General features: G+C 42.9%; 1 protein-coding gene across 1 annotated transcript; it reads right to left on the reverse strand.

The window, feature by feature from the left end:
• Positions 1–30,581: 30,581 nt before the first annotated feature.
• On the reverse strand, positions 30,582–230,469 carry LOC311236223 (activin receptor type-2B-like). Its single transcript, XM_084323871.1, has 11 exons — positions 229,981–230,469; positions 106,983–107,190; positions 104,532–104,635; positions 84,910–85,055; positions 72,564–72,707; positions 71,023–71,166; positions 69,954–70,102; positions 64,876–64,990; positions 62,663–62,801; positions 59,889–60,019; positions 30,582–36,024 (listed from the first exon to the last, which is right to left on the reverse strand). The coding sequence occupies exons 1-11, from the start codon at positions 230,033–230,035 to the stop codon at positions 35,806–35,808; spliced, it is 1,554 nt and encodes a 517-aa protein (XP_084179997.1). The 5' UTR covers positions 230,036–230,469; the 3' UTR covers positions 30,582–35,805.
• Between the last annotated feature and the right edge of the window lie 35,709 nt (positions 230,470–266,178).

The raw sequence follows: 266,178 nt of genomic DNA on the forward strand, positions 1-266,178 counted from the left end.
TGATATGTCAGCGGCTAACTACGAGGAAGCAGAATTGCTTCTACTGCAGCGAGCCCAGAGAGACTCGTTCCCCGATGAATTGGCCTGTCTACAGGGAGGAAAGCCCGTCCCATCCGACAGCAGATTAATTCACCTGGCCCCCGAGAGCGACGCTCACACCCTCATCAGAGTGGGTGGTCGCCTACGCAGAGCCCCCAATCTACCGGATGACATTAAATACCCGATCGTATTGAACAGCCGACACAAGGTCACAGAGCTGATTATAAAGAAATACGATGAGGATGTACATCACGCAGGAGCAGAAAGAGTCTTCGCGGAAATCAGACGTCGTTACTGGATCCTACAAGGAAGAGAGGCGGTACGACGCTTCCAACGAACATGTCTAGACTGCCGCAAGTGGCGCGCGCAGCCCAGCATACCAAGGATGGCTGACCTTCCTCCATGTCGCCTCCGAATCGGTGACAAGCCATTCCACTCAACGGGTATGGACTGCTTTGGCCCGCTGCACATAAAGAAAGGAAGAGGAACCGAGAAGCGGTGGGGTATTGTATTCAAATGCATGACCACCAGAGCGATACACATCGAGCTTCTCCCGACCATGAGCACAGACTCATTCCTTATGGCCTTCCGTAGATTCATATCACGGAAAGGAAGACCGTCTACCCTATTGTCCGATCATGGGACAAACTTTAAAGGCGGCAAAAGAGAGCTGAGAGAGAGCTTCCAAGCTATGGGCCCAGAACTTAAGACCCACCTCGCTCCAGCACAGGTTGATTTCCAATTCAACCCCCCAAACGCACCCCACTTCGGTGGCACTTGGGAACGAGAAGTGCGCTCCATAAAGACAGCCCTGTACGCAGTACTTGGGGCCCAGACTGTGGCGGAAGAAGTCCTAATGACAGTCCTCACGGAGATTGATGGAGTACTTAACTCGAAGCCCCTCGGATATGTCTCCAGTGATGTGGCGGATATCGACCCAGTTACCCCCAACACACTCCTGATGGGGCGGCTAGATCCCACATTACCCCAGACAATGTACCGGCCTGAAGAAGCGAACGGCCGACGAATGTGGAGGTACAGCCAAGTATTAGCCGACAAGTTTTGGAACAGTTTCCTACTGCACTACCTACCGTCTCTACAGACCCGCCAGAAGTGGGTAAAGGAGAGAGACAATTTGACAGAAGGAACAGTCGTCATGATTATTGATCAATCACTGCCCAGAGCTATGTGGCCGGCCGGCCGCGTAAGCAAAGTGATCACCGGTGCCGACGGCAAGGTCCGAGCAGCTGAAGTGCTCGTCCAGGGTCGCACTTACACCCGTCCCGTGGCAAGGCTCATAGAACTGCCTCGACTCCCAGACACAATCGATGATGACCATGACCCTACAACCCTATGACTTTGTGAAGTTGACTGACCCCTACAGCAAACCCTTATGTGTAAATAGACAACGCGATTAATCTGTCTCCGTTTAACTGATTAGGTCTGGGACCTATTCAGGGGGTGGCTGTTGTGAAGGGCCAGATTAAACCGAATATATATATTTATTTATATATATATATTTAATTGTATTTGTATATTCTCTAATATTCCCTGATATCCCTTGTATATTCCTTGTACAATATGCATTGAATATCCATTCTAGTCTACTGAACATCCCATAATAGTCTCCATTCTACTATTGGTCGAGACCTTGGTGCCAGGCTGCCATACCCCTCAGACCCAGTTCAAACGTACCGCTCGACATGTACGAACAAGTCCTAGTTCCGCGTAGGAATTTGGCTACCGCACCACTAATGGGACTATTTGTTCATAGTGCGTATATATACTGCGCTACTAAAGTAGGACTTTCTTTTCAGTCCAGTTTCTTACCCTCCAATAGAGTCACAGACGTAAAGCCTCCCCGCGATGCCACGTGTGGGAGTAAGGCCAAGTTCGGCCTACCATCGGTATTGAGACATCGTGTATATTAATATTTGAATAGTCATATTTGGCACTATATCGTCGAGTTGGACGTAGTCTATTAAGCTAATAATAGTCTGTTAATATATAGTGCTTCGTGCGGTGAGAATACTACCGTAGTCAGTACCCCATCGTTTCGGGCAGAGAACTGGCTGCTTACCCAGGGTGGTTGACCCTATGTGAAGCTGCACCCGAGGAGCCCCAGAGCCGACGAGCGAGTGGACCTGTATACCGGATTATTCTACCGACGACAGCCCGCCTTCCCAGGCACGGATTATGCTTTGGATACTTTGATTATTCTATGGATAAAGACCCCCGACACTACCGTGTGTTGGAACCCCCCCCCCCTGGAGAGGACGCAAGGTGAGGAGACGCTCTGCAAGACGAGGTCTCTCCACATCTCTCCCCCGTGGACCGGAGAGAGCCGGCCCACAAAGAGTCCACCTGCTTTCATCTGTGGTCCAAGGATCGCCGGCGCATTGAACGGCACTACAGTGGGTTCACCTGGGATACCCTTGGCCGGACGAGGCAGCTGGATTCTACCCCCCCCCCCTCCTACTCCTGTCGGCTTACAAGCGACCGGATTAACCCCCTCTAGTGTATCCAGCCTATAATCATTAAAGTATCATTGCTGTTATTCCTTAACTATTCCAGGTCGTATATTTACCACCTGCGCCTTCAGAGATTGGACATTATCTATTGATATACCGACGAATACTCCTTGCCATAAAAGTGCATACTATTTCAATTCATAAATGTAATTAAGTGATTAAGTGTTTATTCTACACACCATCGCTGTGTAGGAAATAAAGACCTGTTTCTAATTCGTACATTTGTGTTGGATCCGTTTCATCTACGTGAGAGTGTTCATGATAATATATTTATGCCGTGTACTGGGTGGCCGAATATTAAGTACAAAGGTAGTGGTAGTAAGTATCATATCTAGTAATACAGTCAGGGAATTGTACCCCTCAGTTACAAGTGTTATATATTACATACACCGTGTGTATATATATACACATTACCGAATAAAGAAAATGTTAGTTAATAAATAGAGTATTGTCTCTCAAAGGCACCGTGTGCTCAATATCAAAAAATGAAAACAAAATAACAGAGCTATTACTCTGTACTCAGGTTCAAACTCAAAGGCACCATGTGCTCAATATCAAAAAAGGAAATATAAATGAAAACCTATATCCAAAATGGCATTAATGATACAGCTAATTACAAATGAAATATCCTGTACAATAATACAATATACTAATATACCTAAGCCGGCATCTAATAAACAAAAACAAACAAACAAAAACCCCCGTTGCAGGCCTGATTGATGGGAAACTCACAATCCCATTTAATCTTCAGCTCTAACGAGCCAAAGTACTCACGGTCCGGAGTCAGTGTTCAGGTGGGGGGAAAGGAGAAAGTGGAGATTGAGTGCGATGCAATGTGAAGTCCTGGTGCGCCTCCCACGCTGCCAGAGGAAGTCTGTACAGGCCTTGGTAGCACAGACTGCTATCTGGTTCCCGAAATCTGTACAGGCCCTGGTAGCACAGACCGCTTATCCTGTTCTCGAAGTCTGTACAGGCCCTGGTAGCACAGACCGCTTATCCTGTTCTCGAATGTAGTGGGTTTCCGGGTTAGCTATCCGGGGCCTGCTACTGTTTACCTAGCTTAGCCAGCTAGCCTCAACACCCAGTCCAATGTGGAGCAATTGATTATAATAATATAATAATAATAATAATACTTCGTTTTATATAGCGCCTTTCAGAGGACCCAAGGTCGCTTTACATAAGGGGGGGGGGGGGGGGGAGATAACAAGTCAACAAACATAGTGGACAGACACAACACATACATATAAAGTGAGAAAGTTAGGGGTTGAAGGCCAGGTTGAAGAGGTGGGTTTTGAGCAGTTTTTTAAATGAGTCCAGAGTTGGGGTGGTGCGGAGTTCTGCGGGGAGGGAGTTCCAGAGGGTGGGAGCTGCCACACTGAAAGCTCTGTCCCCGAACGTCCGCAGTCTGGTTCGGGGGATGGAGAGCTGACCAGTGTCCGTGGATCGCAGGGACCGTGACTGAGTGTAGGGGTGGAGGAGGTCAGTGAGGTACTGAGGTGCCAGGGCGTGAAGGGATTTGTAGGTGAGCAGGAGGGTTTTGTAGGTGATGCGGGATTTGATGGGGAGCCAGTGGAGCTGGATGAGGATGGGGGTGATGTGCTGCCAGGGTTTGGTGCGGGTTAGAACCCTGGCAGCTGAATTTTGAACATACTGGAGCCTGTCCAGGGTTTTGCTTGGGACCCCGGACAGGACCCCGTTGCAGTAGTCCAGGCGGGAGGTGACAAAGGCGTGGATGAGGGTCTCAGCTGTGGTGTCGGAAAGTGATGGTCGGAGTCTGGAAATGTTTCGGAGGTGAAAGAAGGCGGATTTGGTGAGGGAATTTACATGGGATTGATAGGAAAGGGTGGAGTCCAGGATAACGCCCAGGTTGCGGACCTTAGGGGATGGGGAGATGGAGCAGCCGTCAATGTTGAGGGTGAGATCCCCAACCTTCCGGAGCAGGGCCTTGGGTGCCACAACCATGAGCTCGGTTTTATTGTTGTTGAGCTTGAGGAAATTTGATGACATCCAGGTTTTTATTTCGTGCAGGCAGTTGATAAGGGAGTGTGGGGGGAGATGGGTGGATGGTTTGGTGGAGAGGTAGAGTTGAGTGTCGTCGGCATAGGAGTGGAAGTTGAGGCCATGGCGGCGGATGATCTGACCAAGGGGGAGCATGTAGATGGTGAATAGGATTGGGCCAAGATTAGGCATGCCTATCTAACATGCACAATTCCCCGACATCACATATAATGTTCAGCGTGTGTTCTAGGCCAGAACACTTGATAACACTATACTGGATACAACTTAGCAATGGTGTGTCAAACATTTGCACACTCTTCCACCTGCTTCTCTCACCCTCTCACTTTCTGGTGCTCGAGAGCCCAATCACCACACCTGGTTAAACCCAGTCCCATCAACCCTGACCTTTTTCCTGATTGGCCAAGCCACAGTTCCCAGTTCACATAGACAGGAGTTCTACATATTACCCATACATGAAATAATGGTATATGTAGAACATATTACCCAGAGGTAAATAAGATATACAAAATAATAACATATTTATATAAGACAACAACTTGGTTTATATTAACAGGATAACCACTGGGTTAATATTACCAGGGTTAGTTAATATTACCAGGGTTACAGATGCATGGAATATTGTTGAGGCACACTAGTTACAACTATATTTCAAACAGGCACTCCATGTCAAAAAGGTTGCTGACCCCTGGCCTAGAGGAAGAAAAAACATAATCAATTCTGGAAAAAGTTTTATGTCTTGCGGAGAAAAAAATAGTAGTCTCGCGCGGTTGGGTTGAGTAACCGCCACATATCAGTAACCCCAGTGTCTTTAGACCAGTCACGTAGGGCCGCGGTAGCTTGCTTCTGATTGTGGGTTTCAGCATTACTGGACTTATCAATCAATGGATCCCAAATGGCATTGAAATCAGCACCCACTATAAATGAGTACTCAGGTAGTTTCAACATCTCTGTAGTGAGTACAGTATAAAAGTTAGCGTCATACACATTAGGTGCATAGGCGGCTATCAAAGCAATTTTCCTGTTAAGAGTATTCCATCTTAAGGTAAGACAAATCTTACCTCGCCTTTTCCAGCGAACAAAAGAATTCATCTAATGCATTAAAGGATTGGTCGAAGATTACAGTTGTAAATGACTTATGGCGATCACTTAATCCCACAACCCGAAAGTACTCTTGTCGATCTGCGAGACATAATGCAACTCACCGGCTTGGGAATACACTAGACTTAGTTATAACAACAACTGGGCTAAGCATAACAAATATCTCAATAACTGAATTACCTCTCTCCGACCATCACTGTATATTTTTTGATACTCAAATAACCCTTACTAAAACAAAAAAAGAAATCATAGTTAAAAAGAGGCTCCTAAACGACAAAGCTGAATCAAAGTTCATTGATCTTATCAGACTACATGAACCTGCACACAATCATGACAGCTCTCTAAATGAAATGGTAGAAAATCTCAATGATGCAATGTCATCTATATTAAATTCTGTCGCCCCATTAAAAACGAAAAAGAAGAAAACTAGAGCCTCGCCCTGGTTAAACTATAATACGGTCAACGAAGAAAAAAGGAAATGTCGTGCAGCGGAGCGAAAATGGAGAAAAACAAAAACCACCATATGCTGTGATATATACAAAGATGCTTTAACTGCTTATAATAAAACCATCCGCTTAGCAAGGAAAGATTACTTCTCTAAAATCATTACAGAAAATGCTGGAAACTCCAGAATCCTCTTTTCCACTATTAATGTACTACTCAACACTGCCCCTACACCTCCTCAGTCATCAACGGTTAAGTGTGAAGAACTTGCACTATTCTTTAACAACAAAATAACCTTGATCAGGGCCAGCATTACTCATGATGGAAATAAAGCTGATTGCGGCAAACCGTGCAATGTAACCATGAGAAGTTTCACATGCATCACATTAGATGTACTCTGCAAAACTGTCTCAGAATGTAACTCCTCCACCTCAGACATTGACCCTATACCTACAGCTTTCTTCAAACGGGTATTTAATAGTGTTTCAAGCCCTGTGCTAGATATCATAAACACTTCCCTTAGGACTGGTATTTTCCCGGATGCCTTTAAAACAGCAGTTGTAAAGCCATTACTAAAAAAAAATAACATGGATAGTAATGAAATGGCAAATTATCGTCCAATATCCAACCTACCATTCATTAGTAAAGTACTTGAAAAGATAGTTTCAGTTCAAATAAATTCCTTTCTTGAAGAAAACAACATCTTAGAAGAATTTCAGTCAGGATTCAGAAAATATCATAGCACTGAAACTGCCCTCACCAAAATAATCAGTGACCTCAGACTAAACTCTGACGAGAATAAGATCTCCATCCTTATCCTGTTAGATCTCAGTGCAGCATTTGATACAATCGATCACGATATTCTAATCGATCGTCTTGAAAACCATGTCGGTTTCTCAGACCATGTGCTGGGCTGGTTTAAAACATACATCAGAGGGAGGAAATTCTATGTTAAACTAGGAGATCACATGTCTGATATATACGACAACAACTATGGAGTTGCACAAGGGAGTTGCTTAGGTCCTTTACTCTTCTCCCTTTACATGTTACGGCTGGGTGATATCATCAGAGAACATAATGTAGATTTCCATAGCTATGCGGATGATACACAACTGTACATATCTGCTGAACCAAATGATACAGCGATTAGCTCCATTACAGACTGCTTACTGGCAATAAATAAATGGATGAGTAAGAACTTCCTGAAACTAAACGAGAACAAAACTGAAATTCTAATTATCGGCTCCAAAACTAAAAAAGAAACATTAATAAAGAACCTGGGGGGACTAACCCCTTGGATCAAATCTGAGGTCACTAGTCTCGGGGTTATCATAGATTCAGAACTGAACTTCAATTCTCATATTAGCAAAGTGACGAAAACATCGTTCTTCCATCTCAGAAATATAGCAAAAGTACGACCATTTATTAATCAGAACGATGCTGAGAAGCTAATTCATGCATTCATATCTAGCCGGTTAGACTACTGTAATGCACTTTTCACAGGTCTCCCTAAGAAAACCACAGAGAGGCTTCAGCTAATCCAAAACTCTGCAGCCCGACTGCTAACTAGAACCAAAAGGAGAGAGCACATTAGTCCAGTCTTAGCCGCTTTACACTGGCTTCCTGTAACATTTAGAATTGACTTTAAGGTCCTTCTCCTTACATACAAAGCTCTAAATGGACAGGGACCTAGCTACATCGCCAACACTCTAATAAATTACACACCAGCAAGAACACTGCGATCATCAGCTGCTGGACTACTAGAGGCTCCCAGAAGCAGTCAAAAGAGGATCGGTAATGCAGCCTTTATCAACTATGCCCCAAAACTATGGAACAAACTACCCCAAAACATCAGGGAAGCCAACTCGCTAGACATCTTTAAAAGACAGCTTAAAACCTATCTCTTTGCTCAGGCATTTCACTGATAGATATCTGCTACCACCTAGTGGCAAGAGGAAACATCAGGGATATCCTGACACAACTTGTATTTATTCTTACCCTGCCTACTCTTATACACTGCCTATCAAATTCATGTGTCGGTTATTGCACTTTTTACTTCTTACTGATGACTATTTTTAAACTGAATCATTTTAAACTATTCTTATTATTTGCTAGATCCAAATGTGAAACACTGTGATTATTTGTTCATGAATTACAGGAGTATTACTGAATAGAGAGCCTATTAGGATGCTAGATCCTAATGTGAAACACTGTGATTTGCCATATCTTGCTATGCTCGGTCATGCCTGTATTTTTTATGTCCGTTCTATTTTATAATTTTTTGACTATTTTTAAACTGAATCATTTTAAACGATTTTTACTATTGTGTTACTGAAAACTGTAAGCGGAGAGCCTATTGGGATGCTAGATCCTAATGTGAAACACTGTGATTCTACCTGTCTATCTTTTTATGCTCGCTTATGCCTGTATTTTTTACTGTTGTGAAGCACTTTGAACTGCAACCTCTGTATGAAAAGTGCTATACAAATAAAGTTATTATTATTATTATTATTATTATTATAACACATTATCCAGAATAGATTATGTCTTTGCATCCCCGAGACTATTTGATAACTATGAAGTGGAAATGATACCCAATGCACTATCAGATCACTGTTATTTACTCCTAAAAGGAACATTTGGTATACTATCTTCCCGAGCCCCAAGATGGCGATTTAACTCGATGCTGCTTAATAACAAGGAATTCATTACACAACTCAAAGAAGCTCTTACAGTATTCCTACGGGAAAATGCAAACTCGGTGCAAGACCCCAGAATAATATGGATGTCGGTAAAGGGAATGATCAAGGATTTCACTGATAGCTTTTCCTCCAAAATGCGCAAGAATCGATGCACAAAACTGGCTGAACTGGAAACGCTTTACTCAACGTTATTTAATTCTTTACAATACAACAACTCAACTCGACTAGAAAATCAAGTTAAGGTACTAAAAAAGAGATCAATGCCATATACAGACAACAATCGGAAATACAAATACGTAGCACAAGACAACAGCAGTACTCCCAAGGTTCTAAACCTAGTCACCTATTAGCCATGCGATTAAGAATTAATGCAAAATTTGCAGATATAACTACCATTAGAGCACAACAAGTACTTGAAACAGACCCTGAAAAAATAAACGTGACATTCAAAGAATTCTACTCCAACTTATATAAATCAGAAATGACCTTCGATCAAAACAAAATGGACACATATCTTAATCAAATTATTCTCCCTAAACTTTCAGAGGATGACGCTAAACAGTTAGAAACACCGATCACACTAGAGGAACTCAAGAAGGCCATATCCGAAATGCAAAGTGGTAAGGCTCCCGGAAGAGACGGTATCCCACCAGAAATGTACCTCTCTTGTTGGGACATAATTGGACCCTTATTACTAAATATGATCTTATACTCAGTCAATGAGGGGAACTTCCATAAGAACGACAATATTGCACTCATAACAGTCCTTCTCAAAAAAGACAAAGACCCCACCGAGTGCGGTAGTTACAGACCCTTAAGCCTCCTCGGAACCGATATCAAACTGTACTCTAAGGTATTAGCCATCAGATTACAAAAGCATATGACGTCTTTAGTTCATCCGGACCAAACTGGCTTCATAAGAGGCCGCCTGATCACTGATAACATAAGACGAATACTGCACGTACTAGATGCCGACAAGGACGACACCATACCTAAGGCGATGCTGTCCCTGGATGCAATGAAAGCTTTTGACAGGCTGGAATGGTCGTATCTATGGGCAGTATTAGAGAAGATGGGGTTAGGTAAAGGTTTCATTGATATGATTAAAGTAGTATACAAAGACCCATCGGCCATGATTACAACAGGTATAATCACCTCCGGAATCTTTCCGGTATCACGCTCAGCTAGACAGGCTTGCCCTCTTAGTCCCGGACTATTCGATCTATCATTAGAACCTTTAGCACAATATATAAGACAATCCCAATCCATAGAACCAATTGTAATCAAGGGCACACAACATAAAATTAGTTTATATGCGGACAACGTAATACTGTTCATGCAAAACCCCAACACCACACTGCCTCATCTGCTCAAGTTGATTGAGAACTTTGGAGATTTATCGGGATTCAAGATAAATTGGCCGAAGTCGGCTTTCCTTCCACTTAACGCCCCTGCAAAAAAAGATATAACCCTCCCAGGAGAGATACCTATGGTAAAACATTTTAGATGTTTGGGAGTGGAAATATTCCCCACCATAAGACAAACGGTGAAGCACAATTACACAAAAATCCAAAACAAAATCAAAGACGACCTTGATAGGTGGGCAAAACTTAAAAACTCAGTACAGGCACGGATATCAATAGTTAAGATGGACGTACTACCTAGAATCAACTTCTTCAGCTCAATGCTACCGTTACCCCCTCCAGAGGGTTACTGGAAAAAATTACACTCCTCCACATACAAATTTATTTGGAATAACAAACCACCACGTATAAAAAGATCCACCGCACAGAGAAATAAAGCAGACGGTGGCATGGCATTTCCAGATTTTTTCCACTATTTTAAGGCGTACACATTAAGACCATTGACAACATGGTTTGATCCCCAAGCATTAGTATCCTGGAGAAAATTAGAAGAAAACATAGTAGCCCCACATAGACTGAAGGACATAGCATACACTAAACTATCAATCAAGCATTGCGAACGGAAATGTGGCCCCATAATTACTCATGTGATCCGGATATGGCGTGAAACACAAAAAAAATATCCTAACCCACATAAATGGCACAATCATACTCCCTTATTCAATAACAATGCACTCTTGATTGGAAAACGACCTATACGATTCCCTATATGGGAAAAGCAAGGCATACACTCATTAGGGGATGTTTTTAACAAACAGGGTTTCTGTAGTTATGAAGAAATACGGAAAAAATGTAATCTCACCAAGTCCACACATCTTTTTTACTTACAGTTATTGTTATGTTTGAAGACTCAAGGTGTTCCATTAACTAAACCAATTGAACACCACAGATACCACAAATTCTTCTATGAAAGAGAGACATCAAGAGGTTTTGTTTCAGATTTTTATCATCAATTACTAACGTCCTCATATGAAACCCTCCATCTAGACTCCGTCTGGAGGAGGGATATACCAGACCTGGAAAGTGATTTTGATTGGCAAGAAGCCTGGGCAAATGTTCGACTCACATCAAGGAACCCGGACCATCAACAAATCAATCTTAACTATATTCACAGGACATACTTGACTCCTATAAGACTGAAAAAAATTGGTCTTATACAAGACTCCAAATGCTCCTTATGTACAAATGGGGACGAGGGGACATTTATGCACATGTACTGGGACTGCCCACCAGTTAAGATATTCTGGAAAGAGGTGACCCAGCAATTATCAAATCTCTTAACTTGGAATATACCTGTACACCCCTCTGTATTACTGCTGAATGATGTTTTTGAGTGTGCAGTACATCCACAGCTAAATAGAATGGTTTTATCAGGTATCACAGTGGCTAAAAAACTGATAGCATCACGATGGTTCCAACCGGAAGAAAATTGCCGAAAGGTCTGGATTATTACATATCTCGATGTGATCTATCAAGAAATATCTACAGCTAGAATTTTGGGTCTCAATGAATCCAAAATGACATTGTGGTTAGAAGTGGTGGAGAAAATAAAAGCTAGTAATGTCTGGTTAGGAGCGAGGGAAAATGGATGGATTATCCAATGGGGGGTCCGGGAGGGGGGGGGGGTACGAGCTGGAGCATATGTGTGTAGGTTTTTAGATAACAGGTATTAAGGGTATATCCTATATAAGACAATTAACTAAAATGTGATTTCATTGGATGTGCACTGTCAACTAATGCTTGTATATCTTATCGTGTGTTGTCATGTTTGTTTATGTGTTTGTTTAAAAAATAATACAAAAATAAAATACAAAAAAAAGAGTATTCCATCTTAGCAATAGTAATTCAACCTTCTGCATCAGACCACACGTCTAATAGTTTAATATTCAACTTTCGTTTAGCTACTATGGCTACTCCACGGGACTTAGTGCTAAAAGAAGAGGAGCTTTTGTTAAGATATTTGTTTGAAAGTCTTGCACTGTCAGCCATTAAAAGATGTGTTTCACTCAGCAAAGCCACGTCCACCTCCTGCCTTTTCAACCATGTTAGTACACTTGTGCGTTTATGTGGAATATTAAGACCCCCTGTATTCCAGATCAATATGTTTAAATTAGCCATAGTCTAAGAAGGCTGCAGTATGACTGAATGTAATTCGTTTGGAGTAAGTAAGTAAGTAAGTAAGTAAGTAAGTAAGTAAGTAAGTAAGTAAGTAAGTAAGTAAGTAAGTAAGTAAGTAAGTATTTATAAAGCACCTTTCATACATGTCATGTAGCTCAAAGTGCTGTACACAAACATAGGCATATATAACGATAAAAGCAATAAAGTCACAGTGATCAGTTAAGATCAATGTTTAAAAAAAAATAATAATAATAATAATAATAATAATAATAATAATAATAATAATAATAATAATAATAATAATAATAATAATAATAATAATAATAATAATAATAATAATAATAATAATAATAATAATAATAATAATAATAATAATAATAATAATAACAATAATAATAATAATAATAATAATAATAATAATAATAATAATAATAATAATAATAATAATAATAATAATAATAATAATAATAATAATAATAATAATAATAATAATAACGTAAAAATGAAAATAACGTAAAAATTAAAACATGAAAACAGTCATTTGCTTACCAGTTTGGGAGAACAGGTCCGCACAAACATGTCCGCTCAGTAGCAACCGGAAGTAGGAAATGCACTAAACCAATGCACTTGTACGGTAGGTAGCAATGTTAGCACAACATAACAGATATATATCCATTTGTTAAGGTCCTATTGAGATCCGAGCGTAAGCGTGAAACCAAACATAAAATAGAGCGAGTCCCCTGGAAAGAAAAACAAAAAAAACACACAATCCCCCATTCCCACCCCCCTCCCCCCCTTCAAAATACTTGTCCGGTATCGCCTGACCGAGCACAGCAACCACAACAACCATATGTATCCTACCATAGGGCCTAAACCCCTCAAACCTACCATAAATAGATTACTCTCTCAGTGGTTGCTTGCCACACTCCCAAAACAAACAAAAAATATAAAATTCAAAATAAATTAAAAAAAGAAAGAAAATGCCTCAAAACGTAGAGTAAATGGAACAGTTCACATTAAACCTTATAAGAACATGGCTAAGTTTAAACAAGAAGAAGAAACCTAGAACAGGAACCATAGCAAGAGAAGGGGGGGGGGGGGGGTATACAACCTACATGTGTACTGCATGATAAACGTGTGCAGTACGTCCACCAGGCCGGAGGAGGGCGATACTCCACTGACAAGTCCGTTGTTTCCTATGATTCACATAGAGTAGAGGTCGCATTGTAACTCGCTGCTTTGTCATAGTGCAATTGGACCGCCGTGTCAGGAGAGGGCACTGTGCAAAAATTCGTCTGACATTTTAGTGGACTAGTAGGTCAACAGCAGATTCAGATTCAGATTCAGATTCAGATTCCTTTATTAAGCCATTTGTGTAAAAACACATTGGTAATTGTTGCGGAATTACAGTGTATGCATTTTTTATTTCTTTTTTTCACAGTAACAACTACACCAACAGACACAGGACAAAAACAGTGCAGTGGAGGATTAATAATTTAAATACATATATATATATAAAGTGTAAAGTGCAGAGTTCCAGAAAAGACTAGTGCAGTGCAGTGTCATGAGGCATGACTCAATGATGGCCATGTAAAATTGGGCCATCATGGTCCTCGGCAGTTTGTATTTATTCAACTGCCGGAGGAAGAACATCCTCCCCTGGGCCTTTTTGAGCAGGCCCGTGATGTTAAGCTCCCATTTCAAGTCCCGGGAGATGGTCATGCCAAGGAATCGGCATGACTCAACGGAGGCCACCTGGGTGCCTCCCAGTATGATGAGAGGGGGCAGGGCTGCTTTCCTCCTGAAGTCTTTTGAGCATTGAGCTCCAGGTTGTTGGAGCTGCACCAGCTCTGCAGCCTCTCGATCTCCCTCCTGTAGGCCGACTCGTCCCCCTGGAGATGAGACCCACCAGGGTGGTGTCGTCAGCAAATTTCAGGAGTTTGACCGAGGGGTGGAGAGAGGTACAGCTGTTGGTGTACAGGGAGAACAGTAGTGGGGACAGGACGCAGCCCTGCGGGGAACCGGTGCTGGTGGACCTAGAGCTGGAAATGCTCTTCCCCAGCCTCACCCGCAGATGATGACGCACCTGGCCGCGGACGTGTGTGGCTAGCAGAACGTAGCTGGAAGGCTGATGGATCCATGAGACCCCAGCCAGCCCGATAAAATATGTACACACACACAAAAGAAAACGCATCACGGAGGCAATAAGCCAAGTCGAGATGAGGCGTGAGTGACACGCATAAAAGTCATAGGTCATTTAAACAAAGCTAGCGCTTAGCTCCCCGGCACATAGTGGATGTAAAAAAACACATTATGTACTAGTTATACAAAACAGAGCCGGCCAACCCCCCTTAAGTCAGACGCAGAGAAACATTTAAATAAAGCATCCTGGCGACACCTAACATCACACAGTCAACCATACTTACAAAAACGGAGAAATAGAGAATAATACGACGCTCGCCGTGTTAGCCATAGCGAAGTGCCAACGGCTCACAATCAGGACACTACCCCGTTTGGTACTGATGAGGCCGGTGTCGAGGCCTCTCTACGCCGGGTACTCAAGAAGTCCACGGCGTCCTCAGGCGATGAAAGATGTTTTCTCGCGCCGTCTTCGGTCGTGATGAAAAGTCTCGCAGGGAACTGAAGAGACGGCTTGAATCCTTGCTTGTAGAGGGGGCCCATGACGTCTTTGTAGTGGGAACGCTGCTCCACGACTTCAGGACAGTAGTCTTTAAAGATTAGGACTGGTTTCCCTCTGTATTTCAGCGTTCCCCTCCTCTTCCGTGCCTCCCAGATAATCTTCTCTTTTATTCGATAATGATGTAAGCGAGCAATAACCGCTCTAGGCCTGGAACCGGGTGCTGGTTTGGCAGTAAGGGCCCTGTGACACCGGTCCAATTCGGGTGGCGTAGGGAGGACCTCCTTCCCCAGAATTTCAACCAGTACCTCTGCAAAAAAGTCACTAGGCCGGTCGCTATGAACGGACTCATCCAGTCCTAATATGCGAATATTAGACCGGCGGCTCCGGATTTCGACGTTGGTTAGCTTAGACTTTAGCTTATCATTGCTTTCTTCTAGCGCCGTACACCTAGCCTCTAGCTCGTCCACCCTGCCAGTCCAAGTATTTAAACCGTCTTCCACGGAGGTCAAACGCTCGGCATGGTCATTAACCGACGTCCATAGGCTGTCGAGTTTGGCTTAGAGCGAGGCAGCGGACGCTCTGATTTCGTTGGTTAAGGATTGCCTGAGGTCTTCAATTAGCCAAGCAATGGCGGTTATATCAGCGGGAGCGTCGTCCTTCTGGGATTCATTTCTCAGTTGTCTCGTCGCCATTATGGTTCTTGCAGCCAAAATAAATAGGTAGAAACATAAAGGGGGTATATACAAAAAGGTTTAACCGAGTTGAAAATATAAAAAGAGGCTTTTAGGACAAAATATAAAAATACGGGAGTCACATGTGGCAATGAGCGACTACTCCATCCTCGACCCGGAACCGGAACCCTTAACACTTTGGATGCCAGCGACGCGTTTTGTCGTTAGTTCATGCCGACCTTTGAATGCCACCAACGCTATATAGCGTTTGTTTGTCGTATTTTTTTTATTGGCGATTTGAATTCATATTTCATCAATTGAGCCTCAGGTTAGTGCTGCAGAGTCTCTCTGAGCTCAATTGGGAAGATACCGCCCCCTATCGTCTCTCCCTGTGTAACTGCACCCCATTAGTTTAGACTGATGAAGGGCGGGGCCAGTTTCCTCATTTTACTTTTCCGTCAAGCCAACTGAAGAGACCCAAGTTGATGGCCGGCCCCAGAACAGCGTGGATTATGTATTTTCAGCACCCAACACTGAATCAATAAACGCGATCGATATTTGGAATGGCGATCAGGAATTGGAATAATCTTTTTGGATAACATCTGATCTGAGGTAAGGAATTTATTTTGCCAGTCTTGGGATAATCAGAGCTTTTTTCACAGATAATCAACGTGTCCCATATGTGTGTGTGTGTGTGTCTGTGTGTTTGTGCTCGCTGATCAGGAAATGAGAGAATCGATATTTCAGCCCGCTTCTATAGCGTGCATAAGTACACATATACTATCGATAATCTAACGTTTATTTGAAAACGATTCATAAATAGGCCGAAAAATTACAACGTTTTTGTGTATGCCAGAATATTCCAGTAAATGCCGTTTATCACGGAATCTTTATATTTTCCTGAAAAACGAGGGCTTTTCAAAATGCTATAAAACGGAAATTAAGCGATTAAAAAACTATCCGTTTCGACAATGTTGACTGCAAACAAGTCATTGATAAGCGACGGGCAGATTAGACACATAGCCATAAGTTAAGACAGAGATTATGCGTTCACAACGCTATCATTGAAGTGGGTGCTGGCATTTAACCACATTTTACCATGTTCACCAGTGGTAATCAAAGTGTTAATAAACTAATCTTTTATTAGTTTATTAGGTTATTCTGTAATCTCAGTAAATTGGTTGGATACAGCACATTCAAGTGATTTAGAATGGAAGGAGCGAAGAGAGACAGGGTGATAGTTGTTTATGACAGTGGGGTTCATGGTTGTTGTTTTTATGAGCGGTGTGACTCTAGCTTGTTTTAAGGAGGTGGGAACCACCCCTAAATTGAGGGAGGAGTTAGGAATGGGAGAATGTCTGGTGCTATGGTCTGGAGGAGTGGGGAGGGTATCGGGTCCAGCCGGCATGTAGTGGGACGGTTCGACGTTACCAGTGTCAAGGCCTCTGCGTCTGTAATGGGGGAGAAAGATCACAGAGTAAAGGATGAGGTTATTGATTCAGCATTTGGAATGGGTGGGGGTTGAGAGAAGCAGCTGCGGATGTTCTCCACTTTTTTCTCAAAGACTATTGCAAAGTCTTCGGCAGAGAGAGAGGAGGGGGGGTGGAGGGTGAGTGAGGAGGGAGGACATGGTGGCATGCAATTTGCGGAGGTTCTTAGCTGAGGCCTCGACCTTATGGTGAAAGAAACTTTGGCAGTAGTAATGCTTTTGGAGAAGGCTATATAAACCGCAAAAAGTAGGGTCCTTCCCTGGTTTTGGTAGGACTATAATAAGAGCCTGCTCCAGGGTTTCATGTAATCAGTTATTCGCAATGGAGTAGTTGAACATGTCTAGAAGAGGGTCTATCAGTTTGTTAGTAAATACCTTGAAGAAATCTATTGAAAAGGTCTCTTTCAAGGTCCCCCATTGTTCCTTCTATTCATTTAGGGATGTCTAGATTGTCTAAGAATTCGCACATATCCTGTTTCTTCTCACCCTGCGAGGAATAGAGACTTGTAGAAGTCTGAGAAGGCTTGATTTATGAGCAATGGGTTGCGGACCAACTCCCCCTTGTCACATTGCCTAATGGCAGGGATACATCTAGCAGCGTCCTCTTCTTATCTGCCATGCTAACAATTTCCCTGCCTTATCACCCTGCTCGTAGTAGCGGTTTCAACCTGAACATCACATTTTCTACCTCTCGTGAGGTGATAGTTATATTCTGCCTTTTTTGCAGTTATCTGATCAAATATTGCCTGTGATTGTAATCGAGAATGTTTTATTCTAACCATTTCCACCTGCACCCACACCCCTTACCCTAAACCGGTTTTGTATCCTATTCCCTACCCCTAAACCACGTTCATATACACACGCACACATACGATGACCCTTTTATTTGACCCGTATGAGTAGCATACTGTAGATGTTTGGCAAGGGGACTGGGTTTCTTCATTGGGCGCTTATCCTTATCATTAGGGCACAAGTATCTTGTGTTTTATTATAACGTTTTCAGTTGTAGTGATTGTCTTTAGTTTCACTCAACCACATGTGCACACCCACACACATGTGCACACACACACACACAAAGGAAAGACAAAGGTACAACACATTCAATTAAAATGGTTTAACAGTGTTTTATTGTTCACTTTCATATACAAAAAGATCAAATGGAATTTATCATTTTTCTAGTAGTGTGTGTGGCTGCCTCTCATTGAAGGTTAGTTCTACATTCATTCAGACTATAATGATCCTGGCACTGAGTTGGTAGAAAGCGGGGAAGACAGAGAGATAGAGATAAAGAGACAGCTAGAGAAAGAGAGATAGAGATGGACAGCTAGAGAGATATACTGTACAGTATAGAGGGAGACATGCCACATTTCTTTCTGTCCTGTCAGATCTATTAGTAGTTTCATGTGATACTTGGTTTCTCTACAACCACAACAGTAAAAAAGGAAGGAGGGGTTTCTTCCCACTGCAAAGTAAACAACTGTATTACAACCATCCCTTCTTGAAAAGTCCTTCTCCATTCAGTGTTCAGTGCTCTGTACTTTTGACATCAGAGAATTCATTGTAACGTTTTGCCATGTATACGGTATATTCTTTAGTGTTTTTACAGACAAAACCACTTCTCAGTTTGTAGACATATTTCATCTGTTACACAGAGTCCTTTATTTATTTATTAAAGTCAGTAGTATACAAGTCACCTCTGTGATCTACAAGTCACCTCTGTGTTCTACAGTTGAGCTACAACAGGGAATCATTGAATACAAGATTACATTTCACATCATTATCAGCATTCAAGGGAATGGAGCACATATGCAGAAAGGCATCGTAAAAATGAAAGGTTTAGTCAAAAACGTACTTTGAATCCAGCCTCTCCTTGTCCAATGTTTGTCCCTAGCGTATATAACAGCATCTCCTTGTCCAATGTTTGTCCCTAGTGTATAGAACAGCCTCTCCTTGTCCCTAGCGTATAGAACAGCATCTCCTTGTCCAATGTTTGTCCCTAGCGTATAGAACAGCATCTCCTTGTCCAATGTTTGTCCCTAGCGTATAGAACAGCCTCTCCTTGTCCAATGTTTGTCCCTAGCGTATAGAACAGCATCTCCTTGTCCAATGTTTGTCCCTAGCGTATAGAACAGCCTCTCCTTGTCCAATGTTTGTCTCCAACGTATAGAACAGCCTCTCCTTGTCCAATGTTTGTCCCTGGCTTACATAACAGTCTCTCCTTGTCCAATGCTTGTCCCTAGCTAATAGAACAGCCTCTCCTTGTCCAATGTTTGTCCCTAGCTTATAGAACAGCCTCTCCTTGTCCAATGTTTGTCCCTAGCTTATAGAACAGCCTCTCCTTGTCCAATGTTTGTCCCTAGAGTACAGAACAGCTCTTTCATTGCTTTTGTACATTTTGTCCACTAGTGGCAGCATGGAGCAGAACAGCAGCCAGACGAAGATAAACTGTATCAAAAGTCTTTGACTAAACTTGTACGATGTGAAAACCATGCGTTTGTGACCTACACAGTCTACGCTGTGGAAATGCCTTTATTTACCACCTCCGTTGCCATAGTGGTGAGTTTTGAATAGTTTTCTCTCTAAAAGCCACGCTAGATACGGTCACGCTCCAGAACTCGGATAGTAATGAGAGCTAGGGAACCTATCCACTGCTCTAGTATGTACGGCAGATATATGCACTCATTCATAAATTCTGTTGCCACTACTGAAAACGTCAGTGTGTATGTGGCCACTGTGCCTCACACTGTGGGTGGCTAGTAACACCAATCTATACATCTGATCTATATGAAAAGGGAAGGAGTCAGGTGTTTGACTCCTGTAATGTCACCGACCCCTCCTTCTCTACTGCCTCCTACATGCAAGTAAGGAAACAACACCTGATTCATATGACCCATTGACAACCATAGATATCTATCTATGTTGACAACAGCCTGGTAAACCCTTTACAACCCACCCCTTGACAACAGCCTGGGAAACCCCTTACAACCCCCCGGGCCAATTAACAACACTGGTGGGTGGAGATTAGAAAGATATTTAGGATGTGTATGTATGTGTGCATGTATGTATGCTTGTGTGTGTGTGTGTGTACATGTTTGGTGTAACCCTTCCAATTAATGCTCATTCCACCAACTAAGTCTTCAGTATAAATATAATAAATGTTTACTCTATTGAGAATGTCTCTTTCTCTCAATAAGCAACTGCATGGCATGGTGCAACATGCAATAGATGCTCATTTATGCTAAACTAGCTTAGACAACTACTTCGTATTTAGATTCAGTGGTTACCCCTGCACACACATGATAATACTAAGTTAATACATAGTTCTAGTCTGAACACTGTGATATCCTCCAAGTTGTACTTCCACAAGTTCACAAAGTAAAACAAAAAAACAGAAGGAACCCACAGCAGCAGGTCTGGGATCAGAACCAGTAAGAAAAGGAAAGAGTGGAGGAAGTGGGTTTCACATTGTCAAGGGGTGCATTGTGGGTATTATGTTTTTCTACAAGAGTAGAGGTTTATCCATTGGTATGTTCTATCCCAGACAATGGCTGAAGCAAATAATGGTTTCAAATGTGTTAGGATTGTTAATGACTTGCAAGATAGGCTTAATCAAGCTTTCTTTGGTGGTTATTTTGTGGACATGGATTATTAGAACAAGACCTATTACCAGTGGGTGATTTGCTCCGATATAAAGCCAATTATGCCAATTAATTCTGATCAAAATCTTGTCAAAGAGGTACTCTGACTGGCACGGGTCAGTGTGTGCAGCAGGGAGAACACATCAACCACCAGGACAGCAAAATGTGTCTAGTTAAAGTGTTTAGTTACTCTCTAAGGCCGGCTCTAAAAAACACGCTGTCCTTCTCAATTTAAGTAGGAGTGATACTGGCAGAGAGGCTGGCCGCCTATGACTGACCACCAGCTACTGTAAGAACCTCCATAGAAAACCAGCTTCATAAATGTCCATTAATGAGGTTTTTGTCTGATTGGTATGCCAGAGAAATAGGTTCTACATTACAAATAAGTTACCCTAGTTACCCTTATTAAAGGATGATTATAGTTATTTGAAATAACTACAATATAATCATCCTTTAATAAGGGTAACTAGTCACTTCTACCATTACAATCTAAAGTGTAACAGGGAGATGCATAGGATACTTCATCCTGTACCGTCTAGAGCTACTAGATAGAAGATTCAAAAGGATTTCCATAGAAAATATGTGTCTTGGTCAAGTTGGTCTATAACTCTGATTAATCCATGTCCATGAAACTGACCCCTAATATTTATTCTTAACTATTTGAAACCTATTTGATTCTGATGTTATCCAGGTCCGGTCCTTAGTGATGACTATCCAGTTACTAGAGACACTGTTTCAGCCTGTCTGGCTTCATGAGGTAATTATGTTCCTGCAACTCCTGGAACCTGTGACAGTCAGTCGGTCGGTCGGTCGGTCGGTCAGTCAGTCAGTCATCCAGAGATATCAATGATACAATCTTACGAGTTCTGGCATTACATGAATCACACCTAAGAATATTTAGATACAGTTTTGAATATTTGGTTCATTTGATTTATCTTACCAGACACTTAACCAGTGGATACATCACTTATAAGATAAACCAAGTGGTCCCTGTCTGTTTTCAAGTATTCAAAATGTATCCCACGACTACTTAAAGTCTGACTCCTAAATATACAACAAACATGAGTCTTTTTTTTATTTACTATCAGCTACAATAAAAAGGATGAAAATAAGAGAGTAAGAATGAGGTTCAAAAACAAGTGGAAGACGAAAAACAGTCACAAGGCTGTTAAAAGATGTTGATCTTACAATAACACGAATGGATACAAAAGCGTATGTAAGATTCTTGACACACACCTTATTTTCAACACTTTATAATAACCATTGTCGATTATTGGTTCATTTATCATAATTTAATATGAGTAATATTAGATGTTGGTCCTTAGACACCACACAGTAAGTTTGGTGAGAATCACTTGAACAGTAAAAGCAATTTTCCCCAAAAAACTAAATGGTGGAGAAAAGGTATGGCAGACCTCAAAGGTCCTCATGACAAACGTGTCATCCACAAGGAGCTGCATCTCTGGGTATCATCGTTGTGACTGTACAACTAACGAATCAGGAGATGTACATTTCATGTTTGGCCTGATGGTGGCGCTACTGGAAAGGTCATGGGGTCACCTCTAAGGGTCATGAATATTCACAGAAAATGTACTGGCAATCCGTACATAACTTTTCAGTTTGACCTGATGGTGGCACTAGAAGAAAGAGCATGGGGTCACCAAAATCAATAGGGGTCTTCAGTTAGGGGGCATGAATGTTCACAGTAAATGTTATGGCACAGTAAATTCTCGAGAAGGTTGGAGGTCCTGACTGTACTTGGTAGTAAAGTCAATGTAGAGAAAACATACTGCTATTGCTTCACATATTGCTTGCTACATAATAATAACAATAAAAACATAAAGATTAAAGATTATAATAAATTAAAATAATAATAACAATATATTAATAATAATATATATTTTTTTATTATTAGCAACTTTTTGTATCTTGAAAAATACTACCACACACTACCTAATAAAAAGAAAAATATTGTGAAAATGTGCTGACCTGATTGGACCATCATTTCATTTGACAGATTTGACACTTCTGACTGGCTGAAATAAAGGCTTAACCTGTTCCACACAATGTGAAAATCCACCTAAAATATATACCTAGGTAAATGGAATATTGCTCCACTTCTACAAGGGCTATTTGCATATTCTTGGTATCTAGGTACATCTATGGACCTCAGGGAATGTATTCAGTGTCAGAAATATTGTGTCTATTACTAGGCTTGCTTAAATTGTGTGGAGAATATGAATTATGATTTTTCTTTGCATCTTTGACAGTGAATAACATCATGATAATAATGACCAAACTTAAAAAACTCGAAGGAAATTAATAAAGGGAAGATGATTAAACCGAAGGTTCTGTAGATACAGTAATGAATTCTCCCATCCGGACCAATGCAATTTGAAATATTATTATAGAATATAGAATATGATGCTTATACATTACCTTATTATAGCCAATTCGCACATTTATATATATATATACATATATTATCTTTCAAATGCCCGAGTTCAATTTGGATTTAGTATCACCAGGCGTGCATAAGAACAGATAATGAAATCTACTGTAATCTAGTGAACTTTTTAATTTTCCCCACAGTGCAACCGTTTTGAAACTAATTTCAGATCTAATTGTTCCTACATGCTAACAATAGGGAGGAGAAACTAACTGCGTTTCAATATTTGTCAAAAACGTTACCTTTTGTGGCTTATTATCGCGAATCATAACAGTTATTGATATGATTCATTCAGAACGCTGAACTTTGAACCCCCACAGTATCTGACAGGAAGTGTAGTTCGGAAAAATTCCAACGCTGGTCGACAGCTATGCATGTCCTCTACAAAATGGCCACAAAAGACTACAATTCCCATGGTTAAAAAATTCCATTTCCGTTTCCGTCTTGGAATAAACTTCATAAAATCGAAAACTTAAAACTATCTAATGGCACTTTTAACCTATTGCTAAACTAACGTATTGATGAGAATATACATTCTACATGCTTTTGTGACATGTTAGTGATGTTAATACTTGAAAACGTTTGACAAAAAAAATCGCAACTTATATGCAATATAAAAAAAATATGGATTTATGACCAGATGTAATTTTTTGGGTCGGTACCGATCCCGTGGGGTGGAACAGGAAACCCAGCTCTGAGACATGGACTTCCATGTTGGAGGCTAACACTCACTTAATAATGTACACCCTACTTGTTAATTTTCTAAACATATATCAATGCAAACTACCCAAACTGAATGTGCTATGCGAAATGAATCAGAAATTCCTTCTCATTAATGACACTGGTGAACTGCGATTTTTCACAGATGGATGCGTGGCGGCCAAAAAACATGCTTTTTTTTAACCTTTAGCCACCGAAAAAATACATTTCCCGGCGTGCCATTTTGATTACAACACTGCCATTGTGTCTGCCGTCAAACATTACCTAATGTTTGTACCTAAATTACCTAAATATTTGTAAGGATTTTTGGAGAGGTGTGCGTCTAGAGAAAAGGAGAATGAAAAAAAGATACCCCATTATGTATTTCTTCTCCATGTATCCATGACGCCTGTGAGTTGACAAAACACACTAACGTTCTCTGTAACCAGACGACTCCCCTACATTTGACACCAGCAACAGGTTTCTATGACTCCAGGCCACAGAGAAAACTAAGCCAGAGTTTCTCCACACATAATCACCACATCCTTTGGATTTTCCCGTCAAAGTCCTTTACATAGAAATCAGTGCACAGACTGTTATAGGGAACCGAGTCAGGGAAGGTCAAAGAAAAAGAATGTATTACAATCTGTCCACACATTGGCAATAGAACGCAGTTCAGACATGTAGATTGCTTCACATAGCACATTGAAGGCTATAGCTGTTTTGGGATTTACTTTTTTTTTCTTCCAAAAATGTTTTATGACTATGCTGGACCTAAACAGACAGGTCCATCCTACCTTGATTAAGGTAAGGATAAACAGATAGGTCCAATGCTACCTTGGTTAAGGTAACGATAAACAGATAGAACCATGCTACTGTAACTTGGTTAAGGATAAAACAGTTTTGTCAAATTCTACAGACACAGTGAACGCATCTTTCTATCTTCAATGCGATGAGGAGGGAGTAGAAAGGCATCCGAGGTGATGACCCTTGACTTTAATAGAACTATTAATGTTCTTAGATATAAAGACCGGGTCAGGTTTCGGCACTGCGCCACTTGAGTCGTCCATGATGAAAGTACAACCAGCACAGGGCGCATTAGGTTACTCACTCCCTTAGCTGACGTGACTACATGGAGGAACACGAGAACTGACGAGAGAGGCTTCACATCCTCGTCCTGACACCACTTAAATATAGATCCAACACATAGCGCATTGGGCCATAATTACTCTCTGACTCTCAGGGGCCGAACCAGCTGAGGCTCTCTGAGAATGGGCATCTGCAACATCTCCCCTCCTCCCTGAGAGGTTGCTGAACTGTGGAATCGGCCAGGGTGCTGTTAGGAATCCAGGTAGGAATGTTGAGTTCAAGTGTGGCACGAAAGAATGGAAACGGAGAGGGTGCTGCTCTTCTCGAATACGTGTTCTTTTATAATCAGAACCACTTTGAGCGATAACATTACTTTACAAGGTAAAGCAGGTAATAGTAATACAAGGAAAGATACTTAGATAAACAACTTAAAGAAGCAAAGAGAAAAGGGCGGTGAGAGATCCGACTTCTCGACCTTAAGCAAAGATAACTTTAAATCATGATAACGGGTGAGATATCCGACTTCTGCCCGTGGACGGCTGTTCCCAGTAACACTGCTGAAGAACCGACAGAAAGAGAGGGGCAAGGTATTACTATAAAGGCCTCAATACAGCCAGCAGACCCAATCAGAACCAGTGACACAAACACAGGCAGGTGACAACAATCAGGGTAATTACAGAGAAGCAGGTGACGACAATCAAGATAATTACAGAGACCAGGATGACAGCAGAGCTTCCAATCCTGAATAGGGAGAGAAAGCCCAGACGTTAGAGGTGCTCTGATCAGCAGCTGTCCTATGTCTCCGTACTACCACGCTGTGTAATGTCTGTTCTGAGTCTCTCCTCCTTGAACCTGTTGTTTAACCCGAGCAATGAGGTCTGGGGGAGGAAATGTGTACAACGGGGCATGAGACCAGGGTTTCTGTGCTGGTGAGTCTACTGGTGCGTTCAGCAGAGAGAACCACAGCTGGTTCTCTTTGAAGGCAAACACGTCCACTTCAGCCCTTTCCAAACCATTTCCATATTCACGAGACCACTCAAGGGTGGAGACACCACTGTCTGAGGGTCCTCCTCTGCACATAATGTCAACTCCTCTGTTGAGGGGTCCTGGAATACTAGAAGTTCTGAACTGCCCATTACCACAGCTTCACAGCCTTTACTTTGAAGGGAGGGTGAGCGAACTCTGTCTTGGTGATTGATGTATGCTGCTGCCCTTTTACTACAGGGAGGAATTTCATCAGAACCAAGTGAACCATAAACTCTAGGATTGGTGTGACAGTGAAGTGGCAGCCATGTCACAACTTGGGAGAGCAAAGTGCCTCCCCAGCCCAGAGATGCACCAATGTCCTGCCCATCAGAACCCCTTCTCTGATAACGTCACATTTGTCCAGTACACCAGGTCCAGCTAAACTGACTGGGTTACTGTCAGTCCTTTCCATTTCTGCTGGGCCAGGTTTCATTTCTGATGTCTTGAACCATGCCTGGAGACACATATGAAGTACGCCCAGACACACCATTGCGTGGGCCACTGCCATGGTGCCCAAAAGACAAAATGACCACCAGAGCCGGGATCACTAAATCCAGTGCTACCCAGAGCACTTCCTGTCTGGGTTCTGTGAGACTCACTCTTTTGATGAATGAGTCAAGGTGCATGGCTAAATAATTGGCGTGCTGGCTTGACCTCCTGTTTATCGCAAACCCCAATCTAGTGACGTGGCTCACTAGAATGGCTAGGTGCGAACAAGACAACAGAGTTCCAAAGCTGTCTCCACCAGCTTGGAAAAGCTTTTGAGGACCACGGAATAGCCAAACGTGATTCAGTTGAATTTGAAGGCTTGGCATTGGTAGGAGAAGTGCAGATATTGTCTGTAATATGAAAATACACATCCTGATCAAACCAGTCCCCTGGGTTGACAAATCTCAGTTGGCATTTTGAACAGATGTTTCCATAGCGTTTTAGGACACGTAGATCCAGAATTGGGTCGCATGTCATTCATGCCCTTGTTGGGAACTAGGAAGTAACAAGAGTAGAAATGCGCCAAACCACTCTTTTGGTGAAAACACAGCTGCGCCACAGTAAAGGAATGAACCGCCCTCTGTTCCCTGGTCCTGCTTCACCTTTTCTCCCCATCATTTGTAAGCGAGAGATGCTGTTTTTCTCCCAGAGCCAGGATTGGCAATGCTGTTAGACAGATGCTGTTAGACAGATACTGTTAGCCACCAAACTGCTCCTGCACCACTGAGGCTACCAGTGACATGGTTTGCCACTGTGGGCTTGTGCAGAGAGCCAGAGGAGAATGATGGAGTGGGGGCCTGGCTCACCCTCTGCCGCCAAAGAAACATTGCAAAGGAAGCGGGTCAGGATCCTGTAGTAAACTGCTCTCATCTGCTGTGACAGCTCATACATGGCCCAAATCGAGACAAGCCGTCCAGCGACTGTGGCTGTTGGTTGGTTCAAGGATGGGATAGGTGCGTCTTGCCAACAAGGACAGGTGCGCATCTCCACTCTGCGTGAAAACGCATCACAGTAAATTGGGATAATCAGTAATATATACCCTAGGGGTGAGTTTTATGCAAAAATAATTTTGCCATCCCTTGTATTGTGATGCTGGCTGGAAAGTAGACTGATGTTCAGGGGCCAATGGCGAAGGACCAAAATAAATGCTTCTGTCTTTGTTTAGGCCAAAGCTTTTTAAACAATCATAATTATTTTTGTATAAAAGCAATAACGTACATGAGGTCATATTACATTGTGGTTATTGGCACTGGTGTGTAACCTATGACCGCAGCATATCAGCGCCATTAGCCACAATAACATACTTCCTCTTGTATGTTATTGCTTAAATCCATCATTGACCACATCAGCATGTGTCGTTTGACACAACAGCACACAGATGTCACGATGTTACAAACTCCTATAGGGAGAACCCTTGGTTTTAGTGTCAAAATGTGGTACTGCAGTGAAAGAACTGACCAGGACTGTCTGCTAGCTGCTCTTAGATGGAGATGAGTGAATGGAAGGATTCAGATACAAAGGAACAAGCACTCAACCTTATAGACCTCTCACATGTTCACGTCATTATGACAAGCCCTGTGCATTTTTCCATTCCCATTTACTAGTATTTGTGTCCTCGATACTGCTGGGGTTAATAGGAACATTTTGTTAACTTTAAAAATTTTAAAAAGCCAAATTGCTGGTGGCGGTTAGGTGGCGTAGCGGAGATTGCGTTCGTCACCAACCCCATCCAGCTCACAGCTCCGGGGTTGTCACCAGCTTGGCTGGCCGTTCACACTAATACAATTGGCTGTATTAGAGGGTGGGAGAAGCTGGCGGGGTGGGTCCGGGTCGTTGTAAACAGCGACTCATACAGTTCGGTCGGGGCGCCTGCTAAGCGCGGATAGGACCTGAGTGGGATAGTGTGATCCTTCCACACGCTACGCCCTCTCAGGGAGGATCCGCGCTGCCAGGTGAAAAGAAGCAGTTGATTGGCTGGACGTGTGTCGGAGGAAGCACGTGATAGCCTCCACTCTCCCAGATGATCTGACTGTGGGGGGTAAGTGCGCAGCGACCAGGAAGGGGACTGGGAATTGGTATACGACTAACATTGGGATGGGAGAAAATCGGAGGAAAATGGAGGGGGAAAAAGATTAAAAAACAAAAAAAAGCCAAATTGCTAACACTAAATGACCGGATGTTGCAGAGAATTCACTGATACTGGTGACGTCGGGGTGACCTGATCTGTGATGCTAAGCTAGTTTTGGCGAAACAAGTTTTCCTTTTTTCAAACTGCAGCTTAAAATTCGAAATCCACCGTCTTATCAGAGAGAGAAATGTATTAGAAGGCTTTTTTAACGGGACCACAGCTGCATGGACCACAGACGAAGCTAGGAGCCATCTATTATTAGTCCATTCATTTTTCTAAAGCTGCAGCAAAGACTGAACCTGCTGGAAAATGTTATATTGATTGAAAGCGGGTCTTTACATGGTCCTCTGTTGTCTTTAAACGTTTTGAAAAGTAAGGCAGAAATTAAGTTCTGTTTATGAGAATATCAAACCAATGAATTAAATTCTGTTTATGAGAATATCAAACCAATGAATTAAGTTCTGTTTAGGAGAATATCAAACAAATAAATTAAGTTCTGTTTAGGAGAATATCAAACCAATTAATTAAGTTCTGTTTAGGAGAATATCAAACCAATGAATTAAGTTGTGTACAAAATCAAATGTAATGTAAGTTCTGTTTAGGAGAATATCAAACCAATTAATTAAGTTCTGTTTAGGAGAATATCAAACCAATGAATTAAGTTCTGTTTAGGAGAATATCAAACCAATAAATTAGGTTCTGTTTAGGAGAATATCAAACCAATGAATTAAGTTCTGTTTATGAGAATATTAAACCAATTAATTAAGTTCTGTTTAGGAGAATATCAAACCAATTAATTAAGTTCTGTTTAGGAGAATATTAAACCAATTAATTAAGTTCTGTTTAGGAGAATATCAAACCAATGAATTAAGTTGTGTACAAAATGTAATGTAAGTTCTGTTTAGGAGAATATCAAACCAATTAATTAAGTTCTGTTTAGGAGAATATCAAACCAATTAGCACTATGTCATAAAAAGAATGATTAAAAAAAAGTTTAAATACTGAATTGAGTATAAGACAACAGAAGCATAGAGGGAAACACTTATTCAATTGTATATCTTAATAATTAATCAGTTCATGTATATGGTAATTGTCAACAACATGTTCATAAAATAAATGCCTAACCCAAGTTATAGAGATGTGGTATTTAGGTGGTAGTTACAGGTAGGTAAGTAAGAATAATATTTTACGATTAAATACGGTTGCTGGTGAATACGTTTGTTTATTTTTGGAGGATAAGAAATGGAAGGTTCAATGTCCCATTGTGAGTGGTGAGAAGAGGAAAGGATGAGGAGAGAACAGGGGAGGATGAGAAGAGAATAGGAGGACGAAGAGAGTACAGGAGAGGAGAGGACGAAGAGAGTACAGGAGAGGAGAGGATGAAGAGAGTATGGGAGAGGATGAGAAGAGAAGAGGAGAGGATGAATATAGTACAAGAGAGTAGAGTAGAGGTTGAATAGAGTACAGGAGAGGATATGAGAGGATGAATATAGTACAGGAGAGAAGAGGAGAGGATGAAGAGTACAGGAGAGGATAAGAGGATGAAGATAGTACAAGGGGATGAAGAATAGAGGATGGAGATAGTACATGAGAGGATGAGATGAGAAGAGGAGAGGATGAATATAGTACATGAGATGATGAGAAGAGGACAGGACAGGAGATAAAATGAGAGGAAGAGAAGGAGAGGATGAGAAGAGGAGGACAGGGGGGACAGGAGAGAATGAGAAGAGGAAGAGTGGAAGAAGAGAGGAAGAAATAAGAGAAAGGAAGAAGGGTAATGCCCCAGCGATATTGAAGGTCAACTATCACCTTTTGTTTCTATTGTACACAAAAACCTGGTAGCACTTGTTTAATTAAAATGTTTTGGACATTTTCATAATGCCCCCTTTAAAAAGAAAAGTCACCCCATATCATAAGTAAAAGCAAAAAAGAAAAAAGGAATGATGTCCTACGAGTCATTGATACATCTAATAAAATATAGAGCACAACTTATACACATAGAAAAGGTTTGAGGTATTTCTGGTATACTGAGGTGATGTGTGGTACATGAGAGCAGTATTGTATTTAAGTTTTTCTATGTTTCTATCTCCAGTCATGTTTGTTCATGTTGGTCTCTTTCACACATGGAGCTTCCTCATCATCAACAGCATCACTCCGTAGCAATTCAATACATGTTGCTCTTGAATGCACGTTTGTTGCTCCATGTGTTCAATGCACAGAACGGAGAGAACAACATAAATATACATAAATATATATCTTTGAGTTTGAATCATCGTCAGCAGCATTGTGGACATTCACTATTACATGGAATACTGTTGTACAAAACAAACGGTGCACGTAGACACATCCTGTTCCTGGGTGCTGGAAGCTGGTGCTTCACTTTTTTTTTTACAAAACACAAAGGTTCGATGTTTAAGACAAAAAAAAGAAACAAAAGTAACAAAAGGTTCCTTATTGTTTGTGTGTTTGTTTGTTTCCAGTCCTTGTGTGTGTTTGTTAACGTGTGTGATCGTTCAGAATGAGGTGAAGCTCGTTATCAAGGCAACAGATTCCAGATCAGTACAAAGAGGTAAATGTTGCTCTGCCTCCAGCCCTGCGGGGAAGATGAGCTGATCTGAGACCACATGAAATAACCGTAGTAATGTGGAAGCTGTTCTGCCCCAGTTCTCATCATAATCACCACAAGAGTTGATGTATTAATCCTACTTTAACCATAATAATATACCTTAGGGGTGTAACAAATTAACAATGCATCCTAAGGTGACGATTCAACTGCATCGATTTGAAAATGTTTTTTTATTCTAAAATATTTTTTACTTTAAAAAACAAATGTATAGGTCGATTTTGTATTGACCTAGAGTCCATTCATGCTGAGTGAATCAGTTCCCCCAGCCACATTTGTGTATTCCAATTCTTTGGGGGAATTAACTGATCGAAAATGTATCTAATCGCATCGAATCGAATTGTGGTCAAATAAAGAGATTTCATGATGCATTGAATCGTTGCCTGAAGAAGAATCATAATCTAATTGAATCGTTGTGGGGTCAAATATTTACACCCCTAATATACCTTCAACCTATATAACCCCTAGCCTTAAAGGTATCCAACAGTTCTATTGTAAGCAGCTCGTATTTGTTCATAATTCACATGTCCATCCAAATAGACCGTTGTTGTTCTATAGTCAACAACCTGAATACATTTCTTTCCTCGTAGAAACTCTGCAAAGTCAATTATTCTTTGCTCTCGCAATGTTTATATCCCATCCGTGTCACCTTGCTAGATTTTGAGGAAGATGCATTTGAAGCACGAGGGCATGTTGACGCCTCCTGTGCTCCAGTCGTTGTGTTCTGCATCAGCCCCGTGTCCGTTTCCTGGACACTTTGATGCACGTGAGACCCTTTTCAGGGACCCTTTTCTCCCTGTCCCACGGTGCCAATTTCACTCACCTAGTGGTCAGAAACCCAACTGGATACCTTTAAGTAGAGGCAGACAAATACAAACAAGAGATTCTGTCTGTGATCCCAATTTTCTGAATAATATGACCATTCTGTTACTTTGCGGTTTGGCCAAGAAGTTGAAAGCACTTGAAAACAACAACTTTGACAAAATGGGAGATTATACAGTAGGTCCGTCAGTGTCTACAAAACACTCAAATATGAGTGTCAAAAAGAACTGAACTATCAAGGCATTCAAAAGAACACAAAGAAAAGGGAAGAAAAACATTTACTTATTGTCATTACTATTAAGATCACATCCACTTCTTAACTACACACACACACACCCACAGATACACACACGCTCTCTGACCTGAATGCATGAATGCATATAAACATACATAATGCATCTTAAGGTCTTGCACCTTTTGTTGGGGTGTCTAGTGTTGCCCCTTGTTTGGGCACCTTGCAAATGTACATATTAAGGATTAGCCAATAGGCTGTCAGCACCCTCATATAAACCCCTCCCAACATAGTTGACCATTGGCCACCCATGTATGCCCTCTTCCTGAGAGGGGGTGCATCCCAAAGCTCCAAAGACCACTGCTCTCCACCACAACCTCCTGCACTCCCAGCTGACCGCTGGCCCAACAGAGGAGGTAGGGCTGGCCATAATTCTATATTATCCTTCGTATCGCTATTGTATTGTGATGAAATTATAATATTGTGATATCGGTGTACACACAATTAATCTAAATGAATGATACCGACCACATATGAACTGAAATTTCCCTCTCAAAATGAGACCTTTAATATTTTAAGGGATGTAATTTCAAAATAAAATTTTGGTTTGATGTCACACATTCTATTATCATGCAGTCCAATGTGATGAACGGAGATTCGATTATTTATGTTGTGATTTTGCATACTGTTCATATATCATGATATTGATATTGGAAGAATTCCAGATGATTTTGGTGACATGAATTTCTTTCTTATCGCCCAGCCCTGACTAGAGGAGCTGTTTAAAACATATATTTACGTCGCTTTCCTTTCCTCCTCCTTCCTATAGGAAGTAAACTGCATAACGAGCCAATCAAATGGAGATGATTGGACCATCAATTAGGGGGGGAAACACAACTTGTAGAATATTTCAATGAGAAAGAGAAATTTCTTGAAAGTGAACAACATTATTTAGCCTGGTAATCTTGTGTTTGTGGTCTGAGGAAACCCTGCCTTGAGGTCATCATCATTCATCTATGATGCTGTAGCAAAAGAACAATGGCAATTTCCCCCATATTTCCTCACTCTCTCATCTCCTCCATGCCAATCCTTTAAAATGACTTGCTGGTAGGAGACAAGTGAACATGAGGGAAGGGAAGAAGGCAGCAGTAGTGAGAAGCTTTGGGACGCGCCCTGGGGAAGTGTGCAGACTGGCTGTCTTTCCCCCTGGCCTGTAGACTAGTTACCTGAGAAGAATAGTTCCTAGCCAACCAGAATGCTATGATCGGCGCCATAGTGAGTCAATCAAATCTCTGCATGCCAGACATTTGTTTCCTGTTTTCTGACAAATGTTGAAAATTAGCCACTCCTGTTTCAGTTATTTTAGGCGTTGTACACACTTACAGGGTTTTAAGGGTTTTGGGGAATGTTTTAGTTCAGTGGAAACATTTCAGTTAAGGGTTTTTTCTAGTTTGGAGAGACTGTACACATTCACCAGGTATAAAAACCATAGGATGCTTATCATTGGAATGTTCATAATGTTGCCAGTGACTATGTTGCCATAGAAACCAATGAGGCAACGGAGAGTGGTTAAATTAACTAAAGCAGCCAGATTGATTTATTCTCTCAGAGACACGTTTGAAATTTCTTTCATGCAGTGACAACATAATTTGATGTAGAGTATAACGTTTTTACAACTGCTCCATGTACAGTACACACCCGCAGCTAAAGACGTTTCCAAAACCACGTCAGATGGTTCCAAATTAAAGGGTTTGGTTGCTCCTAGAAGACCAGGTCAAATGGTTAAAAATGAAAGGTTTTGGTGACTCCTAGAAGACCAGGTCAAATGGTTAAAAATGAAAGGTTTTGGTGACTCCTAGAAGACCAGGTCAAGTGGTTAAAAATGAAAGGTTTTGGTGACTGCTAGAAGACCAGGTCAAGTGGTTAAAATGAAAGGTTTTGGTGACTGCTAGAAGATCAGGTCAAGTGGTTAAAAATTAAAGGTTTTGGTGACTCCTAGAAGACCAGGTCAAACGGTTAAAAAGTAAAGGTTTTGGTGACTCCTAGAAGACAGGTCAAATAGTTCAAAGGTTTTAGTTCCTAGAAGTGTGGATGTGACTATTTCAAAGAACTGAAAGCGTCCAAAAGGTTTCAAAGTGTAAGTGTGTAAAAAAAAGGCCTTAGTCTTTAACTTACAACAACAACAACAATAACAACAACAATCATAATAATAATAATAAAACTCTCAAAAACAGACACTTCAGTCTTTTCATCTTTTCTTACTGTGTTCTCGCGGCAACCCGTTGGATCCAAGGGTTTGTAATAATAGCACGTGCTGTCAGGAAAAAATAAGTCCAAAAAGAGGTAGAGAAACAACATAAAAAGACATAAACATCCTTGAGGAACAGTTGTGTGTAACAGTCATTATGTTCCTACAAGGTATTTGCAGCATTATAGTAAAAATCGTCCAGACGATTGGTCGTTGCTAGGTGACACAATAAGTTGACCGGGTAGTTGCTTGGTAGGATGCTGTTGTTGTTGTTGTTGTTGCTGTTGTTGTTTCATTTTAATTTCATTTTCAATGCCAATCCAGCTCAGAAGACAGGAAAAGAAGAGAAAATGCAAAAGGGAAGTAGAATAAACCTAAAGTCTAAAAAGGGTTGTGTCGTTTTGAGATACCTGGAATAAAGTACAGCATTAACTGAGTCGGAACCTGAATGTGCTGAAGGCATGTCCACTACAACTTTACCTCCTCTGTTTGCTTTGTTATCTTGACTAAGTACAGAAAAAGAAGACGTGTGCTGGTAATTTTGATCCAAATGGACAGAGAGAGATAATAAAATAATAATAACTTGATCCAAAATTTAAAAAAAATAACATTTTAAATAGCAGCTGCAAATCATGTGGTTGTTGTGTAAAATCCGCTGAGAGAAAATGACAGGTGTGTGTGTGTGTGTGTGTGTGCGCGCACATGTCTGTATGCTTGTGTTGGTTGTGTGTCTGTGTGTATATGTATGTGTACATACAGTACATATGTTCTATACCATTTTCAGTCGGAAGTGGCTCAATGGTTCATATTTGTCACAATCATATGTTCGATTTGTCATATTTTACAAAAACAATGTCTAGCGAATTGGAAAGCAATGTTGTCAGCAACATGATTTGGCAACACTTGGTATTAGACATAACGCAGTAATAAAAGTGCTGTTAAACGTGTCTGAGGTCAATGTGACTGAAAATGATAGAGCAACTGTGTAAATGTGGGTTTAGTCGTGCCTGTGTGCGTGTGTGTGTGCGCGCGCGCGCGCGCGCGTGTGTGTGTGTGTGTGTGTGTAGTTGTTCCTTGTAGTTGCCTTGTTTTGTTCCATGATAGTTTGCCAGGAGAAGTCGACTTCGACTCTTGTGAGCTCTGGGACTTCAGGAGGGGGTTTTGAGTTCAAAGGGTGGCTGGCACTTCATATGCTGGATTCTTTGGGGGGCAGGTCCACGTTAGTGACCATGGAAACCGGCATCGTCATGGAGACCAGCAGGGCGTGGTCGGAGGTAGGAGGGGTTACGGTGGTGTTGAGCTTGCGTATCTGGGAGATCCGCTCCTCGACGCAGCCGGCAGAGAGGCGCGCCTCAGCGTCGTGGTCCCAACACTCCTCCACCGTCTCACACATCTGCACCAGGCCCTGGAGGGAAAGAACACCTTTTATAATGCCTCGTATATTTTGCTTTAAAGAATCTGAGTTGAATCGAAATTGGATTGAATCGTTTACAACTTCTAGCAGATCTATGTATCTGTTTGAGTTTGAGTTTATTTGGATCCCCATTAGCTGTTACAAATGGCAACAGCTACTATTCCTGGGGTCCACACAAAACAATAAATACAAATAAACAACATAATTAACACATTCAGAGCCACGCCCCTTTGACCATAATAGAGCTACCGTGCCAATAAGGAAGTCAATGGGAGGTCGGGGAAATTTGCGAAGGCTTAAACTATATCTTAAATTATGGCTATGGGTCTAAAACACCCCTCGCTTATCAATGACTTGCTTGCAGTCAACATGTACGAAACGGATTGTTTTTTCATTGGTACATTTCCATTTCATACCGTTTTGAATACGAATATAGTTTTGGAGAGTTCTAGTAATTCCAGAGAAATTCCGCGATAATAGCTCTTTAGTGGAATACACAAAACACGTTGTCATTTTTCGGCTGATTTATGAATAGTTTTCAAAAATCAATTATCCATGCCGTGCTTAGCGCTAACGTTACGCACACACACACACGTTGTGATCACTGTGAAAAAAACATCATTATGATTAACCCAAAACTGGTAAAATAGAGTCCTTACCTCACATCAGATGTTCTGCAAAAAGATTAATCCAATTCCTGATCGCCATTCCAAATATTGATCGCGTTTATTGATCCAACGTTATAGTCCAAAACACATAATCGAAAGCTGCTCCCAGCCTCCCCAGTGAATGTGGTAACAGATACTGCTTGCCAGAGAAGGGAAAACCCCGGACCAGACTTTTTTTCTGATGCACATGCCCACCCAATCCAATCCAATGATGTGCAATACCATCGGGGAGACGATAGGCGGCGGTATTTGCCCTTTTCGAGCTCAGACCCATTCCCAATGACTTCAGGCTGGATGGATGAAAAATGAATGGATATTGCTAATAAAAGAAATAACGATTAAAAAACTTGTTTTCTCGTTTTCTCGAGTAATCTCAAGTCAAGTCAAGAGTTTTATTTGTCACGGCATACGAGTATACAATGAAATGCGGGTGGTCTTGCCCGCAACAATGTGCAATACAGTGGTACAACATATAATAGAATCCAATACAAAAAACATTGTGCAATAACAGGTAACAGGGTGTGACATCTCGGTATTTGTACATAAGTTATTTACAGAGCATATAGGACATGCTAGGTAGCTTTGGTAGTGCAATACACTGTTACTGTTGCTAATACTAATTTAAAGTGGCCTTTCCTTTTGGCAATAAGTGTGGGTGTGTGCGGCATGAGTGTGTGCCCGCTCATGTTAAAGTGTTAAAGTGGCTGCTAGTGTGTGAGCGTGCACAGCGTGCGTGTCGTGTGTGTGCTCATGTATGCTTATGTGTAGATAGTTCAGTGTTCTGTGGTACTCAATGTTCATTGTTCAAGACTCTGATGGCCTGGGGGAAGAAGCTGAGCCTCTCTGTCCTAGTAGCTGGGGTTCGCAGGCGTCTGCCTGACCTCAGCAGCTGAAACAGGCTGTTATTGGGGTGGTGGGGGTCTTTCATTATTCTGCAGGCTCTGGATTTGCACCTCTTGTTGTATAAAACCTGCAGGGGAGGTAGTGCAATACCCGTGGTACGCTCGGCTGAGCGCACCACTCTCTGTAGGGCCTTCTTGTCCTGTGCCGTGCTGTTTCCATACCAGGCAGTGATGTTTCCGGTCAAGATGCTCTCTACAGCTCCTGAGTAGAAGGACTGGAGTATCTTCCCCGATACTCTTGACTTACTTTGACTTAAACCCTTTTGCTCTTTGGGGAGCATAGGTCATTCATGAAATCTCTCCAGCTGGTTCGGTGTTGGGCGATTTTCTCTGCTTCCTTCCATGATGTTCTTTCTTCCTTGAGATCCGCCTCGACAGACCTTCTCCAGCTGTTTCTGGGTCTTCCTGGCTTTCTCTTCCCCTGTGGGTTCCAGGTTAAGGCCTGCCTGGTTGTGTTGGAGGATGGTTTTCTCAGAGTGTGTCCAATCCAGCCCCATTTCCTGCGTTTGATTAGGGTTTCAAGTGGTTCTTGTTGAGTGGTTTGCCAGAGCTGTTCGTTTGTGATGGTGTTTGGCCAGTAGATTCCCAGGATCTGTCGTAAACATCTGTTTATGAAGGTTTGCAGTTTGTTTGAGGTTGCTTTTGTTGTTCTCCATGTTTCTGCTCCGTATAATAGAACTGATTTGACATTGGTGTTGAAGATGCGGAGTTTGGTCTTTGTGGAGATGTGGTTTGAATTCCATGTTTGCTTCAGTATTAAAAATGCTGTTCTTGCCTTCCCTATTCTTGCTTTGATGTCTTTGTCGCTACCTCCGTCCTTCCCCACGATGCTTCCCAGGTATGTGAAGGTGTCCACCTCGTCCAGTGCTTCTCCGTCCAGTTGTACGGCCTCTTCTAAATTGTGGTTCATCTTCATCTCCTTTGTTTTTGCTTTATTGATGTGTAGTCCTGTGGTAGCTGCAATTGTGGCAAGTTTTGTGAGTTTGGTCTGCATTTGTGTTTGTGTGTGTAAGAGGAGGACTATGTCGTCGGCAAAGTCTAAATCCTCTAATTGAGACCACATTGTCCACTGAATGCCCAGATTTTGTTCGGCTGTGGTTTGTTTCATGATCCAGTCGACTGCCAGAAGAAAGAGGAAAGGGGACAGTAGGCAGCCCTGTCTGACTCCTGTCTCTACTGTAAAGCTGTCTGTGAGCTGGCCGTTGTGTATTACTCTGCAGGATGATTGTAGGTACAGGTGTTGGATGATGGTTATGAACTTCGTTGGGATACCGTAATGTGCCATGAGTTTCCATATAGTGTCTCTGTCTAGACTGTCGAATGCTTTGTGGAAGTCGATGAATGTGAGGTGGAGAGATGTGTTCCATTCCAGGGTCTGTTCTATGATAATGCGGAGGGTGGCAATGTGATCTGTACATGATCTGTCCTGTCGGAAACCTGCTTGTTCTTCTCGGAATTCTTTGTCCACTTCTTTGGACAGTCTTTCCAGGATGATCCTGCTCAAAATCTTCTCTGGCACAGATGTGAGCATGATGCCCCTGTAGTTGTTACAGTCCTTCAGGTTGCCTTTTTTGGGGAGCTTCACCAGGTATCCCTCTGCCCAGTCGCTTGGCACCTTTTCTTCATCCCAGATCTGTCCAAAGAGTTTGTGGAGTAGTGTTGTTGCCATTTCTGGGTCTGCTTTTATGGCCTCTGGGGGTATTCCGTCAGGTCCTGGTGCTTTATTGTTTTTCAGTTTTTGAATGGCCTTTTTTATTTCTTGTTTATTGGGCTTGTTGGTGTTGACCGGTAGGGAGTGTACCGCTGGATGGATGTTGGCTAGCGCTGTCGGTTTGGGTCTGTTCAGTATGTCTCTGAAATGTTCTGCCCATCTCTTCAGCTGAGCCTCTTGCTTTGTGAGTGTTTTTCCTTCTTTGTCTAATATTGGTCTGTCCGGAGTTTTGCGTTTATTAGCCAGTTTCCTTGTGATGTCGTAGAGTTCCTTCATGTTGTGTTGAGCTGCTGCTTCTTCTGCTTGAGTTGCCAGGTTGTTGATGAATTGTTTTTTGTCGTTCTTGATGCTACTTTTTACCCGCTTGTCTGCCGTGGTGTAGTCTTGTTGTGCTTTTACTTTTGCAGCTCTTGTGCGACTATTGTTGAGAGTGTCTTTGGCTTGTTTGCGAATATGAATTTTCTGTAGTGTTTCTCCTGTCATCCACTCCTTGTGGTGCCTTGTCTTCCTCCCACATGTGTCCTCACATGTCTCCGTCCATGCCCTCTTCATGTTCTGCCAACGTTCATCGATGGATTGATGTTCTTCCAGTTGGCTCAGGGGGTGGAACCGGTTTGAGAGACTGATTTTAAATTTCTCTCTGGTGTTCTGATCTTGGAGGAGGATGACATTGTACCTTGTACTGACTTTTTTTGCAGTGTTGGTGAATTTCTTGAGTTTTAACCGGAGAGTTCCTATCAGGAGGTGGTGATCTGTAGCTGCATCGGCTCCTCTTTTCACTCTGACGTCTTGGAGGGATCTCCTGAATTTCTGTCTGATGCATATATGGTCAATCTGGTTCTCTGTTTTGTGGTCCGGTGAAATCCATGTGGCTTTGTGAACTCTTTTGTGCGGAAAGACGCTGCCTCCTATGACCAGGTTATGGAATGCGCAGAAGTCTGTGAATTGTTCACCATTGTTGTTCATTTCCCCTAGACCATATTTGCCCATTATTTGCTCTTTTCCTGTGTTGTCTTGTCCTATTTTTGCGTTGAAGTCTCCTGTCAGGATGATGATGTCTTTCTTTTTCTGCCGGTTGATGACTTGCTGTAGTATATCGTAGAAATGATCTTTTGCTTGCTGTTCTGCCTCGTTAGTGGGTGCATAGCATTGTATGATTGTGATTTTTTTGCTTTTGGTGAAAAATCTAGCTGTGATGATGCGTGCATTTATTGCCTCCCACTCCATGAGGGACCTAGCTGCTTCTCTTGAGAGCATGAGTCCTACTCCCTCTGTGTGTGGGGCATTGTCTTGCTCATGACCTGAGTATATTATTGTTTCTCCACTTGAAAGTTGTGCTTTTCCTGATTGAGTCCATCTTGTTTCACTGAGTCCTATTAAAGAAAGGTTGTACTGTTTCATTTCCGACGCTATCTGGGCGGCTTTACCGGCTTGGTACATTGTTTGAATGTTCCAGGAGCCGATCTTTGTAATGTGTTTAGTTGTGAGAAGGGGGATCAGCTGGGCAACGTCCTTTCGGCTTGAGTTGTCCAGCACCATACTTGTCTGGGGAGAGACACCTTCCACGTCCAAACTTCGCTGTGTATTTTCCATGAATGTTTCTGTAATCATTTTGTTCCGCTAAGCGGGTGATTGGCCCACCTAGAGGTGCTTTTTTGTCAGGGTATTGCTCCCTTAGCCCTTTGCCCTCTCAGGCCCACCGGGCAGTGGTTGAACCATTCTTCGTCTGTTCCCTCACCCGAGACCAGTTTGTCATGGGTGACCCTACCAGGAGCATTAGGCTCCAGACAACATAGCTCTCAGGATCATAAAGACACGCAAACCTCTCCACCACGATAAGGTGATGGAGATACTCTGAACTTCCTTAACTGTCTCAGGTGGTAGAGGCGCTGTTTCGCCTTCTTTACTACTGTGTCTATGTGTGTTGACCATGTCAGATCCTCTGACCCCCAGGTACTTAAAGCTGCTCACCCTGTCCACGGTAGCCCCGTTAATCATCAGTGGTGTGTGTGTCTCCTGCTGTCCTCTCCTATAATCCACGATCAGCTCCTTGGTTTTACCAATGTTCAGGAGCAGGCTGTTGTCCTGGCACCAGCGTTACAGTACCTCAACCTCCTCCCGGTAGGCCTTCTCGTCGTTGTCCGAGATCAGCCCCACCACCACCGTGTCGTCTGCGAACTTCACTATGGAGTTGGAGCTGAACTTGGCCACACAATCGTGTGTGTAGAGTGAGTACAGCAGGGGGCTAAGAACACAGCCCTGGGGGGACCCGATGCTCAGGGTGATGGTGTTGGAGGTCTGACCCCCCACCCTGACCGCCTGGGGTCTTTCACTCAGAAAGTGCAGTACCCAGGCGCTCAGAGCGGAGCTCAGACCCAGCTCGATCAGCTTGTCCACCAGTCTGGTGGGGACTATGGTGTTGAACGCTGAGCTGTAGTCAATGAACAACAGTCTCACATAGCCCCCCTTCTGACGGTCAAGGTGAGAGGGGGTGCTGTGCAGTACCTGGGAGACCGCGTCGTCAGTGGACCTGTTTGTCCTGTATGCAAATTGCATAGGGTCCATATCACTGGGGAGGGAGGCACAAATGTGGTCCTTGACCAGCCTCTCGAAACATTTCATGACCACAGAGGTGAGTGCCACCGGTCTGTAGTCATTTGGACATGTTGGGGAGGGTTTCTTCGGTACAGGGATGATGGTAGACATCTTGAAGCAGGCAGGGACCACTGACTCCGCCAGGGATTGATTAAATATGGCGGTGAACACCGGGGCCAGCTGGTTGGCACAGGACTTAAGTATGCGTCCTGTTATACCATCTGGGCCAGCAGCCTTCCTGGTGTTCACCTGCATAAATGCTCTTCTCACACTGTGTTCCGACTACGAGAGAGCGTCCCCGCCCCCCGCGGTTGCCCCCCCCCCCTCCACAACAGCCGGCGCGCCAGTGGTGGTGGGGGTCTTTCATTATTCTGCAGGCTACACCAAACCGAGCGTAGAAAGAGTTGAGCTTGTCCGCGAGGGAGGCGTCGTCGCTCCCCATTGAGGGGGCGCTGACTTTGCAGTCAGTTATTGTCTTCAGTCCCTGCCATAATCCTCTTGTGTTGTTTTGTGCCATTTGTGTCTCCAGTTTGTCAGCATATGTCCTCTTAGCAAGTTTAACAGCCTTGCGTAGAGTATAGACTGAAGCCTTATACTCCTCCATGTTTCCTGACTCTCTACCCAGGTTGTAAGCGGTGGTGCGAGAGTTCAGAGCTGCTTTAATAGTACTGTCCACCCACGGTTTCTGGTTTGGGAAAACCTGCACCTTTTTCGTGAGGACGATACTATTAGCTATTGTTGTTATATAGCTCACCACTGTGTCTGCGAGCTCGCTGACGTCACTGGCGCTGCCTTGGAACATATCCCAATCCGTGTCTGCTAACACGTCCTGGAGCGTGGCCTCTGATTCGTCAGTCCACTTCTTTGTCTCACGTGACACGACGGCGTCACGTGATCTTTGTTGGTACGCGGGGAATAACAAGATGGAGTCGTGATCACTCGAGCTTGAAGACCCCGTTAATGGCGGAGCGGCTACTGCCTTGTAATAACAGTGGTCTAGCGTGTTCCTCCCTCTCGTAGAGCCATATGGAATCCGCGATCACGGAATCGCGGACGGAATCGCGGAATTGAGCAATAAAAATGGAATCAACTATAAAAAAAAAATAATAATTAATTAATTTAATTAAATTTTTTTACTTTTTTTTTATGTTGTGGGACTTGTACAGCACTTTGTTCAACTTTGTCAGTGCTGTAAAGTTTAAACCTTTTTAAATCTTAGACAAACAAAACACTTTGCTTTCATGAAATATTGTAAGCCGTCATTTGAGGTAGAGCCATATGAAATCCGTTTTATTATTTTCCAAATTCCATTTTATTTTTTCCCAAATTCCGTTTTTTCCGTTTTAATATTTCAGAATTCTGTATTTTGCTTTTTATGCTCATTTTACCATCAGAAATAGTGTCTAATAAGTGGGAATGAATAAATGTCTACAATAGAATATGATATAACAGTCCATTTAATGTTTTTAAGTGCTGCAACTCAGAAATACAGTTACATTTTACACAATACTTTTCAAATAATATTGTGACAAAATAAAAATACACATTTCAAGTGTAAACAATAGATACAGCTAGCTACTACTGACATTATCACAATGTCAGTAGCCTAGCTATATCTATTTTATTGTGATGAAATATAGTAATGCATAATTTAGGCACCTTTAGTTTAGTTTATTTCGTTTATAAAGGACAGTGTATAATGACAATCGTTTGCATTAAACAAATGGATTGCACCAGATTTAGCAAGAAGCTATAATTTCCATCTATAGTCCTATGTACTGTAAAACGTTTCATAGCTATTTAAGTTTATTTCGATTATAAAGGGCAGTGTATAATGACTCGTTTGCATTAAACAAATGGATGGGTGCACTAGATTTAGCAAGAAGCGATCATGTCCTAACGTTATAGTTATAGCTCCAGTCCACGGAACGTTGACAGAATTAGCAAAACACCTTATCGCCGGAGGCATAAAAGTCATTAGGATACTGCTCTGCTCTGAATTGAGGGCTTATTGGGGAATTTATTAGCTTCTTGACGATGTAAACACCGAAGCAGCGAGACGCTTGGGAGACTGCCTGTGTTGTGTGTAACCCGCTCTAGCGTCCGCCTCCCCGGTCACGTGTGCACCAAGCGTTCCACCCAAAAACGGAATTTCAGTCCAGATTAGGCCAAATTCTGCAATATTCCACGTTTTGCAGTTGATTCCATTTTTATTGGTCAATTCCGCGATTCCGTCCGCGATTCCGTGAACGCGGATTTCATATGGCTCTAATTTGAGGCTTTATAAAAGCAGCACAATGAACACAAATCTGTCAGTGCCGAGTCCGACCTAATCTTAAATAACAAACAGCATTGCTTGTTGTAGTTAACAAAGAGAGGCAGAGTTGATTTTGCAAAAATATATATAATTATTATTTTTTTTATAATCGAATTTTATTTTCATATTCGAATCCCATGCCCATCGAAAGAAGCTTCCAAGCTTCGAAGTATTTAAGACAGCCCTATTAAATGGACTGTTATATCTTATTAAATTGTGGACATTTATTCATTCCCACTTATTAGACACTATTTCTGATGGTAAAATTAGCGTACAAAGCAAAATAAAAAATTCTGAAATATTAAAACGAAAAAAACGGAATTTGGAAAAAAATAAAATGGAATTTGGAAAAAAAAAATACGGATTTCATATGGCTCTACCTCTCGTGGAGCAGGCGATGTGCTGAAAAAGGACGGCATCACTTTCTTCAGGTTCGCCTGGTTGAAATCGCCAGCCACTATCATCGCTGCGTCCGGGTGTTTTATCTGGTGTCTGTTCAGGTGATCATGTAGTTCCCCCAGTGCTTTGCCAATATTCGCCTGTGGGGGAATATATACGGCGGTCATGATGACCGCGGTAAACTCCCGGGGGAGGTGGAACGGACGGCACAGGATAGAAAGATGTTCCATGTCCGGGGAACACGAGCTCGAGAGAACATGCACCCCTTCGGGATTAACCCAGGAATTGTTCATGAGGATGCAGACCCCGCCGCCGATGCTCTTTCCTGAGGCTGCCGTTCGATCTGCACGTAATACGGTGAAGGCGTCCGAGGGAGAGACGCTTTTGTCCGGAGTCGCCGACGTGAGCCATGTTTCCGTGAGCCATGTTTCCGTGAAACACATGATGTTGATGTCTCTCATCTCCCGTTGGAAGCGGACCCTCGCTCTCAGGTCATCCATCCTACCCTCCAACGAACGGGCATTCGCCAGAAAGATGGATGGAATTGCTCGGCGGTAAGCAGCTCTTTTTAATCTCAGCCTAATACCTCCACGTCTCCCTCTGTGCCTCTTCCTGCCGTATCCTTTGTTCTTTTCCTTGCCGCCGTTCTTCCGTCTGATTTCTGCTGGCCATTCTAGGCATAAAGTGTCTCCAAACTCCTCTTTGAGCCCGGGGTTTAGGTCCATAAGTGTCTGGCGGTCGTATGACGTACCCGCCAGTGTTGCTTTAATAAAAAGAGTAGAAAAAACAAACATAATAGCTAAAAGTGTGTACATCGTTGCGGAGCTAAACCAGAGGCGTCTGACCGGGGTCGCGTCCTCTACAGTCAGTGCCAATCTCGTCGTTGGCACTGAATGTGTTAAAAATAAAACCAACAATAAACATACGAAACAATATACATAACATAATCAAACATAATTCCCCCCCCACACCAATCCAAACCCACCTCATCACATTAGCATTATACCAAAATATTACAAAATGACTAGTAAAATAATAAAAATGTTATATATCAAGCATTGTGCCTGTACCCAAAAGTAACCTCTTTACTTGCTTTTTAAAGCTTTCTTTGCTTGTTGCTTGAGTAATTATATATGGCAACCTATTCCACTGTGAGATGGCCCTATACATACAGTAGCAGTTATTTTCATTGCATTTGATCTCGGTAGAGGAATTGAATTTCCTGATATCTCCAGAGTTTTTCTCGATCAGTTTCCCATTCTCTCGCTCTCACCAGGTAACAGAGTAACCAGAAGTAAAAGTTCAGCCCCTCCCCTCCTTGTGTGTGTTTGGTAGGAGTGGCAACCTTTGACTGCTGTTGTCTGACATCTGCCCATTTTCTCCTCAGTGTAGTCATTTGTAAAGCAGGAAGCTGGAGCATGCTCAGTAGTTTAGGATTTTATCTCTGGCCTGATGATACGTAGAGCTGGCTGTGAGGTCATTTTACTCTGTAGTAAAACAACCTTTCTATAAATACAAGAGAGATCCAGAGTGGAATTTCCATTTAAAAACAGTTTTTTGATTATTAGAATAAATTGATGTTCCAGGTGATTTTAAAATGGAAGGAAAATCTATCCTTGTTAAAATCCTGCTTGAAACGTAGGAGATATCACCAATGCAACCGCACCTAAAACACCATTACCATATCAGTCTCCCTGCCTACAAGTGTCATTTCAGGAAAAGAGTTGACTTGCGTTGTTTTGTTGCCATACTGGAACTGTCTTCACTTTACCTTTTAGGTATAAGTCAGTATTGAGACAGTACAGTGCATAAATGTTGCTATTTGTGGAAGCGACAGGGTGGCTCTCAGGAGGTACAATGGTCATCTGGTAATCTGAAGGTTCTCGGTTTGATTCCGGCTCCTCCCGGCAGCTTGTCGAAGTGTCCTTGAGCAAGACCCATAACTGCTCTCGATGAGCAGGTTGGCACCTTGCATGTCTGACAACTGTGTATTTAACATATGTCTGAACAGAACTCTTGGTCAGTCTATGGCCAGACGCTACTGTATTAACATGTTGTCTCTGACTGTAAACTGTCCTTTCATTTGTGGCCACGGATGAAATAAACTTTCTTATTATTATTAATAATGACTCAGAATGATTTGTAAACGGCTCATCGTTTAGTCCTTTAATATTTCCCATTACAAGCCTTTCATACAGAAACTGCAGCTCAAAGTGCTTCACAACAGAAAAAAGACAGGCATAAAATGAGCACATAAAGTGCAGACATATAAAATCACAGTTTTTTAACATCCCAACAGGCCACCTTGTTTATAGTTTGATTCAGTTTTAAATAGACAATAATAAAAAGCCACTGTGTAGTGTGGTAGACACAGCTCCCTGCCTCCCTGCCCCCTCCCCTCAGGTTTGGTGTGAACGATGGTCTGATTCAGGCAGAGCACCGTTTACACCTGTGAATGTGATTGCCATGAAATGGTTTGCATTCCATCCCTAGAGGCAATTAGTCTCACTGTCTCACAAAACAAACGGACGTAGTTGAAGACAGTAGTAGACACCGGCCTAACGAGCGGCTATTGTTATGATAATGCGAGGTAGCGCCGGCAGGCAGGTAAACACGACGCCGAGAGTCAAGTGCAGCACGTTCTTGAGTGCACGCGCATGCGAAGATGGTACCTCATAGTTTTAAGTGCTTGTGCTGCATTTACAACACAAGACAAAATGAGAGCAACATGTGGCACAATAATCAAATATCTTGTTTTCATGATTGTGGAAAGACAAAATCATAATTGAAATTGAAACTGAATTAATCGTCTGTGTGTTCATGTGTGTGTGTATGTGTATTCATGTTTATGTGTGCATGTGTGTGATTGTATATGTTTGCATTAGGGGTGTAACGGTACGTCACGGAACGGACGTCACGGAACGGTACATCCAGCCATACGACGAATACGTCTCATACGACACTATAGGTGAAACTAGGGTTGCACATTTTACAAATGTATGCTCAATATATTTACTTTACTTTACACTGGCTTACTTTGATTTTTAACGTTTGTTACGACGTTTGCTGGCATGATGTGGTGGAACTCAGTTTGCAGTGTAGAACGGAGAGATATACAGGATACAGGAGACGGCGTAGTGGTGAATAATAAGACTTTTACTTGAAACAGAAAACAAACACGACTGACAACAGCGGTAACAATTAAACAATGAACCAGCAAGTGACTGCTGGCCCACAACACCTAATATACAAACACTAATTAGATTTGATTTGATTTGATTAGGGATCCCCATTAGCTGGTGCGATAGCAACCAGCTAGTCTTCCTGGGGTCCACACACAAAAAAAACATACAAAAACAATCACTATTGCAAAAACAAAATTATTAAAAGTCAGTACACACAATGCATAATGAACCTACTGTAACAATTAAGATAGCTAAAATTACATTAGTGTAAAACAAAGGGTAATTACAAACAGGACACAGGTGTGGTAGACAGAAACAACAGAACACGGAGCACACTTGGAAAAACAATAACAATTGAACAAACTGAGACCAACAAGACTAAAACATATTTACAAAACACAGACAGGGGAACACAAGTCTAACAAAGTGGAGACAACAACGACAACACAGACAATAAACATAATAAACATAAATGGCAGTAAATAATATTAATCAGGTGAGTGAGCTGATGCCAGATCTGCCAGATCTGGATCAGCCCACCGGTTGGCAATGTTGTATTATGAAGGGGTGTATGGAAGGGGAGTTGAGACGGTCCGACACCTGGATCAGTCGAACCGGGAGAAGGGTTGCCGTCCGGTCCCGCAGGACCGGGGGAACCGTTACAACGTTGAATATTAAGCTTGTATTGCCAAATTTAGATGATGAATAAAACATTGAAGCTTGTAAAGGCATGATGACAAGCAGACAGAACAAATTAACAACCGCACACTCTGCACTGGGCTGGACTCTACACACACACCAACTTTCTCCCGTGGACTTTCCCTCACAGCTGAGACAAACACACTACATACTTTTCCCAGACTGATCATCTGAGCTCCTCTCCAGTCTAGCTGCTGTGGTGTTTAAATCCAAAATATTGATAAATCCTCTGCCATTGTTGTGTAACATGTCATCTCTTCTCTAGAGTCTTCTTTCTCTGCTTCATGTGAAGTTAAATCTACTCTAGAAGTGAAACGGAAACTTAAAAAGCTTACGCTGGTGAGGCCGGTAGGCAATTAATTTACTCAGTTGAACACAGAATAACACCGGTATCACTGACTACCGCAGCAAGCCTAGGTGGAACTAAGTATAACAACAACAAAAAGATTATATTTAATAATAATAATAATAATAATAATAATATAATAATAATAATTATAAATATATAATAATAATTATGAATATGTTTTTCCTGTTGTACCGAACTCGTACCGAACCGTGACCCCAAAACCGAGGTATGTACCGAACCGTGTGTACCATTACACACCTAGTTTGCATACATGCACGTGTTACGTAGGTAGATTGGTCATTATTATTGTATTTATGCACCTTATTATTATTATTATTATTATTATTATTATTATTATTATTATTATTATTATTATTATTATTATTATTATTATTATTATTATTATTGTATTTACATGTTAAACATCAGGTCAGGTTAGTATAGGTGAGTGATTTTGTATTTATAGATAGTATGGTGCTGTGTTTTTGTTAGTACAGTAACCCCCTTTTTCTGTTTCCCCTTCTCAGGTACCGGCCACGCCGGTCCCCAATGATGACTACAGCTGAGGGCAATTACTCATTAAGGGGTGGGTGGATAAAACCTGAGATCCCGCACCGACTCAGGGCCTTTTGCCACTATCGTTGAATTGTCTGTGTGAACTGTTGGTTCAGCCTTATGCCACTGTTGTAGGACTGTGTGAGCATGTCATATGTTTGCTAGCCATAATGTGTTGTGCTGGTTGTTTAACCAGTTTTCTTATCACGTGAGTTTTGATTGTCTCCTGTGACACTTGGGTTATTTGTCCTTGATTGGTTTTGTAGTTAGTGTTTAGTGTTGTCCCTTGCCTTACGTTATTTGCCCTATTGTCTACTCCTGTTTTGTTCTCCCTTCCCTTATGCCTATTTTTGTGATTATGTTTCCATTCCCCTTTTTATTTAATAAATACTATATACTTTGGAAAATGCTTTATTCTTTCCTCCTGCTGGGACTGAATGGGTTGGGGTTCACAACAACCCATTCAGGTACTGTTATATTTAAACAGGTACATCTGTAATATATCTATATTATAAGTAACAACATATGTGACAGCACGTGTATGCATAATATTATATATTATAGGGATGTTCGATATTGGATTTTTTACCGATACTGATATACCGATATTGTCCAACTCTTAATTTCCTATACCGATATCAACCGATATCAACCGATACCGATGTATGCAGGGTCCCCCCCCCCAAAAGCGGAATAATTTCAGGTAATTAACATTACATATCTCTTGTCATGGAATTAACACAACATTATGCATACTTTTGACAATAAATAAAATCTGAATTTATTCTTACTTGCTTGCCTGGGTAAATAAAGGTTAAATAAATGTAAAAAAAAAAACAATTGTAATTAAATGTATTTTTTTTTTTTTTTTAACCGATACCGATATTTTCCGATATCACATTTTAATGCCAATGTGTAGCTTTCTATGGAGTGGTGGAGTTTAGGTGCACTTTAGTTCTGTGTTGTAAATAAGTTAACACATTCCCTGCCACGCTTATATCCATCAATGTTTGATCACTGCCACCAGTCTAAGCCTATGGAGATGTTTACCTTCTTTGCAGGGCTATAACTTTTTAAATTGTATTGCTAAATTGACATTACTATGGCCCATTCAACATCGATTATCTATCGTTCAGGATGTAGGAACGTTTTACTTTTTCATTCATAGATTCATACGAAAATACCGTCTAGAACAGTGTTTCTCAACTGGTGGGTCGCGACCCAAAGTTGGGTCGCGGAGCCATTTTGATTGGGTCGCGGGCGTACTTGTAAAAAATTAAAAAAAAATTCAAAATAAAAAATAAACGTTTTTATTTTTTTTGTGAGGGGAGTTTATGATGCTGCGCTTTTATTTTGAAGGACATACGTTTCCCATGGGCAGCGTCGTTACGTCATCAGTTAGTGAGCGCTCGTAGATTCAAGCATTTGTGAACATGGCGAAACGCAAATACGACACCGACTTCATAAAATATGGGTTTTATTACATTGAGGACAAAAGAGGGGGACAAAAACCTCAGTGTGTTGTGTGCAGTGAAGTGCTAGCACATGAAAGCATGAAGCCATCAAAAATGAAACGCCATTTAGAAACAAAACACTCCGCTTATAAAGACAGACCTGTTGAGTACTTTCAAAGACGACTCCATTTGCTGAGGGCATCGCAAAAGTGCCTAACGTCTTCATGTTCAAAGCAAGAGCAGGCACTCCGTGCATCTTACCACGTTGCTCACCGTATTGCAAAGTGCAAGAAGCCCCACACCATTGCAGAAGACCTTATCTTACCTGCAGCCATTGACATGGTAAGAGAGGTGCTGGATCAATCTGCGGTGGATAAACTGAAGACAATACCACTGTCGAATGATACCATAAGTAGGCGGATTGAAGAAATGTCGGATGACATCAAACAACAGACCACAGCTCGCATCAAAGCAAGTGCGCACTATGCATTACAGATGGATGAATCCACAGATATCGCAAACCATGCGATTTTACTTGTTTATGTGAGGCATGTGTGGGAAATGGACTTACAGGAGCAATTTCTCTGCACTAGAGATCTTCCCACCACTACAACTGCAGAGGACATTTTTAGTACTGTGGACTTGTACTTGGGTTCGGTGGGCTTAAGCTGGGATATGTGTGTCGGAATCACAACGGATGGCGCTGCTGCCATGACCGGAAAACATTCAGGGGTGGTGAAGAGAATAATTGAAAAGGCACCAAATGCGACTTGGAACCATTGTTTTTTGCATCGAGAGGCTTTAGCAGCCAAGGATATGGTGCCAGTGCTTCATGAAACTTTGAAAGATGTTGTCAAAGTGGTTAACCACATTAAACGTAGCGCCAAGAACGCCCGGTGCTTTCAAAAGTTGTGCAAAGACCTGGGCAGTGAGCACATACAGGTGCTGTATCATGCAGAAGTTCGCTGGCTTTCGAGGGGAAAGGTACTCTCGCGCTTCTATGAACTTAGAATAGAAATCGCAGCCTTCCTTTCAGAGAACAACTCGCCTCTTGCTGACCTGTTTAGCAACGATGTGTGGCTCGCACAAGTTGCTTATCTCGCTGATGTGTTCGAAGAGTTAAACACATTAAATGTGTCTATGCAAGGCAATATGTTTGAACAATCTGATAAAATCGAGGCGTTCAAAAAGAAGATCGCATTGTGGGCAAATCATGTTTCGAAAAATAGGCTTGACATGTTTCCCAATATTTGTCATGAGGCACAACAACTGGACACTGCAGGCAAAAATGCTCTGAAGGAAACTGTCACTGCACATCTCACCAAACTGCAGGATCGGTTTAACGACTACTTTCCGGAGACACACAGGGATAACGACTGGGTACGCGATCCCTTCGGAATTGACATGGAAAGCGTCACGTTGCCAAGCAACGAAGAGAGTCAGCTGGTGGAGCTTTCATGTGATTGGACGCTGAAAAAGAAATTCACTGAGGTAAGCCTCCCCCAGTTCTGGTGCAGTGCTGTGCTGACTGAATATCCATCTCTTGCCACCCATGCAATCAAAATCCTCCTACCATTCAGCACTACCTATCTTTGTGAAAGTGGCTTCTCAGCTCTGGTCCAGCTGAAGACAAAGCAGAGGAACAGATTGGACATTGAGCATGACCTCAGAGTTGCTTTGTCTACCATCACCCCAGACTTTGAGACTCTTGTCAGGAGAAAACAACATCCCCAGTTATCCCATTAGTTCCCTGGGATGTTAAGCTAAGAAGCAAATATTATTTATTATTATAATAATTTTATTTCATTGGGGTTTTATTTATTAGTTCCCTCAAACTTAGGTCTGTTATGTTAAGCCAGTGATTCCCAACCTTTTTCAATCAGGCCCCACTTAGTTGTAAATATTTCCGAGCCCCACCTACCCTGGTCCCCAACATAGATGTAGGCTGGAATTAATGTTATAGGCTCAGACATGCCATTTCCTCTACTACTAACAAGACAAGATTTACATAACAAGACACAAAGACACAAGTATAGCTTATTTGAAAATGAAAAAAAGCTTGGCAAATGATCCTGTGCCACTGTGAAATAATTAGGCCTAATTAAAAATGTAGAACGTATAGGCCTGCAGTAGGATAATTCATTTTCATTCAAATAATAATTCGCCTAATAATGTGCCACCTTTTGTGGCAAAAGGTATTTAGGCTTCTGAATGTGCTCTGTATATAAAGAACAACACATGACAGTCAGTTCATTTTTGTTGACATTGGCGTTTATCAGTTTTAGTAAATTAATATTATTCTTTCTTTTCAAGACCCACATGCAGTACCTCGGCGCCCCACTAGGGGCCAGTACCCCCACACTTGAGAACCACTGTGTTAAATGGCTACTGTGTTAAGCTAAGAAATCTGCTTATAAGCATTATATTATTTATTATTATTTTATTTCATTGGGTTTTAGCCCTAGTTGCACTTTTGTTGCACTTTTTTGTGTTTATTTCATGTAGTACCCCCACACTTGGGAACCACTGTGTTAAATGGCTGCTGTGTTAAGCTAAGAAATCTGCTAATAAGCATTATATTATTTATTATTATTTTATTTCATTGGGTTTTAGCCCTAGTTGCACTTTTGTTGCACTTTTTTGTGTTTATTTCATGTTTTTAACAGTGCATGAAAGATTGTGTATTACTGCAAAAAAAAGTATTGAAATAAATCAGAGTGGTTAAAAAATTTGGGTCGCGACTTAATGACTAAGGAAAATGTTGGGTCCCCAGGCTAGACCAGTTGAGAACCACTGGTCTAGAATATAAAAGTTTTTATCGTAACAAACAACACAAGCGCAAAAGCGTGCTCACACTGATGAAAAAAGAACATGTGGACGTGGCTCTATTAAGCGAAACGCACATTTTAGAGGGAGACATAAATACGTTAGCGGATAACATATACCATAATATTAGTCACTCTTCTTTTGCTACGAGAACTAGAGGGGTAGCCATAGTCGTCAGACGCAAATTAAATATCGAATTGAAAGGGGTATGGTCGGATGCTGAGGGGCGCATAACTATAGCTAGGATTATACACAATAACAGGAAAATTGCATTGGCAGCGGTATATGCCCCGAATTTGTACGAAGTGGGTTTCTTCACTTCACTAACAGGAGAAATGTTAAACCATCCCGAGTACTCATATATAATAGGTGCGGATTTTAATGCCATTTGGAACCCAAGGATGGACAAAACTTACCTTTCCTTCTCCAGCGAACAAAAGAATTCATCTAAAGCATTAAAAGATTGGTCGAAATCAACAGGAGTAACTGATTTATGGCGTTCACTTAACCCCATGACCCGCAAGTACTCCTGTCGTTCGGCGAGACACAACACACTATCCAGAATTGATTACGTCTTTGCATCCCCGAGAATATTTGATAAATATGAAGTGGAAATGACACCCAATGCGCTATCAGATCACTGCTACTTAATCCTGAAAGCAACATTTGGTACACTATCTGCCCGGGCCCCAAGATGGCGTTTTAATTCGATGCTGCTTAACAACAAGGAATTCATTACACAAATTAAAGAAGCTCTCACAGTATTCCTACGGGATAATGCTAACTCGGTGCAAGATCCCAGAATATTATGGATGTCGGTAAAGAATATGATCAAGGATTTCTCGGATAGATTTACCTCCATATTGCGCAAAAATCAAAACACAAAACTGTCTGAAATGGAAACGCTTTACTCAACGCTTTTTAATTCTTTAAAATACAACAACTCTACTAGACTAGATAACCAAGTTAACATTCTAAAGACAGAGATCAAAGCAATGTACAGACAAAAATCGGAATTGCAAATACGCAGCACAAGACAACAGCAGTACTTCCAAGGTTCTAAACCTAGTCACCTATTAGCCATGCGACTAAGAATTAATGCAAAATTTGCAGATATAACTGCCATTAGGAAACAACAAGCTCTAGTAACAGAACCCAAAATAATAAACGATACATTCAAAGAATTCTACTCCGATTTATATAACTCAGAAACGACCTTTGATCAAGACAAATTAGACACATATCTTAATCAAATTACTCTCCCTAAACTTACGGAGGAAGACGCTAAACAGTTAGAAGTACCGATCACATTAGAAGAACTCAAGAAGGCCATATCCGGAATGAAAAACGGCAAAGCTCCGGGAATTGACGGTATCCCATCAGAAATGTACATTTCTTGCTGGGACATATTTGGACCCTTATTACTAAATATGATCTTATACTCAGTCAAAGAGGGAAGCTTCATTGAACACCAAAATACCGCACTCATTTCAGTTCTTCACAAAAAAGACAAAGACCCCACTGAGTGCGGTAGTTACCGTCCTTTAAGCCTCCTCGGAACCGATGTCAAACTGTACTCTAAGATATTAGCCATCAGATTGCAAAAGCATATGACGTCTTTAGTTCATCCGGACCAAACAGGCTTCATAAAAGGTCGCCTGATCAATGATAACATAAGGCGAATACTGCACGTACTAGATACAGACAAAGAGGACATCACACCTAAGGCGATACTATCCCTGGATGCTATGAAAGCATTTGACAGGTTGGAATGGTCGTTTCTATGGGCAGTATTGGAAAGGATGGGGTTAGGAAAAGGTTTCATTGATATGATTAAAGTACTATACAAGGACCCATCGGCCAGGATTACAACAGGCACATTCATCTCCGATATCTTTCCGGTATCACGCTCAGCCAGACAAGGTTGCCCTCTTAGTCCCGGACTATTCGATCTATCATTAGAACCTTTAGCACAATTTATAAGACAATCCCAACACATAGAACCAATAGTAATCAAGGGCACACATCATAAAATTAGTTTATATGCGGACGACGTAATATTGTTCATGCAAAACCCCAACAACACATTGCCGCTTATACTCAAGTTGATAGAGAACTTTGGTGATTTATCGGGATTTAAAATAAATTGGCCTAAGTCGGCTTTTCTTCCTCTTAACACCAGTGCAAAAAAAGAGACAACCCTCCCAGGTGCGATACCCATGGTCAAACATTTCAGATGCTTGGGTGTGGAAATATTTCCCACCATAAGACAAACGGTGAAGCACAATTACACAAAAATACAGAACAAAATCAAAGACGACCTGGACAGGTGGGCAAAACTTAAAAACTCAGTACAGGCAAGGGTATCAATAGTTAAGATGGATGTATTACCAAGAATCAATTTCTTCAGCTCAATGCTTCCGTTACCTCCTCCAGAGGGCTACTGGAAAAGATTACAAACCTCCACATACAAATTTATTTGGAATAACAAACCACCTCGCATAAAAAGATCCACCGCACAGAGAAATAAAGCAGACGGTGGCATGGCAGTCCCAGATTTTTTACAATATTTTAATGCCTTCACATTAAGACCATTGAAGAAGATATGGTTTGACCCCGAGGCTTTGGTATCTTGGAGAAAATTAGAAGAAAACATAGTAGCCCCACAGAGATTGAAAGACATAGCATACACTAAACTTTCAATCAAGCATTGTGAGCGAGAATTTGGCCCAATAATTACCCATGCAATCAGGACATGGCGGGAAACACAAAGGAAATTTCCTAACCCTCAAGTATGGCATAATCACACTCCCATATTCAATAACAATGCTCTCTTAATGGGAAAACGACCTATAAGATTCCCTATATGGGAAGAGAGAGGCATACACTCATTAGGGGATATTTTTAATAACAAGGGCCTCTGTAGTTATGTCGAAATATGCATAAAGTTTAACCTCACCGAGTCCACATGGCTTTTTTACATACAGTTACGACTTTGTATGAGATCTCACGGTGTTCCATTACTCATACCAATTGAACACCACAGATACCACAAATTTTTCTATGAAAGAGATACATTGGGAGGTTTTGTATCAGGTTTTTATTATCAATTACTAACGTCCTCGTATGAAACCCTTCAACTAGACAATGTCTGGAGGAGGGATATACCAGACCTGGAAAATGACTTTGATTGGCAAGGAGCCTGGGCAAATGTCCGACTTACATCAAGGAACCCGGATCATCAACAAATCAATCTGAACTATATTCACAGGACATACTTGACTCCTATAAGGCTGTGCAAAATGGGGCTTATACAAGACTCCAAATGCTCCCAATGTACAAATGGGGACGAAGGAACATTTATGCACATGTATTGGGACTGCCCACCAGTTAAGGCATTCTGGAAAGATGTGTCCCAACAATTATCAATACTCGTATTTTGGAATATACCTGTACACCCCGCGGTATTGCTATTGAATGATGTTTTTGAGTTTGCAGTGAATCCACAACTAAAAAGATTGGTTTTATCGGGTATCACAGTAGCTAAAAAACTGATCGCATCACGTTGGTTTCAACCGGAAAAAATGTGCCGGAAAGTGTGGTTTCTTACATATCTCGATGTGATATATCAAGAAATATCTACAGCAAGAATTCTGGGGCTCAATGAATCCAAAATGTCAATGTGGTTAGAAGTGGTGGAGAGAATAAAAGCTAGCCTATAATGGTAGTGTCTGGTTAGGAGTGAGGGATAATGGAGGTACTATCCAAGAGGGGGTCCGGGAGGGGGGGGTTTGAGCTGGAGCATATGTGTGTAGGGTTTTAGAAAATAGGTATTAGGGGTATATTATATACTAACATTTATATAATTGTAACTTCGCTGGATATACACTGTATACGGTTAAAATGTTATTATTGACTATTTTTGTTTTATCCTGTTTCTGTACTTGCATATATTTTAACCACCTTTACTGAAAGTTTCATTATACATTGTGTGTTGAGTACTGACTTTTAATAAGTTTTGTTTTGCAATAATAAAAAAAATTAAAAAAAAGAAAAAAAAAAGTTTTTATCGTTTTCTGCAGTAATTCCTAGAACGTGAGATATAGGCATAAACGCATATATAGATGATCAAATGCCGTTTGTTGGCGATACACGCTATATAAAAAATGTCAACTGTACATGATCCTAAACGTTATGACTGATCATGCGCGGATGAACGGGGGGGGGGGGGGGGGGGCGTTTATAATTCCGTGATCGTCAGTAAATGCTTTATGTAGTATGGGTGATATATTGATCAGAGCAGTTTGCATGGATAATAATAAACAAACGTGCTGAAAATGAGTTTTTGTGAATGTTGATTAGTGGTAGTTGATCTATGATTATAATTATGTTTTCATTTCGGATGTATGGAGGTGCTTTATGCTGTGCGTTTTTGTGAATGGAGATGTATTTTTTTATTCACGTGTGATCCGCGGCCTTAGCGAGGAGTGGGCTGTAATTGGTCGAGATACGTCACGTGGTGTCAGTGAAAGTTGTAAACAGGAAGTTGTGGGGAATTTGACAGTCAGAGAAGGGAACGAGAGGCAACTGGTGAGTGGATGTGAGAGTAAGCGATGATGATAGTAGTGTTGTGGTGGTTATTGACTGAATGTGTGTTTTGTTTCAAGGTTTGTAACCTGTTGGAGAAAAATGTAAAAGGCTTTCGACAACTGAGTGGCATCCTGTCTGTTACAAAGGATCAGATTAAACCGAATATATATATTTATTGATTGATATATATTGCATAGTATTTGTATATCGTTTGATATCCCTTGTATATTCCTTGTACATATACACGGAATATCCCTTTAGCCTATTACAGACCATAATATTTCATTCTCCTATTGGACAGCGGTCCACAGGCGCCGGGGCCGTGCCTCCAGAGTCAGGTTCAAAGCCACAGTCAAGACATGTCTGTACATGCCCGGCCTTGCCCAGGGATACGAGACAGAAATGAGGTTGGCACTAGATTGTTCGCCGTGCATATAAATATGGCGCAGGTGAATACAGAAGTAGAGTTACCCAATAAGTTGAAGCCTCACCCACGATACTCCGTGCGGTGAAGTATGGCCTGTTTGGCCCCAAATAGAGCATTGAGACCGCGTGCGAATTAATAACTGAATTGTCAGAGTTTGGCGCTATACCGTCGAGTGCGACATATTTCTATTAAGTCAGTAATAGTCTATTTGTGTATAGTGTATCGTGCGGCTAAAGTTCTACAGTGACCAGCATCACCAACGCTTCCTCGTATCAGCTAGAGTGCTTATCCAGGCTGGGCTGCTTTCATGGCGCTTTCACCCGAGGAGACCTAGACGAGAACCGTGTGGACATGTACACTGGATTAATCTACCCGACGACTACATAGCCCTTTGCGGCTGGATTATATTTGTTTTGGTCCTGTGATTTATGGAGCGGAGAATCGCCGACGCCTACACGTGTGGGATTTACCCTGTGAGGAGCCAAGTCGAGTCCGCGCCTCAGAGAGCCTGAGGCCGGCTAGCTTTCTTCACTGTGGAGCTACAGTCTACGGAGAACAGCTGTATTCGTCTGTGGATCAAGAGACTATTGCACCGTCTCCTGTACTTGGAGTCTCCTTAGTCATCGTTGACCAGACTCTCTACTACCGACAGATCCTCTACCCCTGCTGGCTTACAACCGGGGGGACCCTTCCAGTATCTCCCGCTATATATTACTAGTGTACCATAGATATAATTCCCTAAGATTCAGGTTGTATAATTACCTCCTGCGTAACCAGAGAATGGACATTCATTATTGATTTGCCTACGCACATTCCTTTGCCTTATAAGCGCATCCAAAGTAAAATACAGAGAAGTATATTATGTACCTTTTGCTGCAATAAATACTTGATTACACCTTTGTGTGGAACCGATTCATTATGGGAAGTGTTCATCATATTTATATATCATGTACTGTATGGCCAGTAATTAAAGTACATAAAGCGGTAGTGGTTTAATGATACCATACTTATCAATACAGTCAGGGAATTGTACCCCTCAGTTACACTGTCCATCCCTTCACCCCAGCTGTGGGCGTATAGCAGCACAGCCAATATCGGCCGATAATATCGGTAGGCCGATAATATCGGACATCCTTGTGTATATGTGTGTTTTTGTGTGTGTTTCTGTGTGTACTTACAACATGGTTGAGCCAGCAGTCCTTGAATACAGGTCTGATCTTCTTGTGGACCACCATCTCCTGCAGGTCTTCCAGTGAAGCATGCTGACCTATCTCTTCCTCAAAGGGGAGCATGTACTCATCCACTGGCCCTGGGAACACACACACACACACACACACACACACACACACACACACACACACACACACACACACACACACACACACACACACACACACACACACACACACACACACACACACACACACACACACACACACACACACACACACACACACACACACACACACACACACACACACACACACACACACACACACACACACACACACACACACACACACACACACACACAATACACTGTATTGACATGCCCATGTAGTTTATAGAGCTAAACCTATATTTTATAGTATAGCTATGGGTCTAATAACGCCGTCGAGTCTCAGTGACTTGCTTCTGGTCAACGTGCAAAAAACATATTCTTTTTTCATCCATACATTTCCATTTTATACCGTTTTGAATATGAATATAGTTTGGGTGCTTCTGAGTCATTCCAGTGAAAAGACGCGAAAACTGCGTTTTTGTGTAATTCAATAAACACGTTGTCATTTTTCGCCTGATTATCGGATCTTCCTGAAATCAATGCTAGATCATAATTATTATCCTTCCTCGTGCACGCATGCAATGTTGTTGAGACTGGCGCGCCGCTGCAGATATAAACAGGAATTCTTAGACAAGTATAAGTTAGAGGAGCTTGAAAATAACGTGAACTAGTATTTTTTGTAATTCTTTATTTATCTTTTGCTGTAGTGGATAGGATTTTTGATATTGATAGATAACTTATTACATATTAATGATTAATGATGTAAGGAAGGGGCAGGACCAGATAAGCTTTGCTTCATTCTGTCTCTTCTCTAACAAAACCATTGTCTTGAGCTATGCTGATTATTGCTTCCATGTCTAGGAAGATATACAGGGGCGGAGCTTCCTACAGGCGATATAGGTGGTTGTCTAAAAAAAATATATATATATATATTATTATTATTATTATTATTATTATTATTATTATTATAATTTTTTATTTTTTTTTGCTCTGGGCAGTTTTGGCGCCCCCTCTATATCTGCAACCATTATTTTTTACAGAAAATGAGCCAAAAATCTAAAACGGTCGGTCGGTCTGAGCCTCAGCTTTAGGTGTTCACAGTCAGAACATGCTAGAGCGCTGTGCATTGATGGGTATCAGTCAAGTGTTTATAGAATTGAGTGTTGAGGAAAGAAAGACTAATGTTAGAGAACTATGAAGAGGCAAAAGCCATCCGGCCATCCAGTATAAAAAGAGAAGAAAAGAGAAGAAAAGAGAAGAAAAGAAGAAGACGAGAAACGTGCCAAGATTTTTGTACAAATTTTGTACAACTTCCAAGACCTGCCACACCAAGAGCTGATGAAGCAAGCAGAGGCACTTGTACACACCTTAAAGGGGAACTCCACTTTTTTTGGAAATTAGCTTATTTAACATCTTCCCTGGAGTTAGACAAGAAGATGCATACCTTCTTTGTCTCTGTGCGTGCATTTTAGCTTTGGGAATAGACGCTCCGTTAGCATAGCTTAGCTTCATCACTGGAAGTGAGGCAGGACAGTAGCCTTACAGTGCCTTACAGTGTATTGCAAGGTCTGACATTGACCAAACTTGATATGCATGACCTTGGTGGGCTCTAGGTCAACTCCTGAAAAGGGGGTCAATGTCAGACTTTGCAATCAAAAGTTAGGGGGCTAATAACCCTTGCCATAATTTCAGTGCGCCCCCTAACTTTTGATTGCAAGGTCTGACATTGACCCCCTTTTCAGGAGTTGACCTAGAGCCCACCAAGGTCATGCATATCAAGTTTGGTCAATGTCAGACCTTGCAATACACTGTACCTTGGCGCACTCCGTCTCCACTCTGCACAGGAGTTCCTGTGCCTGCTCCACCTGGTCAGAGAGCAGGCTGATGTCGTCCGCGTAGTCAAGGTCTGTTAGGACTATGGCGGGGTGTCGTCTCGATCTCCTTGGGGTTATTGTGAGACCAAGTGCAACTAGGGCTAAAACACCAATGAAATAAAATAATAATAATAATAATAAATAATTATGCTTCTTAGCAGACTTCTTAGCTTAACATAACAGACCTACAGTAAGTTTGGGGGAACTAATGGGATAACTGGGGTTGCAACAAAAGTGCAACTAGGGCTAAAAACACAATGAAATGAAATAATAATAATAATAAATAATATATCCTTCTTAGCAGACTTCTTAGCTTAACATCCCAGGGAACTAATGGGATAACTGGGGATGTTGTTTGCTCCTGACAAGAGTCTCAAAGTCTGGGGTGATGGTAGACAAAGCAACTCTGAGGTCATGCTCAATGTCCAATCTGTTCCTCTGCTTTGTCTTCAGTTGGACCAGAGCTGAGGAGGCCACTTTCACAAAGATAGGTAGTGCAAAAAAAAAATTATAAAAGGTGAACCTCGCCTACGGCGCCAAATGTGCTAGGTCCGCCCCTGAAGATATATATATATATATATATATATATATATATATATATATATATAATATATATATATATATATATATATATATATATATATATATATATATTAATTTTTTGTTATTACAAATTTGTGTGTTTGTTTTATGGTTGAAATGTTCGAGATAAATAAAGATCAAATCAAATCAAATCCCACCCCTAATTTGACTGAATGCATGGAAGTGACCATGTGTGTATGCGTGTGCCTCTCACCATCAGCAGCCTTGCATCGTGACACTAGCTCCCACAATACCAGTCCCATGGCGTACATGTCTATTCTGAGGAAAGCATCTCGCTGGAAGTTGATAGCACCTTCTAGCACTTCTGGGGCCATGTAGCGCCGTGTTCCTACCTGTAAAACACACACACACACACGCATGCGCACGCACACGCACACACACACACACACACACACACACACACACACACACACACACACACACGGGCCCTCTGTATTCTATTATTTAAAAAAAATATTATTGTCAACATAGGTTTATTTCTATAGCACATTTAAAATCAACCGAAGTTGTACCAAAGTGCTTTACAATATAAAAACAGAAATACTCAAATAAATGCAAAATACAGTATACACACAAAGTCATAAAAACTACACTACATTAAAACTAGGGATGTCCGATATTATCGGCCTACCGATATTATCGGCCGATATTGGCATTAAAATGTGATATCGGAAATTACATTTATTTAACCTTTATTTACCGAGGCAAGCAAGTAAGAACAAATTCTGATTTTATTTATTGTCAAAAGTATGCATAATGTTGTGTTAATTCCACGACAAGAGATATGTAATGTTAATTACCTGAAATTATAAAAAGAATTGGGGGGGAAACCCTGCATATATCGGTATCGGTTGATATCAGTATCGGAAATTAAGAGTTGGACAATATTGGTATATCGGTATCGGTAAGAAAGGCAATATCGACATACATTAGACATACCAGTTGAACACCACAGATACCACAAATTCTTCTATGAAAGAGATACATTGAGAGGTTTTGTATCAGGTTTTTATTATCAATTACTAACGTCCTCGTATGAAACCCTCCAACTAGACTCTGTCTGGAGGAGGGATATACCAGACCTGGAAAGTGACTTTGATTGGCAAGAAGCATGGGCAAATGTCCGTCTTACATCAAGGAACCCGGACCATCAACAAATCAATCTTAACTATATTCACAGGACATACTTGACTCCTGTAAGACTGAACAGAATGGGCCTTAAACAAGACTCAAAATGCTCCCAATGTACAAATGGAGACGAAGGGACATTTATGCACATGTATTGGGACTGCCCACCAGTTAAGGCATTCTGGAAAGATGTGACCCATCAATTATCAAAACTCGTAACTTGGAATATACCAGTACACCCCTCTGTATTACTATTGAATGATGTTTTTGAGTTTGCAGTAAATCCACAGCTAAAGAGATTGGTTTTATCGGGTATCACAGTAGCTAAAAAACTGATCGCATCACGCTGGTTTCAACCGGAAAAAATGTGCAGGAAGGTTTGGTCTCTTACATATCTCGATGTGATTTATCAAGAAATATCTACAGCAAGAATTCTGGGTCTCAACGAATCCAAAATGTCAATGTGGTTAGAAGTGGTGGAGAGAATAAAAGCTAGCTTATAATGGTAGTGTCTGGTTAGAGTGAGGGATAATGGAGGTACTATCCAAGGAGGGGTCCGGGAGGGGGGGGGGTTCGAGCTGGAGCATATGTGTGTAGGGTTTTAGAAAATAGGTATTAGGGGTATATCCTGTATAAGGCATTTGTATAATTGGTAATTTCGTTGGATATACACTATACGTTAAAATATTATTATAGACTTTTTTTTTGTTTTCTGTTCTGTACTTGCATGTCATTTTAGCCACCTTGTCTGTTAGTTTCATTATGATTATGTGTTGAGTACTGACTTTTAATAATTTTTGTTTTGCAATAATAAAAAAAAAAAAAAAAAAAAAAAAAAGACAATATCGAACATCCCTAATTAAAACCAATCACGACATGACCAGGGATGTGTGGCTTACCAAGCCTCAGAACGCCAATACAAACAGGTGAGTCTTCAGCTGTGTTTTGAAACTCTCTAGGGTCTGGGCAGACCTAATTGACAGTGGAAGACTGTTCCATAGTTTAGGGGCAGCCACCGCAAAAGCTCGTGGCTATATAACATAGGCTATAAAAAGACCAAAACGAACAATGCATTTCTTCTACTCTCAATACGTGTGTTACAATTAATTCTGGATTGTATCTTTTAGCACTGGGTCTATCTTCTTGTACTGTTAAATGTGCTGCACACACACACACACACACACACCCACCCACCAAAAAAAAAAAAAAAGGCAACCATGCTTACACAACATTACAAACACAAGAGTTCCAACACTACTGGGTCTCTCTCTCTCTCACCTGTCCATGCGTGTCCCCGGGGGGCTTGCCCGGCTCAAAGCAGATCGCCAGGCCAAAGTCCCCGATAACAGATGTTAAGTCCGTGCGCAGCATCACATTCTTACTCTTCATGTCCCTGAAGGCAGAAAGAAAGAAAGTCAGAGACTGAGAGCAAAGTGGTGTTTTGTTGACTTCCAAACCAGAGGTGCTTAGTGGTCCTGGAACCAGACTCCCAATAGGCTCAACGCAGCCGTGTCACTGCTACATGCAACCTCTGCCAACAATATCACAGATGACACAATTGTGTACACTTCCTGTAACTGAGGGGTACAATTCCCTGACTGTATTAATAAGTATGGTATCATTAAACCACTACTGTCTTATGTACATTACTACTGGCCATACAGTACACAGGTATATGATATGAACACCTCCACAATGACACGGTTCCACAACAATATTGGTTAGAATAATATTTATTAGCAGCAATAATAGTATATTACATTACTTTACTTAGAGTCGCGCTTGTAAGGCGAAGAATGTGCGTGAATAAGTCAAGAGCGTAAGTCCATTAGAATAGTACGCAGGAGATAATAAATACCACCTGTATCAATAGGAATTATATCTATGGTACACTAGTAGGGCAGCGGGAGATACTAGTAGGGTCCCTCCGGTTGTAGGCCAGCAGGGGGAGGAAATGTTCGAATGCAAAGTCTGGATCACCGGGGAATCAATAAGCTCCAGCTACGGGAGACGGTACATTACTCCCTTGATCGGCAGACGAAAGCAGCAGCTATAATCCAAGTATGCGTGCAGCATAGGTGAAAGCCAGCCAGCCTCTCCCAGAGACGGGCTCGAGTGATGTTCCTCACGGGTAAATCCCACACAGTAGTGGGTGTAGACGATTCTCCTCCGCTCCAACAGCCACAGGACCAAAGCAATAATCCAGCTGGAAAGGGCTCTGCATTCACCGGTGTAGATTCTCCGGTGCGCGGTACTTCACATTAACTAGGTCGAACTTGACGTTAGTTCACTAAGCTCTGACACTTTTTACTGTCCTATTCGCACGCGGTTATAAGTGCTCTATTTAGATGCAAGGTTGCTCACTTCACTTGGTCGTTGACTCGTGATGAAGGCTTTAACGTTTGAGGGTAACGCGTTTCTAGGTTAACTTGACTTTAGGCTAAGTGCTGCTGTATCCACCTGCGACGTATTTATACGTACGGTGAATAATCTAGTACCAGCCTTATTCCTGTCTCGTATTCTTGCGCAGAACCGGGCATGTCCAGGCAAGCCTTGGCGGTGACTTTGAACTAGACCTTGGGGGTATGGCAGTGGCGCCTAGTGGATCGCTATCCAATAGGAGAACGAAATATTATGGTCTGTACTAGGTAAAAGGGATATTCCGTGTATATGTACAAAGAATACACAAGGGATATCAGACGATATACAAATACTATACAATATATATCAAGTAATAAATATATATATTCGGTTTAATCTGATCCTTCGTAACACTTCCAGTACAAATCTGTACAGTCATCAACAACGTACAATCCAGTCTAACTGCTATACAGCATGCTTTCATGAATCTTAGGTTACTGCTGAATGAGGTTCACGATCTGCTGACGTCTTCCACAAATTTTAGGCCATTTACATCATTTAGGCCAAATGTAAATGACGTCTCGGCATCTTTAAGAATGTCTGCCATTTGTTTTTGACAACATTCTACACAAAGCAGCTTTAATAAGCTGCACTATGTAAAAATCGGCACTTTGTGGCCATGGGAAATGACGACTGACTCCTTCACTGTCAGCAGGGAACCGGGGAATTGAGCAATGCTGCCACATGATGAGCATCAAAGCTGTGTGTGTGATTTCTTTTCATAGCCGCAGTTTGCGAAGACACTCTCTGATTGGCTAGCCCGCGTACAGCGAAGACCCTCTCTGATTGGTTTAGCTCCGAAGGGCTCTTCCGCCCTTGCCCTTTCGAAGTGGGTTATGCTTAGAGTTTATCTTTAGAGCAGGGCGATGGACCACCAGCCCTGATTCCAAACTCTAAGCATAACCCACTTCGAAAGAGGGCCAAAGCATAACCACTTCGAAGCAGAAAATATATATGTACAAGGCGGACATTTCTATCCCAGAGCCCTTCGGAGCTAAACCAATCAGAGAGGGTCTTCGCTGTACGCGGGCTAGCCAATCAGAGAGCGTCTTCGCAAACTGCGGCTACGAAAAAAGATCACACTACCGGTGTGGGTCAAGCAGGAAGCACTTGTTAGGCCGACCAGGATGACTGTGTAACCCAGGTTTCAGATTCATAACTATTTACTAGTTATAGGAACATAAATAGTTAATGCCATTGAATAAGAACATAAATAGTTAATGCTATTGTGTAAGAACATAAATAGTTAATGTTATTGGGTTATATATTCATATGAGGTTAGCAATGTTTTGACCAAATCCTTTGAATTGCCTCATTGCCCCTTTAAGTTACCTCATGACGCGAGTTAGGTGTCACAACAGTTCACGCCTTGCCTTACGGCAGGTGAGCCTTGCTATATGGGAGATGAGATTAGAAACTGGCGGAAAACGACGCAGCTGCTGAATGCTGCTGGATACTGAAATGAACTAGCACCACGAAATAGTTATCAAACAGTCATAAAAGATTCCCCCAGTTACAAAACCGAAGAGGTTGTTGCAGTTAAAGAGCATACCACTTCCGGAAGCGGTTTTTGCCAGGTTTTCGAGCACCCTGTTCCACCCCTGGGAAGAGTTCCCAGGAGTCCCGACCGACCACCACTCATCACGTGTGCCCACGCGGGACGAGGCAGTGTGCCGGACCGACACAAGATGGCGAGCCAACCCACTGAACCTCAGATCTAGTTCAGGGCTATACCCGGAGCCTGATCTGTTACCCCTGTTGCCTCAACACCCTGTTGCCTCAACAGCCTGGTAGGATTGTGAATTACCTTCCTCATTCCCAGTGAGGAAGTGGATCAGGAATTAACGAACTAATTGAACTTGAGTCACAAGAACTTCCAAGGACCATCATATCCTTTTCTATGATACGAACTGATTGAACGAGAGCACAAGGCTTTTGACCCCGTTTCACCTTTTGTATATTGTATATATGGGTACTGATATTTCTCCTGTAAGAAGGGAGAGTTAAAGGGTCAATGCACCCAGTAAGATACTTGAACTACTGATATTTCTCCTGTAAGAAGGGAGAGTTAAAGGGTAAATGCACCCAATATGATACTTGAACCACTGATATTTCTCCTGTAGGAAGGGAGAGCTAAAGGGTAAATGCACCCAATAAGATACTTGAACCACTGATGTTCTCCTGTAAAGAGGACAAGTTAAAGGGTCAATGCACCCAGTAAGATATTTGAATCTCACTGATAACATATTGATTATAGTTGAATCGCTGATGATTCTCCTGTAAAGAAAGATGGTTTAAAGGGTCATTTCACCTAATAAGGTATTTGCATTCCTATAACCTTGAATATTTCTATTGGTACTTTGTTCGTATTACACCTGCAAAGGAAGAGTTTAAAGGGTCATTTCACCCAATAAGGTACTTGCATTCCCTGCACACTTAAAGGTTTAAATTAATATGTTTAAACACTTACCTACTGAAATGATAAACTGATATAGAGTTTACTGAATGATAAACTGTTATAGAGTTTACTGATCTGCAATTGCAGAAGAAAGATAACGAGTTACTCACGAAAAAGGGATACATCTAATGTCCAAACTTAAACCTAGCTTTTAGCTAGTGACAACCTCAGAGACGTCTGAACCGAACCTAATGTGTTGATCCAATCAACCTAGGACTTGATATCGAATTAACCTTCCTGAAAGAGGGAGTGGTTAAGAAAAGAACCAAAAAGGGATACTTCACTACTTTACGTTGTATGTATTGTAATTGTCTAGCTAGCGCTGTCGAGAATAAAATACCGGTCATTGTTATAACCTTGTCTCTGGCCTGCCATTCCTTTAACTGTGTATATTACTCCTCTCCTCATTCGAATCTAGAACTGGTCCGTGGCGAACAGCTGTTACTGTTAGTGACACAAGTGCTACAACTGCCTAGTGCAGCCTCCACTCTCTCAGCCAGGTACAGTAGACCGCTGGCTAGACTGGTGGCGGCTGTTCATCAAGCAGGGTATGATTATCTGAGGATGACGAGCCACCGTCCTCATGAGATAAATCTTCCTCTCAGCAGACGCTGGCTGAGGGACTCTGACTTATGGATGCACCGATCCGATATTGATATCGGATATCGGCCCCAATATGATATATAGTTGGATCGGGTATAAAAAATATATAATTGATCAGATTTTTTAAATAAACATAATAATATAATATAATAATAAATAAAATAATAAATAACAATTCAGTACATTTATATCTGTGTTAATTTAGGTTTAATTAAGTTAGGAAAGTAATGTTTTAAGTCAAGCCTGATGTTGCCTTGCACAAGAGAATGATCCCACACAGTGAGGCATACAGTTTATTAATTGAACAATGGGTATCGGATCGGTACTCGGTATCGGCCGATACCCAAAGCCCAGGTATCGTTATCGGGACTGAAAAAGTTGGATCGGTGCATCCCTACTCTGACTCTCACCACAGACGAAGTGCAGGACTCCTCCTCTGCATTACGAGTGTAGAGCAACAGCATGGTGCCACACAGGGCTGTATCTGTTGTAACACACTGTTCTGGGATTACCCATATTTCGCAGCTTTGAAGTGAAGCACTAATGATATATAACGGTAATTCTACTGGGTTTCGTGCATCTCTCTTGTTTCTCTTGTTCAACCATGTGATTTAGATAGCTGAAGAAGTGGTATTTTTCCATAAAAGCTTTACACAGTGCGGGTTTAACCATTAGATGCAGCCTGCATTCGGAAAAGAGAAAGACCAATCTAGATATTTCAAGATTCCGTACTTCCGCGCAACGCCAGTCAGCCTCCCGATTCGAGTTTTAATGGATCACAAACAGTTCCAAAGATATTTAATGTTTTGCAAAAACATGTCTAGTGTCGCGTGGGCGCAACACGCGGCTTCAGAGGGTCAACGTATGGACAGACCTGTGTGCAATAGCTGGTTTGGGGCCTTCTCCTTTGCACCTGGGGATGTCTTCGTGTAAATAGGCCAGGCCACAGGCCAGGGTCTCCGCTATATGGCACAAGTCAATCCAGCTTATTACGTTCCCCTTCAAATGGTCCGACAGGGAGCCCTGGAGACATACATGAGACGGGCGCAGGGGGACGGGGGACAACAGAAGAGCAGGGGGACATAGTGGGAGGGTGCCGACAAAGAAGGGGGAGAGAATTGTGAGAGGGAGAGAGGGGGAAAAAGAAAAAGAGGAAGGGAGAGAACATTCATTATAGGTTGTTTCAATGTTTCAAAACCATTACATAATATGTACAGCAGTGTGACAGTGTGAAACATCTAGTAGGTCTGAATGAAACATCTAGTCGTAAGGTCTACCTTTTGGTCTTCCTTTGGTTGTCGAGCTGTTTCCCAGAGCCTCCTTAGCTAAGGAATACCTTTAAAAAGGGTGGTCTGAAGCACTTGTAGTTGTCCCTTAGAGATGTGCTCCGCTCATCCTGTTGTACCCAGTTTTAGCCTTATTAGGCCTAAATTGTGCTTTTCAAACCGACATCTACCTACATAAGCATGCACAAATGAAAGCCAGAGAAGTAAGAATCAAACTTGTGATGTCATCAAGTATAAAGCCTGAAGCTGCCAAATGAGCTTTATTCTATAGTAGTGGACTCAGTTCAAATGAGCTTCATTCTATAGTAGTGGCCTCAGTTCAAATTAGCTTTATTCTATAGACCTGTTCGCTGTCCACGTCAGGCTCGAACACGGTATGTTTGTATACAGCGAGCAGGTCTATAGTCGTGGCCTCAGCTCTGAAACTGTACCTATGAACTCTGAACCTCTCCCTGGCAGTCTGTGGGAAACCTTTCTGTCCATGGGCTTGAAAAGTGATTATATACTATTTCAGCTGGGCAGCTAAACGCACTCTTACTAATGAAGCCTCTGAAGTCGCCAACTGCAGCTTTTAAGTGAATTCAGTCTGTTTGTCCTTTTCTCCTCGACTTTTATTTTCTGTGTCTCTTCCTCCGTCTCTCCTCCCTCCATCCTCACCCTTTCATGAAACTCTGTGATCAGCCACAGTTCCATCTCCAAGTTGGTCCCTTGTCTCTCAGCGGCGATGTATCGCAGGATGTTCTCGTGCTTCATGCCAGTGGTGGAGAAGACGTCTCTCTCATTTTCCCATGACTCCTTGTCCTGTAGAGAGAGAAGAAAGACACCAACATGGAGCAACAGGGACAGAACGTTAGTGAAGCCCACCTGGTTACCCGGCATGGGAAGCTGGACCTACTGGTCCTCCAAACTTTGTGTTAATCCTTTGGAGTCCAAAGGATTAACACCCTCTGTTCAAGGTTTCAGGCTGGGCTACTTTGTTATAGGGATGACCCCTATTAGTCGAATAGTCGACTAATCGATCGAAAGGAGCCGTAGTCAACTGCCAACCTCTTAGTCGAATACAAAAAAAAGGATTATAATTTTTTAATCTTTTTTTTTTATCATTCTTTCCAAAAGAAAAGAGGCCTAGAAGCGTGGCTAACGCTAATGGCACGCATACCAGAGGCTAACTGCCTAAGAAAACAGACACAGAGGGGATTTCACCCATCTAATGAACACACTAGACTAGACAAATATCAAGATGTATCCATCAGTGGACCAATTGCATGCTTTTGCAGAGGACAAGAAGCCTTCCTTTGACTCCTTCAGACATTAAGCACCCCCCACAGCCCAAATGAAATGATAAAAAAAAAAAAAAAAAAATACTGTCTGAATGATGTAAAATACTGCTGTAAAGCAGGGTCTGAATGATGTAAAATACTGCTGTAAAGCAGAGTCTGAATTATGTAAAATACTGCTGTAAAGCAGGGTCTGAATGATGTAAAATACTGCTGTAAAGCAGGGTCTGAATGATGTAAAATACTGCTGTAAAGCAGGGTCTGAATGATGTAAAATACTGCTGTAAAGCAGGGTCTGAATGATGTAAAATACTGCTGTAAAGCAGGGTCTGAATGATGTAAAATACTGCTGTAAAGCAGGGTCTGAATGACGTAAAATACTGCTGTAAAGCAGAGCCTGAATGATGTAAAATACTGCTGTAAAGCGGGGTCTGAATGATGTAAAATACTGCTGTAAAGCAGGGTCTGAATGATGTAAAATACTGCTGTAAAGCAGAGTCTGAATGATGTAAAATACTGCTGTAATGCAGGGTCAGAATGATGTAAAATACTGCTGTAAAGCAGGGTCTGAATTATGTAAAATACTGCTGTAAAGCAGGGTCTGAATTATGTAAAATACTGCTGTAAAGCAGAGTCTGAATTATGTAAAATACTGCTGTAAAGCAGGGTCTGAATTATGTAAAATAATGCTGTAAAGCAGGGTCTGAATTATGTAAAATAATGCTGTACACAATGCTGTACTGAACAATGAGGACGTTTTGGGATACACACCATCATGTGGTTTTACGGGTCTCGAAACCATGAAACATCTGACACCTAGTCTCCAGGATGTCCCCAAAGACTGTCTCTAAAAGATATGCACACAGTTTGGAAGCAGACTCTGTGTTTTTCCTACAAGATGAGAATGACCTTAGAACATACCTGAATAGGGAAGATCTTGACTGCCACATATTCGTTCATCATCTGGGCCTTCCACACGCAGCCGAAGCGCCCCCTGGCTTTAATTTCGAGTAATTGGAGGGACTTCAGACCGACAAGGAGGGAGGAAGGGGAAGGGCCAGGGTCCTTAAGAAGATACAGAGAGAGAGAGAGAGAGTGAGAGACAAGGAAAAAGAGAGCCAGAGAAAGGAGGGTTACAAATTAAATCATCCATGTGTAATGTATTCTAAAACATTTTTATAAAATGTTTTAATGATTTCTTCTTCGTCCTGAAGGCTAAACTATTGTTGTTTTGTGTGTAAGGCTTTAATCTAAAGGCAGACAAAACAATCAAAATGGCAATTTGGAAAAATAATCCCCACATTAAAACTAGAAGAATGCAGAGTCAGTAAGACAGCACAGGTTGAGAGGTTACGATTAGGGATGCTCGATATTGGCTTTTTACCGATATTGATATACCGATATTGTCCAACTCTTAATTCCCGATACCGATATCAACCGATACCGATATATGCAGGGTTCCCCCCCCCCCCCCCAAAAACTGAATAATTTCAGGTAATTAACATTACATATGTCTTGTTGTGGAATTAACATAACATTATGCATACTTTTGACAATAAATAAAATCAGAATTTGTTCTTACTTGCTTGCCTGGGTAAATAAAGCTTATAGAAATGTAAAAAAAATAATAATTAAAAAAAAATTTAAATCTTTTTTAAAAGAAAACCGATACCAATATTTTCCGATATCACATTTTAATGCCAATATCGGTAGGCCGATAATATCGGACATCCCTAGTTACGATGTATCACATTCACAGTTCAAGTGATTTTGGATTGACTTGAAGGAACACGCAAACATTATGGGAAATGCTCTTCAGACAAGAAGTCAGACAAGAAGATAGATACCAATCTCTGGAGAAGATAGTAAGAGCATTTTCCATGATGTTGACATGTTCCTTTAATCTCCTAGCTAAACAGTGTTGCTATCGGAATTGACTGTCTAATTTCATAGCTGCGAAGGCGTTTTCTATTTAGACTAAGAGAACAATGTAGGCAAGACAGGAGATGTTGAAATGATTCTCCCGCCTGCCTTGATTCTCTCCATTGTCATGAAAGAATACCATTTCTGACTCAGGCAAGACAGCTTGACAGCACAAGTGGAGGGGAACATGGTGCAGAGTGGTTACAGGACAGGAGAACAGGGTGCAGAGTGGTTACAGGACAGGAGAACAAAAAAAAATCTCTGAACTTCAGAAAAGTCAGTCAAAGCTTGCCAAAAGCTTCAACAGTGATCTCCAAGCCCACGTGGTTAAACTCAAACAACGAAACAGGCTAAGAAACGATGTAAATAACATGATCAAATCTGCACACAAAAAAATCGTCAATGATAAAACGGAGGAAAACAAAAACAAACCCTGTGAGCTTTGGAAATTACTCAACAACCAACTAGGCTGCAGGAAAAAACTGAAAACCAGATTTACAAACATCAACATAAAGACAGAAAACACTCTCATCACAGACAAGCTGGATGTGGCCAATTACTTAAATATTCTTTACAAACATAGCCACAACACTGGTTAATAAACTACCATTTTGGGGTAGAACACATCCTAGCCTTCTACAAAAACCTAGGGGTTCGCAAAGATGACTTCAAACTCGAAATGGTAACAACTGATGAGGTGTTCAAAAAACTGAGCGCCCTCCAACCTAACAAGGCCACTGGCCATGACAATATCCCCTCCAAATTCCTCAGAGACTCAGCAGCCACCATCACCCCAGTCATCACCCACATAATAAACCTCTCCATAAAACAGGGACACGTCCCCAAAGATTTCAAAATTGCGAGAGTGACCCCCCTGCAAAAAAAGGCAGCAAATTAGACCCAGGCAACTACCGCCCTGTTTCTATTCTTACCTCCATCTTGAAAGTTATGGAATTTTTTTTCTACGAAGAGGTCGAAAAGTACCTTGCAGAAAAAAGGTAATCTACGAATTCCAATCTGGCTTCAGAACATCCCATTCCACTGACACATGCCTTCTCTACCACATCAAACACGAGGTGGACGCGGGCAAATACTGCGGCATGGTCATGCTGGAAAACAAAGCTAAAAGCAATTGGTTTTGATAGTTCATCAGTGAGCTGGATGCAATCCTACCTGGAGGGGAGAGAACAGATGGTGTACCGTTGTGGTGTTGTGGTGTTCCACAAGGAAGCATACTAGGACATTTACTGTTCCTAATTTATGCAAATGACATGTCATCAGCTTGTGACTGCAACTTGTTCCTGTTCGTGGACGACTCAGCCCTGCTGGTCTCTGACAGAGACAAGTTGCAGGTTGAAAAAGCCCTCAGCTCTGAACTCGGCAGAATCTGCACCTGGCTCGCTGATAACAAACTATCATTACACCTGGGTAAAACAGAATCCATTCTCTTTGGATCAAATAGCAAACTCAGCAAGGCCAACGGCTTCTCTGTTACAATGGGTGACAATATTGTCACAAGGAAAGATGAAATTACCTACCTGGGTTCCATCCTAGACGCAAATCTTTCGTGTGACAAAATGGCAACCAATGTAATAAAAAAAGTCAACCAACGAACAAGATTCTTGTACCGGATCTCCTCTCTGGTAAACAGAATACCCTGAAGACTCTAGCAGGAGTACTCATTCAAGGGTACTACGACTATGCTTGCACCTCATGGTACCAAAGCACCTCAAAGGCCCTAAAAACAAGGCTACAAACATCACAAAACAAACTGGTCAGACTACTGCTTGGCCTTACTCCTAAAATCCACTTTACCCCTGCCCATTTTGACAACCTCAGATGGCTTAGAGTAGACGACAGAGTACAGCAGCTTGCAATGGGCCTGGTCTACAAGATACACTACACCACTACTAAGGTACCCATGTAGGGGAGAACGGGGATAGTTGTCACACTTTTTACTCTAGTGTGAATTGCTGATCATCAAAAAATCTTTCAATAGTCATTCCTACATTAAATTGAAGCTTAAGATGTTGGCTTGAAATGTGTATCCCTCTCATTTTCCAACGTATTGTATCATCATCTAGGTCGTCCTCGGACGGGCCCTCCATCGGTGCTTCCAGTCATCCCGATCCTCCATGCATCTGGCTAGCTCGCCGGTGCATTCTGTTCCTGCATCTCTCCTGAGTACGTCCACGTAGGTTAATGTGGGACATCCTCGTGATTGATGCCCGTGTGTTGGTTCCCACAGCACACGTTTGCTGGTTGGCATCTCATGATGTCTCTGGCAGTGACCTGCCAGCCTCATTCTCCTGACTGCCACTTTCTCGCTCACCCTTAGCACCCCCCCATACAAGTTTGCATTAGTGACATGCTCATCCCTGTTGATGTTGAGCACCACACGCATCATTCTGGTGTAGCACCCATCCAAGGACTTCTGCAGGGTGGGCTTCAAGGTCCAGCATTCACTGCCATACAAAAGGACAGACTCAACTGTTGCATGAAAGAAGTTGAGCTTTTGTCACCAGCTTGGCTGGCCGTTCACACTAATACAATTGGCAGTATTAGAGCGTGGGAGAAGCTGGCGGGGTGGGTCCGGGTCGTTGTAAACAGCGACTCCTACAGTTCGGTCGGGGCGCCTGCTAAGCGCGGATAGGATCTAAGTGGGATAGTGTGATCCTTCCACACGCTACGCCCTCTCAGTGAGAATCCGCGCTGGCAGGTGAAAAGAAGCGGTTGATTGGCTGGACGTGTGTCGGAGGAAGCACGTGGTAGCCTCCACTCTCCCAGACCGACTGTGGGGGGTAAGTGCGCAGCGACCAGGAAGGGGATTGGGAATTGGCATAACGACTAACATTGGGATGGGAGAAAATCGGAGGAAAAAGGAGGGGGAAAAAGAAAAGAAAAAAAAAGAAAAGAAAAGAAGTTGAGCTTGATTTGACGGGGGAGGTTGGATTTCCACACACTGGTCATGCCGTTCAGAGCCCTCCACGCAAGCGCCTTCCTCACTTTAAGGTCTTGCTCGGACGAGTTGACCCACGAGCCCAGGTATTTGAAATCACCGACTTCCTTTAGAGCAGAGCCTCCTGTTGTCCTTAGAGGTGGATGATCCGGGAGGATGTTATACATTATGACCTCGGTTTTCTTGGCATTTAGCCTAAGGCCAACCTTGGCGCACTCCGTCTCCACTCTGCACAGGAGTTCCTGTGCCTGCTCCACGTGGTCAGAGAGCAGGCTGATGTCGTCCGCGTAGTCAAGATCTGTTAGGACTATGGCGGGGTGTCGTCTCGATCTCCTTGGGGTTATTGTGAGACCAAGTTCCTGCTCCCGTCCACTGATGGCCTTCCTGAGCGCATAGTCGAGGACTATGACGAAAAGGAAGGGGGCAAGGGTGTCCCCTTACATCACTCCAGCCAGGATGTCAAATTCTTCACTGTTGCCGTCTGGGGTTACCACTAGGGATGGGTACGGAATTCGGTACTTTTGAGGTACCGAACCGAAACACGTCGGTACTACCGAGTATCGAATCAAGTGAGAAACCGAAAAAAAAAAAAAAAATGTCAACATGTCAACGTTCACACGCACAATATATGCTTACCTAGGATTTGACTTGATTCAACAACAAAGCAGTCGGAGCAATGACAAGCCGAAAACTGTCTAAATTGTAGTTATTTGAAGTTTGGATTTTTTTTTTACGACTGAGGTAGGTAAATTAAATTTCTTGAGACTAAAGTACCGAAAAAAGGTACCGCTGGGTACCGGTATCGATTCACAGGTACCGGTACCGGTATCGGTTCAAATGTGAAAGGTACCCATCCCTAGTTACCACCTTGGCCCTTGTACCCGTGTGCATGGTCCCTATGGCCCGGACTCTTTGTAACAAAGAGTTAATCACCTATCAAAGACACTCTGAGACATTGTGACAACCAACCCCATCATGGGGATGGTTGTCACACACTATGGGTTGTCACTATGTGTTTTTAATGGGAAAATCTTAAAAAGAAGACAAGGCAGAACTAAATTTGAAAGTTTAATTGCATTGACAAGTTGACAAATACATAACTTAATGCATCTTAACACATTGGTCGCCAAAAACGGCGTAAGTCGTTATTGCCCGCCATGCGTTGAACGCCAACAACGGCGTAAATCGTTTTTGGGATCAACATTACATTTTTTCGCCATGGCATTCATAATTCATCCAGCCTCCCTCCGGACTGCAGCGGCACCCTGTATGAGATTGCAACGCCTCAATACCGCCGCCTGGTGGATGGTCGTGCGAGTTACACTCTCGCCAAAACCGGAAGTGGCGATCGGTGCGTCGAGGAAATCCCTCCGGCAGTCATATCTTGTTACGTGGATCCAGACAAACACTCTAGTGCAGGGGTAGGCAACCCTAGGCACGCGTGCCTGCATTTTTTTTTTGCTTTGAAATATTATAGTGAAATATTTTGCACTGTTGTCGCATTTATCTTGTTGAAATCCTCCCACAGGTTCTTTTTACTACCACATATTTAATTGAGACCCTTTATTTGTTTATTATTTCAATTGAACTGGAAATACATTGCTACATCATTCAGTAACATTTGCAGAGCCTTATAACAAAAACATTATTACGGTCACTATTGTGACCAGTGGGATTAATCATCAACAAATGTTATTTTGATTCTATTATTATTCTATTTCATTGAACATTGCACATGTTAACACTTTGATTGCCTAAGGCTAAATTCATGATATACCATAGGTTGCCAGCTCTATTTGTCTATGTAGAAGTTCCCCTTCTTTGCAGGGCTATAACTTTTTAAATTCTATTGCTAAATTGCCATTATTAGGGCCCATTCAATGTCCTATATGTATTGTTCAGGGTGTACTTTTTCATTCACATATTCATACTAAAATATGATCTAAAGTATAAGTATGTTTTCATCTCTTTCTGCAGCTTTCTCCAGAACGTGATTTATAGCCCCAAATGCATTATATTGATGATCAAATACAGTTTGATAGCAATCGGCGCGATATAAAAAAAATCCAACTGGACGGACTTCTGGAAGTTACTACACGTAATCTGATGTTGACCGGATGGCCGAGGGGGCGTTTATAATTCCGTGGGCAGCGTTATACCATTCATCTAATGTGGGTCAAATGTTCATCATAGCAGTTAGTATCGTACACATTGAAAAATAACGCTGAATCTTACCGTATCTTCCTCGCGCCGTTGGGCGATGAGCGTGGAACAGACATTTTCCTATTATGGGATATAGAAATATCCGGTCCATTTCCAGGTTGTATAATAATATATACGTCCAAATCATGTTGTTTTTTCGAGTTATTTGCAGCGATCGATGTTCACTGTGTGAAGACTGAGTCTCTCTAACACTAGCGAGTGCCCGGACCCCATATGGAGTGAGTCCTACCGGGTTAAAGGTAACATCCGTTTTTTCGATCTGCCGATCGGCCACCAGATGGCGGTCTTGAACCGCTAGAGGATTGAGAGGAGATCACACTTGTGTCTCAGGGCCCCGGAAAGGAAATATGATTCCGATCACAGATTTTTGAAATATTGATATCAAAGACGAGTTACGGCGTCTTCGGCAACTTGAGCATGGCGGGGAAGGACGCCTAAAAGCGTCTTCCGGCAGTTAAAGTGTTAAAAGCCATTTTTTTTACTCAAAATGTGAGTATTACCAAGTCAACTTGTGTTCTTAAAACAATGACAATAAACATAGTTTTATTAGGTTGAAATAATGTGGTTGTGTACTTATTTTTCTGTTAACTTATTATGGATTTAAAACTGAAAACCTTAATGCACAGTAACTGAACTCAATATTTTAAAGTTCTGGTAACTTTTTTTTTTTTTTTTTACAGTGTAGTCTTGCGATCAATCAAAACTTATTTACACGATATACCTCACATTCACCCTCCATTCACATTCTGGTGTTCTCCTGGTGTTCTCCATTAGGCCTGTAGGTGGAGCTATGACAGCACACGTACAGTACACACACCGATGGTGTGTGATGTGTCCAAAAATGAATGGGCAAATGTGAGTGAAATGGTCGCACTGTATGCAGCTGTTTGTCTGCATTGCACCCCCCCCAACTCAGATTTAGGGTTGATACAACCATCATAATAATATTGTTAATAATAACAATAACAATAATGATGTAATAATATAAAAATTATCATTAAAAATACCTGATTATGAGAAAAAATATTTACGATGCATGGAATATTGTTGAGGCACACTAGTTACAACTATATTTCAAACAGGCACTCCATGTCAAAAAGGTTGCTGACCCCTGCTCTAGTGCATTGGGATCGCTTTCGCAATAATCTATATGATTTCGGCGTTTATTGCGCCATACAAACTGGAAATGGATGTAGGAGATTGACGTCAAATAATTGGGATCTTTTTCCTCCAGTCTCATCGGCGAACGGTAAGAGGAATATAACGTTATTTTCAGCTTGATTGTTTATTCATTTCACTGCAAACCATCTGCTCAACATATCAACCCATACTAAATAAAGCCGTTACTGACGATCAAGGAATTATAAACGACCCCCCCCCCCTTTCCTTCACGCATGATGAAGCATAATGTATACCGATCGTATACATTTGAATTTTTTAATATAGCATGTATAGGAAAGAAACGCCAATCGATAATCTATCACAGGGGTCAGCAACCTTTTTGACATGGAGTGCCTGTTTGAAATATAGTTGTAACTAGTGTGCCTCAACAATATTCCATGCATCGAATTTTTTTCTTCTCATAATCAGGTATTTTTAATTTTTACATTATTACATCATTATTGTTATTGTTATTATTAACAATATTATTATGATGGTTGTATCAACCCTAAATCTGAGTTGGGGGGGGGGGGGAATGCAATGCAGACAAACAGCTGCATACAGTGCGACCATTTCACTCACATTTGCCCATTCATTTTTGGACACATCACACACCATCGGTGTGTGTACTGTACGTGTGCTGTCATAGCTCCACCTACAGGCCTAATGGAGAACACCAGGAGAACACCAGGATGTGAATGGAGGGTGAATGTGAGGTATATTGTGTAAATAAGTTTTGATTGATCGCAAGACTACACTGTAAAAAAATAATAATAATAAGTTACCAGAACTTAAAAATATTGAGTTCAGTTACTGTGCATTAAGGTTTTCAGTTTTCAATGCATAATAAGTTAACAGAAAAATAAGTACACAACCACATTATTTCAACCTAATAAAACTATGTTTATTGTCATTGTTTTAAGAACACAAGTAAAAATGGCTTTTAACATGTGCAATGTTCAATGAAATAGAAAAATAAATAATAAAATGTGTTGATTAATCCCACTGGTCACAATGGTGACCGTAATAATGTTTTTGTTATAAGGCTCTGCAAATGTTACTGAATGATGTAGCAATGTATTTCCAGCTAAATTGAAATAATAAACAAATAAAGGGTCTCAATTAAATATGTGGTAGTAAAAAGAACCTGTGGGAGGATTTCAACAAGATAAATGCGACAACAGTGCAAAATATTTCACTATAATATTTCAGAGCAAAAAAAAAAAAAAAATTATATATATATTTTTTTACTGCTGCCCCCTGTGCCTATGCAAATGCCCCCGCGTGCCTATGCAGGCACGCGTGCCTAGGGTTGCCTACCCCTGATCTATCATATGCCTCAGGGCCAATAACTAGCGTTTTTGGAATTACAGCAGAAAAGCTTAAAACATACTTAGATTCTAGACGGTATTAACACAACAATGTATGAATGAAAAAATATAACGTTCCCACATCCTGAACGATAGATAATCGATGTTGAATGGGCCATAGTAATGTCAATATAGCAATACAATTAAAAAAGTTATAGCCCTGCAAAGAAGGTAAACATCTCCATAGGCTTTCAACGGTGGCAGACTGGGTACAATGATGGGCACAACCCCCGGCGCCCAATGTGTTAACATGAACATAAACAGGAAACACATCTTTAGGCCATCTCACCTCAAATTCAGCTGTTTCACTCCAAAGATGACAATGTAGGTGAACTCTGACCCCAATTCTGGACATTTAAATACCAAAGTATGGGAGACAGGACCCTCTGGTGGTGAAATATAATGAATGTGACAACCTACCCATGTGACAACGTCCCCCGTTGTCCCCTACATGTCGAAATACTTCCCAAAGGTCAGTGAATTCCACGACCACAACACCAGAGGGAGTTCCACAAATCATGTTCAACCCAGATTCGGCTCAAACAAGGGACTAAACACGTTTCGCAATTATGCCACAATAATGTGGAACACCCTACCCACAGCCGTAAAATAATGTGAATCCCTACCCTCCTTCAAACCCACTCTCAAAGAGCACCTATGGGTGGCTGCAATTAGAAACTGGCCCCGGTAAATGTCCAAATACCCCCCACACCCCCACCCACCCAGTGTTCTTCCCCGTCGGATGTATATATTTTTCTCATCATCTTTTTTTTTCTTACACAGTACTGTATATTTGTATGTCTTGTATGTCATAAATGTCCTGATTAATTGAAAATGGAGGACCCTGATGTAAACAAGACGGAAGTCTTTTTCTGGTCTGCATCCTCGTAGCAGTTGTTTGTATTGAGCTGTACTGTATTGTACTCATTCTGCAATCTGTTAATAAAGTTTTCAATCAATCAATCAACAGGGTGCAGAGTGGTTACAGGACAGGAGAACAGGTGCAGAGTGGTTACAGGACAGGAGAACAGGTGCAGAGTGGTTACAGAACAGGAGAACAGGTGCAGAGTGGTTACAGGACAGGAGAACAGGTGCAGAGTGGTTACAGAACAGGAGAACAGGTGCAGAGTGGTTACAGGACAGGAGAACAGGTGCAGAGTGGTTACAGGACAGGAGAACAGGTGCAGAGTGGTTACAGGACAGGAGAACAGGTGCAGAGTGGTTACAGGACAGGAGAACAGGGGAACAGGAGAACAGGGTGCAGAGTGGTTACAGGACGGTAATAAAGCAGCTGATGAAGAGTTCAATATGATGGTTAAATATCATGTGATAGAGCTCACTATGATGGTTGAATATGTGAGAGTTCAATATGATGGTTAAATGTGTGATATAGCTCACTATGATGGTTGAATATGTGATAGAGTTCAATATGATGGTTAAATGTGTGATATAGCTCACTATGATGGTTGAATATGTGATAGAGTTCAATATGATGGTTAAATGTGTGATAGAGTTCACTATGATGGTTAAATATGTGATAGAGTTCACTATGATGGTTAAATATGTGATAGAATTCACTATGATGGTTAAATATCATGTGATAGAGCTCACTATGATGGTTAAATGTCATGTGCAAATTCAAGATTCCAAGCAGTGGAAGAGTAATGTAATGTACAGTACAATATGTAGTGTAGTGTTAACAGAGCACCAGTAGATGGTGCCAATGAGAAATTGCAATGTTTTTGGCATAACTACACAGCAATGAATAGGTTCAACATGACAGACATGAAAGAGCAAGTCTCCCTGGAAGAAGATATATTGTAACTCAATGGGACCTTCCTGGCTGAAAGGATATTCATTCTTAGTGGTTGAGTGTGGTTCTTGGTGGAGTGTGTGGTTCTTAGTGGTTAAGTGTGGTTCTTAGTGGTTAAGTGTGGTTCTTAGTGGTTGAGTGTGGTTCTTAGTGGTTGAGTGTGGTTCTTAGTGGTTGAGTGTGGTTTTTTAATCACTTATTTATTTTTTTGTCTTGAACATAGAAACATAAAACAAGTTTAAAAAACAAAAAGGTAAATAGTATGAAAAGACTATTTCCATACAATAATGTTCGAGAAGGAACAGGGGGAAGTAAAAAACGTATCAAGCCCTGTCCCTTCCTTACAATATTTTACATTATAATTTAATACAAATAGAAATAACATAACAATGAAAAATTAAATAAAAGTACAGTTTTTTATATATCCAATTATCCAAATGAGAAAAATATGTATTAGGCAGTCACATTACTGCTCAAGCTCCTCTCTATTATATGTGTCCATAAGTGCTTGTTTATAACTACCTTTAAATTGATTGATATTATTGCTTAATTTTATACTCACCTCCAGACCCTTCCAGAGTGATACCCCACAAACTGCAATGCACATACTTACTTTGGATGCCACACCGTGTTTTCCTTTTTACCCCCTTGATGCCAAAACCCACTCCAATGTTAACTTAATATCGCCTAATCTATGTTTTAAATTATGTGTCTAATCTGTGTAAATTATGTGTCTAAAATGTGTCAAAGACTCATTTTCCAGTCAACATTGTCAAGGCAGATTGTTTTTTTATCGCTTCATTTCCGTTTGATAGCATTTAGAAAATCACTTGTTTTCGCGGAAAAAACAACCCTATGATGATAATCGTCTTTTACTGGAATATTCCAGAACGTTGTCATTTGTCGGCCTATTTATGAATCGTTTTCAAATAAACGCTAGATGATTGATAGTATATGTGTGCGCACGCATGCTCGTGCCGCGCGCTGATAATCGCTGCTCTTATTTCCTGATGGCTTTTACAGTCAAAACAGCTATATCACATATAGTGGAAACGCTTATATCTCCGTGAAAACGAGTCTGATTATCCTAAGACTGATAACATAGATTCCTTACCTGAGGTCAGATGGTATACAAATGGTTTATTCCAATTTCCGATCGCCATTCGAAAAAATCGATAATTGTATTGATCCACCGTGTGTACAGTAGAACACATATTCGCCGTGGCACCAAGGTTCCAGAATGAACTCTGGTAGACCCCGGTTACATCAGTGAGAAGTAAAATGTGGAGTCAGAAATCCGTTCTCCCATTCACTTTCATTGAGTCCAATCCAAAAGGGTGATTTACCATCTGGGAGACGATAGGGGGCGCTTTTTTCACATCTGAGCGCCGGCGGTGCCTGGATATCCAACGGTAGGCTCGCTTGATGCAATATGATTTCAGATCGCTAATAAATATTAAAAAAAATAAAAAATCTCGTGATGGGCATTCAACGGTCGGGGGGTAAACCCGAGAAATCTCGGGCGTGGCATCCAAAGTGTTAAGAGTTGTACGTACCGTAGGTTGTTTTAAAGCTAATGCCCCTCTAAAATTATAAACACTCTCTCTAGCCATGATTTTTTTTTAATGTTGCATGGTAATTTGTTTTTTTATTGCCAGAAACATAATTTGTGCAGATTTTAATTGGAATGTGTGTGATTCTTAGTGGTTGAGTGTGGTTCTTGGTGGTTAAGTGTGGTTCTTAGTGGTTGAGTGTGGTTCTTGGTGGTTAAGTGTGGTTCTTGGTGGTTGAGTGTGCCTGTGCATGTATGTTCTATACCTCAGTAACATCCACTTGGCCGTACGGTGGTTTGTGATGTCTGTACATCCACACAGCCAGCAGCAGCACCACAGACAACATGGTGATGGGGAGCAGGGAATACACCATCACATTGAAGAGGCTGGGGCTAGGGGGGGCCTGGATCACTGCAGAACACACACAGGCACACACACACACACACACACACCACACCACACGCACGCACGCAGACACACACACACACACACACACACACACACACACACACACACACACACACACACACACACACACACTCAATAAGAACATAACTTTATTATGCCCAAGGCAATGCTTTTAGCACAAATACACAGCAATGAATAGGTTCGACATGACAGACATGAAAGATATCAGGACAAAATAGAAGCGCAAGTAGGAGCACAAAGTTATACAGACTGGGATATTCAGTTATATAATTTGTATAAACAATTGCTAATCATATTTATATTCCTATTTAATAGGATTGACATATGTACAGGAGTCTACAGGAGTGAACTGTTAAGGAAGGCACAGACACACACACACACACAGGCATAGACACACACACGCACACGTGCACACACACGCACACACACACACACACACAAGCACAGACAAGCACAAACACACACATCTCACTCACACACACAGGCACACACACTCATTCACACACAGGTACAGACAGACAGACACACACACACTCAAACACAGGCACAGACAGGTGGATAGACAGGAAAACGCACAAACAACTTTGTTTAATGAATAAAACATTTAAATGATTTATTTATACCCATATGAATCATGTGTGCCCACTTATTACCGACACCCGAATCATTTTGTTTTATGTAAGAGACAAAGGGTCATAAATAAATGATAGATATTCCATTATAGTTTTACCAGTTAGTGCACAGCTTCAAAAGCTACTGTACACTACTGAGGAGTCGGTCGCAACCAGCACCTGCTAACAGGTCTGACCCTTTAGCTCAGCTAGTTAGTGTACTAGTTAGCTAGTTAGTGCACTACGGAACACTGCACTACCATTTTTTATTTGTAGTCAAAGCTATTGAGAGTCTGTGTGAAGCCCGGCTCAGTTCAGGGAATTTAAACTATTCTCAGCTTTCTGATTGAAGCTCATGAATGGGAGAGGTTTGATTATATGTGCCCCGACGTGACCAAACCCGATTTGGTGCGGCGAGATACAAGCATCAGAAATCGCAAAAATGTCTCGCACTTCAGATTTTTTTTTTAAATCGAAATATTGCTTTTTTGACTGTATTGAAATGTTATTTATCTGTTCCCTTATTTGCTAAACTTAATACAACTTGTAAATGAGTTAATTATTGTTATTTGTCCGACAGTATTGTGTCCCAATTCTCCCCTAAAGAACTACAAGACTGGGCCCTCATTTATCAACAATGCGTAGAAAGTGTTCTATTTCCGTTCCTACGCACGGAATTTAGAATGTGTGTACGCACAGACAAATCGGGATTTATCAACCGTGCGTACACGGGTCCTACCCTCCTCCGTGTTGATAAATACCATTTGTTCTTACCGTCAATGCTCGTGCATGATTATCCATTTTGGTAATTAAACACCCCCATGGGATGTGAAATAATGGACTAACCCGAGCAAACTCTGAGAAACTTCACGAGCGAGATTGTTCACGGAGGTCTTAGCAAATAATTTAACGTGCTGTCGAACCAAGAAGACACAACGCGTGTTATGGGAGAAATACGCGACAGGCTGTCGGACTTGTACACGGTGATGTCAGATATCAACGGCTCCCTAAGACCATTGCTGCAATTCTGCCTGGACAGCTCAAAATACTAATAAAGACCGTTGACCACTGTTTGGCGTTGGTGTCAAACTGTTATATGAATGCCTTTATTCGTTTCGTTCGATTGGCTACCGGTTATAATATGATTTGTAGAGGCATACAATCTATTTTGTTGTCGGTATTAGGTATAGCCTATATAACAGGGGTAGGCAACCCTAGGCACGCGTGCCTGCATAGGCACGCGGGGGCATTTGCATAGGCACAGGGGGCAGCAGTAAAAAAATATATATATAATTTTTTTTTTTTTTTTGCTCTGAAATATTATAGTGAAATATTTTGCACTGTTGTCGCATTTATCTTGTTGAAATCCTCCCACAGGTTCTTTTTACTACCACATATTTAATTGAGACCCTTTATTTGTTTATTATTTCAATTTAGCTGGAAATACATTGCTACATCATTCAGTAACATTTGCAGAGCCTTATAACAAAAACATTATTACGGTCACCATTGTGACCAGTGGGATTAATCAACACATTTTATTATTTATTTTTCTATTTCATTGAACATTGCACATGTTAAAAGCCATTTTTACTTGTGTTCTTAAAACAATGACAATAAACATAGTTTTATTAGGTTGAAATAATGTGGTTGTGTACTTATTTTTCTGTTAACTTATTATGCATTGAAAACTGAAAACCTTAATGCACAGTAACTGAACTCAATATTTTTAAGTTCTGGTAACTTATTATTATTATTTTTTTACAGTGTAGTCTTGCGATCAATCAAAACTTATTTACACAATATACCTCACATTCACCCTCCATTCACATCCTGGTGTTCTCCTGGTGTTCTCCATTAGGCCTGTAGGTGGAGCTATGACAGCACACGTACAGTACACACACCGATGGTGTGTGATGTGTCCAAAAATGAATGGGCAAATGTGAGTGAAATGGTCGCACTGTATGCAGCTGTTTGTCTGCATTGCATCCCCCCCCCCCCCAACTCAGATTTAGGGTTGATACAACCATCATAATAATATTGTTAATAATAACAATAACAATAATGATGTAATAATGTAAAAATTAAAAATACCTGATTATGAGAAGAAAAAAATTCGATGCATGGAATATTGTTGAGGCACACTAGTTACAACTATAATTCAAACAGGCACTCCATGTCAAAAAGGTTGCTGACCCCTGCTATATAACATACATTATGCAACAGTAATTTGCACATAACGCAGCATGGCACAGACATGAGCCCCGCGAAGCCTGCATACAGTAAACTAACTTGATCATTAATATAACTGTTGTCCTTGTATCTTTACGCTTATGAAAACATTTAATAATATTTATAGGCTATAGGCCCTCGTTTAGCCATAATAGCCTATTCTCAAATGGCAAAATCTCCTCGCTGACGGACCCATGTATAGCCTATATCAGTGGTTCTCAACTGGTCTAGCCTCGGGACCCAACATTTTCCTTAGTCATTAACCCATTCTCTGCCGGAGCTTATATCCATCCTTGTAGCCTCTCTGCCAGCTCTATTTGTCTATGGAGATGTTCACCTTCTTTGCAAGGCTATAACTTTTTTAATTGTATTGCTAAATTGACATTACTATGGCCCATTCAACATCAATTATCTATCGTTCAGGATGTAGGAACGTTTTACGTTTTCATTCACACATTCATACAATAATACGGTCTAGAGTATAAATATGTTTTTATCGTTTTCTGCAGTATTTCATAGAACGTGAGATATAGCCATAAATGCATATATTTAGATCATAAAATGCAGTTTGATACCGATCGACGGCAGATTAAAAATTTCAACTGTACATGATCCTAGACGTGTTGACTGATCATCTGCGGTTGACCGGAGGGGGGGGGGGGGGGGGGGGGGGGGGGTCATTTATAATTCCGTGGCTGACGTTAAATCATTTATGTAGTATGGGTGATATATAGATCAGAGAGCAGTTTGTATTGAAAATGGTAAAGAAAAACGCTGAAACTCACCCCAGTCTCCTCTTACCGTTGGGTGATGAGCGTGGAGCAAAAAGATCGCTATTATGGGATGTTGATCTAGGTGATCCAGTTCTGGTTTGTATAATACTAATATACTGTGGTGACCTATATTAAGAGACATTCACCATGGTGGGCTTGTGCCTTTAAGAGTGTGGGTTGTGCTGGTTAGGGGAAAGGTTAAATGCCACTTCCGGTTCCGGGTGACGGGTTGTTGTTATTGTAAATGCTATGTGCAGGATAAGTAAAGTACTCAACTCGACCTACGTCTCTGGCTCATTACTTTCTTGTCGCCACAATACGTCCAATCATGTTGTTTATTGAGTTATGGCAACGGATCGATATGCACGGTGTCTGGATAGAGTCCCGCGAGCGATAGCGAGTGGCCGGATGGAATAGGGGACGGACTAAGCACTTCCGGCCACTTCCGGTTTTGGCAACTCGCCGATCGGCCACCAGGTGGCGGTATTGAAGCGTTGCAGAGTTGAGCGGAGTCCGACAACACCAGCAAAGACTCCGTGGGTGAAATGTGAATACCATGACGAAAATATCATATGAAATATTGATCTCAAAGACGCCGTAACCCGTCATTGGCAGATTACGCATGGCGAGGAATGACGTGTAAACACATCATCGGCGGAGAAAGGGTTAAGTTGCGACCCACATTTTTTAACCACTATGATTTATAAAATGTTTTTTTTTCTTTTTTTGCAGTAATACACAATCTTTCATGCACTGTTAAAAACACGAAAAATAAACACAAAAAAGTGCAACAAAAGTGCAACTAGGGCTAAAAACCCAATGAAATAAAATAATAATAAATAATATGCTTCTTAACAGATTTCTTAGCTTAACATAACATACCTACGTTTGGGGGAATTAATAGGATAACTGGGGTTGCAACAAAAGTGCAACTAGGGCTAAAAACCCAATGAAATAAAATAATAATAAATAATATGCTTCTTAGCAGACTTCTTAGCTTAACATAACATACCTAAGTTTGGGGGAACTAATGGGATAACTGGGGTTGCAACAAAAGTGCAACTAGGGCTAAAAACACAATGAAATAAAATAATAATAATAATAATAATAAATAATATATCCTTCAGCAGACTTCTTAGCTTAACATCCCAGGGAACTAATGGGATAACGTTAGGTTATGACTATAACCAAGTTCTGTTAGTTAGGGGCGATGCTTGGCATCGCCTTCTGCACTATCTCGCGTACGTGCACGCGTACTGAATAAACCACAAATGTACCTCTAATACCAGTATTAGTCTGACCACACCCCTCATCAGCTTACCTTCATAAGCAGGTGTGTGGTCACCTGCTCTCCTCCTTCCCAAGCTTTCACCACAAGGTGAGGACAAGGGCTGCAGCGGCGTCCGATGCCAAGCATCGCCCCTAACTAACAGAACTTGGTTATAGTCATAACCTAACGTTCTGTATCGTTAGTGGCTTAGCTTGGCATCGCCTTCTGCACAAGGGAGGCCAAGCGGAGCCACTTGGCTGACAAATACACCCCGCTGACAGCCCCCCAAAACCATCAGAACAGGGAGGGCCGAGCCCCCCCGACCCCCCCTAATGGAGGGTAGCCCCCCTATTAGGGACGTCACGGGAGGGCGACGGACCCGACCGTGCGAAGAGGCACTCAAGCAACTCAACGCACAGGGTGAGCAGACCGTGGCTTGACCCACGACTACACACACGCACAACCCGCATGCCACCCGGGAACGAACGGAGGAACAACCTCGTTACTGCCCCCAGAATCACGGGGTCAAGGGCAAACCCAACCCTGTGGCAAGGCCGTAGCAGCGGAGCACGAAGGAAGACCCAGACCCACCAAAAGGACTGGACTCCCTGGAATGGGGGCCCGGAGAAGTCCATGATGCCAGCATCAAGACCCCACCAGGTGGGCACGTAGTGCCCCGCCCCCCACATCGCCAGCGTATTCGGACAAAGGCCCCTCAGTTACTGCACCTGGTATTCCCAGGCGGAACCAACCAGGCCAGTAAGCCGAGCGGGCCCCGTCCCCCCAATAGTACACCGCCTGGCACACTGACCCTGCAGAATAGGCAGTCAGCATGGCCGTAAGTACACAAAAAAGGTTAACCAACGGAAGCAGGCAGCGCACCGGGGAAAAACCAGGCAACAGGCTGTTAACCCTAGCCTGGAGACTGCGGACGAGACAGGCGCCAGAGGGGACAGCTGAACACAGCCGCCCCGGCGGAAGGAGCGTAAGCTGGCGGTGTTGCATGACCAAGCCTCCATTTAACAACCCCCACCCAGAGGGGTCGAGGCAGAGAAGGCTGACACGATTGGCAGACGTCATGAACGTGCAGGGGCACCCTCAACCGGTGAACCCGGGAGTTGACACTGCTCCAACACACCAGGGAATCAACCACCTCGGTGTTACCCAATGCGGTGGTTGTTCCTATAACCCCTCAAGAAAAAACTCCAAAACACACCTGCGGGTATACACCGGCTATACCGCAGTACAAGTGTTTCAGTTTCCAAAAAGGGTTAACCCAGGCCTACGGGTCGCAAACATCACTTCGGACCGGGCCTGGCGGTACGGGAAGCACAGGGTCACCAGAGGAGGTCAAAAAACCACCCCCACAGGCCCCTCTTCGCCATGCGTGAGAGAGGAGCGAAAAACAATGGAGAACCAGCCCCTAAGCACACCGTACCTGGTATTCCCCGGCGGTCTCCCAACCAAGTACTAACCAGGACCAACCTGTGTAGCGGCCGAGATCCGACGAGATCGAGCGCGTACAGAATGGCATGGCTGTAAGCCATGACGACAGTGCTGAGTAAAAACATACCCAACCAGGGTCTCCATAGCGCTTAACCCTGTGACACCCAGACCGACCTGGCATTTTTCCCCCTGAAAAAAGCCCAAGTCCCTCAGGGTACCAGAACAGCAGATCTGCATCCCCGGCGGACAACGGGTTCAACTGATCTGGACCAGCGTGACCAGAACCAGTCCCGTGCCCTAACCACGCCGACATGCCTACTCCAGGAGAAGGGCAGATATGCGTGTTGATCTTAACATGAAAAGAAGGCGCCACCCAGACGTCGGGACGAACCGCGCCTGGTGGCCCACCCCAAGGGCGTGAGACCCCACTACATATGTTCAGATCCATCCCGTCATCATCCCCCAGACATGAACGAGGATCCGTCGACAACCCACCCAGGTCATGGGATGTGGTCGCCGGAAGAGGAAAAACCCCCATCTCAGTTGCTTTATAAAAACGCTGTTTCAACCACAAGCAACTAAGGCGTGCCAGTCAATCGCCTGTTTACAGCGAGCTAGCACTATACGTGCGTCGGGACACACCCCCATCAATGAACAGGCTATTTAGACCTGTCATTGAATCCCCAAGGCGCCCAGGGGAACGACAAGAGGGGTGTGACACTCCCTAACTCCAACACTTCTGGAATAGAAAGAAGGAAGCATCAACAGTATGTATCCCAGTCTACACAGCCGGGGTAAAAAATGTTCACATTTTTACATCCCACCACCCTCCCATAGGAAAGAGACGGGGATCCCCAGAGAGACTTCCCACGCGAGCTGTACAGATTGAAAAGAATATATTGCACCTTGAGCCATGTAAAAAACTGGTTTTAGGGCCTCCGGGGAAGAGGCACCGAACCCATACACACTCAATAAACGAATTGAATCGAATATACATACAATAGAAAAGGACCCTTCTAGAGGGTCCACTCACTTTGACAATCTGAGGAGGAAGGCTCTGTACTCTGATGGAGGCTTCCTCACATGGATCACATGGAAGAAGGAGTCCGAACTCACAGAAGGCCTGAGTAGGCGCTTGGTGAGGAGGAGCCCTGACCACCCCCCCTGAAAACAGATCCATCACATGGACCTGAACAGCACACGGAAGTCCTACCAACAGAGACGCGCACGGTGACGTACTCTATGGCGGGGGAATTCCTGCGGTGCACACGCCCAATATACCAGGCCGTGGGACCAGGAACTCCCTCCCCCCCCCCCCCCCCCCCCCCCCCCCGTAACGTGCCGAACCGCCACGTGACGGGAACCTTGAAGGACAGGGGGTGTACCCCTGACCGACAGAACAATGGGGAGAGGAAAGGTTACCAGTTCACCCCTTTACGACCCCACACCTATGATACGACGTAACGACAAAAAGAGAATATGACACAGTCATAGTCAGCTCTATGAAGCGTTTCACAGCTCCACACAGCGCACGAGCTAACCTGCTATCTGATTTTTACTAAGGAAAAACACAGAATAGAGAGGGCTCTAAGAACCCCGGTCCAACATACACATGTGCTTCTGTGGCCAGTACAACCCAGTTGTAGGTCACATGACACACACAACCCATCATCATCACAATGAGAGAATACATCATTCTTGATTAGTATCGACCACAGGCCTTGCTAAGCACACATGACAGCAACCAAACCAATTTCCCTTTAGGAAATAAGTTTCTCCAGCAGATTTAGCACAACCTCAGCAATCAAGCTGAGAGTTACATCGTATCCCTACCACACAAAAGACACAATTAATGCACAACATGTCTGATAGGAGGTGATAAAGTCCCCAGGGAACCGGGGGGGGAAAAACACAATCCTCCTATTTTACCCTCAATACGGCCAGTTAAAACAGGAAAACCTGTTAATGTGTGAACTCACTGTCCATTGTCATTACAGTCTGAGAAAGAACATTCTTTTACTCACTCGTCACCAAGCATAGCTTCATAGGTTAGTTGCCTTAGTAGTGAGTACACGGTACACATAAACACCATGATGTTTCTCACACAACAACCAGATCAATACATCACGACCTGCACGGAGAAGCTACTGCCAGTGACAAAAACAGCTCACACACAACCCGCAACGTATCTCAAATGCATTGCAACAACACACGTTTTGGGAAAAAACACCGTCATTCACAATACATTTAGCAAGGTAAAACCAGAAGACGTGTTATGAGGGTCTGGCCAACCCCGTACCTGCCCGGAACGCAGATCAGCGAAGTGCAGTCACAAGCCACCGTAGAACACAGCCCTCTTTGTTGACGCAATCCCCGTCTAGGCTCAGGCAGGGTTGACGAACATCCCCTGTCAAGGATGACGTCGTGGTCAAGAGTGTAAAACATGTTAAAAATCAAAGCACGTTCAACAGAATAGCATCAAGCTAACGGCTGCTCCAACCGTTCGGGTGCTATCGCTTCCGCTCGCGAGACGCCGATCTACGACGCACGCGATCAGGAGCGAGCTCCCGGCGGCGCGCGAGAAGCCAAGCTACCCCGCGCCAGACCACCGACCGGCTAACCGTAAGCTATGAACATGTAAACAATGACATAACACTCACCCAGACAGGCCGCCGTTCTGAACCCTCCTCACTTTTTAAGAGAAAAGAGAAAACAAGACGTCAACACCGCTTCACAACGGTGACAATAACACGTCCGGCGGAATCAGCACAGTACCAACTGGCCTGTATAGCTGACTTTGAACATGAATCTGCCGCTATCGCACATTACATGCACATATCCCCTCGTGAAGGAATACTCTCATTTGGATATGAAAGATGGGGTCTTAACACGGTGACAGAGAGAATCCACTCGTCCAGAACACACAGGGATCACCAGTGTCAATGGTCGCGGCCCACTAGTTAAAACTATAATGGTCGCCAGACCAAGGCCTTCTGTCGCCTAGACGGCTAAACAAAGGACCCTAGCCTGGGGCCGGTTTCCATAAACTTTGTCTAGTAGCCCCCATAGCACTAACAGACAAGTGGAGCCCGCCAGCAAACACTACTCACCCAACCTGGAACGCACCGCTCCTCACAACAGCGGCATGTCCGACAGTTCAGCTGTGGCCTGACAGGTTTCACCCCAACAAACACAGCAAGGAACTGCAGTTGAGAAGCATGCAGCGGCGTGCTCCCAATACGAAAACCGGTGGAGGGTTTGTAGAATGATCATCATCTTCTAGACACTCCAGTACGAAGACAATATCGCCGTATTTTCTCGAAAATAGTGAGAGAGAAAATAAAGATATGATGTCAACGTATCCTTGTTTCCCAAGCTGTTCCTAATCCAATTTCTTCCATCATGGTGTCAAGTGTGGGGATCTACCGAGGCACCTCTTCCTTGTGGTGAAAGCGAGAAGGAGGAGAGCAGGTGACCACACACCTGCTTATGAAGGTAAGCTGATGAGGGGTGTGGTCAGACTAATACTGGTATTAGAGGTACATTTGTGGTTTATTCAGTACGCGTGCACGTACGCGAGATAGTGCAGAAGGCGATGCCAAGCTAAGCCACTAACGATACAGAACTGTTGTTTGCTCCTGACAAGAGTCTCAAAGTCTGGGGTGATGGTAGACAAAGCAACTCTGAGGTCATGCTCAATGTCCAATCTGTTCCTCTGCTTTGTCTTCAGCTGGACCAGAGCTGAGAAGCCACTTTCACAAAGATAGGTAGTGCAAACAAATATTTATATATATATATAAAAAAAAAAAAAAAAAAAAAAAAAAAAAAAAACACACATCCGCGACCCACTCAAAATGGCCCCGCGACCCACCAGTTGAGAAACACTGGCCTATATCATATTCATATATGTCTCCAGGGAATCGTGGGGCTCTGGGGAAGAAAGGGAACCCCTGCTATAGCCTATCCTTTATAATGTTATGGGCTATTTTATTTACAGTTTACTCTATCAGCCTACCCAGCATGTAATACGTTCTTTGTTAGAACTCAACTCGTTATTATTTTGTGCATAGACTGCAGAAACACGGGAACGCCCCGACTTATATTCAAAAGGCTTTGACATTGCAAAACTAAATAAGTGGAACCTCGAAGCTGCAAGCAGAATACAAGCCATATATCACCCACACGATACATGCTACCTGTATCCAGAGCATGTATGCTTTTCATTCATTTAAGACACATTTATTGCAAGGGTTTTGTAATACACATAAACTCAACAAATAACCTCTGTTCTCGTTGCAATGCGTTTTAAATTCTTTCTTATACAGTAGGAAGGGGGAAGAACACTATATCGTGGGTGTTCATATGACCCGTATTCTGCCCACAGCCCCGAAATTCCACCCACCTCGCCCAACAATGGCAAAGCCCCCCAAATACAGCGTATGTGGAGAAGTGGACTAAGCCGAGCGAAGCGTGTTATGGGAGAAATACGCGACAGGCTGACAGAGACATGTACACGGTGATATCGGATATGATATCTATTAACCATTGCTGCCTGGGCAGCGCAAACACTAATACACACTAAGACCGTGCTGGAATATGACTGCCTTTTCCCGTTTTGTTCGATTAATACCCAGGGATTAAAGTTCTCCTCAATTTTATTCCAAATCGCGATGGATTTTCTGTAAATTTTCTACCTGCATATGATTTGTAGAGGCATACAATCTATTTTGATGTCGGTATTAGGTAGCCTATATATAAACAATAATACGAGAGCATATACAAGAACAATGGGTCTCATTCTCAAAATCTTTTCAAAGAGTTCTTTTGGAAGACTTATCTTGGAACCACTGAGACAGAATCAATGACAAGTTCACTCTGAGTCCCGAACGTGCTGGTAATATGTCTTAACACTTTCAGTGCCACTCACGAGATTTCTCGGGTTTTTTTATAGGTGGTTGCATGCCAGTCACGAGATTTCTCGGAATTATTATTTTTTTAATTTTTTTTGCGATCTAAAAAATTATTGCATCACCCGAGCCTACCCGAGTATAGCCGAGGGGCGCCGGCGATCACTGTGGAAAAAAGCGCCCCCTGTCGTCTCCCAGATGACATAAGTGATTTTGGAATGGACTCAATGAAAATGAATGGGGAAAAAAATCCGGTACTCCACATTTTCCAGTTCACTGATCCAGCCGGGGTTACTAGAGTTCATTCTGGAGCCTCAGATCCCCGCGGATCATGGAGTTCTGAGTTCTGTATCGCGTTGGATCCATACACGTATCGATTTTTTCGAATGGTGATCAGGAATTGGAATATACCAGTTGGATACCATCTGATGTCAGGTAAGGACTCTATGTTATCAGTGGTAGGATAATCAGAGTAAGTTTGATGAAGTTATAAGCTGTTTTGTGAAATGTCTTCTTTCGGTTTCACTGTAAAAGTCTGTGAGGAAATCAACGGAGCGATTATCAGTGCGCGGCCGTAATGTGCGTGCGTGCACGTATAATATTGTTCATCTAGCGTTTATTTGAAAACGATTCATAAAAAGGCCGACGAATATCAACGTTGTGGAATATTCCACTAAAAGACGATTTTCATAGAATGCTCCAGAATGAGCTGTTTTTTATATCAAAACGGGGGCTTTTCTAACTGCTCTGAAACGGCAACGACGCGATAAAAAAACAATCTGCCTTCACAGCACTGACTGGAAAATAGTCTTTGATAATGCGATGGGCAGATTAGACACATAGCCATAATTTAAAACATAGATTAGGCGATATTAACGTTAACATTGGCGCCGATGGTGGCATTCAAGCGGTAAAACGGAAAACCAGGCGTGGCGCTGAAAGTGTTAAGTGGCTGAAACGGTCGCACCTGTGACAAGATCTGGTACCTGCTTGGTGAGGGATTTGGGGTGCTTTTTCAATGTATGTGATGTATAGATTGGGGGAAGATGGTAGCATCTAACGGTGCCAGGTCAGAGGGCAGGAATGTGTTTGGCTCTAGCAGACAGTGATAGAACGGTGGTTCAGGATAGCAGCACACTGCCTGCGAGGGTGTTTGTTTTGAATTCCGATCGAAGACATAACAAGATAACGTGGACACAGAGGCAGCGCGATGGAGGTTTTGACAGAGAGAAACGTTTTGAGATGTGTGTAAAGGTTAAATGCGGTTGTCATGACAGCGCGGCACATGACAACCAGAAAGGGGTGGGCTATCATAGCTATGACGAAGATCCTATAAAGCTGACGGTGGTTCCGGGTAGGGCCAGACAAAAGTCAGACCAAAGAAACGAATCCCACAGGAGGGAAGAGACCAAGATACTCTCTCCTCTCATCACAGAGAGGAGGGGGGGGGGGAGGAAGAATGACACATCATCATTAGCTTCGGCTACCACGAGGATGGTCTTGGCTAACGAACAGGCCTGACCATTGTTGGACTGAATAGCAGAGGGACAATAGACTGGACTGAAAGATCATTAGATAGACTGAACACACCGAAAGATCATTAGAATAGACTTTTCAAGGACAATACCATCTGTTAACATCTGAGCTGAGGTTTCTGTTTATATCAATAAACAACGCTTTTCCTCATAACGTATTACGCTGTGTCGAAGTGTCGAATTCTTACGGAGGTGGAGAATTATTATGGTTTGCGGATGGTACTAACGGGGAGAGATAAGGATTATAATCAGCCAGTGTCTGAGACGTCAGGACCATTAAAAGTACACAACGCAGAGGAATTGGATGGAGAGAGGATAACACAAGAAGACGTGATACTGGCCAGATTGATCAGGATCTAACATTGGCGAATGTGATTCTGTCTTAAACTCAAAAGCGCGTTCCCGTTCAGGTCATTTGCATACAAAACAACGCCTCCAGAGCTCCTTATAAAGCAACTAGTGACGCAGTTGTGTGAAAATGGAATGGCGGAAGTGCTTTGCGAGTCTTGCGACCCATCAAAACTAGATTAGATTAATGTATTGGCATCATATACAGCTCGTGGTACACCTGCCGCAGCGCGCGCACACACACGCACGCGCGCAGTACTGTATATGAATGAATGAATGAAATATAATATATATAGCCTGCTACGGCGTAATGAATGAACGCAGTATGGCTTGTTATTCCATTAATGACTTGTTTCATTAGGATTTGGTAGATGCTGTATGTGTGCTCTGCCCTACGTATAGTATAGGTACAGTCTGTATACATGCGGACTGTGCTTGTACTGTGCGTGGGGCAGAGCATGTGTATAGTTCTGGATCCTAATGAAACAAGTAACTGGAATATATTAAGCCTATACTGTTCATTCATTAGACACGTAGGCGCACACAAGACTTGTTATGGAATATTAATGCAGTCTATTTCCACCGATTAGCTTTAGTTCTTATTTATTTATTTATCCACTGTCATTTCAGTGTTGGTGTATAGGCTATATAGTGTATTTCAATATAAGTTTAATTGATTCATGATATATTCGAAGGAATGCAGGTTTATAGCTATATCAACCCCCTCCAATGTACAGTAAATGACCAAGTATGGTTTTGTCAATATTCCAATGTACAGTTTCGCTTGTACAGTGTCCCCCACCCACCCCTCCTACACAACCTCCTCCAACAGTGTCTACGTCAAATGTACTCTCTTTTCTGGACTATTTTTGTATCACAAACAGTACTGTATTTGCAAATCTGGTATGTCATAAATGTATAGATGTAGCAGTACTGTCTATCTGTATGTCGTGTGTGTCATATATGTTATGATGAATTGAAAATGGGGGACCCTGATGTAAACAAGATGAAAGTCTTTCTCTGGTCTGCATCCCCAATTGTATGTAATTGAGCTGTACTGTACTGTACCCATTCTGCAATCTGTTAATAAAGTTTTCAATCAATCAATCAAACAAAGGTCTGTCCCATTGTATACCAATCAATGGGATACATTGCATGTTGACCTGCATTCTTTCAAATGTATATAATTAATCATTAAAACAGATGTGTAACAAATAAGAAATACAAATTCCACAGAAGGCATTAAATAAATTATTTTCAATCATTTCACAATAATTGCATAATTGTGTTTGAATATCTGAGTAATTAAAGTAATTATACATTTGTCCAAAATAGCTGGTTCAGATATGGTTAAGCAGCTGCCCTGTGATCAGATGAATCCATATTATTTATTTTTCCGACATCAAATGCGTAATTTCTTATCGTACAAATAGTCATTTATTTTAATTATGATTAAGTAATTAATTCCAAGGAGGCCTGTAGCGTTAACATGAAGTCAAGTTAATAAAAATTTCAATTAGTCAATCAATCATAAGAGTGCTCCTCAGCACTCTTAAATCTGCTCTCAGCTACGCTCAAATCTGATCTCAGGAAAATTTGGGGACTCGCACTCCCAGCCCTAATATGTCTTAAATGGGCAGAAATCTGCCTAAGAGGACATTTTTGGTCGTAAATTCGTTTGGGAATGAGACCCAATGAATCTCACTGCCATGTATGATGTAGCCTACACCATGTGTAGCCTGCCTATTATGTGATCAATACAAACTTGAACTTGAATTCCATCATCATATTTATATGTTGTGTCTGTCCACTATGTTTGTTACTTTGTTATTTCCCCCCCCTATCTATGTAAAGCAACCTTGGTTCTCTTGAAAGGCGCTATATAAAATGAAGCTATTATTATTATTATTATTATTATTATTATTATTATTATTATTATTATTATTATTATTATTATTATTATTATTATTATTATTATTATTATTATCACGTCTGTGCGGGAGCTCACAAATAGACTGTTAGTCTCAGTGAAGTTTCAACAGAGGTAATCTATTCTAACCAACAAATTTAAGTAGAAAGCATTTCGTTGTGACCAAATCTTATTTGGAAACATGACACACAAAATAATAGTATTTCGCTTTTTATTTGAAACAATATTTAATAGCGTTTGGAGGTGGGTGTTCTGCGTCTGCCCCCCGTGCCAAACAAGCAGGCAAACCTCTTGTTCGCGCGTGAGCACGTTATAATTACACTACTGTCGCTATTTTACAATGAACTATAATGAATTACGGGTCATACAGAACACACGCCAGTGTTGGAAGTAATGCACGGAAGCTTATTTCCGCGTTGCAATAATAATATTCTACCACCGGGGCCAGGTACGCACGGTCGGAGCTGTGCGTAAATATACGCACAAAGTCAAGCACACGTTCAAATTGATAAGTCACACACTTTGCTTAGAAATGATCGTACGCACGGGTTACGCACATATCTGTGCGTACGCACCATTGATAAATGAGGGCCCTGGGCTGTAGTGAGGTGTGGTCTGGCGTGAAATTGAGAATGGAAATTGAGAATGGCTTGGCATTCATTCATTAAAGGTACTTGAGAGGTGTTGAAACACACACTCCTCTGGCTCTGCTTTCATCATCGCAGATGATGAAAAATAATTAAGAGTAGTCTACTGACACAAATTTAAAGAATTTATAACAAAAATATTTAAAGATCTAATGTAAGACAATTTATATAAAAACTCTTGGGTGCCTAAGACTTTTGCACAGTACTGTGTTTTCTATCCACTTTAGCCAAAAACACACACACACTTTATATATACACACTACTGTGAGAAAATAATAATCACACACAGTCGCTTATAGCAGACTGATTTTAGAATATTTCAGATAATGAAATTAAATGTTTATCATCAACTATCCAGTTAGTATTTATAGTGTTTAACGTTTGGCTACTTTAAATAATTGAACGTAGAGAGAGAGCGAGAGAGCATGATGTATTAGGTTTGAGCGTCCTAAGTTGCCGTAGTTGATGATGTCACACCAGGATGTCATTGTCAACACACAGAGTTGGAACCTGGAGCAGCCCGATGGATAAAGCGATATAAAGAAACGAATAGCCAATAAATGTGAAGTTATCTTTGAACCTTCCTCACTAATGGCACTGGTGCCGCGGAGTCACGTTAGAACGTTAGTTAGCTTAGAGGCCATTGCTCGCGTCAATTAAATTCAATTGCATGTCATTGAAGGTCCGCGCTGGTCTGTATCTAATGAAATGACAATTGCTTGTCATTGAAGGTCCGCTCTGGTCTGTGTCTATAATGAAATGAGAGGAAAGCGCTGCGCTAAAGCAAGTCTCATCTCAGCCGCGGCGGCTTAGAAACTGACGTGACAACATATACTCGATGTTCACGATAGTAATTTACAAGCCACGATCAGGCCACGTGAGCGGATCGGCGCGGCCGATAAATCCGCTCTTCGCTCTTTAAAGCTTGGTCCGCTCCGCTAATCGCTCATGTTGACCCCGCCCCCAAGTCGCTCTCCGCTCGCTCCCCACTCACCTTGAATCGAGCGCTCCCCGCTCCCCGCGCCAGATCGCTCGGCAGTTTTTCTTTTTCTTTTTTGGAGCATGGTGTAAATGAGCTCAAACTACAACAGTCTACACCCCCTGGGCCCCTTAACAATTGTTTGTATTGAGCCGCATTGTAATTGTAGCCATTCTGCAATGTTAAATAACGTTGTTTATCCATTCACTAGCTATATTAAGCGATGATAGGCTAGCCGAGCCACAATGCTATGGTCGCTGCCATTAACGTTAGCATGTAAGCTAACGTCAACAACAATGGCGTCGATTCTTTTTCTAACAGGAGTGAGTGTGGGCGTCATAGATATCTATGGTGGGCGTCTCTACAGTGACGAAGCCTGAACCCTTCTCATTGGTTGAAAATGGCCTTCATGTTTGTACATCGCCATCTGTTGCTTTGGCATTGTACTGCATGTATATATTACATCAGTGTTAAACCACTGTGAGCGGCCTGGAGTGGATTGGAGCGGAGGAGAACTCTCGCTCCGGACGTCGCGCCGACTCATTTTAAAACCCACTCCTCGCTCACGTCAAAACCGCCCGCTCCGCGCCCCGCGCCGCTCACGCTCCGATCCGCTCACATGGCCTGGCCACGATACATCGACTATACTGATATATCGCCCAACCCTAAGTCCAAGGTGGTGTCAGCCCAAGGTCCTAAATGCAGGGATTAAAGCAAAAAAAAATCTCCTGACTGAACTTTTTTTCAGGCCAAGTCATATTCTTATTTTAACCTCCACTGTATTTTTTTTTAATAGCGTTACCGTTTTAAGGGAGCCTACTTGTAGAGCTACTGTCCTGACTGTGACTATAGACCCTACTGTTGTGGTTGTTGTGCCAGGCAGGGAGGCTGTGTGCTGGAGAGTGTGAATGCAAGTCTTGTGGCTAGCCCTGTGGAACGCCCTACCCACAGGCGTAAACAAATTTGAATCGTCAGTGTTTCCCACAGGATTTAGTGAGACTGTGGTGGTGGGTGAACCTCTGCCCCTCTAGGAACTTTTTTTCTTTTTAAGTTTTAAAGTTAAATGCATCAATCTGGTGCACTTTGAGAGCAAAATTAAGAGGCTAGATCTATGATGAACTTTGTGCTCAAAACACAAAATCGACTAGACACTAGAGCATACATTTGAGCCATCAAAGAAATTAAGCAAAATGGTTACCTGTGTTGAACTTGTTTATTTTTTAGAAAATAAAAAAATAGACTGGATTACTATTACGACTACTACCACTGCCAATACTACTGATACATATATTTTTATCCACTTTTTCTCCCATTTTCTATATTTTCTTCCATCCCAATTTCGTATCATCCAATTCAACCCTCCCCTGTCACAAACGCTGTTTCTTGCCTCCCACAAGCTGGCTGCAATGTGGACTAAGTCATACATAGCACAAGTCCCCTCCGGTACTTGAGGTAACAGCAGTCGCATCTTTTCACCTGCGCATCTCGATCTCTCAGTGGCGAGGAGTAACGCGTGGGAGGCTCACGCTGCCCCCGACACTTCCTGATTCTACTGCGCAGGCGCACCAACCGACCTGTAGGAGTCGCTGTCCACAACGCCCGATCCCCACCCATCAGTTTCCCACCCCCTAATACGGCCAATGTGTATTAGTATGAACGACCAGCTAAACTGAAAGCAATGTGGAGCGCTGGGCTCGAACAGGCGAGCCCAGCGTCTCCGCATTCGTGGCGAGCGCCTTGCCCACTACGCCACGTAGCCGCCCTAAATGTATCTAAATATTATATAAATATAATCAAATTGATGGAAATCCGTCTCAAGACGGAACGCTTTAATGCCTGTCCTAAAGGTCACACCCAGGGGTGGTGTCAGTCCAATGTCCTAGAGGTCACACCCAGGGGTGGTGTCAGCCCAAGGTCCTAGAGGTCACACCCAGGGGTGGTGTCAGCCCAAGGTCCTAGAGGTCACACCCAGGGGTGGTGTCAGTCCAAGGTCCTAGAGGTCACACCCAGGGGTGGTGTCAGTCCAATGTCCTAGAGGTCACACCCAGGGGTGGTGTCAGTCCAATGTCCTAGAGGTCACACCCAGGGGTGGTGTCAGTCCAAGGTCCTAGAGGTCACACCCAGGAGTGGTGTCAGTCCAAGGTCCTAGAGGTCACACCCAGGGGTGGTGTCAGCCCAATGTCCTAGAGATCACACCCAGGGGTGGTGTCAGTCCAATGTCCTAGAGGTCACACCCAGGGGTGGTGTCAGCCCAAGGTCCTAGAGACCAAGATTGCATTACACAGCCAGGCGGGCTGTGTAGGACCTAGTGAGAGAAGAGGAAGGTATAGGACCTAGTGAGATGTAAGATGTAATGTAAGATAGACCGATAAGAGAGGCGCTTGTCTCTGGTTTTATAATAAAATGGCAAAAAGACAAAGGTATAATGTTCAGTGCAAATGTGTATGTCGTTTACAGTTTATTATGCCACCTATGCAGCTTGTTTATTTTGTCCATTCTGCCTCTGCCACAAATGTATGTCTTAGTTATAAGGTGGTCTGTCATAGAGTTAAAATGTTTTCACTATCAATATATTAAATTAGCCATTGTTTTTGTTTCCAGCCCCCCATACAATGGCTTGGAAAAAATGTGGCCCTCGGCCAAACTTAATTGCCTACCCCTGGTATAGGACCTAGTGAGGGAGGAAGGTGTATGACCTAGTGAGGGAGGAGGACGAGGACGGTCAGATGAAAGAAAGAAAGGACAGGTTTTGATTTCAGACAGCATGTACGCACACTCACCTGGTTCAATATCAAGCAGGTGTGTGAAACGCTCGTTGCAGAAGTTCCCCTCACAGCAGCAGAAGAAGACCTGAGGATTCTCCTCTGTTGCCACACACTCTTGTCTGGGAGAGAGAGAGACAGATAGAAAGAAGGGTGTGGGAAAAGAGAACGAGAGATATGGAGAAAGACAGAGAAGACACAGAACAAGAGATATGGAGAAAGACAGAGAAGACAGAGAACGAGAGATATGGAGAAAAACAGAGAAGACAAAGAACGAGAGATATGGAGAAAGACAGAGAAGACAAAGAACGAGAGATATGGAGAAAGACAGAGTAGACAAAGAACGAGAGATATGGAGAAAGACAAAGACAGAGAATGAGAGATATGGAGAAAGACATATCGGGGACACTGAATCCTTGCGTTGTGTCAATTACAGCTCATGGACTGGTAGCAGTCCCCTATAAGACAAGGCATTGCTATTTCCTTCATCTACATCAATTCATGGAGCTGTAATCAACACATTAACACATGCATGTGACTCTGCTCATGTGCATCCGTTAGGGTTGGGTACCATTCACATTTGAACCTGTGAATCGATACCGGTACCCAACGGTACCTTTTTTTGGTACTTTAGTCTAAGAAAAGGTAATCTACCTACCTCAGTTGTAAAAAATTAGTCCAAACTTCAAATTATTTATTATCATTATTATTTATTTAGAACAATTTGTTAAAGGGGACATGCATTATAAATGCCTTTTTTCTGTGTTTAGCATGGTTGTATTAATACAGGTTAGTATTAATAGGTCTGTGTCTCTAATAACCATATTGACTCATCAGTGTAGTCTCGAGTTCACGAGATCCTCCCTCACTCAACTAAACTGTTCTGATTAGACGGTTTCTGTGACGTCGACATAGCATTGATTTGCATAACTAACACCCCCTCTAGGGTTGTAGCGCACAGTGAAACCCGACACTTCCTCAAACGGCAGAGAGAGAGAGAGAGAGAGAGAGGGAGAGAGAGAGAGAGAGAGAGAGAGAGAGAGAGAGAGAGAGAGAGAGAGAGAGAGAGAGAGAGAGAGAGAGAGAGAGAGAGAGAGAGAGAGAGGAGCTTCTGTCGGGGAAACAAACACAAACAAACGTGCGGGGCTTCTCCCTGGTAGAGAGAGAGAGAAAGAGTGACCGCGGTGCAGGAGTGTGTGAAACACAAACACGCACGCATTTACACACACAACCTGGACCGCGCGGGGGAAGCAGTGGAGAGATAACTTTATGCTCCGTGTCCCTCTCTCTCTCCCTCTCCCTGTCCCCCTCTCTCTCTCCCTCCCTCCCTCTATCTCTCCCTCCCTCCCTCTCTCTCTCTCTATCTCTCTCTCTGTCAGTTGCAGACTGTGTGGGTGACTCTCACTCAAAGCGCTTATGGGCGGAGCCCATCCAAAAATAGCCTGAAATCCTGAGGCTGAAAAATTATGCTTTTGAGTACTTGATAAAAAATATAAAACAATGAATTTTTTGAAGAAAAAAAAACGTTCTGATGTGTTCCATATAGACTATAAGGAATTGTGTAAAGTTGTCCAAATAGTAGGGGTGGGGGAAAAAATCGATACGTAGTAGTATCGCGATACTTTGCGTGGCGATACTGTATCGATACAGGGACGCCAAGTATTGATTATTCATAAAAAAAAACAAGTTGCATTGTTCATTTCAATACCTGTAATAGTACAGTAGTCCACACACACGTGCATTCAGTTAAGGTGGAATATGACTGTAATACAAACAGTTCAGTTTGTCAGGTACATGCAACACAGATTAGTGTATCTGTCTGCTTGAGAAAATACCATGTTCTGCAATAAAAATGATTGAAGTGAGATGAACAGACTGAACTTTATTTTATTAGATAAAACAGGTTGACAAAGTTTTACTTTGCAGTTGAAAAAAGGTAATAAATAAAATGTAATAAAAAATTTTAAAAAATTAAAAAATTAAAAAAAATCGCAATACTCAGCGTATCGTGATATATTTTGTATCGTGACGCAAGTATCGCGATCGTATTGTGAGGTATCTGGCGATTCCCACCCCTACCAAATAGTGCAAGGAATAGCAATGCATGTCCCCTTTAATATATATAATATTGCAGCGAGCGTTGTCTGCATCTAGCTTTGTAAAGTAAGTGTAACCACACTTGCAACCGTTTTCGGCTTGCCATTGCCCCGACTGCTTTGTTGTTGAATCAAGTCAAATCCTAGGTAAGCGTGTATTGTGCGCGTGAACGTTGACGTGAACGTGTGGCACACTTCATAGGTTTTGTTTCCCGGTAAATGAAACGTTGACGCCATCGGACTTAAAAAAGTACCGAAATGTGGCGCCGGCGGATCTCACGTGAATCGGTACTCGGTAGTACCGACGTGATTCGGTTGATACCCTTAAAAGTACCGGTACTCATCCCTAGCATCCGTGCGCCTGTGTGTGTACCTGTCGTAGCAGTTGAAGTCGTCCAGCCAGCATCCCTTCTTCACCAGCTCTATGGTCCCAGAGCTGTTCCTCCAGGAGGCGTAGCAATGGGACCGCTTGTCCTTCTCCCCCTCGCACCGCTCCACACCACTCCGGTTAGTCTTCTCCGTCTCATAGTTGACGTTGTAGTACAAACACTCCTGCGTGTCCACCTCCCCCTGGCTCAGCCCTGGGAGAGAGATGCGAGAGGAGAGAAGGATGGATGGAAGAGAGAGAGAGAGACAGAGAAAGTCAAAGTGAGGAGGTAGGGGAAAAGAAAGGGAGAGGGAAGTGGGAGAGATTAGATCAAGTAAGATGAGTCAAGGGGTTCTCAAACCCCTGAAAAACACAGGTAATAAAGGTGCTACCTATTAGGCATGGGCGGTATGATGGTATTACGGTATACCGGGGTATTTAGAGATACCGACGGTATTGAAAATCAATACAGTCAAAATCACAGATCCATTTCAGTTTATATTACAGTGAAACGGAGTTTTAACAGTGGTTGGTTGTAGTGCACTGCACACACGCGCCAGCAGAGGGCGAGACCAGTCCTCGAGTCACTAGTGGAGCGAGGCAGCGAGCCGCAGAGCTGGTTGTCTATACACAGGAGGAGGAGGGGAAACCCCGCTTCACTGGAAATTAAATGAGAGTCGAGACACGCTTACCGTTGCTGCCTGGTGCTGCGGGCTAACTGGCTGTTCTGAGAGCTAACTGTTGTGTATGTGTATCACAACGGTGGTCACGCTTTACGGTAATGTTGCGACAGTGCTGTGAAAATACCGTAAAGCGTTGTGGTAAGTTAGAGTGTGTGTTGTTGTGGACTGGTGGAGCAAGCAAATAAACGGTAAAACGTTACGTCACAGTCCGGTGCGTTTTTGAATACACAATACTAACGTTACTAGTACTAGGGTGCTGCGGGGCTCCTGGCTACCATTCTGAGAGTTAACGTTAGTATTACTAGGATGCTGCGGGCTTCTGTCTAGTGGCTACCCCCCCCCCCCCCCCCCCCCCCCCGCTGATGAAAATTAGTCATACCGTTCAATACCGTACACCGGGGTATTATGTAATCAAGGTATAACGGTATGAAAATAGTGATACCGCCCAAGCCTACTACCTATACAAAAGATGACGACCATTTTAGACCCATTAAATTATGTGGGTTGGAGGCGGAGCACACTTTTCCCTTTGCTGTTGAACTAGCATAAAAAGACTAGTGTTTTACGGATAGCTCAATGTCTATCTTTATTAGGGATGGGTACCTTTCACATTTGAACCGATACGGTACCGGTACCTGTGAATCGATACCGGTACCCAACGGTACCTTTCTTCTGTACTTTAGTCTCAAAAAATTTTATTTACCTACCTCAGTCGTGAAAAAAATTATCCAAACTTCAAATAACTACAATTTCGACCGTTTTCGGCTTGCCATTGCTCCGACTGCTTTGTTGTTGAATCAAGTCAAATCCTAGGTAAGCATATATTGTGCGTGTGAACGTTGACATGAAAATAAAAAAGCAAAAAAAATAAAAAATAAAAAAAGATATTTTTTATTTATTTTTTGGTATCTCACTTGAATCGATACTCGGTAGTACCGACGTGTTTCAGTTCGGTACCTCAAAAGTACCGAGTTCGGTACCCATCCCTAATCTTTATTCAAGCTTTAAAACTGACAGTAGCGCTCAGATACACAGTAACACTCGGATATAGAAACAGTAACAGATACAGAGAAAGTAACGGTTAGATACAGAGATGGTAACATTCAGATACAGAGATAGTAAAGCTCAGATACAGACACAGTAACATTCAGATACAGAGACAGTAAATGCTCAGATGTAGAGACAGTAACGCTGAGATACAGAGACAGTATACAGAGACAGAGACAGTAACATTCAGATACAGAGACAGTAACGTTCAGACAGAGACAGTAACGCTCAGATACAGAGACAGTAACGCTCAGATACAGAGACAGTAACGCTCAGATACAGAGACAGTAACGCTGAGATACAGAGACAGTAACGCTCAGATACAGAGACAGTAACGCTCAGATACAGACAGTAACGTTCAGACAGAGACAGTAACGCTCAGATACAGAGACAGTAAATGCTCAGATGTAGAGACAGTAACGTTCAGACAGAGACAGTAACGCTCAGATACAGAGACAGTAAATGCTCAGATGTAGAGACAGTAACGTTCAGACAGAGACAGTAACGCTCAGATACAGAGACAGTAAATGCTCAGATGTAGAGACAGTAACGTTCAGACAGAGACAGTAACGCTCAGATACAGACAGTAACGCTCAGATACAGAGACAGTAACGTTCAGACAGAGACAGTAACGCTCAGATACAGAGACAGTAAATGCTCAGATGTAGAGACAGAGACACTCAAATACAGAGACAGTAACGCTTACAACCAACATTTGAACGTGTAGAATAGGTTCCAAGATTCCATCAGAAGCCATGGCTATAATTGTAAGCTAATGATTTTAATATCTGGCAGCCTCTGGTGTGTGCATAAACCTGCCCCTACTTGCCTGAGGATGGCAGGGCTAGGCTATCAAACAAACGGGCCAAACAGCTTGTGAGATGTTGCTCTATTGCCAGGCCGTGTTGCAGAGCAGATGCTCTTTGTATCCGTAGATGTTCTAAAAACATATTGAACCTCTTGTTGTATTGGAATTGTATTAGTTTTATGGTCACTACCATTTATCAACGTTACCATCATGGTAAAGTATTTATAGTGGTTGCTACCATGGTAAAAGAAAAGATACCACCAAACTACCATGATACTTCTTTGTAAAGACTATGCACCTGTCATTTGATCTGCGGACGCAAAAGTATTTCAAATGTGAGTGTGTGTCAGGGTTTCCGTTAGAATTTTTTTTTGCAGGTCTGAGTGCAAATGGGATAAATTCCGGTCAGAGTTTATTGAGCTTAAAAACAATTGATAGGCCTATATAAAGAATGACATCATCAAGGCATTTATAATATTTTAACTTAAAACTAGGCTACTTTTGCGTATATACAGTCATTAATATATTCCAAATAAAATAAGTCCCTCGAGACTTCGTGCTGCTGCCGACTTGAGGTGTCGGTGGGCAGTCTGCCCGACCTTAATAAACAGCAGTCTGTTATAATCACATTTTTATGAGCTAACGAATTCCGTTATATTGGACATTTGTATTAATTATATCAAGCGAAGAACTGAGAAATTTGACAGAGAGAGACGGCAACATTATTGTGGGTTTGCGTGATGTATATCTCCACCTCCCAACGACTTGGTGCTGGTCATAATGTCCTGTGAAAATAATTCCCTCTAAACACAATTTGATTATTTGAATTGTATTAAAATAGGCTAAAATTAAATAGCCTATGCGATGAACGAAACAATCATTTGTTTCATCGTTGCTTCACCAAGCAGCCGGTCTAATAATGACATCCTGTTGTCAGCGCGAGCTGGCTGCTGATATATTTACGTGAAGCATGGAGCAGCAGTGTTTTTAGGTCCGGTCTGGAAACCGCTCAGCAGCGCCCCCACCCAACAGCTGAATTGCCAATGGCTGAATTGGAGTACTGCACCCTGCCGGCCGGCAGATGGATGCTTCTCGCAAATATATCAGCAGCCAGCTCGCGCTGACAACAGGATGTCATTATTAGACCGGCTGCTTGGTGAAGCAACGATGAAACAAATGATTGTTTCGTTCATCGCATAGGCTATTTAATTTTAGCCTATTTTAATACAATTCAAACAATCTAATTGTGTTTAGAGGGAATTATTTTCACCGGACATTATGACCGGAGAGATTAAATATGTCGGACTTCAACATATTTTGCCGGTCAAATACCGGTAATTACCGGCTAACGGAAACGCTGGTGTGTGTGTGTGTGTATTGTGTAGGGCTGACCTTCGAATTTTCTTTTGGCATTCAAAGCTTCGGGGCCGAGATTAATTATTAAAAAGTTTCTTTCAATCAATCAATCTGCACTGTGATTGATTGAATGAAAATTGTATTAACAGATTGCAGAATGGGTACAATACAGTACGGCTCAATACACACAATTGTTAAGGGGATGTCTTGAACATTGCTCGCATATGCCCCCCACTGGCCGGTTGTAGGGAGGATAGAAGCCTTGCATCACGTGTCCCCTCTGGTACACGAGGAGGCAGCCTGTCACATATTTTCACCTGCCAGCGCAGACTCTCATTGGCGAGGTGTAACGTGTGGGAGGCTCACACTACCCCCGCCATTTCCTGTCTCTGCTGTGCAGGCGTCCCCCAACCGACCTGTAGGAGTCGCTGTCCACAACATCCAGATTACCACCCATCGACTTCCACTCGCTAATTCTGCCAATTGAATTAGTATGACGGCTGGCCCAAGCCAGAGGCAACGCCGACAGCCGGAGTCGAACCCGGTGTCTCTTGCGTTGGTGACGAGCGCAATGTCCGCTGCGCCACCCAGCCGCCTCTTATATATTTTTCTTATAGTTCTTAACTGTCTGTTAAGAGAAAAATAATAAAAGTCACCGCCGCATTCATCAACCCGTTCTTAACGTCCAAATCTGTTCTTACCCAGGTGTGTTGAATGATGAATCCCACTCATTCTTAAACTGAAATGCGCGTTCCCGTTCAATTCATTTGCATACAGACACGCCCCGCCAGCTCCTTATAAGGCGAATGAGGCGTGTGCAAAACAGCAGAGGTTCGGCATGGCATCTGCACCATGCTGATCCATTCAACAGGAAGCGATTTGCGACTGATCTCAAAATGAGATTAGATTTTAAATGTATTGTCATTATACAGCACAAGTACAATACACCAGAGTGGATAGATAAATGCTCCAGAAATAAATAAATGCATACATTTATTAATAAAAACTATTTTTTAACCTGTGACCATAGGATCCAAAGGCAGCCGCACTAACTGTCCTACCATGCTCTGTAAATAACTCATGTACAGATACCGATATGCCCTACTTTGTTACTTGTTATTGCACAATGTCGTTCTATTGGATTCTTATTATATATTACTATTGTAATTATGCACATCGTTGCGGGCAAGACCCCCCGCATTTCATTGTATACTTGTATGCCGTGACAAATAAAACTCTTGTATCTTGTAAAGATGCCTCCATATTGTGAAGCAAATCTCATCTCTCTCTCCCTCCCTCTCTCTCACACACATACACACTGTCTCTCATCACTCACTGTTTCCTCATTTTACCTCACTTAAAGTCTCCATCATTTTTCTCACTCAGCTTTAATAGCGATCCTTCCTCTCTGTACAGCCCCCCCACCCCTCCTCTCAGAACCAGGAGGCAGGGTGAGCAAGAGGAGTAGATAGAGAGAGAGATAGAGAGAGGTGGAGCAGGAGGAGTAGATAGAGAGAGATGGAGCAGGAGGAGTAGAGAGAGAGAGAGAGAGAGAGATGTGGAGCAGGAGGAGTAGAGAGAGAGTGGAGCAGGAGGAGTAGAGAGAGAGTGGAGCAGGAGGAGTAGAGAGAGAGAGGTGGAGCAGGAGGAATAGAGAGAGAGAGAGATGTGGAGCAGGAGGAGTAGAGAGAGAGAGTGGAGCAGGAGGAGTAGAGAGAGAGAGAGAGAGAGAGATGTGGAGCAGGAGTAGAGAGAGAGAGTGGAGCAGGAGGAGTAGAGAGAGAGAGAGGTGGAGCAGGAGGAGTAGAGAGAGAGAGAGAGAGAGAGAGATGTGGAGCAGGAGGAGTAGAGAGAGTGGAGCAGGAGGAGTAGAGAGAGAGAGATGTGGAGCAGGAGGAGTAGAGAGAGAGGGGTGGAGCAGGAGGAGTAGAGAGAGAGAGAGAGAGAGAGAGAGAGAGTGGTGGAGCAGGAGGAGTAGAGAGAGAGAGGTTTGAGAGGAAACTGGATATTATCCAAATAAGAAATGCATTAGAAAAACGACAAGTATAAAATGTCACCTCACAGCGCTTTGTGCCAGATCTCTACATTTTCATTTTTCAGATTATTCCAGATTGCTAAAGTACAGAATCTAAGCTTTCAAATGATGTGTCATATGTTGAAATCTGAGATTATTTTTTAACACGATGTGCTCAATTATAACTTGTAAACCTGGTTGTATTCTAGAATACTTAAGGGGGTGAAAGCCCTCTCAAAGGAAGGCCACTTTTCACACTTCAGACAAAGTGAGCTGGGGCGTCAACAAATCCCCCTCCAGCAACGCCCATCTCCTGCATGGCATTAACATAATTAAGTGCTGCCATGATAGTTCTCTCTCCTCAGGACCCCTGTCTCCCCAGGACCCCCTATCTGGAGTGTATAGGACTGTGAAGCTATGTACCCCCCTCCCCCCATGCTGCTTTGACACCAGAATTTCCCCAAGGGGATTAATAAAGGATCATCTTATCTTAGTAGGTAACATCACAATAAAAAATAAACAATTTTAAGAAGATAAAATAAAAGTCAATTTCTAGTGTATGGATGCAGGGTCCATGTGTGTGTGTGTGTGTGTGTAATAACAACAAGTTTATAATCTCAGCACTGTATCTGTATCTCTGTGTGTGTGTTGGGTCTTGAGGGGGTTGATTGAAAATGTTATTAACAGATTGCAGAATGGGTACAGTACTAGGGCTGACCTTCGAAGCTTTTTTTGGCAATCGAAGCTTCGGGGCCGAGCTTCGATTTTAATTCGAAGCTTCGAAAAAAAACAAAAAAAAATAAAAAAAAACATTTTATTTAAATTTTTTTTTTAATTTTTTTTTAAATTTTTTTTTATCTTATGTTGTGGGACTTGTACAGCACTTTCGTAAACGTTGTTGTTTTTAAATGTGCTCTATAAATAAAGTGGGTTGGATTAATTAATTAAGTAGCCCCTTTCGTGACTGACGCATCCAACAAGGTTTCACTCGGCTGTGTGATTTAATTCAAGGTGGATCGCTGTTGTCGTTTGAACAACTTTAGATTTCATGGGAACTACCAATCCCCCAAATCAAGAATGTTTAAGATGAATGAAGTAAGATTTTGATTATTTGAAATATGGCCTGTGTAGACTAAACTATGCACAGAATTATGTCAGTCTACAAGGTCCGGATTCTACATGGTCCGGCAATGTAGACCTTGTAGACTCCACTACAGACCAATTATCAGTGAATGTTCATGCATTTTTAAGAAGGGCAACTTCCACAAAAAAACAAAGAACTCACCAAAACATCTCAGTAGCACCTTATCTAAATGTTATATTTCATATATGGAGATTCATATTTATTTATGTATTGCATGCATTTCTACATTTTATTTCCTATTTTGTTTATTCATCCCAGTATCTTTCTTTCTTATGTGTGGAATTCTACAAGGTGCGCGCACACACACACACACACACACACACACACACACCTACACACACACCTACACACACACACACACACACACACACACACACACACACACACACACACACACACACACACACACACACACACACACACACACACACACACACACACACACACACACACACACACACACACACACTTACATTTAGTCATTTAGCTGACGCTTTTATCCAAAGCGACTTACAAGTTCTGTACGACAAGACAGCAAGAAGGGTACAACTCTATCAGCTGAGTAACAATGTTCATCAAAGTGTTGCGTGTTACAGTGTAGGTTAGTTTATTAGGACAAGTGCATGACAGTAAGGTTAGTCACGGTTAGATTTTTATTTAATTTTTTTTAATCATTTCAGATAATGGTTGAAGAAGTGAGTCTTTAGTCGACGGCGAAAGATTGGACGGGATTCGGCTGTCCTAACTGGGATGGGTAGTTCACACACACACACACACACACCTACACACACAAATCGAAGAAAAAAAAAATTCGATTTTTTTTTTAATGTTCGAAGCTTGTGCCATCGAATCGAACGTTCGAAGCTTCGAAGCATTTAAGACAGCCCTATACAGTACAGTACAGCTCAATACACACAATTGTTAAGGGGATGCAGACCAGAGAAAGACTTTCGTCTTGTTTACATCAGGGTCCCCCATTTTCAATTCATCATGACATTGACATACATGACATACAGGTAGACAGTACTGCTACATCAGTGTCTAAGAGAGGTGATGAGCATCTTAAACTAGCTGTCAGCACATCAGTGTCTAGCTGGTGTGTGTGTTGGGTCTTGAGGGGGTTGGTTGAAAATGTTATTAACAGATTGCAGAATGGGTACAGTACAGTACAGCTCAATACACACAATTGTTAAGGGGATGCAGACCAGAGAAAGACTTTCGTCTTGTTTACATCAGGGTCCCCCATTTTCAATTCATCATAACATTGACATACATGACATACAGGTAGACAGTACTGCTACATCAGTGTCTAAAAGAGGTGATGAGCATCTTAAACTAGCTGTCAGCACATCAGTGTCTAGCTGGTGTGTGTGTTGGGTCTTGAGGGGGTTGGTTGAAAATGTTATTAACAGATTGCAGAATGGGTACAGTACAGTACAGCTCAATACACACAATTGTTAAGGGGATGCAGACAGGGGAGGAAATTAGGCCACTTTACTCGCCAAATGCGAGTATTTTTTACGTTTGGCGAGTAATTCATGAAGAGCACTCGCCAGTCTGGCGAGTACTAGTAATTACAAAACAAAACAAAAAAATCATTCTGCAATCTGCTGATTCGCTCACTGGCACAAGCCGAACTCTGACTCCCCCCTTGATTCCTCCCATTTGCGCCTCAATCCAACCATAACCAATGAACATCATCGTTGTACAGATGCGCTCTAAGCTCCTCCAATGAACACTCATTTTCTAGAAGATGCCGCCCATCTAGGGGAAGTGGACAGATCACTGCGCGCGGACCTACAGACTCCTGCCACCGGCTTGACAACGTAGACAAACTTAGACAAAAACACATCAGTGGATGAAAATAATTGCATGTAGAGTCGTCGCTTTCGGATATCAGTGCGGTCTGACATGGGGGCGAACAATAGCATGCGACGCGTCTCCTTCGAGTCGGATGAGAATGACAAGTCAACCAGCATTAGCCGGCTAGCTACCTAGCATGTAACAAGCTACCATAACGCGCGTTCAACATAGTGGACTATACTGAGCGGCTTTGCTTAAATGCAGCCGAGTGACATTTTATTATTACCGGGTTTCCCCCCATATCACCACTCGCCCATATGCCCTTCACAACGGTGATGTTGTCATACTTGGCATTCAGAATACACCTGCTGAACCCCTAGCGTTGTCGATTTGGTTCCAATGTATTGTCATCTTACAGCACAAGTACAGTACAACCAGAATACATTTGGCATACAACCAGAGTGCAAATGTAACAAGTCAAGTTGTTTTATTTAGCTATTACATTACAGTGAAATGCTTGGTTCTTTCACTGCCCAACTCAGTCCAACCTAGACCAGTCCAACCTAGTCCAGTCCAGCCCAGCATCTTTCACTGCCTAGTTCAGCCCAACCCAGTCCAGAATAGTTCCCTCTTTCATGTTAATATGTGATATCCTAATATTTTGAAGAGTAGAGACAGTGTGATTAATACATGTTGTATGCTAATATTGTGAAGAGTAGAGACTGTTATTAATGTTTTATGCTAATAAATATTTTAAAGAGTAGAGACACGGTGTGATTTTTACTATGATTGAAAATCAATTTAGACAAAGACATACAAAGAAGTAATGATCACAATTAGCGATTTTCTTTGGCTGGTAAAAAATCTGTTTGTCTGGTAAAAAAAATCAGATACTCGCCAGTTGGCTGGTAAGCCAAAAAGTTAGTTTCCTCCCCTGGATGCAGACCAGAGAAAGACTTTCGTCTTGTTTACATCAGGGTCCCCCATTTTCAATTCATCATAACATTGACATACATGACATACAGGTAGACAGTACTGAATTGATTGATTGATTGAAAAGTGTATTAACAGATTGCAGAATGGGTACAGTACAGTACAGCTCAATACATACAATTGTTAAGAGGATGCAGACCTGAGAAAGACTTTCGTCTTGTTTCCATCAGGGTCCCCCATTTTCAATTCATCATATGACACACATGACATACAGATAGACAGTACTGCTACATCTATACATTTATGACATACCAGATTTTCAAATACAGTACTGTTTGTGATACTAAAAAAATCCAGAAGAAGAGTGTATATACATTTGACATAGAAACTGTGCATTGGGGGAGGTTGGGTAGGTGGGGTGGGGCTGTACATTGGAGGTGGGGGGGGGGGGGGGGTTGGGTAGGGGGGGGGACACTGTACATTGGAATACTGACATACATTTGACATAGAGACTACATTGGAGGAGGTTGGGTAGGTGGGGTGGGGTTGGGTGGGGCTGTACATTGGAATACTGACAAAGCCATGCTTGGTCTTTATTGTACAACTGGGTTAGGACATTTGTAGGGGCCAGTTTTGAATTGCAGTCTCCCGTAGGTGTTCTTTGAGAGTGTTTTTGAAGGTGGGTAGTGATTCACATTCCTTTACAGCTTTGGGTAGGGCGTTCCACATTGTTGTGGCATAATTGCGAAACGTGTTTAGTCCCTTGTTTGAGCCGAATCTGGGTTTTACATGATTTGTGGAGCTCCCTCTGGTGTTGTGATCGTGGTATTCACTGACCTTTGGGAAGTATTTTGACATGTACATGGGTACCTTGGTCGTGTAGTGTATCTTGTAGACCAGGCCCATTGCAAGTTGCTGTACTCTGTCGTCTACTCTAAGCCATCCTAGGTTGGCAAAGTGTGCAGGGGTGAGGTGGGTTCTAGGAGTCAGGTCAAGCAGTAGTCTGACTAGTTTGTTTTGAGATGTTTGTAATTTGGTTTTTAGTGCCTTTGAGGTGCTTTGGTACCATGAGGTGCAAGCATAGTCTGAGTGCTCCTGCTAGAGTCTTCAGGGTATTCTTGTTTACCAGGGAGGAGATCCGGTACAGGAATCGAGTTCGTTGATTGACTTTTTTTTATTACATTGGATGCCATTTTGTCACAGGAAAGATTAGCCTCTAGGATGGAACCCAGGTAGGTAATTTCATATTTCCTTGTGACAATATTGTCACCCACTGTAACTGAGAAGCCGTCTGTTTTGCTGAGTTTGTTATTTGAACCGAAGAGAATGGACTCTGTTTTGCCCATGTGTAATGATAGTTTGTTGTCGGCGAGCCATATGCAGATTTTGCCTAGTTCCGAGCTGAGGGTTTTTTCAACCTGTAACTTGTTCTTGTCAGAGACCAGCAGGGCTGAGTCGTCCGCAAACATCAGTGTCTAAGAGAGGTTATGAGCATCTTAAACTAGCTGTCAGCACATCAGTATCTAGCTGCTGTGTGTGTTGGGTCTTGAGGGGGTTGGTTGAAAATGTTATTAACAGATTGCAGAATGGGTACAGTACAGTACAGCTCAATACATACAATTGTTAAAGGGATGCAGACCAGAGAAAGACTTTCGTCTTGTTTACATCAGGGTCCCCCATTTTCAATTCATCATAACATTGACATACATGACATACAGGTAGACAGTACTGCTACATCAGTGTCTAAGAGAGGTGATGAGCATCTTAAACTAGCTGTCAGCACATCAGTGTCTAGCTGGTGTGTGTGTTGGGTCTTGAGGGGGTTGGTTGAAAATGTTATTAACAGATTGCAGAATGGGTACAGTACAGTACAGCTCAATACATACAATTGTTAAGGGGATGCAGACCAGAGAAAGACTTTCGTCTTGTTTACATCAGGGTCCCCCATTTTCAATTCATCATAACATTGACATACATGACATACAGGTAGACAGTACTGCTACATCAGTGTCTAAGAGAGGTGATGAGCATCTTAAACTAGCTGTCAGCACATCAGTGTCTAGCTGGTGTGTGTGTTGGGTCTTGAGGGGGTTGGTTGAAAATGTTATTAACAGATTGCAGAATGGGTACAGTACAGTACAGCTCAATACACACAATTGTTAAGGGGATGCAGACCAGAGAAAGACTTTCGTCTTGTTTACAGCTCTCCACCTTGCTATCTGAAACAATAGCTATCAATATAACGTTAGCAACTTTAACTTACATGGCTGTGTGGCTAGCTAGCTAGCTAACGCTAACGTTAATGTAGCATGGGCTCGTCGTAATAACACAATAAACGTGACATGGTTGGACTTGTGGTCGGCAGAAAAACTTGGTGTAGTTTTATCAAAGATGCGGAATTGTAAAGAGTTGGATGCTACTGTAAACAAACATTCTTAAACATACCCATGCAGACGCATCTCGACCGATCTCATAGTTAATTCCGTTGAATAGCGCGGTGTTTTCACCGGTGAGCCGAGACTGAATCAACTGGTTTAACAAAGTTCCTGTACTCGTTCATTAGATCCAATGCATTCATCTCTTTCTGACCCAGAGTGCAGCTGCTCCAACCAACGTGATGATAATCCCATTGAAAGTGTAAACACTAAGACAGCCAGTGCGTCGCTCTAACACCCCCCCAAAATGTTAATCTCTGCGGGCTTGATTCACATGCAAATACAGTAATTACGCCCCCGTTTCATTGAAATAAAGTCTGTGAACAACCTATTTTTAAACAAAGGAATGATACTATTTTAGATATTCTAACTGTTCGTTTTTATAGTAAACAAGTACTTATACATTCAATTTATAATAATATGAAGAAAAAAACAAAAAAAACAAAAAAAAACTCTATAACGTCTAGACGAGAAGGGGGCGGGCCGAGTTGTGGTCAGTAGCGCTGCCAGGTGTCACACTGTTAACATGCAGTGGGGATCCTTTTTAAGTGACTGTACTTTCCACTTTCCTCTCTCCTCTCCTGTTCCGGATGGTGACTCAGCCTCAACCACATTAAAGAGACACCCTGTATCATCACACAGACACACAGGTACACACACAGATCTGCACTGCAGCCTACCTAAATGCTCTCTCTCCTCTATCACATGTACAAACACACACACTGGCGTGAACGTGCACACATGCAGACAGGATGAGCCAGGAAACAGCAGCACATGACCAAACCACAACAAAATACCACTAAGTAGCCTATACAGTGGTATACCACAAGTACAGACTACAGAGTCAAACCCCATTTAATAATGCCTTGAGGCAGGGGTAAAGAACCTGTGGCCTTGAGGCAGGGGTAAAGAACCTGTGGCCTTGAGGCAGGGGTAAAGAACCTGTGGCCTTGAGGCAGGGGTAAAGAACCTGTGGCCTTGAGGCAGGGGTAAAGAACCTGTGGCCTTGAGGCAGGGGTAAATAACCTGTGGCCTTGAGGCAGGGGTAAAGAACCTGTGGCCTTGAGGCAGGGGTAAATAACCTTTTTGGAAAGCAAGATGGCTGCCACTACCTTTCCTCTGCTCAGGGTTTCCTGAAATACTTTACAATCCTTTAGAAATCACCAAAATACAGTGCCATCCATACAGAATTAAATCAGCACATTACTGCAAAGTAATGTTTATTTCCAGTTTTTGGGTAGATCTTTGCAAGTTGGTGTATTTTGAACAAGGACATTGTTAAAGGCCTGGGAGCAGCACATGGTGGTTTGAAACATAGTAGCATCTCATTAAGCCTTTTTCTTTGTCTACTTGTGACCGGCTGGAGCAAAGATGACTATGACGATCAAAAAACTGGCAGAGGAATTTGAAGAATTAAAAAAATCACTAAATTTTATGTCTGAGGAGATCAGCAAAGTGGTAAAACAACAAGGTGACAACATCATGAAACTAATGAAGGAGGTTTGTGAGTTGAAGGCCACAATCAACCAAAGGGACCAGAAGATCGAACTGATGGAACAAAGGATTGACGACTTGGAGCAGTACTCTCGTGCTGATGACCTTATCATCACTGGGCTGGAAATCAAACATTGCAGCTATGCCAGAGCAACAGCCGGTGACCGACAAGGTGAGGATGCACCACCTGAGGAACTGTATACAGTAGAGCAGCAAGTGGTTCAATACATGAGAAGTAAGAACATTCCCTTAGAGAGCCAGCACATCTCGGCTTGTCACATTCTCCCAAGCAAGGACAAAAAAAACACCAAGACCACGATTGTTGTCAAGCTTGCAAATCGAAAGCATAAGGTTGAAGTGTTGAGACAATCCAAAAAACTTAAAGATACTGGAGTGTATATAAACGAGCACCTAACAAAGAAGAATTCTGAAATAGCTTGGTATGGCCGTGCCCTCAGAAAGCAAAAAAAGATCCAAGCAACCTGGTCAAGAAATGGAAAAGTATTTATAAAGTTAAACGGACCACCAGAGCAAGCCAGGGTGGTTGCGGTACGAAATCTGAATGATCTGGAGCAATACAAGTGACAATGCCTATACAGTATATGTTTTTTTTGGGACCGATGACTTGATGGCATGGATTTCATTCATGCTGTTTACCTTATTGACTGAGTTTTTTCTGGTAGGCCTGTATGGCCAAGATGTTTTCTGTCTGGACATGTGGAAGATATGATTTTTTTATGTTTTTTTGTTCTTTGTTTTTTTGGCTTTTTCATAGACCACATCAACTTTATGGCATTCTTTGGCAGGAGGAGTAGAGAGAGAGAGAGAGAGAGAGAGAGAGAGAGAGAGAGAGAGAGATGTGGAGCAGGAGGAGTAGAGAGAGAGAGTGGAGCAGGAGGAGTAGAGAGAGAGAGAGGTGGAGCAGGAGGAGTAGAGAGAGAGAGAGAGAGAGAGATGTGGAGCAGGAGGAGTAGAGAGAGAGGGGTGGAGCAGGAGGAGTAGAGAGAGAGAGAGAGAGAGAGAGAGAGAGAGAGAGAGAGATGTGGAGCAGGAGGAGTAGAGAGAGAGAGTGGAGCAGGAGGAGTAGAGAGAGAGAGAGGTGGAGCAGGAGGAGTAGAGAGAGAGAGAGAGATGTGGAGCAGGAGGAATAGAGAGAGAGGGGTGGAGCAGGAGGAGTAGAGAGAGAGAGAGAGAGAGAGAGAGAGAGAGAGAGAGAGAGAGAGGTGGAGCAGGAGGAGTAGAGAGAGAGAGGTTTGAGAGGAAACTGGATATTATCCAAATAAGAAATGCATTGGAAAAACGACAAGTATAAATGAGCTGTTAACATGCAGTGGGGATCCTTTTTAAGTGACTGTACTTTCCACTTTCCTCTCTCCTCTCCTGTTTCTTATGTGCGAATGGTGACTCAGCCTCAACCACATTAAAGAGACACCCTGTATCATCACACAGACACACAGGTACACACACAGATCTGCACTGCAGCCTACCTAAATGCTCTCTCTCCTCTATCACATGTACAAACACACACACTGGCGTGAACGTGCACACATGCAGACAGGATGAGCCAGGAAACAGCAGCACATGACCAAACCACAACAAAATACCACTAAGTAGCCTATACAGTGGTATACCACAAGTACAGACTACAGAGTCAAACCCCATTTAATAATGCCTTGAGGCAGGGGTAAAGAACCTGTGGCCTTGAGGCAGGGGTAAAGAACCTGTGGCCTTGAGGCAGGGGTAAAGAACCTGTGGCCTTGAGGCAGGGGTAAAGAACCTGTGGCCTTGAGGCAGGGGTAAAGAACCTGTGGCCTTGAGGCAGGGGTAAATAACCTGTGGCCTTGAGGCAGGGGCAAAGAACCTGTGGCCTTGAGGCAGGGGTAAAGAACCTGTGGCCTTGAGGCAGGGGTAAAGAACCTGTGGCCTTGAGGCAGGGGTAAATAACCTATGGCCTTGAGGCAGGGGTAAAGAACATATGCCCTTGAAGCAGGAGCAGGGAATATATGGCCTTGAGGCAGGGGTAAATAACCTGTGGCCTTGAGGCAGGGGTAAATAACCTGTGGCCTTGAGGCAGGGGTAAATAACCTGTGGCCTTGAGGCAGGGGTAAATAACCTATGGCCTTGAGGCAGGGGTAAAGAACATATGCCCTTGAAGCAGGAGCAGGGAATATATGGCCTTGAGGCAGGGGTAAAGCACCTAGTCACAACAATTCAACAACACCACTCATAGAGATGACCTCTCTGTCACGACACCACTCATAGAAATGACCTCTCAGTCACAACTAGGGCTGTACCGAATAGTTCAAAGCTTCATTCATAATGTTGACATTCGAATTCTAAATCAACATTCGAATAAAAAAAATGTGTAAACAAATTTAATATACAGTATATATATTTTTTTATATAAATATTTTGTATGTGTCTATTCATTCTGTTTAAACCAATGGGGTTTTTCTTCACATTTGCAGATAAAGATTAGGCGACACTAATATTATAGTATTATAGTATATGACTCGTCATAAAAATGTAAATAAAACATTTCTCATAAATGATGTAGCCTATCTGCATCCGCTTGGCGCTCCATCAAGATGTCACCATCACTTTTGTACCAACCGTGGATTATTTATGTTGACGAAACTGACGAGTTATATTCATTAAAGAAAGTTGATTTAATAAAAAATTTAATCAGATTAATTAGGGCTGGGCGATAAAACGATAACGATAACTATCGCGATAAATTATTTCCTCGAAATAAACATGAAACGTGGTCGCAAAGTTTCGATATATCGATTTTCCAAGCTTGGATATGAGCACACGCACTAACAACCAATCAGTGAAGGAGATGGCCGACAGCGGAAGGAGACGTAGAGAGGTATGACTCAAGTAGTAAACAAGGCTGGCTAGGATAATTAGCTTGCACGGCGCTATTTTATAGTTTACGTGCCGAGTGGGTGTGTGGCGTGAATTCTGAGGCCACGGTTATAGTAGTGTGGGGTATACGGTGGACGTCGTTGCAATGTATTGGGGCGGAACAGAGTATTTTAGGGTCATATTTAGTACATTGTCATGGGATACACCGCTTGGAAACAAGGCTGGCTAGGATAATTAGCTTGCACGGCGCTATTTTATAGTTTACGTGCCGAGTGGGTGTGTGGCGTGAATTCTGAGGCCACGGTTATAGTAGTGTGGGGTATACGGTGGACGTCGTTGCAATGTATTGGGGCAGAACAGAGTATTTTAGGGTCATATTTAGTACATTGTCATGGGATACACCGCTTGGAAACAAGGCTGGCTAGGATAATTAGCTTGCGCGGCGCTATTTTATAGTTTACGTGCCGAGTGGGTGTGTGGCGTGAATTCTGAGGCCACGGTTATAGTAGTGTGGGGTATATGGTGGACGTTGTTGCAATGTATTGGGGCGGAACAGAGTATTTTAGGGTCATATTTAGTACATTGTCATGGGATACACCGCTTGGAAACAAGGCTGGCTAGGATAATTAGCTTGCACAGCGCTATTTTATAGTTTACGTGCCGAGTGGGTGTGTGGCGTGAATTCTGAGGCCACGGTTTATAGTAGTGTGGGGTATACGGTGGACGTCGTTGCAATGTATTGGGGCGGAACAGAGTATTTTAGGGTCATATTTAGTACATTGTCATGGGATACACCGCTTGGAAACAAGGCTGGCTAGGATAATTAGCTTGCACGGCGCTATTTTATAGTTTACGTGCCGAGTGGGTGTGTGGCGTGAATTCTGAGGCCACGGTTATAGTAGTGTGGGGGTATACGGTGGACGTCGTTGCAATGTATTGGGGCGGAACAGAGTATTTTAGGGTCATATTTAGTACATTGTCATGGGATACACCGCTTGGAAACAAGGCTGGCTAGGATAATTAGCTTGCACGGCGCTATTTTATAGTTTACGTGCCGAGTGGGTGTGTGGCGTGAATTCTGAGGCCACGGTTATAGTAGTGTGGGGTATATGGTGGACGTTGTTGCAATGTATTGGGGCGGAACAGAGTATTTTAGGGTCATATTTAGTACATTGTCATGGGATACACCGCTTGGAAACAAGGCTGGCTAGGATAATTAGCTTGCACAGCGCTATTTTATAGTTTACGTGCCGAGTGGGTGTGTGGCGTGAATTCTGAGGCCACGGTTATAGTAGTGTGGGGTATACGGTGGACGTCGTTGCAATGTATTGGGGCTGAACAGAGTATTTTAGGGTCATATTTAGTACATTGTCATGGAATACACCACTTGCTCTGGCTAACTGCTAACGTGCGCGGACTGATGACGACATCAACTCGAGACATTCGCAGCAGCAAAACAAGTCTATTAATAGCCCGTCCATCGGCGCCGGGCATAAGAAGTTAATTAAACTTGACAGAAATTACATCGACGATAATTATCGATATCGAGTTATATGAAAATAATTTTATAATTTTATCGCGATAACGTTTTTGGCCATATCGCCCAGCCCTAAGATTAATCACTTTATTCAAATTGATGATTTAGTTTGAGGATATATATTTTTTTATTTAACTTTTTATTTTTATTTTATTACGTCATAAAATATGACAGACATTCAAAGCTTCGTTCGAATACTTCAATAGAAGCTTTGAATGTTAAAAAATGACATTCGGTACAGCCCTAAAACACCACTCATAGAGATGACCTCTCAGTCACAACGACACCACTCATAGATGACCTCTCAGTCACAACACCACTCAGAGAGATGACCTCTCAGTCACAACACCACTCAGAGAGATGACCTCTCATCACAACACCACTCAGAGAAATGACCTCTCAGTCACAACACCACTCAGAGAGATGACCTCTCAGTCACAACACCACTCAGAGAGATGACCTCTCAGTCACGACACCACTCAGAGAAATGACCTCTCAGTCACAACACCACTCATAGAGATGACCTCTCAGTCACAACACCACTCATAGAGATGACCTCTCAGTCACGACACCACTCATAGAGATGACCTCTCAGTCACGACACCACTCATAGAGATGACCTCTCAGTCACAACACCACTCAGAGAGATGACCTCTCAGTCACGACACCACTCATAGAGATGACCTCTCAGTCACAACACCACTCAGAGAGATGACCTCTCAGTCACAACACCACTCAGAGAGATGACCTCTCAGTCACGACACCACTCATAGAGATGACCTCTCAGTCACAACGACACCACTCATAGATGACCTCTCAGTCACAACACCACTCATAGAGATGACCTCTCAGTCACAACACCACTCATAGAGATGACCTCTCAGTCACGACACCAGTCACGACACCACTCATAGATGACCTCTCAGTCACGACGCCACTCATAGAGATGACCTCTCAGTCACAACACCACTCATAGAGATGACCTCTCAGTCACGACACCACTCAGAGAGATGACCTCTCAGTCACGACACCACTCATAGAGATGACCTCTCAGTCACAACACCACTCAGAGAGATGACCTCTCAGTCACGACACCACTCATAGAGATGACCTCTCAGTCACAACACCACTCATAGAGATGACCTCTCAGTCACGACACCACTCAGAGAGATGACCTCTCAGTCACGACACCACTCATAGAGATGACCTCTCAGTCACAACGACACCACTCATAGAGATGACCTCTCAGTCACAACACCACTCAGAGAGATGACCTCTCAGTCACGACACCACTCATAGAGATGACCTCTCAGTCACAACACCACTCAGAGAGATGACCTCTCAGTCACGACACCACTCATAGAGATGACCTCTCAGTCACGACACCACTCAGAGAGATGACCTCTCAGTCACGACACCACTCATAGAGATGACCTCTCAGTCACGACACCACTCATAGAGATGACCTCTCAGTCACGACACCACTCATAGAGATGACCTCTCAGTCACAACACCACTCAGAGAGATGACCTCTCAGTCACGACACCACTCATAGAGATGACCTCTCAGTCACGACACCACTCATAGAGATGACCTCTCAGTCACTCACAACGACACTCAGAGAGATGACCTCTCAGTCACGACACCACTCATAGAGATGACCTCTCAGTCACAACGACACTCAGAGATGACCTCTTCATACAGTAGACTCACATTAGTACCTCATGATAGTGTAGCAGAGATGGCTGAGCGTCAATTTACTGAATTGATTGGTCCCCTCCCCTGTCCCCTCGCACTCACACACTCCTGCTCTCTCGCTCCTTCACCGCTTCATCCCTCTCTCCTTCCCTCCGCTTTCTAAACCCTTCACACCCCCACCCACCCCCTTTCGTCTGCTAGCTTGTTGCCAAATTCCGGCATTTAGCCAGCTGGATGAAAAAAAGGGTTTCCCCCTCTCCAACCACACACAGACACACACACACACACACAACACTTATATTTATAGCAAACCACCAGACACAACTGTCACAAAAAGGTGAAGGTGAACAAAAAGTGTGATATGGTGTATAATGACAACAAACACGTGTTTACACTGACAAAGCTCCAGAACAATGAGAAATAGAGAAACAGAGAGAGAGTGTACAGTGTCTTCTATTCTAGATTCATTGTTGTTTCTTAATTGTGCACTGTTGAGTCTGAGCTTCAAACACAAACATTTCATTACCTGCAATGCCCCTGTATTGTTGTGTATTTGACAAATAAATAACTTGAACTAGGTTATTGCCGGTTCTTTAATCCATTTCATCCTATCCCCTTTCCTGTTATGATCAACTGGCACTCGCATACATCTCTTAACAGTTTGAGTGCCAGCCATTAACATGGGAAACATGGTTAAATGCCAGGACCCACTTCAATGATAGTGTTGTGAACGCATAATCTCTGTCTTAGATGTGTCTAATCTGCCTGTCGTTTATCAATGACTTGTTTGCAGTCAACATTGTCGAAACGGATAGTTTTTTTTAATCGGTTCATTTTAGTTTTATACCATTTTGAAAAGCCCTAGTTTTTCAGGGAAATATATAGATTCCGTGATAAAAGTCATTTACTGGAATATTCTAGCATACACAAAAACGGTCATTTTTCGGCATATTTATGAATAGTTTTCAAATAAACGCTAGATTATCGATAGTATATGTGTACTTATGCACGCTATAGAGGCGGGCTGAAAAATCGATTCTCTCATTTCCTCATCAGCGATCACAGCCACACACACACGCATAGGGCAAACGCTGATATCTCTGTGAAAACAGCTCTCATTATCCTAAAACTGGTCAAATAAATTCCTTACCTGAGATCAGATGTTATCCAAAAAGATTATTCCAATTCCTGATCGCCATTCCAAATATCTATCACGCTTATTGATTACAGTGTTGGGTCCTGTAAATACATAATCCACGCGTTTTCCGGGCCGGCGAGCACAATCGATCCTTCAGTTGGCTTGAGGGAAAAGTAAAATGAGCAAACTGGCCACCCCCCCTGCATCAGTGTAAAGTAATGGGGTGCAGTACCATAGGGAGAGACGATAGGGGGCGGTATCTTCCCAATTGAGCTCAGAGAGACTCTACAGCACTAACCTGAGGCTCGATTAGGGCTGGGCGATATGGCCAAAAACGTTATCGCGTTAAAATTATAAAATTATTTTCATATAACTCGATATCGATAATTATCGTCGATATAATGTCTGTCAAGTTTAATTAACTTCTTATGCCCGGCGCCGATGGACGGGCTATTAATAGACTTGTTTTGCTGCTGCGAATGTCTCGAGTTGATGTCGTCATCAGTCCGCGCAGGCGCGCACGTTAGCAGTTAGCCAGAGCAAGCGGTGTATCCCATGACAATGTACTAAATATGACCCTAAAATACTCCGTTCCGCCCCAATACATTGCAACAACGTCCACCGCATACCCCACACTACTCTAACCGTGGCCTCAAAATTCACACCACACACCCACTCGGCACGTAAACTATAAAATAGCGCCGTGCAAGCTAATTATCCTAGCCAGCCTTGTTTACTACTTGAGTCCTACCTCTCTACCCAGAGGTGCAGCGCGGGTCTCCTTCCGCTGTCGGCCATCTCCTTCACTGATTGGTTGTTAGTGCGTGTGCTCATATCCAAGCTTGGAAAATCGATATATCGAAACTTTGCGACCACGTTTCATGTTTATTTCGAGGAAATAATTTATCGCGATAGTTATCGTTATCGTTTTATCGCCCAGCCTGCTTCTTACTGTTACGCTCCAGAGACTGTGCTAGACAATATAAGTATGAAATAAAATAGTATAGCATGTAAAATAGAAGTAAAAATAGAGGTCACAGTGTTCAGTATGTACAATGTTCGATGCAGAATAGAAGTAACTGAGTTACCATACAATATACAATATACTATGCAATGTACTAATATACAATACTATATAGTGCAAAGCAGAAATGGGATGAGGTACAATTTACAGTAAGGTGTACGAGTTGTAGTGCAAATCCTTTACCAATAAATATAAAGTGTGTTTAGGTGATCTAAAGTGTGGAGAGTGGGTGCTGCAGTGTGTTGTTTGTTTAAAGTGAGTGTGTGCGTGTGGGTGTGTGTGCTGTGTGCATTTGATGGTTGTTGCATAGTGTTTATTGTTCGTTGAGCAGCCTGATGGCCTGGGGATAGAAGCTTCTTCTGAGTCTTTCTGTGCTCGCCTTGAGACTCCGGTATCGCTTGCCTGACCGCAGCAGTTCAAAGAGGCAGTTGTTTGGGTGGCTGGAGTCCTTGATGATTATCTTAGCCTTACCCCTGCACCGCTTGTTGTAAATGTTCTGGAGGGTGGGAAGCCCCCCTCCAATTGTGCGTTCGGCTGAACGTGTCACTCTTTGTAGTCTGCTACGGTCTTGTGCAGTGCTATTCCCAAACCAGCAGGTGATGTTGCCAGTCAGGATGCTCTCTATTGTACATGAGTAGAAGTTCTTAAGAATCTTCTGACTGACTTGGAACTTCCTTAGGCGCCTGAGGAAGTAGAGGCGTTGTCGTGCCTTCTTCACAACACTGTCAATGTGTGTGGTCCATGTCAAGTCCTCGGATATGTGGGCTCTGAGGTACTTGAAACTGTTCACTCTCTCAACCGGTGCCCCGTCGATGCTGAGGGGGCTGTAGTCCTTGACCCCCAACCTCCTGAAGTGCACAATCATCTCTTTTGTTTTGCTGACGTTCAGGGAGAGGCAGTTCTCCTGACACCACTGTGACAGATTCTCTACCTCTTCCAGGTAGGCCCTCTTGTCGTTGGCAGAGATCAGGCCCACCACTACTGTGTCATCAGCAAATTTGATGATTGTGTTGTTGTTCCGCTGTGCCACACAGTCATGTGTGTACAGGGGGTAGAGGAGGGGGCTCAGAACACAGCCCTGGGGGGCCCCTATGTTGAGCGTGATGGATGAGGAGGTGTAGTTGCCTGCTCTTACCACCTGGGGTCTGCCCGTCAGGAAGTCCAAGACCCACTGGCAGAGGTCATAGTTCAAGCCCAGGTCCCTGAGCTTGGCTATGAGTTTGGAGGGGACTATGGTATTGAATGCTGAGCTGTAGTCGATGAACAGAGTCCAGCTCCACCCCAACCACGCTACTGGCCTTCCTGACCAGCTTATCCAGCCTGTTTTTGCGTCCCCTGCTCTCAGTCCACTGCCCCAGCAGGTCACAGCGTACAAGAAGGCGCCCGCCACCACCGACTCATAGAACATTCTCAACATCCTTGTACAGACATTGCAGGATCTCAGCCTTCTGAGGAAGTAGAGTCGGCTCTGGCCCTTCTTGTAGAGTGCCTCTGCGTGTTTTGACCCGTTCAGTTTGTTGTCCATGTGCACACCGAGGTATTTGTAATCCTCAACCATGTCCACATCGACTCCCCTGATGGAAATGGGGGTCACTCACAGCCCAGGTGCACTCCTCCTCCTCCCCAGCTCCACTCTGGTTTTTATCGCACCATGTGACGAAGTCCACTACCAGTTCCCGGTATTCCCTCTCATCACCAGAATACATTGCAATTTCAAGTGGGGTGGACCGCGCGGGGAAACAACAATGATGTAAGTAGTAACCACTACACCTCCCTATACATCTTGTACACATGCATTTTATCAAAATGTCTTCACATGCACATACATTACATGTGCACGTTATTAACTAGGCCTATGTTGATTGTGGCTGAAATTATGAATAGCTTGTTTCAAGAGGGAGAGTTCTTGTCACAGCTGAACTATAGAAAAGGCACAATGCACATATTTAACATATTCTCAGTGTTGGGCAAAGGCCTCATTCTGTAAAAACAATGCAACACACAGGAAAATACATGTTCACAATAGGGTCGCGGTATGAAATGTTCCCACCGCGGTTGTGTGTGGCTAATCACAGCGGAATGCGGTGGTATCGCACTTCTATTAAAAAATAATAATAATACATTTTCACTTTTTTTTTAAATTTTTTATATACCTGTATATATTTTTTTTATTATTAAGACATGCGAGTTTACCCGCGATCGTGATTAGACAAAAATTCTAAGGTCGTAGGAGTCCTGAAACTATTTTAAACATGTTTGATAATCTATCCATTTGTCCCTCAACGTTCTGAAATGTGATGAAAGTAGATTAGGGTGTTGCCTGCTCCTTTAACACTTTGAGTGCCAGCAGGGGGTGCCAGAAATAGCGCTTGAGTGCCAGCGCTGTAGTCAATGGAAGGGCGATCACATTTGCGAACGCATAAACTATATCTTAAATTATGGCTGTGTCTAATACGCCAGTCGCTTATCAATGACTTGTTTCCAGTCAACATTGTCGAAACGGATTGTTTTTTTTTAATCGGTTCATTTCCGTTTTATACCATTTTGAAAAACGCTTGTTTTTTTAAACTTCCAGAAAAAAATGAAAATATTCTGCAGGAATCGCGCTTTACTGGAATACACAAAACACGTTGTCATTTTTCGGCCTATTTGTGAATCGTTTTCAAATAAACGCTAGATTATCGATAGTATATGTGTACCTATGCACGCAAGGGAAGCGGGCTGAAACATCTATTATCTTATTTCCTGATCAGCACACACACACACACATATGGGACACGTTGAGATATAGGTGAAAAGAGCTCTGATTATCCCAAGACTGGTAAAATAGATTCCTTACCTCAGATCAGATGTTCTCCAAAAAGATTATTCCAATTCCTGATCGCCATTCCAACTATCGATCGCGTTTATTGATCCAACGCTGGGTACTGGTAACACATATTCCACGCTGTTCTGAGGGTCTGCAATGAGTGGGATCGTCTCCGTTTACATGCCCGACAAGTAAAATGTGGATTCCGGACTCTTCTTTTCCCATCCATTTCATTCAGTCCAATCCAATGGGTGCAGTACCATCCGGAGAGACGATAGGGGGCGGTATTTTCCCTGTTCGAGCTCAGACAGATCCCCACTGGTAACGTGAGGCTAGATTGATGAAAAATGAATGGAAATTAGGGATGCCCCGATCGATCGGCCAGCGATCGGTATCGGCCGATATTAAGTATAAATATGAGATCTGTGAATTCCGATAATGCTTTATTTTCGCCGATCGTGAAAACCGATCGAAAAACATGATCCAATTCTTAGCGGAGATATCACTCGCTGAGTTCTGTCTCAGACACACAGAGCTGCAAACTGCCGCTCCTCCTCCTCCTCCCCTGCCCCTCCCGCACCCGTGTAAACACAGAGGCGGCTCCTATTGCCTCGGGCAATAGTCTGCTCTAGTCTAGTCAGTGCATGGGACCGTGAGCTAACGTTAGCTACCTAGCTATCGTTACTGTTTAAACAAAATTACCCAGGACTTCCGGTATGAGAGCAGACGGGTAACACACGTGCGATAGAGCTCCTGGTCAAATGAGCGAAAAAACGGATAAAAAAAGACCCGAAAAGTAATTAAAAATGAAAATGCACACGAGAAGTAAGGAAGAGACAACGATTGTGAAGGAAATAGAAATGGAGAACATACGAGAAGGAGAGAATCTGAAGAAACAGAGTCCCCGAAGCGAAGCCGAGAAAAGACAGGCGGAAGAAGGGGGAGGTACCGCTGAGGCAGACACGGGAATGCCAGGATGGGCCGTGGTCATGCAGGCCGGGATACTGGAGAACATAACAGCGGCGATAAAACTGAACACGGACACGATAAGGAATGATATTGGGAAGCTACGGGAGGAATTGAGGAAGGAACAGGAGGACTTCAGAGGTGAAATGAATACAGAAATCAAAAGGGTGGAGGAGAAGATGGCGGAACAGGACAGAAACGTGACCGAGTTACAGACTAGGAAGGCACACGCGGAGGAATGGAACACGGAGATACACGAGGTATTAACATGTGTGATTCAGAAACAAGAACAGATGGAGACAAAGATGTCAGACATGGAGGGGAGGTCACGGAGAAATAACATCAGAATATGGGGACTGAAAGAAGGAGTCGAAGGGGAATCGGTGACCCTATATGTGGAAAAGCTTATCAAAGAACAACTGAAGGAAACGGGACTGGAAAAAATAGAGATACAGAGGGCCCACAGGGCGTTGGCTCCGAGGCCACAACCGGACAGACCTCCGAGGGCGGTGATTATTAACATTCTGAGATTCGAGGTTAAGGAATTGGTACTCAGAACCGCGTGGACCAAGAAGATTGAAATCGAAGGGAAAAGACTATCATTTGATCACGATTACTCGACAGCGGTAGCGATAACACGCAGGTCCTACGCGGGACTGAAGAAAACTCTGAAAGAAAACGGAATGAGATTCCAGTCACCCATGACCTCGCTAAGGATTCACTGGGAGGAAGGGACGGCGACGTACGCGACGGCACGAGAAGCGGAACGAGAGATGAGACGACGAGGGATGCGGATGACGGAGGACGGAGAAGGAAGGAGGCAGGAGGACCAGACGCGGAGCTTGCAGCAGAGATTGGAGGGAGCCCGCAGATGGATCAGAGCGGGAGACCGAAACCGGAGAGAGGAGAAGGCCGAGGTGAAACGTGACGGAGCGAGGACGGAGACGGATGAGGAGGCCAGAGACGGAGAGGAGGCGGGAGGAGGCGAACGGATGAGTACACGCACAAGAGATTGAAAAAACTATTCAAATAGAGACAAAGTATAGAAACTGAAATAACATATGCATAAGCACACATTCCCAGGTAGAGGCAGGATATAGAAATGAACGTAACGTATACATGGACACATAATACACAAGCTGATGGAGGAAATAAATGGAAATATAACTAGGTTTGATAGGCGAGACACAGAACATACTGAAACAGATACATAGACACACGCTGTGAGTAACACAGTTGGGAGGGATTAAGGGGATAAATGGACATCACATAGAAAATAGAGGAGAGGAAAAGAAAGTAAAAAGGGGTACACGGGAGACACCGCACACGGATATGGGAGGAAGGAGGGACAATGAAACATATGAGTCACATTGAGAGGGACCAAGAAAAGAGGGTCTTTGATCAAAAGGAAGGACAGAGCGCTTTTGACCAGGAGCTCGAAAGCAAAAAAAAAAACAGTAAGAAAGCTGGACAAATATGACGAGCGATTGGGGGCAAGGGTTTCAAACTAGGGCTGGGCGATATGACGATATTATATAAATATCGGGTACAGTTCATTAACGATACACTTTTTCAACGTATCGTGGATATCGTGATGTTTTGCCCAAGAGGATTGTGTCGCGTCAATCTGTCCACACGTTACTCGTTCATATCTCAGCCCGTGCTGAGATATGCCCATTCCGCGGTCTGTTAATAAAGTTTTCAATCAGACAGATGTATGGAAAGGCTTTTATTATAACATTCGTTGTAGTAAAATCATTATGCCTCATTTAGTCATCCTGTTGAGCACTGGTCTCCTACTCGACGGCCGCGGGGAGCTAACGTTAGTAGCTTTGTTGACGTTGTTCAGCCACAGGACATTCAGGAAGTAAAAAACTAGGAGCTTGCCGATTGGTGCTAAGAACAGCAGGGCGGGTGCAAGCGCTGTGACGTAATTGGCAGACTCGACTGTCAATCAAAATTATATGTTTCCGTCAGAATGAATGAGTGAAGACTTTGTTAAAGGGTTGCAGAATGGGTACAATACAGTACAGGAGGATGAAGACCAGAAAAAGACTTTCGACTTTTTTACATAAGGGTCCTCCATTTTCAATTCATCAAAACATTTAGAGACATACATATATACAGTAGTTTCATTAAAATGCTATTGATTGATTGATTGATTGATTGATTTAAAACTTTATTAACATATTGCAGAATGGGTACAGTACAGCTCAATACATACAATTGTTAAGGGGATGCAGACCAGAGAAAGACTTTAGTCTTGTTTACATCAGGGTCCCCCATTTTCAATTCATCATATTTCATATCTAAATCATATAATATCTCATTGCTAAATATATGCAATATATAATCTAATAATCTAAATCTAATATATAATATAAAAATGCTAAATGCATGGGTATTTTATTTTGTCTTTAATGTTAGCTTGCAAAATCAAATACTGTCTTGGTAAGCCTCATAATGAATTGTTTGGGGTAAAAAAGAAAAACATCGTGATGTGTATCGTGTATCGCCGAAAGGTCAGAAAATATCGTGATATCATATTTAGGCCATATCGCCCAGCCCTATTTCAAACCCCCAAGCCGTCAGGAGGGGGCCCCTCGCTAGGAGGGCAATTACCCCTCACCCACCAGCAGGGGACAGGGGGGGACACAGGGACCCCCCGAACGCCTTGGGAGCACTTTATGTAAAGTTTATGTTTTTTATTTATGTTAATCATTATATGTATTCGGTGAAGAGAGCGGAGGCTCCAACCGGAGGGGGGAATGAGTGTGACATGGGGGGGACTGACAGACGAAAGAAGAAGAAAGATGACAAGGGTTAAAGGTATAAAAATGATGTCTTTAAACGTTAATGGAATGAATAATGCGATAAAAAGGGGCAAAGTGATGTTGAAATGTAAAAAAAGTGAGATGGAAGTGATTTTTCTGCAGGAGACACATTTGGTAGCACAGGGTCATGAGAAACTGAAGAGATTTGGATATGAAAATGCATACTATAGTTCCTTTGAACAAAACCCGAGGAGAGGAGTAATCACGTTAATCAAAAACACAGTCAAATTTGAATTGATCGAGGAAGTAAGAGACAAGGAGGGAAGGTTTGTTCTGGTGAAGGGGAAAATGGAGGGCCAAATGGTTACGTTAGTAAATGTTTATGCACCCCCAGAGAGTGAGAGGGATTTATATGAGACCATTTTTGATATGATAGTGATGGAACTAGAAGGGATATTGATATGTACGGGAGATTTTAACGTAGTACTGAATCACGACCTAGACACCACGAGTACTAGAAAAGGACGGGCACCCATCAGTAGATATATGAATATTCAGACGACGGAAATGGGAATTACAGACGTTTGGAGGGGGATGCACGCCATGGACAGGGAATACACACATTACTCACACCCACACAGGGACCGAAACTAAAGCCCGCCGCCCGCCAGGGGCGGTCTGTTTTTACCTTTGGCGCATGACACTTAGAGGGCTGCCCGCCGTGTGGCGTGTAGACGTGTAGTTCATAAGCAGGCCCCTAAAAATATTTGTATGCGAACGGTAAAAATCAATTACGCGCACGCTGTGCGAATACAGATTATAGCCTCTCTCGTCTTTTTTTTCCTCCGCTGCGAGATCGTTAAAAAACTACAAGTCCCACATTGCACTCAAGCCAACGGTCCAATCACAGTAGAGTGAAGTGACTGGTTTCATGGGAAATAAAGCAAATGACCAATCGGAAGCTCAAATTTTTCTTGTTTACTTCCTGAAACTCCGCGATCAGGGCTCTCGTTTTCCGAGACACCAACTTATTATAGTCTCTCTTACCAATAGCAATAGATTTTAGAACACCTAGATTTATCGATAGCAATAGTAATATAACGTTAATGCAACAAAACGAATGCATTGCTTTGTTAATCATAACGTTGATGCAGTAGCGTATGTCGGTGTGTTGGCTGTAACGGACATGACAATAACATAACGTGTACACATTAAAATTGCGATAATCTATTCTAACATTTTCAAATCGATGCAGTTGAATTTCCCCCTTAGGATCGATGCATTGTTACACCCCTACACCAAAGTCACTGGCCCACTGTGTATCTGTGTGTATAATAACTTGGCTAGCGTTATCAACAGCAGAGGTGGGCAATGGGTCCAGCTGCAGCACCGGAGTGCAAGCGATGTGATGTAATTGGCAGACTCGACTGTCAATCAATGGTCTACCTGACACGCAAACTCAAACAATGTTTCTGTACTGGAGGTGTGATTGATTGATTGATTGAAAACTTTATTAACAGATTGCAGAATGGGTACAATACAGTACAGCTCAATACACACAATTGTTAAGGGGATGCAGACCAGAGAAAGACTTTCGTCTTGTTTACATCAGGGTCCCCCATTTCAATTAATCAGGAAAGTGTACAGTAGGAAAGTGTACAGTATTTCAATAGGCAACCCTGAAAGGATTATTTTTCTAGAAGAGCAACACAGCCAAAACAGACAGTGGAGCTGTTTGCAGATAGCAAGCATTTTGACTTATTGCGTGGTGGCGATGTCTCGCAGATAATACAACTACAAGTATGATTATATAATATATATTTTATTTTAAAAAAAATTGTATATATAAAATATATATTGGCGGGTAAGAAATATGCTTGGCGGGTAGACTCTTCCCATCTACCCGCCACTGGCCGGTGAGTCAAAAAGTTAATTTCGCTCCCTGCACCCACACGTGACATATGCGAGAATAGACTACTTTTTGATGACGACGGGGGACAGTTACAGGGCACGGGAGAGCAGTATAGGAGTGGCGGACATATCGGATCACAGTGCCATATATCTGACAGTAGATCTAGAAGGGAGACGGAGGAACACGATTTGGAGACTAAATGTAGGAATATTAAATAACAAGGGGGTGGTGAGTCAGATCAAGGAGGAGATAGCCAGATATATGGAAGAAAATGACAACGGGGCGGTAGACCCGAACATTCTATGGGACACACTGAAGGTGGTGATAAGGGGGAAATTGATGGAAAAAACAGCAATGCTGAAGAAGGCCAGAACAGAGACATATCACAATCTGATAGGGAAGCTGAAGAAGCTAGAGGGGAGACACCAGATATCAAAAGAACAGGAAACGCTCGGAGAAATCAAAGAAGTAAAGGCCAGGATAAATAGGGAATTATTGACGGAAATAGAAAAGAAAGCGAGGTTCATGAAACAAACGTACTATGAAGGGGGACCAAAAGCGACCAGACTGTTGGCTAGGAGAATTAGAACGCAACAGAAGTTGAACACGATACACACAATAAGGGATACAAAGACTAATGAAATATTGAGGGACCCAGCTGAAATAGAGAGGACATTTAGAGAATACTATGATAAATTATACACACAGCCAAAAGCAGCGGGAGAAGAGGAAATAGAAACATATCTGGAGAAGCTAGAGTTACCATCGATAGGGAAAGAACAGAATGAAGAATTAAATAAAATAATTACGGAACAAGAACTGGAAGAGGCAATTAGTAGAGCTAAAAACAACAAGTCTCCGGGGAGCGACGGATTCCCATCGGAATTCTACAAGACATTTAGAACTGAATTAGCACCCATGTTAGGGGCGGCGTTCAGACACACGATGGAAGAGGGGAAAATGCCCCCCTCGTGGAAGGAAGCCATAATCACCACGATACCGAAGGAAGGGAAGGATAGGGAATTATGTAGTAGTTTCAGACCTGTGTCCATACTTAACGTAGATTACAAGATGTATACATCGATAATATCAAAAAGATTTGAGACGTTTATGCCAGACATTATAGATGAAGATCAAACTGGATTTATTAAAGGGAGACAGACACAGGACAACGTGAGAAAGACATTACACATAGTAGAGGAGATACAAAAACAAGGGGGTAGCGCGGTACTGATTAGCCTAGATGCAGAAAAAGCGTTCGACAGTGTGAGCTGGACATTTTTATATAAAACATTGATGAGGTTCGGACTGAACGGGAGGGCGATGAAGATGATCAAGGCGCTATATCAAGAACCGACAGCGAGGGTTAAGGTGAATGGCAGCTTGACGGATAGAATCAGATTAGAGAGGGCTACCAGACAGGGATGTTGTCTCTCACCGACGCTCTTCGCCGTTTTCATAGAACCACTGGCACAGCTGATCAGACAGACCGAGGACATCAAGGGAGTAAGGATAAAGAGAACGGAATATAAACTAGGCCTATTTGCAGACGACGTGATAGTATACATGAGGCAACCAGAAAAGAGCTTCCCGGCACTGATGGATCTACTGAAGGAATATGGCCACTACTCAGGATACAAACTAAACGTGACAAAGACACAGACCTTAGCATGGAACTATTCTCCAACGACGGAAATTAGAGAACAGTACGGGATAAGATGGGACATGGACAAGATTAAATACTTAGGGGTGAACATCACGAGAGGGGTGGAGAAACTGTTTGAGGCGAATTATACACAGATAAATCAGAACATCAAGAGAGACTTAGAGAGATGGACAGTAATGCCCTTGGACTTCAATTCAAGAATAGAGGTCATTAAAATGAACATACTATCAAGGTTACTGTACCTATTCCAGTCACTACCGATACAAATACCACAGAATCAATTCAGGGAGTGGGACAGACTGATATCGAGGTTCATATGGGCGGGGAGAAGACCACGGGTCAGATATAAAACACTACAACTACCAAAGGAAGAGGGAGGGATGGCAGTACCCAGCCTACAAGATTATTACTATGCAGCACAACTGAGAGCAGTGACGTGCTGGTGTAACGACAGATATGAGGCAAGATGGAAAGACATTGAAAAAGAAGGGGAGGGATACAAGGTACAAGCTCTGGTGGGAGATAGGGAACTATTTAAAGAAAAAGAGGGACTATTAGATCCAATCACCAAATGCACCTTGACCATATGGAACAGAGTAGTAAAAACACACAAATTGGAGAAGCAGTCAGGGGTCCTGAGATGGGTAGCACATGACAAGAGATTCAAACCAGGGAGGTTAGACCATGGATTCAGAAGGTGGGAGAGGGGGGGGGGCAACAGCGATATGCAAAATGATAGAGAAGGGAGAAATGCAGACACTACAAAAATTAAAGGAGAAATTTGGACTAGAAAACAGGGACCACTTCAGATATCTACAGGTTAGAGACTACTACAACAAAGAAATAAGGGGGGCCAAAGACGAGGAACAGAATGGAATAATAAAGATGATAGTATGGGCATACGAAGGGGGGCAAGGAAGAGTAATATCAGCAATATACCGGGCTATAATGACCAGCAAGGGACACACGACCGATTATATAAGGGAGAAATGGGAGAGAGAACTAGAGATAGGAATAACAGGGAAGGAATGGGGGAACATATGCGAGGTACAACATTCAACAACAGGATCGAGAATATGGAAAGAATTTGGATGGAAAAACATAATCAGATTCTTTATAACCCCAGAGCTGAAGGGAAAATATGCACCAACACAAAGAGCATGCTGGAGGATGTGTGGGAAGGAGGGGGCAAATCACACGCACATATTCTGGGGATGTCAGAAGCTGAAGGGGTATTGGGAGGAGATAGGGGAAGCAATGATCAGAATATTAGGATACGGGCTACCACAAACAGGACTGGTGCTTTACTTAGGAGACCTGACACACGAGGGAATACAAGGGGGGGACAAATATTTAATAAAGATAATGTTGATAGCGGCCAGAAAAGCAATAACGAGACTGTGGTACAAGGAAGACCCACGACAATAGCAAAATGGGTAGGAATAGTGGAAGAAATACAGGATATGGAAAGGATAACACACATGCTGAGGTTACAGGAAGAGAAATTTGGGGAAAGATGGGGAAAGTGGGAGGATTATAAAAGGAACGAGAACGACATCACAGAGGAAGAACCAAATGCAACACAAGAGGGCGAAGGGTAAAGGAGGAAAGATGTTCAAGGAGGGTCTATGAACCCATGTCACACACCTGTGCTTTAGTTAGTATTTTCTATTTTGTTTTTTGGGAAATTACAATTGCTGAATGTTTTTATACCTTATTATTTATGTCTGTTTAACGGTGTGATATTAAATATTCAGGGATGATGTGGTTTGTGTATGGGTGAACCAAAAGGCAAAGTGAAAGTTAATAAACAAGAGAAAAAAAAAGAAAGGACGAAGGATAAGGGAAGAAAGAAGCTCAAGGAGGGTCTCTGGACCCAGATCACACATACAAGCCTTAGTCAGCATCTATCATCTTTGAGTAGGAATTACCTGTTTATGCCTGTTTAAGGGAGATACACAATCAGCCTTTGTATCAAATACCTAGAAAACAACAGTAGGGGAACCAGACAACTAACCATGATACCCATGTAAATATTTATGTGCACTGTTTTGTCTTTTTGTTTTTATTGTGATGCTAGTTTCTTTATTTTTTATTATTTATTTTTTGTAAGTGCTGTCTGTCTAAAAACTGTTAATAAAAATTTAAGTTTAAAAAAAAAAAAAAAAAAATTTACCCAGTCAACTAGGGCTGGACGATATATCGAGTATACTCAATGTATCGTGGCTTGTTCTACGTGAGATGTAGTAAATTACTATATCGTGAACATCGAGTATATGTTGTCAACGTCGCGGCTGATATGAGACTTGCTTTAGTGCAGAGCGTTCCTCTCATTTCATTATAGACAGACCAGCGCGGACCTTAAATGACATGCAATTGTAATTTCATTACACAGACCAGCGCGGACCTTCAATGACATGCAATATAATTGTCGACGCGAGCAATGGGCTAACGTTAGCTGCTAAGTTAAACCATAAATAGGATAAGCTAACTAGCGTTATCGCTTAGCTGCTAACCCTGGAAGCGTTCAAAGCGGACTCCACTACACTAGTTCCATTCGTGAGAAAAGGGGGTGGGTTATATTGACGACGCTTAACAACAGAGGTTTAAAGATAACTTCATATTTATTGGTTATTCGTTTCTTGCATCCAGTTTCAATCTCCGTGTATTCAACTTCCTGTGTTTACATTCGAGTGTGACATCATCGCCTACGGCAGCTTATACGCTCAAAACGCAAACGCGTTCTCTCTCTCTCTCTCTCCTCTCTCTCTCTCTCTCCTCTCTCTCTCTCTCTCTCTCCATTCAATGATTTAAAGTAGCCAAACGTTACAGTATAAATACTAACTGGATAGTTGATGATATAAACATTTCATTTCATTATCTGAAATATTCTAAAATCATTAAGTCTGCTATAAGCCATTATCCCTTTGTGTGATTATTATTTTTATCACAGTAGTACTAGTGTGTATATATAGGGCGGCTAGGTGGTGTAGTGGGCAAGGCACTCGCCACCAATGTGGAGACGCTGGGTTCGCGTGTTCGAATCCAGCTCTCCACATTGTTTTCAGTTTGGCTGGTCGTCCGTACTAATACAATTGGCAGTATTAGAGGGTGGGAAACTGATGGGTGGGGATCGGGCGTTGTGGACAGCGACTCCTACAGGTCGGTTGGTGCGCCTGCGCAGTAGAATCAGGAAGTGTCGGGGGCAGCGTGAGCCTCCCACGCGTTACTCCTCGCCACTGAGAGATCGAGCTGCGCAGGTGAAAAGATGCGACTGCTGTTACCTCAAGTACCGGAGGGGACTTGTGCTATGTATGACTTAGTCCACATTGCAGCCGGCTTGTGGGAGGCAAGAAACAGCGTTCGTGACAGGGGAGGGTTGAATTGGATGGGAGAAAAAATATAGAAAATGGGAGAAAAAGTGGATAAAAAAAAAATATATATATGTATGTATATATATATATATATATATATATATATATATATATATATATATATATTAGGGGTGTGTAACGGTACACGGATACGTACTGTACCGCGTCAATGTGGTCCTCCGGTACAGTACGGGCTGTGCACCGTACGATTGCAACGGTGCGGAACCTTTTTTTGCAGAACTTAAATCCCCCCGGCCCCACGTAATTTATCAACAACACTGCGGTCTGCTGAGTGAGCATTATAAAACAAACGTGTGTTTAACCGACGTGAATTAAAGTGTCAATGCTGTTTGTCATTTTAACAGCAGATACTTTCTTAAATGCCATCCTCCCGACAGAGCGGTGTTGACGGGGAGCTCTGATGGGTTCGCTTGGTGGTGTTAGCATTGAACAGCTAACCGAAAGTTGTATTAACTAACGTTAGAGGTTTAGCCATAACGTTACCTTGGCTAAAGTTGGGGCTATTCATAATCCAGCAATAATGGCTGCAGACCTGCAAGCAAAGTACAGCAAGTTGGCAAAGAAGTATTCCAACGTAAATCACATTTTCACCAGTAAAGTTACAGTCTTTCCATCTGCCGGTAGCTCATGCTAGCTAACCTAGCTCACGTCGTCGTCACTAATGATCGACCACGTCACGCACACAATTATTGACATGTTGCGGACAGCCATATCAGTGACAATGTTTAGCTTTTAGTGCCAAATGATAAGAGTCTGAGGCGGAGTCTCAAAAGAGAATGTTGAATATTTATTGTGCAAAAATCACAACAGATCCTCTGTGCTACTTCCAACGGAGCCTTGTAGACTGAGTAGGGTATATCTGCAGAGCCACTGGGTGGCGAGTGCAGCAACGTATAATGTCCGTGTGGATCAATGGATCAGGGTATATCTGCAGTGCTGCAGCCCCATACTCATTGTATTAGTATCATTAATCAATCACCTGTTGTTGAATAAATACCATTACTTTCTAGTTATTACTAAAAAACAGTATATATAAAACAGTAGCTGTATTAAAAAAAAATTAAAAAGTATAATTTATATAATTTAAATTTAATTTAATTTTTTAATGTATGCACTGGTATCCCCCCCCCCCCCCCCCCCCCACCCCACTGTACCGAAAAATACCGAACCGTGACTTCAAAACAGAGGTACGTACCGAACCGTGGATTTTGTGTACCGTTACACCCCTAATATATATATAAATTAAGGCTGTCAAATTTTACGCGATATTAGCGCGTTAACTCCCGATTCTATTAATGCCACTAATTTTTTTAACTCAAGATTAACTAACAAAAATTTTTTTTTTTTTTTTTTTACTAGACTTCACTCAGGTGTATTATTGATGCTCTCATTGATACTATGTTTGTTTCTGAAGTGTGTGTGTGTGTGTGTGTGTGTGTGTGTGTGTGTGTGTGTGTGTGTGTGTGTGTGTGTGTGTGTGTGTGTGTGTGTGTGTGTGTGTGTGTGTGTGTGTGTGAGATATAGAGAGAGAGGGGGGTGAGAGAGATGAGGAAGGGGCAAGAGAGAAAGAGAGCTGGGAGAGTGTGTGTGTGAGGGAGAGAGGGGGGTGTGTGATTAATCAGCCCTTGTGTGGGTGAATGTAACAAGTTCCTAACGTTTTCTTTCCCATATTATTTCATGCACACTTTATTCATTGTTTTAAATTATTATTTTAAAGTTATTTTGTGCATCACTCTGTTTTGAATTTGATGCAAATTTGCAATGCATGAAGGTCATCCTTTTGTGTTAAATGGCTGCATAAAGCAAGCATTTGTTGACTCGCATGTTAATAAGAGTATTAAAACTTGGAACTTGAAAAAGATCCGTTTAAGGTAAAAAAATAAAAATAAAAAATGCGATTAATTTGCGATTAATCGCGAGTTAACTATGGACAATCATGCGATTAATCGAGTTAAATATTTTAATCGTTTGACAGCACTAATATAAATATATATCTATATATATGTGTGTGTGTGTGTTTGGCTAAAGTGGATAGAAAACACAGTACTGTGCAAAAGTCTTAGGCACCCAATAGTTTTTATATAAAATTGTCGTAGATGTAAATAATTTTTTTTATTAGTGTCAGTAGACTACTTTTTCATTTAATAATTTTTTTAAAGCATCTTCATGGTTTAATAATGCAAACATATTTTGCAGGGACTTATTATAATCATCATATTGGCGTGACTGTATGCATCAAAGGGTTAAATCAAGCATTTTTAAGTGCTTTAGAGGAAATGTCAAAATATCGCAATATATATCGTGTATCGTGATATGGCCAAAAAATATCACGATATCATTTAGAGGCCATATCGCCCAGCCCTACAGTCAACTATTCACTTTTTGTTTAATACATGAGGCATTGTCTAACGGTATCTAGCCGGCTAGCTACTGATAGCTCCTGATATCAACAAATGCTCCAGCAATAGTCTAGTAGTGCATGATAGCTCACGTTAGCTCATGTTAGCTCACTGTTCAAAACGAAATGTCCCATTAAACTTAATAGTTCACTGAGGCGTTGTCTTAACGTTATCTAGCCGGCTAGCAGTAGCTACAGATAGCTCCTGATATCAATGTCTTATAACACTTATAACACCTCCCTGAACGTCAGCAAAACAAAGGAGATGATTGTGGACTTCAGGAGGTCGGGGGTCAAGGACTACAGCCCCCTCAGCATCGACGGGGCACCGGTTGAGAGAGTCAACAGCTTCAAGTACCTCGGAGCCTACATATCCGAGGACTTGACATGGACCACACACATTAACAGTGTGGTGAAGAAGGCACGACAACGCCTCTACTTCCTCAGGCGCCTAAGGAAGTTCCAAGTCAGCCAGAAGATCCTTAAGAACTTCTACTCATGTACAATAGAGAGCATCTTGACCGGCAACATCACCTCCTGGTTTGGGAATAGCACTGCAAAAGACCGAAGCAGACTACAAAGAGTGACACGTTCAGCCGAACGCACAATTGGAGGGGGGCTCCCCACCCTCCAGAACATTTACTACAAGCGTTGCAAGGGCAAGGCTAAGAGAATCATTAAAGACTCCAGTCACCCGAACAACTGCCTCTTTGAACTGCTGCGGTCAGGCAAGCGATACCGGAGTCTCAAGGCGAGCACAGAAAGACTCAGAAGTAGCTTCTATCCCCAGGCCATCAGGCTGCTAAACGAACAATGAATGAACACTACACAACAACAACCACCAAACGCACATAGCACACACATCCACACGCACACACTCACTTTAAACAAACACACTGTAGCACCCACTCCACACACTTTATAGCACACACCCACTTTAAACAAACACACTGTAGCACCCACTCCCCACACTTTATATTTATGGATGAAGGATTGCACTACAACTCGTACACCTTACTGTAAATTGTACCTAAAATTGTACCTCATCCCATTTCTGCTTTGCACTAGATAGTACTGTACATTAGTACACTGCATAGTATTGTGTATTGTATATTATATGGTAACTCAGAACATTGTACATATGTCTATACCGAACACTGTGACCTCATTTTCTTCTTCTAAATTCATGCTATATTATGTTATTATGTTATTTGATACTATCTTGTCTAGCACAGTCTCTGGAGCGTAACAGTAAGACGCATTTTGTATGAAAGTATTCTGTACTTCTGTATGACAACTATTAAAGAACTTGAACTTGAACTTGAACTTGATTCGATGCGTATTCAAGCCCCGGCTTGCATCGCAGTCACAAAAGGGGCTAGCTGAGGGAGTAGGGTATATCTGCAGAGCCGCAGATATACCCTGCTGAGGGCATGCTGAATGTGATTTGATCAAAGCAGAGTATACACACTTTTTTTTTTAAATAAAACCAAAAACAATCGATATCGGATCGGTATCGGCCGATATGGCTCAAGACGATCGGTGATCGGTGGCAAAAAACGTCATCGGGGCATCCCTAATGGAAATCGATAATAAAAAAAATAACAATTAAATAACAAGATTTCTCGTTCTTGGCACTCAACGCATGGCATGAACTAATGAGATTTCTCGTGGCTGGCACTCAAAGTGTTAAGAGTGATGCGTTGCGGGATATATACTGTAGATATGGCTCTGGTCTGGTCTATGCAAGCATCCCTTCTCCAACTTAAAACGAACGTTATTTGAGCGAACATTTAACGTTATTATAACACTATTTTAACGTTAGTGAATTTGAATGCACATACATAGCTAGTTAAATATCACAACTTGTGTCATTGTTCATCATTGGGGGAAACTAGCCAATAGCTAACGTTATAGATTGCAAACAAAGCTAACGTTATCCAGTTGACATTACAGATCATAATATCTATGATAACGTTAACGAAGTGAGAGTAGGGATTAGGGAAACGTAACAGTCCCGAGTGCAGCGGGGACGGCAGAGAGAGGCAGCACCCAATCTGCGTGTAACGTTAGTCAATAACATTGAGCAAGTTACATAACCGGCACTTCGGCCCGGGAGGGAGAACGCTCCCCTGTACTCTACTACGGTTCAGATTAATACAGGAAAAGGTATACATTGGGGGCTCGAGTCCTGTATATGAAAATAAATCCTGATTTCCTCTGTGAGTTGTAAACTGTATGGAAACGTGAAGTTAGCTCATGCTACTGGAAAACGGACGCCTCGTCAGTAAATTAACTGAGTTAAAAATGATGACGCCCAAAGGGCGGCTAAGTGGCGCAGTGGGCAAGGCGCTCGCCACTAACGCAGTAGATGCTGGGATCGAGCCCAGCTCTCGCCGTTGCTACCGGCTTGGCTGGTCATTCATACTAATACAATTGGCAGTATTAGAGGGTGGGAAAGCCGGTGGGTGGGGATTGGACGTTGTGGACAGCGACTCCTACAGGTCGGTTGGTGCGCTTGTACAGCAGAATCAGGAAGTATCCGGGGCAGCGTGAGCCTCCCACGCGTTACTCCTCGCCACTGAGAGATCGCGCTGTTCAGGTGAAAAGATGCGACAGCTGCCTCCTCGTGTACCGGAGGGGACACGTGATGCAAGGCTTGGTCCTCACTGCAGCCGACCAGTGGGAGGCATAGTCTAGCAACGTTCGAGACAGGGGAGGGGAGAATTGGCGAGGCGAAATTGTGATGGGAGAAAAATAGAAAATAAGGAGAAAAAGTGGATCAAAAAAAATTATGACGCCCCTTTTCCCCCCCATGGTTGTCGCGGTTGTCTGTTCCCCATCCGCGGGTGCCTTGACAAACCGCGGGATTGCGGTGATGCGGTTACCGCTACAGCCCTAGTTCACAACAGGTCCCCTTTAACCTCTTCCACCCATGCGGTCCATCGGCGGACCGCAAATGACATCACGTCATAAATCAATCTGTCGTTTTATTTTTCAAACATATTCAAGTATAAACATCATAACCATGTCACAACAGCAGTTATAATGTATATTATCATCAATACGTTAGTTTACCAATAGATTAAAGTGTTAGATAGATTTTCATTTTCGTTTTTCTATTGTTTTCTAAGTCGACCATTTTGGAATTGTAAAGAGCTTTTGATGAGTGTTGGAATTTTCCCGAACGACACTTCCCAAAGGCCTCTATGGGGTTTCAAGCTTGTCACAGTCCCAGCCGGGGTTCCTTCCTGAACAATGTGAACAGTGGCCTTCTGCTGCCCTCTGGCGGGCAACTCCAGATACTGGACCCTCTCATGCATTTATGCCTAGGTTGGCTGGCTATGATTAATGCTATGATTAATGTTCTGCCTCTGTTCATGTTGTCTTTGTCACTCCCCTTCCTGGTATGATGTCTTCCCCCGGTCTGGGTTGTGTATTATGGTTTAATCCAGTGGAGGTTATTGCATGACTACTAGTGAGGCAGTGCTTCACTAGTATACAGACAAAAAAATATATATATATATTATTACATATTTTTATTATTATTATTTTTTTATATATTTTTTTATTAGAAATGTTTTCCTCTGTGAAAAAAACAATGCCAGTGAATTATTTTTTTCTTCAAAAATGTCCAAGTGACAGCTCTCTGTCTCAACCCTGATCCCATAACACATTGATGCTGGTCAGGCTGTCAGCTGTCAATCAGTCACTGCACATTTTTCCACTGGGCAGGGCTTAACCATGTAGAGCCCAAATATAGAAAAACATTAGCAATTTTTTTTTACCTTACATTATGTCTAATCTTGAATCTAATAATCCAATCAAAATAGGGTATTAAAAAAAAGTAACTTTTTTTTAAAGCGGTTAGTGAGGCCATGCACACTTGATTGATTGGCATTCACGCCGTGTTACATTGTGTTGACAACCTTGAGATCCAATCAGAGAATGGTGCCAGCTAATGATACGGAACTGCAGTTGGACCCTATTGACTGTGGCGTCAATAGCCATCTAATGTTCTAGATTTTTCTGTCATCATCTCACCACTGTGTGCAATTTGCCTTGAAAGATACTGACATCGAGAAAAGAAGATTCATTGGCCTAATATAATAATTCATATTTTAAGATCTTTATTCAATTGTTCATGAACTTATTGTGCATCGTTTGATGATATATATATATATTTTTTTTTTATCTCAGTTGAAGTAGTGTAGTTGATGTGAACGTGCCGTCTTGGACTCTGTAAGCTAACTTGTTGTAGCTAGCTACTAGCTTAGCAAGCTAGTAGCTTAGTAAGCTCCTGTCCGGTCTCTCTCAATTTTTGTTCCCAAAGTCATCGAAACGTTCGCCCAGAGGAAGAACCGCTGTGCTGCCTTCCTCTTAATGTGAGCAGCACACAGCTTTGGTGAGTGAGTGCTACTGCTTTCTGCGGACATTTCGAGACTATCTTAGTTGGCAACTTGGTCCATATATGGGCATTATGCGAGTGCGTAACGCGAGGAATTCCCCTCTGCAGTCTGCAAGCATCCAGTTTATGGAGGAGACCAGACTTACAACGGAGGAGACCAGCGCTGCTCAAGCATGCAATTATGACTTTTGAAGAGAAAAGGATTATTATTGCAAGAGGACGTCCAACTCCCGAACTTGTTGTCGGACAGCAGCGTTTGACTGCACAGATGCTGCACAGATTAGAATGAAGACATCCGACAGCTTTTATGACAAAGTCATCGCAGAATTCACAAAGAATGATCGGAGGATGGACTTCATGTACAAATAAGGTAGGAAGTGTGCATATTTTGAGCATTATTTTGTATATTTGTGTATTGTATTGTAAATAGCTGCTGCGATTTGTTGGCCCGCTGTGGCCGTTGTGTTTATTATGTGCACTGCGTGTGTGTGTGTGTGTGTGTGTGTGTGTGTGTGTGTGTGTGTGTGTGTGTGTGTGTGTGTGCTGTAGTAATCAATGCTATTGGGTCTGTGCTAAATGCTATAAACAGTGAGTGCAGAGGTTTTCTAGCATCAGATGTTGTTTGTAGGCCTGTTTGAAGTGTGAGATGGAGGTTATTGCTCTGATGTGTAATGGGATCTCGTTCCAGATTTAGCTGTTTGTGTGGAAGAATGATCTTAGTCCATAATTATTTGTGTAAGCCGGTACTGGAATGAGTGCATGTGGGATTGATGTGGTGATACTTCTTGACTTGTAGCCTATTGTGTCTTGGCAGTAAAGTGTTGGGGAAGTGTTATTTCTGAGCATAAAATAGAACTTAGTGGCTAGATTTTTTGTGTAGTTCTGAAAGGTTGTAGCAGGGAAGTGTGAGAGTGCAGTACAGTGGTGAGTCCAGGGTGGAAATGTACCATGTATTTTATAAGCTCTTTTTGCATGAAATTGGTAACAAATTGCATGTAGATGTGTTTGAAACAGTGAGGGTGAGAAATGGTCTGATCTTGCTGTAAACAAATAGTTTTTGATTTGCCTTCTTGACTAAGCTATTGTTGTGATGTGTGTAAGTGAGGTGTGTGTCAAGAGTTACTCCAAGGTATTTACTACTAGTGCCTGTTGTCTTAACTGTAGTGTCTGTCTGCTGTCTTCATAACCACACTGTGTCTGTACTTCTTTATTCATTTTTTTTTAATCTCTCCCGTCCTCCCCAATTTTTGAACTCACCAGCCACTACTGTCACACACATTGGAGGATGTTTTAAAAATATAATATATAATATAATATTTTTGGCGTTTTATCGCTTTATTTCTACTGGGCAGTCCAGTAGGGAGAGACAGAGGAGGAATGGGAGACAGAGTGGGGGGAAGACATTCGGCAAATAACGACGGGTTCGGGAGTCTAACCCGGGTCGGCCGTGTCGCGGCTGAGCACGCTATGTGGTTCGCCACTGGGGCGCCCCTTCTGGACTCTTTTTGTATCACAAACAGTACTGTATTTGCAAATCTGGTATGTCATAAATGTATAGATGTAGCAGTACTGTCTATCTGTATGTCATCATGTATGTCCTGATGAATTGAAAATGGGGGACCCTGATGTAAACAAGATGAAAGTCTTTCTCTGGTCTGCATCACCTTAACAATTGTGTGTATTGAGCTGTACTGTACCCATTCTGCAATCTGTTAATAAAGTTTTCAATCAATCAATCAATCAACTCATTGAGATAGTTGTCAATTAATGATACTAATACTAATCTATACAATCACCTGTTGTTGAATAAATACCATTACTTTATAGTTATTACAAAAAAACAGTATATATAAAACAGTAGCTGTAAAAAAATAATAATAATAAAATAAATAGTTTTATAATTTTATATAATATCAAAAATAAAAAATAAATGTGTGCACTGGTATCGGATCAGTATCTGTATCGGCCGATACCCAAAGCTTAGGTATCGGAATCGGATCGAGAAGGAAAAAATGGTATCGGAACATCTCTAGTAATAGACACAATATTTCTGACACTGGGAATACATTCACTGAGGTCCATAGATGTCCCTAGATACCAAGAACATGCAAATGGACCTTGTAGAAGTGGAGCAATATTCCATTTACTTAGGTATGTATTTTAGGCGGATTTTCAGAAAATAGGGCTCCAGGCTTAAGAGGTTAATTAAAGGCAAAAATGAACAGAATATCAGTCTCTGCCGCACCGCTTCTAGACAAATATATTTGTGTCTTTCAAAAGGTTTACAACAATAAGAATACACTCCGTCTGACCCAGAGCTCACTCGTCCAGACAACATCTGCCCCGCCATCTGTAGCGGGCCAGACACACACAAACAGAGAGAGAGAGAGAGAGAGAGAGAGAGAGAGAGAGAGAGAGAGAGAGAGAGAGAGAGAGAGACATGCCCCCTCTTCTCCATAACAAATGGTCTCTAAGGACGAGAAGAGGAAAGAGACCGGGGAGTGGGAGAGTGAAACTGAGAAAGAAAGAAATAGCTAGAGAAGGGGGGGGGGGGGGGGGGGGCATTCCAATAGATCTCACGGGAGGGGGGGGATGAGGTTGAGGGTGAAGTAGGAGGAGTAAGGGGGGGGGGGGGGGGCAGTCTGGGACCCAGAGTGCCATCAATCAGTGAAAGAGAGAGGCTCTAAAACCACAACTCACCCTTTTCTCACCCATCTGCTCCCCCCCCCCTCCACTTGAAAGTGTGCTTGTCTACTAGTCGCCGTCTGTCACTGCGTCACAAAACAATCCAGGCTACGCTGCTGGTCTGTAAAGAAGCGATCAACACTGCACTCTCAACGTGCACATTCTCTGAGTACGTTTGTGTGGTGCTGGGAGTAAAGCCAAGTTATGTAAGAGAACTTCTTCAAATTAAGTTGCATACGACCTGCACTCATTTTTCTCCGCTTCATTCAGTCAATGTTTCGGTCGGGGACCTTCATCAGGTGATGAAGATTGTAAAAATGTATTGGTGATGTGGGTTCTTTTGAACACATTCAAAAACGTGTGATTGAGGGCGGTCAGGTGGCGTAGCGGAGATTGCGCTCGTCACCAATGCAAGAGGCTGCGGTCTTGACTCCCGGAGTCAGCATTGCTTGAGGCTTGGCCTGATCGCTATACTAACCCGTTTGGCTGGGTTAGGGGGAGGGCAAGTCATGGGTGGGAATCTGGCGTTGTGGACCTACAGGTCAGGTCTGGGCGCTTGCTCAGCGGAGGCAGGACTTGATGGAGGCAGCGTGCCCTCCCACGCGTTACACTTCACCAATGAGAGTCCTCGCTGCCAGGTGAAAAAAGAGTCACTGGCTGTCGCCGCGCGTGTCGGAGGAAGCGTGCGGATGACTTCAGGGTTCCCTTGTACCGACCAGTAGGAGAACATGCGCACAACAAACAGGTAGGGGAGGGGGGGAATTGGCATAACGACTAAATTGGGACGGGGAGAAAACAGAGAAAGAAATCTGAGAAAGAGAGGATACAATTTTTTATTTATTTTTTTTTGCTCTGCCCCTTGGTATAGGAAGTGACATCCTCCGTTACGATGAAACAAAAGAGGAAAGTAGGAAAGAAACATGTTGAATAAGAGTTGAATCATGTTTAGAGAAAAACACTTTCTTTACCGTTATGTATCAGGCATCTAACCCTAAATCACTCTAGCCCTAAGTCACTCTAGCCCTAGATCACTCTAACCCTAGGTCACTCTAACCCTATGTTACTTTAACTCTAGATTACTCTAACCCAGTGGTTCTCAAACTTTTTACACCAAGTACCACCTGAGAACGTACTTGGAACCTGCCTCTCCAAGTACCACCATATAACCGGCGTTAAAATACAGTCTATTCAGCTATGCACAGTAGGGATGCCCCGATCACGTTTTTTGCCACCGATACCGATCACCGATCGTCGTGAGCCATATCGGCCGATACCGATCCGATACCGATCGTTTTTGATTAAAAAGAAATTCAAAATTATTTTATATAATTTTTTTTTTTTTTTATAAAATATATATATTATATAATTAGACTTGTACTTGTATTATCTGCGAGACATCGCCACCACGCAACAAGTCAAAATGCTCGCTATCTGCAAACCGCACCACTGTCTGTGTACTCTAGTAGCCTCCAGCTCCAAAAAGGATTCTCCGGCGCTGCAGCTGGGCCCTATTGGTATAACGTTACTACTGTCACATTCAGCAAGCCCTCAGCTCGAATACGCATTCAATCAATGTTATAAGACATTGATATCAGGAGCTATCTGTAGCTACTGCTAGCCGGCTAGATGACGTTAAGACAACTACCGTAATTCCTCTAATAGTAACCGGTATTCAATTAAAAACCGGGTCTCTATTAATGACCGGGTGCGCTGTTGAGCTAAACACTTATAAGCCGGCCTCCTAATACAAGCCGGGTTTCATGTATATTAGAGGAATTACGGTATTTCCCTCAACGGATTTACCATATTCAATATATTTTGTTATTGTTGTTATATGCTGGCCTGGCTGTGCAGTAAATACCATATAATGGTATGGTGTTAATGTTTACCAAGAGAGTAAGCCTACCTCAGAATTGTATAAAATGAAGTTATTATTATTATTATACCAGTATTGTGATTGCACTATTTTACTTTATTTAACTTTTTTTGACCACTTGTATTTCATACAGTACTTGGTTTCAATAAATGAACCCAGTACATTTTACTGGGTTCAAACTGACACAAAATGTTGATTTATTCATTATGATCTGTTTGAAAATTAGAAATATAGGCCTCTCTCTTATACACGCCTCCTCCTAATACAAGCCTGGTATCAGCTACAGTTGAAACAAATACAAGCCGGGGTTACTATTAGAGGAATTGCGGTATTTAGTTCAATCGGACATTTCGTTTTGAACTGTGAACTAACATCAGCTAACGCAAGCTAACGGAGATATCAACATGGACTACTAGACTTCCTGGGGCATTTGTTGATATCCGGAGCTATCAGTAGCTAGCCGGCTAAATACCGTTAGTCAATGCCTACTAAAAGTGAATAGTTGACTGGGTAATTTTGTTTAAACAGTAACGATAGCTAGGTAGCTAACGTTAGCTCAGGTCGAATGCACTATCTAGACTCAGCAGAGGAGCCGCCTCCTCTGTGTTTACAAACTCTACACGGGTACGGGCGGGGCTAGGGAGGAGGAGCAGTTTGCAGGTCCTGTGCGTCTGAGACAAGCGAGTGAGATATCCACTTGATCAGTTTCCGCGATCGGCGAATATGACTCATTATCGGAATTCCCCGATCGCATATTTATACTGATTATCGGCCGATAACGATCGGTGGCCGATCGATCGGGGCATCCCTAATGCACAGTTCACGCAGGAGGCAAATGTATTCCTAATTAGGGCTGCAACTAATGACTAATTTGGTAGTCGACTAATCTGCCGATTATTTTTTCGATTAGTCGACTAATCGAAAACCAATGTAAACAACAACAAACCAAAAAAAAAAAAAAAAAAAATGATTTTTTTTTTTTTTTTTTTTTAATTACCTATCTTTGTGAAAGTGGCTTCTCAGCTCTGGTCCAGCTGAAGACAGAGCAGAGGAACAGATTGGACATTGAGCATGACCTCAGAGTTGCTTGTCTACCATCACCCCAGACTTTGAGACTCTTGTCAGGACCAAACAACAACATCATAACATGATGATCCCATAGCAAATTAAAATAATGACTCATGAAACATTTGAATTTGGATCTTTAAGCCACTTTAAATGAAAATGTATTTGAAGAACAATACAGCAATCACTCATAACAAGATAAATAAATTAAATAATACAAATTAAAGTGGAAGTGTACTTTTGTTTGCTGTGTGTGAGAGGAGTCCGTGTGTGTGTGTATGTGTGTGTGTCTTACTCTGATCGCTGTGTGAGTGAGAGGAGTGTGTGTACTGTGTAATTTGTGTGTGTGTCTTACTCTGATCGCTGTGTGAGTGAGAGAGGTGTGTACTGTGTAATTTGTGTATGTGTGTGTGTCTTACTCTGATCGCTGTGTGTGAGTGAGAGGAGTGTGAATGTGTGTGTGTCTTACTCTGATCGCTGTGTGTGAGAGAGAGGAGTGTGAATGTGTGTGTGTCTTACTCTGATCGCTGTGTGTGAGTGAGAGGAGTGTGTATGTGTGTGTGTCTTACTCTGATCGCTGTGTGTGAGTGAGAGGAGTGTGTATGTGTGTGTCTTACTCTGATCGCTGTGTGTGAGTGAGAGGAGTACGTGTGTAATGTATTGTGTGTCTAGTCTGATCATCATCTCCTGCAGGGGAACAATGTTTTCAATGTCCAAAATTTGCTATGGGATCATCATGTTATGATGTTGTCTGGAACCCTGAGAAGCCACTCTCACAAAGATAGGTAGTGCACAAAAAAAAGATTTTTTTTTTTTTTTTTTTTTTTTATATAAATGACTAATCGACGCAACAATTTCTCGTCAACGATTTTTTATAATCGACGTCGTCGATTATGTCGACTAATCGTTGCAGCCCTATTCCTAATACCATTATTTATTGTTAACTTTTGTCAGACACAGCCACAATGTACAAAGGGTTAGCACTAGAACTAGCAAACGCTTCCACATAACTCGTACAATGCAAGGGGCATTGAGAACATAATAACTAACATTCTCACATAGCAAGTGAGAAAATTAAGATATCTCTCTCTCTCTCTCTCTCTCTCTCTCTCTCTCTCTCTCTCTCTCAGCAAGCAATTGTCCGTCATTCTCTCTCTCACACTCACACTTTACCCTTTAAATGCCAGTGTTTGTGATGGGCATCACAAATTATTGTAAAAAAGAAGAAAACACATATTCAATACATTTTTGAATGTTTACCCTTTAAATGCCAGTTTGTGTGATGGCATCACAAATTATTGTTAAAAAAAACACAAAGTAAAATATATTCAATATATCAAATGCAAAGTAAATTTTTCTGGGGGAGATTATTACAGGCTAGGCATGTGTCAATGATTAGCAGCAACACAGATTTTGATGGATTTTTTGTAATGTCAGATTTAACACCAACTCTTTTCAGAAAAGTGTGAGTATTCATTTTTTATCTGACATTACAAAAAAAATAAAAAAAATGTTATGATCAGGGCTGAAGTTGAATTAAAGATTTATGACTGTTTAGACTGCATTACGCTCTGTCACAGTGATCTCCTGGTTGTTCCCCACTTAGGTTATCTAACCATCGCAACCAGAAACACTGGCCTGGCCTGCTTCTAAGTTCAGTGGCCTGACTGCAAAAAAAAGAAAATAAAGTGCTTTTTTGTAAATGTTTTCAAGTACCACCAGCAGTACCACCAAGTACCACTAGTGGTACGCGTACCACAGTTTGAGAACCACTGCTCTAACCCTATGTTACTTTAACTCTAGGTTCCTCTAACCCAGTGGTTCCCAAACTGTGGTGCGCGCACCCCTTGTGGTGCGCGAGCGCCCTCTAGGTGGTGCGTGACATGAAAAGGCTAATGGTGGTAAAAAAAATTATATTTTTTTTCCCTTTTCTTTTTACAATAGAATTTCATACAAATCTTAGTCAAACCTTTAGTATTATGGATATTAAACATGCTGGCAGAGTACATGCATCCATGTTGTCGTGAACATTTTAATTAAATAAGGAAATTCCCTATCATAGTCGCCGTGGGAAGAGATAAAATAAAAAATAAAATCTGTGCACGGAGACCAGCAACAATTTTTTCTAACAGAAACCCATTGGGGGGTGCGTCAGCTAGGTCGGGAGGTGACAGGGGGTGCACGGCCAAAAAAGTTTGGGAACCGCTGCTCTATGCTAACCCTATGTTACTCTAGCCCTATGTTACTCTAGCCTAGTGTTTCTCAAAGTGTGGGGGGCGCAGAGGCATGCCTTGAGATTAAATCTTTTTTAAATTAAAATAAAAATTGGATTACAGAAAATTATCACTAAAGTGCTATCTGTTGCAGCTGCACTGTTCTCCATGAAAATACCATATTTGGATAAGTTTGACCATTTCTCAAAATCTGAAAATCATTATTTAATAAAACACAGAAAAGGATCACCAAGTTACTCTGGATAAAAAAAAACATTGCCACTTTACAGACAACATTGAGACAAAGCTTCCTGACACATCTCCATCCAAACTCTTGGAAGAACTCATTGAAATCTCATCTGATACCACCTGGAGAGCTAGTTTCAGAGTGTGGTGCTGAGTACCAAGTATCTCATGATGCAGCAGTTAAGGTGTTGATACCACATATCTGTGTGAAGCTGGCTTTTCATCCATGACAGCTCTGAAAACAAAATATAGGGCCAAGTTGAGCCTTGAGGATGACATGCGTGTTGCCTTGTCAAAGACTGACAGCAATAAAGACTGTTTGCTTATTTCCTATGTTCGCTTTGTAAATTCCCAGTCACTGAGTGAAGATCTGCTGTTTTGCAAATATTTTGGTCCGCCAAAGGGGGGCCTGACAGAAAAAGTTTGAGAAGCACTGCTCTAGCCCTAGGTCACTCTAAACCTAGGTCACTCTAAACCTTTGATTGAAAACTTTATTAACAGATTGCAGAATGGGTACAATACAGTATGGCTCAATGCAAACAATTGTAGGGATTCACATTATTTTATGGCTGTGGCCTGTGGGTAGGGCGTTCCACATTGTTGTGGCATAATTGCGAAACGTGTTTAGTCCCTTGTTTGAGCCGAATCTGGGTTGAACATGATTTGTGGAACTCCCTCTGGTGTTGTGGTCGTGGTATTCACTGACCTTTGGGAAGTATTTCGACATGTACATGGGTATCTTAGTGGTGTAGGGCATCTTGAAGACCAGGCCCATTGCAAGTTGCTGTACTCTGTCGTCTACTCTAAGCCATCCTAGGTTGTCAAAATGGGCAGGGGTAAGGTGGGTTTTAGGAGTAAGGTCAAGCAGTAGTCTGACCAGTTTGTTTTGTGATGTTTGTAGTCTTGTTTTTAGGGCCTTTGAGGTGCTTTGGTACCATGAGGTGCAAGCATAGTCGTAGTACCCTTGAATGAGTGCTCCTGTTAGAGTCTTCAATGGATTCTTGTTTACCAGAGAGGAGATCCGGTCAGGGAACAAACTTAACTTTTTGACTTACCAGCCAAAAATTATAAATAGCTTTTTAGTATATCGCCCAGCGTTTCCGTTAGCCGGTAATTACCGGTATTTGACGGGCAAAATCTGTTGAAGTCCGACATATTTAATCTCTCCGGTCTTAATGTCCGGTGAAAATAATTCCCTGAGTCTAAGCACAATTTGATTATTTGAATTGTATTAAAATAGGCTAAAATTAAATAGCCTATGTGTTACAAAGGGTCAGATTAAACCGAATATATATATTTATTGCCTGAGATCCCATGTATAATATTTGTATATCGTTTGATATCCCTTGTATATTCTTTGTACATATACACGGAATATCCCTTTACCTGGTACAGGACAGACCATAATATTCGTTCTCCTATTGGAAGCGATCCCCTAGGCGCCACGGCCATACCCCCAATGTCTAGTTCAAAGTCACCGCTGAGACATGCCTGGACATGCCCGGTTCTGCGCAAGAATACGAGACAGAAATAAGGCTGGTACTAGATTGTTCACCTTACGTATAAATACGTCGCAGGTGGATACAGCAGTTAGTTACCCAATAAGTTGAAGCCTCACACCACGATACAACGTGCTGTGAAGTGGGCCCGTTTTGCCCCGAAATAGAGCCTTGAGACCGCGTGCGAATTGATAGCTGAAGTGTCAGAGTTTAACGCTGGATCGTCGAGTTCGACCTATTCTATTATTAAGTAATAGTCTATTATGTATAGTGTATCGTGCGGCTACCGTTCTACAGTGACCAGCATTACCAACGTTTCATCGTACCGAGCTAGTGTGCTTATCCAGGCTGGGCGGCTTAACCTGGTGCCGTCATCCGAGGAGCCCTAGACGAGAACCGTGTGGATATGTACACTGGATAACCTACCCGACGACTACAGAGCCCTTTTCGGCTGGATTATATTTGCTTTGGTCCTGTAGCTGTTGGAGCGGAGAATCGTCTACACCAGGGGTAGGCAACCCTAGGCAACCGGGGGCATTTGCATAGGCACAGGGGGCAGCAGTATAAAAAAAAAAAATAAATAAAAATATATATTGAAATATTATAGTGAAATATTTTGCACTGTTGTCGCATTTATCTGTTTGAAATCCTCCCACAGGTTCTTTTTACTACCACATATTTAATTGAGACCCTTTATTTGTTTATTATTTCAATTTAGCTGGAAATACATTGCTACATAATTCAGTAACATTTGCAGAGCCTTATAACAAAAACATTATTACGGTCACCATTGTGACCAGTGGGATTAATCAACACATTTTATTATTTATTTTTCTATTTCATTGAACATTGCACATGTTAAAAGCCATTTTTGTTACTCAAAATGTGAGTATTACCAAGTCAACTTGTGTTCTTAAAACAATGACAATAAACGTTTTATTAGGTTGAAATAATGTGGTTGTGTACTTATTTTTCTGTTAACTTATTATGGATTGAAAACTGAAAACCTTAATGCACAGTAACTGAACTCAATATTTTTAAGATCTGGTAACTTATAATTATTATTTCTTTTACAGTGTAGTCTTGCAATCAATCAAAACTTATTTACACGATATACCTCACATCCACCCTCCATTCACATCCTGGTGTTCTCCTGGTGTTCTCCATTAGGCCTGTAGGTGGAGCTATGACAGCACACGTACAGTACACACACCGATGGTGTGTGATGTGTCCAAAAATTAATGGGCAAATGTGAATGAAATGGTCGCACTGTATGCAGCTGTTTGTCTGCATTGCATTCCCCCCCCCCTAACTCAGATGTAGGGTTGATACAACCATCATAATAATATTGTTAATAATAACAATAACAATAATGATGTAATACCTGATTATGAGAGAAAAAAAATGTACGATGCATGGAATATTGTTGAGGCACACTAGTTACAACTATATTTCAAACAGGCACTCTATGTCAAAAAGGTTGCTGACCCCTGGTCTACACCCACTGTTGTGTGGGATTTACCCTGTGAGGAGCACCGTCGAGCCCGCCTCTAGTACTCTGAGGCTGGCTAGCTTTCCTCCATGCGGCACTGCATACCGGAGAATAGCTGTTGTTCGTCTACGGATCAAGGGATTATTGCACTGTCTCCTGTACCTGGAGTCTCCTTATTCCTCGTTGACCCAGACTTTCTGCTACCGACAAATCCTCTCCCCTGCTGGCTTACAACCGGAGGGACCCCTTTAGTATCTCCAGCTAACCTACTAGTGTACCATATATAATTCTTATGATACAGGTGGTATTAATTATCTCCTGCGTAATATGCTCATGGACTTACGCTCTTGACCTATTCATGCACATTCTTCGCCTTACAAGCGCAACTCTCAATCTTGATAAGTAATGTAAGATAATCTTCGTGCTGCTAATAAATATTCTTCTAAACAGTATTTGTTGTGAAGCTGTGTTATTGTGGGTGTGTTCATCTCATATACCTGTGTACTGTATGGCCAGTAGTAATGTACATAACTCAGTAGTGGTTTAATGATACCATACTTATTCAATACAGTCAGGGAATTGTACCCCTCAGTTACACTATGCGATGAACGAAACGATCATTACATTTGTTTCCTCGTTGCTTCTAATAATGACAACGACGTTGTCAGCGAGAGCTTAGTGCTGGGTGTGCGAACTTTTGTGAAGCTGCAGAGCCGGAGCAGCAGCAGCACAATGCAGTATTCCAGCAGTACTCCAATTCAGCCATTTTCAGCCAATGTTGGGTGGGGGGCGCTGCTGTGCGGTTCCCAGAAAAGAGCCAATAACAGCTGAATCAGCTGCTCTGCAGCGCCATACTCTTTGCAAATAAGTCGTTGCGAGGTGGAGAGAGTCGTCACGCAAACCACGATAATGTTGCCGTCTCTCTGCTTTCTCAGTTCTTCGCTTGATATAATTAATACAAATGTCCAATATAACGGAATTCGTTAGCTCATAAAAATGTGATTATAACAGACTGCTGTTTAGTGTCGGACCGACTGCCCACATACGCGGTCTATTTTATTTCAAGTCAGCAGCAGCACGGACAGGGACCGAAACTAAAGCCCGCCGCCCGCCAGGGGCGGTCTGTTTTTACCTTTGGCGCATGACACTTAGAGGGCTGCCCAGCCGTGTGGCGTGTAGACGTGTAGTTCATAAGCAGGCCCCTAAAAATATTTGTATGCGAACGGTAAAAATCAATTACGCGCACGCTGTGCGAATACAGATTATAGCCTCTCTCGTCTTTTTTTTCCTCCGCTGCGAGATCGTTAAAAAACTACAAGTCCCACATTGCACTCAAGCCAACGGTCCAATCACAGTAGAGTGAAGTGACTGGTTTCATGGGAAATAAAGCAAATGACCAATCGGAAGCTCTAATTTTTCTTGTTTACTTCCTGAAACTCCGCGATCAGGGCTCTCGTTTTCCGAGACACCAACTTATTATAGTCTCTCTTACCAATAGCAATAGATTTTAGAACACCTAGATTTATCGATAGCAATAGTAATATAACGTTAATGCAACAAAACGAATGCCTTGCTTTGTTAATCATAACGTTGATGCAGTAGCGTATGTCGGTGTGTTGGCTGTAACGGACATGACAATAACATAACGTGTACACATTAAAATTGCGATAATCTATTCTAACATTTTCAAATCGATGCAGTTGAATTTCCCCCTTAGGATCGATGCATTGTTACACCCCTACACCAAAGTCACTGGCCCACTGTGTATCTGTGTGTATAATAACTTGGCTAGCGTTATCAACAGCAGAGGTGGGCAATGGGTCCAGCTGCAGCACCGGAGTGCAAGCGATGTGATGTAATTGGCAGACTCGACTGTCAATCAATGGTCTACCACCTGACACGCAAACTCAAACAATGTTTCTGTACTGGAGGTGTGATTGATTGATTGATTGAAAACTTTATTAACAGATTGCAGAATGGGTACAATACAGTACAGCTCAATACACACAATTGTTAAGGGGATGCAGACCAGAAAAAGACTTTCGTCTTGTTTACATCAGGGTCCCCCATTTCAATTAATCAGGAAAGTGTACAGTAGGAAAGTGTACAGTATTTCAATAGGCAACCCTGAAAGGATTATTTTTCTAGAAGAGCAACACAGCCAAAACAGACAGTGGAGCTGTTTGCAGATAGCAAGCATTTTGACTTATTGCGTGGTGGCGATGTCTCGCAGATAATACAACTACAAGTATGATTATATAATATATATTTTATTTAAAAAAAAATTGTATATATAAAATATATATTGGCAGGTAAGAAATATGCTTGGCGGGTAGACTCTTCCCATCTACCCGCCACTGGCCGGTGAGTCAAATAGTTAATTTCGCTCCCTGAGCACGGAGTATCGAGGGACTTATTTTATTTGGAATATATTAATGACTGTATACGCAAAAGTAGCCTAGTTTTAAGTAATAATATTATAAATCTACATGCCTTGAGGATGACATTCTTTATATAGCCTGCCTATCAATTGTTTTAAAGCTCAATAAACTATGACCGGAATTAATCTCATTTGTCCGGTAGATTGAAATCTTGCAGGTCACGGAGACCGGCAACAATTCTTTCTAACGGAAACCCTGATATCGCCATGTGTTATTATTACTATAATACTCTCATATGCTATTTTCAATTAATATCATAAACAACATAAGGAATATTAGCATAATTTTGAGTGGACTGAAGGAATGAGTCAGTGTTAATAGTTTTAAATGCAAATAATTTATTGAAACATAGAAGTGGGGTCGGGACACATCATATTATGTTATGATGAATTGAAAATGGGGGACCCTGATGTAAACAAGATGAGTCTTTCTCTGGTCTGCATCCCCTTAACAATTGTATGTATTGAGCTGTACTGTACTGTACCCATTCTGCAATCTGTTAATAAACTTTTCAATCAATCAATCAATCACACACACTGTTTCAACTCACCACCCCAGCATCATATTGTAGTCTAGTCTGTCTTCAAACTTCCACTCCTCTCGAAACTTTTTTATATTTGAATATCAACATTATCTGTCCATCCTCAGTAATCCTCAGTTTACTATAATATACTCCTGACTGACTTCATCGTCTTTCCAAACGCACGCACCCCCCCCCCCCCCATTTCCCTTTCCTCAGTCCACACTGTTCTCTATGGCTCTGCTCTGCCTCTGATAACGTAACGTTCATTTCGGGCGATGTGGGCATAAAGGAATGGCGACGGTGCAAAGCATGTTAGATGCACTTGACCCGTTGTGAAAAAAAGTTTAAGTCTGTTGAAGTCCGAACATTTAAATCTCTCCGGTCATAATGTCCGGTGAAAATAATTCCCTCTAAGCACAATTTGATTATTTGAATTGTATTAAAATAGGCTAAAATTAAATAGCCTATGCGATGAACGAAACAATCATTACATTTGTTTCATCGTTGCTTCACCAAGCAGGAATGACAACGATGTTGTCAGCGGGAGCTTGGTGCTGGATTTTGCGAGAAGCATCCAGCTGCAGAGCCACAGAACCCACCAGCGGTGCCCGCACGGTGCAGTACTCTAATTCAGCCATTGGCAATTCAGCTGTTGGGTGGGGGGCGCTGCTGAGCGGTCCCCAGACCGGAGCTGAAAACACTGCTGCTCTGTGGCTCTGCAGCTGCATGCTTCTCGCAAAATCCAGCACCAAGCTCCCGCTGATGCAGTGGATTTTGTTAGCCGCCAGGTGGCGGGCAGATCTTAATTTCTAGTCGCCAAACATTAAATCTACAAGCCATTGGCGAATGGCGTGTGCTTATTTTGTTCCCTGGATCCGGTACAATAATCTTGTTCGTTGGTTGACTTTTTTGATTACATTGGTTGTCATTTTGTCACAGGAAAGATTTGCCGTTGGCCTTGCTGAGTTTGCTATTTGATCCAAAGAGAATGAACTCTGTTTTACCCAGGTGTAATGATAGTTTGTCATCGGCGAGCCAGGTGCAGATTCTGCTTAGTTCAGAGCTGAGGGCTTTTTCAACCTGCAACTTGTCTCTGTCAGAGACCAGCAGGGCTGAGTCGTCCGCGAACAGGAACAAGTTGCAGTCACAAGCTGATAACATGTCCTTTGCATAAATTAGGAACAGTAACGGATAGGTCACTCTAGCCCTAGGTGACTCTGACCCTGGGTGTAAGAAGTAACACAGAATCCCGTAAATCAGACATTATTGTGGGTCCAGGGCTCCAGACTAACTTCTTTCACCACCGTCCCAGAACCGTCCCGAAATACAATTTTAACCGTCCCAAAGTGAATGTAACCGTCCCAAAAATCAAATGTAGTTTCTTTACTTTGGTTTTGTTGTCTATAGTTGTTATTGCCATAAGAAACACCTTTCAGAGAAGGGGAGAATAAATTGATTTAGTCAAAAGGCTCCCATGGTGGAAAGATTTCACAAGAATAATTATGATAAAAAATGAATATAAAAAAAAGTGTTTAACAAGGTATTTTTTTATATTTGGTCACGGTGCTGTTATAGTCAACCAATTGGAGCCATGTTGATTATTCCTTCCATAGGGAAATATATTTAAATTTATTTTATTTCGTTTTTTTTTGTTATTACAAATGTGTGTTTATGGTTGAAAATGTTAGAGATAAATAAAGATCAAATCAAGTTTAGCTTTAAACTACATAATGTCATTGCATTGATACTAATACAAATCTATACACTGAGTATGGGGCTGCAGCACTGCAGATATACCCTACTCCAACGATCCACACGGACATTACACGGTGTTACACTCGTTACCAAGTGGCTCTGCAGATATACCCACCCTACTCAGCTACAAGGCTCCGTTGGAGACGATCTGTTGTGATTTTTGCACAATAAATATTCAACATTCTCTTTTGAGACTCCGCCTCAGACTCTTATCATTTGGCACTAAAAGCTAAACATTGTCACCGATATGGCTGTCCGCAACATGTCATTAATTGTGTACGCGAGGTGGTTCAGTGACGACGCTAACATGAGCTAGGTTAGCTAGCATGTAGCTGCAGATGGAAAGACTAACTTTACTGGTGAAAATGTGATTTACGTTGGAATACTCCTTTGCCAACTTGCTGTACTTTGCTTGCAGGTCTGCAGCCATTATTGCTGGATTATGAATAGTCCCAACTTTAGCCAAGGTAACGTTAAGCTAAAACTAGTTCTTCAACTAATGCTAACACCAGCAATCGAACCCATCAGAGCTCCCCGTCACACTGCTCTGTCGGGAGGATGGCATTTAAGAAAGTATCTGCTGTTAAAATGACAAACAGCATTGACACTTTAATTCACGGTCGGTTAAACACACGTTTGTTTTATAATGCTCACAGCAGACCGCAGTGTTGTTGATAAATTACGTGGGGATTTAAGTTCCGCAAAAAAAGGTTCCGCACCGTTGCAATCGTACGGTGCACAGCGCGTACTGTACCGGAGGAGAGGTGGGTAGGAACTTGATGCTGGATGAGCGTATTGCTGCGTTGGGAGGCGGAGATAGTCATTGGATTTGGCAAATCACGCTACGTTTAGACTTCATTTGACAGCAATATATGCGCGCACTGACAGTCGGCCAATTGACATTTCCTGTGAAAATAAAATCCTCTCCGTCCCGGATGCGTCCCAGCAAAGATTTCTGTTCGTCCCAAATCAATATTTGATCGTCCCCGGGACGACGGGACATCGTTAGTCTCGAGCCCTGTGTGGGTCATTAACTCATTGACCGCCACGCTGGGAACGGGATATGACTATGTGCTGCCACGCATTAAAACCAATGTTTGCAGGGCTATAACTATATATATACAGGTGCAGCTCGATAAATTAGAATATCGTGGAAAATTGATTTTATTTCAGTAATTCAATTCAGATTATAGATTCATTACACACAAAGTGAAATATTTCAAGCCTTTATTTGTTTTAATTTAGATGATTATGTCTTACAGTTCATGAAAGCCCAAACTTCTGTATCACCAATACAAAATTAAAAATAGATGTATTTTTCTTTTGTATATAGAAATGTCGGCCTTCTGAAAAGTATGTTCATTAGGGGTGGAACGGTATGCATTCGAACCGTACACCGTTCGATACGACCTCCACGGTTTGGCGCATGTGTGTATTGTTCGGTTATATAACGTTAGCCTCGAGCTAGGCTAACGTTACGTTAGCTACGAGCTAACTAACGTTAGCCGCAAGCTAACCGTGGAAACGCTCACAGCGAAGTGACTCCACGACACCAGTTCCATTAGTGGGGAAGGGGGGTATATTGATGAGGCTTGGCAACAGAGGTTCAAATATAACTGCTTGTGTTCAATAACAAGCCAGGAGACTAGAGCGTGTGTATCAACTGTGCGTCTGTTAGGGATGGGTACCGAATTCTGTACTTTTAAAGGTACCTACCGAAACACGTCGGTACTACCGAGTATCGATTCACATGAGATCCAACGGTGCCAATTTTCGGTTATTTATTTAGTTTACCGCAAAACGAAACCACACGTTGGTTCAGCTTGTGCAAATCAAGCGTTGGCACTTTGTGTGTGTGTGTGTGCACGTGTGAGAGTGAGAGAGAGAGAGAGAGAGAGAGAGAGAGAGAGAGAGAGAGAGAGAGAGAGAGAGAGAGAGAGAGAGAGAGAGAGAAAGAGAGAGAGAGACAGAGAGAGAGTGTGTGTGTGTGTGCGAGCAAGCATGAGAGTAAATTACTTACTAAGTGTAGTAAGATGACGGAGGCCCGCTAACATACGCTACACCATAGATATATATAATAAACATAATTATGCGTTACACTGCCCCAGAGCCTTCTAAAAAGATTCATTATTCACCACAGAGTTTTATTTGCACTGCCCCAGGTGAGAGACAACCAAAATGTCGTGAAGACCTGCCCTACTCTGCCTCTGATTCGCAGACTGTGTGTGGGGGAATGTGATTGGACCAAAGCAGAGTTCAGTTGACAGACACACAGACAGTGGAGCAGAGTGACAGAGACACTGCTCCTGCTTGCAGTTGAGATAGCGGACAATTTCGACTCATTGCATGTTGGCGCTGTCTCGCAGATAATACATATAATTTGATATGTGTGTGACTGACTGAATATATATGTTGTTCTAAATAAATAATAATAACTTTATTTGTATAGCACCTTTCATACAGAGGATTGCAGTTCAAAGTGTTTTACATCAGTAAGATGTAAATAATAATAAAGTAATAATAATACATTATTTATTTATTAAATATTAAGTTTGGATTTTTTTTACAACTGAGGTCGGTAGATAACATTTTTGAGACTAAAGTACTGAAAAAAGGTACCGTTGGGTACCGGTATCGATTCACAGGTACCGGTACTGGTACCGTATCGGTTCAAATGTGAACGGTACTCATCCCTAGCGTCTGTATTGCCAACCCATAACATCCTGGTCCCTGCTGCTGGGACGTACTGTACCAACTCCACACACCACTGTGAGGGGGTTTAGCGGGGAAGGGGGGTATATTGATGAGGCTTGGCAACAGAGGGGAAGGGGGGTATATTGATGAGGCTTGGCAACAGAGGTTCTAATATATATGTTTGTGTTCAATAACAAGCCAGGAGACTAGAGTGTGTGTATCAACTGTGCGTCTGTATTGCCAACCCATAACATCCTGGTCCCTGCTGCTGGGACGTACCAACTCCACACACCACTGTGGGGGGGTTTATATTCCCCATTCCCTTGTAAAATCCCCCCCCCCTTTTTTTTTTTTAAAGATAACAACAGTTACAACATTCCTTAGTGCAAATTATTATTAATACAAGAAACCCCATAAACGTCCTTATTTAAAACCCTAATAATCTTTTCTGTGACTTTTACTTTTTGATAAGAAAGTCTAGTGCTGGTTGAACATTATGCATACTTTATGTTGGCCTTTGTCTATAATGTGGCCACAAAAATGGAAAGGTTTAATTATTTTGTTTGTTTGCACTAAGTTAACACTTTGGCTGCCGGGAACCGTCTTTAGACGTCTTTGCTGGCCATGCTAAAGTTGCCGGAGGACGCGTTACGTCGTCCTTATATCAATATTTCAAAAATCTGCGATCGGATTCATATGTCCCCTCCGCTGGCCTGAGATCCACCAGCAGGACCCACTGAGCTCTCTGGCGGTTCAGGAGCGCCATCTGGTGGCCGATCGGCGCAATCGCCAAACAGGATGTGGCATAGAGGTTGTGCTAGACGCCCGTAGTACTTCCGGGCGCTCGCTATAGGTCATGGGACTCTGGCTCGTCACGCTACACGGTGATCGATTGGCAATAACTCGATAAACAACATGATTTGGACGTATATACCATTATACAAGCTGGAGATGGACCGGGTAAAAATATATCCCATAATGATAAGATTTCTACTCTACGATGATCGCCCAACGGCGCGCGGAGACTGGGGTGAGTTTCAGCGTGTACCGTTACCGTCTTCGATACTAACTGCTATTATCAACATTTGACCCACATTAGATGATTGGTATAACGCTGCCCACGGAATTATAAACGCCCCCTCGCCCATCCGGTCAACATCAGATGACGTGTAGTAACTTCTAGAAGTACGTCTAGTTGGAATTTTTTATATCGCGCTGATTGCCATCAAACTGTATTTCATCATCAATATAATGCATTTGGGGCTATATATCACGTTCTGGAGAAAGCTGCAGAAAGAGATGAAAACATACTTATACATTAGACCATACTTTACTATGAATATGTGAATGAAAAAGTTTAACGTTGCTACACAATGAACAATACATATAGGACTTTGAATGGGCCCTAATAATGGCAATGTAGCAATAGAATTTAAAAAGTTATAGCCCTGCAAAGAAGGGGACTTTCTCCATAGACAAATAGCGCTGGCAATCTATGGTATATCATGAATTTAACCTTAGGCAGCCAAAGTGTTAATACTTTGACAAATGTTGCCTATATTTTTCAGTCAGTTCGGTCTTTGTGTGCCAAACATTATTAAAGGAAAACTCCAACATTTTGGGAAATTTGCTTATTTAACATCTTCCCTGGAGTTAGACAAGAAGATACATACCGGTACCTTTTTTGTCTCTCTGCATGCATTAAGCTTAGCTAGCTAGGTTAGCGTAGCTTAGCTTCATCACTGGAAGTGGGTCAGACCTTTACCCTGAAGTTCCCTACAGTCCCCTACAGTCACGAAATACATTCCAAATACAACTCCAAAACGTTCCTGTAAACATGTTGTGACCTGTGTATTTACCACGTTGAGAAATAAAAAATAATTGAATTTGACATTTACGTTTTCTAAGCAGATATACTCGGAACAATTTTTTGCCAAACCACTCCTCTCTGGGCTCAGTGATTTCACATCACCAGTGCTACTTTCTAACGTGAGGCCAGTGTTTGTTTACATTTTCATTTCATTCAAAGGATCCGAACCGATTGAAGTTATTATGGATACCATGACTGTGGTAAGTTTTCATTTATGTTTTTAGATGGAAGGCTGTATTCCATCTGTCTAACGTTAGCAAATATTGTGAGATTGATGAACATAACGTTGCTGGACTATCGACCTAGTTAGCCCCTTTCGTGACTGCGATGCACGGCTACTAGGGATGGGTACCTTTCACATTTGAACCGATACCGGTACCTGTGAATCGATACCGGTACCCAACGGTACCTTTTTTCGGTACTTTAGTCTCAAGAAATTTTATTTACCTACCTCAGTCGTAAAAAATACGTACTTCAAATAACTACAATTTCGACAGTTTTCGGCTTGTCATTGCTCCGACTGCTTTGTTGTTGAATCAAGTCAAATCCTAGGTAAGCATATATTGTGCGTGTGAACGTTGACATGAAAAGAAAAAAGTAAAAAAAAAGATTTTTCTTTTTTTCGGTATCTGACTTGATTCGATACTCGGTAGTACCGACGTGTTTCGGTTCGGTACCTCAAAAGTACCGAATTCGGTACCCATCCCTAACGGCTACAGGGTTTGGGTGAGTGAATCCACACATGTGGTATTATTATAACTCATTTATTGTGTAACGCTAGCCCCTTAAAACTTACCACAGTCATGGTATCCATAATAACTTCAATCGGTTCGGATCCTTTGAATGAAATGAAAATGTAAACAAACACTGGCCTCACGTTAGAAAGTAGCACTGGTGACGTGAAATCACTGAGCCCAGAGAGGAGTGGTTCGGCAAAAAATTGTTCAGAGTATATCTGCTTAGAAAATGTAAATGTCGAATTCAATTATTTTTTATTTCTCCACATGGTAAATACACAGGTCACAACATGTTTACAGGAACGTTTTGGAGTTGTATTTGGAGTGTATTTCGTGACTGTAGGGAACTTCAGGGTAAAGGTCTGACCCACTTCCAGTGATGAGGCTAAGCTACGCTAACGATGCGGGCGTTCCCTAAGCCTAATGCATGCAGAGAGACAAAAAAGGTATGTATCTTCTTGTCTAACTCCAGGGAAGATGTTAAATAAGCTAATTTCCCAAAATGTTGGAGTTTTCCTTTAAAGGTAAACCTTTTTTTTTACCAAATAAATGAGAAGCATGTTTAAATCAGCAATGCCTCCCAGCTCCCCTCTTGCTGTACCAAAATCTCTCCTAGCTCTAACCGTCACTGTCAATAATGTGCCTGATGTCAAATGGCCTCATTCTTTCAGTTTTTGCATGACTACGTCCTTGAGAATAACTGAAAAGTTGGATTCCTTTTAGGCTATATATCTTATGTTGATGTATGGTATTTTTTTTAAATAAAAAACAACATAAACCGAACCGAAAACCGTAAACCTAAAACCGTGATACGAACCGAACCGTCGATTTTGTGAACCGTTCCACCCCTAATAATAATAATAATGGATTCAATTTGTACCGCACTCTACATTCGTGAGAATCTCAGAGTGCTACAGGAGATATAGACAAAAGTTAAATGAATAAAACAATTTAAAATGAATAAAAACAATTAAAAAGACTAACAACCAGTGAAATGGAAGAACCTAAGAGTAAAATAAAATAAAAATAATAGTCAAATGAATAGAAGTAAAAATAAAAGTAAAAGAAAATTCAGGCAAAAGCCTTGTTAAAAAGAAATGTTTTTAGGCCCCTTTTAAAAACCTCGACGGATTGTGGTGCTCTCAGGTGGATGGGGAGAGCATTCCAAAGTCTGGGTGCGGCAGAGCAGAAGGCGCGATCGCCCATGGTGTGCAGCTTAGTCCTGGGGGCTTTGAGGAGGTAGGCTGTGCCGGAGCGGAGGGAACGTGAGGAGGACTGGGGGGTGAGGAGTTCCTTGAGATAGGCAGGGGCACCACCGTGTACGCACTGGTGAGTGAGGAGGGACACCTTGTACTCAATTCTGTGTTCCACGGGGAGCCAGTGAAGGGATCTGAGGGTGGGGGTGATGTGATCATATTTGCGCACCCTCATCAGGATCCTAGCAGCGACATTCTGGATGGTTTGCAGTTTTTTAATGCTTTTACTAGGGATCCCGATGAGGAGTGCATTGCAATAGTCCAGCCTGGAGGAAACAAAAGCGTGGACGAGTTTCTCGGAATCTGCCAGGGTGAGTGAGGGGCGGAGTTTAGTGATGTTTCGGAGGTGAAAGAAAGAGGTCTTGGAGAGGTGTTTGATGTGTGTTTCATATCTGAGGTGGGGGTCCATTTTCACGCCCAAGTTGGTGACAAGGGTGGAGAGGGGAATGTCCTGACCGGAGAAGGAGATGGTGGTGATGGTGGTTGACCGGACCTGTTGTGGGGTACCGATCAGCATGGCTTGTGTTTTGGAACTGTTGACCTGGAGAAACCTGTGGTTCATCCACGCCTTAGTCTCCTCCAGGCAAGCGGTCAGTGTGGGGGGTGATGAAGGTGATGATGGTGTGATCCGGATATATAACTGGGTGTCGTCAGCGTAGCAGTGGAACGACACACCGTGCCGGCCGATGATGCGGCCGAGGGGGAGCATGTACAGGGTGAACAGCAGGGGCCCGAGGACGGATCCCTGGGGGACACCGCAGGTGACAGGGTGGTTGGAGGATGTTGCGCCTCCGAGGGAGGCACACTCAGTCCGACCAGCCAAGAGGGACTGGAATAAGCCAAGGGCTAGGTCGCGGAGTCTGACATTGGAGTGGAGACAGTCCAGTAGAATGGGATGATCCACCGTGTCAAAGGCTGCCAATAGGTCGAGAAGGACCAGAATGGATGGGGTTCCAGCATCCGCCGCCATCAGTAGATCGTTGGTTACCCTGACCAGGGCTGTCTCTGTACTGTGCGCGGAGCGGAAACCAGACTGGAACTTCTCGAAGATGTTGTTGTCTCTGAGGTGTGCTTGGAGCTGCTTCGCAACTACCTTCTCCAGCACCTTGTAAAGGAACGGGAGGTTGGAGATGGGCCGGTAGTTGACGAGGGCCTCTGGGTCCAGGGTGGGTTTCTTCAGGAGGGGGGTGATGATGGCAGTTTTGAGGGCAGGCGGAACGTGGCCAGCCTGCAAGCAGAGGTTGATGGTGCTGGTCATGAGGGGACCAATAGTGCAGATGTTGGCTTTCACCAGGGCTGTGGGGAGGGGATCCAGAGCACACGTGGATGACTTCATGATGGCCTCGACCTCACGCTGCGTGGTGTCGCTGAAACAGCGGAGGAGCTGGGAGACTTCAGGCTGTAAGACAGCAGGTGGAGCAGGTGAGGAAAAGGAGCCGGGGAGGAGAGAGCGGATGCCCTCAACCTTGGATGTGAAGAATGACATGAAGTCATTACATCGCTTCTCAATGGTCTCTCTGTGTGCCTGGATTTGGGGTTTGAGGAGGTGGTGTATGGTGGAAAAAAGCTGTTTAGAATTGCCGGGACTATTGTTGATGATGTTGAACCGTGACCGAGCGTCCTTCAGGGCTTTGGAGTAGGCCTTTTGGTGCTCTCTGTAGACCTCTCTGTGCACGGTGAGTCCCGACGCAGTGAGGCGTCGCTCAAGGACACGGCCAGCCACCTTCATCTCCCTCAGCTCGCTGGTGTACCAGGGGGCAGAGCGTGAGAAGGTGACCATCTTGGATTTCACGGGGGCGTGAACATCCAGGAGGCCACTCAGGGCTTTGTTGTAATAGCCTACTGAGTCACTGGCTGAGGAGAGGGCAGGAGGGGCAAGATGTTGAAGATCCAAGGCCAGAGCATCCAGGTTGATGTTTTTTATGTTTCTGAAACATATCTGGTGCTTGGACTTTGAATGGGTGGGGGGGGGGGAACAGCATATGCATGGAAATGGCCATGTGATCCGACATGCCCGGGTCGTATACACACAAGTTGTTAATAGGGGCAGCAGGGTCGGAAATCACAAGGTCAAGTGTGTGCCCCCTGTCATGTGTGGGGACGTGCACATGCTGTGTCAGGTTGACACTGTCCAGCATTTGTAGGAACTCTGAAGCAGAGTGGCATGAGGGGGTGTCAACATGAATGTTGATGTCACCGAGAATTACCATGTTTGCAGATGTAGTACAGAGGGTGGTTAGGAGGTCATGTATTTCGGGAATAAATGCTGGGTTTGGTTTGGGTGGCCGGTAGATGACCAGTATGGTCATGGGGAAGGGGGGTTTGCACCTTGCAGCAAGGCATTCGAATGAGGAGGGCTGGGGCAGGGGGAGGGGGGTCAGCTCTATTAATGTTCATGTATGTTCACTCAGTACTTGGTTGGGGCTCCTTTTGCACAAATGACTGCATCAATACAGCTAAATATATAGACTTTTCCACGATATTCAAATGTATTGAGCTGCACCTGTATTATAGCTATGGATGCAATACTATGGCAGGGCTGTACCCTAAGCTTTTTCACTAGGGGCACAGTTGCCCCTAAATGAGAAATTTAGGGGCACAGAATATTTTTTAGGGGCACATTTTTAAATAACAATTTTACCATTATAGTGCAAAAAAATATGTTTCTCCTGCCTCATTACTGTGGTCCTTTTATTTAACATTTAAGTGCTTTTGTTTTCAGGGTTGTATCTTTTATAATGAACCAACTGAGAAAGTGTGTAAATCACTAATAGAACAAAAACAACAAACTGTGTGTGTGTGTGTGTGTGTGTGTGTGCGCGTTTGTAGTGCTCCTTGAATGAGATCATCACAACACACACACCATTGCATTAATCAGGAGGACAAGAAACTCTGCATACCTTTGTTTCACAATGAAAAGTGCTTTATAAATAAAATGAATTATTATTATTGTAAATAACCCCATGAAAGGTTTATTATTTTTATGGGTAATTATCCGCTTCATATTTGTGATGTTACTGGTTTCAGGGTGTGCCTAAAGTGATCAATGTGTTGGGCCGTTTATAGAGATCTATGCCAATTAATGTTTATGTATATCCGGGACTTTTCTTATAAGAATTGAGAGGCCTACTACGGATTTGTATATGTGACCTTTATTTTGAAAACCGTGTTGCGACGCAACCTTGTTTAAAGGATAACTCCACTTTTTTTTTAAATTAGCTTATTTAACATCTTCCCTGGAGTTAGACAAGAAGATGCATACCTTTTTTGTCTCTGTGCGTGCATTTTAGCTTTGGGAATAGACGCTCCGTTAGCATAGCTTAGCTTCATCACTGGAAGTGAGGCAGGACAGTAGCCTTACAGTGCCTTACAGTGTATTGCAAGGTCTGACATTGACCAAACTTGATATGCATGACCTTGGTGGGCTCTAGGTCAACTCCTGAAAAGGGGGTCAATGTCAGACTTTGCAATCAAAAGTTAGGGGGCTAATAACCCTTGCCATAATTTCAGTGCGCCCCTAACTTTTGATTGCAAGGTCTGACATTGACCCCCTTTTCAGGAGTTGACCTAGAGCCCACCAAGGTCATGCATATCAAGTTTGGTCAATGTCAGACCTTGCAATACACTGTAAGGCACTGTAAGGCTACTGTCCTGCCTCACTTCCAGTGATGAAGCTAAGCTATGCTAACGGAGCGTCTATTCCCAAAGCTAAAATGCACGCACAGAGACAAAAAAGGTATGCATCTTCTTGTCTAACTCCAGGGAAGATGTTAAATAAGCTAATTTAAAAAAAAAGTGGAGTTATCCTTTAAGTTTGCGCTTTTGACAGTGAAATGTTCAGTTCAACTTAGCTCGAAGGAAAGACTCTAATCAAAAAGGTTTAATTTACCCGTATGAGGCTCTTACGGTAGGACTTTGATTGTTTATAGAAGAGGAATGTAATACTATGCAAAACGAGAAATAAACAGTGATTTTACCAGCAGTAAGTTACAATTATTATTAGTATTATCTTATTTGCATATTGTCTCATTATTAGATAGATAGATAGGTTGATACTTTATTGTCCCCGTAGGGAAATTTAAGTAGACAGTATTTAATTTAAGTATTGAAAAACGTCCTAATAGTGGGCTACTCACCTAATGCATGGCTGAACGTTAGAAGTGTGTCCCCGTCAATCATCACTGCCAGATCCGACTTAATTTAATCGGCTATAGTCTCTTATCACCTCTCCACATCGGACATGGTTGTCATAAGATGGACTGATATCCACTCCGTTCTTCTTGCAGAGCAAAATTAGCGGCTTAAACTTATTGAAAGGAAGTTCTTCTTTGGCGATGCTGCTGCAATAGGCCACATTCAGTTTCGATTCGATTGTTTGCTAGGAATTCTGGGATTTGGTGTTGGATGTATGGACTCTACGCAGACAGGGACATGGTCTTTAATCGCACGATAGACTACAACTACCAAGTAGAATAGTGAGGCCCAGATTCACTTCACAGTACACGCAAATATTATCGCACGGGGGGCTACGTAGTAAATTCATTCATCGCCGATAGATTCTTTCATAGCACCGTGACATTATGTCGCACTGTACAACCCTGGTTGTAGGCTAATGTTTTTTTTTTTATTATCCAATTCGTATGGATTAATTTAAGAGTGAAATGCGAATGAAGGGTTGAAATCACTACTCGCAAGGTTGCCCCCAAATATTATTTTCCACTCGCACGGGCCAAATATAGGGGCAATTTGCGATAACCTCGTCGCAGTGTACAGCCCTGTATGGCCCATTTGACATCGAGTATCTATCGTTCAAGATGTGAAAAAGGATAAATTTTTCCATCCATACATTCGCATTTTATACCGTGGTGAATATAAGTATGGTTTTAGAGCGGTTTAGGGTCATTCCTGGGAGGCTAGTAATAGGCCGCAACGCATATTATACTTAATCCATTGGCATTTCGTCCCTATACACGCTACAATAAAAAATTCAAATGCATATGATCGGTATATTATGTTCCATCATGAATGCATGAAAGGGGGGGGGGGTCGTTTCTTATTAATTGATTGTCAATAATGGCATTTGTTAGTACAACAGCATACGCTGATCAGGGCGATGGCTATGAAAACAAGGCACGATCAAGCTGAAATTGACGTTAAATTGCTCTTACCTGTGGCCGGTGAGATTCCAAAAAGAATATTCCAATTATTTGATTGCCATCTGGTAGATCGTATGTCCATTTGAGCCACGACATAACCCACCACATCATAATGAATCTCGGGTCCCGAAAACGATTCAAACTGGTAAAGCCCTCGGCCCAGGTTAGGCCTAAAAAAATTATGGTTTGTTTCCGGTTGCCGACGACCCTGCAGATTTATGTGCGACCCAATTTATTTTATGGGAGTTTTTATTGGCGGAAAAAAATACGCATTTTGTAGAGCGCCCTTTGTTCCAGTAGAGAACGCCAGACTCCAGCAAATGGCCGCGAGCTACAGTGTCAACATGGATGTGTGTACGGTAACCATTGTTTGTTTGTGCGGTGCGGTGGGCCTCCTAAAATTGTCAGACTGGGTGCAAAAACATTTGAAGATGTGCTCCTAAAAGTAAAACAGTGCACTTGTCGCTTTATATCAACAGCTGGAAAAGTGGATAGAGCGGACAAATGGACAGACATTGCCAACGATGTATTGTCAACCACCACCCAGCTTGGGTCCCATGCCGGCGGCGTGTTAAGCTTATTTCAATTCAAGTACTTAGCACTGAAGTGCGAGGCTCCAGCGCCAGAACCTGTACCCTCCACAACTCAGTCTGCCTTCGACTTGCTGTTTCGTGCACAGCAACGTATACATTTGCCTCCACTGAGAACTGAACAAAATAAAAAAGACGAGTTGAGGAATGCCATTATCAAGAGCCTCCAAACCAGTTTTCTGTCCAGGCGAGCACAAACCAAGGCTCAGAATTGGTGACGGTGAGTTAACTATTTTACTAAAATGGAACGAGTCTCTGTCTGTCTTTCTTTCTGTATGGACTGTAGCGTTCTGTCATACTCTTATTTAGGGCTGGGCGATATAACGATAACGATAAATATCGCGATATATTTTAATAATCAATATCGAGAAAAAAAAATATCGAAAAAGAAATATTGATTTTTTTCTTTTTCTTTTTTTGTGACCTGCAACAGGGCCGTTTTAAAACCAGAGACAGTGGACAGACTTGTCTTTCTTGCCTGCAACTTAAAGTAATGGCTTTGCTTGTCCAAATGACAATACTGACCAAATTGAGATTTATTTTTCTCTTGTCCATTTATTTTGTTTGCTTTCTAATTTAAAGTACAGTTTGAAACCGTCTGTACACAGTAGGCTATGTGTGCTAGCAGAGCTAGACTCCAGTCACGAGTCATGGTGCACATGTGCGGTGGTTTGTCCACCAAAAAAGCGTCATCACACACAGCTACATGCTTACACGTGTATTCCACGACAACAAACTAACTTCCGGTGCCACCCCCTATCTCTCCCGGGCGGAAACACACCCCCAGCTAACAGTGACACACAAAACCCCAGAACATTACAGTACGTTTCATTTTCATGCAAGCACTGTTTCTGTAATAGTATGAATTTGAGATAATATTTTTTACAATCAAGTTTAATTAAATAGTAAAAAAGTGCAGTCCATGTCAAGAATGAGAATATATAAAAAGCAAGTATTTCACAATATTTGCACAGCTCTCTGACGTCGGGATATTTAGTGAGTATATTTAGGGGTGGCATTTTTAATACTACTACCTTTGTACATTGTAATTTTGTAATTTTGTAGTACAGTGTCTTTGTATTTTAACCTTTAGTACATGTGTGGTATTTAATATAATAAAAGCTTTTTGCTGGGAGTCGGAGGTGTGGTATATCTGGTTGTGGATTTCATTCTATTCCTAGATCTGACTCGTTTTAATAACATACATAAATATTTCTTCTTTAATTTGACGGGCAGTGGCAATTTCTAGAGCTCATCTTTCAATCTCTCCATTGAATGATCAGAATATTGGCACAAAAGGTGTGAATGACAGTCTGACATTTAAAAAAAAAAACTGACATTTCAATTGTTCTGCGCTTTAAATACGTACATGAATGTCAGAACTTTAATACTAGTACACACATGCTTTGTAGGGGTGGGACGATACATCGATCCAGATCGATATATCGATCTATTATCATCAATAATCAAATAGGATCGATGCAACGTAAAAAGATCGATTCATATTGCGATACTCTTATTTTGAAAATCCCATGTGTCGTATCCGCTCGGCTCGGATCAACAGCACACAGCAGTAGCGTCTAGAGCGTCACTAGAGCAAGACTAGTGAGCCTATTCTGCAACCCAAAACATGTCCCTGCTGTTTTATTCCGCAACGGGTCCAATGCATCTAACCTGCTTTGCAATCCTCGCCACTCCATTATGATCCAAGATAACGTTACGTTAGTGTAAGCTAACAAGCTAACCCAGAGCCATAGGCAGAGAGAAGTGGGGACTGGGAAGGAGGGTGCATTCTCGGGATAGCAAATCTTTCCTGTGACAAAATGGCATCCAATGTAATAAAAAAAGTCAACCAACGAACTAGATTCCTGTACCGGATCTCCTCTCTGGTAAACAAGAATACCCTGAAGACTCTGGCAGGAGCACTCATTCAAGGGTACTATGACTATGCGTGCACCTCATGGTACCAAAGCACCTCAAAGGCGCTTAAAACAAAATAAAAAAACATCACAAAACAAACTGGTCAGACTACTACTTGACCTGAACCCCAGAACCCACCTCACCCCTGCCCACTTTGACAACCTAGGATGGCTTAGAGTAGACGACAGAGTACAGCAACTTGCAATGGGCCTGGTCTACAAGATACACTATACGACCGGGGTGCCCATGTACATGTCAAAATACTTCCCAAAGGTCAGTGAATACCACAACCACTACACCAGAGGAAGCTCAACAAATCATGTTAAACCCAGATTCGGCTCAAACAAGGGACTAAACACGTTTCGCAATTATGCCACAACAATGTGGAACGCCCTACCCAAAGCTGTAAAGGAATGTGAATCCCTGCCCACATTCAAAACCGCTCTTAAAGAGCACCTACGGGAGACTGCAATTCGAAACTGGCCACCGTAAATGCCCAAAACCCCCACCACCTCCTAATAGACAGTCTCCTCCCCACCGCATGTATATATTCCCTCCCCGCCGTATGTATATTTCTCTCCCACCCACCCACCCCCCCCTAATGTACAGTCCCCTCCCCATCATATGTATATACTCTGTCAGGATCTAGGGGTAACAGTACTGTATATTGGAATACCGTTTATGTCACAAATGTATCAGTACTAAATACCTATATGTCCCTATGCCATAAATGTCATGTATGTTGTGTATGTCATAAATGTCTATATGAATTGAAAATGGGGGAACCTGATGGAAACAAGACAAACGTCTTTCTCAGGTCTGCATCCCCTTAACAATTGTATGTATTGAGCCGTACTGTATTGTACCCATTCTGCAATCTGTTAAATAAAGTTTTCATTCATTCATTCATAACAGGATCTGGCCGGTACTGCACCTTCGGACTCCCAATATGCCTTTTACAGCCAAAATACAGCTCTGTGACAGTGAATCAGTGGAGGTTTCTCTATGACAACACGTGAAACACAAATTCACTCATAATTCATAATTATTATTAATTTACATATATATATATATATATATATATATATATATATATATATTTTTTTTTTTTATTATTATTATTATTATTATTATTATTATTTTTATTATAAATGTTTTCCTCTGTAAAAAAAATGCCAGTGAGTTTTTTTTTTTCAAAAATTGCCAAAATGTACAGCTCTGAGCAGGCCTGGACTGCAGTAATGACTGCAGTAAATATTTGTGCAGATGGCTGCACAGGTTGACCCAAGATTAAATAAATAATAGCCAATCAAAATAGGCTATTAACGTCATCTAAGCACGGTCTGTGCATTTAAACTCTTGCCATTGAATGGGGGATTGAATGATTGACAGCCTTGCAATCCAATACACGGAGGTTGAATGATTGACAGCCTTGAAAATCCAATCAGAGATTGCTGCATTGCACAGTCAAAACAGTCCAGCAGCAGGTCCGTAGGATAGGTTTAGCTGGGGCCAATCTCAAGTTTCTCAAGTTTCTTTATTAGTTGTCATACAGAAGTACAGAATACTTTTATACAAAATGTAACAGAAAGAAGCATTTTGTATAAAAGTATTCTGTACTTCTGTATGACAACTAATAAAGAAACTTGAGAAACTTGAGATTGGCCCCAGCTAAACCTAACCTACGGAACTGCAGCTGGACTGTTTTGACTGTGCGCAAGGCAGCATTGAAAGAGCAAGGATAGTTTAGTAAGCTGTACAGCTGTAACAACTCAGTAGGCTAAATTAAACTTTGCGCCTGTTATGGTTTGTAACCGACCCCAATCGCACAACACAAGACAGGTATGAGAGTAAGCCAAAACAGGGCAAATATTTATTATAGAACAAAAAGCGGCACAGTCCCTTTAAGGGAGAACACAAAAACACTAGAGACAAGGAAAACTGAAAAATGCGGCACTGTGCCTTTAAGAGGCAAACAGGCTAAGGGACTAAGGCTAAGGGACTAAGGCTAAGGGCCAGGGCTAAGGACCAGGGCTAAGTGTCAGGGCCAGGACCAGGGGCACTGGAGAGGGGGACAGGGACAGAGGCCCGGAGAGGCGGGCTGGAGACAGGGACAGAGAACAGGGTTAAGGCCTTGGACAGGGCGAGGGCCAGAGCTGCTTACAGGGATGAGGACAGGGTTCCGACGGCGGAGGCCTGGCACGGGGACAGGGGCCCGACGGCGGAGGCCTGGCACGGGAACAGGGGCCCGACGGCGGAGGCCTGGCACGGGAACAGGGGCCCGACGGCGGAGGCCTGGCACAGGGACAGGGGCACGACGGCAGAGGCCTGGCACGGGAACAGGGGCCCGACGGCGGAGGCCTGGCACGGGAACAGGGGACCGACAGCGGGGCCTGGCACGGAGATCCTCCTCCTCCTCTTCGGATGCTGCAGACGGGCAGCGCAGAACAAAGGGGGTCCCAGGGGACCGGGATGGGAACACGCCGTCCTCCCGTGGAATACTAGGGAGCGACGACGAGCCTGGGTCCAAGGGGAACGGGATGGGCACACGCCGTCCTCCCGTGGAATACTAGGGAGCGACGACGAGCCTCACCCCCAGGAACGAGGATCACGAAGAGACGCCTTCCTCCCGTGGAATCGGGAGCGATGACGAGCCGGCTTGGCGTCTGGAGTGGGAACACTGGAAAACCTCCCGTAGAGAATTAGAGAGCGAAGACGGTGTCCCACTCCAGGCAAACGGCGACAGGTGGTGATGGCTGGCACGTCGTCTCACGCCGGAGACGCGGCAGGTGATGGTAACGTACAGGATGGTAACGTACAGAACTCCATGAACACAGAGTGTACACAGATACAGATACAGAACGAACACAGAGTCCAGAACACAGAACGACCCGACAAGGACTGGAGGGGAGTCTGCAACCTATGTACTCTCCCGAGGTGATTGCAAACTCCCAACAGGTGCGTGAAGGTAGAGGATCAAGGATGTCCAAGGGTGGGGGCTGGTGAAGAGTAGAGGAGAGTAAATCATCGCAAGGGTGGGGGCTGGTGAAGAGTAGAGGAGAGTAGACAGGGAAAACACAGGAAAAAGGTCCAGGGACAGGCGAATCCTCACAGTACCTCCCCCTCCACGGGAGCCACCGGGCGACCCAAAAAATCAGACAGCGGGGCAGGGGACATGACAAAGCAACAAACAAAAAAAAAACTGGGCCATGCTAGCAGGGGAAGCTACACCTAAAGTGGGGCTAGCAGAGGGACTGGGTAGCTGCCAGAGCATTGCTAGCTACAGGGCCTATGCTAGCTGTACTGCTACAATAGCATAGAGGCTGCGCTAGCTGCCGGAGCTAGGCTAGCAGACAGGGCTGGACTAGCAAAGGAGAACAAGCTAGCTGGAAGGACAGTCCTAGCTGTGGGGAACACTGACCTTGCTAGCTGAAGGGGCAGTCCTAGCAGTGGGGAGACTGACCTTGCTAGCTGAAGGGGCAGTCCTAGCAGTGGGGAAACTGACCTTGCTAGATGAAGGGGCAGTCCTAGCAGTGGGGAAACTGACCTTGCTAGCTGAAGGGGCAGTCCTAGCAGTGGGGAAACTGACCTTGCTAGCTGAAGAGGCAGTCCTAGCAGCGGGGAGACTGACCTTGCTAGCTGAAGGGGCAGTCCTAGCAGTGGGGAGACTGACCTTGCTAGCTGAAGGGGCAGTCCTAGCAGTGGGGAGACTGACCTTGCTAGCTGAAGGGGCAGTCCTAGCAGTGGGGAACAGGGTAGCTAACAGGGGAGCTAACGAGGCTAACAGGGGAGCTAACGAGGCTAACAGGGGAGCTAACAGGGAAGCTAACGAGGCTACCAGGGGAGCTAACAGGGGAGTCAACAGGGGAACTAACAGGGGAACTAAAAAGGGCAAACTCACATACACTGTCTGTGCTGGCTGGGGTCGTCGACTGGTCGGGTCGTACTGTTATGGTTTGTAACCGACCCCAATCGCACAACACAAGACAGGTATGAGAGTAAGCCAAAACAGGGCAAATATTTATTATAGAACAAAAAGCGGCACAGTCCCTTTAAGGGAGAACACAAAAACACTAGAGACAAGGAAAACTGGAAAATGCGGCACTGTGCCTTTAAGAGGCGAACAGGCTAAGGGACTAAGGCTAAGGGCCAGGGCTAAGGACCAGGGCTAAGTGTCAGGGCCATGACCAGGGGCACTGGAGAGGGGGATAGGGACAGAGGCCCGGAGAGGCGGGCTGGAGACAGGGACAGAGAACAGGGTTAAGGCCTTGGACAGGGCGAGGGCCAGAGCTGCTTACAGGGATGAGGACAGGGTTCCGACGGCGGAGGCCTGGCACGGGGACAGGGGCCCGACGGCGGAGGCCTGGCACGGGAACAGGGGCCCGACGGCGGAGGCCTGGCACGGGAACAGGGGCCCGACGGCGGAGGCCTGGCACGGGGACAGGGGCCCGACGGCGGAGGCCTGGCACGGGAACAGGGGCCCGACGGCGGAGGCCTGGCACGGGGACAGGGGCCCGACGGCGGGGGCCTGGCACGGGAACAGGGGCCCGACGGCGGAGGCCTGGCACGGGAACAGGGGCCCGACGGCGGAGGCCTGGCACGGGGACAGGGGCCCGACGGCGGAGGCCTGGCACGGGGACAGGGGCCCGACGGCGGGGGCCTGGCACGGGAACAGGGGCCCGACAGCGGGGCCTGGCACGGAGATCCTCCTCCTCCTCTTCGGATGCTACAGACGGGCAGCGCAGAACAAAGGGGGTCCCAGGGGACCGGGATGGGAACACGCCGTCCTCCCGTGGAATACTAGGGAGCGACGACGAGCCTGGGTCCAAGGGGAACGGGATGGGCACACGCCGTCCTCCCGTGGGATACTAGGGAGCGACGACGAGCCTCACCCCCAGGAACGAGGATCACGAAGAGACGCCTTCCTACCGTGGAATCGGGAGCGATGACGAGCCGGCTTGACGTCTGGAGTGGGAACACTGGAAAACCTCCCGTAGAGAATTCAACCACCCTCTCGGTACACAGACAGTTGTTGTTCCTATAACCCCTCAAGAAAAAACTCAAACACACCTGCGGGTATACACTGGCTATACCGCAGTACAAGTGTTTCAGTTTTCAAAAAAGGGTTATTCCAGGCCTACGGGTCGATGAAACATTACTTCGGACCGGGCCCGGCGGCTCGGAAGCACACAGGGTTACCAGAGGAGGTCCAAAAGACCACCCCAACAGCCCCCTCTTCGCCACGCGTGAGAGAGGAGCGAAAAGAATGGAGAACCAGCCCTAAGCTTACCGCACTTGGTATTCCCAGGCGGTCTCCCATCCAAGTACTAACCAGGACCGAACCTGCTTAGCTTCCGAGATCGGGCGCGTTCAGGTTGGTATGGCCGTAAGCCATTACGATAGTGCAGAGTACAACATGTACCCAACAAAGGGTCTCCATAACGCCTAACCCTGTGACACCCGGGCCGACCCGGCATTTTTCCCCCCGAAAAAAGCACAAGTCCCTCAGGGTACCAGAACAGCAGATCTGCATCCCCGGCGGACAACGGGTTAACGGACCTGGACCAGCGCGACCAGAACCAATCCCGTGCCCTAACCACGCCGACATGCCCACTCCAGAAGAGGGGGTAGGTATGCATGTCGATCTGAAACATGAAAAGAGGGCGCCACCCAGACGGTCCCATTTGTACCGCGCTCAGTGGCCCACCCCAAGGGCGTGAGACCCCTCTACCTATGTTCTGATCTATTCCGTTAACATCCCCCAGATATGAACGAGAATTCATCGAGACAACCTAGTAAACTGGCGCTCGGAAGAGACAAAACTCCATCCCAGTTGCCCTATAAAAACGCTGTTTTAATAACGAGCAACCAAGGCGCACTTAGCCCCCTGCGTGATTCTTAACAGAAACACCCCGAGCCAGCACTATGTATGCGTCGAGACCCAAACACATCAATGGATAGTCTAGCAAGACACCAGACATTGTTCCTCCAAGTCGCCTGGGAGAACGACACGGAGCCGCCTTGCTTCATGTTCCTTCCTCTTTTTATTTAAAAAAGAAAGAAATATAGACTGACATGAATCCCACGTGACGCAGCTGAGGGTATTTTTTTTTTACATTTTTACATCCCGCCACCCTCGCCACAGGGAGGAGATGGAAATCCCCAGAGAGACTTCCCACGCGAGCTGTATAGATTGAAAAGAATATATTGCAACATTGAGCTATGTAACACTTGGGTTAGGGCTCTCCGATAGTGGTCTGCAAGGGCCTTGAAATAAAGCCCGAGCCCTGCCCGAGCCCGTGAACTTCAGGCCCTGCCCGAAAATAAGCCTGACTGTAAATAATATTTTAAACCCTAGCCCGCGTGAAAACCCGAAAAAAATTATTATTATTATTATTATTAAAATATAATTTTTTTTGTATTTGTTTTAAATATTCGAAACACGGTTTTATATGAACGTAATAAATAAACAAAACTAAGAAGCATTTACATAGCCTGTTTCGCAATGCCGTCTCTCCCAGTGCTCGCTTATATAGACTGACTCACACATCAGCCTCGTAAAATGTACTGAAGGCTATAGAATCTTCTTTGACACACACACACACACACACACACACACACACACACACACACTACTCAGTCAAACAAACAAACAGAAAACTGAAATCAGATTTCGAGCAGAGCAACGTAATGAAAATCACAACAAAACAGGTAGCGAGTTGCGACCCAGCAAATAATAATAATAATAATCACTCACCACGACGTCAGCAACGCGTTGAACACCGTTAACAAAACCGGCTACATACATCCCAAGAACAAATTAAAACGTTCGCCAACTGGCTATATTCCAACAAAACCAATCGAGTTGAACTTGTCCCCTGAGTTCTCCCTGCGCGCTGCAGTAATTACATACAAATGTTTCTCTGGCGCAAAAGAGAAAGCGAATCTTAAAACGAAGGTTATCCTATAACCCTAGTTATATGAAAAAACGGCGGTGCCCGGGCCCGGCCGAGCCCGAATTATTTATTAAAAAAAAAGCCCTACCCAGCCCGAACCCGCCGGGCCGGGCCGGGCCCCGTCGGGCCTGGGCAATGTTGCAGTGCACTACTCTCCGAGGAGGAGGCACTGAATCAATACACACCCAATAATCGAATTAAATCGAATACACACACAATAGAGCAGAACTCCTTTTTGAAGTTCTACTCACCTTGACAATCTGAGGAGGAGGCTCTGAAACTCTGAGGAGGCTCCCTCACAGGGAAGGAGAGTCCGAACTCACAGAAGGCACTTCTCCCAGAGGAGGAGCTTCGTGAGGAGGAGCTCTGACAACTCCCTGAAACAGATCCATAACATGGACCTGAACAACCCACGGAAGTCTTACCAACAGAGACGCGCTCAGTGACGTACTCTATGGCGGGGGAATTTCCGCGGTGCACACGCCCAATCTTTCAGGGCGTGGGACCAGGAACCCCCCCCCCTTACCCTGTAACGTGCCGAACAGCAACGTGACAGGAACCCTGAAAGACAGGTGGTTTTAACCCCTGCCAATCAGAAAAGGGGAGGAAAGGTTTACCAGTTCACCCCTTTATGACCCCTCACCCCTGATACGATGTAATGACAAAGTAGAGCCATGACACCAGTCATAGCATGCTACATGAAGCATTTAACAGCTTCACATAGCTCATGTGATAACCTGCTACCTGAGTTTTACTAAGGAAAACACAGAACAGAGAGGGCCAATTTAAGAGCCCCGGTCCAGACTTACACATGTGCTTCTGTGGGCCAACCTAACCCAGTTGTAGATCACAAAGACACACACAACCCTTCATCACAACAAAAAATGGCACAGTACACTCCTACTACAGAGGAACGCCGTTTTTCATAACGAGAGAAGACAGAATCCTCGATTATGTATTGGCCACAGGCCTTGCTAAGCACACATGATAAGAGACCAAACAATCTTTTCTTTAGGAAAAAATTGTTTCTCAAGCGGAAAGCACAACCCCAGCAATTAATCTAAGGGTTATATCGTATCACCACAAACACAGTGACACAATATATTGTAACCAAAAATGTCTGAGAGGAGGGGGGGGGAAGCCCCAGGGAAACCGGGGGGGATCACCTCTCCTACCTTACCCTTGATACGACCAAGTTGAACAGGTAACCCTGTTAATATGTGAACACACTGTTCATTGTCATCACAGGCTGAGAAAAGAATTCATTCCTCAATAACATGTCACTAAGCATAGCTTCACATGTTCTCGTCACAAGTAACCAGATCATTTTTACACATGTAAACAACAACACCGATTTCTATGGAGAGAGAAGCTATACCAGTGACAAGACAATTCACACACAACACGCGTCGTATCCTCAATGTATTGCAGCAACACACGTTTTGGAAAACATCGTTATTACAAAACATTTAGAAGGGAAGGAAAGAAGAAGTGTTTAAAGTCCGGTCGGGACTCCTACCCTGAGCGCAGGCCGAGAGAACTGCAATCTGGTTAACGGGACACCGAAGTCGAACACGGCATCTCCCGCGTTGGCGACGAGGGTAGCGTCGCTGCGCCACCCAGCCGCTACGTTTCTCCATGTTGACGCAGTCCTCGCTGGCAGGGCTCCCGGTGTAGGTTCGACTAACATCCTCTGTCAAAGATGACGTCGTAGTCAGAGTGTTTAAGGCATGTTATAGTCATAGCAACGTTCAACAGTGTAGCATTAAGCTAACAGCCGCTCTCGACTGATAGCAACAAGCTAACGTTTCCTAGCCTAGTGACATAACGGGCTAGCGCCGCAGCTAACAGCTGACTGGCTAACAGGTAGGCCACAACTAGCACGCAAGCTAAGCAGCTATCACCTGAACTGTACACAACGACATAACAAGCCACACTTCAGACAGGCCGCCGTCTGAAACCCTCCTCATCCTTAAGAGAGAAGAGAAAAAGAAATGTCAAACACAGTTTTCAACAGTGATTTTACCAGACATACGGCGGAGCCGGCACAATTCCCATCTGGGCTGCAGCCGACTTGAACATGGATCTTCCGATAACGAAAATCCATGCCCACATTTCCTCGTTTAGGGTGTACTTCCACTCAAGTGAAAGATGGGGCCTGCATGGGACAGAGAAGCATCCGCTTGTCCAGAGAATTCCGGGTTTTAACCAGGCCTCTGTTGCGGCCCACTAGTTGACCATCATGGGCTTCAGACCAAGATCCTCCATCCGCCGCTTAAGAAGCCGAGCAGAGGACCCCAATCTGGGGCCGGCGTTCGTAAAATTGTCAGCTAACCCCCACATCAACAGACAACCAGAGCTCGCAAGCAAAACAGTACTTACCCCACCCTGGAAGCCACCGCTTCCTCACAACAGTCGGTGCTTCCCACAGTCCAGCTGTATGGCCGGAGGGCCAAACCCATCCAGCCGCAGCAAGGAGGACTGCAGTTGGGGAGCATGTCAGCGGCGCGAGCCCCTAATACGAAAAAGCCGGTGGAGGTCACTCAGAATGATCATCATCTTCCAGACACTCCAATGACGAAGACAATATCGCCGTATTTTCTCGAAAATAGTGAGAGAGAAAATAAAGATATAATGTCAACGTATCTCCTTGTTCTTCTGTTTTCCTTTCTCCAGCTAGGCCTGCCACGATAACACATTTTGCTGGGCGATTAATTGCCCCCGAAAATATCGCGATAAGCGATATTATTGCGACCGGTTAGAGCATTTTTTTTTGGAGACATTTATTTCCCAAAAGTTCTCAATTTTCTTTTAAAAATTCACTAATATAATGATAATAGCATAATAATGCAAGGACACCGTTTCAAAGTGCAATAAACTTTTATTTAACATGGGAAGAAATTTTTTAAATATCCTAAATAAAAAAATGCTCAGTTTGATTGTTTATTATAAAACAAACTGAAACTGAAAACAAGCCCTCTGTCTGGCTTTTTGTGTCATCCTTTTAACATGTACATGTATTATTAATGTACCTTGCGCCGCGGTACCATGTACAAAATGTTAATAAAGTGTGAGGAAAAAACTGGAAACGTAATAAATAAAAAGGCAGTGAAACAATAATCAAATAAAGACCAAAATATATACTATCTCTATTGGAATGGAGACTTCAGCACAGGATAAATTAGGGATGGGCAAAAATAATCCAGATCAATTGATCACATGATGTACTCGAGTACTCGTCGAGGAAAACGCTGTACAAAATAAACGTATTTTCCGGTGTTTTAGACTTTTATTTTGAAGCCAACCGCTCCATCTTTTCCGGTGTTTTAGACTTTTATTTTGAAGCCCACCGACCGGACCGGAAGTATTGTTGTGATTATCCTAGCAGAACCTATGAGCCGACAACTTGTCTCGTCCGGTTCTGTGTTTTTGAGCTAATGATAAAACAAATGTTGAGATTGTTGGTGAACTGGCGCGCCGGCTGTTGTGCAGGGGGGGGGGGGCACCGCGGGGGGGCGGGGGCGCTCTCTCATTGTCGGAACACAGTGTGAGAAGAGCATTTATGCAGGTGAACACCAGGAAGGCTGCTGGCCCAGATGGTATAACAGGACGCATACTTAAGTCCTGTGCCAACCAGCTTGCCCCGGTGTTCACCGCCATATTTAATCAATCCCTGGCGGAGTCAGTGGTCCCTGCCTGCTTCAAGATGTCTACCATCATCCCTGTACCGAAGAAACCCTCCCCAACATGTCCAAATGACTACAGACCGGTGGCACTCACCTCTGTGGTCATGAAATGTTTCGAGAGGCTGGTCAAGGACCACATTTGTGCCTCCCTCCCCAGTGATATGGACCCTATGCAATTTGCATACAGGACAAACAGGTCCACTGACGACGCGGTCTCCCAGGTACTGCACAGCACTCTCTCCCACCTTGACCGTCAGAAGGGGGGCTATGTGAGACTGTTGTTCATTGACTACAGCTCAGCGTTCAACACCATAGTCCCCACCAGACTGGTGGACAAGCTGATCGAGCTGGGTCTGAGCTCTGCCCTGAGCGCCTGGGTACTGGACTTTCTGAGTGAAAGACCCCAGGCGGTCAGGGTGGGGGGTAAGACCTCCAACACCATCACCCTGAGCATCGGGTCACCCCAGGGCTGTGTTCTAAGCCCCCTGCTGTACTCACTCTACACACACGATTGTGTGGCCAAGTTCAGCTCCAACTCCATAGTGAAGTTCGCAGACGACACGGTGGTGGTGGGGCTGATCTCGGACAACGACGAGAAGGCCTACCGGGAGGAGGTTGAGGTACTGGAACGCTGGTGCCAGGACAACAGCCTGCTCCTGAACATTGGTAAAACCAAGGAGCTGATCGTGGATTATAGGAGAGGACAGCAGGAGACACACACACCACTGATGATTAACAGGGCTACCGTGGACAGGGTGAGCAGCTTTAAGTACCTGGGGGTCCACATCTCAGAGGATCTGACATGGTCAACACACATAGACACAGTAGTAAAGAAAGCGAAGCAGCGCCTCTACCACCTGAGACAGTTAAGGAAGTTCAGAGTATCGGGGAAGATACTCCAGTCCTTCTACTCAGGAGCTGTAGAGAGCATCTTGACCGGAAACATCACTGCCTGGTATGGAAACAGCACGGTACAGGACAAGAAGGCCCTACAGAGAGTGGTGCGCTCAGCCGAGCGTACCACGGGTATTGCGCTACCTCCCCTGCAGGTTCTATACAACAAGAGGTGCAAATCCAGAGCCTGCAGAATAATGAAAGACCCCCACCACCCCAATAACAGCCTGTTCCAGCTGCTGAGGTCAGGCAGACGCCTGCGAACCCCAGCTACTAGGACGGAGAGGCTTACGCTCAGCTTCTTCCCCCAGGCCATCAGAGCCTTGAACAATGAACATTGAGTGCCACAGAACACTGAACTATCCACACCAGCGTTTCCGTTAGCCGGTAATTACCGGTATTTGACCGGCAAAATCTCTTGAAGTCCGACATATTTAATCTCTCCGGTCTTAATGTCCGGTGAAAATAATTCCCTGAGTCTAAGCACAATTTGATTATTTGAATTGTATTAAAATAGGCTAAAATTAAATAGCTTATGCGATGAACGAAACGATCATTACTGTTACAAAGGGTCAGATTAAACCGAATATATATATTTATTGCTTGAGATCCCTTGTATAATATTTGTATATCGTTTGATATCCCTTGTATATTCTTTGTATATATACACGGAATATCCCTTTACCTGGGTACAAACCAGACCATAATATTCGCTCTCCTATTGGACAGCGACCCCTAGGCGCCAACGACCATACCCCCAATGGCAAGTTCAAAGGCAACGCCAAGGCATGTCTCAACATGTCCAGGTTTGCGCAGTAATACGAGACAGAACTGAGGTTGGCACTAGATAATTCACCTTACGTATAAATACGGCGCAGGTGGAAACAGCAGCAGTTCGTTCATTACTAGTAAAGCCTTCACCACGAGTCAACGACCAAGTGAAGTGAGCAACCTTGCGTCTAAATAGAGCACTTAGAACATGTGCGAATAGGATAGTAAAAGTGTCAGAGTTTAGTGAAGTAACGTCAAGTTCAACCTAGTTTAATGTGAAGTACAGTGCACAGGAGAATCTACACCGGCGACTGCAGAACCTTTTCTGGTTGGATTATATTGCTTTGGTACCGTGACTGCTGGAGCAGAGAACCGTCTACCCCACTATCGTGTGGGATCTACCCCCCGTGAGGAGCATCACTCGAGCCCGCCTCTAGGAAGAGGCTGGCTAGCTTTCATCCATGCTGTCGAGCATACTGGATTATAGCTGTTGCTTTGTCTACGGATCAAGGGAGTACTGCACTGGCTCCTGTATCTGGAGCCTCGTTATTCCGCGTTGACCCAGACTTTGCACCCGAACATTCCTCTACCCTGCCGGCCTTACACCCGGAGGGAACCCCCCAGTGTCTCCAGCTGGTACTAGTGTGCCTTATGTAATTGCTATGCTACAGGTGGCGTCAGTTTAGACCCATCTTACTATTCTCATTGACTTACGCTCTTGACCTACTTTACGTGTGTTCTTCGCCTTACAAGCGCAAGTATAATTCTCAATCTGTAACCTAACGTTGCTTGCTTTGATAATAATAAATACCCTCTAAATAGAACTTTATGTGTCATTGCCGTATTCTTGTGTGGGTGTTCACCATATATATTCATGTACTGTATGGCCAGTAATTAAAGTACATAACTAAGTAGTGGTTTAATATACCATACTCTCAATACAGTCAGGGAATTGTACCCCTCAGTTACAATTACATTTGTTTCCTCGTTGCTTCTAATAATGACAACGACGTTGTCAGCGAGAGCTTAGTGCTGGGTGTGCGAACTTTTGTGAAGCTGTAGAGCCGGAGCAGCAGCAGCACAATGCAGTATTCCAGCAGTACTCCAATTCAGCCATTTTCAATTCAATGTTGGGTGGGGGGCGCTGCTGTGCGGTCCCCAGAAAAGAGCCAATAACAGCTGAATCAGCTGCTCTGCAGCGCCATACTCTTTGCAAATAAGTCGTTGCGAGGTGGAGAGAGTCGTCACGCAAACCCACGACGATAATGTTGCCGTCTCTCTCTGCTAGAGCCATATGAAATCCGCGATCACGGAATCGCGGACGGAATCGCGGAATTGAGCAATAAAAATGGAATTACCTGTTAAACGTGGAATATTGCAGAATTTGCCATAATTTGGACTGTAATTCCGTTTTCGGGATAACGGTGGAACGTTTGGTGCAAAGCAAACATGACCGGGACGCTAAAGCGTGTTACACCGCGCGCGTCACTTCCACACTGCTTCACAACAACACAGCAATGTCCAAGGCAAGCGTGTAGCTGCTCCGGTATTAACAGCATCCAAAAAGCTACGAAATACCACACTAAACCCTAAATTCAGAGCAGAGCAGTATCCGAATGATTTTTATGCCTCCGGCGATAAGTTGTTTTGTAAATATTGTCAACATACTGTGATTGGACCCGCAAAAATACGTGCGATGATCATTTGGTCTCGAAAGGGCATGTCAAAAACAAGGGGAAACACCGTGCTTCCCAAAACACTATAGATGGAAATGATAGCTTCTAGAAGTTCTAGCTAAATCTGGTGCACCCATCCATTTGTTTAATGCAAACGATTGTCATTATACACTGCCCTTTATAATCTAAATAAACTTAAATAGCTATGAAACGTTACAGTACATAGGACTATAGATGGAAATGATAGCTTCTTGCTAAATCTGGTGCACTCATCCATTTGTTTAATGCAAACGATTGTCATTATACACTGCCCTTTATAATCTAAATAAACTTAAATAGCTATGAAACGTTACAGTACATAGGACTATAGATGGAAATTATAGCTTCTTGCTAAATCTGGTGCACTCATCCATTTGTTTAATGCAAACGATTGTCATTATACACTGCCCTTTACAATCTAAATAAACTTAAATAGCTATGAAACGTTACAGTACATAGGACTATAGATGGAAATGATAGCTTCTTGCTAAATCTAGTGCACCCATCCATTTGTTTAATGCAAACGATTGTCATTATACACCGTCCTTTATAATCGAAATAAACTAAACTAAAGGTGCCTAAATTATGCATTACTATATTTCATCACAATATAATAGATATAGCTAGGTTACTGACGTTGTCATTGTGATAATGTCAGTAGTAGCTAGCTGTATCTATTGTTTACACTTGAAATATGTATTTTTATTTTGTCACAATATTAATTGAAAAATATTGTGTAAAATTGAACTGTGTTTCTGAGTTGCAGCACTTAAAAACATTAAAAAAGACTGTTATATCTTATTGAATTGTGGACATTTATTCATTCCCACTTATTAGACACAATTTCTGATGGTAAAATGAGCGTAAAAAGCAAAATACAGAATTCTGCAATATTAAAACGGAAAAAACGGAATTTGGGAAAAAATAAAATGGAATTTGGAAAATAATAAAACGGATTTCATATGGCTCTACTCTCTGCCAAATTTCTCAGTTCTTCGCTTGATATAATTAATACAAATGTCCAATATAACGGAATTCGTTAGCTCATAAAAATGTGATTATAACTAGGGGTGCACCGATATATCGGTCGGGTATCGGTATCGGCCGATAAGTGCCTTGTTGACTGCTATCGGCCTATCGGCCGATAAGCTCAAATGTGCCGATAGCAGTCGCCGATAAATACCCATCAATTTGTGTAGCGTCAAAAGGCAAAAAAAAAAAAGTTCACTCACACACACACAACGCCTGCCGTCCCCCACACACACACACAATCTACTGCATCAAAGTAACTACTTATGATTAACAAGGCATTCGTTTTGTGGCATTAGCGTTATATAGTTAGTGTTACACGGACAATAACATCAGCATATTATTATTACCCATAGCAGCAAGGCATTACTCCGAGTCCGTTCATTAGCTCGGTTCCATTCCGTTGCTCATTCCGTACCCAACTACACATTCTGCAATCTGTTAATAAAGTTTTCAACCAGACAAATGTATAGAAAGGCTTTGTTTTATTATAACATTTGTTGCAGTAAAATCATTATGTCTCATTTGGTCATGCGTGGAGCGCCGGTCGGCGGGCCGGGCAGCTAACGTAGCTACGTTATTAGCTATTAGATGCAAGACTAACGTTACTGGTGAAAATGTGATTTGCGTTGGAATACTCCTTTGTCAACTTGCTGTACTTTGCTTGCAGGTCTGCAGTCATTATTGCTGCATTAAGAATAGCCCCAACTTTAGCCAAGGTAACGTTATGGCTAAACCTTTAACAATAGTTAACGCTAGCTTTCGGTTAGCTGTTCAATGCTATTAATAACACAACTCCCCGTCAACACCCTCTCTCGGGAAGATGGCATTTAAGAAAGTATCTGCTGTTAAAATGAAGTGTTACACGTTCAATAACAAGCATATTATTTACCCGAAGATAGCAGTAAACAAGGCATTACTCCGTTAGCCCGTTCATAGCTCGGTTCCATTCCGTTGCTCATTCCGTACCCAACTACACATTCTGCAATCTGTTAATAAAGTTTTCAACCAGACAAATGTATAGAAAGGCTTTGTTTTATTATAACATTTGTTGCAGTAAAATCATTATGTCTCATTTGGTCATGCGTGGAGCGCCGGTCGGCGGGCCGGGCAGCTAACGTAGCTACGTTAAGTGTGTTCTGCTCTCGCAAGACTCGCATTCGCAAACAGAACAATGGCGGCATGCCCGGAAGGAGAAACATTTATAAACGCTTGCCGATTGGTGGTAAGGACAGCAGGAGTGGCGTAGCTGTGTGGCGTAATTGGCCGAATCGACTGTCAATCAAAATGGTTCCATTGCATTGGTTGAAAGCTCTGGTTGGGAGAATAGTATCCCGCTGCAGGCCGCAAGAATGGTTCCATTGCATTGGTTGAAAGCTCTGGTTGAGAAAATAGTATCCCTCTGCAGGCCGCAAGACGATACTGGGAGAGAGATAGTGATACCATAAACATATTTCTTGATGTTTCCTTTTTTTAAGTAAGTAAAGAGGCCTACAAATACAAACATACACATACAAATATACAGTAGTTTCATTAAAAAAAAATAAAAAATAAAAAAAATAAAAAAAAAAAATATTTTTTTTACAAATACTTATATACAAATATACAAATATCGGTATCGGTATCGGCCGATAGTGTTAGTTGAACAATCGGTATCGGTATCGGCGGCCAATTTTCATATCGGTGCATCCCTAATTATAACAGACTGTTGTTTATTAATGTCGGGCGACTGCCCACGGACACCTATTTGATTTAAAGTCGGCAGCAGCACGAGTCTCGGGACTTATTTTATTTGGAATATAATGACTTTATACGCAAAGGTAGCCTAGTTTTAAGTAAAAATATTATAAATCTACATGCCTTGATGATGTCATTCTTTTGTTTTGTTGTCATTCTTTTGCCTATCAATTGTTTTTAAGCTCAATAAACTCTGACCGGAATTTATCTCATTTGACCGGTAGATTGAAATCTACCGGACACTGAGGCCGGCAAAAAAAAATTCTAACGGAAACCCTGATCCACACACAAGCACACACGAGCACACACACGACACGCACGCTGTGCACGCTCACACACTAGCAGCCACTTTAACACGAGCGGGCACACACTCACGCCGCACACACGCACACTTATGGCCAAGAGGAAAGGCCACTTTAAATTAGTATAACAACAGGAACAGTGTATTGCACTACTAAAGCTACCTAGCATGTCCTATATGCTCTGTAAATACTATGTACAGATACCGAGATGTCATGTTACCTGTTACATGTTTATTGCACAATGTTGTTTTTTTATTGGATTCTATTATATCTTGTACCACTGTATTGCACATCGTCGCGGGCAAGACCACCCGCATTTCATTGTATACTTGTATGCCGTGACAATTAAAACTCTTGACTTGACTTGAACAACTAACTTTAGGTTAGTTTTAACGTTAGCTACTAACGTTAGATGCAGCTACTACAGGCAATCAATGATGAGGAGGAAGCGTCAAATCCGTATACAATAGAATAGTAGCCCTGTGGTGCGTAGGCACGACTCGAAACTACCTGTTATAATAAATTAATTCATGTTTAACTTGTCCCCGTGTCCAGTCCTTTGACTAGCCCCACCCATTCATTGTAAACAATGATGCATGTAATTGTATTAACGTTATTCTGTGTTGTAGCTATGCTATACGTTGTATTTCGTTTGTTAGCTATTTAGCTAATGTTGTTAGCATTGAATGAGCATCAACGCTCGATCTTTCATCTTTATTTAGCAGTCCAGTTTCTCCGGGCAGTAGCGAGTAACTACTTGGGTCTAAAAATAGCTAACGTTACACTACAAATAACGCTACTTGGTTAAAAGGAGCAACACTATTGAGAAATGTAGTTAAGCTATATGTGGCGTTGCCCCACGGAGCTCCCGTGCTTTAATGAGGCGGGTACTGGTTCCGCCTCATTAAAACAAACGCGCAAATAGCAATTAATCGCGCCCGTCAAAATCATTGCATTCATTTTAATTATCGCGGCAATTAATCGATTTATTGCTTATCGCGGCAGGCCTAATACTTTCTTCCTCGCCAAGTGATTGGTATACAGGCACTATCTTTTTTTTTTCTTTTTTTTTAAACAAACACATAAACAAACATGACAACACACGATAAGATATACAAGCATTAATTGTCAGAGCACATCCAATGAAATCACATTTTAGTTAATTGTCTTATATAAGATATACCCCTAATACCTGTTATCTAAAAACCTACACACATATGCTCCAGCTCGAACCCCCCCCTCCCGGACCCCACCTTGGGTAGTACCTCCATTATCCCTCGCACATAACCAGACACTACCATTATAAGCTAGCTTTTATTCTCTACACCACTTCTAACCACATTGACATTTTGGATTCATTGAGACCCAGAATTCTTGCTGTAGATATTTCTTGATAAATCACATCGAGATATGTAAGAAACCAAACTTTCCGGCAAATTTTTTCCGGTTGAAACCAGCGTGATGCGATCAGCTTTTTAGCTACTGTGATACCCGATAAAACTTATCTCTTTAGCTGTGGATTTACTGCAAACTCAAAAACATCATTCAATAGTAATACCGAGGGGTGTACAGGTATATTCCAAGCTACGAGTTTTGATAATTGTTGGGTCACATCTTTCCAGAATGTCTTAACTGGTGGGCAGTCCCAATACATGTGCATAAATGTCCCTTCGTCCCCATTTGTACATTGGGAGCATTTGGAGTCTTGTTTAAGACCCATTCTGCACAGTCTTATAGGAGTCAAGTATGTCCTGTGAATATTAAGGCTGAGCCCGAACGTTCGAACGTTCGAACGTTCGTTCGTTACGCTGACATTTGGACTTTAATTAATAGGTTTGAACGTTCGGTGAAAAAAAAATAAAGGATGCGCACGGGGTTGAGGTGATGTGAATGCGAGGCGCTCGGCTCAACCAGTATGGTCTGCCGGGCTGCAGCGGGATACTATTTCTCAACCAGAGCTCTATTTTGATTGACAGGCGATTCTGCCAATTACGTCACACCGCTTGCACCCGCCTCTGCTGTTACCACCAATCGGCAAGCCTCAACAGACTTATCGTAGCTACCGGGGAGCCGTAGTTAGCTCCTCGCCGAGGAAGTAATAGCGCGAGCTTCATGGCGGGAGGTGGTTGCGTTGGAAACAACAGCAGGCGCACGGTGGACTGTACCTCGGAACGGTGGTAGGGCAGACGGGCGGCAGGCGTGTTGGGAGCCCGGCCGTTCCGAGGTACACGGTGGACGGGTCTGTTGAGCCGAGGCGTGCGCCTCTCCTCCCGGCTCCCCTCCCCGTCGTCCAAGAGTGAATACCGGCTGTTATTGAACGTGTAACACTAACTATATAACGTCAATGCCACAAAACGAATGCATTTGTTTATCTAGCCCCTTACGTGACTGCAAGGGCTATTGTTTATCATACTTTGATTCAGTAGCTTGTTTATTTTCTTCTGAGTGCTTTGTTTAATTACATGTTTACATGAACAGCCACCACTGTAAACAACATGTTTTTCACCAATAGACTATGCAATGCCGCCCTCCGTAGGATCTATAATAATACAATAAATAAAAAAATTATTATTAAAAAAAATGAAAAAAAAAATTATTAAAAAAAAAATCTATTAAATTTTTTTTTAAAACGAACGTTCAAACGTTCGTTCGATAAACCCTGGCGAACGTTCGAACCCTAAAAACAGGGTTCGGGCTCAGCCTTAGTGAATATAGTTAAGATTGATTTGTTGATGGTCCGGGTTCCTTGATGTAAGTCGGACATTTGCCCAGGCTCCTTGCCAATCAAAGTCATTTTCCAGGTCTGTTATATCCCTCCTCCAGGCAGAGTCTAGTTGGAGGGTTTCATACGAGGACGTTAGTAATTGATGATAAAAATCTGAAACAAAACCTCTCGATGTCTCTCTTTCATAGAAGAATTTGTGGTATCTGTGGTGTTAAATTGGTATGTCTAATGGAACACCGTGAGACTTCAAACATAGCTGTAACTGTATGTAAAAAAGCCATGTGGACGTGGTGAGATAAAAAAAATTGCGTATTTCTTTATAACTACAAAAACCCTGTTTGTTAAAAACATCCCCTAATGAGTGTATGCCTTGCTCTTCCCATATAGGGAATCTTATAGGTCGTTTTTCAATTAAGAGTGCATTGTTATTGAATAAGGGAGTATGATTGTGCCATTTATGTGGGTTAGGATTTTTTTTTTGTGTTTCACGCCATATCCGGATCGCATGAGTAATTATGGGGCCAAATTTCCGTTCACAGTGCTTGATTGGTAGTTTAGTGTATGCTATGTCCTTCAGTCTATGTGGGGCTACTATGTTTTCTTCTAATTTTCTCCAGGATACTAATGCTTGGGGGTCAAACCATGTTGTCAATGGTCTTAATGTGTACGCCTTAAAATATTGGAAAAAATCTGGAAATGCCATGCCACCATCTGCTTTATTTCTCTGTGCGGTGGATCTTTTTATACGTGGTGGTTTGTTATTCCAAATAAATTTGTATGTGGAGGAGTGTAATCTTTTCCAGTAACCCTCTGGAGGGGGTAACGGTAGCATTGAACTGAAGAAGTTGATTCTAGGTAGTACATCCATCTTAACTATTGATATCCGTGCTTGTACTGTGTTTTTAAGTTTTGCCCACCTATCAAGGTCGTCTTTGATTTTGTTTTGGATTTTTGTGTAATTGTGCTTCACCGGTTGTCTTATGGTGGGGAATATTTCCACTCCCAAGCATCTAAAATGTTTTACCATCGGTATCTCTCCTGGGAGGGTTATATCTTTTTTTGCAGGGGTGTTAAGTGGAAGGAAAGCTGACTTCGGCCAATTTATCTTAAATCCCGATAAATCACCAAAGTTCTCAATCAACTTGAGCAGATGAGGCAATGTGGTGTTGGGGTTTTGCATGAACAATATTACGTTGTCCGCATATAAACAAATTTTATGTTGTGTGCCCTTGATTACGATTGGTTCTATGGATTGGGATTGTCTTATATATATTGTGCTAAAGGCTCTAATGATAGATTGAATAGTCCGGGACTAAGAGGGCAACCCTGTCTGGCTGAGCGTGATACCGGAAAGATTTTGGAGATGATTGTACCTGTTGTAATCATGGCCGATGGGTCTTTGTATAATACTTTAATCATATCAATGAATCCTTTTCCTAACCCCATCCTTTCTAATACTGCCCATAGATACGACCATTCCAGCCTGTCAAAGGCTTTCATAGCATCCAGGGACAGCATCGCCTTAGGTATGGTGTCATCCTTGTCGGCATCTAGTATGTGCAGTATTCGTCTTATGTTATCAGTGATCAGGTGGCCTCTTATGAAGCCAGTTTGGTCCGGGTGAACTAAAGACGTCATATGCTTTTGTAATCTGATGGCTAATACCTTAGAGTACAGTTTGATATCGGTTCCGAGGAGGCTTAAAGGTCTATAACTACCGCACTCGTTGGGGTCTTTGTCTTTTTTAAGGAGGACTGTTATGAGTGCAATATTGTCATTCTTATGGAAGTTCCCCTCCTTGACTGAGTATAAGATCATATTTAGTAATAAGGTCCAATTATGTCCCAACAAGAAAGGTACATTTCTGATGGGATACCGTCTCTTCCAGGAGCCTTACCACTTTGCATTTCGGATATGGCCTTCTTGAGTTCCTCTAGTGCAGGGGTGGCCAACCCGCGGCTCGCGAGCCGCATGCGGCTCTTTGCCCGTCAATGTGCGGCTCTTCCATCCATAAAAAAAAATTAAAAAAAAAAAAAAAAAAAAAAAAACCTTTTTTTTTTTTTTTGCTTTTTTTTTTTTTTGTCACTCATTCCATAAGGACGTAGAATAAACATTTACAATTTTTTTTTAAATGGTCCATTTGCATGTTCTTGGTATCTGAATCTAGGGACATATATGGATCAGTGTCAGAAATAGTGTGTCTGTTACTAGGCTTGAGTAAATTGTAATGAACCAAAGGAGAATATCAATTCTATTTAAAAAAAAAAATTATCTTTGACTGTAAATAACACCATGCTAAAATTGACCAGACCTGAATAATCTAAGCAAATGAATAAAGGGAAGATGATTAAACAGAAGGTTTTGTAGATACAGTACTGAATTCTGCCATCTTTTTTATAATGTAAATTTCTCCACCATTTTTCATCATATTGCAACACAGTTTTTTGCAAGACGTTCACAGAAAGGTAGAGAAACTAACTGCGTTCTGTTTTATGGCAATAACGTTCAGGTTTGTGGGAGATAATCCCAAAAAATAAGAGAAATTAAAAAGTTAATCCAGAAGTCAGATGATTGACAGGGGCTGGTGTGAGCTGGGTAGGGTAGTTTTTCGAAATTTGAAAGCCCTGAGTCTCTTCCTTCAAAAGACTACACTCACTTTTGGCTGTGCCACTTCCTCCTGTCAATATGCGCCGGTTTCCGACTCAATGCCCTGAGATTTCTATAATCTTATATTTCACTAATAACAGTTCAAATAATTGGTAAACAAACATAATGCTGAAAATATACACTTTTACTGTATATCTCAGGCTTAAGAGGTTAACCCTGTGAGGCCCAAATTAAAAAGAAATTAGCAACTTCAGAGGCCAGAGGGTGGGACATATAAACACATTTACTATCAAATAGCATTGTGAGGCTGAACAACAGGACCAATTGACTATACATGTGCTTAAAGGGGAACTATCTTATAAATGGCTTTTTTCAGTGTTTACCATTGTTTCTTAGCTATGTGGACTTATATTAATAGGATATATGTCTCTAATTCTCATATTGGCGAATTCTTCCAATTCTCCTCTCACAATATTCACCCTCACTGAACTGAGTCATCTGAAAATGTGCATATCTGTGATGTCAGAGATTTCTCAGCTGCATAATAATGTGGCAGTTGATGTGGCAGTTGGCACCAGGCCACACAGTGGTTGGAGCCCAGCCTCAAAACGGCTTAAGATCTTAAGGTAGAAAAATGCGGTTTTTAGTACTTGATTAGAAATACAAAACAATGCATTTTTTTTGAAAAAAAAACGAGGTGTTCCATAGACTCACAGGAATTGTGTAAAAGTGCCCAAATAGTGAAAGAAATTGTAAAATAGTTCCCCTTTAACATTTTTTAAATAAACATAATTTTTTTAAATGGCTAAAAGTGATTTTGTAATTTTGCAACCGTGGGTCTCACAGGGTACTTTTAACCCTGTGAGGCCCAAATAAAAAAGACATTAGCAACTTCAGAGGCCAGAGGGTGAGACCTATAAACACATGAAGGGTGCCGTGACTGAAAAAAAAGGTTGAGAAACGCTGGTATATGGTGTGGCTCTTTGTGGTACCACAGTCATTTTTTTGTGGCTCTTAGTCTCTGACTGGTTGGCCACCCCTGCTCTAGTGTGATCGGTGTTTCTAACTGTTTAGCGTCATTCTCTGAAAGTTTAGGGAGAATAATTTGATTAAGATATGTGTCCATTTTGTTTTGATCGAAGGTCGTTTCTGATTTATATAAGTCGGAGTAGAATTCTTTGAATGTATCGTTTATTTTTACAGGGTCTGTTTCAAGTACTTGTTGTGCTCTAATGGTAGTTATATCTGCAAATTTTGCATTAATTCTTAATCGCATGGCTAATAGGTGACTAGGTTTAGAACCTTGGGAGTACTGCTGTTGTCTTGTGCTGCGTATTTGTATTTCCGATTGTTGTCTGTATATGGCATTGATCTCTATTTTTAGTACGTTAACTTGATTCTCTAGTCGAGTTGAGTTGTTGTATTTTAGAGAATTAAATAACGTTGAGTAAAGCGTTTCCAGCTCAGCCAGTTTTGTGCATTGATTCTTGCGCATTTTGGAGGAAAAGCTATCAGTGAAATCTTTGATCATTCCCTTTACCGACATCCATATTATTCTGGGGTCTTGCACCGAGTTTGCATTCTCCCGTTGGAATACTATAAGAGCTTCTTTGATTTGTGTAATGAATTCCTTGTTATTAAGCAGCATCGAGTTAAATCGCCATCTTGGGGCTCGGGAGGATAGTATACCAAATGTTCCTTTAAGGAGTAAATAACAGTGATCTGATAGTGCGTTGGGTATAATTTCCACTTCATAATTATCAAATAGTCTCTGTGATGCAAAGACATAATCTATTCTGGATAATGTGTTATGTCTCGCAGATCGACAAGAGTACTTTCGGGTCGTGGGATTAAGTAATCGCCATAAGTAATTTACACCTGTAATCTTCGACCAATCCTTTAATGCCTTAGATGAATTCTTTTGTTCGCTGGAAAAGGCGAGGTAAGATTTGTCCATCCTTGGGTTCCAGATGGCATTAAAATCCGCACCTATTATAAATGAGTAATCGGGAATGTCTAACATTGCATTGGTTAGTGTAGTGAAGAAATCCTCTTCGTACAAATTTGGGGCGTATACCGCTACCAACGCTATTTTCCTGTTCTTATGTACAATCTTAGCTATAGTTATCCGACCTTCTACATCAGACCATACTCCCTTTAATACAATATTCAACTTACGTTTAACGACTATGGCTACACCCTGAGTTCTCGTACCAATAGAAGAGTGACTAATATTATGATGTGTTGTCCGCTAATTTATCTATGTCTTTCTCTAGAATGTGCGTTTCGCTTAGCAGAGCAATGTCCACATGTTCTTTTTTCATCAGTGTGAGCACGCTTTTGCGTTTGAGTTGGTTATTTATTCCCCCGGTGTTCCATATCATTATATTCAAACTAGCCATAATCTATACATGTTGTAGTGTAGTTTTTGGTAATGCTTCTGGAGTGCGTGGCAATAATAGATATACATCCAACTAGTGAGGTCCCGTTGAGAGCCGAGCTTAAAAACATACATATATACAAATAAAAATCCCCTTCCCTCCCCTCCCACCGAGAGTCATACAGGATTGTGTTCCATGAACACAACCTTTGCGTATGACTCCCTCCCTTGCACCACCGGATATCCCAGAATGATCCAATTATCCTTAACATTCCTATGTATACCATAGGATCTAACACTCTAAATTCTACCATAAGTAGAATGTCGACTGTGGCTTGGCCACTTTCCCGTTAAATAAAAATTTAAATAAGATAAAATTAAAAATAAAGACCATAAATAAGCTTCAATTATCATGCCCTAATCACTTACATTTCATATGAACTTGTGTAATTTATAGTAACCCATGAATAATATGGAGGTATTGAACTGAAAAGAGAGCCTCAATAAATCAGAGAAAACAGAAGAAAAAAAACAAGTAAAAGGAAGAGAACATTAACTTAGATCTTAAAAGAGCTTTGCTATGCTTAAACATCTAAAGTATAAATTGGAGAAGTAGTGGAAATATTTCCAATTAATAAAAAGCCGTTTTTAAATACGTATATGCAGCATTTCCCCTGGCCAGGGGTGGGCGATGATCCGTTGTGTAGAATGTTATTCCAGCCGGCCGCTGCTATGATGGTTCTGTGGTTCTGCAGCTAGATGCTGTTGATTATTCCCCCGAAGGGCTTCTGGTAGTATGTCTGGCCACGTATTGCTGTTATTCCAGAATGTTCCCTATATCAAAGAATGCTTTAGATGTTCTAGATTATTCCAATATGTCGTTTTTACAGTGTTCGAATGTTCCAGTATGTTCTGGAGTGTTCCAATTTTGAATCCAATATGTCCGCAATAATAGAATCCCGACGCGGAAAGCATTCAATAACTCTAGGTCTCTCTGTCCCAAATCATCGGTTCATTAAAATTTATACTATATGGTGTCCATGCATAACAGAGATTAAAAGGCCATTTATACACTATCCTGCGTGTTGTGCAGACATGTATTTGGCTGCATCTTCAGGCGAGTTGAGGAAAACCCTTGCTCCTTGTTTATCGACGATGCGAAGTATTGCAGGGTATATTAATAGGGGTCTGTATTTCTCCAGATAGAGTTGAGACATCACCGTCTTGAACTTGGCACGCAGGTCCACTACCTCACGACAATAATCTTCAAAGCAGTGTATTATTATTATTACTGTTATTGTCCTGTGATGTCTTGTTTATTAGTATTGTTATTGTATTGTATTGTCTTGTTTCATGTTGAAAAGGGAAAATAAAGAAAAACTATTTGAAAAAAAAAAAAAAAAAGCAGTGTATTGGTATATCCTTGTATTTCAGATTGCCTTTCATCCTGCGAGTTTCACGAATAATAATTTATTTTATTCTGACTTGGCGCAGGATAACCAATATCACTCTGGGCTTAACGTTATTGTCATTGGATCGGGTCCCCAATCTGTAGCACTGTTCCACCTCTGGTACTTTAGGAAGGATCTCTGTTCCCAAGATTTTCTGTAATTCTGTGGCAAACTCTTCAGGGTGTGCGCAGCTCACCGACTCGTCCAGACCGACTATACGAATATTCAGCTTGCGTTTTTGATATTCCATCTCGAATATTTTGGCTTTCTGTTCTTCATTGATTCGCTTAAGCTCCATCGTTATATCGCTGAGCTCCGTATTGAGTTCTTTGTAGTTTCCCTTCATCTCAGCAGTTAGGTTAACGTTGATATCATCTACGTCTTTGTAGATTCGAATGAAATTTTGTTGGTGGACTTCCATACCTGTTTCCAGAGCCTCGGTGCGTTTAATATGTGCATCGGCGTCCGCTCTTAGCGCTTCTATTTTGCCTTCGATAGATTCTTTGATAGCATCTACTTTTTGGGTTATTGTAATCTCCATTTTCTCCATTCTCCGGATGATATATTCGGTGTCCGCGGAGGTATTTGAAGGGGTTGAACTTGAAGCGGCCACTGTCACGTCTATATTTTCTGCTATTTGCCGCACGAATCCTGCTTCCTTAGGCGGGTCCTCTGCGACTGGTTTTGGTCTCGTTGTGTCTTTCCTTGTTGTTGGCATCTCGATTCTTTTGGTCAATATAGTTAGTTGATAATCTCAGTTGATATATGCGTCAAGTTTTAAACGCATTAATGGTTTATAAATATGTTTTTAAAACGAGGGAAAAAAAATAACGGGTGAGCAGCTGTGTCACATGCGACTTACTCCATTCTAACGCTAAACCGGAAGTCAGGCACTATCTTGTGGATGAAATTTGAGAAGGAGATGAGTGTGTGGCCCCACCCCTGCTTATGTAGGCAGCAGATGGGGGTGTGGTCAGACAGATGTTGGTATGTAAAGGTACATTTTGAAATGTATTCAGTGCATATCCACTGAAGCGAGATATATGCAATATGATGCTGAGCGGAAGCTAGCATGAAACAGAACTAGTATACTCGTTTTTGCCTCCCATGCGCTCACCGCCAAAAACGTATACTAGTTAATTTTTTTAATTAATTATTATTATACTAAACAGTCAGCCGGACCTTGTTGTGTGATCCTGGTACCTCTGAGTGAATTCGAATTGAAATGACGATTGAATCCCGATAGGTGGCAGTATCGCCTACCTTTTGAATTGGGGGGTTTGCTCACTCACTGCTGGGCACAGTAGCCATGGGAGCATGTCTATGTTCCCCGGGTCCTATGTTGGGCAGACGTCAGAAAACGAGTCCGCGAGGGATCCCCCCCCACCCCCCCATGGTGGCTTTGTGAATAGAACCATGTTTACCTTTGACCTGGAAATAATATAGGTGTTAGGCGAGCAACAAGCACGAAATGCGCATGTGCACACAAAACACGCAATATCTCGCATTCCAGGAAACGAGCCTGGAGTATTTTGAAATGGGACGGTTTTTAGCCTGGGATTGCACAGGAACGAAGGTATGTAGAAATAAACAGTTTGTTCCCTGTTGGAGTATAAATATTGCCTAGGGGTGGGAATCGCCAGTTTCATCACGATACGATACGATATCGATTCTTTGGACAACGATACGATATTTGCCGATATCACAAAGTCTGCCACGATACGATACGATTCGATTCAGGTGCCTGCGATCGATATGAGGCGATATTATGTGCCCATTTAACACAATCAGTCACATTTAGATCAAGTCAAAAAAAGGCTACGGAAATATCAATTGACGTTTTTATTTTTGAGCTCTTCCAGACATTTAAATTAAAAACAATCTATTGTTTTTAATACAAATAGACCTTTATATATTGAGCTTTAAACTTTTAAGTAAAATGTTTTGGAACTCACAACACGCAAGCTAAAAACCCTTCCTCTCCCAACTGTTCCTACAATTGTTTTATGTTGCATGATGATCATGAATACATTTATTATGTATTCATGTTTAAATATCAACATTATCTGTCCATCCTCAGTAACACACACACACACACACACACACACACACACACACAGAATGCCCCTCCCCCAGTCCACAGGTAGAATGCCCCTCCTCCTTCCCCTCTCCTCTCTCCTGTTCTCTCTCACGGTTAGCTGCTTAGCTTAGTTAGCTTAAGCAGCCAACGTAGCGTTAATTTAGGCATTTAACGCGACGTGGGCATAAAGGAATGGCGACGATGCAAAGCATGTTAGATGCATTTGACCCGTTGCGGGGAAAAAACTGCACAGACTTATATCGGGTCGCAAAATAGACGCTCTGTAGCGCTGTTCTGCTGTAATGTCTACACAGAGTTTCAGATTACTGGGCGGATATGACTTGCGGGATTTTCAAAATAAGAGTATCGCAATATGAATCGATCTTTTTACGTTGCATCGATCCTATTTGATTATTGATAATAGATCGATATATCGATCTGGATCGATGTATCGTCCCACCCCTACCTTGGACTAGGGTTAGATTTAAGGTAAGGGGCTATGGTTACGTTTAGGTTAGGGACAAGGGTTAGGTTAGGGTAAGGTTATGTTAGGGTAAGGGACTATGGTTAGTGTTAAGTTAGGGTAAGGGGCTAGGGTTAGGTTAGAGGCCTATGGTTATGTTTAGGTTAGGGTAAGGGACTAGGGCAGTGGTCGGCAATAGGCGGCACGCGTGCCAAAATTGGCCCGCCAGCAATAATATCTGGCCCGTCAGATTATTTTGAAAAAATTATAAATCTTTTATTTAAATTTTTTTATATATATCAGACCAACTAGGCTAGGCTATATGTTAGCTATAATGTCCAAACAGAGAAACTACCACCACCTAAAGAATACTTATTATACTTTGTTTTATCCATGTTGAGAGTGAATAACAGGTAAGCAGCGAGGTGCAATGTAGCACTTGCTCAACATGAAAAAAGTCTGTGGACAGCGCCTGGTGCTGAAATAACAAACAAGCAGTGTGGTGTGAAATTAAAACACCAGTTGAGTAAGTCATTCAAACTGTATCTTTACTTATATATGATTGTGACGGCACCACACATTTGAACAGTAACAATGCAATTAAACTGAAGTCAAATCAGAGCGAAAAAAGCTGAATCTGCTTCAAGAATATGCGCTACATTAGGTATATAAGGAATTACAACAAGACATTTATTAACTAAATAAAAAAAACTCTAAAGCCGGGCGCAACACTAGACTGTGTTTTGTAAAACATTAAATATCTTTGGATCCGTTTGTGATAAAGACTTGCTTTATTGTATCGGAATCGATTGTCATCTAAAGATTTAGTGCATCTCTCCGAGATTGCGTGGCTGTAAAGCATAGAATCTTTAAATATCTAGATTGGTTGTTTTCTCTGGACTGCATCTAATTCACTGTATCTATCCATTTATCATATATCTATGTCTGTCACTATAGCCCAGGGGTGGCCAACCAGTCAGAGACTAAGAGCCACAAAAAAATGACTGTGGTACCACAAAGAGCCACACCATATACCAGCGTTTCTCAACCTTTTTTTTCAGTCACGGCACCCTTCATGTGTTTATAGGTCTCACCCTCTGGCCTCTGAAGTTGCTAATGTCTTTTTTATTTGGGCCTCACAGGGTTAAAAGTACCCTGTGAGACCCACGGTTGCAAAATTACAAAATCACTTTTAGCCATTTAAAAAAATTATGTTTATTTAAAAAATGTTAAAGGGGAACTATTTTACAATTTCTTTCACTATTTGGGCACTTTTACACAATTCCTGTGAGTCTATGGAACACCTAGTTTTTTTTTCAAAAAAAATGCATTGTTTTGTATTTCTAATCAAGTACTAAAAACCGCATTTTTCTACCTTAAGATCTTAAGCCGTTTTGAGGCTGGGCTCCAACCACTGTGTGGCCTGGTGCCAACTGCCACATCAACTGCCACATTATTATGCAGCTGAGAAATCTCTGACATCACAGATATGCACATTTTCAGATGACTCAGTTCAGTGAGGGTGAATATTGTGAGAGGAGAATTGGAAGAATTCGCCAATATGAGAATTAGAGACATATATCCTATTAATATAAGTCCACATAGCTAAGAAACAATGGTAAACACTGAAAAAAGCCATTTATAAGATAGTTCCCCTTTAAGCACATGTATAGTCAATTGGTCCTGTTGTTCAGCCTCACAATGCTATTTGATAGTAAATGTGTTTATATGTCCCACCCTCTGGCCTCTGAAGTTGCTAATTTCTTTTTAATTTGGGCCTCACAGGGTTAACCTCTTAAGCCTGAGATATACAGTAAAAGTGTATATTTTCAGCATTATGTTTGTTTACCAATTATTTGAACTGTTATTAGTGAAATATAAGATTATAGAAATCTCAGGGCATTGAGTCGGAAACCGGCGCATATTGACAGGAGGAAGTGGCACAGCCAAAAGTGAGTGTAGTCTTTTGAAGGAAGAGACTCAGGGCTTTCAAATTTCGAAAAACTACCCTACCCAGCTCACACCAGCCCCTGTCAATCATCTGACTTCTGGATTAACTTTTTAATTTCTCTTATTTTTTGGGATTATCTCCCACAAACCTGAACGTTATTGCCATAAAACAGAACGCAGTTAGTTTCTCTACCTTTCTGTGAACGTCTTGCAAAAAACTGTGTTGCAATATGATGAAAAATGGTGGAGAAATTTACATTATAAAAAAGATGGCAGAATTCAGTACTGTATCTACAAAACCTTCTGTTTAATCATCTTCCCTTTATTCATTTGCTTAGATTATTCAGGTCTGGTCAATTTTAGCATGGTGTTATTTACAGTCAAAGATAATTTTTTTTTTTAAATAGAATTGATATTCTCCTTTGGTTCATTACAATTTACTCAAGCCTAGTAACAGACACACTATTTCTGACACTGATCCATATATGTCCCTAGATTCAGATACCAAGAACATGCAAATGGACCATTTAAAAAAAAATTGTAAATGTTTATTCTACGTCCTTATGGAATGAGTGACAAAAAAAAAAAAAAGCAAAAAAAAAAAAAAAAAAAGGTAAAAAAAAAAGGTATTTTTTTTTTTTTTTTATGGATGGAAGAGCCGCACATTGACGGGCAAAGAGCCGCATGCGGCTCGCGAGCCGCGGGTTGGCCACCCCTGCTATAGCCAATGGAAATGCTAGAAATTGTCACGTGGACTGGGAGAACCAATGGAAAATTCCTATTGTTTCCCAATAGTCCAGTGCGCTCCACAGAAAGGGCCATCAGATAGACGCATTGGTTGCGCATAATTTAAAAAAGACCGATAAGAGAGAGGCGCTTGTCTCTGGTTTTATAATAAAATGGCAAAAAGACAAAGGTATAATGGTCAGTGCAAATGTGTATGTCGTTTACAGTTTATTATGCCACCTATGCAGCTCGTTTATTTTGTCCATTCTCTGCCTCTGCCACAAATGTATGTCTTAGTTAGATGGTCTATCACAGAGTTAAAATGTTTTCACTATCAATATATTAAATTAACCATTGTTTTTGTTTCTGGCTTGGAATTTTTTTTGCCATCTGCCAAACTTAATTGCTGACCCCTGGATTAGGGTTAGTGTTAAATTAGGGTTAGGGTTAGCATAATTTAGCAACAGTAGGCTATGGCTGTTTGACTTGTTTCAACCTATTTTGGATTAAAACCCAACTTCTGGATATGAGCACTAATCTGGTGGTAGGTAGGTAGGTAGGTAGGTAGGTAGGTAGGTAGGTAGGTAGGTAGGTAGGTAAGTAAGTAGGTAAGTAGGAAGGTAGGTAGATAGATAGATGGCCAACTCTCATTTCTGTCATCTACCCGCCACTACAATGTTGAGTGTTAAATTAAGCCACAGTGGAGCTAACTTACAGCCTTAGCAGCTATCCTGATCAGACTTTCATGATTGTATCCAGTGTGGGGGTGGGCGATATATCGAGTATACTCGATGTATCGCGGATTGTTCTACCCGAGATGTAGTACTGTACTATATCGCGAACATCGAGTATTTAGTTTATATGGCGCCGCCCGCGGCCGAGAGACACTCGCAGTGCTTTCCTCGAGAAGGGACGGCGGAGCTATAGGCTAACGTTAGTGTAGTCAGGGCTGTACAGTGCGATATAATGTTGCGGTTGTAATTTCATTAGACAGACCAGCGCGGACCTTTAATAACATGTAATTTAATTGACACGAGCAATGAGCTAACGGTAGCTGCTAACCAAGGTATCCATTAGGATTATGCTAAGCTACTAGCGATAGCTGCTAACCCTGGTAAATGCTCAAAGCGGACTCCACAAGACTAGTTCCATTCGTGAGGAAATGGGGTGGGTTATATTGACAACGCTTGACAACAGCAGTTTAAACATAACTTCATATTTATTAGTTATTCGTTTCTGTATATCATTCAATTTCCATCTCCATGTGTCTCCATCTCCATCTCTTCCTGTTTACATTCGAGTGTGACGTTATCACCTACGGCAGCTTAGACGATCAAAACGTGAACCTAGAACAAACCCCGAGGGGGGGGGGGGGGCTGGCTCTCTTGTTCATTCTCGCCCCCTCTCTCTCTCTCTCGCTCTCTCTCTACATTCAATGATTTAAAGTAGCCAAACGTTACAGACAGTATAAATACTAACTGGATAGTTGATGATATAAACATTTAATTTCATTATCTGAAATATTCTAAAATCATTAAGTCTGCTATAAGCCATTATACCTTTTGTGTGTGATTATTATTTTCTCACAGTAGGGTGTGTATATATATATACATATATATATATGTGTGTGTGTGTGTTTGGCTAAAGTGGATAGAAAACACAGTACTGTGTAAAAGTCTTAGGCACCCAAGAGTTTTTATATAAATTGTCTTAGATGTAAATAATTTTTTTTATTAGTGTGTCAGTAGACTACTCTTAGTACATTTTCATTAAATAATTTTTTAAAGCATCTTCATGGTTTAATAATGCAAACATATGTTGCAGGGACTTATTATAATCATCATATTGGCGTGACTGTATGCATCAAAGGGTTAAATCAAGCATTTTTAAGTGATTTAGAGCAGGGAGGGGCAACTGGCGGCCCGCGGGCCGCATGCGGCCCTCACCGACGTTCCATGCGGCCCCAGGCCAATAAAAAAAATAAAAAATAAAATTATAATCTTTTTTTATTTTTTTTATTTTTTTATTTTTTTATTTTTTTATTTTTTTGTATTGTATTCGACTAAGAAGAGTTGGCAGTCAACTATGGCTCCTTTCGATCGATTAGTCGACTATTTGACTAATAGGGGTCAGCCCTAGTGTGCACATATTCAACGCTGTTGAAAGTGCCGTGCAGCAATATGGGGGTTTTGATAAACTGTCGGCTGTTGTTACCGATGGATTCGCCGGGCTTCTAAGGCAGAGTGGCGTTGAGTGTCCAATGCTGCACTGCATTATACATCAGGTAAGTTCGCTAACATAATTTCCATCTATTGTGCGTCACTATAATGACCAATGCGAGTCGAGTGTAGTCAAATTATATGCAAGAGTCGTTAAATCGTTTTTCTTTTTTTTTATCTGATATAGGAGGCTCTCTGTGCCAAGAAGCTTGAATACAGCCATGTTATGGATTTGGTTACCAAGGTTACCAATCTAATTCGTGGAGGCAACAGGTCACTAAACCATAGAAAGTTTGTCTCCTTTTTGGAAGAGATGGACACTGATTATGGCGACTTGCAGCTACACACAGAAATCCGATGGCTGAGCCGTCGGAAAGTACAGGAGCGACATTGAAACACTGCAAATGCAATTCAATGATCGGTTTGAAGATTTCAACGGCATGCAGTCACGGATAGCGCTGTTTGCCGGCCCCCTCACCGCTACGGTGTCAGAGCAGCCCCCACCGTTGCAGCTTGAACTGTGCAAGCTACAGTCAGATCCTTTTTTTCAAGCAAAGATAAATGAGAGGGGAATTTCGTTTTGGAAACTGCTACCTGAGCCCCGCTTCCCACTCCTCAGGGACTTTGCCCTCTCTATGGCCAGTATGTTTGGGAGCACATACATACGTGAGAGCAATTTCTCAAACATGAAGCACATCAAGTCAAAGGAGAGAAACAGGCTGTCGGATGAAACATTATTTCATCTGATACAGATTGCATGCACAAACATTGAAGTTGACATTCCTGCTATTGTGCGCCAAATGGAGAGACCACAAGTGTCTCATTAAAGACAGGGGGGGGAGGAGATGATGAAGAGGTGTAGAGGGGGGGAGGGAGATGATGAAGAGGTGTAGAGAGGGGGGGGGAGAGATGATGAAGATGTGTAGAGAGGGGGGGGGGAGATGATGGAGAGGTGTAGAGAGGGGACGATTATTATTATTATTATTATTATTATTATTATTATTATTATTATTATTATTATTATTATTATTATTATTATTATTATTATTATTATTATTATTATAACCATTATTGACCCACTGTGGGGCGAGGGTGAATATCATGCCAGTTTGATAAAGGGTCAATGGGAGGCATGTAGTATTGCACTTTACTTTACTTGCACTTTACTTGTTTACTTTTGTAGTGTTCAGATAACACTAATAACACAAACACAAAGCAGCATTCCTGCTGCATTTCACTACAACAGTAAATCAAAAGTGCAATAATAAATGATTTTGTTAAATGTATAAACTTGTATCCTGCTACTAAACAAAACATTCCTGAGTGCTTCATATCCATAACATGCATTTCAGTGTTATAATGTTTTGTTTAGTAGCAGGATAAAAGTTTATACATTTAACAAAATAATTTATTATTGCACTTTTGATTTACTGTTGTAGTGAAATGCAGCAGGAATGCTGCTTTGTGTTTGTTGAGCAGTGGGCTTTAAGTTCATACATTTATTTTATTAGAAGCCTTAATTATAATTGATCATTTTTGTATATATTTGGGGTTACAGCAATACTTTTAAATTCAGCTGTTTATAAATTCATAAAGTTGAAATTGCATTACTAAATGCATTTGAAATGGAATAAAAACAAAGTTACAACAAATTATAATTGTTTATATACCTTATTTATCACATATGTGACTATTATGGGCTATTTGAGTGATGGGGTACTACTGGCGGGACTGCCGATAAACAATGCGGCCCCCCAGATTGATTGTGGACATTTTGTGGCCCTCACCATATACAAAGTTGCCCACCCCTGATTTAGAGGAAATGTAAAAATATCGCGATATATAGCGTGTATCGCGATATAGCCAAAATATATCGCGATATCATTTTTGGCCATATCGCCCAGCCCTAATCCAGCGTTTCCTCTGTAAGTGTACAGGCCTGGTGGGCCACCAACGAGAACCTCTGCCAGGCCAAAGAAATATATATATTTTAAAATATACATATATATAAAATATATATATATACTTTGCGTGTGAAGTGAGGGTTTGTGTATAGTGAATCAATTAGGGATGCACGATATTGCTTTTTTGACACCGATACCAATAACTTTATGCTCCTCAAGTCGATAACCGATATCGATAACCGATATTTATTGTATTATAATTTTTCTTTTAATGTATATATTTTTTTTGATCTAACTTTTTTTTTTTCACCATGAAACAAAACATATCACAATACAATAATAATACATAAAGAGAGTTTGTAGCGGCTCTCTATTTATACCCTTGGGCGGGTCTACTATGACATCACCTCTATGACCTCACAATGTTCCAGAACGTTCTAGCCTGTTCTAACCGGTTCTACTATGACATCACACTGCAGCTTAACTGGAATTACACTGACACAGCTGCAGTTACAAAGACTTCCCAGGACAATAACTTAACACCAACTTAAATGTGACCTAACCAGACAACAGAAACAAAAGCCAAGACAACAGTTTTGACTGATAAAGTGACCATATTTATTTTTCCAAATGAAAATTCACAATCTGTCAACAGCTTGTGGTGCATCCAACCTAAGACGCTCGAAGCTTTTTGTTATTTTTTTTCAAAGCGGAGCCTTGAAAAAGAGGCTTTGAGTGGACACATCACCACCACAACAACGGGTCACCTGCTGCGGCATCACCACTGCCACGGTGTTGGGGGCCCGCGACGACGGCGCGAGCACGCTTGTACCTATTGACGAGTCATTTGCTAAATTAAAGAAGTTTGACAGAAATGACCCAAGGGCTCAAGCCGCTAGCTTTTAAGCAGTCCTTGGTGGTGCAAATTAACCTGGCTACTACGGAGCAATAAGTGACTGCGTTCAACCAAGGGTTGCATCACAGCCACGAAAGGGGCTAGCTTTGCTTAGCTCCTCGCGTCGTCGTGGGCTTCTAAGTTAACACAATAACACACCGTCGTGGCGGTGGTGATGCCGCAGATGACCCGTCGGGCTGGATGTATTGCAAGTTGTTGCCCTTTTCCCTCCTTGTGGAACTTCTGAATTGCATTTATTACAAATAGCAAGCGATCTTTTTCCTCTGAAACTCCGAGTACCGACGCGGCCATCTTTGTTGTTAACGTTAACTTGCGTGGCTACGTCACAGCCAAGAAAGGGAGCACTGGATTTGTGTAAAACGCCCTGTTCCTAAACCACACGCTGTCAGTCGTAGCACAGTACTGACAAAACGGGAGGAGCCTACAGTCAAAACAAACGCACTTCATTCCAATTCACCCACACCGCATTTCTTTTTACCAAAAAATATATTATATTATCGGAGCTATTAATAACGTTATCGGGTTTATCGGGATGACGTCATAATTGCTGATATCGGCCCGATAATTATCGGCCCGATAATTATTGGCCCGATAATTATCGTGCATCCCTAGAATCAATGTGCCTCGCTGTTGTATTTTGTAGTTGTAGTCTAGTTTCAAGTTTCAAGTTTGTTTATTATTTGTCACTTATAAAATACATGTACTTTACGGTGAAATGCTTGGTTCTGTATGAGCCCCTGAGAGTGTACTTCATACAGTAAAAAATAAGTAGAAGAGGAATAACACTATAATAATAATAATAATAATAATAATAATAATAATAATAATAATAATAATAATAATAATAATAATAATAATAATAAATTGGATTTTAAGAGAGAAGCGCCTTTCTCAGACTCAAGGGCCCTCATTCATCAATGTGTGCGTAGAACATGTTCTATTTCCACGCGTAAGCACGGAATGTAGAACCAGTGTACGCACAGGGAAGTCGGGATTCATCACACGTACGTACGCAGGCTCTACGCACACCTGTCATGATGAATCCCACCTTGGCTCTGCGCCGAGGCTCGTGCACACTTTCACCTATTTGCATACCAGAAACGCCCCGATTAACCATATACGGTAATGGAATACACCCATGAAATGTGGAAAAATGGACTAAGCCGAGGGAAGCGTGTCATGAGACAGGCTGACAGACGTGTACACTTACGGTGATGTCGGATATGATATCTATTAACCATTGCTGCCTGGGCAGCGCAAACACTAATAAATACCGCGCTGGAATATGACTGCCTTTTCCCGTGTTGTTTGATTAATACCCAGGGATTAAAGTTCTCCTCAATTTTATTCCAAATCGCGATGGATCTCCCGTCAATTTTCTACCTGCTGCATATGATTTCTAGAGGCATACTACAATCTATTTTGATGTCAGTATTGGGTAGCCTATATAAACAATAATACGAGAGCATATACAAGAACAATGAATCTCACTGCATGTATGATGTAGCCTGCCTTTCAATACATGAACTTGAATTCCATCATGTTTGTGTGCGGGACTCACAAGGCTGTTGTCACAATGGGTGGTACCGGTACAGTAATAATAACAGTCCACACAATATCACGATCCATGCCATAGCCTATGTTCTATTAGGACATGATCTGTGACGACAAATGTTCTAGAATGTTTGATTAAGATATCATACTCTGACAGCATGCCTATGATCAACAAAAACGCGAACTTGAATCCCATCATATACATAGTCTGTCCACTATCTGGTGTCATTGCAATGCGTTTTCTATTCTTTCTTATACAGTAAAAAGGGGGAAGAACACTATATTCATATGACTTGTATTCTGCTTACAGCTTCGAAATTCCACTTGTTTCGTTTAACGTAAAGCCTTTTAAATATAATCAAAACGTTCCCGTGTTTCTGCGGTCTGCGCAAAATAATAACGAGTTGAGCTTTATGATTTATGATGAATTGAAAATGGGGGACCCTGATGTAAACAAGACGAAAGTCTTTCTCTGGTCTGCATCCCCAATTAACAATTGTATGTACTGAGCTGTACTGTACTGTACCCATTCTGCAATCTGTTAATAAACTTTTCAATCAATCAATCAATCAAGCTACGCGGAGTGCAGTCAGTCAGTAGCCTACACCCCGTATATTCCGATAACGCTATATAAACCATGCTGCATTCATTCTGAGAGAAAGATCTATTATTCCAAATGCTATTTATAGGGTTTTGACCATAATTACACTACTGTTGCTATTTTACAATGAACTATAATGAACTACGGTTCGTACAGAACATGCCAGTGTTATTATGCACAGAAGCTCATTTCCTTGTTGTAATAATATATTCTACCACTGGGCGTCAGGTAAGTGTGCTCTGACCTGTGCGTAGACGTAAGCACGGAGTCAAGTTCAAATCGAAATTGATGAATCCCACTCTTTGCTTAGAAATGATCGTACGCACAGGGTAAGCACAGATCTGTGCGTAGAACACGTTGATGAATGAGGGCCCAGGACACTATACAAGGAAAGTAAAAATAAGAAATTTGAAAAAATAAAAGATACAGATATATACAATATACAATACAATATACAATATAAAGTACAACCCAAGTACAATCTAAACTGTACAATGAGTAAAAATTAGTGAAAATGCAGACAATGAGGTACGAATGCAGACAATGAGGTACAAAAATGTAAGGTAAGGTGCAAATGCAAATGAGGTATGAATGTAGTGAAAATCTCTTTAATAAATAGATAAATAGAATGTAGTGTTAAAGTGTCTAAAGTAAGTGTTGAGGTGTGTGTTTGTTTAAAGTGAGTGTGTGCATGTGGATGTGTGCATGTGGATGTGTGTGCAATGAGTGTAGATGATGGGTTGTTACATAGTCATAGAGCATTCTGATGGGCTGGGGATAGAAGCTCCTTCTGAGTCTCTCTGTACTGGCCATGAGACTCTGGTAGCGCTTGCCTGACCGCAGCAGTTCAGTTTGGGTGACTAGAGTCTAGGGCTGACCTTCGAATATTTTTTTGGCAATCGAAGCTTCGGGGGCGAGCTTCGATTTTAATTCGAAGCTTCGAATTAAAAAAAAAAAAGTATTAATTAATTTTTTATTTTTTTTTATCTTATGTTGTGGGACTTGTACGGCACTTTGGTAAACTTTGTTGTTTTTAAATGTGCAATATTTTGATTATTTGAAATATGGCCTGTGTACAGGGACCGAAACTAAAGCCTGCCGCCCGCCAGGGGCGGTCTGTTTTTACCTTTGGCGCATGACACTTAGAGGGCTGCCCGCCGTGTGGCGTGTAGACGTGTAGTTCATAAGCAGGCCCCTAAAAATATTTGTATGCGAACGGTAAAAATCAATTACGCGCACACTGTGCGAATACAGATTATAGCCTCTCTCGTCTTTTTTTTCCTCCGCTGCGAGATCGTTAAAAAACTACAAGTCCCACATTGCACTCAAGCCAACGGTCCAATCACAGTAGAGTGAAGTGACTGGTTTCATGGGAAATAAAGCAAATGACCAATCGGAAGCTCTCATTTTTCTTGTTTACTTCCTGAAACTCCGCGATCAGGGCTCTCGTTTTCCGAGACACCAACTTATTATAGTCTCTCTTACCAATAGCAATAGATTTTAGAACACCTAGATTTATCGATAGCAATAGTAATATAACGTTAATGCAACAAAACGAATGCCTTGCTTTGTTAATCATAACGTTGATGCAGTAGCGTATGTCGGTGTGTTGGCTGTAACGGACATGACAATAACATAACGTGTACACATTAAAATTGCGATAATCTATTCTAACATTTTCAAATCGATGCAGTTGAATTTACCCCTTAGGATCGATGCATTGTTACACCCCTACACCAAAGTCACTGGCCCACTGTGTATCTGTGTGTATAATAACTTGGCTAGCGTTATCAACAGCAGAGGTGGGCAATGGGTCCAGCTGCAGCACCGGAGTGCAAGCGATGTGATGTAATTGGCAGACTCGACTGTCAATCAATGGTCTACCTGACACGCAAACTCAAACAATGTTTCTGTACTGGAGGTGTGATTGATTGATTGATTGAAAACTTTATTAACAGATTGCAGAATGGGTACAATACAGTACAGCTCAATACACACAATTGTTAAGGGGATGCAGACCAGAGAAAGACTTTCGTCTTGTTTACATCAGGGTCCCCCATTTCAATTAATCAGGAAAGTGTACAGTAGGAAAGTGTACAGTATTTCAATAGGCAACCCTGAAAGGATTATTTTTCTAGAAGAGCAACACAGCCAAAACAGACAGTGGAGCTGTTTGCAGATAGCAAGCATTTTGACTTATTGCGTGGTGGCGATGTCTCGCAGATAATACAACTACAAGTATGATTATAGGGCTGGGCGATATAACGATAACGATTTTTTTTTTTACCTGCAACAGGGCAGTTTTAAAACCAGAGACAGTGGACAGACTTGTCTTTCTTGCCTGCAACTTAAAGTAATGGCTTTGCTTGTCCAAATGACAATACTGACCAAATTCAGATTTATTTTTCTCTTGTCCATTTATTTTGTTTGCTTTCTAATTTAAAATACATTTTGAAACCGTCTGTACACAGTAGGCTATGTGTGCTAGCAGAACTAGACTCCAGTCACAAGTCACGGTGCACATGTGCGGTGGTTTGTCCACCAAAAAAGCGCCAAAAGATCGAAAATAAACTAGCAGAGCCAGAACTGTTCAACTCCTCTGGAGCCACAGCCAGCAGAGAAGCCGGTTTACTTTAGCTTTTAAACCAGCTGCAGCCTGAGAACTGGAGTGTGAGGGGATGTAACACTAAAGATGGCGGCAATTACTAACGTCCTCGTATGAAACCCTTCAACTAGACACTGTCTGGAGGAGGGATATACCAGACCTGGAATATGACTTTGATTGGCAAGGAGCCTGGGCAAATGTCCGACTTACATCAAGGAACCCGGATCATCAACAAATCAATCTGAACTATATTCACAGGACATACTTGACTCCTATAAGGCTGTGCAAAATGGGGCTTATACAAGACTCCAAATGCTCCCAATGTACAAATGGGGACGAAGGAACATTTATGCACATGTATTGGGACTGCCCACCAGTTAAGGCATTCTGGAAAGATGTGTCCCAACAATTATCAATACTCGTATTTTGGAATATACCTGTACACCCCGCGGTATTACTATTGAATGATGTTTTTGAGTTTGCAGTGAATCCACAACTAAAAAGATTGGTTTTATCGGGTATCACAGTAGCTAAAAAACTGATCGCATCACGTTGGTTTCAACCGGAAAAAATGTGCCGAAAAGTGTGGTTTCTTACATATCTCGATGTGATATATCAAGACATATCTACAGCAAGAATTCTGGGGCTCAATGAATCCAAAATGTCAATGTGGTTAGAAGTGGTGGAGAGAATAAAAGCTAGCTTATAATGGTAGTGTCTGGTTAGGAGTGAGGGATAATGGAGGTACTATCCAAGAGGGGGTCCGGGAGGGGGGGGTTTGAGCTGGAGCATATGTGTGTAGGGTTTTAGAAAATAGGTATTAGCTAGGGGTATATTATATACTAACATTTATATAATTGTAATTTCGCTGGATATACACTGTATACGGTTAAAATGTTATTATAGACTATTTTTGTTTTATCCTGTTTCTGTACTTGCATATATTTTAACCACCTTTACTGAAAGTTTCATTATGCATTGTGTGTTGAGTACTGACTTTTAATAATTTTTTGTTTTGCAATAATAAAAAAAATATATAAAAAAAAAAAAAAAAAAAATGGCGGCAATGACAAAGAATTGCTGCAAAATAAACATACATCTGTTGTTAAAAAAAAAAAAAAAAAATGTTTTTTTTTTATACTTATAACAATTCGATAATTATCGATATCGAGAAATAAAATAAAATTATCATATCGTTATCGCGATATGATTTTTTTCCATATCGCGCAGCCCTATATGATTATATAATATATATTTTATTTAAAAAAAAATTTTATATATAAAATATATATTGGCAGGTAAGAAATATGCTTGGCGGGTAGACTCTTCCCATCTACCCGCCACTGGCCGGTGAGTCAAAAAGTTAATTTCGCTCCCTGCCTGTGTAAACTAAACTATGCACAGAATTATGTCAGTCTACAAGGTCCGGCAATGTAGACCTTGTAGACTCCACTACAGACCAATTATCAGTGAATGTTCATGCATTTTTAAGAAGGGCTACTTCCACAAAAAAACAAAGAACTCACCAAAACATCTCAGTAGCACCTTATCTAAATGTTCTATTTCATATATGGAGATTCATATTTATTTATGTATTGCATGCATTTCTACATTTTATTTCCTATTTTGTTTATTCATCCCAGTATCTTTCTTTCTTATGTGGAATTCTACAAGGCATTTACATTCACATTTACATTTAGTCATTTAGCTGACGCTTTTATCCAAAGCGACTTACAAGTTCTGTACGACAGGTCATCAGGAAGGATACAACTCTATCAGCTGAGTAACAATATTCATCAAAGTGTTGCGTGTTACAGTGTAGGTTAGTTTATTAGGACAAGTGCATGACAGTAAGGTTAGTTAGGGTTAGATTTATTTTATTTTATTTATTTTATTTTATTTCAGATAATGGTTGAAGAAGTGCGTCTTTAGTCGACGGCGAAAGATTGGACGGGATTCGGCTGTCCTAACTGGGGTGGGTAGTTCATTCCACCATTGTGGGACAAGGACTGAGAATAGGCGTGTAGGTGGTGTATATGTGTTTGAGGATGATATCCTTCAAACAGGCAATAGTGATGATATAATTTGGGCAGTGCTGAGCTGGGTTACTTTCCTCCAGTGTATTTGTCCCCCGGCCCCACCCAATGGCCCCATGCACACACACACACACACACACACACACACACACACACAGAAGTAAAAAAAATTTTTGTCTAGATTTTATTTATTAACATTTTATTTAGGAGCACATGTGCTCCTTGGGAAAAAGGTTAGCGTAGAGCCCTATATATGGAGACATTAACATTACGTTATCAAACATAGGGACGAAGACTGTAAAAAAAGTGTCAACAATGTTTTATAATCTTTATGTTAATTTTTAGGGATGCCCCGATCGATCGGCCACCGATCGTTATCGGCCGATACTCAGTATAAATATGCAATCTGTGAATTCCGATAATTAGTCATATTCGCCGATAGCGGAAACCGATCAAGCGAAGCTCTCACTCGCTGTCTGTCTCAGACACACACGACCTGCAAACTGCCGCTGCTCCTCCTCCCTAGCCCCGCCCGCCCCCGTGTAGAGTTTGTAAACAAAGAGGTGCGGCTCCTCTGCTCGAGTCTGTAGTGCACTGCATTCGACCTGCGCTAACGTTAGCTACCTAGCTATCGTTACTGTTTAAACAAAATTACCCAGTCAACTATTCACGTTTAGTAGGCATTGTCTAACGGTATTTAGCCGGCTAGCTACCGATAGCTCCTGATATCAACAAATGATCCAGAAAGTCTAGTAGTTCATGTTCATACCTCAGTTAGCTTGCGTTAGCTGACGTTCGTTTACTGTTCAAAACGAAATGTCCCATTGAACTAAAGTTCTGTCTTAACGTCATTTAGCCGGCTAGCAGTAGCTACAGATAGCTCTTGATATCAATGTCTTATAACATTGATTTAATGCGTATTCGAGCTGAGGGCTTGCTGAATGTGAAATGACCAAAGCACTTAACGTTACCAATGGGGTCCCGCTGCAGCGCCGGAGAATCCTTTTTGGAGCTGGGCTACTAGAGTACACACAGACAGTGGAGCTGTTTGCAGATAGTGAGCATTTTGACTTGTTGCGTGGTGGCGATGTCTCGCAGATAATACAAGTACAAGTCTAATTATATAATATATATATTTTATAAAAAAAATAAAAAAAAATTATATAAAATAATTTTTAATTTCTTTTTAATCAAAAACAATCGGTATCGGATTGGTATCGGCCGATATGGCTCACAACGATCGGTGATCGGTATCGGTGGCAAAAAACGTGATCGGGGCATCCCTATTAATTTTCATTATAAAAATGTTGTGCCCCCGAAATACAAAAAAAAGCCCCCGAAAAGCAATTAAGGGGGGCAAAAAAAGCCCTTGAAAAAAAATGTTAATTTCTAACCCTGAATCAGAGTATGTGTAACCAGATCATGTGTAATCAGATCATGTGTAATCATGTGTAATCAGATCATGTGTGTAATAACCAGATCATGTGTAACCAGATCATGTGTAACCAGATCATGTGTAACCAGATCATGTGTAATCAGATCATGTGTGTAATAATCAGATCATGTGTAACCAGATCATGTGTAATCAGATCATGTTTAATCATGTGTAATCAGATCATGTGTGTAATAATTAGAGATGTTCCGATACCATTTTTCCCTTTCCGATCCGATTCCGATACCTAAGCTTTGGGTATCGGCCGATACCGATATTTATCCGATACCAGTGCATAAAAAAAAATTTAAAAAATAAATTATATAAATTATACTTTTTTTTTTTTTTTTAGATACTGTTATACTGTTTTTTAGTAATAACTAGAACATATGGTATTTATTCAACAACAGGTGATTGTATAGATTTGTATTAGTATCATTAATCAATGAGTATGGGCTGCAGCACTGCAGATATACCCTACTCCAATGATCCACACGGACATTAAACGGTGTTGCACTCGCTACTCAGTGGCTCTGCAGATATACCCTATTCAGTCTGTAAGCTAGTGGCATGTTCATGTTGTGATTTTTGATGCAAAATAAATATTCAACATTCTCTTTTGAAACTCCGCCTCAGACTCTTATCCTTTGGCACTTGCTGTACTTTGCTTGCAGGTCTGCAGCCATTATTGCTGGATTATGTGAATAGCACCAACTTTAGACACGGTAACGTTATCAAGCTAAGCTAACTGACCTAGCTCGCCTTCCCGCATCGACATTAAGATAACGTTAGTAATAGTCAGCTAACGCTAGTCCGTAGCTACTTAACTTAAATACAATTCACCGTGGGTGCATTATTGTTGATAGACGGTCACGGACAGTGTTAGGTCCTGGAGAACGGACAGGCGATCATCTGATTTGATGTAACGTTAAAAGCGGATGTTGTTCCAACTAGCTATCTTTCCAGCTAATGCTATCATAACACCAGCCAAACACATCCCGCTCCCCGTCACACCGCACTGTCGGGGACAATGGAATTTAAGAAAGTGTATCTGCTGTTAAAATGACACAGCATCACACTTTAAAACATGTTCATTTTATAATCCTCACTCTCCGCAGGACTCGGCAGGAGATAAATTACATCATGGGATCGGAGGCTAGAATTTACGTGTACTCGCCGATACCGATACTAGCATTTTAGGCAGTATCGGCGGCATTTCCGATACTAGTATCGGTATCGGAACAACTCTAGTAATAATCAGATCATGTGTAACCAGATCATGTGTGTAATAATCAGATCATGTGTAACCAGATCATGTGTAACCAGATCATGTGTAACCAGATTAGGCTTGGGCGGTATGACGGTATTACGGTATACCAGGGTATTTAGAAATACCGACGGTATTGAAAATCAATACCGTCAAAATCACAGATGCGTTTCAGTTTCCATTACACTGAAACAGAGTTTTGACAGTGGTTGGTTGTAGTGCACAAACAGCTGGCGCCAGCAGAGGGCGAGACCAGTCCTCACTAGTGGAGCGAGCACACGCAGAGCTGGTTGTCTACACACAGGAGGACGACACGCTTACCGTTGCTGGTGCTGCGGGCTAACTGGCTATTCTGAGAGCTAACTGTTGTGGATGTGGATCACAACGGTGTTCACGCTTTACGGTAATGTTGCGACAGTGCTGTGAAAATACCGTAAAGCGTTAGCTCTCAGAATGGTAGCCAGAAGCCCGCAGCTCCTAGTACTACTATCTTTAGCTCTCAGAATGGTATCCAGAAGCCCGCAGCTCCTAGTACTACTATCGTTAGCTCTCAGAATGGTAGCCAGAAGCCTGCAGCTCCTAGTACTACTATCGTTAGCTCTCAGAATGGTAGCCAGAAGCCTGCAGCTCCGAGTACTACTATCATTAGCTCTCAGAATGGTAGCCAGAAGCCTGCAGCTCCGAGTACTACTATCGTTAGCTCTCAGAATAGTAGCCAGAAGCCTGCAGCTCCTAGTACTACTATCGTTAGCTCTCAGAATGGTAGCCAGAAGCCTGCAGCTCCTAATACTACTATCGTTACCTCTCAGAATGGTAGCCAGAAGCCCGCAGCTCCTAGTACTACTATCGTTAGCTCTCAGAATGGTAGCCAGAAGCCTGCAGCTCCTAGTACTACTATCGTTAGCTCTCAGAATGGTAGCCAGAAGCCTGCAGCATCCTAGTAGTACTAGGATGCTGCAGGCTTCTGGCTACCATTCTGAGAGCTAACGTTACTAGGATGCTGCGAGCCGGCCATCGTTCGGTGATTTGTTTACTTGGTAACACGGGTAAAATGCTGGTATCGGTATCGGCGAGTACCCTCTAATTCTGCGCTCCGATACCATATGACGTAATTTATCAACAACACTGCGGTCTGCTGAGTGAGCATTATAAAACAAACGTGTTTTTAACCGACCGTGAATTAAAGTGTCAATGCTATTTGTCATTTTAACAGCAGATACTTTCTTAAATGCCATCCTCCCGACAAAGCGGTGTTGACGGGGAGCTCTGATGGGTTCGCTTGGTGGTGTTATTAGCATTGAACAGCTAACCGAAAGCTAGCGTTAACTAACATTAAAGTTTTAGCTTTAACGTTACCTTGGCTAAAGTTGGGGCTATTCATAATCCAGCAATAATGGCTGCAGACCTGCAAGCAAAGTACAGCAAGTTGGCAAAGGAGTATTCCAACGTAAATCACATTTTCACCAGTAAAGTTACAGTCTTTCCATCTAACGTTAGCTCATGCTAACCTAGCTCACGCTAACGTGGTCACTGATCGACCTCGCGTACACAATTAATGACATGTTGCGGACAGCCATATCGGTGACAATGTTTAGCTTTTAGTGCCAAATGATAAGAGTCTGAGGCGGAGTCTCAAAAGAGAATGTTGAATATTTATTGTGCAAAAATCACAACAGCTGCTACTTAAACGGAGCCTTGTGGAAGCAAGTGCAGCAACGAATAATGTCCGTGTGGAACTAATGTGCCAACAACCTTTCCGTGGGTGAACTCATTGAGATAGTTTTCAATTACTGATACTAATACTAATCTATACAATCACCTGTTGTTGAATAAATACCATTACTTTATAGTTATTACTAAAAAACAGTATATATAAAACAGTAGCTGTATAAAAAATAAATAAATAAAAATTATAATTTATATTATTATTTTTTTTTTTATGTATGCACTGGTATCGGATCAGTTCGGTATGGGCCGATACCCAAAGCTTAGGTATCGGAATCGGATCGGGAAGGAAAAAATGGTATCGGAACATCTCTATGTGTAACCAGATCATGTGTATTCACATCATGTGTAATCACATCATGTGAACAAATTATTTTCATGTGTTTAAATAGTTTTACCTCAGAATGGGGTCACTTGCCAAGAAGGCTGGAAACCCCTGGTTAGCCCACATGCGTCTAATATCCGTATAGCCTACATCAGCCTATAGACCAGGGGTCGGGAACCTATGGCTTGCGAGCCATATATGGCTCTTCTGGTGACAGCATATGGCTCCCAGAATTTTGAGTAATTTTTTTTTTTTTTTTTTTTAATACTTGTGATATTTCTTAATAATACTGTGTCATTTAAAAGTAAACAGAAATTAGTTTTGAAGATACAGCTAATAGTATCTGTAGCTGAAGATATAGCGAGCAGAGCTGGCGAGGGAACACAAGTGGACAGAAATTAAAAATCTTAAACCTGAAGACCAGCTGATTCTTAAAACTTGGAACGAGCTTCCTGTGACATACCACACAATGCAGCGTGAGTATTGCCGTATTGACCATGTTTGGCTCTACATATGCATGTGGGCAGTCATTCTTGCATATGAGGAACATTAAGACCAACCTACGCTCACGTTTAACTGATGGAAGCCTCAACGCCTGCATGAAGCTCAACCTCACCACGTATGAACCAGATTACAAGGCCATCAGCAAAACCATGCAGCACCAGAAGTCGCATTAAAAGTAAGACATATTTAATTCATTATACGTTAAAAATACTATATGGCTCTCAATGAAATATATTTAGAAATATTTGGCTTTTATGGCTCTCCCAGTCAAAAAGGTTCCTGACCCCTGCTATATATGTATGTGTGATACTGATATCTCATCAAAAGGGTTTACATCAAGGAAGGAGACACCAATGCTAGAAGTAAGCACTGTCAGAATCGTAATTCTGCAAGTTATAATGGCACACTTTTTCAATAGACACATATCTACAGTCTCTGTTGACCCTTAAAAAAAACAGCTGTATTTGTCTTGTAATGTTGAGTGTTTTGTTTTAAGGTATTTGTTGCTTGTGTTTGATTGTTTATTTTCTACAATTTTATGGCCTCATTTTTAACAATGTTTTGTTAAACACAAAAACTCTTTGTGAAGCACTTTGTGATTCTGCTCTGTGAAAGGTGCTCTCCTAAATAACCTTATACTTACTTACTTACTAAGTTATAGTTATAGCCGAGCCTATTATCCCTTTAGTTTCCCTGTTCTGTTGTACTAAAAGTAATTTCCCAACAATATAATAATACAGTTGTTATGTAGCTGGTGCTTAACAACAGTGATGAAAAGAGGCAGAAATAGGTTATCATTTAATTCCCCAAATACCCCCAAAACACATGTCAGCGCAACACAGCCAACACCACTCACTCACACTGCATGCAATAAAATGCTTTATTTGAATCCAACAATTACATTGGAACCTACATAAGATCCAGATATCTCTACCACTGCCAGACTACAGCGTGGTTTTGAGGACATTTAAGGATACGAGGAGCGTCGTCTCCGCCACACGACCTGCTGTCTGTCTATTACACACGCGCGCGCGCATATACACGCACACACACACACACGCACGCACACACAAAGATACGTAGACTACACTTTCACTTAAGCGTGGGCGTGGAGGGGGAAACTGCACAGCAAACAAAGATGATCCATAAACCAGCAGATCATAATAAACATGAACCTTGTCAAAATACCGCATGCCAGTCCTGTCTGCTGCTCACTGGTCTAACCATTATTATCTACCTACTATTTATTATTTAACGGCATTATTATATAAATGCCTAATAGCCTTTTCCAGATACGGACTGAAACGGGCTCGTCCCCGCTACAACAACACATTCAAATGCAACATTATAGTGATGCTTAAGATATTTACATTTTCAAACATTCAAGATTATAAATGGAGCGTGAGGGGAAGATATTACCTAAGAAGAAGACATATTGTATAAGCCATACTGTGTAATAATACTTCATCTCAGACCCACCTTGCTTCTCCTCACCTCCTACCAGTCAGTTACACTGGAGAAAAGGCCACATGACCGGATTCGTAGAGGTAATAATAACACGGTGCATAATTCACTGTATCCAAATAACCTGCCTCGCCAATCGCCATCATCACACACACGGAACGATCGGATGATAGTAAAAATTAGAAGGGGTTATTTTTTGGTTAATAAGCTCTTGGCAGAAATGTCGAAATATCGGTTCCAGTCTGACATGATCTCGGTTGCAATATCTTGTATTGATCCGTAAACGGCGAGACAATGGAACACTACTACACTACACGCTCCGGTGAGGAACCACATCACTGCACATTTCATTCTGGACCGAGACACCGTAATAAAAAGGGGAGTAACAATTATAATAAAACAGCTACCGATTAGTAGGGTGATGCCATTAGAATGTAATAGTACACAAACAAGTCAAGTGCGCACAGGCAGCACCGTCCATCCCCACTGTAAAGCACGCGTGTTTCTGTGCGCCTGTGATGTAGGCTGTCATTGCCACGATTTACGTCTAACTCATAATATTACTATAACTTAACACCCCCCCCCCCCCCCCCCCCACACACACACACACACAAATCGAGCGGTGTGTTGCAGAAATGTCGCTGCTTACCTGCACAGAAAGTTCCCAGCAGAAGTGCAGAAGTCAGCAGCCAGGAGACAAACATGTTCCCTCCTCTTCTTTCAGAAGCACCGCAGCGGTTTTCTCCTCTTGACGCTCTTTTTCTCTTTTGCGAACATTTAGAAACAAAATCTGGCGACGCGTCGCGGACACACAACAACCAAGACGAGCTGAGCTGGTTATTATTAAACCAAGCCAGGCAGGCAGGGGGACGAAAGGGCCCTTTTCGCTGTGTCCAGTCAGTGCGTGTGTGTGTGTGTGCGTGTGTGCGCGCGCGCCGCAAAGCACCTTCCAATGCAACAGAATTGCACTTGCTAAAAAATAAGTTTCAAAATTGCATATTCATCGGGAAATGATCAGATGAATTCCGGCAGTAAGATAATGTGATAAAAATGAGATCTGAAGTGAAGACTAAAAGGAAGGCAGCATTTCCCCCCTCCTACATATATCTCTTTCTCCTCTTCCCCTGAAACCTTTTCACTCCCGTGTGTTCGCTTATAGTCGGGCATATAGGAGGGTCTGTTAGTGCAAGAAGCTGAACTGAGTCCAAAATGGCTTCTGAGAGGGGGAGTCAGCCAGAGAGAGAGAGAGAGAGAGAGAGAGAGAGAGAGAGAGAGAGAGAGAGAGAGAGAGGGAAACCCGGATGTTTAAATACAAAGACAGGAATGCAATCAAGAGAGGGGGAGAGAGGACAGAGGACAGTCAGGAGAGCAATGCGGGAGCTGCTGGCTCATTGTTGTGAATATAAGGCTGGAAGCCACAAACATGCCAGCTCTAATAACTGTGTTAATAAACATAAGGTCCCACAGAGCAGGTTTCTATTGATTAAACGTCTAGTCTAAATGGTTTAGCCATCTCTGGCTAAAATCAGGTTAATTTGGTTCAAAAGTGAAAGTTCTTTAGACATCTAGATCAGACCTAAACATGGCATTGTTTCAACATAATTTCAATGGCTATACTGTATACATTCAAATTACGTTAAATCAATGACTAAGCTATGATAGATATCTACTAAACTTAAAATGTTTAACCAGATTGTAGCAATGGATGTTTAATAAGCAATTTTCACGGGCTATCTTTTATATAGGGTACGTTCAGAATGATCTTGTTGACAGAGTCACCTGGGGAGCAACAATAATAGGTTCATGACGACAAGGTCCTTCTTTAGCCTTTAATCGGCGTGGTTTATTTTCACATTGTATATGCACCATGAGACCTTCTCTCTCTGTGAGAGGTAGATGAGGAAGATGGGAAAGAGACAGAGGGGGAGGGAACAATCCCTTTTATACCCGCTTACCTGACGTCAGCTACAATAGCTACGTCTCCTTCCGCCTATAGCGCCCTCTTGTGGAACAGTTAAGCAGTTGGGTGGTTGACGTTTTAGGCTGAACATTTTATTTTTTAAATATATCGCATAATGGAAATCATTCAGTTCTGTTTTACGGACTCGTATCTTTCTAAAATATGTGTGGTATTGTAGATTTTTTTCGTGTGATATATTTTTTTCCATTAGTATAATGTGCTAGTGAGTAAAATTGTCATATGGTGTGACATGAAGGTTATTCTGTACAAAATTGAAAAGGGGTGTATTTTTTATTATGTATGTTTATTTATCAGCATTCCTCATCACTACTCTACACATTTCTAGCTCTTCCTTGTGCAAATTAGTTACATTTTGCATAATTTTTCTTAATCAAAACTCATGGTAAGACGATTGCACTAAATTTGACTATGTATTTCTAATTCATTTTGGCAAACCTTCTTATAAAAACACCAAAATGCTAGAAATATTTGGTGACACTGTTATTTATCTGTCCCATTGATGATTTTAACATGTCTTACCAAAAAGCCTTCATAATTTCATAATTCTGAAAGTCACACCAAATGATATGCTGTCACTCCATATGATGAATCACACCACACAACAACCCGTAATGCAAAAACATGTATTTAATAAATTTAACAAACAACCAAAAACATATGAATTATATCATGGGTTCAAATTAAGAAAAACTGTTATAAAATGTTATAAACAGTGTCTCACAAAAGACATTAATAGCACTTGGGTTCTGAACAACTGAAGAACCTGAAGAAACATCGTCCAACTGTATTAATTCCAAGGTGCTGTCTCATTTGAATATTGTCTTATCAATTCTAATAATCATTGAACATTTATTTATTTTGTAAGTCAAGGCAATTTAGTTGAACAGTGACTGAACAACAAGCCTCAATTATGTATTGCCGGCTCAATACTGATTGAACAGAAGCCAGCCGTAGTTGGCAAGCATGGCAAACCGACTGCAATGCTGGGGTTGTGTGATTTTACTCAGTATTTATTTTTGGTGGTAGAAAATGCAGTCGGGCCTCCTTGGCCACACAAAAGCATTCTGCCTCCCAAGCTGCTCCAGACAATTCACCTTCAGCTCATCCTCATCTATTTCCATTATCTGCCCCACATATGGCCTTTCTCCATACTTCACTATTACAAATAGCCCCTCGACATACTTTTCATCATCATCATCATCATCATCATCATCACCATCTTCATCAATGAGATCTGACTGAACTTGAATGATGATGGGACCTTTGCTTGATGGGTCAGGTGGCACATCAGCAGGAGAGCTACTTGACTGCACGGGGCACATCCGATGTGTTGTGGTCAAACTCAAGTTGAGTTGGCTGGTAGCAATCTGTTTTCTCAGACCCCATGTCAAATCATCACCTTTTTCATCCAAGTGTGTGCGCGCACACACGTGTTTACACTATGAGATTTCTAGATATACTGGGCTTTTCTACCTGTGTACAGCACATGTTGTACAACTACAGTAATATATTTTATACGTTTAATGGTTAAATGAACTTTTCTCGTCTTCTTCTCAGGACATCCTCTCTCCTTACAGGATCTCCATTTAGCCTCTCCCTGTATTCTCTTGTTCTGTCTGTACTTGCCATTCCTCTATGAAATCTGTCTCAAACTGAAAAACAAGTGAAAGGGAAATATTTCAACTACAACATCTTGTAGATAGACATGGATTTAGTTTGAGAAATGGAATAGTAGGGAAGTAGGGATACAAGTAGGTATACCTTAGAAAACGTGTTTATAGGGGAGCTCCCGTAGCTCACCGCATATCTCGGCGCTATCTCTGCGTCGGGGAAAACCGTGCTCGTCACGGATCTGGGGGACACGAGTTCGATTCCCGGACCCGCCGTCATTTCTCAGAATGTCTTCCCCTGCTCTACATCCCATTTCAACCTGTTTCTGTCGGTCATGCTTGACCAGAAAAGCGATAAACGCTAAAAAATAAAGTTTAAAAAAAAAGAAAACGTGTTTATAATACAGTGACAAAGTGTTAAAAGGACAAAATATTCATTAAACTTAAGTATTAGTTATAAAATATGTATGAAATAGCATTATATATGCAGGTATTAGTTATAAAATATGTATGAAATAGCATTATATATGTAGTTAAATGCAGTTCATATCATATAGTGTGACACATGAATCATATGGTGTGACGAGAAAACCCTGTCACACCATATGATGAAGTGTCACACCATATGATGTTTCATGAACTTAGCACACCATTGTGCATTGGGGCTATATGCTAGCATGCTAACAACATGCTCATTGGCACATGGCAATATAGATTTAAGTTTAGTATTGACTAAAAAGTATCTTATTTTTGGCATTTTTGCGTAAAATGCATCACACCAAAAGCCAGTGTGAAAGGTCTAAAAGTGGAAGTGCCAAAATATACCTTATATATTGAGAAAACTAAGAGGGGTAACTCACCTTCTAACCTTGTAATGACTTTTCAGAGATGTTGTCCTACTTCCTGAAAAGATGAAGGACCCCTCCACCCCAAAGGTTTCCAAACAATTGCCTGTTGAAAAATATGAAAATGGTGTCACACCATATGATATCCAATTTTGGGACAAAAGTAAAACCTTTTTGTTTCTGGAGCATTCAAAATATTATGCCTGGGCCCTCATTCATCAACATGTGCATAGAACATGTTCTATTTCCACACATAAGCACAGAATTTAGAATGAGTGTACGCACAGGAAAATCGGGATTCACCACACGTGCGTACGCAGGTTCTACGCACACCTGTCATGATGAATATGACTTTGATCCTACATTTGAGCTCGTGCACTGTTTTAAGTATTTGCATACCAGAACCGCCCCGATTAACCATATACGGTAATGGACACCCCCATGAAATGTGGAAGAATGGACTAAACCGAGGGTGTTGTACAGTGGTGCAGTGCTGGTATAACTCGGTATAACAGCGTTATACCTCGGTCACTGAGGCTGAAGTACGCGCAATCGCTTTTTACATGGCATTATCCAACCGGACTCCCGGAGAAGCATGCAGCTGCAGAGCCGCAGAGCCAGCGGTGCTCTCTGGGTGATGGCCGCGCTGTGAGGCAATAGTATCCAGCTGCAGGACGAGAGCAGCCAAAAAAACTGTGCGCGCGTGCGCGTTTGACCTACTGTCAATTTGCCACTGCACCACTGGTGTTGTACACTGTCGGATATTATACCTATTAACTTCCTAAAAGACCATTGCTGCCTGGACACCGCAAACACTAATAAAGACCATCAACCACTGTTTTGCCATTGCCCGTTAGTGTCATTAATGCATGCTGGAATAAGAATGCCCTTCTTAATTTATTTTTAATATTAATAATTATTATAATACAATAAAAGACAGCTCCGTCTTTTAATACACATATATTGTACAGTAACGTCAAATAAATACTACAGTCCCCGCTGAAATAAAGGTTCTGCACGCAACATACCAGCAGTGATCTACAGCATAAAAGATAGCCACTTTATAATACTATTCTGAGTAGATAATTCATCTGTATCGCAACAGAGTCACGGATCTGGTCGGGGCAGGTATCATTATGTCGGAAAAATCCTTATGAAATAAACAAAAGTGAATTAAAGAATTTAAAAACAAAGTTTAGCATATTAAATTGTTTTATAAGCTTTCTGAGTAGATAATTCATCTGTATCGCAACAGAGTCACGGATCTGGTCGGGGCAGGTATCATTATGTCGGGAAAATCTTTATGAAATAAACAAAAGTGAATTAAGGAATTTAAAACGAAGTTTAGCATATTAAATCGTTTTATAAGCTTATAGCTTTTTTCGTGCTGATTTGAGAGGGTCCAGCTGCAGAGCCGGAGAGCAACTCTCAGGGCCAAGATAGCACTTATACTATTTTGAGAGAGACAGCAGAGAGACAGACAGCAGAGAGACAGACAGACAGACAGACACTGTTCCACAGGGTGTGTGTGTGTGTGTGTGTGTGTGTGTGTGTGTGTGTGTGTGTGTGTGTGTGTGTGTGTGTGTGCGTGCGTGTGTGTGACTACTAGTCTAATAGTAGAGACTCAGCCCCCCCCCCCCCCCCCCCCTCTGGACCACCTCCTAGTAGAGACTTCTCTAGGAAGAAGACGAAGATGAGGATTAAGGCGAGACACTGCAGGTGAATAGGCAAATATACCTTTTTTGTTGATTTTGAGATTCTGTTATATTTTGCTACCTAAACATGTCTTCTATGAAACTAGTGACAATAAAACGTCAATAACACACATTTAGTTGTTCATTTTACTTCATTTTGCCTTATTGCATCCATAAATGTCCACATATTTAATGGGGAAGTGCCTCATTTGCATATATAAACATAAATTTCAGAAAACTTGTCTACTAGGAGGTGGTCCAGAGGGGGGGGGGGGGGGGGGGGCTCTACTGGGAGGTGGTCCAGAGGGGGGGGTCTCTACTAGGAGACTAGTGGTCACACACACACACACTGTGGAACAGTGTCTATCTGTCTGTCTGTCTGTCTCTCTGCTGTCTGTCTCTCCGGCTCTGCAGCTGGACCTTGATCAAATAAGCACGGAAAAGCTTTTAAGCTCGTAGCTCCAATTTGGGTCCCAAATTGCGGTACAAATGAAGGAGGTGTCTCGGGTAGTGGACTCTAGTTAATATTATGTTCTCTCTGCAATTAGACTGCCCCTCATTCATCCCTATCTGATGCTATCTCTGAAAACAGTTCCTGCGAGCGCAGTCAGTGCACCCCATAACGCTATATACCTGCATTCATTCGGAGAGAAAGACCTATTCCACATGCTATTTAGGGTTTGACAATAATTACACTAATATCGCTATTTCACAATGAACTATAATGGATTACGGGGTCATACAGAAGTTGTAACAGAACACGCGCCAGTGTCTTTATTTCCGCCTTGAAACTAATGCAGAACTGAGGAGTGCTTATGCGTAGTAACGATATTCTACCACTGGGCGTCAGCTAAGTGTGCTCTGACCTGTGCGTACATGTAAGCACGGAGTCAAGTTCAAGTTGAAATTGATGAATCCCATTCTTTGCTTAGAAATGATCGTACGCACAGGTTAAGCATAAATCTGTGCGTAAGTCAGGTTGATGAATGAGGGCCCTGGACTTTTAGAAGATCACACTAACAAGTAGACATCTGAGTTGTCAATATGTAGTTAAATAAATAACAAATGCAAAAATGTTCTTGTTTTTATTCAAAATCAAACTTTGCAAAATGTCCGTGGGACAGTAACACCATATGAGCTTTTACTCATTTGGCTGACATTTTTGAATAACTGGAACAATATTAGCAAAAATGCTCTGTGCATTCATATAATACTAAATGTTCTGTGCAATATAACAAAATGTTCTCATATTTTTTCATTATTTACTTATCTTTGACACTAAGGACTCCAAAAAGGCCACGTCACGTCAACCACCCAGTTACATACTATCATATTAACACATAAACTCAACACTCCCACTTATGGATGACGTGTATACAACTTTTCCAAAAACAACTTTTCAAAGAAAAGAATACAGTTCAAAACATCAAAAGAATATGGCAGTCAATATTACATAACAGGCAATATTTTACACACCAAACATGACCTCTGCAAATCTTCTCAATTTCAGTTTGGAGACAGGCTTTGTTGTAGCCAATTTAATGATTTTCTGCCATTACGTTATTGTATGAAGGCACCGTGTCACCATGAAAGTGTTGACCAATTAGCTGGCAGTGGGCACAGGAGGCGGGGCTCAGGTGTGCTCAGGTGCAGTCTATATGTATGTGTTCACAGGTGTGCAGCGGGAGGGAATTGGGTAATTATCACAGGGAAGCCACACTATCTTTTTACCGTGCTCGTTTGTTTTGTTTTCAGTTATATTGAGTCACTTTTTGGGTTTATTTTGTAGCATTTATCCTGTGTTTAAAGTCCAGTTTAAACGCAGAGTTTACAGTATGCTTATATTTGTCCACACTGCAAGTAAGAATAAAAACTCTCAAAAGTACTCAAGGAGAAGACATCATTTTATTATCAACAAGCATCACGCGTTGGAAAGAGCTTCACCCAGTATTCCCTCACTGGCATCTTTTCTTGTTAGGTTGCCCTTACACAAGTAAAAAGATAAGCTTCTAAACAAGATTGTTTTTTTCGAAGACAGACGGACACGGAAGGAGTCAAGGAACAGCGCCCCTTTCACTGACGTTTCTGCCGATTCAACCACGATATCAACATGCACGCAGCACAACGCGGAACAACACATCAAAGAAGCTACGGTGAGACGGATTCATGAATGAATGGAATAAAGTTGTGGAAGGAGTGGCCTCGCGCAACTGGATATAGGCAAATCCTATCAAGAATTCTAAGTAAAACCTCCGCCTCTTGCTTGACATTGTAAACATGAGTAGCGTGGGGAATCAGGAAATTAACGTTGAAATGGATGCAGCTGTCATTCAAGATGAAACAGAAAATGAACTTGGCAAAAGGCTTTCTAAGCCCACATTTAAAGCTTTGGAAACAAAAATCATGTTGTTGCATAAAGAAAGGAACTTTGGACTGAAACAGTTGTGTAAAATGGCTAAAGAGTTGGATCAAATGATGGGCTCAAATGAAAATATTTCCGTCATGCAAATTAAGCACGACACACTGTGGAAATTGCTTGGTGAAACTACACGGTTGCATGAATCACTAAAACCTCTATTGCCTGACGACGAAATGTCTAAACAAACTAAATGGTTTCAAGGTCACATGCACAATGTTAATCAAATCATTGACAAAATGGAGAAATGGGTGCGTGCTAACAGGGAGCAGTGCACGCCCACACAAGTTGATGACAATGATTAGGAATTCAGTGGTGTGCCCAATGCAACTGAGGTTGTGGTTGACCCAAAGAACAATGCTGTGTCAAGTACAAATGAGGTTCTGAATAACAACGGTTCAAATAACAATGCTGTGTCAGATACAAACGAGGTTCTTGATAATGACGGTTCAAAATTCAACTTTGTGTCAAATGGAAATGAGGAGGTGGATAGTATTGGGCCAGATGACAGTGTTTCCAATACGGGTAAATCAAGGGTGTCACGTGGTAGTTCTACCAGACACTCAATGTCATCAAACATTTCTGCATCCATCTTGGCACAGGCCGAGGTGGCGGCACTCGTGGTATTGGAAATGACTTTAAAGGAAAGTCATGAAATGGAAGCCCAGGAGGCACAAATAAGAAAAAAAAAGACAATTGCTTCAAATACAAAGTCAAATTGCTGCTCAGACAGCTAAGGTGAATGTTCTCAGGAACAGAGGGTCTGACATTGAAAGCAGAGTTACAGATGGAATGAACTCTTATGCGTCAAAAGAAAAGGCTGCTCTCAACCCCTCTGCTGTACAATTCATTCCATCAATGTCAGATTGTCATGTCAGCTATCCACCAATAGGAGGGAGTGAACCTGCAATGGCAATTGATGCACAGCCAATGGATTCAACACAGCAATACAGATTTCTACCAACAGGAGGCAGCAAACCTGCAAGACCAACTCAATCACACCAAAAGCCATACAATCAGCTCAGTACTGTAGCCACCCGGCACAAAGAAATCATTTCTCAAGGAACCAAAACAAAACCAAGTGCTCCAACTCTCACTGCAAGCATGCCACAAAGATCTCAACACCTACCTCATGCTGTATATCTACCACAGCAACCCATTCAAAGCAGTGAGGATCAAGGCAATATTTTCACGATCATGCAGAAGCAAAATGACATCACAGCATTACTTGTGCAACAGCAAGCTTCCTTATCACTACCCCCCCAGGGATATACCAATCTTTGATGGAAACCCTTTTGAGTACAACACATTCATTAGAGCCTTTGAACATGGAGTGGAAGGAAAGGCTGCTAACAGTGTGGACTGCTTGTACTACCTAGAGCAGTACACTAGAGGGCAACCTAAAGAGCTGGTAAAGAGCTGTCAACATATGCCATCCGACAGGGGGTATCAAAAGGCTAGACCGCTTCTGCATGAACGTTTTGGAAATGAGCAGAAAATAGCCACTGTATATATGGAGAGAGCGTTTGGATGGGTACCTGTAAAATCAGAGGATATCAAGGCCTTACAAGCATTTTCATTATTTCTACGCATCTGCTGTAATGCTATGGAGGACATCAGCTACATGTCTGAGATGAACATGCCATCAAACCTACGGGCAATAATCATGAAGCTACCTTACAAACTCAGAGACAGATGGAGAAACATTGCTTTTGAATACCAGGAGAGACACCATCGTCAAGCAGGTTTCAGTGAAGTTGTCACCTTCATTGAAAGACAAGTGTCTATTGCATCTGACTCACTGTACGGGGACATTCTAGACACTGTTGTCTCAATGTCAAAGTTGAAGATTGGAAACAAAACTTCACAAGGACGCCTGCAGGAGAGAGGAAGCAGTTTTGCTACATCTGTGGCACCTGTTGAGTTTGACAATCAAGAGGAGAGAGACACACCAATAAGAGAATCCTGCCTGCTATGTGAAGAGGGCCACAGTTTGGAAACATGTTCTAAGATGGAGAAGAAGCGGCATGGTGAAAAAATAGATTTTCTAAAAAGAAAGGGTGCTTGCTTTGGATGTCTATATGTCGGGCACATAAGTTCACAGTGCCATAGTAGGCTGTTTTGTAAAATATGTAACCTAAGACATCCTACCATTCTCCATATTCATGAAAGGGAATGGAAAGAACTAAGATCACGACAAGATGACACACGAGATGAAAACAGAATGAGTCAAGTCACCATTCCCAAAACTTGTGGCCACATAGGGGCCGGAGCACAGAATTGCGTCTTGTCTATTGTGCCTGTCAAGATCCCGGCAGTTCATCCACTTTCTGCTCCGAGCAACTCATGAGGAAGCTCAACGTGACAGGAAGGAACACTAGATTATAATGAAAACGATGAACCAAGAAAACTTCGTCAACAGTCACGTCATCTCGGGACTAGAGGTTGCGGCACTAAACAGTGACACCTACATTGAGTTGCCTGATGTGTACACCCAACACAAGATGCCTGTGACTCGCGATAGCATCCCGCGACAGAAGGACTTGTATGCTTGGCCATACTTAAACACTGTGGAAATTCCTGCTATTGACGCTGACGTGGAGTTGTTAATTGGAACTAACACTCCAGACGCAATGGAGCCATGGGAGGTGATAAACAGCAGGGGTAAAGGACCTTACGCTGTTAAAACCCTGTTGGGATGGGTTGTTAACGGACCATTGAGAGAAGGCGTGACAGTGGGATCGGCTGACCCACAGTCACAGCCAACCGCATTTCCATTGCTCAGATAGAGGAATTGTTGGTTGAACAATACAACCATGACTTCAATGAGAAATCAACAGCAGACAAGCCAGAAATGTCCATAGAAGACCTCAAGTTCATGCAGATTGTCAATACTTCAGCCGAACTAAAGAATGGACATTACTGCTTGCCATTGCCTTTTAGAGAGGACAACGTTGTCATGCCCAACAACCGCCACCTTGCTGAGCAAAGAGTCCTCTGCCTAAAAAAGAAACTAAACAAAAACCCTATCTTCAAAGAAGAATACACTAACTTTCTCACTAACGTCATAAGCAACGGCTATGCAGAGAGAGTGCCAGAGCACCAGTTGGAAGGAAAAGAGGGAAAGGTGTGGTATATCCCTCACCACGGGGTACACCATCCTAAAAAGAAAGACTTGAGAGTGGTTTTCGACTGTACAGCAAGCTACAAGGGGGTGTCACTCAACACCAAGCTACTCCAGGGACCCGACTTGACAAATTCCCTGCTTGGAGTTCTCACAAGGTTTCGCCTAAACTCTATAGCAGTTATGGCTGATGTAAAGGCTATGTACCATCAAGTCCACGTGGCAAAACGGGACGTGGACTTCCTTCGCTTCCTCTGGTGGCCAGGAGGTGATCTAACACAGCCGCTCACTGAGTACAGAATGACTGTCCATCTGTTTGGTGCAGTATCATCGCCCAGCTGTGCTAGCTTTGCCCTCAGGAAGACGGCTGAAGACAACAAAGCAGACTTCCCAGTCCACATAACAGATACCATCCAGCACAACTTCTACGTGGATGACTGCCTGAAATCTGTGTCCTCAGAGGCAGAAGCCATATCTTTGGTTACAGACCTTACAGCTGTATGCCAGTTGGGAGGGTTCCAATTGTTGAAGTGGATGAGCAACAGCAGATCTGTGTTGGAAACCATTGATGTAGAAAAAAGAGCCAATAACGTAAAAGAACTGGGCTTCGACAGGGACAGCCTTCCCGTCGAGAGAACCCTAGGACTGCAATGGTGTGCAGAAACTGACACCTTTAGGTTCAAAATGTCAGTTCAAGACAGACCATTCACAAGGCGAGGTCTTTTGTCTGTTGTAAGCTCAGTCTACGACCCTATTGGGTTTCTAGCACCCTTCACCTTACCTGCCAAAATGCTGCTGCAAACCCTCTGTAAAATGGACTACAGTTGGGATGAGCGTATTCCTCAAAAGTATCAGTTGCAATGGGTGGGGTGGCTAGAGGACTTAAAAAGACTCAGCACCTTTAGTGTTCCAAGATGCTTTCAACCCAAAGATTTTGGACAGCTCACAGGTGCCAGACTACACCACTTCTCTGACGCCAGCGAGAATGGCTACGGCACAGTTTCATACTTGAGGCTGCAAAACAATAATGAGAAGGTCCATCTGTCTTTTGTTCTAGGAAAGGCACGGGTTGCTCCTCTAAAGAGTGTGACAATTCCAAGGATGGAACTGACAGCTGCTGTACTGGCGGCAAGAGTTGACAAGCTCCTGATATCAGAGTTACAACTGGAGCTGGAAAACTCGACCTTCTGGACAGACAGCACAACAGTGTTAAAATACATCAGGAATGAAACAAAGCGCTTTCACACCTTTGTTGCTAATAGGATTGCTGCTATCAGAGAAGCTACAGATATCTCACAATGGAGGTACGTTGACACAAAGCGGAACCCAGCAGACGAGGCCTCCCGCAGGGTGAAAGTTGAACACATTCTCACCTGCAGTAGATGGATCCACGGCCCGGAGTTCCTTTCCAAAAGTGAGGAAGAATGGCCTCTTAACATTATGGATTCAAGTTCCGTCAACAGCGATGATCCAGAGGTCAGAGGAGAGGCCTCAGTTAATGCTGTCATCATCAACGACGCACCAAAAGCAACAAATCAGCTGATAACTTACTTCTCCTCATGGAAAAGACTTAAGACCTCAGTTGCGTGGTTTCTCCAGCTGAGGAAGACGTTGCAGGTGCTGCGTCAAAGGAGAAAAGAAATACAAGCTGCTCTGTCCAGCACCGAGTTTGACATAACTCATAAGAACAAAGTGGAAGAGGACATGAAGAGTTTCAGAGCCACAATGGGTGGTCACACCTTATGTCCTGAAGACATCGACACGGTGGAAAGAGCCATCATTCAATACTGTCAAATGGACAAGTTTAGTGATGAAATCACTGCTTTAAAAGAAGGAACATCTGGAGTAAAGAAAGGCAGCCACATTTGCAAACTTGATCCAGTACTGGAGCACGGGCTCTTGAGAGTGGGAGGAAGACTTAGCAAAGGAGCAATGCCCGATGATATAAAACATCCAGTCATTCTTGCTAAAGGTCAACACATCACCACTCTCATCTTACGCCACGTGCATGAACAGCTGGGACACTGTGGAAGGAACCACCTGCTTTCGGGACTTCGCAGACGGTACTGGATCACCAAAGCAAATGCGGCTGCCAGAAAAGTACTCAACTCCTGCGTTGTCTGTCGACGAAACAGAGGAAAGCTGGGTGAGCAAAAGATGGCAGACTTACCAAAGGAAAGGTTGCAAGCTGACCTTCCACCGTTCATAAATGTCGGCATAGACTATTTTGGACCATTTGAGGTGAAGAGAGGCCGTAGCCTCATCAAACGATATGGAGTTATTTTTACATGCATGGCCAGCCGGGCAGTCCATCTGGAAATGGCCTACTCGTTGGACACCAGTTCTTGCATTAACACCATACGCAGATAAATTTCCAGAAGAGGCCAAGTGTCACACATTAAGTCTGACAACGGAACCAACTTTGTTGGGGCAGAACGTGAGCTGAGAGAGGCTCTAACTCACCTAAACCAGGAGAAAATATCAAACTCACTACTTCATCTTGGAGTAAAGTGGAGTTTCAACACTCCAGCTGCATCCCATCATGGAGGAGTGTGGGAAAGGGTCATTCGCATGGTCAGGAAGGTGCTGACTTCTGTTCTTCATCAACAACATCTGGATGACGAAGGATTGCAAACATTCCTGTGTGAAGTGGAGGCCATATTGAACGACCGTCCCATTACAAAAACCTCAGAGGATCCAAATGACCTTGAACCGTTGACTCCGAATCACATTCTCCTGTTAAAGGGCAAACCTTCCCTACCACCAGGGCTCTTCAGCAAAATTGACTCTTATTCTAAACGTCGATGGAGGCAAGTTCAATTCCTCTCCAACCTCTTTTGGCACAGGTGGATTCGAGAATATGTACCACTGTTGCAGGAGAGACAACGGTGGACAAAGGACAAGAGGAACTTTGTCGCAGGGGACGTCATCATGATTGCGGACTCTAATGCCCCTTGTGGATCCTGGCTGTTGGGCAAGGTATTGCAGACCTTTCCTGACAGACATGGACTTGTGCGATCTGTGAAAGTTCAGACCAAGTATAACATTCTGGAGCGACCGATCACCAAGATCTGTCTTCTTTTGGAAGCTGATTAGATTAGTATCTGTTTTCCTTTGGACTACATGAACTTTGGACATTACGAATTAAATATCAACGTGGACTACGCACTTGGCTACAATCACTTGCATGCATTGAATTGTTACATGTTTATATAGTATCAATTGGGGGCCGGTGTGTTGTAGCCAATTTAATGATTTTCTGCCGTTACGTTATTGTATGAAGGCACCGTGTCACCATGAAAGTGTTGACCAATTAGCTGGCAGTGGGCACAGGAGGCGGGGCTCAGGTGTGCTCATGTGCAGTCTATATGTATGTGTTCACAGGTGTGCAGCGGGAGGGAATTGGGTAATTATCACAGGGAAGCCACACTATCTTTTTACTGTGCTCGTTTGTTTTGTTTTCAGTTATATTTAGTCACTTTTTGGGTTTATTTTGTAGCAATTATCCTGTGTTTAAAGTCCAGTTTAAACACAGAGTTTACAGTATGCTTATATTTGTCCACACTGCAAGTAAGAATAAAAACTCTCAAAAGTACTCAAGGAGAAGACATCATTTTATTATCAACAAGCATCACGTGTTGGAAAGAGCTTCACCCAGTATTCCCTCACTGGCATCTTTTCTTGTTAGGTTGCCCTTACAGGCTTGGTCATAGCATCTGCAACCATGTTGTCTGTAGGACAGTAAACAAGTGTCATCCTTTCTTCTCTGATGACAGATCTGATGAAGTGATATTTTATATCCACATGTTTACACCTCTGTCGGCACACAGGGTTTCTAGCGAGTGCAATGGTTCCCTGGTTGTCTTCATAAACAACAGTTTTATTATATACATAGGTATCCATTCCTTCGAGCAGTTGTTCTTGATAAATCCATTCCTGTATTGTCATAGCTAGAGCCATGTATTTGGCTTCACAAGTTGATAGTGCCACTGTGGGCTGTTTCTTTGTTTTCCATGAAACCAGTGAGCTGTCTGTACCCAAACTCACACAATACCCTGTGGTACTTCTTCCGTCTGTAGCGTCTGCCGCCCAATCTGCATCACTATAGGCTTGAAGCCCTAAGCCCTCGCTGCTCTTTCTGAAACAAAGCTGTTTATCTGCTGTGCCTTTGAGATAGCGAAAAACATGTTTTGCTGTAATCCAGTGCTCTTCTGTGGGATCAGCAAAATGCTGTGATAACTTACTCACTACAAAACATAGGTCAGGGCGAGTACATGTTGTCAAATAAATGAGGCTACCTACAGCTTCTCTGTACATTTTTACATCTGTCAATTTCTGAGCATCCTCTTGGTATTGTGGTAATATTGCCTTTGAATTTCATAATTAATATGTGTGAATAAATTAGAGAACCATAATGTAAAGCCAGGTGTACCTTTCAATAGCAGAGTGGACTCAGTGGCTAAATAAGGAACCATACTAGAGACAGTTGCAGCAGATAACAGACAAAGGTCACACCTACTGTGACCAGATTACAACCACACAGACGGGGGCCATTGACACCAACCCCCACCCGAGGACAAGAACCTGTTGGGGCCAGCCCCCAACAGGAAGACAATGACGACCACCAGCGGCCCCCTCAGTTTATTGAGTCAAGACCCACCCAGGAGATCGAGGAGGTGGGGGCAGCCGGCCCCCACAGAGACACCCAGGAGATCGATTGGGGAAGACCGCCCACAGAAGACCACATGATTGGACTAAAATGTACTTTTAGAATGTTATGATTGGAGGGAAGTTATTATATAAGAGTGAACATATTGTTAGTTCAGGAGCCCAGACCACCCCACCCCAGGTCTGCGGCTCCACCCCTCCCCACCCAGAGACTACTGTGAGCTGATTGCATTTTACGTGAGTAAATCATGTGTAACACCAATTGTTGTTTAGATTAGAGTAATGTACAGATAGATCCCTGATCTGTAAACCAGATTTACTCATGTGTAATGTGTACAGTAAATTCTCTATGTTCATTTGATGTTGACAATGACTGTTGTATGTATGTTGGGGTTTGAGATGCAAACCTTGTTGATTCTTTGTACAAAACAGACATGTTAATGTTTTCTGATAATCCTTGTATGTGAAAAGCAACCTTTTATTCACTCTTGGCCCTGTGACAAATAAATCAGTTGAGTTGAAATAGAGTTCTGGTTGTCTGGCTATACACGTTTATTTCTCATCTGACTAAGCCAGATGAGGAGACCAACAATTCTATCACTTATGATCCTTTCTCCTCCTTCCAGTTAAGCGACCTCCTTGTACTGTACAATAACCTTAGATTATTGTTAGGATTCTATAGGATTATACTACAGAAGTAACCTTCAGGTTGTTCCATATATATCTCCCTATCAATGGGTGCGTGCAGGTAGGCTGTCTTCACATCCATCTGGTGTAAAATCAAACTGTCCTCAGCCGCTTTCTGCATCACTACCCGTACACTGGTCAGATTGGCTGTGGGTGAGAATGTCTCACCGTAGTCTATACCTTCCCTCTGACTGTAACCTTTAGCTACAAACCTGGGCCCTCATTTATCAACGTGGCGTACGCACAGATATGTGCGTAACCCGTGCGTACGATCATTTCTAAGCAAAGTGTGGGATTTATCAATTTGAACTTGTGCTTGACTTTGTGCGTATATTTAAGCACAGGTCGGACCATGCGTAGCTGGCGCCGGTGGTAGAATATTTTTACAATGCGGAAATAAGCACTGACTGCGCTCCGCGTAACTCAACTCGTTATTATTTTGCGCATATATTGCAGAAATACGGGAACATTTTGATTATATTTAAAAGGCTTTGCCATTGTTAAACGTAATAAGTGGAACCCCGAAGCTGTAAGCAGAATACAAGTCATATGAACACCCACGATATAGTGTTCTTCCCCCTTCCTATAAGAAAGAATAAAAAACGCATTGCAACGAGAACAGACTGAGGTTATTTGTTGAGTGTATGTGTATACAAAACCCTTGCAATAAATGTGTCTTAAATGAATGAAAAGCATACATGCTCTGGACACAGAGCATATATCGTGTGGGTGATATCATGACTTGTATTCTGCTTACAGAATTTCACTTATTTAGTTTTACAATGTCAAAGCCTAAATCAAAATGTTCCCGTATTTCTGCAATCTATGCGCAAAATAATAACGAGTTGAGTTCTAACAAAGAACGTATTACATGCTGGTATGCTGATAGAGTAAACTATTATATGAATATGAATAGGAATATGATATAAAGTATACACTGGTCCGTCCGCGAGGTGCATTGTGCTATTATATATGCGCAAGTTACTGTTGCATAATGTAGGCTATGGCTGCTATTATTATGTAATTCATATAGGCTACCTAATAGTATATGATTTTTAGAGGCATCTATTTTGTTGTCGGTATTAGGCTAATACCGACAACAACAGGGGGGGACCCTGATGTAAACAAGACAAACGTCTTTCTCAGGTCTGCATCCCCTTAACAATTGTGTGTATTGAGCCGTACTGTATTGTACCCATTCTGCAATCTGTTAAATAAAGTTTTCATTCATTCATTCATTCAAAATAGATGCCTCTAAAAATCATATTAAATCGAACACAACTAATAAAGGCATTCATATTACAGCACGGTTATAATGACACACCACCAACGCCAAACAGTGGTCAACAAACGGTCTTTATTAGTATTTTGAGCTGTCCAGGCAGAATTGCAGCAATGGTCTTAGGGAGCCGTTGATATCTGACATCACCGTGTACAAGTCAGCCTTTTATTTATCCCATAACACCGGTTGTGTCTTCTTGGTTTGACAGCGCCTCAGTGAACAATCTCCTGTGAAGTTTCTCAGAGTTCCGCTCGGGTCAGTCCATTATTTCACATCCTATGGGGGGTGTTTCATGACCATATATGGATAATCATGCACGAGCATTGACGGTAGAACAAAGAGGTATTTATCAACACGGAGGAGCGTAGGACCTGTGTACGCACGGTTGATAAATCCCAATATTTCTGTGTGCGTGCACACATTCTAAATTCTGTGCTTACGCATGAAAATAGAATACTTTCTAAGAAAAAATTATAAATGAGGGCCCAGGCCTTGTACTTGTCGTGGCCTTCAATACCCTCCTTGATTGAGTACACCCATTTGCCTCCCACTGTCTGTCTACCCTCTGGTAACTTGGTTAGAGTAAAGGTATGGTTGTCCTCTAGGGACCTCATCTCCTCATCCATTGCTCTCTCCCATTTTCTTGACTCAGGGGACACCATGGCCTCTTTAAAGGTCTGAGGTACACCACTCACTACTCTGTAGCAGTAATCTATGCTGGTAAGTGTACTGTCATCCTCATCACTTTCTCTCTGGGCATAGTCTTTCAGATACTTTGGGGGTTTATGTTCCCGGGAGGGATATCTCCCACTGCATGAGGCACGTGACGTCACCCTTGGGTGCTTCCCGTCATCATCCTCTGGGGGTTGTTGACTGTCTGTCTGCATGTCTGTGCTCAGTACACTGGGCTGTGGTGTCTCTCTTTCTTCACACCCTACTCTGGAGTCCAGCTCTGGCTCCTGTGTCTCGTTCTCACAGGTTGTCTTTGTGACAAATTTTACTAGCCTGTGTTTTTGCACTTTCCCTTTACCGGGATAGTAGACTAGAAAAGCGGGGCTGCCCTTGTCGTGCCCTACAAAGAGTCATTTTTCACACCTGGACTCAAGCTTTCCTCTGTCCTGCTGGTAAGCATAACACACTGACCCAAACTTGTGCATTCTGGCTAGATCACACCTTTTTCCTGTCAGTGCTGTATACGGGGTGGTGCCCGTGTGCTTATTAAAACACCGGTTTCTGGTGTAAGCGGCTTCTTGTACCGCATAATGCCATCGACTCTTAGGTAAGTTACCATCTATTAGCTTACACCTAGCCATTTCGAAAAGAGTGCGTCCTTCCCTCTCTGCTATCCCGTTCTGGTGCGGGGAGTAAGGATGTCTCGTGTCTTATCTTGTTCCTTCTCAACAGTGATTGGAACTCTCTATTTGTGAACTCGGTTCCGTTATCGGACCTCAAGCATCTTATGTTGCCATAAGGGGCTACATCTGCAAGGAATTTCTCCGTGGCCTGGAATGTGTCACTCTTTTTTATGGTTTGTAATGCGACCCCAATTGCACGACACAGACAGGTATTCAGAGTTAGCCAAAACCAAGGGCGTATTTATTAAACAACAGAAAAAGGCAACACTGTTCCTTTAAGGGTAAATTTCACTAGAGTCCAGGAATCATGAACAACAAAAAATGCAGCACTGTTCCTTTAAGGAAAAAATTGACGTTAAGAAAAACGAGTCTTCTCAAGGCAAAAACAGTCAACGTAATAATGTCACGGTTCGGAGTGCCGTCAGTTAAGGACTCACCAGGGGGCAACTGCCGAACGGGCAATTCAAAAACACGGATCCCAGGAAAGAGAGCGAGCGCCCAGGGGAAAACATCCATGGGACAGTGGGGAGCGATGCAACGTCTCACACAGGAGACACAGGAGTATACGGCACAGGGAATCTCCACAGGAGCGGGAGGACGCCGCCGACATCTCACACAGGGGACGCGGCAGTAGGACACAGGGAACCTCCACAGGAGCAGGAAAATGCCGCCGACATCTCACACAGGGGACGTGGCAGCAGGTGGTGGTAACAAGATGACCCGGCAAGGAGTGGATGGAAGTCTGCAATACTTGTACTCTCATCCGAGCTGATTGCAAACTCCTTTCAGGTGCATGAAGCAGAAAAGCGGCACGCCCCCTCGTTGGGCAGCATGCAGTCCTTTCCAGCCCTGACAGTACCCCCCCCTCCACGGGAGCCACCCGGCGACCAGCCAGGCCTGCAGGGGTGGGAACGCTGGAAAAAAAATTCAGAGAGGCACCAGGGAAACTGACCTTGCTAGCTGAAGGGGCAGTCCTAGCAGTGGGGAAACAGGGTAGCTACCTGGGCATGCTAGCTACAGGGCCTATGCTAGCTGTAACGCTACATTAGCATAGAGGCTGCGCTAGCTTCCGGAGCTAAGCTAGCAGACAGGCTGGACTAGCTGAGGAAGCCGGTTAGCTGCAGGGGCTAAGCTAGCAGACGGCTGGACTAGCTGAGGAAGCCGGTTAGCTGCAGGGGCTCTCTCATACACTGTATGTGCCGGCTGGGGTCGTCGACTGGCCGGGTCATACTGTTATGGTTTGTAATGCGACCCCAATTGCACGACACAGACAGGTATTCAGAGTTAGCCAAAACCAAGGGCGTATTTATTAAACAACAGAAAAAGACAACACTGTTCCTTTAAGGGTAAATTTCACTAGAGTCCAGGAATCATGAACAACAAAAAATGCAGCACTGTTCCTTTAAGGAAAAAATTGACGTTAAGAAAAACGAGTCTTCTCAAGGCAAAAACAGTCAACGTAATAATGTCACGGTTCGGAGTGCCGTCAGTTAAGGACTCACCAGGGGGCAACTGCCGAACGGGCAATTCAAAAACACGGATCCCAGGAAAGAGAGCGAGCGCCCAGGGGAAAACATCCAAAGGACGGTGGGGAGCGATGCAACGTCTCACACAGGAGACACAGGAGTATACGGCACAGGGAATCTCCACAGGAGCGGGAGGACGCCGCCGACATCTCACACAGGGGACGCGGCAGTAGGACACAGGGAACCTCCACAGGAGCAGGAAAATGCCGCCGACATCTCACACAGGGGACGTGGCAGCAGGTGGTGGTAACAAGATGACCCAGCAAGGAGTGGATGGGAGTCTGCAATACTTGTACTCTCATCCGAGCTGATTGCAAACTCCTTTCAGGTGCATGAAGCAGAAAAGCGGCACGCCCCCTCGTTGGGCAGCACGCAGTCCTTTCCAGCCCTGACAGTACCCCCCCCTCCACGGGAGCCACCCGGCGACCAGCCAGGCCTGCAGGGGTGGGAACGCTGGAAAAAAAATTCAGAGAGGCACCAGGGAAACTGACCTTGCTAGCTGAAGGGGCAGTCCTAGCAGTGGGGAAACAGGGTAGCTACCTGGGCATGCTAGCTACAGGGCCTATGCTAGCTGTAACGCTACATTAGCATAGAGGCTGCGCTAGCTTCCGGAGCTAAGCTAGCAGACAGGCTGAACTAGCTGAGGAAGCCGGTTAGCTGCAGGGGCTAAGCTAGCAGAAGGCTGGACTAGCATGAGAACACATGGGGTTAGCTGCAGGGGCTAAGCTAGCAGACGGCTGGACTAGCTGAGGAAGCCGGTTAGCTGCAGGGGCTCTCTCATACACTGTATGTGCCGGCTGGGGTCGTCGACTGGCCGGGTCATACTGTTATGGTTTGTAATGCGACCCCAATTGCACGACACAGACAGGTATTCAGAGTTAGCCAAAACCAAGGGCGTATTTATTAAACAACAGAAAAAGGCAACACTGTTCCTTTAAGGGTAAATTTCACTAGAGTCCAGGAATCATAAACAACAACAAATGCAGCACTGTTCCTTTAAGGAAAAAATTTATGTGAAGAAAAACGAGTCTTCTCAAGGCAAAAACAGTCAACGTAATAATGTCACGGTTCGGAGTGCCGTCAGTTAAGGACTCACCAGGGGGCAACTGCCGAACAGGCAATTCAAAAACACGGATCCCAGGAAAGAGAGCGAGCGCCCAGGGGAAAACATCCAAAGGACGGTGGGGAGCGATGCAGCGTCTCACACAGGAGACACAGGAGTATACGGCACAGGGAATCTCCACAGGAGCGGGAGGACGCCGCCGACATCTCACACAGGGGACGCGGCAGCAGGACACAGGGAACCTCCACAGGAGCGGGAGGACGCTGCCGACATCTCACACAGGGGACGCGGCAGCAGGACACAGGGAACCTCCACAGGAGCAGGAAAACGCCGCCTCCATCTCACACAGGGGACGCAGCAGCAGGTGGTAGGATGTAGGTGGCACGACGTCTCACACCGGAGACGCGGCAGTAGGTGGTGGTAACAAGATGACCCGGCAAGGAGTGGAAGGGAGTCTGCAATACTTGTACTCTCATCCGAGCTGATTGCAAACTCCTCACAGGTGCGTGAAGCAGAAAAGCGGCACGCCCCCTCTATACTTCCCACAAGCCAGTTGTCCTTCCGCGTTCGCCTTTTGCGCTCTGATTGGCCACTGACCTAAGCTAGTTTTGCCCCCACGCCGGTATGAGCGTAGAAATAATGCGTGGAGAGTGGAGAGCGAGCCTCGCACACACGCACTTTGAAATGGGTATCACAGTAGTACGCTCCTACTGTAGAACATGACATATTAGCATGACATCTGATTTATTAATGCCAATACTAAAGATTCGGGACAAACGCAATTGGCACAAGTGTAAATCATGGATTAGTCACTCAGTTTTAACATCTGCTGACTTAACTCAACTCGTTCGTCAGCTGGCTGTGGAGCCTATGGTCACAAGTTCAAATCACTCTTAGTTCAAGTTATTTATTTCTTTTACGTTTAATTAATTTATCCACTCTGGTTGGATGGTGTGTATCGCTGCTGTCGGGACAAAACCTCATAACTCCATTTTTTGAAAAAAAATTGTATTATATAAATCAACTCCGTAGATCATCCTCCATATGTGTGTGTGGGTTTTACAAAGTTTAAACAATGGGAAAGCATTAAACCGATCATCTGTCTAAACCTCCTAACTCTATTCACCCTCAAATCTGTGTTAGTTTTTTTCATCTGCTGAAAAGTTGGGTTTTTGGAGTTATGAGGTTTTGTCCCGACAGCAGCGGTATGTATATGTATGTATTGTGCTGTATAATGACAATACATTTGAATCGAATCTCATTTTGAAATCACTACGCTGCCTATGGACACGACAGTGGCGCGTCAGACAGCAGGTGAGCGCATTGCACCATTGTGATCCACTCAACAGGTAGCAATTTCAAAATGAGATTCCATTAAAATGTATTGTCATTATACAGCACAATACATACATACATACACACCATCCAACCAGAGTGGATAAATGAATTAAACGTAAAAAAAAAAAAAAAACTTAAACTAAGAGTGATTTGAATTTGTGACCATAGGCTCCACAGCCAGCTGATGAACGAGTTGAGCTAAGTTGGCAGATGTTAAAACTGAGTGACTAATCCATGATTTATACTTGTGCCAAATGCGTTTGTCCCACATCTTTAGTATTGGCATTAATAAATCAGATGTCATGCTAATATGTCATGTTCTACAGTAGGGCGTACTACTGTGATACCCATTTCAAAGTGCGTGTGTGCGAGGCTCGCTCTCCGCTCTCCACGCATTATTTCTACGCTCCTACCAGCGTGGGGGCAAAACTAGCGTATGTCAGTGGCCAATCAGAGCGCAAAAGGCGAACGCGGAAGGACAACTGGCTTGTGGGAAGTATAGACGCGGACCGGCTAGATCTGTGTTAACTAGCTCCAGTGGTATCTTTACTTTTTCCGTGGGACCTCTGTTCCTCGTTTGAGTGAATTTTCCCTTTATACACACATCACATTCCTTGTTAGGTCTATGCTTTTCACCGTTAATGTGCATGCCTACTGTCACCGCTTGCAGCTTCAGTATATCCTCGTAATTACAATGACCCATGATCTCATGCCATGTCTGAATATCATGACTGACATTACACATATCATTATCGTTACATTCTGTTTGTAGATAATACATTCTCTTGTACACCTCTATGTTAAATCTCGTACCGTGTTAGGCTCTACAAAGACATCTTTACCTTCATTGAAGAACACTTTGGCACCGTTTGCAGTAGCAGATTTGACAGAGAATAGTTCTTGTGGGAACGAGGGTATGTAGAGAGCGTTCTTTAACGTCACTGTACACCGGCGCCCCTCACTGTTTATGAGGCATACCTGTGCGTCTCCTCTCCCCTGCGCCAACCCGAATGTGCGCTTCCCGTCTCCCAGCTCCATGCTGTGTCTCTCCGGCTCGAAGGTGCTGTCAAAGTTCTTGAATCGGTTCCTGTCGTTGATGATGTGGGACGACGCACCTGTGTCCACGATCAGTCCCTTCCTTTGGACCTGCTGCTGCTGCGTTGACTGGGTGACGTATGTTGTCTGCGCCCCGAAGATGAAGTCCTCTCGTCCCCGCTGCTCTCCGGGCGTCGTCTCGACTCGCCTCACGTCCACCGTTGCCGCCATCTTGTCCACAGCCGCCATCTTGCACGTGCGCGTACCGAGCGCTCGGGTCGCGCTTCTTTCTCCCGCCTCCTCGGCGACCGGGTGTGTGTTTTCTGAGGCCTCGAAGTTCCGCTGCTTGGCCTTGAACTCCCCCAGCGACATGTCCGCTGCGGCTGAACCGTGTGTTACCAACAGTGTGAATGGTTTATAAATCTCCGGTAGTGCTCTCATAACCATCATTAATCCATCGCTCAGTGCTTCTCCTTCACTCTTAAGCGGCGTGATGATTTGTTCAGCCCTGATGATGTATTCAGTCACAGTCTCTGTGTTCGCTTTCTTCAGCGCGGTCAGTGTTATATAGAGGGATATGATCCGGGGTCTACCCCTGCCGATGTAGTGTTCTCTTAACAATTTTAGGCTCTCTCTGCCTTTGTCCTTCGTGTCGCGGAATATCAGCCCCAAGCTCGTGTCGTCTAGGAGTGGTGCTAACTCGCAGTATGCGTCGGCATTTTGCTTGATATCCTGGGCTTGCGCTTCCGCCGTTACTTCTTCCGTGGGGGCCGTCAAGATCGTTGTCTTCAGTCCCACTCCATGCATGCAGCACAACATTCGCTCTTCCCAGAGCTCGTAGTCTTCTGCCCTTCCGTTAAACGAGGGCCACTTGCTCCTTCCTCTTGTCGCCATCCTCTTTTTGGTGGTAGGCGTAGCTTTAGCTCCCGTTAGCCTAGCCTTAGCCACGCGGTGCTCCCGCTGCTAACCTAGCCTATACTTTCAGCTAAACTAGCTACCCTTATTATTTTGCTCTTCCGTGATCTGGGCCCATAACCTGTTGACAGAGTCACCTGGGGAGCAACAATAATAGGTTCATGACGACAAGGTCCTTCTTTAGCCTTTAATCGGCATGGTTTATTTCACATTGTATATGCACCATGAGACCTTCTCTCTCTGTGAGAGGTAGATGAGGAAGATGGGAAAGAGACAGAGGGGGAGGGAACAATCCCTTTTATACCCGCTTACCTGACGTCAGCTACAATAGCTACGTCTCCTTGCGCCTATAGCACCCTCTTGTAGAACAGTTAAGCAGTTACATACTATCATTAAAAAAATATACCGTTAACTGGAATGTTGTTTCTTTACACATATGTTGGATTATGTAATTGGTTTGTCATGACAAACCAATAAAAAATCGCGAATTAACCGGTGGCTACAACAACACACAGTAACTACATGCATCATTGTTTACAATGAACGGTGGGGCTAATCTAATTGACATCCAAGGACAATGATGTAAATAAGTCATTGCGCCTTTTCGTTCCTATCCTTGACAAAAGCAAATATGTGATGTAATGATCTGTATATGTTTTGTTGTCTAAAATAAATACCATACCATACCATGCATGTAGTTACTGTGTGTTGTTGTAGCCACCGGTTAACACTTTAACTGCCACACACAAGATATCTCGGGTTTATTTTTATGTGGTTGAAAGCCACTCACAAGATTTCTCTGATTTTTTTTTTTTTTTGTGATCTGAAATCATATTGCATCACGCGAGCCTACCTGAGTATACACGAGCACCGCCGGAGATTATATGTGGAAAAAAGCGCCCCCTTTCGTCTTTCAGATGACATAAGGGATTTTGGAATGGACTCAATGAAAATGGATGGGGAAAAAAATCCGGTACTCCACATTTTCCAGTCCACTGATCCAGCCGGGGTTACCACAGTTCATTCTGGAGCCTCTGAGCCCCGCTGATCATGGAGTTCTACTGTATCGCGTTGGATCTATACACTTATCGATTTTTTCGAATGGTGATCAGGAATTGGAATATACCAGTTGTGTTACAAAGGATCAGATTAAACCGAATATATATATTTATTGATTGATATATATTGCATAGTATTTGTATATCGTTTGATATCCCTTGTATATTCCTTGTACATATACACGGAATATCCCTTTAGCCCAGACCATAATATTTCATTCTCCTATTGGACAGCGGTCCACAGGCGCCAGAGCCATGCCTCCGGAGTCAGGTTCAAAGTCACCATCAAGACATGTCTGTACATGCCCGGCCTTGCCCAGGAATACGAGACAGAGATGAGGTTGGCACTAGTTTGTTCGCCGTGCATATAAATATGGCGCAGGTGAATACAGAAGTAGAGTTACCCAATAAGTTGAAGCCTCACCCACGATACTCCGTGCGGTGAAGTATGGCCTGTTTGGCCCCAAAATAGAGCATTGAGACCGCGTGCGAATTAATAACTGAATTGTCAGAGTTTGGCGCTATACCGTCGAGTGCGACATATTTCTATTAAGTCAGTAATAGTCTATTTGTGTATAGTGTATCGTGCGGCTAAAGTTCTACAGTGACCAGCATCACCAACGCTTCCTCGTATCAGCTACAGTGCTTATCCAGGCTGGGCTGCTTTCATGGCGCTTTCACCCGAGGAGACCTAGACGAGAACCGTGTGGACATGTACACTGGATTAATCTACCCGACGACTACATAGCCCTTTGCGGCTGGATTATATTTGTTTTGGTCCTGTGATTTATGGAGCGGAGAATCGCCGACGCCTACACGTGTGGGATTTACCCTGTGAGGAGACCAGTCGAGTCTGCGCCTCAGAGAGCCTGAGGCCGGCTAGCTTTCTTCACTGTGGAGCTACAGTCTACGGAGAACAGCTGTATTCGTCTGTGGATCAAGAGACTATTGCACCGTCTCCTGTACTTGAAGTCTCCTTAGTCATCGTTGACCAGACTCTCTACTACCGACAGATCCTCTACCCCTGCTGGCTTACAACCGGGGGGACCCTTCCAGTATCTCCCGCTATATATTACTAGTGTACCATAGATATAATTCCCTAAGATTCAGGTTGTATAATTACCTCCTGCGTAACCAGAGAATGGACATTCATTATTGATTTGCCTACGCACATTCCTTTGCCTTATAAGCGCATCCAAAGTAAAATACAGAGAAGTATATTATGTACCTTTTGCTGCAATAAATACTTGATTACACCTTTGTGTGGAACCGATTCATTGTGGGAAGTGTTCATCATATTTATATATCATGTAACTGTATGGCCAGTAATTAAAGTACATAAAGCGGTAGTGGTTTAATGATACCATACTTATCAATACAGTCAGGGAATTGTACCCCTCAGTTACAATTGGTCCTTCGAGCCGGATGGTAACTAGTGTAATATTAATATAGTGGTATTAATATTGACATGGCCTATGATGAACACTCCACAAAACGGTTCTCCTAAAGTAGATCGCCCGCAGCGTAGACGGCAGACACCTCAGTACTTAGAGGATTACGTTGCCAATATACTACCTAGCTTTCTACAGACGGTAAACGCGGAAAAAGTAGATAGTGAAATTATGTCCGACCCTATCGACCAGGCTACCCCGCCAATAGAGGCCCAAGTGGGTTCTAACGTAACTGACCAAGCTCACGGTAGGGACCAGGAGGGACCCGACATGACTTTACCCCCCGCCAAGACCGAAGAAGTAGTCCCCGGAGAGCTCCAGGATAAAGACAGCCCTCCAGGGATGGAACTCTACCCGCTACAAGAAGAGGAGAGCACCCCGGAGATGGATCTCCAGGACTCGCCACAGGAGAACAGATCTCCAACAAGTACTGCCAGGAGCGGATCACCTCAACCAGCGTCTTCCCCCAGCGAGGCGGACAAGATGCTGGCACAGGCATTCCTCGCCAGCCTAGCAGCCTCAACAGAGCGCGATCGACTCCAAGCACAGACGCTTAGTGAGCGCGAACATTCTTCCATGGAAAGAGAACGCCTTCAGGCGCAGCAACGGAGCGACGAAGATCGTATACGTCTAGAGATTAGACGCCTTCAGACGGAAGAGAATATGGTAAGGGACCGGGCCGAAGCCCAGCGCGCCGCCGCCGAAGCCCAGCGCGCCGCTGCCGGTGCCCAAAGAGAAGCAGAGCGCGACCTCGCTCTCACCAAGCGCGAAGCCGAGCGCGACCGATTACAAGCGCAGATAATGGAGCAGCTGATCACCAGGGCAACACCCCCTCCCTCCGCACGGGGTTCCAGGGCCTCGTCAAGACAAGGGTCAAGGGCACCCTCCCCTACCCGATCAAGCGACCCTGAGCCCGACCACCAGAGAGAGCCTATACCCCCCTCCGAACCCCTTCCCCGACCGGTCCAAGTGAGACCCAGCTACAAGGAAGAAACGGTCTACACCGCGGAGAGGCTAAATAGACGACTACAGGATCTAGAGGACCTGCCAGAGGAAGAAGAAGAGGGAGAGGAGGAGAGTCAAGCCCGACAGCAGCACAGTACTCCACAGGACCAGGAGGTCCAGTACAGCCCAGGCTCTACCCCCGCGGCTCTGCGCTACAGACCCCCGACTCAATTCACGGGTGAGCTTGACGCACGACCAGCCCCGAGGAACAGCACCTGGATACGCGGGCCATGGTACCCAGCAGGTACCAGCCCACCAAGAGGCGTAAGAGGAGACTCGCCTAGGAGGCCTCTCTTCCAACGCTCACCGATGTGCCAGCCATCCATGGCATCATACATTGGCACACCGACGTTTCCGGACTTCACCCACGAGAACAGAGCACAGTACACGGAGCTACGAATGTGCTTAGAGACAATGATGTCCGATGTAGCTGATGAACCGTACAAGTATGCTATCCTACTGAAGCACCTCAAGGTGCCCCGAGCGCACAATATAGCGCTGGCCTATGCCACCTCTACTACCCCATACACAGCGGCTCTAGCAGCACTCGACCAAAGATATGGACGCATATGGGACTACGTAATACAAGAGATAAGGCATATTGACCGCCTACCCCCAGCCACAGACAATCGCTCACTAGATGACCTGTCTATCAAGGTACAATCCCTGGTAGGGATGCTGGGGGCGCAAAGAGAAAAGGGTATGCACGAACTGTACGCGAACTCTAATGTCGAGAGGATTTTAGAGAAGCTTCCGCCCGCCCGACAAGAGCGCTTCAGGCGGCAAAGAGACCACCGTGATCCTAACGGTCCCGAGCCATCCCTCCTAGACCTAGCCGACTTCCTGGCGAGAGAAGTCAACAGCCTACGGTTGGATACGTTCATGCGGAGCACCCCAAGCTCCAGAGAGGGACCTAGGAGAGCAAACGATGGCCGAAGATTGGTGACCGTCATGCACCAATCAGAATCAGTACCGAGCAGCAAGAACCACAGTACCCCCTCGATGAAAGAGAAGTGGAAGATGGTGTGCCCGTACTGCGAAAAGGAACACTGGTTGTCACAATGTGACACGTTCAAGAAGATGACCGCCGACGAGGTGAGTCAATGGATAAAGTCCAACCGACGCTGTTACCGATGTGCGCGCAGTCACATGGCAGCCGATTGCCGCTTAAAGAAGAGGTGTAGTCGGTGTGACGGAGCCCACCTAGATGTCCTACACGACAGTAACAGAAGAAAGCCTGCACCCTCAAGCAGCACAAAGGCAAGTGTTATGTACATTGACCCCGCCAGCAGCGGGGGCGCCCGGGTGCTCTTAAAGGTGGTCCGCGTAACACTGAGTTACCAAGATAAGGTCATGGACACTTACGCCGTCCTTGACGACGGGTCAGAGAAGACCCTTCTCCTCGCGTCCGCTGCGGCCCAGCTGGGGCTGCGGGGGAGCGAAAAACCAGATGACGATTCGGACAATAAGAAGAGATCTAAAGACGATAAAGGGCGAGAATGTCTCCTTCACTATCGCAGCAAGTGGGCAGCCAGAGAGACGGTATAGGATTACTAATGCTTTCACCAGCCAAGAAATAGGCCTGTCGCAGTACACCTACCCCATCGCCAAGCTGATGGATAAATATGTGCACCTGCGTCAACTACCTATACCGCTCATAGACGGTGCCACCCCGACCCTGCTGATAGGCTCCGACCATGCAGACCTCATCGTCCCGATTGACCGGGTCCACACAGGGCCCAGAGGCTGTCCTGCAGCAGTCGAGACCCGCCTAGGATGGACATTACAAGGCCCCCTCGCTAAGTCTCTTAACCGAACAGCAGCCACTAACTGCCTCCACTCCAGAGTGACAGAAGAAGACACCACCCTCCTACAGCATGTCGAGAGGCTATGGACACTAGAGACAATGCCCTTTAAGAACGAAAAGAAAGACATTCGTTCCAAGGAAGACATTTACGCTATAGCCCTCCTCGAGCAGGGGACAAAGAGAGTCAAAGTCAACGGAGTGATGAGATACGCAACTCCACTCCTGAGGCGAGAGGGTATGCCTACCTTCCACGCCCCAAAAGAAGCGACGGAGCGGTATCTATTGAACACAGAGCGGCGCCTAGCCAGAGACCCCGCTCAAGAGACTGTGTACCGCGCTGAGATTAACAAGCTAATCACAGCGGGACACAAAGAAAATTGACATTAAAGAGGCCGTTCAGACGACCGAATCATGGTACGTGCCGCACCACAAAGTCCACCACAACGGCAAGGATCGTATTGTGTTCAACTGCAGCTACCAGATCGGATCACAAAATCTGAATAAAGAGCTCTTGCCCGGCCCAACACTCGGCCCCTCTCTACTAGGCGTGTTACTACGTTTCCGCCAAGACAAGGTGGCCATCAGCGGCGACATCAAAGGGATGTTCCTGCAGGTGAGACTAGTGGAGGAGGACAAGCCCCTGCTGCGGTTCCTATGGAGAGAGAGGATCGGGGATGAGCAACCAGCCATCTATCAATGGGAAGTCCTCCCTTTCGGAACCACATGCAGCCCATGCTGTGCTACGTTTGCACTGCAAAAACACGTCGCAGAGGACCCAGCAGCTGATGAAGAGGTCCGACAAAGTGTAGGAAATAGTTTCTACGTGGACAACTGTCTGCAAAGCGTCTCGACGCCAGAAGAAGCCGAGGCCCTTCTACTCAAGCTCCGCGCCTCCCTGATCAAAGGCGGCTTTGATCTCAGGCAGTGGGCCAGCAGCGACCCGCAAGTATTGCGCAGCCTCTCCCCCGAGGACAAGGCAGCAAGCAGCGAGACCTGGATGGCGACCATCCCAGGAGAAGCCCAAGAAATGACATTAGGACTAGTCTGGCGCTTCAAAACAGACTCGCTCCATTATAAACACACACCCCTGACCAAGGAGCAGGGAAGGTCGACTGCACTACCGACCACCAGACGGAGTGTATACAGAACACTCGCCAGACAATATGACCCGTTGGGATGTATTCTACCTTACACCACCAGGGCAAAGATGATTGTAAGAGCGTTGTGGGACAAGGACCAGGGCTGGGACGACCCCATACCCGAACACCTTGCATCCACATGGAGAGAGTGGGAGACGGAACTCAGCTCACTCCCAGGTGTCAACATACGCCGCAGCTACTTCCCACCCACAGTGAGGCCGGAGACGTGCCAGATGGACCTGCACGTCTTCAGCGACGCCTCCGAAGTAGCCTACGGTTCGGTGGCCTACTTGCGTGCCCGAGAGGAGGGAGGAGAAATACATACTGCTTTCATCCTGGCTCGCTCAAGAATAGCCCCACGAAAGCAACAATCTATCCCGCGTCTAGAGCTCTGCGCAGCCCTAGCAGGAGCGCAACTCGCCACATTAATCCAACGTGAACTCACCATTCCGGTGCAAAGAACAATCTTGTGGTCAGACTCCACGACAGTACTCACATGGATCCGGTCTGATTCGTGCAGATACAAGGTCTTCGTGGGAGTCAGAGTCACAGAGATTCAAGATTTAACAGAAGTAGCAAGCTGGAGGTATGTGGACACAAAACACAACCCAGCTGACGTCATCACCCGGGGAATGTCCCTGGATGACCTCACCCGTCACAACCTATACAGTGACGGGCCAGAGTTCCTCAAGCTCCCGGAAGAAGAGTGGCCTACACCCACCCCACGGGAAGCGAGTAAAGAGGAGGCCGAAAACAAGAAATCTATGTTCTGTGGATTGAACACACTCGTCTCCACAGACCCCGACATAGACGATTGCCTCACCCTAGAGAGTGCGCAGCTAAAGACATTCCTGTGGCACCACCCAGAGGTTCAGCTCACTACTGACATTACAGCAGCTGACTACGAAGAAGCAGAACTTCTTCTACTACAACGAGCCCAGAGAGACTCGTTCCCTGATGAGCTAGACTGTCTACAGGGAGCAAAGCCCATCCCATCAGACAGCAGACTGCTCCACCTAGCCCCCGAGAGCGACGCCCATGGTCTCATCAGAGTGGGTGGTCGTCTGCGGAGAGCTCCAGACTTACCGGATGACGTCAAGTACCCGATAGTCTTAAACAGCCAACACAAGGTCACAGAGCTGATCATAAAGAAATACGACGAGGATGTGCATCACGCCGGGGCAGAGAGAGTCTTCGCGGAGATCAGACGTCGTTATTGGATACTGCAAGGGAGAGAAGCAGTGCGGCGCTTCCAGCGAACCTGTCTAGACTGTCGTAAGTGGCGAGCGCAGCCCAGTATACCCCGGATGGCTGACCTACCTCCCTGTCGCCTCCGACTCGGCGACAAGCCTTTTCACTCCACCGGTATGGACTGTTTCGGCCCGCTGTATATAAAGAAAGGAAGAGGAACCGAGAAGCGGTGGGGTATTGTATTCAAATGCATGACCACCCGAGCGATGCATATAGAACTCCTTCCAACCATGAGCACAGACTCATTCCTTATGGCCTTCCGAAGATTCACATCGCGGAAAGGCAAACCGTCTATATTATTGTCTGATCACGGGACAAACTTCAAAGGCGGAGAAAGAGAGCTGAGAGAGAGCTTCCAAGCTATGGGCCCAGAACTTAAGACCCACCTCGCTCCATCCCAGATTGACTTCCAGTTTAATCCCCCGAACGCACCTCACTTCGGTGGAACTTGGGAACGAGAAGTACGTTCAATAAAGACAGCCCTGTACGCCGTGCTTGGGGCCCAGACCGTGGCGGAAGAAGTCCTAATGACAGTCCTCACGGAGATCGAGGGAGTATTGAACTCAAAGCCCCTCGGTTACGTCTCAAGTGATGTAGCAGATGTCGACCCAGTCACCCCCAACACACTCTTGATGGGGCGGCTGGACCCCGCGCTACCACAGACAATGTACAGGCCTGAAGAAGCGAACGGCCGAAGAATGTGGAGGTACAGTCAAGTATTGGCTGACAAGTTTTGGAACAGCTTCCTACTCCACTATCTACCGTCTCTACAGACCCGCCAGAAATGGGTGAAAGAGAGAGACAATTTGACAGAAGGAACAGTCGTCATGATTATCGACCAGTCACTACCCCGAGCTATGTGGCCGGCTGGCCGCGTAAGCAAAGTGATCACCGGTGCCGACGGAAAGGTCAGAGCAGCCGAAGTGCTCGTCCAAGGACGGATCTACACCCGACCCGTGGCGAGGCTAATAGAACTGCCAAGGCTCCCCGATACTATCGATGACGACCATGACCCCATGACTTTGTGAACTGCCCGACCCCTCACAACAGACATTGAGTAGTGGACAGTGCGGTTAATCTGTCTCTGCTTAGCTAATTAGGTGGGACTAATTAGGAGGCGGCTGTTACAAAGGATCAGATTAAACCGAATATATATATTTATTGATTGATATATATTGCATAGTATTTGTATATCGTTTGATATCCCTTGTATATTCCTTGTACATATACACGGAATATCCCTTTAGCCCAGACCATAATATTTCATTCTCCTATTGGACAGCGGTCCACAGGCGCCAGAGCCATGCCTCCGGAGTCAGGTTCAAAGTCACCGTCAAGACATGTCTGTACATGCCCGGCCTTGCCCAGGAATACAAGACAGAAATGAGGTTGGCACTAGTTTGTTCGCCGTGCATATAAATATGGCGCAGGTGAATACAGAAGTAGAGTTACCCAATAAGTTGAAGCCTCACCCACGATACTCCGTGCAGTGAAGTATGGCCTGTTTGGCCCCAAAATAGAGCATTGAGACCGCGTGCGAATTAATAACTGAATTGTCAGAGTTTGGCGCTATACCGTCGAGTGCGACATATTTCTATTAAGTCAGTAATAGTCTATTTGTGTATAGTGTATCGTGCGGCTAAAGTTCTACAGTGACCAGCATCACCAACGCTTCCTCGTATCAGCTAGAGTGCTTATCCAGGCTGGGCTGCTTTCATGGCGCTTTCACCCAAGGAGACCTAGACGAGAACCGTGTGGACATGTACACTGGATTAATCTACCCGACGACTACATAGCCCTTTGCGGCTGGATTATATTTGTTTTGGTCCTGTGATTTATGGAGCGGAGAATCGCCGACGCCTACACGTGTGGGATTTACCCTGTGAGGAGACCAGTCGAGTCTGCGCCTCAGAGAGCCTGAGGCCGGCTAGCTTTCTTCACTGTGGAGCTACAGTCTACGGAGAACAGCTGTATTCGTCTGTGGATCAAGAGACTATTGCACCGTCGCCTGTACTTGGAGTCTCCTTAGTCATCGTTGACCAGACTCTCTACTACCGACAGATCCTCTACCCCTGCTGGCTTACAACCGGGGGGACCCTTCCAGTATCTCCCGCTATATATTACTAGTGTACCATAGATATAATTCCCTAAGATTCAGGTTGTATAATTACCTCCTGCGTAACCAGAGAATGGACATTCATTATTGATTTGCCTACGCACATTCCTTTGCCTTATAAGCGCATCCAAAGTAAAATACAGAGAAGTATATTATGTACCTTTTGCTGCAATAAATACTTGATTACACCTTTGTGTGGAACCGATTCATTGTGGGAAGTGTTCATCATATTTATATATCATGTACTGTATGGCCAGTAATTAAAGTACATAAAGCGGTAGTGGTTTAATGATACCATACTTATCAATACAGTCAGGGAATTGTACCCCTCAGTTACAAGTTGGATACCATCTGATGTAAGGTAAGGACTCTATGTTATCAGTGTTAGGATAATCAGACTAATTTTGATGAAGTTATAAGCTGTTTTGTGAAATGGGCTCTTTCGGTTTCACTGTAAAAGTCCAATAGGAAATCAACGCAGTGATTATCCGTGCGCGGCCCGAATGTGCTTGCGTGCACATATAATATTGATCATCTAGCGTTTATTTGAAAACGATTAATAAAAAGGCAGACGAATATCAACGTTGTGGAATATTCCAGTAAAAGACGATTTTCATAGAATGGTCCAGAATGGGCTGTTTTTTATCTCAAAATGGGTGCTTTTCTAAATGCTCTGAAACGGAAATGACGCGATAAATAACCAATCTGCCTTGACAGCACTGACTGGAAAATAGTCTTTGATAATGCGATGGGCAGATTAGACACATAGCCATAATTTAAAACATAGATTAGGCGATATTAAGGTTAACATTGGCGCAGATGGTGGCATTCAGGGGGTAAAAAGGAAAACCCGGCGTGGCACTCAGTGTTAATTCGCAATTTTTTATTGGTTTGTCATGACAAACCAATTACATAATCCAACATATGTGTAAAGAAACAACATATTCCAGTTAACGGTATATTTTTTTAATGATTCGTTACGGCGTAATCAATACTTCCATGCGTATAAATTGCGTTAAGCGGAGTTTAGTATTCCTGCCTGGCTGAGGAGCGCGTCGCGGCTCATGCGCGCGCTCGGCCAATCAGAGCAACGCGGAAGGGCATGTTGGCTGCCGAAAGTATTCACGCCACCCGATTGGATAAATGACGTGCTGGTGCTTTAGTGTGACATCTAGTGGCTGAATCTATAGCACCTTAAGTATAGAACAGAAACATACAGCTTTTACGGAGTCATACTATGTTCCACCATCACAGTATCATGTGTATTCATTCAACCCGTGAACTACTGACCTCTAAAAGTGATGTTAAAGTTGTACAGTATGTGGTCCAGTTATGCTGCTCTGATTTATATCAAGCTTCATATTTGAAAGTACATTATCTCCCATAAATCCCATTTCAAAAGTATGGGTGCAAAATAAAATGTTCATTTTTTAAATGTAGTGGAGTAAAAAGAAAAACATAAAATTCCCATTCCCGAATGC

This window comes from Notolepis coatsorum, assembly GCF_963971535.1.
Source record: "Notolepis coatsorum genome assembly, chromosome: 10".
NCBI lineage: Eukaryota > Metazoa > Chordata > Actinopteri > Aulopiformes > Paralepididae > Notolepis > Notolepis coatsorum.

What these genes read in the sequence shown, in the direction of transcription:
- LOC311236223 (XM_084323871.1), bottom strand. Translation starts at nt 230,035, where the DNA reads ATGTTTGTCTCCTGGCTGCTGACTTCTGCACTTCTGCTGGGAACTTTC. An exon ending in GACTTCAACTGCTACGACAG is followed by an intron (nt 104,636 to 106,982) that starts GTACACACACAG and finishes TCTCTCTCCCAG; the next exon opens with ACAAGAGTGTGTGGCAACAG. An exon ending in AAACCAGCTATTGCACACAG is followed by an intron (nt 64,991 to 69,953) that starts GTCTGTCCATAC and finishes TTCTGCCTTCAG; the next exon opens with GGACATGAAGAGTAAGAATG.